A 284,537-nucleotide genomic window follows, 5' to 3' on the forward strand; every position below is an offset into this window, starting at 1 on the left:
TTCAAGAGCCCAGCGTTAATCTCGTCCCTTCCCTTCGGAGCTTTGGGTTTTGCAATCCCTTGCCAGGCGTGACCCCTCTCCACCTACCATCCCCATTTACCCATGTCTTTAAAACTCGCATAAGCCTTAAAGGATTCTTCTGGAAGGTATCCCTACAACATCGTGTGTTTCTCTCTACCTCACAACCTCCAGGATTTCCCCTCTGCCTCTGACACACAGCAGGGCTACCAGGGCTGGAGCCAGCGTCCTTCTCTTGGTACCGATACACTGATCAGGAGCCCCTTCCACATACATGGTCACTACAGGATCCAATCCAGCCAGCAGTGACCTCCACCAGACACCAGTTGGACTGCACAAAAACCCAAACCGCTTACTGCCAAAACAGCTTCCCCTATTTGGTGAGCTGCCTCTTCAGAATACAGGAGTCCAGGTAGAGCCTCTGTCCTCCTGTCCGGCTCCACCAACCAACAGGTGATCTGCTTTCCAGGCCCTGGGGCCTCTAGGTACAGTCCCTTCTGAGAAAAGAAAAGCTATCCTGGGGGATGGGTTTGATTGGTGTGGTAGGTGCTAATTGTCAATTTGATGGGACGACCTGTGAAGGGTTTTTTCATCTCTGGGCATACCTGTACCAAGATTTGGTTGAGGTGGGAAGACTGACACTAAATGTGGGTAGCACCACTCACTGGGCTCGGGTCTTGGAGAGAACTGTCTGAGCTCAGGTATTCATTAGCCTCTGCTTCCTGATGGTGGGTATGATGTGACCAGATGCCTCAGGCTCCTGCCTCGGTGACTTCCCCACAGCGATGGGCTGAACCCTCCAGCTGTGCACCAAAACAAGCCTATCTTCCCCAGATTGCTTTTGTCTGGATATTTTGTCACAGCACCAGAAAAATAACTGTGACACTTGGGGACAGCCTCCTGCTATAAGGGCCTGGGCCGGGACAGAGCAGCCAAGTGCTGAATTGTTAGGCTCAAGAATGGGAGCAGCTATGTTTGGGAACAATGGGGTGGCGGGGTAGGGGATAAAGGGAGTTGAGGGAGGGGAAGAGAGGGCAGGGTGGCCGTGAGACAGGAAAGGTGGCTATTATGGCCTGGAACATTTTAAGAGCAGGAATGTCTACGGCCAGTCAGCCCAGTCTGTGTTAGCCTATCATCCTGTCATCAAGAGGTGTTCTGTCCTCCAGTGGCTTCAGGCCTGCTTTGTGTGAGCTGACAGGAGTCTAGGGAGGGTGGGGGTGGGGGGTGCTGGTTCAGGCTGGAGTCAAGAAAGGGTTGGCTGTGAAGGAATCCTCCAGAACATCACGCACTGCTTTGTCTGAAGTTCAAGCAAGTTCATGCATCCCAAGTTTTAGAATGGCTCTTCCTAAGAGGACAGATGGGGTTGACATCTGCACAGGTTTCTGGCCAGCTCACTCCACAGCAATACAATGTAGATGTGGACCGTGCCCCAGGCTCCAAACCTAAGTGCAGATATTTCCTTCTAGAGTGGGTCACAGTTCATGCAAAATGCCTTTACTTATTTCTGTCTGAGCCCCCTGCGCTGACTCTGGTCTGCGCTGTACTGAGGGTGGGGGGCATTAATCTCTGTCCTGGCTCTGGGAGCAGGTCCCCTCCTTCTCCTTCATGCTCAGGCTTCCTCCTTCACAACCCGAGCCAGGGACAAGAAGGCCTCTGAGGCCCCGCCCATGCATGTGCCTTGGCTTTCCTGAGGACCACGATGATCTCAGTTAAATTCTCCATCCTTCCTCTGGTAAGCTCTTCATCCTCCCAAACACACATTTGGCCAAAGTTGACCTGGCATTAGTGGTGAGCTGTGCTGCTTGACCGGCACACAAGCACTTGTGCTAACTAGTAGTTTACTTTTGGCTCCTCCCCACCACCCACCTCTAACGATGGCCACACCACATGCTGTGTTGCTGACTTTGACTTGGGGAAGGTAGAGGAGAGGAGAATGCCAAGAACTGAGAGCAGGGCTTAGAGCTCCCAAGTCCCAGCTTGAGTCCCAAGACTCCCCTAAGCTGCAACAGCTCACCAGCCTCCTGCCTCAGCCTCTTATATGCTGGCCAACACAACTTCTTTTTCTTTTTTGTTTTTTTGAAACAGGTTTCCCTGTGTACCTCAAACTAGCTTTGAACTCTGCATTTATCGGGGATAACCCTGAACTCCCAATCCTTCTGCCTTAGCCTCCCAAGAGCCAGGATTAGAGGTGACAGAGGTGTGAGCCACCATGCCCAGCTTAGTGTCTGGAAGATAGCATTGTCAGTTCAGATTCCAATGCCATGTGCATATTGCCTTTCTCTAATTACATTTCATATGACACAACCCCAACTCCAACAGGACTCCTGAGAACGCTAGCAAAACCATGACATCATGCTTCGCTGCTCCCAGGAACAATGCAGCAAATGAGTTTGTCTAATTCAAGCAATATGTGTGTGCTATGTTCCACTTCCATTTTTCAGAGTTTAATGATTCCCCCAGGGGCTAGAGAGATGGCTCAGTGGTTAAGAATGTTCTAACAGAAGATCAGAGTTCAGAGCTCAGTTGCAGTAACTTACAAATACCTGTAACTCCAGCTGTGTGGTTCCCAACCTTCCTAATGCTACAACCCTTTAATACAGTTTCTCTTGTTGTGGTGACTGACCCTCTACCTTAAAATTATTTTTGTTGTTACTTCATAACTGTAATTTTGCTACTGTTTTGGATCTTAACGTAAATATCTGATATGCAGGATTTCCAAAATGTGATCCCTGAAGGGGCCAAGACCCACAGGTTGAGAACCACTACTCCAGCTCCAAGAGCTTCAATGCCCTCTTCTGGTCTTCATGAGCACTTGCACAGAAGCACACGTAAAAGCTTTCCTCATGGTACCTAACTAATACAACAGTCTATAGAGATAGTTATGAGATATATCTTACTTGTAATCTCAACATTGAGGAAGCAGAAGCAGGAGGATTCCAAGTGCACACTGGTCAGCTGACCTAGCCTAATGAGTGAGCCTCAGGATAATGAGAGACCTTGTCTCAACAACAACAAAAACAAAGGCAAGGATGCAGAGAGGTGGTGGAGTGGTTAAGAACATTGGCTGCTCGCTCTTGCAGAGGACCCAGGTTAGGTTACCAGCACCCACATAGCAGCTCATAACCATCGGCAACTCCGGTGCCATGTGATCAATGCCTCTTCTGACCCACACAGGCACCAGGCACCAGGCATGCGGATGCTGCACAGACATACATGCAGGCAAAATACAGACACAAATAAAAGTAAGTAAATCTTAAAAAAAAAAATAATAATGACATCCAAAGTTGACCTCTGGCCTCCACACATGCACAGCCACACCCACACTCACACATGTGTGCATACCATACACATAATATAATCGTTTTGAGGGGCATTAGTAGGTCTTCAGCTCAGGAAAGAAAGCAGGTGGCCTCTGTCATTCCTGAAACCCGGTTCAGTCATGGGTGCCCAGGGACACACCAGCCTCCCCACTCTTTTGGTCAGAGGTGCCCTTGTGCTGGGAACAGGCTTCCCAGCTGGGACTGCACCAGGCAGCCCCCACTCAGCCCTTGAACAGAACAGGAGAGCAGATCTCCCCGCCCCAGAATTCTGTCTGCTTTGGGAGGAGAAGCCTAGCTTCTGGAAGGATCCACAACTGATGTAATTTGCCTGAACCTGAGTGAGTGTGATCTGTGGTCTTCCTCTCCTCTGAAGAGGCAGCCAGGGAGCCTGAAAGGTCAGTAGAGCTGGGAGCAGACCTGATCCAGAACAGCTCTCAGAAGCCAACACGGGGATGAGAGCACTGTCTGCAGGGCTTGGAGGGAAGGTAGGGTCAGCTGATTTGGATGGAGGCAGGGAACGATGAGGCTGGGGTCAAGACCAGGGGGCTATCCACCCAACAGAGGCATGGCTGTAAGAAGCCTCCGAGATGCTTGGTGTCCTTTGGGACTGGGGTCATCTCAGGTCTTAAAAATATCACATAACAAAGCAGGCTCAGGACCCCATGGCAGGGCTCCCTGGAAGGAATGTCATTCGACACCCAGAACATAGACACCACCCTTGTTAGGAATGTCCACATGTCCCTACAACTGCAGTCCAGAACCCAGCCTCACCCAAGTCACCTACTGGTAGGAAGTGAGGACACCTTCTCATGCATCTTGAAAGATGTGGCCTTGCAGGACACATCCAGCCCCTCCTACTACCTGCTACACAGGCAAATGAGGTTCTTCTCTAGCAGGTGATATAAAGATCCAGGAGTCATAGCCAGCCTAAGGGTGACCCACAGGACAGGCTCTGCTCAGGAGGGGACAGGCATATCTTCAACATACTCAGCTAGGTACCTCTAGGTGTGTGCATGGTGCCTCTCTCAGGTCCTATGAGGACCCCATTTCCCCTGAGAGGGAATGAGGAGGAAACAAGCCACATGGCATGACAGGCTAGGCCAGGTCACATCCTGGTCCTGGAGACACAACCTTAGGTGAACTAACAAGCAGGTTCACCGAGTTCTACCCAGATGGGACTTGGGTCCAGCTTTGAGGTGAGAATGGGTGGCCACATCCTCTAGCTCATTGGTTCCAGCTTGGCAGTGGACATGGAGATGTGTCTTAGTTTGATTTCTATTTTTATGATAAAATCCTATGGCCAAAAGCAGCTTGGAGAGGAAAAGACTTATTGGTTTATGTGTTCTGATCACAGTTCATCACTGAGGGAGTCAGAGCAGGAGCAAGCAGAAACTTGGAGGCAGGAACTGAAGCACAGACCATGGAGGAAGGTGCTTACTGGTTTGCTCCCCATGGCTTGTTCAGTTAAACTGTTTATGTACTCCGGGACCACCTATCCAGGGGTGGGCTGGGCCCACAGTGGGCTGGGCCCTCCTGTTTCAATCAGTCATCAAGAAAATGCCCCATAGGCTTGCCTACAAGTCAATTGTATGGAGGCATTTTCTCAGCTGAGGTTCCCTCTTCCCAGAATGACTCTACCTTGTGTCAAGTTGACAAAAAAAAAAACTAACCAGCACAGGTGGGTGCAGTGGGAACCGTGGCAGGCATTGTCCCTGGTTCATCCCCCACTGCAGTGTGTCCTTTCCCTGCTGGCTCCACAGCAGCAGACTCTGTGAGGAGCACAGGCACCAGACACTCGGGATTGCCCCAGCTTGTGCTCTGGCTCTCCTGGCTTCTCCAGTTCTGCATCCTCGCCTACTCCACCCCTGCTCTCATGACTCCCCTCTCTCCGCCATGGCCTCAGCGACTCATGGCTGCTGCCTAGACAGCCAATCTCTGTCCCTCAGAGGACCAGCTGTGCAAATACTTACAGCTAAACAGAAATGGCAGGAGCCCTGGCCCAAGTAATCCTCTGCCCACATGTGGCTACTCAGTTTCATGCTGATTGTCATTTAAAATTAAGCCATGATGGTCATATTTCATATTGATAAGTGGCAGGGCAGATAGCATGGCTCTAGAACACTCCCATCATCACACAGGAGAATGGGGACCATGCTGGTCTAGCAGCATCACTCCTGTGACAGTTTGGAGTGGGCACAGGATGTGGCTGGGTGCCAACCTGGTCATGAAACACCCTAGAACAGTCGTTCTGTGTGTCGGGCTAGTGATGTGCAAGTCTGCCCCTGAGGGCTTAGAGCTAGATGGAGGGATGCAGTCTGTGAACTGATGAAGTGCCTCCAGGGGACGTAGGAGCTCCCAAAGGTACTTGCTCTGCAAAAATGAGGCCCTATGAGGGCCTGTGTTTCATCCCAGCACCCACATTAAAAACAAACAAACAAAGGAATGGCAGTAAGCTGTAATCCTAGCACCGGGGAGGAAGAGACAGAAGGATTCCCTAGTGCTCACTAGCCAGCCACTGTAGCCTAAGCGGTGAGCCCCAGGTCCTGGTGAGAGAGCCTGTCTTAAAAAATAAGGTGGAGAACTCAGGCTTGGTACTGCAAACCCGGTCAGGAGCCCATGTCTGGGGCAGTCGTAGGCCCTGTGAGAACCAGCTGCTGTTGCTTTGTGAAATGTGTATGGTGTCAAGCTGCCTTCTAAATAGTTGTGTCTATACGTAGATCAGTGCTGATAGATCAGTGCTGCTCTCAGTCTGCGTCAGAGGAACTCCTCTTCGTAGTGGGCTACCATTAACGCAAACTCTACTGGGTGAGTACTAAGTGACTGCTGAGGGCTCAGCCATAAACGGGACGTCGATGTGACCTCCTCTAAGGCTCTGGGGACATTGGGGAGGAGAGAGCAGGAAGAAAGTTGGTGCCGCCGGATGGCAAGGAGCGCGACGAAATGCTGTGTTCAGGACATGTCACGGCTGCTGCACCCACAGGCTCATGGCAGCACTGGCTAGGTAAGGTTTCCAGAAGTCTGAGTCCATCAACATTCTAGCATGGATGGGGAGGTGTTCTTAATGCTCCACATGACCCCACCCCCCGAGTAGCTCAAGGCAGTTAATGGCTGCTGCAGGGTGTGTGTGTATGTGTGTGTGTGTGTGTGTGTGTGTGTGTGTGTGTGTGTGTGTGTGTGTGCAACTGAAGAATAACAAATACAATTTTTAAAGATAATAAGGTAGAGAGCAACCAAGGAAGACATCCAATGTCAGCCTCTGGTCTCCACAATCAAACGTGCCTGTACAGTCACACACACACACACACACACACACACACACACACACACACACACACACACACAAGACTGCGGGACACACAGCAGGGTATGAGGAAGATACTTGAGGATTCTGGAGCAGGCTGGAGACTTTGAGTCAGCAAAGAGCCATGTGGGAGCCATTTCTGAGAGGACCTGAGAAGGAAGAGCAGGCCTCTCCTGGGAGGGAAACCAGAGTGCAAGACAAGATCATGTTACCCAGAGAGTGCAGGATGAGCAGACTGTGTTGTGACATTCAACTGCCCAGCAGGGGCAGGAATGACCAGGGACACTGAGGCTGGAGCCATGGCTCAAGGCTGCTAGATGTTTGGCACTACTGGATTGCTGTTAAGGAGTTTTGCTCTTGGCTGTGGGGTGACAATAGAGAGTTCTTGGGAAGAGTAGTGAGTGGTGACCCCAATTTCTAAGACAGAAAGGCTTGTACCTGCACCCGGGGGTTCCTTATCACACTGCCACCATACTGTCCTTGGCTTGTCCAGCAACAGCAGTGCCGGGGTGTGTGTGTGGGGGGGGGGGGGGGACACAGGCAATACTTGGCAGGCGGAACTGCCAGGACTCACTATGGGAACAAACAGAATGGAGAGACTTCTTGCATTCTGAGAAGCGGCAGACAGCGATGCTCACCAGAATGGACAGTTATTGGTATAAGATTAGAGAGTGTGACACGTTTACCCCAGGATGCCATTGGTCTTCCCCTGAAGACCCCTCCTGGCCTTTTCTTTCCTTCCATCCCTTTCCCCAGCCCATTTCCAGACACCAAAACTCTCAGAATATATGAGGCCGTTCGCAGCCTCAGCATCCTGCGGCACTGTTCCATCTGCCTGGGGTGCCTTTCCCTGTTAGGCTGATGAGACTTTCCATCTTTCAAGGCTGAGCCTGGGTACCTTCTCTAGAAAGCATGCCCTGACATCAGGGGACACACTGGGGGCCCTTTCGGACCTTTACCCCAGCCGTCAGCCCCCTCATCCTGCCTAGGGTAGGCAGATACCAGCTGTTAGCTAACCAAGCCAGGGCTCCAGCCCTCATGGCCACCCCTGGATGGAGCGGGAGTCCCTCCCAGGTGGCCTGTCCTGCTCCATGAACACACCCCCTGCCCGCGCCTCTGAAACCAAGCATGCTTGAACACATTTTGTCCTTTTACAAGTTATAGTGTGTCACCATTTATTTCCCCAGGTGTCCCAGGAAGCAAATAGGACATGACACCTCGTGAGTGAGGAGGTGGGGGTTTCCAGTTGCGCAGGTCCAGACTGCTGAGGGGCAGGAAGTAGATTCAGTACCAAAAGTTCCCCTCCGTGGCCTAGCCAGGCTGGTGAGAACTCCAGCACAAAACAAGACTCAACATGTACTGGGATGTGAGGAAGTGAGAAGGACGGCCCAGAGGAGGGGACAGCTAGAGTCGCCCGGGGCTACAGTGCCCACACATCTTGTGGCAGGCATGCTCTTTTGTATCTGTCGCCAGGGCTCCAGTTAGCTCCCACTTCCAGACACCCAGGTTGGGAGAGGCGCCACCTCTACTCAGCTCCCCCTGCAGCACTCGGTGCCGGTGTCGGTGGGGGCTGCGTGTGGCAGCATGGACCCTGCGCATGCGTGTTTTATGTCGTTGGGGGGCTACAGTGAGTGTCTTTAGGAAGAAGACTGGCCAGGTTCCTTGAGACTGGGCCACAGTGGGGAAACCTTTATTCCAGGGCTTTGGCCATCAGGGGGCGCTCTTCTCTTTGAGACTTAGGAAAATGACCGTGAGGAAAAAGGAGACGATACACTTCACATGTATTTACAAACGGCACTACTGAGCGAGTCTGTCGTCGAGGCGGTCTGTGTGACACATACAAAGGGCAGGGACGAAGGGCAACAGATGGGCTCCTGTCTCTGAGGAGCGCTGAGGACTGGAAGCACAGAGGCCCGCACGGTGGGGGTGTAAGGCGGAGGCGCTCCCCTTCTGAGGGACCGGAAAACTAAACTCTGCATATATGTCTTCTTATGTGTAAGGAAGCGATACTTTTTAATAAAATAAAAACTTCTGTGTAACTTGAAAGATATCATTTAGGCAACTAAGGGTGGGGGGTGATTTGGAAGGGCACAGTACACAGAGCACTAGTGTGTGGTGGTGGGGGGCACCCTGTCAGGTCAACATCCATTCCCCAGAAAAGATCCTTCACAATAACTGCAAAAATCACAGTCCCGCTGCCTCTCAGCCATGGGTCTGGCTCCCCTGCCTCAGCCTGCCTGCCTGCTGCTCATGCTCTGAGGAGCCTCACGCACCACCCCTGCTGTGTCAGGGTCTGCCACTTGACAAACCTTTCACCTACCTCCCAGACGGTCTGTGCCCAACTGCCCAGCACAGGTGTGGGCACACCAGGTGCTCTGGGGGGAGGGGGGTGCTGGGCTGCCTCAATGCTCTGGCCCATCTCCTAGGATCGCTGGCCACAGCACGGCCCTGATGCCAAGTTGTGACGGGAAGGAGTGGGTCAAGCTGGCACCTGGCCCTAAACTACGGGGCGAGAGCATCCTTGCTACACAAGGGACCATGCCTGCTGGACGCTCCTCGGGGGGCCTGGCCGCGCCCCGCCTCCCACGGGCACCCCGCCTGCCCCGCTGACACAGAGAAGCAGGGCAAGGTGCAGAAGGAGATTTTCGGGGAGGCCAGTGGGGTCCCTCAGCTCTACCCCCCCCCCCCAACAGGCTCCTGGAAAGAGGCTGGCAGCTATCAGAACAGCAGGGCTTTCTTCTTGAGATCATTCCTCTTCCACAGGGCCAGGCGGTCAAACTCCTCGATGCTCATCCCAAACACTTCTTGGAACTCCTCAGGTGACAGGTGTCTCTTCAGACAAGGGAAAACAGGGACAGTCAGTGGCATTTGAAACAGGACCGGAGAAGCTGCTTATGCTCTGAGAAACACACCTGGAACCCCGTCGTAATTACAGCGCAGAGACCAGGCCCCTTTGCCTGCATTTTACGTCTGTCCCTTGGGTCTAATACCTACTTAATTCCGTACATAGACTGGGTATCCTTGCATGGTTAAGCCTATCTCTGTCCCTTGAGGATAACCAGTGCAAAGGTAAGAGCTGAGGCTTTTCAGTCAGTGTTTACCATGTCCCATTCCAGACGGAAAAGGAGCCTGAATGTCTCCGGTCCTCGTTCCCAACCTGCAGTTACCTTGGATTCCAAGAATAAGAGAGACTCACAGACACATCCCCCATGATGAAATCCCACTCTCCCCCCCAACCCCAACATTGCCTCATGGGAACCTTCTTGTCCCTCAAGCGATAAGGACTGCTGAGCACCTGGCAGAACCGGAAGTGACACAGTGACCAACCAGACCCTAGCTGGACCAGGACTGAGTAAGCCTCCACCCCTCTCATCCTGCCCCAGACCTATCTCTCTACAGCTAAAGAACATGTCAGTGCCTGGGATGGCTAGAATGCTTGCTTTCCATCTTCCCAAGACAGCTGCAACTTGACCTTTGTCCCACTCCACTGGACGTCCTGCTAGGGCCAGTGGCCAAGCCTGATCTACCATGACTTCAGGCTCTTGAGCTTCTGCCCTAGAAATCTGCTTTGCAGCAACATGTCTGCCAGGCCAGCTCTCTGTGTCTCTGCTGAAGCAGGGCCGCCACTGAGGATGAACAAATTTGTTGGCATGTCCAGGGCCGTTTGCAGTGAAAGAAACAAGCCTAGAGGACAGAGTTTTGGTAGGGACACACAGGGACTGGCATGGAGCTACACAGCACCCTTGACTCCTGCTGACAAAACTTCCCTGTGGCCAAGTTCAATGACCAGGCCCTAAGACAGGATCCTGGCTTGCTTGGAGCCTTCTGTAGAATCCTTTAGGCTGCCTCGTTTACCACCTTCTTTAACTGTGGCAGTGACTGCTCAGATGGTATAATGTGTTCTATTCCCATCTCCCTGCTGAGAAAGCCAAGGAGTAGTGTGCTGGGGCATGTCTTTCTGTAGGCTGTGAATATATGCTGTTCCCACTGGTTAATAAATACGCCTTCCCTGTGCTGGTGGTCCTGGGTTCTACAAGAAAGCAGACAAGCCACGTTGAGCAAGCCAGTAAGCAGCATCCCTCCATGGCCTCTGTAGCTCTTGCCTCCAGGTTCCTGCCCTGCTTGAATCCTTGTCCTGACTTCCTTTGATGATAAACAGCACAGGCAGGAGGATCAGGAGTTTAATGTCATCCTCTAGTTCAAGACCAGAATGGGTTGAGACCCTATTTCACAATCCACATACCCTTCTAAGAAAAAGAAAAGAAGCCACTTCTTGTTCCTTGAGGCACACTCAAATGACCTCGGGTCCTCTCCCAGGCCCCTCCCTCCCCTCACCAGGGAGACAAGAGGGAAGCTGGAGAGAGGATGAGGTAGCAGGAAGACAAGAGGGCGTAGGCTTGGCTAGGACAACCTCCTGCTAACCTCCTTCCCAAGCAGGGCCTCTTGATGGCTGTGTGGGAAAGAGGTGGGCAGGTCCTCGACAAGGTGATAGAGTGAGGGATAACAGCTCTCCTGCCCGAAGCAGACACCAGAACAGAAACAGGGACTCCCATAGGTCCCCAAGTGCCCGCCTTCACTGCATTCCTCCCAAGGACCAAATGCAGAAACAAGCCAACTTTTGGACAGTGGGAAAACAAGATGCATTGCAGGATCATCCAACCCAGAATGATATGAAACTCTAGGCCTCAAAAACATCAGGCCAAGTGCAAAGAGCCAATCGTACCACATGTTGGTGACTCCACTGAATGTAATGTCCAGAGCAGGCCTTAAAGGGACAGAAGTGGATTGCCGGGGTGGGGCGGAGGGGGTGGGTACTGTGATTGATGAAGGGGATGGGGTTTCCTTTCTGGGTGATGAAAATGTTCTGGACCCAGATGCTCATGATGGTTGTGAAACTGGGAAAGTGCAGAGGCATGAGTTGCACACTGCAAAATGGTAAAAAAAAAAAAAAAAAAAAAAAAAAAACAGTGAATTTTGCAACAATTAAAAAAAAAAGTATTGGCAAAAGAAGATTACAGTTTCCACAACTTTAAAGCAAAGATACTAAACTAAAGGTCATTGTAATAATCAAGATAGAAAAATGGATGAGAGTTAGGTGTGGGGGCACACACAGGCAATCTCAGCATTTGGTAAACTGAGGCAGAAGGATCAGGAGTCTGCGGTCAGCCTTGGCCACATAGCAAGTTCAAGGCCAGCCTGGGCTATAGGAGATCTTGTCTGAGAACAGACTAGAAAATGTGGTAATCTCCAAAAAACATAAATACAAATCTTGTCATTGAATCTGTGTTGAGTGCTCTGAGTCTTAGAGCCCCAGCAGTAGATGATCTGGGAGAGGGACCTAGAGTCACGCATGTATGCACACAGCCATGCTCGCAGAATCCAGCAAGCCTCCCCTAGATGGAGGCCTCAGCCTGTGGACTGTCTTATGCTTGTGAACAGGAAAAGTATCTTGGGCTAGAAAGGAACTATCTGAACGGTGAGATCAGGGTGACTCCTATTGCTGAGAAGTCCACTCTTAGATCACCAAGGTTTAGTTGTCTCACCATAGCCCTTTGAGGCCTGCTCCCACTCTTCCAACTTACTGTAGGGTGCTCTCAGAGAGGCCAAGGGCACCATAGAGGAAAGGGTGCCTGGTAGGGTGGAATGAGACCAGTTTAGCAGGACCACCAGAGATGGAAGTGTTGGGAAGGTGACTTGAGGTATGGTCCCCGGTTTTGTTGGTTGTTGTTTGAGACAAGGCCCCGCTATACAATCCGGGCAGGCCTTGAGCTCACTATGTAGGCTGACTTCAGACTCCCATCATATCCTCTGTGATGCTCCCTGCACAGCCCAGGAGAGCTGGTTGCAAGTGGGACCATGGAAGGGGCACACACGGGGTGGCTGGTATCGTGAAGGTGCATTTCTTGGAGTGGTAGGGGTGTCAGGACAGCTGGCAGGGAAAGACCCGAGGCCAGCGGCCCTCGCCCTACCACATCCCCACTCCTGATGGACTGGCTCGTCATGGAGGGGGATGAGGCAGGCTTACTCCCTCTCCTTTGGTTCTTACAACCTTCAACCCCTTGGCTGAGGCCCGCCCACATTTCCTAGGGTAATCATTTTCTCATAGACAGTAATTGATAACCATGCCTACAAAACACCTTTGCAGTAGCCTATAACCAGTATTTGATCAGACCCCCAGCCCTGGGGCTTGCAAGAATTGGTATATCCAATGCAGATATCAAGAAAGGCCGGTGAGGTGCTGGGGTGGGGGGGCTATTATCTGCAGCTGACGCTATGTGGCCATGTTAATGTGTCACCCGATGATTGATGGCTCCTGGGTGGGGCCTCTGAGCTGCTCCTGGGGCCACCAGGGCCTGCTGACTGGGAAGAGGCTGCTGCAGAGGGGCCTAGGGTTTCCCTGCTGGTCCTGTCCTCACACTCGCTGAGGCTGGGCGTGTGTCTGCTGGTGCAGTAAGCCCAGGGTGACTGCACCTGGGGAGTGAGGACCCCGAGGTTCAAGTGTCCTTTCCCTGATCAAACTTGTCCATCCAGTATGATGAGGACAGAGCACCCTGGACCCTGCTGACCAAGGGTGACCATGAGGGGTTCAGGGCCCCTCCCCCCCCCAGGCCCTTCATGATTAGGGTGGAGAAGAAGTACTTGAGTGCTGTGTGGCAGGACAGATAGACCTGGGGAGGGGTCTGGTGAATGCCAGCTACCAGGAAGCTCACTGTGGAGCCACAGTGGGCAGAGGCAGGGGGCAGCAGGGGTGCCAGGGGACAACAGTCACATGTGTGTTCCCTGAGGAAGGAAGGGAGAAAACCATGAACAGAGACCTGCTGCCCTTCTGGAGCTGAGGGTCAACCAGGTTAGCTGGACTTTGGTGCATGGGACTTGGTGTGACCTTGGGGCCCTCTTGGGTACTACACCCAGGCAGCCTCACCTCTGGAAGAGGTGACATTTGATTTAGGGCCTATAGAATTTGGAGATGTGCCTGGTGAACCAGAGAGAACAGTGATGAAGGTCCTAGGACTTCCCACCATGCAATGGTGTCCCCCAGGAGTGAGACTGGCCCGCTCCCTGGAAAGGCACCATGCCAGTCTCTCTTCCTGTAGCTATGGAAGAAGCCTGGAGCCCTTGGCATTGGCAAGAAGTGCCTAAGAAGCCAGGGGCCAGGAAATAGCCCCTTCCTACCAGGAGACACTAACAGATCCTCTGCCAGGCACTGGAACTCAACAGAACTTGGACAGCCAAGTCCTGAGCTCAGCCTCTTGAATCACCACATTTCAGAACTACCAGCCCCAAGATTTGTGAAGCTCTCTCTGAGCATGTGCCTTGGCATGTGTTACATGCCTGCATATGCGTGTTTGTATATGTCTGTGTATTTGTGTGCATGTGTATGAATGCAAAGGTCTGTGCATCAGTCTTCACAGGTGTGAGGAAATATAATGAGAAAAGCAATTTAAAGATAGGTTCATTTGGCAATTCATTTACATAATATAATTGATCCAGAAGTCGGCTAGCAGAGTGGCTGTGAGTGCCGAATCCCATTTCTGCCTCTTGGGAACCATGGCTCTGGAAGCTATCTGGATGCCTTGTGGTGTTGTGAAAGAAGTGTTAAAATACGCCATGTGCTTGGAATGGAGCCAACCACACAGAAGGGACAGCAGCACTATCTGCCGTGCTTAGCCGTGTTCATGTTGTCTATGTCTGCCACACAGGGCACTACGAAAGCATTTTGTTCCCATAGCTGAATGCACTGCCCTGCATCTGTGCACATGGTAACACTACTTCTTCCTGTTTTCAGCAATCATCATTTTGGACCACATCCATGGCCCTTCTCCAGGGCAAGCTTGGCATCCGCAGGGCTATCACTCAGTTTGGAGGATAGTGTGCACACAGGTGCCCACCTGCTGCTTAACACTGTAGATGCTCAATTAAGTGTTTCTGAACCTCCATTTAAACACTTGCAGTTGTCCAAAGTACAGGTGCGACCCTTGTCACCTGACAGGTAAGAGATCAGGCCCAGAATGGCTAAGTTACTTGTCCACAGCCACACAGGTAGACATTACAGAGACTAGATTCACTAGCTCACACTGACTCCAAGTGCTCAGCCCCTCCCATGACACCACTGGGGTTGGCGGAAGACTATCTTGGAAGCAAAACAATGCCACCTTTGATGAGCAGGGCAGGGCATGCAGGGAATGGCTCAGATTAGGACATGTTATTCCATCTGGGGCCAACAGAGATCCTGTCCCTTGGACTGGGAATTCTGGGCCCAGAAGGTCTTCAGAATTCAAGCATTCAGAACACACTGGTGGTTGGTTCTCTCTGGGAAGGAGGTCCTTGGTGTACTATGGCCAAGGACTGAGATATAGATCTTCCAGGACAAAGAGCTCCACATCTAGGGATGGAGACCTGGCTTTTGCTCCATGTATGGATGTTGTGTGATGCATCTGACTCCCTGCACAGTCAAAGAGGACCTTCACAACTGGAACACAAGTCACTGACCTTCATCACACACAGTCCAGAACTGGGCACCTGTGTGGCACCTTTAACTGCTGCAAGGCTGTGCCCAAATGCCATCACCATTGACCCCAGTGCACCTTGCTCTTCTGGAAGACCACCACATGCCATCCCTCCTAGGCTGGCCACAGTTACGTCAGGAATGCCCTGTCCATAGCCCATTCTTCATGTTTAAGGTCTGCGACCTTGACTTTCCAAACACTGCCCGAATTCATCTACATCTCACCTGCAGTCATGCTACCCCTATCCAAGTTACCATCGTGCCTTCTAGATGACTCACATTGCCCCTCATCTCTCCCTCTGTATTCACTGCCAGTCTAAACTCCACAATACAGCCTCAGGACATGTTGTAAACTGCACGCCAAACCTTGTTACTATCACTAGGCTAACGGCCAAGCCGCTTAGCACAGCGCAGAGTCCCGTGAGGCCTGACCTAGCCTTCCCTCTACCTGCTCAGGTATAGTCTTGTAGGTCCACTTCCTCAAACAGCCCAGCTTCCCTTCTGCTCCCTGGTCTTTGCCCATGTAGTTTTCTAGCAAAACCCTCACACACTCAGGCACACACATACAAGTATGCTCACTGCACCATTATCATCTACTCATTCAAAACAGAGAAGCCCAGGTTCCTGACCTTCAGAGCACTAATGCTGGCATGTGGTTCTGCATACTCATTTGGATAATCAGCTGATGGACACCTCTCTATCAGGCTCATGTCTATTTTTGCTCAAAGACTTCCCTAGGGTCCCAGTCAGTACCCATGTCTATGAATGACTGGGACACTTGGCCGACAACTATGACACTGAGTTTTAATGATAATGATCAGCAGTCAGGGAAAAAATCCTGCAGAGCTACAGAGGACACCATCTGCTGCCCACCACATCCACAGCCTCTTCCTGCACATGGCTAACTTCACTTCCCAGCCTGCCTTGCAGCAAGTGATGCCATATGACAAGCTCAGCCAATGAGCTTGTAAGTGGCAATGCTGTCCTTAGGACCCTTCAGGAAGCTGGCCTTTCCTGTGGCTGCTTGGCCAGGTGGGGGCAGAGTGACATGGACTGGCATAGAAAAGGTCTGTATCCAACCTCGGGGGGGGGGGGGGAGGGGGGAAGCAGGCAATGAGTTGAGTACACAGTGAGCCTTCCTTACCCAAAACTCCGCTACTGCCAAAGTCATACAAGAGAGATTTGTGGAAGCTGGTCCACCCTGAAGAGATGGCACTGGGAATTCCCAGAAGGCTTTTCCACTTCCCATTCCTCTTTGTGGCTTTCTGGATCTTTACAAGTTATAACTTGGTTTCACTATAAAACTAAAGCTCTCTCCCATGACACAAACATGGGGTGGGAGTGTGTGTGTGTGTGGTGGGGGGGTGTCTGCTCCTGTAAGAAAGCCCCACCACACTCTTTCCAGGGTCACATCACTGTCCCCAAGCTGATAAGGAAGAAAGGACAGATGTGTCCCACTGTGGCAACTGTTCTAATTCCTGGGGCTGGCTGAGCTTGACGGGGAAGAGGAGCGGAGAGTCACACTCTTGGGTGTGTTCACCTGAATATGAAAAGTTTAATCCCCTCCCGAGGCTACAGCTGCCTTCAGCAGGCATACTCACAAGCAAAGCAGAAGTCACTTGAGACACACCCTAGCCCTAAAGGGAAGCAGGGAGCCCCAGCAGGCTCTCAGGGGGCTGCAGGAGCTGCTACTGATGTCATCTGAGCTCTGAGCATCATCTAAGGGTGAAGCATTTAGTCCACACACCCTCAGTAACCCACAAGGACACACCTTTTAAAGAGCCAAGACACACAGCAAACAGGGACCTCTCTAGGCCTAACCTGACCCATGAGCTGCCAATGGCCAGCAGCACCCTCTTTATACAGTAGCAGTGCTCTTGGCCATGACCCCACCATCAACAAGCCCAGCTACAGCCAGAGGCCAAGACGCCCCACTGTGAGCCACTGATACCAATGCCACAGTTGATACTCAGACAAGGACTCCTGGGCCCCAGTCTCCAAGACCACAGGCAGAGCCCTGTCCCTTAGTGGGCTCCAGCCTCGCCCTACCCCGACAATCTCATACACCCCCCTAGCCAGCCCAGCTGCTGGCCCTTCCCGTGAATGATACATACATCAAAATACACAAAAATGCTCCCGTGGCCTTCCTTTCCTCGTTTGCAATGAGCTTCAAGTATCCTGCAAACCAGGACTTTGGCTCCGTGGATCCTTGGCTAGTATGATGGGTATCCACCATGTGGACTGCTCCGAGGGGCTACTTATTGGAGATCTCAACTCACTGTGTTCTGCTATGCTGTCCCCTCCCCGACCGTCCTCGCAGTGGACACTTGCCACCTGCCTGTTGCCCAGCAGCCTCTTTCCATCTCAGATGGCAGCTCTCAGTTTCTTCCAGGAACGACCTGGGTCTCTCCAGCTCAGGTGACATCAGCAGCCCCCTTAACTCCAGACAAACTGGTTGCTTCGGTCATTCTATGCCCTGGGGAGAACTGGCTGGTTTAGGGGTAGAATGGGGTAATGACCACCCAGAGGCTCAGTGTGGGTTGTATGAAGACAGATAATAGAGAGGGTTCCCTCCCCATCCCCCAAGACCTTGAGCTGGGGGGGGGGAGGTGAAAGAGTCTCACTGGAACCAATGTAGAGGAAGAACAGTCACTGGGAATGGGAATACTGCTTAGTCCTTGATGCAGCCATATCTGAAGGGGCCCTTCAGTCATGTGACTCCATTGGTTTCTAGTGTAAGTCACTATGGGGCTAAGGGCGTCCCCCTCCCTGTGCAGCAGCCCCAGTCACCTCGTCTCTTTCCTGCTGCCACTAATGTGCAGAGGGGCTACTATTTACCAGGCCCCAGGGAAAGGGCTTCAACCTCGGACTGCACAATGGCTCTCTGAAGCAGCTCTGGGTTTTCATCCTAAGTAGAGACGAAGGCTCCAGGGCACATGACTGGCCGGCTGAGGAAAGCCAGTACTCTGCTACGATACCATCCCCGCCAGGGTCACATCCCACAAGCTCTGAACAGATGCCTTACTCACACCACCCTGTTCTGTTGCCCGTGAAAGTCCTGATTGGCTCTGGACAAGCCTGAGCATGTTCTCTGTAACACAGAGAGGACCTTGGCACCCTGTGCCCCAGCACAGTCCCAGGCTCATCTGTGCCACCTTAGAGGCCACCTCTTTGTCAATCTATCTACTGGGTTTCTGCTCTGCCCACCCCCCAAAGCCCCTTGGATATATCTGTTTTTCCCGTTCCTGGCCACACACAAAGTCATTGCCCCATGAGAAGTTTGGGTGGGGTCTAGAACTTGCCCGAGGCATAGGAGGGAGGTAGCCTCTGCCCTCAAGAGCCTGGAGATGCCCTCGCCCCAGCAAGGGGCATGAAAGGACAGTGCCTATGTGTGAAGCTCAAGAGGGGGATCCCTACTACCGCCCTACGGCTGTTGATGACTGTGGGGTGGTTTTGATGAACAGAGAAGCATGAATAGGGCATTTTAGCCTTGCCATAGAGTGCTTAGCAGAGTCTGTCCTCCTGGGCACAGTGCACCACCATCTCACACTACTCTGCTGCAGCTGCATGGACCTTTCAGACACACACTCATCTTCCGCGGATGAACTGCCTGTTCTAGATCAGCAGAGCAGTCCAGAAGTTTCTCCTTCAAGCTGGCCCATCTTTTCATAGCAGCACGTTGGATGGGACCACTGTGGGCCCCTTGGTGCACCGTGCTACCCGGCCTTCCCTACCCCAGCCAGAAGCCTGGGCCCCTCTGCAAAGCCAGCAGAGTTGGGTCTGTGACCCTGTTTCTTTGCCTTTGGAGATCCCTGTGTCCTTGGTTCTGAGCCCTGTTCTGTCACCACAGGGGCACCACCTCCTGGTGTGTATGTGTGTGGGAACCTGGTCTTGTGGCTGAGGCCTGTAGAGCCTCAATGCATACCTCCCTACCTTGCCTTACCTCTAGCCGCGTCCGGTCCACATCTTTGGGCAGTTTCACACGGATTCGGTTTGTTACGATAAGGGAGTCATATGGGTATATCTGCAGGGAAGACATCACAGAGTTATCTCAGAGGCAAGGCCCCCTGGGCTGACCAAAAGGCAAACCAGGATACATACTTGCGTGGACTGTGGACATGCACATTTCATAGAGAAAATGCAACAGAAAGGAACTTTGAACCTGGGCAGGCGCCGCACGGTGGGAGAGGTCGGTTAGTGCAGGAGACCCCTTACCTTGTACTCTGTAAGAGAAGAGCAGAGACCACGGGGCTGGTTTAGGAACGGAAGAATCCATGCCCAGGATGGGTTCAATCCTCTTCCTGGGCAACCCCACCCCCGAATCAGCAGGTCCATGCTTGGTCTCTGAGCAACCTTCATGGGCCTCTGGTCTTGGATTTCAAGGGAGGGACCAAGGGTCTCCCACAGAATATTGAGAGCAGGAGGCATGGCCAGGAGGCTGGAGGCCACCCTGGAAGCTGGGTAGTGGCACTGTGCTCCTAGGCTAGGAAATGTCTTTCCTGGTGTTCTGGGCTGTTCTGAGAAAGACACCCATCTCAGTTTACCCAGATGTGCAGTGGGTTCTCCAGGGAAAACTTTCTGAAGGGTGTTGTGGAGTCTGACACCTTTACCAGTACGTATCCTGTCACCCCAGTCTCCTACTGTCCCCCTCCCTTTTTAAAAACAAGGTCTCACTGAGCCTAGGCTAGCTTTGAACTTACTATGTAGCTGAGGGTGACCTTGAACTCCCAATTCCCCCGCCTTCCCATCCCAAGTGCTGGGATTACAGTATGCACCATCATACATGTGCTGCTGGGGATAAACCCAGAGTTGTACGTGTGTGAGGCAAGCACACTACCACCCAAGCCACACCCCAGCCCCTCTTCACCATGCTTTGCTTCCTACTGTAAAGTGCCAAGCACTGTACACCCCTTTCGACAAGGTTTTCCTTTAGACTTCAGGCGTCATTGCAGCGAAGCTAAAGGGGTGCAGATGGCAGGCGCTCCACACATACAGGAAGGGCCGCCAGAATCCTGGCCTCCGATCACTCTGGAAGAAAGATGCCTGCATGAGGCAGGCCCTTGATCTTCCCACTCGGGACTCTGAAGTGCCAGCTCTGAGGCTGGAGACTGGGACAGCCACTTTAAGAGCAAGCTGTGATGCTCTGGCATCTATATGTGAACTGGTACACAAGAGCAGGGTTCCCCCAGCATTCCAGAGGGTAACAAGGAGGTGTGCATGGCCAGGTGCACGGCCCTGCTCAGAGTTGGAAGAGGAGCCATTAGTGGGGTACCTGCCACATGACCAGGTGGCCACTCACATGTATGCCAGCAGATAGTGAGTGAGAGCCGGAGACGGGGTTTGATACACTGTTCAGCTCGGCCCCTAGAAGCTGTTTGCTTGTGACTCTGTGCCCTATTCCAAGAGATTCACAGCACCTAAAAAGCCATGACAGGCCCCTGCAGCACAGGATGGAAGAGCTGAGGGGTCAACAGGTATCCCCAGGAGACCCTTCATCCATGGCGCAGAACCTTCTGCCAGCAGTTCCCAGAGGGATGTCTCAGAATGAGACTGGTAGACATGTGCTAGTGATTCTGGCCTAGCCAGAGACCCACAGGGGTCCCCATTGTGTGTACCTCGAGTGCCCCAACTGGCATCCGGGTCTGCTCCACAAGGGGCCACGTTGGCGTTCTGGAAGAGAGAAAGAGAGAGAGGCCGGCAAGAGGCAGGTTGCAGGGGGCAGGCAGTAGGGGGGGCTGGGAGACAGCCCCCCCAATGCTTGCTGGGTCCTCATACAGCTGGAGGAGGAGGAGGAGGGTGATTGACAGGTTTAGGTGACAGCCAGATGGCAAAGCTGGACTTTGGAAGGTGAGTCCCCAGGACACCTGCCCTGCGGGTATGCCTTTCATACCTGCCTCAGAAGTCTTTGAACCTTGCCTGTCTGATCAACCCTGCCCTAGCTTTAAGAACGAGCTCTGATGCCTGGGTCCTGCTCTCTAGCTGGCATGCCCTATAGGGCAGTTTAGCGTCTCTTCCTGTATTCACACTGTGATGGGTCTAGCCTGTGGTATTTCTGCTCCTCCTTGGGGAAAGTGACTACAGTCTGCTGTCCCCATGCTCTAGGTAGACCCGAGAGTCTTCCCCAGCCGCACTGTGCCTACAAGATGGCAGAGGCACTCACTGGCCACTGCCGCCTGGGGGCTCTGCATCACCCCACTCTACATCACCCCACTCTACTGCCAGAGTCCCCAGTGCCTAACCTAGCTACACAGTCCAGAGTACCAATGTCCATGCACCCCAAAGCCCCAAGACACAAGGGGCTTCTGCCTCCATAGGCACCCCCACAACTCCAGGGTCACCCGGATTCTGGTTTCCAGAAACCCCTGGTACCTTGGACAGAGTGGCCCTGCTCTGACATGAATACTCAAGAAGTGACATTCTTGGGGGAGGGGGGGGGGCTGCCACCTGCCTAGGTCACTGCCCTCAACTCCCATGGCTGTCATTAACAAACTGTCATGTCTGCACCATCGTGGTCATAGAAGTTCTTTCTCTCTCTTCTGTCCACTTGGGAAAACCCGGATGACCAAGTTCCCTCTGTCTACAGGGCCCCACCACTGCAAAGTGCTCTAAGCCTCCACAGGGCTGCACCGTCCCTGTCCTGACTCCTGCCCGGTCACACCTGCTGTCCACGCCAGAACTGTGGGGTGAGCTGAGGTCCCTGAAGAATTGTCTGACAGCACCCCAGTCCCCAGCACAGTCCAGGGGTTGAAACAGGGTCAGGGCTGTGGGGCAGAGTTTCTGGAACTGGGCCCAGGGATCGTATTTCAGAGAGCACCGCAGGTAGAGGAGCCATGTGCTCCACCTACAGATACAGTTACAAGGAGAGCTGCGGCCGATGGACCTTACAGCAGACGACAAGCCAGGGGGCGAGCTGGGAATGGGCTACGTACCCCAGAGACTGTGGAAGCAGAGAGACCCTGCCCACCAAAATCCCTCGTCTGAAACAGAGAAACGGAGGCCCAGGGATATGCCACTACCTCCTTCCTGCCTCAGAGCTGGATCCAGCAGGCTGTGACCAGCTGCTGAGAGGGTGAGTGTGGGAAGCAGAGGGTTGGAGCAGGCCTTTATTTAAAATCTCTGATATTTGGCTTATCATGGACTTTTGAATGTGGATTTGAAAATCTCTCTCTCTCTCTCTCTCTCTCTCTCTCTCTCTCTCTCTCTCTCTCTCTCTCTCTCTCTCTCGTTTTGTTTGTTTGTTGAGATGCCTTGGCTGGTCTAGAACTAACTATGTAGACCAGGCTGGCCTCAAACTCATAGAGCCCTGCCTGTCTCTTCCTCTCAGTGTGGGGATTAAAGGTGTGCACCACCAAGTCCAGTAGATTTGGATCTAACACCACTGTAGTAACATGCGATATACGTCAATGACTCCATCCTTGAGTTCAACCTTTGTTTACCTCTCTGGGTCCTAAGCCCTGCATGCACCCTTAGCCAGGGGTCTGCATCAGCCAATAACTTTCCATGACCTTTCACCATTTCCCCTTAGAAGTTTTCGAAAACAACTCTTAGGAACAATTGTCTCAGCTCCAGACCAGCACCTCAGGCAGACCTGTCCATCAGAGAGCCTCTGGGCAAAATGAAGCCAGTGGTGGGCCTTGGCCCCACCTTTGCCTCCCAGATTGACTGATGCTAAGGAGGAATGCTGCCACATAGTGTTTGGAATCTTGTATCACAAGCAGTCGATCACCCAGGCCGACACCTCCAAGCAGAACCAGCTTCCTCCAGCCTTCTAGGCCCGAGGAAAGAGAGGGAAGATGGGAAGTGGGCCATCCTCCAAATGGAGGAACAGGGGCCTTGGTCTAAGCAGGACGAGTGGATCTATGCCCCATGTAGCTCTACAGACCACTCTGTGCAAGCAAATCTTGGGTTAACATGTACGTGTGGACCAGCAGCAGAGAGCCAGCTCAAGGCTGCACTGCCTGGCCCTACTCTGGCTAACTCCTCTGCAGTTCTCAATGAGGTGCCAGGATTTTTAAAGCTGACATGTTACTCATCTTCCTCATCTGGGCATTTACCAGCTCTACTGACACATTCTCCAGTCTTGTTGCACCCCACAAAGTGGGAAGCACCCTCAGGCTTTACAGACCAGGCTCAGAGAGGTCAAGCAACCTTACTGAATTCACACGGGAAGTGCACAGGACTGTAGGAGTGAGATCATGGCCGCCCACACCGGCAGCTGTGATTGTCCTGCTAAAGCCATGTAGGAATAAGCTGCCTGACTCAGCAGAAGCTGGTGCAGAAGAGCGGATGGGGGCTTGCTTTTGAAGTCCTGACTTATGTGGAAATCATGCTGCAGAGCTCAGGAAAAGATCTCATAGCCATACTTGCTCTCATACTCACTCAGATGTAAGAATCACACCCCCACCCTGGTTAGTTCTAGGAAAAGACTGCAAGTTACATAACTTGCCTCAAGATGGCTGGGAGTTCAGGGCTGTCTAGTTCATGTTCTTTTCAGGATCACAGCTGAAGATCTACAGTCACGGACATGAGAACCCCCCACCCCCACCCCACACCATGCCTCTCTCAGAGACAGGTCTTATCGAGCCCAGGTTAGTTTTGAACTCACTATGTAGCTGAGGGTGGCCTTAAATTCGTGGTCCTCTTGTCTCTACCTCCAGACATAAACACTTTAAAAATATAAATTTACATATTTTGACACAAGGTCTCACTCACTATGTAGCCTAGGATATCCTGGAATTTTCTATACAGACCAAGCTGGCCTTGAACCCACTGAGATTTGCCTACCTCTGCCTCCCAAGTGCTGGGATTAAAGGTGTGCACCACCATGCTTGAGGGACATAAGCAGTTTTAGAGATTTATGAACACAGGAAAACTGGATTCAAAGGGTATAAATTTTGCATTTGTCTACAGGGTTAAGCTTGACAGTGAGTTACTGGGTAGTTTCAGGTGACTCTTGTTTACTAGATCTATGTTTTGTTTTAAGACCATGCAAAGCACCGATAGAAGCTGTGTTGTTTGGTGCATTTAAGTTTCTGGGTTCTGTCACTGCTTCATAAAGCCTGGGACACTGGTACTCTGTGCATTACTGTTCCCTCTTCATATATTATTTATTTGAAACTTAATTTCACTTTGCCATAGCATCACTATTCCCACCTCCCATTTGTGATTTTAGCATCTCTTGTCATTTCTAATAAGAATATGTTTTCAGTGTATAACTTGTAATGACACACTATGATAATGCCATTTTTTTAACCCAACCTGACAAACTGCTTTTTTTTTTTTTTTAATGTTGGAATTTAGTCTCTTCACAGGTAACATCAAGCATTTCTCCAAGTGGGATTTCTTCCAGGGAGCAACCACAAGGACCTTCAGGTGGCCAGTGACCATTATCTAACTGATGGGCCAGGTGGCACATGTAAAGCATTACTGCCTCATTCACAGGGGGACCTGCGGCAGGCGACTGCTAGTCTGCTGGACTATGAGCATCTTCCTCCTGGGGCAGGTTTGGGCATCAGGACAGTCTCATGATTTTCGGCACACACAATGCTAGGGGTCACTAGGTCTTTGTGACAAACTCCTCTTAGATGGAGACTCAGGAGGACTTCTGCCCCTTCAGATGAGGGAAACTATAAAAGTCGTGATCATGGCTGCCTAGCCTTCACTATCAGGACACATGAGTGGGGCTTTGGCATCTTTTCTCACACACTGTCATTTGTTTGTTTGTGAGAGAACATTCTCCGGAGGTCTCTCTCTCTCTTTTGGATTTTGATCTCACTGAATCTGTGCCCTGACTTAGAAAACTCTGCCCCCATCCAATCCTTTCTGGTAGCAAAGCGCCCCGTGAATGATTCTGGGGCACTGCAGGTCACCACCAGCAGATGTTTGTGGGCAAGCACTACGGGAACTCCAGAGAGAAGGGCCAGATTTGAACTGCTGAGAATGGCTGCTCAGGTGACTGAATAGCCAGCCTTCTGCTGAGGAGGCAGGGGAGTACATACTGGTATTAAATAGAGTAAGAATGAGCAGGAGTGCCGGGCGGTGGTGGCACACGCCTTTAATCCCAGCACTCAGGAGGCAGAGCCAGGCGGATCTCTGTGAGTTCAAGGCCAGCCTGGGCTACTAAGTGAGTCCCAGGAAAGGCACAAAGCTACACAGAGAAACCCTGTCTAGAAAAACCAAAAAAAAAAAAAAAAAAAAAAAAAAGAATGAGCAGGAGCATGGGTAGGAGACAAAGGATCTCAGGGCCAAGTGCAAAGTCAGAACTCTTGTGAGGATGGACTCCACCTTTGGGAGCACTCAGAGTTCAAGCCTAGAGCACTCAGGTCTGCCCACTCTCTCCACCCACATTCACACAAGATCTGCCCCTCAGTCCTGAAGAGAGTTAAGATAATGTTCACAACAGTTCTAGGACCAAGATGGACCCACCAGAGTCCAGATGACCTATTCACAACTGGACTAGGAGGAGCCGGTAGAGACCATGACCTCTGCAGACATGGAAGTTCACCAATGCCACAGGCAAGCCAAGACTCTCCCAGGAGATCAACTTCTCTGTGTTCTCATAGATGACTGACTGGACACGTGTTCACACAGATGGCTGCTAATCATACAGACAGTCCAGTGCCCCTACTTTCCTCTCATCCACCAAGGAAACCCCCAAGTTCTTACTTGAGTAGAAGGACAAATTAGCTAGGTCAAGCTGGGTCACTGGCACCTGTAGGCCCCTTGCTTAGAGAGCAACTGTTCCAGGTAAAAAGAAAACCTTCTGGAAAGACAGACAGGGCTCCCACAGCCCCTAAGGCCCTGGCTCTGAGTGGAGGGTTTTACATTTCATGTCAGGGGAGTCCTGTGTGGTTTCTAGACCCATGCTTTCCCTGTGGAAGACAAATTCCATTGGAAAAAGATCAAGAAAGCAGGCAACATGCAAGGTCTGTTCCAGAGCAGGAAGAGAGGTTAATGGGAGGGGAAGCCATGGTACTCTAGATTCCATCCATGCAGAGGCATCTGTGTGTGTGGCACCCTGAAGCTGAGTCTTGGACAGAAACATAGTAAACTGGAGCCTGAGAAGATGGATGACTAGTCCCAAAGGGTGCCTGCAGCCTCTGAAGATGCCTCCCTGGTCTTGAGAGTGTTCCATAGCCTTAGAGAGGATATTTCAGATGGCTGGCCCTGAGTTCACATTTTGATAAGACCACTCCAACACCACACACACACACACACACTCTTGATTCTCTTGAGATATGAATTGTCTTGTTTTATACACAAACTTCCTGACACTAGGAAATGCTACCTGGGTGATGAAAGTTTCCTGGAGCTGTGTGCTTATATGAGACCTGGGGGTCCTGAATCATGAGGACATCCTAGACTATAGATCTCCATTGAGAGCCAACATGGCTACAAGCTCCTCATGAAGGGCACTGGACCAGGGCACATGGCAGGCTCTCTTTGGGTTGGCAGGCTAAAGGCCTCCTGTATTTGCATTCATGTGCCTTGAGATTGGGAAGGGGATAAGGACATATTCCTCATGACCACATGGCAGTGACATGGGATGGGTATGGCTCCATGGGCACAGGAACATTCCAGACTTGGCTGACTCTATCCACCAGGAAAGAAGGTGGGGCTGAAGAGCATCTCAAAGCAGCCCTAGTTACTCTAGGTGACCTACATCTCCCTTGCCTTACACACTGGGGACTCTTGGTTTCTGGAGCACAGCAGAGAGAAGCCAGAGTGTGGCCAGCTGTGGTCTGGTCACTCTTGACATGGAAAAAGCTACAGTGGCAGCATCTGGGGCAGAGCATCAGGCAGAGGCAGGTGGGCAAGCAGGATCCCTGCCTTTTCTGTCACAAAGCTATGGGAGCCAATGCAGGTAAGCAGCAAGTGGTGGTTAGTGTCCCACAGGTAGGGAGGGTCCAAGTACCTACCCGGAGGTCCAGGCCATCCTTCCTGGGTCCTGGGAGAGAGTCAGGTTTGGAATAAGGGAAGCCTGTAACAGACACAGCACAGCCTCGTCACGCACTCAGCCAGGCCAGGGGAGGGCAGGGCCCGTGATGTCTCCAACAGAGACAGGACCAGGCAGCTGACAACAACAGAGGCCCATAAAGACGATCCTCCTGCCTTGCTTTTGACCTTCTATCCCCAGGACCCAGAGGATGATATCTAAGCCAGGTATTCACACCAGGGACATCATAGGAATGGGGCCCAGCCGAGCTGGTACCCATGTTCAGGATAAGCCTTGGTACCACATCACCCAGGCTAGCTCCTTTCCCAGACTCAGGACATCCTAGGCTAGGTCGTGTCATCCTGTGCTATGACAGCCACCACAGGCCACCACCAGCCAAGTGGGGTTGGGGATCTTTGAGGTTGGGGAATCTCAAATTCAAATAGGGATTACTAGCTTCTCTTGAAATGGAATGGGCCAGGCAGAGACACAGGGGTCCTTGATGCTCGCCAGCATGAGGCCAAACACCATGGGAGCTGCTGGGCACCCAGGAGAAGGTTCAGAGGGGCCATGGGCCACATCCCCCCACCATTCACTCCAAGGTGTACACTGAGGACTGACATGAGTACCAGGTACAGAGCTGCCCACCCATCCTGTCTGCTCCTGCTGCTGAGTGTGCCGGGCTAGGTGTTACATTGAGATTCCTTGTGGGCTCAGGGACCCTCCTCCCAAGGGACCCAGTGAGGAAACCTAGGAGCCCATGCCAACTGAAGGTGCTAGATGCAGTTCTTCTCAGAGAGGAGGCTCGCAGCAATAAAGAACAACTCTGTTAGGTGGATTCTCAGCTCCATTAAGACCCTACTACATCAGAAGCCCATGATTCTGCAAACCTCCCAGGCCTTTTGGATAAACAGCAAAAGTCTCGACTGTGTTTCTGGCCCTCTAGTCAGGGGCTGCACATGGCCTCCCCAGGCTCAATATTCAACCTCTCATACATGGGTGGCGACCACGTGTGCCTCCCACTTTCCTAACAGCTGTCCCAGACAAGCCTGGTCAAAAAATGATTCATTTTATTTTTTTTAATTATGTGGATGTATGTGGAAGAGGGGAAAGGGTATGAGCATGTCCAGTGCTGGTGCCCATAGGCCAGAAGAGGAGGTCAGAGACCCTGGAGCTGGAGTTATAGGCAGTTGTGGGCTGCCCAGTGTGGGTGCTGGTACCTGAGCTCTGGCCCACTGCCATCTCTCCAGCCCTGGTCATACTTTTTCCTTTAAGTGTGGAAATATGGGGATGAAGAGACAGTTCAGTAGTTAAGAGCACTCAGGGTTTGATTGCCAGTACGCCATGGTGGCTCACAACCATATGTAACCCCTTTCTGGCTTCTACGGGCACTCTGTGCACATGGCGCACAGACATACATGCAGGCAAAACACCTATCCACATGAAACAATTTTTTAAAAAAGAAACTTGAGAAGAGGACTGGTGGCCATGCCACCCCACCCTCTATGCCTAGACTTTTCCCTTTCTAAGGATGGAGCCCATGCAGTTAGCATTCTCTTTCTGGAGAAGGTCCCTTAACCACTCTTTAAGGTGACAACTTCTCTCAGTCTTCCCTCATCTGAGGTCTCTGTCCAGAAGCATATTCCCACTGAAGGTAGAACTCACAGACAGGCCTTCCCTTTAGCACACTTCCGGTCACTCACTTCCGGTCCCTGTGGCTTCCATGTGGAGGGAGCTGCCACCAAGTAGTGCTTCCTGTAGATGACATGGCTCTCCTCACTGTGTACTTTCAAGAAGCTCTTTTAAACCTGGGTGTTCAGAGGTTTAGTCCCACATCTTGGTGTGGGCTTTTTAGGTTGATCTTCTTTGGGGTCCACTTAGTTTCTTGACCTTGCAGGCTTACATCTTCTGCTGAGTCTGCGAGGCTTTCAGCCATTGTCGCTTTGGATGTGTCTAACCCATTCTTCCCCCCTTCAGGGAATTCAAAGACACAAGCACCATTTCCCAGGTGCCTGGTTGTTTTTCTTCTCTCTGCTGCCCACACTGGGACGAAGATCCCGGTGTCCTCTGTTGGAGTCAGTCAGTCTGTCCCTGAACCCACACAACAGGTATTGACATTATTTTACTTCTCAGTTCAGTGTCCGTTCCCAACTGACTCCTTCCCAAAGTCACTTGTGTTTCTTTGGTGAGACTTTTTCTCTATTCCAGTTTTGACACAACTGCTCCCTGGAGCATCTTTATGACGGATGTCTTAGAATCCTTGTCAGATGACGTCAATGTCAATTCTTTCCAGTGTTCGAGTCTGGTGACTTTCTCATTCTAATACTAATGTCACAGTTCTGGGCGTTGCAAATGATTCTTTTGATTGAATCCTGAATATCTAATTGTTGTGATAAGAGATGGGATTTTAGGTAGTCTTCCATTTTAGCAGGCCAGAGTTCTGTTGGGCCCCGTGTGCAGGGCCGGACATACAGACTGACTCCCATGGTCATTGTTTTTCAGAGTGCTGATTAGTAAGCTACTCCATCCTTCTCGATTTGCCTGGAGTTACTGGTGCCCCCAATCCCTGACAGAGCTGCGTGTGCATTTGTCTTACCAGCTGGGAGGCAGAAGATGCTAGCGACAAACAGAGACCATCTCCCGGGTCTCCTCTCTGCGGGCCTCCTGCTCCATACCCATCCCCTACCCCTGTAGAGGTGGCCAGCCTCCTTCTGCTTCCCACCCTGTGGCCGCTGGCTCCCTGTAGCCCCCTTCTTTCAGGTGTACTTAGCAGGGAGAGCTAGGCAGGTGAGTCTACTACGGTGGGTGTTCTTGTCCTCTAAGTTGCTCTCTAGGTCTTGTTACAATCAATCTTTCTCAGGGAGGGATCGGCCATTGTGCGATTTCAAACATCCTGTATGTAACAGAACAGATAATTCTTGTATTTCAAATCCCTTCACACATTCAGAGTGCTAACTCCATGCTCAAGGGTCTCTGTGCTTTGAACACAAGGTGGGGCGGCTGGGGAGATCAAGTAACCTGTATAAAATCAAATGGCCCTAGCAGGTCTTCTAGGGACCTGCATATCTGATATGGTCAGATGGCCTTCAAGAGTGTGTGGCCAAATGTAGATATGACAGAAAAGTGGGCGTGCACAGAAGAGGCAGGTACAGAGGACGGAGGATCCCGAGGAAGTTATCAGCTGTGTGCTCATGACCTTAGGTTATATCAGGCCCTTTAGGCACTGAACACTACCAACCCCCACAACTCCTGGGCTAGGCCTAGGCTTAGTCTAACGACACACCCCTGTGCCAGCTCTCAGGTCACCCACAGCCACTATGAAGCATGCTGCCCACTGCTCTTGGAGTCGGCTCCGTTCTCCTCTAGGATGGCTCATAAGAGGTCGGAGCAGCCACTGAAGACTCAAGATGTATGACTGAGAGAGATAGTGTGTGTTCCTGATGCAGTGGGAGGTACAGGCTTCTCTCAACATTCGAGGACATTTTTCTGACACCTGTCTGGCAAGCCACAGCAGGTCCCCAACAAAGATGTGACCACCACTGCCTGCTCTGTGCGAGGTAGTTCCTCTCAGCTCTGAACATCAGAACTCAATGTCCCTGAGCACATGTGTGCTTTGGGCTGTGGAAGCCAGTGGGACAAGCTTGAGCTGCAGTCTGGCATGTGAGTCTGAGTATCCCACCTGGACGTCTTCACAGGACTGTATGCCCCGGTGTCAGCCCCTCAACCTACAGGTTCCTGGGTCATTCTCATTGTTGTCCGTAAGGAAATTTCATACCATAGGGGCTTGTTAGGGGGCCCAAGATCACACAGCAGTGACAAGCTGGGGTTCTACCAGCTGGACCTGGGTATGAGTACAATGCTCTGTGTCAATTCCTTTTGAGATTTTCTGGACACATTTGTAGCCTTCAGAGTTTTCCTGAAAGTCATGCCTGTTCCCATCTGAAGTCTGGCTGGTCCCTCTCCCATCATACCATTGTGTCTGTCTCCCTGGGGCTCTGCAGAAGCCAATCCACAAACCTTCATATATGCTGTGCTTTGCCCAGAATACCTCCCTAACACAGATGCTGGCAGCCATCTCCTGTCACCTTCTGGCCAACTTGGTCCCAGCTCGGGGGAGAAAGCTAAAGTCCTCTGGGGCTATCATTGCACAGGGTGGAGTGGGGACTGGGAACAATGACCTATCAACACAGTTTGCTAGCCCTGCCTCTACCCTCGGCTAGCTCATCCCTTCCCAAGCATCCACTGCTTCCAGGACCACCACTGAGGCCTGCTGGACACTGGCCTCCTCCCCCAAGACTTCTTCTATTCCCATGGCTCTTTTCCCAGCATGCCTTAGCTGCCAGCTTGCACGTGCCACCTGACTTGCCCCATCTCACTGCAGTGCCACAGGACAGGAGGCCTTTTCTGTTTCAGGCCCAGCTCTGGTTCCACACCTAGAACAAGGCTGGGACACAGAAGGTGATCGAGGACTGTGCGCTGGGTGACTGGACTACTCCAGCCTTTCTGGCCCCTGATTCAGCGCTGGAAATGCCAAAGATCTTCCAGCTCGGCTATCTGTGGACTCTGTCACCTAGGGGTCTCAATCACAGCTCTACCACCAGGCATTTGGCTGTCCCCCTCAGTGCTCCCAGGAGACTTGACGGGTCGGGAGGACCGGCTCTTCATAAACACAGGCAAGGGAATGTGGGGCAGCTCTTTCTCACCATGAACTCTGAGGGGGGCAAAGGGTAGGGGGAAAGTCTGACCCACCCCTCCCTCCCTCCCTCCCTCTCTCCCTCCCTCCCTCCCCTCCCCTCCCTTCCCCTCCCCTCCCCTCCCTTCCTCCCTTCCTTCCCAGAAGAATAGAGCCACAGAGGCCTGTGCTGTGACTGGCTGCTTGCTGATTGGCTCAAGGGAAGGCAAAGCTCTAAGGAGCAGAGACAAGCACATCCCACCATTCCATACTCCACAGGGGCCCCCTGCTGGAGGACACAGAGGTGACATCAATGGTAAAGGCACAGGTCAATCTGGGGTGAAGTGGCCCCCGCTGAGGTCCCCGCCCCCCCTCCTCGCATTTCCTGAATTGCTAAGTCAGAGAGACTCATTTGTCTCCAAGCCCCGAGCCACCCTGAACCCATTTTTCCCACCTTCCTCTCAACCTGGTGATGTAAAGCAGGGGCCTTGCTAGGGACCACGGAAACCCCTGGGCAGCGGCTTCTACAGCCCAGGTGCTTGAATTATACCACCAGATCTCTGCCATGCCTGTGTCTGTGCACATCTGTAATCACATCTGTGAGGGAGAGACCTCAAAAGAGAGGATAGGACTGGAAAGGTCAGGAGTGTGGGACCCAGAGGACATGTGCCCCCAGGGGGGCAAGCTAGGGAGGAGACTGGGGCATCAAGCCTCACTCTGTAAGGCCTTCAAGGCCCTCTTCTTACGACAAAAGCCAACCTTGTCCCCTTTTGTGCCGACTCAGGCCGTCATTAATGACCACTCACAGAGTGAGAAAGCACCCGCATGGGATACGGCTGGGAGGTGAACACGGCTACAATAAAACGCGTGCCCCGCTGACAGGCTAGCAGAGCCTGGCAGAGAACCGCGGCCCCGTGGGACTGTGCAGCACCGCCAGGATGGAGATAAAGGCACAGGCACAATGCTAGACCCCGTGGGCTTCCTGCTCGGGAGATCTGAAGCCAGGACACCAGGAGAACGCAGAGGCAGGAGGATGTAATCATGACTGTTGGCACGTAATAGGTGGCATGGGTCCAAGCACAGGTAGCTGGGTTCCCCACAGGCCAGGTGTACCTATATAACAGCTACTTCCTGTCCACACCACTCATGTTGGCTTGCTGCAGGGATGCAGTAGAGGAATGGGATGACAGGAAAGCCCTTGTCACTGTGGGAGTGACCAGTGAAGACGCCTGGAACAGCCTACCTCACAGGGTCCACCACACTCAAAAGTGCTTGTGATGAACACCCTTGTTCCAGCATCTGCGGATGAGAAAGTGCTACAGGGAGGTATAGGGGACATGCACAGGCCACACAGCATAGTGACAGCAGAAGCAGGACCCTGAGAGGGAGCATCTCCAGCTGGGTTTCTTCCCACACTGCGCCCCTGCCCCCCTCAGTCCTGAGCCACAGGAAGTCCATACATTCCAGTGGGGATGGGTGAGGGCACAGGCTGACCGCCATGGGGAGAATCTGGGTGAGGTCATGGGAATGGAACCAGGCACTCCCCTAACCCAGCAAAGACCAGAAACTGGAAAACACCATCCTGAAATACGGACATAAATGTTTGACCCCCAGCTAATGCCTGGATGCCAGGACACCACATAAGGCAGTGAGAGCTATGGGCAACTCCTAAGGTCTGCTCTGTGGACTCCATGACTCAAGTACCACAAATGTGCACAGCCAGCAAGAGGGCACCACCTGGGGCAGGGATCCTTGGGACGGAGGGCTGAGGGATGGTATGCAGTCACCCCAGTAGGCACAGGCAGCAGAGAGAGGAACACAGGAGCTCCACCTCCTCTCACCATGCCTTCAGCTAGCTCTTCCTCCAAAAGAACCTACAGGAGACCCTACGGGGCCATTTGATGTGCCCTCCCATGTTGACATCAGTCTGTGTGCAAGCTCTGAGATCCCAAGGAACCTCGTCTGCTTACAAAGACCCCACACAGAAGAACGTTTCCATTTCCAGTTGGTCACAATGTCCGGCTGTCTGCATCCCCGTTCCTACCTCTGCTGCAGGATACTTCTAGTGTGCCGTGTCAAATAGTGCCATCCACGGTCAGGAGGAGAGGTGGGTGTGAACAGTCATGGCGATTTACTGCGGGCCAGCCAAAGCACTCTTGCACACCCAGGGCCCAATGACCCGAGAGTCAGCATTGCTGCTCTGTTCTCTATCATCAGCCAGTCATCAGAGAGTCCAGATTTCACTCAGAGTCGGTGCCACCATGATGCCGGGTACTTTCTCTGCTCTTCTACACCACATAGATTCTCATGACCTCCACTTCCAGCCACAGCCACAGCCACAGCCACAGCCACAGCCATAGCAAACAACCCCCTGTTTAGCTTAGAGCAGAGGCTGCTTCTGGGAGAACCTGAGTCTACCTGCAGCCTGTGCTGTTGACTCTGCCTGTGACCTACAGCACCTCCAGTGGACAATGCAATGGGAATTTACTCTATACTTGAGGATCACCCCTAAGCCAGGCTTCACAACACCCCCAAGGCTAGGCAGACGTCAGCTTTGTTGCCTGTGACGTCAGGCCATACCTCCTAGCAATTTCCAAGTGCCTTCCTTGCTCAGGATGCCACAGGGACCAGGACAGTGCCTTGTACCAGTTCCAGGGCTGGACCCGCCCCCGACCATGACCACATCTGCCCTCAGGGAGAGAGGCCCTGAGAGCTGCTCTCTTTGCTTTCTTGCCAGCTCTGAGAGAGCCACGAGGGGGCGCTGTGCGCACACCAGCTAGCTGCGTCACCATCACCGCAGAGAGGTGGTGGGTGAGGCCAGGGCCCAGACCTTTAGTGGGCTTGATTCACATCTGAATGCTCTTTTGGGTGTTCTTTGGTTTTGTTTTAATTTTTATTTTTGAGACAGAGTCTCCCTGTGCAGCTCAAGCTGGCCTCAAACTCACAGCAATCCTTCTGCCTCCGTCTTCCAAATGCTGGGGTTACATGCTGACTCCTGCTTTTAGCTTTTTTTTTAAGGGAGGAAAGCTGAGATTTGGGGGTCCACTGAGGAGGGGCCCTTCGTTGGCAGTCTCCAGTGCACATCAGAAGAGCCACTCACGTGAGTAGAGGCTGTCCCCGGGCATCCTTTGCAAAGGCTCTCGCTCAGCCCCGCTGCTGAGGGACAGAGATTGGCTGTCCAGGTCTGGAGAGTTCGTTCTGGTGTCTGCATCCCCCTTGAGGAGCAGCCAGGTGGTCTTCTGCAGAGGAACGGGAGGTTATGGGAACACTGAGGTCATCTACCATGGTGGAAGCACCTCACCAGAACCTTCTAGTAGCTTCTGTACTTCTACCTCAGAAGCCGACCCCACTCAGGTGCCGGTCTCACCATTAAAGGTGTCTTGTTCATACACCCTGCAAGTTCATGAAGCAGCTGGAGAAATGGCCAAATACGGCCTGCAGCTTGCTGTTGTGACGCACCACACACACACACACACACACACACACATACACACACATCCTCTCTGGCTGCTGTCACAGTGTGGCCACATCAAAAAAATTATAGCAGTAAGGTCTACTACATTCTACTCTCTGGCCATTTATTAAAAACAAAACAAAACATCTGCCAAGCTGTACTAGAACCTTCATGTCAAATACCCCAGAATGCACTGGGTTTGTTTGCTTGTCAGTGTCCACATCTCCTTAGTCCCAGAGGCATGACCTGGAAACCTGGTAGAGCAAGTGCTCATATTGAGTGCAGAAGGAGGCAGGTGGGTGTGGCTCCCACCTTGGGCCTCCCAGGACCCCAGGAGCGGAGTAAGAGAAGGACTGGAGGTCCAGCTGGGGGAACCATCCCACCCTGCAGGACCATAGCCCCCCTTATTACCTTCCTGCTATCCTGGTCAAAACTGCTGTCTTCCACGTCCAATCGCCTGGCGGCTGGAAGGGAAAGATCCATTTGTAAAGGCAGCTCACCACGTTTGTCTTGGGGGCCCTGCTTTACCTAATGCTCAAAAGTAAAAGAAAATCAAAGAAAAGGACAGCAGAATGAATGCCTTTCACAGGCCAGAAGCGTGACACACTAGAGCGGCCTCCTCAGAGACAGGGCCCAGAAGGTGAGCATGCCCTGAGCAAAGTGACGCCTCACTGCAGTTCCAACCACACCTCCAACCTGGAGAAATGGAGTCACATTTTCAGACAAAGTGACGTTTTTCACTTGGCAGTTGATAGGCACACTTTTGACCTTTTGAGGGGGACCCTGAAGGGACAGAAGGACTCAGAGTCCTTGGTGTCAGCCACAGCCACATGCTTCTTGGCCATCACTGCTTCTTTCCCAACATGAACTCTTCCAAACTGGAGTTTGGCTCATTTCACAGGTCAAGAGACTGAGGTCCAGGGAGGGGCCTTTCTTTGAGGTCCTGGACCAGCATGAAGTGGGATGAGGGGCCTGAGAGTGACATGAACTCAGGCAGTCAAAGTCCAAAGTCTCCCCTACCTGTCTCCACCGAGCTACCGACTGCCTGCCCAGCCCTGAGCTCTGCCACTGGGAAGAGTCCACCAGAAACAGCAAAGAACAACAGTACACATGAAGACGAGCCCACTTGGAGCAAGAGTTCACACCACCACAGCAGCTTGTTTACCAAGAAGAGTCTTGGAGGCATGGCATCCTCCCACTGGGCTGACACTTCCCCAGGAGCAAACAAAGAAACCATGCAAGGCATGCTGGGATGTCTCAGGACCCACTCAGTGCAGGGAGGAGACCTACCAAGCCCTACCCCAACCCTGTGCACACAGCAATGGCTGCAAGTCCTGAGGTCCTCACCAGCTAGGGCTCAGCTCAAGGAGGAGAGCGGGCAGGCGGGCGGGCTTCTTACCTGCAGCCTGCGGTGGGCTCAGCCCTGCCCGTCTCTTGGAGCGCCCTGCCTCCTGCACCACCAAGGACAAAACTGACACCAAGTCAGAGAGCTTGGACAGTGGGGACTGGGCTACAGGACCTTGACAAGACAGGGCCAAAATTGAAAACTGAGTACTTCCATTCTAGACACAAGGACTCTGCGTCTCCCCCCGGTGGCTGCCTGTCTCTTCCAGTGAGAAACTGATATTTTAGGTGAAAATAAACCCTCTACCTTCTCCACATACAGAGGCGAATGAACCACAGACCTGCTATGGAGGCTCAACGGAGGGACACAGAGGGGGTGGACAATGTGACTCCTGTTGCTCAGACAATGACTGTCACTGGGCAGCAGCACCAGATGTGGCTAATACGCCAGCACTGACTCTCAGCAGCTGACGAGGGTGCAGGGACAAGCAGGCTGTGGCCACTCCAGCTCTGATTTTTCTGCCCCCAAGAGACTCCAGCCCAGGACCTCTTCAGGTTGTGGAATCCCACCCCAGGAGCCCAGGCCATGGATTTTCAAGATTCCGTATAGCCACAGATGACACACTAGCCAACGAGCTTTAGCGTAGTGCTACCCAGGGCTCCAGAATACTCCTCCACTGACTGAGAGGAATGTTCTGTGGAGACTTAACAAGGGACCTCTGTAAACACCACAAGCTCTGACAGGTGTGTAGCTTGCCGGGCCAGAGCCAAATTCACCAGGCATTTTGCATTGCTGGTAAGTTGCTTCCATAACAACTCAGAGCCTCAGTTTCCTGATCTGTAAAATGGGAAAATGCCACCCTACCCCTTCTAATTCATGAGGACCAGGTGAGAGAGTGTCTGAGAACACAAAGGCCAGCTTGCAGGTCTGCCATGCTAGGAACAGGCAAGAGGTCAACCCTAAGGTAATGTGTAGGTAGCTCTTCCCTCTTAGAATTCTCTTAAATCTGAGCATACTCATGTGCTACACACGTGTCCCTCTGACTGCTCATCTCCTCACTTCTACCTACTCTCGTACCATTCCACCCACCTGCTCATCTATCTACCTACCCAGACACTAGCCCATGCTTCTGCTCATGGACATACACCTATCCACTAACCCGCCCATCATTTTATCCAATTCCTCCATCCATTCACCCATGCACTAACCACCCACCTGTTTATCCGTCCACCTACCACTCACCCATCCACTAAGCCATATATTTATTCCATCTATCCATGCATCCACTAACCAACTCACCCACCCCTGTATCCACAGCTCTCCAGTTATTCACCCACCTACCCACCCATGCATATCTCTCTGTCCTCTTCAATCCATTTCTTCGTTCACTGATGCATCCATTCATCCACGCAGCCCTGTCCCCCATCATACTGGGCCTCTGCCACTTAACCCTTCAGCCTCACCCCTGCACCTGCCATATCCTGAGCACAGGAACCCAAGAACAGTCAGCCTCAGCTGACTGACTTTGTTCTCCCCACAAGGTGTAGAAATGACAAGGCCTCGCCTTTGCTCACAGGGACCCAGGTACAAATCTCTCTCCCCACTGAGCAACCGGTAGGAGATGTTCAAGGTCACAGCAGCATCTGATGTGCCTGGTTCCTCCTCCATACATACTGACCTCCAACACATCAGTGCACACAAAGTAGATGGATGGACACAGTCCAGAGCCGCCATGAGAGCCGAGCAGCTTGCCTTTGCCGGCACCTACACCCTACACTTCTACATCTCTGGCTTGCAGGGGGCCATCGACTACTCCAGGGTGCTCAGGGGTAGTCTGTGGTCATCAGGTAGTCTCAGCCCTGGTCTCTACTGGAGCTCTGTCTGCATTAGTGCAGAGCCAAGCTCCGTGAGTGTCCAAGGACAGGCTTTGACGGCTGGGCCCTAGACACACCCGGTTGGTACTATCTCTAGTAGATGGAGTTTCTGAACACATGGGGAGAGGGGCTCAGGGCCTTGGTGTCTCTCCTCAGACCTCAGGGTTCCAGAAGGGTGAGGATAGGAGTCTCTCTTCTCTACTCAGGTCCAGACCCATGGGCAAGACTTCTCTTATTTTGCCCAGCACGTATCAACCATCAACCTGTACAGTTTAGATTGCTTTGGAATTACATTGAGAGAGAATGAATGAATGAATGAATGAATGAATGAATGAATGTGTGTGTGTGTGTGTGTGTGTGTGTGTGTGTGTACATGCATGCACACACACACACTGAGAGCAAACCTACAGGCTCTCAGCTTCACAGGGCAGGGATGTACTTGGTCGTATGTTCTAGGGCAACCCTATGTGCTCTGCTTCACAGGACAGGCTATGTTTGGCCATCCCCATGTCTCCAGCTCTGAGGTAGAGCCAAACACATAGTGGATGACAAAAAAACCACCCCTTGGATAAATTAGTGAAAGCCGCTGGCATCTCTTGGCACTTGGCTTCCTTCTATGAGGTTGAAGGAGTGGCATCTGTTTGCTGACGGCTACCAGAACTGACAGTGGCGTCAGGGGAAGGGCCATAGAGCCAGCACCTCTGCTGACTCCCACCTACTGTCCGTCTTCCAGAGAAAGGGACTCATCCGTGTCCTTCAGAGCACAGAGAAGCTCCTCTGAGTCCCACAAGTCCTCTCTGGAAAGACTGACTCCCTAACACTCATGTCCCATGTCCCTCAAGAACTTCCGCTAGACATGCCCCATGGGGGTACCCGATTTCCGATGCTCTTTGTGGACACAGAGCCTACCTGACCTCTGGCCTCTCATCCTATCCCAGAAGTGGACCCCAAACCAATGTGAGACTCCATCTTCCAAGAAAGAAACCCCAGAGAGGCACAGCAAACCCTTATTCCCACCTTCAAGAGGGGACCAAAGGACTGGCAATGGATGTGTCCTACTCGGATGGTGGCCCTGAGAATGTGTGTGGCCAGATGAGCATCTTCTGCAGCTGTGGTATGGGGAAAGCTGTAGGAGGGGCCTCTGCCTGCGAGCCCCCCCCCCCCACTCACTCATGTCTGTCTCAGGCTCATGCTTGCTTAGAAGTCGCATGCAAAGCTGTTGAAATGGCTGCTCCGTTCTGGACCTGGACAGTCAAACTGTCTAGGAAGTCTCTGAGGAAGCACTATTGGCCTCAGACAGTCACGATGGCCCCTTCAAAGTGTCAACCTCTCAGGACTTACAACCACCTTGGAAATGAACCTCCAGCCACATCTATGAGGAATCGTTAGTTTCTGGGCATGTCCGTGGGGGAAGGGTGGTGTTGATTATGTTAACTGAAGTGGGAACACCCACACAAAAAGTGGGTGACCATTCCCTGAGCTGTATAAAAAGGAGAACTCAAGCTGAGTACTGTCCTTCAACAGTCTCTGCTTCCTGGTTGTGCACGTGATGTGACTAGGTGCTTCCCGCCACCTTGACCTCTCTGCTAAGACGGATGGTGTTCCTGAAGTGTGAGCTGGAGTAAGCCCTTCCCCACATCAGTCGCTTTTGTCAGGGTGGGGGTGGGGTTTGATCACAGCAGCAGGAAAACAAACTAAACAACAGTCTAAAAATGGGTGCCTGCCTGCCTGCCTTTGAGAGGCCGCCACCGGAGAGTCCCTTCTGCTCAAGCTGCTCTGCCGTTTTCAGAAACTGCCCGAGAGGTCTGTGAGGCACAAGGAAGGCCTCATCCCAATGTTCTACAGGGAATGAACCCCGAGGAAGGAAGCATTCCCCTCTGCTAAGTAGCTGGATGTGGATGGCTGTGTTTTTACCCATAACTGCCTCCCCGAGGTGACAAGGTTGGATGCTGTATGTGTATACAGGCATGTGTGTGTATGTGTGTGTATGCAGGTGAGTGTGAATGAAGGTGTATGTATACACATAGGTGTGTATGTGTGAGCAGGTGAGTTTGCATGCAAGTATGTGTGTATGTGTGTGTGTGTGTGTGTGTGTGTGTGTGTGTGTGTGTGCGCGCGCGCGCACGCGCGCGCAGGCATGTGTGCATGCAGGTGTATGTGTGCGCACAGGTGTATATGTGTGTGCAGGTGAGTGTGCATGCAAGTGTGTGTGTGTGTGTGTGTGTGTGTGTATTTTCAGGCATGAGATTCCACTCTCACATGGAAACACAAACAGCCCACAGCTTCTCTTGAGCTGCAGACCATCCTGAAGCTTCTGTCTCAAGCAGCTGCCAGGCCCCTGTGCCTCCCCCTGCCTGATGGGCACTACAGGCAGTCTTGCTGTGTACAGAAGGTTCCTTATCTTTTGCCCCTGCTTACTCCCTTTTTCATCACTTCCTGCTTTTCTTCATCTCTTTTTTTCCTCTTTAAAACAAGCAGTAAACAATAAGAAAGTAGAACTTAACGGTTAGAGAAATACAGTCAGGTTCCCAAAATGAAAAAAAAAAAAAAATGACAGCTGCAGGTCATGAGGTCAGAGGCCAGCTGCACATTAATGATTGCTCCATAGACTCAAAAGCATTTGCTCTCCACCCCGAGCATCACCTCCACCCAGTGGGCACAGAGGCCCAGCCATCCTCATGGCTCTCAGCTGAACACCGTGGGTCTCAGAAGCAGGAACAAGACTCTGGCATCAGAGAAGAGTAACACTGTAGCCAGCAGCAACCGTGTCCAGTGATGTCACAGCTAAATGCCGTGAGCAAATGTATCCGGGGAAAGGCTTGGCTGCTTTCAGCATGTTAAATATAGGATCTTAAGCTAAAGGAACAGTCTTGTGATTCACTGTCAACCCCCAGGGGCTGTTTCAAGCTGGGGTGAGGATTAAAATAATGCTGCTCATGCCTAGACCAGGCTCCAGAGCTCCTCAGGGAAGGCCTGTGGTCAGGTTGTCTTGATGGAGCAAGAGCTTGGTGGGGGTGGGAGGTGGGGAGGCTGGAGGTTCAAGCACACACAAACACACACATGCACACACACACGTACACAGGCATGCATACACACACTCTCATCTGTAATCGGGGTGTGAATACCAAAGGTTTCATGAATGCATGAACTGGAAATCAAGGCACCCCTGCACATCTGTATTTCCCAGGGTTTTTTTAAGGAGCTTCTGTGCTGCTAAAGCTTCCTCGTCACTTGCAGTTTGCATGGCTCACTGCATCCTGTTATGGCTTTGCATGGTTGAATGCCTGGCTGAGGTGGTGGGCTCTCAGATTGGCTTCTTTGCAGAATCAACATACAGAATCCCGGGCTTAGGTAACTAACTTCTCAGGTCCCCTCAAGCTGGAGTTGCCTGCAGACAGGCGAGTGTCTCATGTCTAGACTACAAGGCTGGTGGCTGGGAACTGGGAACCTAATCTCCCCTAGGGGCTCAGGTAAAAGATTTGAACTCCAACCCCCTGTCTCGGTCTGGTCCTATCAGACTCTGCTGGTCAATTACATAAAGAGATTTTCTAATGCTGCCCCCTGTCAAAGCCACCTCTGCCCGGACCAAAGGGATTAACCACAAGCTAAGGTGCCAAGTGGAGATGCAGAGGCAGAAGTGGCTAATTAAGGCCTCATAAGCCAATCTTTGTCCAGAGCTCTGGGAGGTACAGTACCCACGGCCTTCCTCAAAGGCTCTCCAGCATGGTGCTGCAGGGGTCACCTAATGGGGTGCTCTTTCCTTTGGCTGGGCCTCAGTTTCTCCACTTTTAAGACTAGGGTTCTGTTCTTGGTAACAGGTGTCATGTTAACTAACTGGCCCCACCCACCCCTTGGGGGAGACATGTGATCTCTGCTTGGATGCTGAAAACCAGAACTTCAACTCCCTTCTTTCCTTCTGAGGGGAGGAGGAGAGACCCAAGGGTCTCTCGTCCACACTGACACAGCAGGCCTCCGACAAGCTGGCCACAGCCTGTCAGTGTGGGAAGGGGCTGCTTTCCTTGGACACGTCTGAGAAAGAGCTGTCCATATGGGAATGTCTCTACCCTCCCATCTCTAGTGGTGACATAACAGTCTCCACATTGTGCTGTACAGCCCTTTACAGTTTAGAACGGTCTCCGCGTTCATTGTTCTGGGAGCATCTCATGCCCGACCCCGGAGGGATGAGGAGGCGAAGGGGGAGGGAATGGAGGGAAGGAGGTAGAAGACACAGTGGGAAAGAAGTCTGGCTCACAGACGAGGAAACCAAGGCTCATGGTGCTGAGCTGACCTGCCCCAGTTACCCAGGAATCCCAAGTCTGACCCTTTAGAGTCCGGCTCCACAGCCTAAGCAATCTTCTCTGCACATCTGTCCCAGGTAGGTTCATGTGGAGAAGATGTGGGGGTCAGAGGGACAGAGACACCCTTGCTGCCAACCATCTCTAGCTCCTACACAGTGCAAGGAACCCCATTAGCTGAGGTCAAGGCATCCCATTCCATCATAGATACTCTCAAGAGATGGATCCTAAAGTCTCCCTAAATTGTGGCTGCTTCCAAGTCACTATTTTCCAAAGACCAAGCCTGTGTCAGGCATGGGTGAGAAGCCCCCAGTCCCACACCATCTCGGCTGGGGCCCTCACAGTAGCATCAAAAACACAAAATAAAGGTTCTTCATTCTAGCAGATGCACCCCCAGCCCCAGGTGCCATGTGTTAGCCTCTCCGTATGTCTCCTCTCTTGTGAAGAGAGACCTCCTCCCTGGAGCCTACTAGTGAGTGTGCATTTAACATTCAGCCAGCAAGGCCTCCCGGAGCCTGGGATCAGGACAGCAAGGGGAGCATTCCGAAGTGGGACGGGGGCAACAGGCATGCAGACCAAGCACAGCAGCCAGCAGAGTCCCTCAGACCAACCATACCGTGCTGTTTGTAGATAGGGGGTTTCCTATAGATGTTATCTTTTACGCCAGTGTCTGGGAAGAAGAAGGAAAGAGAAGGAGAGAACGTGAGGGGAAGCGGGGAAGCGGCCGCAATGCTCTCCACCCAATGCCTTCTGTCAGCTCCTGGCTCACCCAGCCTGGAATCACCAGAAAGGTTCAAACACAGCAAGTAGGCTGAAACCCCATACCTCCGTCAGTCATCTCCTAGTCCAGACACCACCTCGGATGGGAAGGGGACAGGGAGAGAGGTGGACAGGGAAGGTGGCAAGCAAGGACCTTGGGTCACAGGGGGTACAGCTAACCGGGCCCCTTTTCTCTACCTTGACCCAGAACAAAAAAACATTGCTCAGTATTTGTGAAACATGGGGAAAAAAATCCAAAAATATGTCAGTTGTGGGGGACATGCAAACCCATTGCATTAGGGTTTTGTGTTGTTTCTTTAGGATAGGATCTTTTTGTTTTCTTTTGTTTTAATTTGGTTATTATTTTTCGAGACAGGGTTTCTCTGTGTAACAGCCCTGGCTGTCCTGGAACTCACTCTGTAGCCCAGGCTGGCCTCGAACTCAGAGAGATCCACCTACCTCTGCCTCCCACGTGCTGGGATTAAAGGTGTGCGCCACCACCTAGCAGAACCTTGTTTTCTAGTCCAGGTTGGCCTTGAACTTGTGATCCTCCTGCCTCTACCTTCTCAGTGCTGAAATAACTGGTACACACCACTACACTTTTAACTCTTAAGGAAACTCGGTGTTTGGGGATGCTCTAACTCGGGTGTGGCCGCAAGGGTGCATGAGGTGTTGACAAGCCCACAGGGACCTACCTGGGACGTGGAAGTGGCGCGGTGCCTGCTGATAGGTGGAGGAAGGAGGCCTGCTGTCGGAGAGCACCGAGAGACTTGGGGTGCTACGGCCACTTTCGCTGCCTCCAGACGGAAGAGCACAGGCAGCAGATGAGGGGTGAGAAAGCAAAGCATAGGGTTTCAGGCAAGAAGATCCGGTCTGCAGTCAACCCCCTCTGTCCTGCCTGAAGGAAGCCCGCACCTGAGTCTTCCAGCCCGGGCTCTATGCCTTCTGTCCCAACCTGCAGTGTCCCTGGCTCAAGGGGGTGGAAGGGACGAAGGGGGCAATGATCGGAGGGCCAAAGGCGTTTTAGTGCATGGGCAGTGGGCAGAGCTCAGGATCCTGGGATGTGTCCAGGTCCTGCCTCCCTGATGGAGCTTGTGCAGGAAGGTCCTGCCTGCTTAGGGATCCCACCAATTAACTGTGGGAACAGGACTGAGTCAGAAAGCATCCCTCACAAACACTCTGCCCATGTAGGAGACTAGGGGTCACCATCCATCCACTTGCACAGTCCTAGATACAAGCTGTTTCTGGCAAGCAAGGTGAGAAGGGTACTCTGCTGCTTCCAACTTCTGCCTTAGCTGGAGCTATGTCTTGTGTTCTGTGAGGGAGGCTGGATGGTCAAACCACCCTTCAGACACCTGGAGACCTGGGTAGATGCCCCGCCTCCCACCCACGCAGGATGTGATGGATAGAACACAGTGGTACTGGACATGTGATGAGGAGCACGGCTCACAGCAGGACACCCCAAGGTACAACTGTTCCCTTCCATTAGACGTGGGGAACTCTGAAGGGCAGTAGCCGGTCACCTGGCAGGGAAAGGGCTCTCTAGGTTGGAGAACTATGCCTTTGAACGGCAAGATCAAGCAGCAGGACCCTAAAGCCAGGCCTGGATGGATTGGAGACAACAGGAGTATCACAGACAGGCAGGGAGGGCCTGGCTGGAGGAGGGCCCAGTGAGTGGCCACCAAAGGAGACTGAGGACTCCTACTTGGGGTGTCTTCTCCTGCCTGAGCATGGTCACTGATTTCACCTGCAAACACTGACGGAGCTTTGGAGAACTAAAAGGCTTTGTTCTAGAACTGTATAGAGCCTGCTGACTGGCTGCATCCACCGAGCTTCTGTTCCTCCTAGCGGTAGCAGGGGTCTCACCCCAGGAAGATGGGAACCACGGGCTCCTTCTATACACGATGCCATGACTCCACGCGTCACTTAAGTCATGACAGACAGAGCGGATTTGAGAACGTAACTACGCAATCCACCCTGGCTGAAGACTGTCCCTACTGACTGCCATCCCTGCGCCGAGCCTCTGTGGCTTGGTCTTCTTGAGCCTAGAGCCTCACATGACCAGGCCTTTCTTTCTTCTGTCTAGACTCGACGGTCATTTCTGTTACCCTCACCCAGCTGACTGAGGATTCTAAAATGGTCCAACATTCCTGTCCTCTCCAGAGCTTGGCCTACAGTGTGATGGTCCCTGAAATGATAAATGAGATTCCTACACATGTGTGCACTCACTGAAGGAGGGGGCTACAGTTTCTCAGTTGTTCAGAGGGGCCAAGACTAAGGGAGCTGAGGCACAGTGTGGCAGCCTTGATAATCCACAAGGACCTGTCACATTTACTAAAGGAGTCTTTGACACCAGCCACCTTGGTCCCTGCCTGGGACACTACCACCAGGTCCTCTCTGCTCTTCCCAGGCTCCATACTGTCTAGAACTTCCTGGGTTCAGACTCAGGAATCTGCCTGGCTGACAAAACCCTCAGGAGGCCAGGGCCACCGTGGGCCATTTCCTTTTCTGCAAGCATGCCTTCCTGTCTCATGTGGCTGAGAAAGCATCCTGCTGACCTCAACCCCACAGACCTGCCTGGAGCTTTGCCGTGTGCTTTTTATGGTATGCCCATGTCAGTGCCGCACAGTGGGCACCATCTCTGTCACCTCCTGAGGAGGGCAAGGGACTATGCTATGTGAGCTGGGCACACTGACTACTTGGAAGCCAACTTTTCCACTGGGCCTCTGTGATAAAGTCCTCAGGCCCCTGATGTCACCCAAGGACAGGCATGGAGGTTCCTTTGTCCAGTCTTGTGGCTCTTTTTGAAGGCTTCATATCCAGGGTGTTTCTGACACCTTCCAGGGAAGGGCCCTGTACAGGATTGGGCAGCCCAGGCTCTGGTGTGGCCCATGACTTCCTTCAGTTTAAGTCAATGTGTTTGCTTTGGAGTGGTTTTAGATGGTTCCAGAAGGCACCACCCTCCTCACCTAGGGCCCACTTCTGACTCCTGACATCCCTCTGGACCTGGAGCCATTGTGTCATGCTAACTAGCTAACTAGACTTGGAATTTCACCCACTTTTACTTGAGATCTTTTCTGTCTCAGGACCCACCCATGACATCACACTAGGCCCACGGTCACATCTTGACTTCTCCCAGCTGTGACCAGCATCCCTCGTCACAGATCCTGACAGTTTCTAGAACACTGGAGCGGGGAGGGGTGCTATAGAACGTCCCTCACCTGGGACTGTGAGAAACAGGTTATGGATTGAGGAGGAAAACACAGAGGTGGCATGTCATCCCTGTCACATCTCTCCCAGGGTACTTGCTGTCTGCAGAACCTGGAGTTGGTGCTACGGCCTTGCCTGGGGGTGGTGCAGCTCAAGATCTTAGTCTGCACTTGGCTATGCAGTGGAGAGAGTCCTGCCTACCTCTGTGACCCACTACCTCCACAAATTCTGTGCAGACATTGTTCCCCCATGTTCTTATTCAGCTGGTCTTTTCAGTATAGAATTGTGGACATTGTGTCATCCATGAGTCCAATGACTCATCATTCATTTTCTTGCTCCAACTATGGTTGCTCTGGCGACAGCTGACTCTGACCTTGAAGATGCTGCAGCTGGCTCTGGCCTTGAAGATGTTATAGTTAGCAATGGCCAAGATGCTGCCATTGCCTCTGGCTGAACTTCCCCAAAGTCACATCAGAGCAAGTCTGGTTCACAACCATGTGTCAGGACCCTTTGAGGACCTTAGCCAAGGTATGTGTAGTTTTTACCTGGAGCCTCCTCTGAGGTATGGACCACAGATCCTGAGGTTGAGGGACCATGGCTTAGGGACCTGTTTTAGAGCTGAGGGAGGGGACCTTTGGCAAAATGAAAACCACCTACTGGGCACAGTGCATGCTTGGATTTTGACCTGAGGTTCTGCCCCAAGGATCTTCTGCCTCCCTTTCTTCTCATGCCATTAATGCTGTGGAAGTCCCCCAGTTCCCAGAAAAGTGGCTTCCCCAGCATAGCGTCCCCTTGTCAATCTCTATCTCCTGTCCTTACAGCCTGTCCCTATCAAGAAAGAGTTGGATGTCAACCTTACACCACCCCAACTGAGGTCTGGAGTTCACACTAATGTGCCAATAACTTTCACTAGCCCTTTATCTGACTGTAGGTCTTGGGGCAGTGAGGCCCTAGGCACTGAGACACAGTAGAGGGGTGTGATGTCTGCCCTAGGTGGCAGGTGGAAAGAGGGAAGGAGTGAGGGGCCCCTCCACGACATAGCTAGGTCAGGAGAGTGCTAGCATGTCTATCTTGGGGGCCCTCACCCAGCATCACTCTACTGTGTCCCAAATACTGCAAAGCACCCATGGGGGAAAGAAAGAATTTTCCAGAGACTGGGGTGATGCCATGGCTGTGGCTGTGTCCTGTGGACAGGGATAAGCTGGGTGCCCAGAGGCTAGGAACAGGATGATCTTCATGAGGATCTCAGGGTCTGTACTTCCTCATCTACCTCCTCAAGGAATGTGCTGGAAAGATACTGAAGAGCCCAAGGTCACAGCCTCCCATGGAAGTCAAGCGGAGGGCAAAGTTGTGGGTTCCTGCTCCACCCCATTAAGAAGAGGAGCAGCAACAGCCAATGTCTAGAATGTGCCCTTGTCTTTGGATCTGGCTGACCAGGGACCCAGAGGTATAACAGACCCCCCCCTCAAAGGCAGGGCCCCACAAATGGGAGGAAAACTGTGCCCAGGGCCATTGAGCAAAGGGTAGAAAGACATCAGACTATACAGCCTGTCTGACTCCCCAGAGTAGTCAGGCTCCCTCCAGGTTCCCGGAGCACCCCTCCCTCTGAACCTCCCATGGACATATAATACACATGTATCAAGGCCGCAGAAGCCACTGTGCTGCTCTGGGGGGGTGCCATTTGGGGCTGTACATCTTCCCTGGAAACGCCATCCCTGCTAGAGACAGGGATGTGTGGAGAGCCCATGAAGGGTCAAGGAAGACAGGATAGCACCCGGGGCTCTTCTCAGTGGACCAAGAGCGAGCCAGGGGTGAGAAGATGAAGGAGAGTGGGCCATTTACTGACTGCTAGTGATGGGAGCTGTGAGCTGTGGCTGCACCCCGTGGGAAGGAGCTTTCCATGGGTACCCACTGTATGGCTGTAAGAGACAGGGAACTTACTATATCACCCAGGGACTCTGGAGGAAATCTTTGCTATGTTTTCTAATTCCCTCGATGTCATTTGTTGGTGTCTTTATCAGCTGGGCTGTGTAACAAAACTCACAGCTCAGGGCCTACGTCCATTTTAGCCTCTCATTTGATCACACTTCTGGAGTCATGAGCAAAGCCCAGGAGTGAGTTTTTGGTGCTGTTGTTGCTGTTGTTTTGTTTTATTTTGGTGGTATTTCCTCCGGGCTTGTTGATGGTCTCTCCACTGATCTTAAATGTGTGGGCATTGCCCAGGGCCTCCTTTTCACCTTGCAAGACCCCAGTCCCAGCGGATGAAGAGTCCCACCCTATGACCTCACTCAGCCTCCAGCACTGCCTTTACTTTGTTTCCTTGAACACTGCAATGCAGAGGTTTGCCCATCAATATGTGAACTTGGGTTATACACAACTCAGTTCTTAGCATGGAGGAACTCACAAGGGTGTCCACCCCCCCACCCCCCATGGAATTCATGTGTATAGGTCTACAGGACATGGATCATGACTGATTCTGCATCCTGGAAAGAGCCAGTGGTTGGAGCCACATGGGTTGAGTCCTGGCCCAGCCACCAGGGGTCTGAGGCTGTGGATATCACCACCTCTCCACACTTCAGCTCCTGTTCCCAAAGGCTGACACTCACAGCACCCCACCCCACAGGGTTGATGGGGAAATGTGCATGACCACTCCCCTGAAGTCCTAAGCATGGAGCAAGGTGTTCACTGACATGCTCCCTCCAGCTGCACTTTTAATGACAAAGCACCCTGCTCTCCTTCCAGGAACATGGACACACCGACGAAGTACAGCCAGACACACACAACACAGGAAGAACACAGGCATGAGACACAGGGCTCTGGAAGCCATGCTGAGACATGGGACGAGCGACCCCGCTGTGCACCGCACGCCTTACCTCGGAAGTAGGGGATGTAATGATGTCTGAACACGGATGTAGGGCTTGGGTGTTGGGACAGGGACAGACAGCTACTGGTACCAACACTCACAGTACCAGCTGCGGGCAACAGAGAGCAGTCAGTAACCCTGGGCTCCTCCACCCCAGAGCCACCAACTTGTCCTAGTCCCCACTTGGCCAAGGACATTGTCCCTCTGCTCTCCTGGGGCACCTGAAGAGGGTCACCCAGCAGGCTGTGGGCCATTCTCCTCCCGGTGGGGTCAGGAGATGCTGCTGCTGGGACACAGGGTGGCAGCCAGGGCTTGGGACACAGCCTCTGGTCCTGCCTGTGGCTCACTTTGGGGTGTCCTTGAGATCAAGGACGGTGGGAGGGCAGCTTCCAGAGGTCAGGGAGTGGTCTGTCACCAGCATCCTCATGGCACTTGACAGTCCAGATAGAAAGCTTGCCCCTGTAGGCTTTACCCCTGACCAAGCAGTCAGGCCCTCTTGGTGATGCGAAGTCAGAGGTCAAGTCACAAGGGGCCTTGGGGGAAGGGCTCAAGAAAGTCACTTCTATCCATACACCTACTCATCTGTTCATTTTCTCACTCACTCACTCACTCACTCACTCACTCACTCACTCACTCACTCACATATCTCCATTCATTTACTCAATCATTCACTCACTCATTCATTCACTCACTAATTTGCTCACTCATTCACTCAATTCACTCACTTATGCATGCACTAACCATTCATTTACTTACTCATTCACTCAATCATTCTCTCATTTACTCACTGACTCACTCATTAGCTCATTCATTAACTCACTCATTCCCTCACTCATTCACTGGTTCACCCACTCCTTCCCTCACTCAGTTGCACATCCACTAGCCCACTCATTCAGGTACTCACTCACTCATTCATTCACTCACTCGCTCACTTACTCATTCATTGGCTCATTCTCATTCCCTCACTCATTCACTTACTCCTCCACTAGCCCACTCACTCACTTACTCTCTCCTGTACACACTCACTCACCCTCTTTCTTCACACTTGCTGAGCAGGATGGGCCAGGCGTATTGCAAGGAATCAATGAAAATGATTACAAACAATTGAGAAGTTGATTTTTCCATAAAGTTTTCAAAAATAGGAGCTATGGTCCACAGATGTGGAAATGGGTCATGCACAGCTGGAAGGGAAGAAGCAGCTGGAAAAATCCCTCCAAAAGGCACCGCTTTTGTGCATGGTCCCTGTGGCTGTCACATGCCAGCTCAAAGCTGAGGAAGACAATGCAAACTGGGGTGGGGTGGGGTGGGGGGGAGAATGAGGCAACAAGATCGGAGGCCCTGCACAGGGTCCTCTCCCAGCTTGGAAGGACATAGGGGCCTTTTGCCAGCGTCTTTATTAGGATGGCTGTCTCTAGGGTTACCGAGTGATAGGTACAGCGTTAGACATTCTGACTGGGTGGTGTTGTAGCCACTGACTTTGACTCCTCAGCTCAAGTCCTCCAACTCCTGTGGGCTCACAGCAGGCTGTGGCTTGGTGTCCTGCCTCATGTGCTATTCCATATCCTGACAGCTCTATGACTACCCCCCAGAAGCCCACTCCGGTTGTTCTGTGTGGACCTCGGGGCTGTATGCTTCTCAGGATGTGCGTTGTGGATGCAGACAGCTCCTCCAGCCCCAGGGTGACCAGCTGCCTCACAGCTACCTGCCCCTAAGCATGAGGCCGTCCTATTCATTATACTAAGTGACTGTCCGTTGACCACCCACTGGCATTCCCCCACCCCCAACTTCGCCACTTTCCTCAATGAGCAAAGAAGCTACTTTATATCACCAAACTCATTGAGAAGCACAGCCTCATCGGAGTCACGGGGAGCAGGGTGGGGGATGAATACCTGGACGACTGTAGTGCTGGGGTGACCGTGATGTTGGGGTGTAGTGGCCGAGGCTGACGGAGCCAGCAGAGCTGGGGCTGGAGGTCCGGCACTGCTTGTAGGACCGATCATCCTGATCCCCCTGGGTGGGAAGACAGTGTGAGAGCACCCGGGTCAGGAGAGCACTTGCTCACCCTTCACCTACCCCACTGTATTTGCCCTCTAGATCACAGGCGCAGAAACAACAGTCTTAAAATAGGGTCTCAGCGCACAAACAGAGCACATCTGGACAGCAAGGTAGGTCTCAGCCATAACAAGCCCCTTGGCCTGACCATGGGCCCATTGAATATCCACCCTTCCTATCCATCTGACCCTCTGGGATGGGTAAAAGGACCCTACCTGCATTCTCCCTCTTAACCCTCCCCTCCCTCTTAACCCTTCCCAGCACTCTAGACTCCTGTATCAGTTTTGAAAACACTGAATGCTCCTCACACGTGAGAGGCGCGAGATGCTCTGGGACCCCTTCCGAGGTGCGGAGGTGCCCTCTGGGGCTCAGAAGCCAGCCAATGAGACCCACAAGCGCTGATGACACAGCCCCTATCTTAGCAGGAAGAGGACCTTCTGAGAGCAGCCAGAGCAGGCGACAGCAGCATGAGATGGTATGGCACCGTGGTTTCAGAATCAGACTGCCCATCCCTCGGCAATGAAGCCTGGTGGCCTGGGTCATGCCAGCCCTCCTTGCCTCATCTCAACTCCAAGGTCTCCACGGTGCCCAAGGCATGGTTTCTAAGAAGACAGGCTAAGGAGGTAGTGGAGGGACAGGCAGGGGCACTTGTCATAGATCCTGCTTCTAAAGCTACAGGAAGTGAAAAGCATTCCTCCATCTGAGATGACTAGGAGATCCTCACTCTTGGGACCAGCTCTGTGGGCTGGAATGGGACACTCCCCAAGGATGGGGAGGGCAGGAAGCAAATGGCCCCAGTTACATCTGGGTCCTAGTTTCTCCATTGGTAAAATGGGGAACCCCTGGAAGCTACCTCTGGGTGATGCTCTCGGGGAAAGGAATTGGGTATAAGAAGAATGCAGCAGTGCCCAGCACAGAGAGAGAGAGAACTCAAAATTGTGTTGTACCTCTATGCTCTCCCCAGCCCTGGGCTGGGCCACACAGACTAGTGTCTGAGGGGCTACAGTCTGCACTGCTTCTGAAGAAAGAAGAAGCCGTGGGGTGCTATGGAGCTTATTTGACAGCTCACCCCTCAGAGAGTGCTCCACCTCAAGGTCCCAGAACTTCCTGTATATCTAATAGGGGACAAGAAGTGGACCTCCAGCTCACCCAAGGAAGTCATGACCCAGGCCAGGAGCTGCTGGGCAACACCACATCCCCAGTGTCGGTGAAGACCTGTCTGCACACACATGAGGGCAACATGCAGATGAGATGCGATTATAAAAACAACCAGCAGGAGGGGGGCGCCCCAGTGATGTGGCCAGGGCCCTGTGGCCCTCAGGGGTGCCATGCTGGTCATCTCTATAACCCTGCAGGTGGTAGCACCATGAGCACACAGGGCGCAGGCATAGGAGGTGGTTACCTCAGTCGGCGTTGGTGAGAGCAACTGAGGTGACTGTGGACACAACAGAGCCGTCTGTTAGTGCGCTGTGCCAGGGGTTGCTTTGGGGTAAGAGGGCTGTTTGGTAGCCACAGGACCCACAGGACCCACATTCCGTGACTTGAGACTCTAGCTGAGAAAGAGCCCCACCACAAGAGACGGCTTGGTGCTGCTTGGCCCAGCGCCTTCCTCCACTCAGCGCCCGTGATCCCATCCTTACTCTCCACAGAGACCACGAGGTCACAAACAAGTTGTTGGTGGTTCAGGGACCAATGTGGCAACACCCACTGGACTCATCCCTTTCGTTTTCTCTGGAGAGGACAGATGGGGTGGGAGACAGCAGAAGAGGGGTGGTCGTGGTGATAGTTTATCTGTGTCTCCCAATAAAGTGTATCTGAGGATCAGAGGGAAAAGCCAGCCACTAGAGTAAACATAGAAGTCAGGCAATGGTAGCACATGCCTTCAATCCTATCACACGGGAGGCAGGGATCTGTCTGGATCTCTGTGAGTTCAAGGCCACACTGGAAACAGAGCCAGGTGTGGTGGCACATGCCTTAAATTTCAACACTAGTTAACCATAAAGGTCTAGTGGTCTGTAGAGACAGACAGAAGTGACAGAGCTGGGCAGGAAGAGGAAGTGATGTAGCTGAGCGGAAAGGAAATGAAATGAGTTAGCAGAATAGAAAGGAATATAGGCGTGGGTATACAGGAAGTAGGTCTCTTTGGAAGCAGAGGGTCAGTGAGGTGAGGCTGGCTTGTGGCTTATCCTGTTCCTCTGATTTCTCAGCTTTAAACCCAATTTCTGGCTCCATTTTTTTGTTGTTGTTTTGTTTGTTTGTTTTTTTTTAAATAAGACTGTTTAGAAATTCGTCTACATGTGGCTAGGGCCATGGGCTGGGAGAGAGTAGGGAGACAGAGGTTCAGAGAGGCAGCTCCAGTCCTTATGTTTCTAGCCAATGGCTCCTCTCCAGAAGAATCCCTCCTTCGGGGCATCCAGAGAACAGGATCCCAAGCGGGTTTACCTGGGCCCAGGTGAATCCTAGCTGAGTCTCACTTGGCTTTTTTAGGTGCAACTGGGAGAAATCATTCCCAGGGGCTGGGGCTGGTGCAAAGACAGAAATGAGAATTCTGCTTATGAGAATGGTCTAGAAGGAGGAGGCAGTGAGGCCGTAATGAAGCCATTGGATAGTCTGTGTGTAATGTACCCAATGAGAGCCCTGACTGGGGTTTTCTATGTTATGTTGCCTCACAACGCACCATCCTGGGCCTCAGGAGGAAGTGGCATTTTAGTGGGAACACCCCTTCCTTCTCCAGGACAGCCTGGTACTGGCCTCTGCCGGGGCAGGTCTCACGGTTAGTATAATCAGAGGGTACAAACTTGTGGCTGAGCAGATACTGGAGAAGGTGACTCTTGAGTCACATACATACTCTCCCATGCTGTCCCACTGCCCTCTGAGGGATAGACCCTTAAGTCAGGACTATCTGTGGGTCACAATGATCCTGATATATAGTCTCAGATGCTGAAAGAAACTCCAGAGATTTCCAGACGGTGTCCACAACTCTATATGTGTCCACACACATGAGCAGCAACATTGTGTGACCCATTGGTGTAGGACAAGGTTGTCAACAGTCTGTGGTCCTTTATATCACCGCTGCCCACTGCAGCTCTTCCCACCACGGCTTCCTGAATTCAGTGCCGGAATGCCAATGCTCCATTCAGGAAGATCCCCGTTGGCATCCTGAGACTGAGTACAGTGGGACTTGAACCCAGCTCTGAGGCCTGAGTTCCATGTCCCTGAGGATTAGCCAATGAAACAGTCAGTGAATGGTCTGTAGGGGAGAAAAGATTTGGATCTCAAGGTTTACAGTCAAGTTGCTTGGTCTCTGACCCTCTTCAGTTGTCTGCTGCCCAAAGGTTAGATGTGGGATGGTGAAGCCCTCACCAGCTCAGGCACATGGTGGGCAGTGCAGTAACCACAAGGCTGATGACCCCCCGCCTCAGGCATGCACACCAGGAGGGTCACCTGCTGGTCCTTTTGCCCTTTGCTCTTCTTGGTCCATGAGTGGCCCTCAGAGCCTGCAGGCTTGTCTGGCCCCTATGATATATGCAGGGCCAAGCTGGGCAACTCAACACTACTATGTATGTACAATACCCCAGGTCTTGGCCCTCACTCCCCACGAGGTCTTACTGAAGCCACAGAAAGGAGTCAAAGGGTCACATGTTAGGAATAATCATTTTTCTGCCCCAGGTGAGCATCTGTTCTGAGTTCCACACACAGACAAAGCCACTAAAACCTCCTGACAGAAGGAAAATGAGATTCAATAGGAATGCTGCAGCATTCAATGAAAACAGGCAGTCTGAATAAGAAATCACCGCTGGATGCTGCCTACTTTCAGACATCACCAATAGATGCTGTCTACTTTCAGACATCACCAATAGATGCTGCCTACTTTCAGACATCACCACTGGATGCTGCCTACTTTCAGACATCACCAATAGATGCTGCCTGCTTTCAGACATCACCACTGGATGCTGCCTACTTTCAGACATCACCACTGGATGCTGCCTACTTTCAGACATCACCAATAAATGCTGTCTACTTTCAGACATCACCAATAGATGCTGCCTACTTTCAGACATCACCAATAGATGCTGCCTGCTTTCAGACATCACCACTAGGTGCTGCCTACTTTCAGACATCACCAATAGATGCTGTCTACTTTCAGACATCACCAATAGATGCTGTCTACTTTCAGGAACATTGAGAATCATGACCTGCGCTGTTCAAACAGCCTAGGAATAGGCTCGAGGAACCCATAGAAGAGGAGCTGGCCTAGGAATATGGGCTCAAGGGAAGACGACACACTTCATGTGTCATGAAAATACTCAGTAGCCAGGAAAATGCAGACAGCTTTAGCGTGTGTTTCCCTTTCCCCAACTCTGCTCTCCTCCAACCCACTCTTGGACTCACTTCCCTGAGGGGGCATGGTTGAGTGGGAATAAGATGGACAGGTTATCTGGGGGTGAAGAAGCTGAGGGTGGTGGCAATGACTAACTGTGTCCACAAGAGCCAGCAGTTGGGGAAGCATGCAGCACACAGTGAAGATCCATACCTCGCCATAGCTCTGTCGGTCCCCCATGGCCGAGTGGCTGATGTAGGGTGAGTAGGAGATCATGTCGGGGCGGTCAATGTTATAGATCGCTTTGCTTTTGGGAAGAGCAGCCAAGTCCCTGTAGTCCAGGATCTCATCGCCAAGCTTTGCCTGATGGAGGAGAGAGCAGAGGAGGAGACACTGATGCCACATACCAGGCCAGACCACTCCACAGACAGCCGTGACAACAGCCTGGGCTTACAGGGATCCAGCAGGGTCTGAGCACACCCAGCTTCTAGCAAAGGCGGGACAAGGATGCAAGGCCAAAGACCTGGTCACAGGCATAGCCTGAGGTCAGACACCGAGGTAGTTGGGCTGTGCCCATGATGTATTGATGCATGGCCCGACAATGAGACTCAGGCTATGACCAAAAATCACGCATGGTTACAGGTATGAACACACAACACAGATACACATGCACACAATCTACTGCTCACATCAATACACACACAGGTATGCCTGCACACATCAGGACACACAGAGAGTGTGCCTTTCTGAGGTGATGAGGGGATGTACCAACAACTACACCCTCTCCCACATGATAACACATACACACACACCTGCTGATTCACAACACATCCCCATATATTGGCATACCTACTTGCACACCAAGACCAGCTCCTACAGACTTGCACACACACACACACACACACACACACACACACACACACACACACACACACACACTAGCATAACTCCACCCTCACCAAATGAGCACACATAGCCACATCTGCATCCATTCTCATTCTCCCCCCTCTTCTTGGCAGTTTTGAGCAAGTACAGAACAGCAGCAAGATGTCTGCTCAGCATTTGATGGGATGCTGGGACACAGCCTACATGTACTCACTGACTGTGAGATGCTGTGACGCACCATGCTGGCTCAGGTGAGGTCCACCTGGCTGCTGTTGCTCCTGCTCACTCTGCCCAGCCTTCTCAGGCAGTGTCCCGCTCTGCCCATGCTCACTCTGTAGTCCCATGCATCTGCTCTGGCTCTAGAAGCACCTCGGTTCTTTCCAGCCCCCAGCCCAGCTCTGGGATGGTCCCTCACTCCTCAGGTCTAATTTCTGCATCAGCCTTTGCCAGGACTCCTCGGCTGGAATTCTGAGATAAAGCCTCGACAGCCACAGCAGATCCCGAGCTGCCTCAGTCACAGAAAGTCACAGTTCCCTGTGATGGGGACACTCACAGTGCTCCCATTTACGGAGAGTCTAAAGCTCAGAGAGGCTGGGCAATTTGCCCAGAGTCACTCACCAAGGAAGGCACGGCAGCTGTATGACTCTAGAACCCTCCCCCCTTGGTACTCCCTTTGTAGCCCCCCCCCCAGCAAATCTCTCAAGCTGCAGCTACAACAAGTGAGTCTCTGGATGACACCTCTAGGCATCTCCCACCTCAGGCCACCCACAACTTTGCTTATTGTCTTTCTAGAACCTATCAGGCCCTCCAGAGTCCAGCAGCCCTCTAGACAGGCTTCCTGACCACTAGACTCACTCCAGGCCTCCCTGGGGACATTTGGCAGAGAGACGTGCACTAAGACTTAAGGTCTAGTGCTTCACATCTCTGGCTATTCCTTCTGAAACCCAGGGAAGGCCTCAGAATATCTGAGGTCAAATCTTAAGCCAGGATTTATGGTCACCGTGGTCTGGATGAATGGAGCTCAGGGGATCTCTCCCTGAGCATCAGTTGATCTTGGTCTCCTCTGCCCCCATCCCACACCTCCTGCCGCTCAGCCCCTGTAGTTCCTTCATCTGAGGGCTTTGCACACGTTATTCCCACTCATGGAGGTCTCTCTTCCATCTGGGTCAGATTCTCTCTTGGTCAGAGGGCTGACTTTTGGTGGACTGTATGTCCTCTCCCACATCCCTGGGCCAGGACTAGAGTTGTCCAGGACCCACTGGCTTTGCCACCCTCTGTCTAATGCCGAGCAACCAGGCATCTGCACAGACTGGGTGGGCACCCTGGCCTCTGTCTCCTACTGCAGCCCTGGGCCATCAACGGTGCTTCATGCACTGCTGGACTGTCAGGAGCCTCTCACGAAATGCTCTGCAGGGGGTCCTGCAGGCCGCAGTGGGGCATCCAGAGACTTGCATCTCCAGGTCACCGGGAACGATGTGTCCTTCCCAACCCCACTGTGCTCCCAGCTATCTCCACCCAGCCCACAGTGCTGGAGTAGTGCCTGGCCCTGGGTGGTTCACTCTTTCCTCAGCCTCCTGCACAACCTGGGCGCCAAGAGAGCCTAGCAGCTGCCTGCTGCAAACAGTGGTTGCCAAATACCTTGTGGAGTTACTTTCTCTGTGCAAAGGCCTTGGATGGCTGCCCTGACAATGGGTTAAGCTTTCTAATCGGTGAAGGTTATTGGTGTGTGTGTGTGTGTGTGTGTGTGTGTGTGTGTGTGTGTGTGTGTGTAAGTAAGTGGTTTTCCTTTTTGCTTTCTTCTTCACACTCCATGAAGCAAATTAAAGATGATGATGTAGGACCCTGCAAATGTACATGCTCCAGCCCAGGGTAATACACAGTGACTGTTCTTTCACCTCATGCCCATGGATGCCACCAGAAGGGGGCGCCAAAATACTGTTCACTGTAGTTTGCCATTGCTGAACAATAAATAAGCGGCACTTATGGTGAGAAAAGTAACCACAGGTCTGGGTCCCCAGAGCCCCAGCTGCAGAGCTCCGCTGGAGAGAAAACGAGGGGAATGTTGTCCCCTTTCTGCTGGCCACTGTTATTTTGTGTAAACAGCAGGCGGGGGCTGGCGTGTGGCTCAGTCAGTAGGGGGCTTGCCTGGCATATACAAAGCCCTGGATTCTATCCCTGGCAACGGCCTATGCCAGCCATAGTGACACCTGAATTCCCAGTGCTCAAGACACGTAGGCAGGAAGAGCACAAGGTCAAGATTATGCTTGGCTAAACAAGGAGTTGGAGGTGACCGTGAGCTAAATGGAGCCTGTCTCAAAGAAGGAAAGGAAGAAGTGGAGAAGAGAAAGGAAGAAAAAGGCAGATAAATGGATGATTCTAAGGCGGTTAAATGGATCATTCAAAACTGCTGCTGCTTGCTACTTGCCTCTGATACTGGACAAATGAGCAGGACACAGACATACTCTGTGAGGACAGAGAGAAGATGCCATACAAACCAAGGAAAGGGGCCTCAGGAGGAACAAGCCCTGCCCTGATTGGGCTTTGGCTTCTAGGCTCCAGAGCTGGGAGACCAGAAGTCTCTCTATCCGGGCCCCAGTCCCTGATCTTGCATGCAAGCCCATGACATTGAGAGCTGGCATGCTCTTGGTCCTTTCTCTGGGCCCAGAGCTGTACTGGGAGCCTCACATGCCAAGCCTCAGGGAGCCCTAGACAGTGGGTTTGGATTCAGCCAGCTTATGGATGAGCTTCCAGAGGCCGACAAGGGGAAGCGTCTTGCCTAGGGTACACAGCCAGACTCCAGACCTCACAGGCACAGGCTGAGACTCAGCACAAGTGTCCTCCAGGGGCTCTAGCACCCTCTCCCTCCACACTGTGGTCATAGTGACCCCAGGAAAGACGCTTGTTATTACTGCCCATCAGAGTGACCCCCTGACAACCATTATGGGAGAGTGTAGGCTGAAAAGACAGGTGGGGGAGGGAGAACCTCATCTCCCTACCATGCTGCCAAAGATCCAAGGCCTGGCCAGTGTAGGGGAGGATAGCAGAAGTTACCTGCCCCTGTCACCTGCTTCCCCACCAACCCCAGTCCTGGGGCTTCTCTCACCACTAGGCTTCCCTTCACCCTGTGCCTCAGGACTCTTAATGACAAGCCTCGTCACTCACACAAAGCACTGTGACACCAATACCCTCCTGTCTGTAGCCTACCCTCAGAGGCAACTGTTATGCATGGGTGCTCTTGTGTATGTACACACATACACACACACACACACACACACACACACACACACACACACACTCACTCACGTATGAACACACACACACACAAACACACACACATACACACATACTTGTGCATCCCCAGAGCCCTTCTCTTGGGGAGTTGGGCAGGAGTCTTCTGTGCACACGCATAGGCCTGCACAGTGGCTTACAGGCCCACAACATTCTTCCTTCAGGTGGCCTTGGCTCACCCTAACTACAAACCAGCCATTCCCCTTCGGTAACATTATAACCACAGATATGCACTATAGTCTCTCTCTCTTATCGACAACCAGTTGGGGACAAATTCTTATGGGCTTTGCCCGGCCACACAGATGTGTCCGGGCCTCAGGTTTTGAGTCACTCTCCAACTCTGTACCCATTTCTTCCTAGAGGCAGTGCTGAGGGCCCAGCCTCACCCTTGGAGCACCCAGTGACCATCCTTAACAGACTGCAGTCCCCACAGCCCTGGCCCAGTGATGACCCCACCACCACCACCCCACGGCACTCTCCACGGCCCCCACTTACATAGATCACACGGCTTGGGGACCCCGAGGTGCTGGATGCGGGCACAGAGACAATGCTCTCCGAGGAAGTCCTGGTTTCCTAGAACAGAGTGGCACAGGTTGACCTGGAGTGGCGCTGTTGGGAACCTTCTGGAGGCATCTCCAGGATGTGGGCAGGAAGGCCAGTGAGCTCAGCAGGTAGAATTTTAACCCTTTTGTGGGCTGAGAGGAGTCTCAGAACGAACACACAGGCATGGGTAAACGACCACCGAAGGCCACAATAAACACAGCAGGTCACAAGTAAAGGGAGGTAAGGTGTCCACGACCTGACGCTCACTGAAAGCTCAGAATGCCCCAGGGGGTGCTGGGATGAGGTGATGTGTCTCTGAGGATGAAGACAGCTGGGCATGTCTAGCAACCCCTTGATCTCCATGGCTCACGGGACCCCTGCTACTCATCGATACTTAGGCCCTCTCCTCGGATGAGCCTTGGTCCTCCAGCCTCACCCTCCCCTCTGCTGGCCTGGCCCTCAGGCCCTTCTCAGCTACTCCTTCCTCTCTGGCCTCGGCTCAGCTCCGTCAGGACCAGGCGATGTGTGATGTCACTGTACATCCAGCCTCTTCCCAGTCTCTGCTGTTGACGGTGCCCAGCCCCCCTCACACAGCCCTCCTCCTGTGTGTCTCTGCATGGCTAGCTCTCCTTCCCCTCCCTCATACAGACCTCTTGCACCCCTGACCCCTGGCTTTCATCCTCCCAGGCAAGGCCCATGCACCTGACCCCTCTACACCCCTTCTCCTGGCCCAGGGCCCCCCCATGTTCATTCTCTCGGGCCCTCTACTCACCTCATCTAAGAGGAGCATATTTCCACCAGCTGCCACTGCCTCTCAGGAGAAAAGAGCTCTGCCTCCCCTGCCTCATGTCTTCCGCTGAACATCTTCAGTAACCCACACTACCACACCCCTGCCTCACTTTTCCTCGGGAGGCTCTTCCTTGCCTCTGGAATCTGCCATGTTCCTCCCCGGAGGCAGCTGACATCTGCTAAGGTCCAAGTTGGTTTCCCTAAACTCCTACATTGAGTCCCTATCCCAAGACCTCAGAGTGTGACCCTGTGGAGATGGGGTCCTCACAGAGGTCACAAAGGTAAAATGGGTCACTGGGTGGGTCTAAACCACTCTGCTTGGAGCCATCCTAAAAGGAGTTCAGAACATGAACACACACACACACACACACACACACACACACACACACACACACACACGGATAAGCATATAAGAAAACAAGATGCTGCCACCAAGTTCAAGCAGAGAGGCCTCAGGAGGAGCCAGCCTGCCATCACCTCCGGCTTTGACCCTGGCCACAAGGAGGCAGGAGAGTGTTGAAACCTCCAGGCCAGATGAACCAAGCCTGACCTGGAGGAGGCCTCCCCTCCTGAGCTCCTCCTACAGTCAGGACAGGCAGACACCAGGACCAGACGTGCCACACAGGGCAGCAGGAGGCACAAACCTGTAAGGCACAGGGCAGGGTGCCTGGGTAGGGCTGGCTGCAAACAGAGCTGTGCATCTAGAAGGGAGAGAAGGGGATGGCGTGAAGCTTGCTCTCCAGATCACTGCCATCCCCTCTGCAGGTAGGTCCTGGGCTCTGGACCCCTCAGCACCGAGCCCTGCCTCCCCTGGAACCCTCACTTCCTCAGCCCCTCAACTGGGGACTACACGGACAGGTGCCAACTCGAGGGGTCTGCCTGACCCCTGGGACCACGGCTTTCTGAGGCTGACAGGAATGGGATCACCTCACAGCACTGGCTGTCCAGACCTTAGCCACACACCTCAGAACTGCTACATGCAGAGAAGGTGCTCCCCTCATGCCTGTAACTGAGGGCCTGCTCGAGGGCAGACGGTTACTGTGCTCCACCCACCCTGGATGATGTCTGCCTGGCCCCCTTCTCCACAAAGTGCCCAGATAGGGCCCTGTTGTTCCTGGCATGCCCTGTGTGGCATTCAGAGCAAAATCCCTTACTGGTCATGCCAGGGGAATATCTGGGCCAGCCCCGCCAGAGCAGGCAGAGATGGCCATTCCCGGCTCTCTTGGTGCCCTGGGCTCCAGCCACTCCGAGCAGAGAGGATGTGAGCCCTCCTTGTACTCGGTGCCCAGCTATGCGGGGAGGGCAGAGGACAGAACCTGACTCACTGTCAGCAGAGGAGACAGGGAGAAGAGCTGAGGTGACTGTCACCGGGGTAAGGAGATGGGCACTATCCTGTCCCCTCTGCCATCCCTGACCTGAAGTCTGCCCCACAAAGACCCACAGTGAACTTCAGTGCCACGCTCCCCAGGGCCTGGTGGCCCTCACTGTTCTCCAGGGCCATGTGGCACAGCCTGGTTCCCATCCACTGAGAGAAGAATGAGACCTGGCACTTGTAAGGAGTCCACAAGCTTCATTCACTGTCCCCTCCCCAGTTCCAGATGCAGAATTTCTAAAACACACGGTGGGTGCCGGGTGCTGTACAGGTTGCTATGATGCCGGTGGGCATGGGGTGCTATGTTAAGGAAGCCACGGTGCCGGTGGGTCTGGGCAGTCATGGCTGCATCTCCTGATGTCCACTGCACCTATTCCAGATGCTGAGGACCATGTACCCTGTGGTCCCTGTCCACACCATACTCCCTGCCTGGGTGGAGGAAGGACAGCTGCAGGACTGGGGGGGCTTTCCAGACAGCAAGGAAGGCCCGTGTTTCTTCCTGCTGGCCTGGCCTTGCATGGACAGACCAATCAGGAGCCAGGGTCTTAATGGAGAATGAGTCCCTGAGTGTCCTGGAGCTGTCCAAAGACCCGCGCCAAGGGGCACTTGTTATGCTGACTATTAAGCCCCCGACAGGGAAGTCATTTCTTGTTACTGTGTAGAAAGGAGGTGCTGCCGCCACTCAGTGGCAGGTTTCAAGGGTCAATAATGCAGGTGCCACCTCCATGCTGTGTTCCTCAGGGACAGGAGTCCTCTTAAGCCAACCAGGCCTGCCTAGCTTCACTTACTCAAGGGCTGCTCACATGGGGAGTAACAGAGTGCAGGAGTCTGTCTGTCCCCTCTAACCCCAGGCCAGACCAGACAGCAGCCAGTCCTGGGGAGCCCGGGCTCAACACCAAGGAGGCAGCTGGTCTCAGGCTGCCCAGGCTCTGCTCCAAATGCTGGCTGAGGGAGAAGACAACCTTCATGCTAAACTACTTGCTTCAATAGATATATAGACCAGAGAGCCCTGGACGTTGAGCCCTCCTGCACAGGCCCAGGAAAACAAGGCTGCCTTCTTCCCTGGTCTGGCAGCACCCATGCCTCGGGGCCTTCCATCTGGCCAGGAACCAGAGAAAATGAGGAAGGCTCTTGTCCCCTGCAGCTGGTGCGGGGCCTGGACCACCCTACCCGGTCCTTGAGCCTTCCTGGGAGAAGCGGGGAGAGCGGGGAACCAGATCCCTTTCCTGGCTCTTTCTCAGGTCAGGGCGCTTCCCTGAGCACGTGCACATGTGAGAGTGTAGTTGGGGCCTCTGGGCACGCCAGGCTCCCTCCTTCTGCTGAGCGGTTGGGGAGCACAGGGGACCCTGCAGATGAGGTGGTGTCAGGCTCTATGGTCCATCTCCACAGACCATGACCGAGGGCGGGGATGCCCTGAGCGGCAGATACACACAGTTTGCAGAGAACCAGCCGTTGGTGAAAACAGAGCATACAATGGGCTGTTGCTCACTGGCCTCCTACCTGGAAAGCCACAGCAAAGACTTAACAGGATGCCAGCGCAATGAGGCAGAGTGATGCTGAGTCATGGGGGGTGGGGGGGGTGGGAGAGATGCGGGGGCGGGGTGCATAAGCTCCTTACAGCCAAAGGCGGGGCTGCTGAGAGGATCCTGCTAGCCACCGCCTCCCTGGTCTCTGTGTTCCTCCCTGCTGCCCATCATCCCCCTGCTTCTGTTACAGCCTCACTTCCTCCTCCTTCTTCTTGGGCTCCTCCTCTTCCTCCTCCTCCTTCTCCTCCATCACTTCCTCCTCCTGTTTTTCTCCCTCCTCCTCCCACTCCTCTTCATTCTTCCCCTCCTCCTTCTGCTCTGTACCTTAACTACCCAAGAAAGAAGGTACCACCCTGGAAATCACTCCTGCTCGGCTCCCAGGGCCTGGGTTCGAGCTCTGCACAGGCTCTTCTGTGTTCTGTGCACCTTCTGAATTCTGTGCTTCCTTCCCACCCAGGGCGGCTATTGTCTCCCCATCTCTAAAACATAATCCTGGTGCCTGGCACACAGCAGGGCATCTGTGGGGTTCAGAACCCATCCCTTCCTAGAGGCTGGCCTTTGCTCTCAGCTCCTGGGAGGGCATCCATAGTTATCTCATCTCAGCAGCAGCTGTGTTCAGGGAGGGCTGGCCACACCTGATCATCTCAGGACATGGGTGGCCAGGTTAGGAAGACCAACCTGTGCCCCAGGGCAAGAGCCTCGGGTTGCAGGGGAATCAGTTGACCTGGCATGTGGGCTCAGTGGGTATCACTCCTCCCGTGCCAGAGCCCCAGTGAAGTCTCAAGGGCAGAGTTTGCCTGGTTGGCAGTGCTCCACACGCCCTGTCCAGCATCTGGGCAGGAGGGTGACATGCCCATCCCCACAGGGAAAAGACAGTGGCAGTTCTGCATTGGGACTTTCTGTGTGTTCTGACCACTCTGCCCTCAAGAACTTGCCCTATGGCAGGAAGACCAAGACCAGTGAAGGTGTGGGAACTGTCAAGACCAGACACAGTTTGGAACCACACATATTCTGATGGCCATAGGGACTATTTGGGTTCCCCAAATTGTCACGGCCATCTGCGTTCACTGACTGGACAAGGAAGTTGGCAAGGCTGGGCCATCTGGTGTCCTTGGGACCCCATTAGACCTGCATGATGGCTCATTGACCTGTCTGCTCCCCCACCTTGTGGCCCTCTGTCCCCTGAGCCTCTGAGGCCTGGCTGAGAAGCATGAAATAGGCTGGCCTGCATCTCCCCCTCTACCCTGCCTGCGGGGAACACACCAGGAAGCCACAAATCTCACCAACCTTGCTCTTATCTTCAGTCCTGGCTGCTTGTCGACATGCCGGGTGCCAGATGGAGGAGCCTGTGGACAGAGTCCCAAGAGGAAGAAGTCAGAGAGTAGTTTTGGCTGTGGCGTCCGTGCATGGATACCTGCCCCATACCCTCCAAACACACCTCCTCTCTGTGACATTGAGACCCCAGCACCTAAGCTTCGAGCAGCTTGGCTCATGGGAGGCAATGACATGAGGAAAGGGGAGAACGTCCCAGTGTGGGCCAGTTACTTCTATGGACAGCAGCATGAGTGCCAGGGAGCCTGGGCACACTGCCCAGCCTAGGGTGGCCAGAGGGACGCTCTCAGAGTCCAGAGGCAGGAGGAGGAAAGAAGTTCTCATGGCCAGGACACCATGAAAGTCACAGCACCCACACTTGCCAGAGCTCTGGTCACAGCATCAGCAACCAACCAAACACCACCTTCATGGAGAGTTGGTGTGAAGAGCCAAACAGAAGGCCTCGGGGTGGCCGGAAATGGCAGTGTCCCACACAAGGCCCTGGCCATAGGCTTCATCTCCCCAGAGAGCATCAATAAGTGCCACTAGCCTGGTCAGACCCTCATTGCAGGGTGCAAAACCCATGCCTGAGAGGGCAGCCTGGACCCCATGCCCACAGAAAGCCCTGGAAGGTCCCACAGCAATGGTTGGACTGGCCCAGACTCATGAAGGGGATCTTTGTTTTCAGAGATGAGGACACCTTCATGTGAGCACGTGTCCCCAAGCCACTGTCCCAGCAAGCCGTGCTTGGCATTGGCCGGCCCTCTGTCTAAGGGCCCCATTGACATTGACAGCGGAGCCTCTGCAGAGGGCCTCCCATGAGGCAGCCACAGCGGCTGGCCTGACTCTCAGGATCCGGCCTTGGGAACCACAGGCGACAGCGGGGACCAGTCTGACACATCTGACATCATCCCCAGCCAGGGCTTGCCTCAGAAAAGGGAGGCCTGTCTGACACACAGATTGGAATGCCTCTCTGTGGTTACTCAGCACTGGTCTGTAGACAGAACACAACAGATCCAGCTGCCACCAGCTCTGCCCCCTGCCTAGTCCTGCTCCGCTGCCCCCGGGACCCCAGGAGAAAGAGTAAGTTGCCAAGGAGATGAACTATCAACACAAGGCCATCCTCACTTGGCCCACTGATCATGCCCACCCTATTGCTGGTCCTCGGCCCCCACCCCCAACTCATCCCAGGGTCCCCTGGTCATGTGCTCTGGGATGAAGCCACACCTCTCAAGCAGCCTGTTTCTGTCTCTCTTGCTAGCCCTAGGCAGGGGTTGGGGAGTGAGCTCTCTCCTCTTGCTGCATCCAGTCAGGTAAGGACCAGCTCGCCAGGCCGAGGCAATCCTCTGTCACTTTCAGCTTGAATGTAGGCTCCTGACAGGGGCTCTGCCTTCCTATTCACCTATTCATCCTTCAGCCTCCAGCCTCTCACCATGGCCAAGGCAAGCCCTGCCCACACCTCCTCCAAGCAGTACTCCCAGCCTTCTGCTGCTGTGTCTGGGATATCTTGGCCTCACAGTGGCTCCCTCTGGCTAACTGCTCTGGAGGGTGGACTGGCCTGCCTCACCTGTCTGTCCCCGGCACTTGGTGGGAAGTGGGAGACACAGGTCCTTGTTCCTTAATTAAATTCCAGTCTAGACTAGGCTGTGACCTCTGCTCCAGTCCTTGACCTCTGCTCCCCCTGTTTTTGGAACCCCCTAGCCCAGTTTTAGCCAGAATAATGCAAGTCAAGTCACTGAGAATCCTTCCCTCCAGGTGCCTGGCCACCCTTCCTGCCTGGTGGCATTCCTCACTCACCTCTGGTGTCTGAGCCTTGCCCGACTTTAAGTAAGGGACCCCACCCTAGACACATGTGCTGGTTAGTTTTCACTGTCAGCTTGACACAGCCTAGAATCATCTGAGAAGAGTTTCACTTGAGGAGTTGGCTAGATCAGGTTGGTCTTAAATTTTAATTGATGTAAGATGACTCAGCCCATCATGGGCGACACCATTCCCTGGCTTTGTGCCCTGGACTGCATAGGAGCAGAAATGGCTAGCTGAGTACTGAGCAAGCAGCATGGTTTCTCTCTGATCTTGACTGTGGATGTGACTGGCTGCTGAAAGTCCCTGCCTTGACTTCCCTGCAATAACGGCCCAAGCTGGAATCATGAGCCATTAACCATTTCCTCCTCGATGCTGCTTTTGATTGGGATATTTTATCACAATATCAGAGCTGAAACTAGGATTACATAGCTTCTCCCTTGAGATCAAAGGGTCAGAACAAGCTACCCCAACATACGACCAGGCAGCAGCATGTGACACCTGTGTCTTCTGTGGCAGAAGGATCACTTTGAGCTGGTTACCTGGGGACCCAGAAAACTCAGAAATGATACAACAGAAAGGAGGCCACTCACTACAAGGGGAAATTCAGATCTGTATAGAGGTCTCTACATATAAGGGCACACCTTCACCTGGCAGATGGGGAGACTGAGTCACCGGGATCCCATCACTGGGGGGGGTGCGATTAGCACCTGCAACAGAAAGACCCCCCCCACACACACACACACATCTTTTCTCATGGCTAAGAAAGTGGTATGTCAGCCAGAAGTCAAAGCTGCCCTCTGAGATCCACCCTGGCTCTCTTGTGTGTGCAAGAGGGCCACTCATTCATACACTTCTCAATGCCCTTTTATCCTTCACCTACCGTCCATCACAGGGGGGCCCACTAAGCTAGGAAAGATGAAGAGAAAACTGTTTCCTCTCCTACCAGGAACATTGCCTCCCTGCTCTGCTTTCAACCAATAGGAAAGAAATGAGGGAACACTAAATGCTACCATCGGAATTTAATAGCAGCCACGAACCCTGTCTGAAAGACTCATCTAGGAAGAGAGGCTGTGAAACCTGGCTTGGTCTCCAGCCCCAGGAGTCCCAAGGAGCCCTCTGTCCAATGACAGTTGCCGAGGCTATGACTTCTGACCAAGCTCTTGCACCAGGCCCAGACTGAACATCTTAACCCAATGATGTCATTCCCAGTAGAGTTTTGAGATGAAACCATGCTGCCTCTCCGACTTTCCGAGAGACAGGACTGAAAGGGACTAGGCATGACATCCCCTTCAGGCCTGATAGGCTGGCAAGCTCCTAAGCACCTGTGGGACCTGGAGCTACCTTCAGTTGGTTGCTCTGTCTCCCACACTGCCTCAGGGGGAATGTGACCTGGCAATACCATCACCTCTCTGCCCCTCCTGCCATCTGTGGCTCCCTTAGGTCTCCACCACCAAGTCCTCTGCTGCGCTATGGGCCACTCATCCTATTTTAGGGAATGAAACATTGCATGATTCTAAAGTGAGACACGTAGCCACGAAGGTGGCTAAGCTCCGTCACTGTCATTTTCCATTTTGACATGATTATTGTGGTTTTATTTTACGGGTGTTGGGTGGGGGCACGTGCACCGCGGCACATGTGTGAAGGTCAGAGGGCAACTTTGTAGAGTCAGTTTCCACCTTTACTTGGGTTCCAGGAGTGGAACTCAGGTCGTCAATTGTGCAGGAAGGGTCTATAAGCATTGAGCCACCTCGCTGGCCCTGTTAATATGATTTTTAATGGAGAGTGGGTGGGGTTCCAGTGAACACATCTGAAGGCTCTCTTCTCTCAGTTTTCCTTTGCCAATGTTATGAAGGATGCTCCTCTCCACACGTCAGGAAGGAAACCTGGTCTTGCTGCAATGTGACAAGGGGTACCACAGGCCAAGACTCGGGTGGGGCACAACTGAAAGTCTCTGAGTTCTCGAGTGGGAACAAGGCCTGAAGGGCAGCGGTGGGACCTCACAACCTGCTCTTTGGCAGCCTGATCTCGCTCACTCAGGTTCACTGACACCCTCAGTGGTGATGCTGCTGAGTAGAGGTGTGTGTGTGTGTGTGTGTGTGTGTGTGTGTGTGTGTGTGTGTGTGACAATGTCAGCTCCCAGCCGCACTATGACCAATTTCACCCCCAGCACAGTGAACAATAGGCACATCCAAAAGCTTACCTTGCAGGTACATCTCCTCTCCCTCTGAGAACATCTGGCCGCACCTGACGCATAGCGCGCATGAAGGGTGGTAGTGCTTCTCCCCGGCCTGGGGAAAACACAAAGCAGGTAAGTGTTACCACTGCAGTGGGTACCCACTAGGCCATAGCACTTGGGGTGGGGTGGGGTGGGGCAACTTCCCTGTGCACACATCTGGAAAAGCTGGACTGTGAGCACATCAAAGGCCCAGCAGCCACCGGGACCAAAAATCTGCATAAGTTAGACAGGGGACACCCAGGGCATCCAGGGCCGGTTCAAAGGCTGGGAGATCTAGCTCTGCCTGCCTTATCCTTGATCTCTGGAGACCAGATGTGCAGAGAACCACTCCCGAGTATGGCTATGGACAGATCAGTATCAAAAGAGGGTCTGGTCCCTTCACTTCCACATGTCCTGGGGGACAATAGGTGAAAGCCAGGATCGGAGGGTAGGAGGAGGCAACTTCATTTCTCTGGTGCTGGGAACAGGGAGGATAGCTTGGAGCTGTTTTGTTTTGTTTTTGTGTTTGTATCTCTGTCCTCCTCCATTCCCTCAATTGGCACTTTCTAGTTTAGTCATTCTTTATAACTGTTAAATTAGATTACAAATTTTAATCCTAAAACAATAACTAGATTACACTAATTGTAATTTCTGGCCTCTGGCTTACTTCTGCATGGTGCCAAGAAAAAAAAAATCCTAAAGTGCTGTTTCCACCACCCCCAGCCGAGAATGCTGCTCCCAGGGTGCGGCAGGTGGGCCTGCAGCTGAACGTGAAAGATGAAGCCCGTGTCTCACAGCATCCTAAAACGGGAAGAGGCTCCACGCCCGCTTCTGAACTTGAATCTTAATTGGCACCTTCCTGAATAAGAAGGGGGGTGCTAAGAGCACCTTACCTCACTCCCTACCTCTGCCTCTTCTTCCTTGAAAAAACTAGGCCAAGGCCCCTGCACACGGGAAGGGAGAATCTAGAATCTTCCCTGTGGGGGCCTTGCCGGCTGCTCTATCACTTGCCTCCTGGCTATCAACTCAGCCCCACCCATGCTCATGTCTTGGGCCAAGGGATCCTCAAGGCAGAGAGGAGAGACCCCATCTATGGTGGCTGACCCTGGCCCTGGCCCCTGCGCATGTTAGCTCTGCCCAGTGGGTTCCTCTGGACCTCCCCGCCTCACCAAATGGTCTTGTTTCCTCCCAAAGCCACCTCCTTCATAGGAGTCTCCCCGATGCCCCCTAATCTCATCCCTTCCGATCCATTCCTCAATGCTTGGTGAGTGTCCGGGCTTCTTCCCCCCAGAACACACCAAGGTTTGCTGGCAGGGCTGGTGCCTGGGCCCTTCCAGGACGGAACTGCTTCATGGACAGTAGTCGCACCCAGTGCCAGCCTGAATGACCGGGTAAGGGTCCCGGTCATTTTGGTGATTACAATAGACAGCATAGAGAGTAGGCAGGGGAGTGCTGTGTTCTGAGTGCTGAGCAAAGGTTGAAAACCACTCTGTATTTTTAGAAAAGTCGGCTGATTTCCAGAATTAATGTTCCCAGTTCATGACCTTCCTACCTTCCCCCTGCTCCCCACAAGTCCTCCCAGCAGCTCTGTGACAGCCCCAGGGTCAACAAGCCCTGTGTCCATTTGTGAACTTAAAGGGACATAGAACGCTGGTGGAAACAGTTTCTGAGACACTAGGTTCAGGGCTGGAGAGATTGCTCAGCAGTTAAGAGAGCTTGCCGATCATCCAGGTGACCTGAGTTCGGTTCCCAGAACCTAAGTCGGACAGCTCACAATTACCTATAACTCCAGCTCCAGGTTATCCTATGTCCTCTTCAGGTATGCCGCACATGTGGCATACACAGAGATAGAAACACATTGGAGAGAGACAGATAGACAGAGAGACAAGAGACTGGGTTTCCCCCCGTAACAGTTGCTGCCATCCCTATGACTTGCCACACTGTGCACACACGGGCACACTACTCAGTTCCACACATCCCAGGGGGTCAGTTCTGTGGCAGTCCTTTACATAATACACTGTGGGTGCAGTATAGCCTTCACTGTCGTAAGAGGCGTGGCGGTGGAGGGGGGACTTGAGCAAGGTCATTCGGTGGGCAGATGACAGAGGATGCATAGAGATGCACAGAACATAGAGGATGCAGACGGTCCGAACAGTAAGGAAGAGAAGCCAGCACAGGGGAGCCGGGCCCAGGTTTATCGGGGCCCAAATGAGAGGGACTCCAGACGGTGGTGACTGTCCTGTGCTGACCAGAAAAAGTCCACAGAGGCTGGGGGTGTTGTGGTCCTGGCTTGGGTGGTGGCTACCTGAGTGCGTCTGATTTGTGGAAGTGTGTCCAGGTGTACATGGCCACTCTTCTCTGCATGTCAGTACATGTCATGGATACCCAAGTCCAAGAGTTCCATAAACAGACAGAAGACCTAACTACAAGATCCAAAACAGCACAACCATCAAGAGAAAAGCTCGCACAAAGCCCATGTTAGCCCGGATGGAGACTTAGATTGGACAGCCAAACCATAAACAAACAGAAGAACAATTAGAAACCAGGCTTCGGCAAGACCCACCAAAAGCTCATGTTGATCAAAGGGCACTGGCAGAAAGCTAAGAAGACAAGCTGAAGAAGGGGAGAACAGCTTTGCAAGTCATAGACCCAGTAAGAACACAGGATCCAGAATATGTAAAGAACTGTTGCCATTCAATAAGACACAGCCCAGACAAGAAAGAAACAGCATTTTTCCCTGTGGATGAGGCTGAGGAAGTGTTATTGAAAGCTCTCATCTGCTTTCAGGTTTAAGTCAGGCTCCTAAAGAGCATGAACAGGTGGAAGCAAGCTCTCCTTGGAGAGTGGGACTTTCAAACCATCTCTGGATGTCTGAGGAACCACAGAGAACATTCGCTGCCACAGGGCAGGAGGTGGATGAAGCCATGAATGCAGGGCCACGCAATGTGTACAAAAGAACAGTGAACTCAAAGACAGCTGAGAGAAGACTCTCAAAGACTAGGTGCCCGCTTACCTGTGAAAGATCTTTCCTTCTATGACCACAGCCAAAGACACCTCTGCTACCTCTGTCATTACAGCTGTCTGTCCCGCCACAGCCACTGACCTGTCTGCCATCTCCCTGCCCACCACCGAGGACAGCCACCTGGAGGTTACTTTGCCCGGCTAGGGAAAGCAAAGTGGCTGGAATGGTGATGGACAGCAGGGGAAAGAACAGCATTGCTCATCACCTGTGAGGACCACGACTCTGTGAATAAGGCTGCCGTTCAGAAATGCCACGCGGTGAGTGGCCACCATGAGAGTGGCAGCCACACTGAGAAGTTGACAAAGTTAAGAAGTAAACCCTGAGATGGCCAGCACTTCCTGCAGGCCCATATGGTTCTGGAAACTCTGGCAGTGGTGGTGGAGGCAGCCTGGGTGACAATGACAGTCTTGGTCATGGAGGAAACATCAGTGACCATAGCGTTGGTGGATACGGTGGCAGTGTTGATGGCTCTAGTGAGTTTGGCAATGGTGATGGTTATAGGGGAGGCAGTCCTGGTTACTCTGGAGAAGACAGAAGCTATGGGAGTGGTGGGTGGGGCTATGGTGGAAGTGGCTATGACAGCTTTAACAATGGGGGACAGAGAGGAAGCTCTGTGAAGGAGGCAGAGCGACACATCCATCCATAGGCTGCTGTGTGGCTGTAGAAAGAAGGAGGTACCCACAGGTGCCACAGCGTGGACAGCCTGTGAACACTGAAGGAGAGGAAGCCAGCCATGTCAGGTCAGCAGTGTGACTCAGAAACATCGAGAACAGGCAAATCCACAGAGGCAGCCAGGGGCCAGAGGTGACCCTCCCTGTATGGAGGGTTCCTTTTGGAGGATGGGGAAGCTGTGGAACCAGTGAGCAGAGGTTTGGACAATGACTGCAGATGCCTGAGATGCCTTGGAGTGTGTGTGTTTTAGCAAATTCTCGGTGGTTAACTGTACCACTTGGGCTCCCTCTGCGTCTGGAAGAGGTCGGTCCCTAATGGTATTCTTGTCCATGTGTCAAGCATGTGACATGTGTCAATGCATGTGTCAAGCATGTGTCAAGCAATGCATTCAGGGCCTTCTATGTATCCATGTCCATTGTCTGTGCAGGCATTGTCATCCACACCCACTGCTCAGATGAGGAACCTGAGGCCCAGGGAAGCCAGAAGACCTACCCAAGGCCTGAGGACTCGTAGGGCAGAGCTGCGGCTTTAGCCGGCTTGGCAGGCTTCCAGCCTGGAGCAGATACCACTCCCCAGAATGTGCCATAGCCTTGGGGCAGGCAGACTGGCTGTGGCTGAGCCCCTGCTGGTTCTGGGACTCCCAATTCCCTGTACCCCCGAACTGTGTGGTCAGTTCCTATACCTGGTGGTGCCACAGGGTAATGGTGAAGGGGAGGTGGTCACAGAGTACCTACTCTGTGGGTGCCTTCTCGTATTGTCATGGCATATGCCTGACTCACTGCAGAGCCCCACACCTAAGTCTGAGCCACCGGTGAGCCAGTGCCCCCTAGCACCACCCTTCCCCCAGTGACCACACATCTTGACTGCGTGGGGACAAGCATCCTCAGCCTCACAGCTAGGAGAGACCACTGTTCTCATTCTTGCTGGGGACCACTCATCTACAAAGCATGGCAGACAACAGCTGAGCCACATTTCAAGGATTCTTACATTCTAGAACAATTCATCTGTGAGGGAGACATAAAGTGGGAGGCCTGAGTCCCAGGTATCTTAGAAGACACCATTTGGCTGTGGAGCCCACTGAGGGTAGTCTCCTGCCGCCACCTCTGAATACTGGAATTCCAGGTGGGTGCCACCATGCCTGGTTTGCAAATTCCCTGTGAATGTCCAAGACTGATGCTTAAAGTCCTGGTTGCCACGGTGCAATGAGGAAATGAAATTTACAAGACAGAGCCAGGACCCAGAGTAGTCCCCAGGCAATGAGTGCCAGGAGTGCCTGATGGCTGCAGCTGCATGGAGTCCCCAGGGCTCTTCCACCTGAGACCCTGGGGGAACCACTTGTTCCCAAAAGAAGAGCCAAGTTAGTGCATGCCCAGAAAAGCTCCAGAGCTCTGAAGTCCCTGCCCAGACTCTGTCTCTGTCTCTGTGCTCATCCCCCTTACCAACCCCAGCTCCTCACTTCTCAGGATCTGCCACTGACATACCAGGCCCCCTGGGTGCCCCTGTCCCCACCTCCCCTCTTGATCCTCACCGTCAGCTCCACTTAGAAACTCATCTTGGGAAACTGTGCCATCTACCCACCCATACAACCACCCTTAAGGCCCACCCAGGGATGCATCCATGAAAGGTACTCTGAGGGGGAACACAGGCCCACAGTCAAGCACAAGTACTCCCTGGGGACAGAGAGTTGGAGCCAAACACTTGTGGGAACAGCTGAGGCCCCCAGCCTACAGTGGTATACACACTCATGCCTGTATCCGTATGTGTGTTTGTGTGCCTATTCGTGTTGTCCATTTGTACATATATGCCTCTGTGTCTGTGCACTTGCATGTGACATGCTGTGTGTCTGTGTGTCTCTGGGTATTGTATCCATGTGTAAGTCTGTGGGTTGCCTCTATGTGTACATGTGAATGGGAGTGTGTGTGTGTGTGTGTGTGTGTGTGTGTGTGTGTGTATGGATGTGTGTGTGTGTGTAGGTGAAATGCAAAAATATCATTTCTAAATATTGAATAGTTTATGTGTCAGCATTCGCTAGGAGCAATTTTATTGTTTATTTTACATAAGCCTCTTGAATACACTTTTGAAATAAGCACACTGGTTTTAGAGGCTTAAGATGCGGTCTTCGTTGCTATCTTCAGCTTTCAAAAGCTCCCAACTCTTTGAAAACACAGTTTTTCCTCTGCCAGTAGTAAAGAGCAGAGCGCGTGCATGCAAAGTGGCAAGCAAAGTGCCCGTGGGAATACAGAAGCGGGCAGCTGAAAGGAACATCCCATCATGTCAGGAGATGTGTATAGAAGCAGAAGTGTTTGTGTGGGCCCCCGACCCAGGGCAAAGCAGCCCGGGCAGCCTCCTTTCCTGCACAAGCTCCTCTCATCCTCCATGGCAGGGACCCGGTTACCTCCTTTGTGTGGAGCCAGCCCCCAGCTCACAGTGGGACACAGAAAGTCCCATGGGAACTAATACCAGGAATGGAGAAGGAAAGGAAAGATGGATGGAAGGAGGGAAGAAAGAGGGAAGGAATTAATTAGTGGTCCCAGAGGGACCTGGGCTTCATGTTACCATGGAAATAGCCATGGGTTTAAAACCACACTGAAAGTGGGGTCCAAACCATGATGCCATCAGGGTTAATAGAGTGGGCCAAGTTACACCCCCATACCGTGCTCACCCCCACCTTTGCAGAGAGAAGGAATGGGGGTTATAAAATGGCTAGCTAAGGACTCGGCTCTGGACTGCCAGGGAGACACGCTCCTTCTGCATCTCTCTCCTACACTGAGCTCCAAAGGACTCCCTGAGGACGTGCCTCCGGAATCCTCCGGCACACTGCAGCCCTCTGCGTGTTGACTCCAGCCACTTCAGGTGTGAGCTCTGCCTGGTCGCCCACAGGCCGCCTCTGCTCTCATCCATCCATCTCTGCTAACACCCCTCCTGGACCCTACAGGTCCCCAGGGAGCAGGCTCCTCAGGACTGCTGTCCACGAGTGACAGAGGACAAGCAGAGGGGAGGAGAACCCTCCATCGCCAGGAACGCACATTCCCCAGGCAGTACTGTTGGCTCCAAGAGCTTAAGATGGCACCGTGCCTACCTCACACAGTCACAGCCCAAATGAGGCCGCTGTGGGGGAGCAAAGGAGGCTCCCACTTGGGCCTCACAGAGAGGACAGCTGGGGGGCTGAAAATGGTCTCGGGGGCCAGAGGGACTGCCGGGACCTCCAGCAGCCCGCCCACCTGGCTCAGCACAGCTCCTGCCAGCTCTGCCAGGCTTCCTACCTGCACAGGGTCTGTCCCCAGCCCTTCTCAGTGCACGAGCCTGGACCGCCTACCCTGAGGTGTCACCCTCGCTCTCAGCCAGCCTCCGCAGCAATCTTGTCCTCTTTCTCTTTCTTCCAATAAGTCACTCGTTCCTGCAGCTCCCCGAGAGCCCAGTGTCACCAGCCGGGCGCCAGGCTGCCTGGCCCAGCGTCAGGCAAGTGCCACTGCAGCATCGCTGCTGCTCCCTTCTGCAGAGCTGGCTGTCTCCACCCGCAGCAGCTCCCACCTCACGCCCGCCAGGAGGATGCTCAGAGCTGTGCAGAGCCCGCAGCATAATCACTCAGCCATGCCACCTCCAGTCACCGCCGCCGCCGCCACCGCCGCCGCCGCCGCCACCACCACCGCAGCACACTCGCCCCCAGAAAAAGCAAAACCAAAAGTGTGCAACTCCCTGGGAAGCCCTTCCTCCTCCACTGTAGGCTGTAGAGGAAAACCAGGACTGTCCAGATGCTGTCAGCTAGGACAGCCCCTTTCCCCAGTCCAGAGTATACCAACAGTGTTTCATAGCACCTAGTCTCGACTTCTGCACTTGGCTCAGAGATACAACAGGGATGCTCACTCTACAGATGTGGGTCATGTGCTTGCCTTGCTCTCACCATGCACGTGGGACACCAATGGCCTCATAAGGATGTCCCTCCCGTGCGTTGTCCTGGGGCAACTCAGAGCTGAGATATGGGACATGGGACGTGTCCTAGCGCAAAGCAAACCTCACCAACTCTCTCCAAGGCCAGCTCTCAGCACTGGGCCGTGTCTGCCCACCTAGGCCAGCTTTTCTAGAGGAGGGTCTGCTGGGCTCTGCTCTGAAGTGGACCAGGTTCCCAAACTGTGCTTTTAGTAGCCACAGCAATGGCAGAGGCTGGATCCCAGATCAGCCCACAAGGTCACAACTTGGTGAGACAAGATTAGGTTACCATGCCACCCAAGGTCTGCTCTCTGGCAGAGGCCAGGAGATTTAGGGCAGCCTTTGTTCACATGAGGCTCTGCTGGGGGATTCCCCACACCTGGCTGAGCCCTAGAGGCATCTTCAAAGACAGAGGGACAGCTGTGTGGTCAGCCAGGTGCACAGGTACCAGGAGATAAGGGAGAGGCAGGAGCCCCAGGCCCATAAGGGAAGACAGGGATGGTTTCCTGAGCTCGAGGTCTTCGGTGGGAGGGCAGAGTGCAGGCTTCAGTGTGCTGTGGGGAGGGACACTCAGAGTCAGGGAGGCCAGGTGAGCTGTCTAGGGAAGCAAAACCACACAGCGGTCACAGTTGCCGTCATCCCAGGGGCTGATGCTGGCAGATGCTCTTTTTAATAAGAGCCACTTAAGTTGCTTTAAAAGCTCCCGGGGCACATAGCACTCTGGAGCAGGAGGAAGGAGGATCGGGAGTTCAAGGTCAGCCTCAACCACGCAAGAAATCCAAGGCCAGCCTTGGGCTACAAGAGACCCTGATGCAAAAAAATAAAATAAAATAAAATAAAATAATAATGATAACAAAAGCCATCGAGGGTGAACTCTTGTTCAGGAAGAGAAACAGGGGAGGATCCTGGGCAGAGTGAAACTCCAGCGACAGTGTGTGTGTGGGGGGGAAGAAGAGCAGGGTGAGGGTGGGGGGGGGGGGCTTCCGTGGGATGGGCCAGGCTGGCCTTTTGTCCTAATCCAGGATTGGCCTGTATGAATACCAGCAATGCTCCCCACACAGGACAAGACTCACAGGACATAAAGGAAACAAAAGTCACAATATTCCTGCACCACCCACTCAAACAACGTGAAGACCCCAGTGCATAAGCAATACTTATGAAAAAGAGGCGGAGCAGCCGGCCTGCCTCAGGTCTGGGGAAAGGCTGAGCCTTCCCAGAGCCAGGTCGGCAGAGGCTGAGGTGGGAGAGGACTCTACTGAAGAGCAGGCCATTTACAGTGACTGCCACAAACTGTGCGAGCATTTGCAGTTTCGACCCGGCATCCATGTGTCTGTGGACTTTATCTGAAGGGAGAGTATGGAGATTACTCGTATGAACGGAGCCTTGGGAAAAGATGTTCACTGTAATCTTATTTACCACAGTAAATCAGAGTATGCCATGCCTAACAAGAGGACCAGTCTAGCCCATCCCAGGTCCCACGTGAGGAGACGTGTGACACATGTTGACACATGCTTACACCCGAGTGAGCTCTGAGTGTCAGGCTATGGAAAAGAAGTGGGTCACAAGAGATCACACACGGCACGGCGCCATCAACATGAACTCTGTGTGGAAAGGGAAAGGCTTGCAGTGTGCTAAGCGTTCTGGGCACAGGAAGGGACGGCTAGAGGATCCGGGGCTCTTTCTGAGATGACTCAGCTCTCAGAAAGTGCAAGCCCTGGCCACAGGCCTCTTACCTCCAGCACGCGGCCCGTGATGTACTTCTCACAGCCATCGCAGCGGATGCCGAACTTGGTGTGGTAATCAGCCTCACAGTAGGGCAGCCCATCCCTGCAATGAGACAGGCAGTCAGGAGGGCATGGGGCCACCCACTTGGCCCCCACCATGAAACAAAACTCAGAAGAGGACTCTCTCTCAACATGGAGACAGGGCAGCTCCCTCCTACTCCGAGGGACAATTCCTGGACAGGCAGCATTCATGGACCACCCACTTCGCCACGGCGTGAGAACTGTGAAGGGGTGAGTCCTGCCTTCTGCCTGTGTTTTCAAGTGTGGCTGTGCACCCAGTGCTGCAGGTGGCATCAGGAGTCAGTGTAGAGGCAGACTGTTCCGGAAGCTGTGCTCAGGAGAGTGCCCAGCTCGGTTCCGTGTTAAACGGGCTAGCCCTCGGCCCAGCGTCATGGAAAGACAGTGTAGACAGGATATTCTCCCAGCTTACCTATCCCTTTTCCTGGACCCTGTGAGCCGAGCAATAAATGAAGGGCCACAGAGGCCGGGAGAGAGGACTGAGGGAAGGGAAGGCTCCGGGAGGCACGGAGGTTGCAGGCGGAACCTCTATCACCCCACTCTAGATGGGAAAGGGTTGCTGGGGGGAGACATGCCAACAGCCTTGGACTCAAATGCCATCAAGTACGTTGCTTACCGTCACTGAACCTCAGGCCCTCCCACAGTAAGACAGGAGAGATGAGAGGGAGGTCTTCATAGGGGGTGTGGGGGACTGCCTTACGAAAGCACTCAGTGCCCAAGGCCATTGGTGTTGCTAGCTGTGGTGTCGCTAGCCACCGGCCACAGCTCGACAGGAGTTAGTGTGGAGGGGACAGGAGGGTGGACACCTGCCACTCTAAAGCATTCCCACTGGAGCTGCAGCTATTGTGAACCCTACCGAGATTTCCACAGCCATGACAGGAAGGCATACTCGGGCTGTTGGGGTTTAGACTGAGTGCCACGCTCCTTCCCTTAATTCCTCTCAAGGCCTCAGGACAAGTGCCCCAGGGCTGGGTGCCCCTCTGTGACTGTCCCCCACTGACCTCAGCTCCCAGAGGTGCCTCCCAGAAGGAGGGAGGATGCAGGCCTGGAGACCCCCCCCCCAAGCCCATCTATCGACAGCAAACCCAGGAAGTTCTTAGGTTCCATCTCCATGGCAACACCAATGTGATCTCCCCCTCAGTTCTGGGATGGCTCTGGAGGCTGCTAAGTAACATGCTGGTGTGGGTGAGCCACCAACGCCCTGTGTGGGGTGGCACCTGATGGGGGGGCGACACTGCCATTTTCTTCAGGGTCCTGCACACGAACGAGGCTCTGTCCACCTGAGTCACTCCCCACAGTATGACTGTGATGGAGGGTGGGGGACTCAGGCCTCACAGACTCATCCATCTGAGTGGAAGCCCACTTTGGCTTGGGGACATCGTTTTAGACAATGTTTCATTTTGTGATCAGTGGGTCACATGGTATTCTATTCAGGAACACAGAGAGAGCCCTGGTACTCTCTATTCAGTCCCCTGGGTGACAGGGTGTACTGTCAACTTGGGTGCCAGCATGAGTATATTGGCCTCTAGGACCCTGTACATGCCCTCCTGGACATTTGTGTGTATGTATATGTGTATGCATGTATGGGTGTGCACGGATATGCATGCATGTGTGCATTGTGTGCACATGTGTATATGTATTGCATACATGTGTGTGTACATGCATTGTGCATGCATATGTGTACACACACTCCACTCTATGCAATCTTACCAGGGGTCCTTTTTCGCCTGATCAATCCCTACTTGGATTCTATTTTTGGAACGTGGAGGAGGACATTCCTGTGCTAGGGGGCACTCTTTCAATCACCACCCACCTCACTTCACCTGCACTTCCTGCCTCACCTCCCTGATCCCTGGGTTAATATATACCCCAGTTCAAGACATGATCCCACAGTCTCTGGCAAATGCTGTCTCCTCCCCAGGCAGGCTCAACCCCTTAACTACATGCTGGGGGGACACTGAGCCGATGGGTAGGGGATATCCCAAAGTCCATCTCTGCAGATCAGAGCAGGTGCCTGTAGGCTCCCATGCTCCCATGGGACAGCCAGCCTCATGAGTCCTTGCAGCTAGCATCTATCTAGCTGGTATGTGCTCCACGGGGCATCCAGTGCCAGGAATGTGCAGGCACCAAGCAGGTGGCAACATCCTGGAACAGAGAGGCAGGTGTTCTATGAAGTCACAGCTGGCAGCCCCCATTCCCCTGCTTCTAGCCACAAGCCAGAGCTGGACACTGCAACGCACTGCATCAGGGCGGCTAGGAAGGGAGAGGAAGGCTGTGGGGACCAGAGCAATTCCTGGCCCTTGTTCTTTACCCAGCAGCAGGACTAGTCGGCCCACCAGGACCGGACCCCCTGCCCCACCTGCAGCGGTGGGCAAGGCCTTCCTGGGTTGGCTCTGTCTGCCACACTCACTTGCTGATGTATTCCGCATTGAGGAGTTTCCCACAAGTCTTGCACTTGAAGCAGCCCAGGTGCCAGTGCTTGTCCAAAGCCACCAGGGCCTGGCCGTTCTTGATTTCTAAGCCACAGCCCCCACAACCTAGAACAGAGAACAAACAGAAGACACCTTCACTGTGGGCCTAGGGGCCTCCTGCTGCAGGGCCCAGCAACCCCACCAGGGGCACTCAATCCCTCAGACTCTCAGGCCCCACAGAATCACCTGTCCTAGAGGAGAAGGACAGGCACCGTGGTGTGCTAAAAGGACACTGTCTCACAGTTAAAGGGAGCCCTTGCACAGCCCGTCGTGAGGCTTGATCCTGTGTGTGAGGAGCATTAACATTATGCAGCCTGGGCTGGAGACTGGGAAAACCAAGTTGGAGATGAAGCCAGCCTTCTAAAAGATTGGATCCATCATGGTGCAGAACCACACACTCACACCAGGGTGTGCTGGGTCGAAGCTGGCCTGGGGTTGGGGGCGGCCTGCTTGATCAGGTGCATTGGCAGTTCTTGGTACAGGAACTTCCCACTCTGCTGGTGGCAGAATGTTCAACTTACCCATAATATGGCATCTCACCAGAGGGACATGACCTCCCCGGAGAGGTCTGAGCCCAGCTCTTCTTGCCATCCTACTCCTGGGCCGTACAGTCCCACCAGCCTGGGTTCCCCTCCTGGAGAGGTGAGTCCCAGCATCCGCCTCCACTCCCTGCTCCACATCTCACCTGCTCGGAGCCCCCTCCTGGGGATTCTCTTCGATCCACATGTCCCCAGCTCCTCCTCTGCTTGTGAGGCCCCTGCATTTGGGATTCCATTCCCCCTCTGCTCTCTGTTCTGAGCCCTAGTCAGCTGGGGCCTACCCCAGGCCCAGACATCTTCTTCTGCATCTACCCTGCCCATCTGTGCTTTCTCTCTCTGAACCCCGCCTCCACCCCTGCCGTGAGGACCAGCATTCTTCATTGCAGGGCAGTATCCTGGTCTGAGGCCCTGATCAGGCTGCCAGATGCCTCTTCCCTCCCCCCTGTGCCCACCCTGCCCCATGCTGCTGAGGGTCCTGGCCCTACTTTGCTGAGCCAGCTGGTCCCTCCACACAGGGAACTGCTACATCAGGGTCCTTGTCACTCACTGTAGGGACATGTGGGCTCTAAGCAAAGTGCAACAGGCAGGGGGTGTCGGGTGAGCATACAGGGATAACTGTGGGGACGTGTGCATCACACTTGCATGTATCTGTGCAAGGATGTGTAGGTATTTTTTTTATTTATTATTATTTTTGGGTTTTTGAGACAGGCTTTCTCTGTATAGCCCTGGCTGTCCTGGAACTCACTCTGTAGACCAGCCTGACCTTGAACTCGGAGATCCACTTGCCTCTGCCCTCTGGGTGCTGGGATTAAAGATGTGTGCCACCACCACCCGGCTTATGTATGGTATGTTGTGTGCTGTGTTGCGGGCTGTGTGGGCACAGCTGCCTCTTAGTTTCTAAGGCTGGGAACCAGGACGCCTGGGACACTGAAGTCTTGTCCCAGAAGAGGACAGCCTTTGCACTTCTGCGCACACCTCCCACGGGCTTAATGCTCCTTGACCAGTGGTCTTTGGAGCACACAAGCACCGAGTGAACAGTCATCACATTGTACTCACTGGGAATAACGACAAGGAAGATGTCTGCATGTGCTCAGTGCAGACACAGTTTGGGGCTTTGCTTGTTGACACAGGGTAGCCCACGGACTCAAACTCACTATGTAGTTGAAGATAACTTTGAACTCTTGATCTTCCTACCTCCGACTGCAAGTGCTGGGATTATAGAGACACTCAACTGTGCAGCATTTTATATGGTGCTGGGCCACATTTGGTGAGCACCATGCCCGTGGCTCCCAGGCAGGGGTGATTTGTTCCCAGAGGACTTTTAACAAGATCTGGAGACCCTTTTGATGGGTCCAATGGGGGCAGGCCTCTGTGAATGCAATGTGGGACTGGGGGAGATGCTAAGCCTCCTGCCTAGCTCTGTATAGATGCCACCCCAGAGAAAAGTGGTCCCAAACACCCATAGTGCTGGCATTGAGCAGCTTCTCTGAGTAATGGCTGGCCTGTGAGTGACACCAGACCAAACTGCTAGGAAGGCCAGAAGTCTGCCTCCTGCAGAGGTCAAAGAGGCAGCCTCCAGGTGAGGCTCGTGAGGCTTCTGAGGCCCCGGCAATAACTGCCTCCCACCTGCTACATGACCACTGGCAAGTCACTTGTGACTACCAAGGAAAGGGTGATGTTCTTGTGGACTAATAATAGTTCTGACCCCATAGAGAGCAAATCCAAGCACAGGTCCCGGGCATGAAGGCTGTACCTCACGAGTGAGTAAAGGCAGGTACAGATGACATCCACCAGAGAGCCTGGCTCTATCTAACAACTACTCCCGTGGCTGGAGCTGGGGCTGCTGCAGAGGTCCGAGGCATGTCTGCCACTCTGTTACCACCAGCCCGCCTGGAACTCCAGAGTAGAGAGTGGAGGACTGTCTGGGTTCCTCTGCCTGGGCTCAGCAGGGGGATTCTGTGGCTCTGGGCCACCATGAAGTCGCTCTCAACAACCTCCCCCATCCCTGTCCCGGCAAGGGGCATAAGGAGTGCTGTCATGGGAACGCAGGGCTCACTGTCAATGCCTCCGGCGCCCTGGCAGCGCTGCATGGCTCTGCCAGTGGCAGCGCAGTACTGTGGCAGCTACGGCCTATCTGCCAGTTACAGGACATCCTTAGTGGTCCATGAGAGACCCACAGGGGTTCCCGGAGATGTCTGTCTCCTGCCCTGCACACTGCATATGGCTCTGCCATCAAGGTGGACCTGGTCTTATGCCAGCACCAAAAGGGAAGGACAGAGAGGATACCGGGAAGGCTTCCTGGAGGAGGAGGCCTAGAGCTGGGTGGCAGCAGAAGACATGTGGAATGGAAAAGCCCAGGTGGCTGTGATGGGCATAGCCTGTGCAAAAGACTTAGTAGCGGGAACAGGGAGATTCCTCACTGGGTCCCCAGTGTTCAGTGCTCTGTCACTGTGCTGGTCCCACAATGCGAGGCTCGGTCACCCCAGCTTGCAGCTCAGCACCCACCCTTAGAGAGAGGCACAGCCTCACTTACTCCGGAGGCCCTGGGCCAGGTGAGCACTGCTGCCCAGTGTCGTGGGCGGGGAACACTTCTGGCACATACACTCCTTCCCGTTGAAGGTCACGCGGTCCCCAGGAGGAAAGGGCAGCCTGAAATGAGAGGGGACATCCTGTCAGCCACCTCTGGCCCTTCTCTCCTGCTGTCACTCCAGGGCATGGCTCCCGACTCAGCAGACGGTCCTCCTTCTAGGGCACCAGGAACCTACACAGACTAGACTGGTCCCTAGCCCCAGGCTTGCTGGCTGGTCCTGCAACCTTTCTTGGCCCTTGGCTGACCCGCGTCCCCTGCAGCTCATGGACGCCTGCACTTGCTGCCTGCCAGTGCTGTGGTCTGAAAGCTACCATGTCTTAATATGGTGCATCTCCCCAGGCAAGGGGGACTTTAGGATGGAGTGGGAGTCCCTGACAGTTTCTAATATGCTGAGTCATACTCCAGCTGCGCAACTTGGAATACATTTCTCAGCCCCTCTGTGTTCCCGTTTCTCACCTGCCAGAGAAGATTAGCGACATGCATCGCTGGCTTGCCATCCGTTCAGACATCCCTTGTGGAACATGCTAGCCTAGACTCCAGGGTTATGAATGCCCAGTGGCCATTCCCCTACAAGCTCATATGACCTAATGGAGACACAGTCTAGAAAATGCACTCAGTATAATCAGTTCCATCACACCATGGAACACCCGGCCAGTGCAAAACATCCCTGTGTCTCTCTCCACTACCCCACTTCCCATACCCCATACAACAGAGCCCTGTGAGTGAGTATTTTGTTCAGTACCACACTGCCATGGCCTGCCCACATTGCTGCTCCTCATGTCACCAGCTTGTTCTTTTTCAGGGCTGAGTATTACTCCATTGCATCTGTTAAAAGGCATTCATCTGGGTCGTTCCCACTTGGAATTAATGACACCTGCATCATGGGACTTCCTTTCCCAAAGTTGAATTCCTGGTCACCTACTGTGTGATTCTGTCTCCAAGGAGACTGTACCACTTCATGTCTCCTTGCTTTGTGGCCTTGCTAGAATAGCCCTTGCTATTATCCACTGTAGGTTGTATCTGTGCCAGAAGGTACAGCTGGCATTTCACAATTGTTTTGGTCCATGTCCCCAGTAGCCGACGGTGCAAATGTAAGTGTGTTTTTTGTGTCTTTTGATCATTTTGTACATTTTGTGGTGAAGCATCTCTTTAACCCTTTTGTTCGTGTTGGGTGTTTCCTTTGGATCGTAGTTCTCTACATATCTGGTCAGTATCGGTTACTTCCTTGTTGCTATGACAAAATGGCCGAGGAGAAACATCTTAAGAGGAAAGGTTTTATCTCCTTCTGCTTTAGATTTTATGTTTTTGTCTGTTCTGACACAGAACTCCAGTCTATAGCCAAGGCTAGCCTCCTGTCTCAAGCTCCTCAGAGCTGGGATCGCATGCCCAGCTGCTTTGAGATTCTGTTGCTATCTTTCAACGTTATTTCTCTCCAGCCTGCGAAACCATCACTCTGCCGCAGCGCAGGCCTGCTGGGGCCAAAGTCACTCAGCTCTTGGGTGTCCAATGAAGATTTTGTCTTCGTCTCTTTTTATGGTGCCTGTTTACTGATGCTCACAATTCTCATGCCTCGATGTATAACCCAGTGAAGGTAGCATACCCAGAGTTGTGAAAACATCACCATAATCGATTTCAGAACATTTCAATCACCATTTTAATGCCATTTTCATGAACGAGGTCAACTCTGGGTCAGGTTAATCATCCTGCAGTGTGGCCTTGGACTGAGCCTTGGGCCTTTTTCAGAAGAAATTTTACTAAGCACAGCACTGTTTGGTGGATTTTATTTTCCTTTTGGTGCTTACAGATATCTTCTTACTGTTTCCCAGCATGCATAGCTCCTGGTGGAGGTCTGAGCTCATCCATGCTCCTCCACAGACATGGTATTTTTTCCGGGGGGCGGGGGGGGGGGCGACGGGTTCTGTTGTGATAACTGTATTTTTCCTGATGTGTGTGTGTGTTGCAAATCTTTAGCAGTGTGGCTGGGAACGTGTCAGTGAGTTGGTGGGGCAGGGCTCGTCCTTTTAAAGCATTTCACTTGGGCATTTGCTGCCATGGAGTGAAGGCCTCTTGAGGGTGACATGGCTAGGTGTTTGGCCCGAGACTCACAGCGCCCATCCTCTCCCCTTGTCTCACACATCCTGCCAGTACTACCTTTCCATTCATCATTTCACCCTGGCCAGGAAATACCTCACGTTCTTCTCCACGGCCCCCCAGAGTCAGCCTCCAGCAGGAAGCAGGAGCATGGCCTGTGCTTTGCTGCACCTGAACCTGGGTCCCAGTTCCAGCGCATGCTTGCCGGAGGCCAACTGTGTGCGGTGTCTAGTCTGGCTGTGTGCAGTGGCAGAGCCCCACCCCATCCTACAACCTGGACAATGCTGTCTGTTGTCACTTGTACTTTGGTAGGCTGCCCAAGGTGGGCCCTCAGACCAGCTGCTGGCTGGACCCACCTCTTAAGGATGCCACATGGAAATCATGAAGGTATTTCTGGAGACCTCTCACCCAGCCACACTAGAGAGCACATAGCAACTCTTCCACGGGAAATGTCCCCCACCAAGCTTCCTCGCCTTGATGTCTCCTGGTCAAAGGCTCCATTCTGGCCTTGGGTACATGCTGTGACCATAGACAGCTGCTTGGAAAGGATGTAGGAAATACCACACAAGCTGGACACCATGACACTGGGAACTAACTAAGCACACTCTGCTCTTCACTCTGGCCTGTGTTTGCTGGCCAAGGGCCTTTCCTGAAAACAGGGGAGGGATGCACAGGGACCCCAGGAAGGCTGCCATTGGTCAGAAGGCATATGCGACCATAAGGCCTTGCTGCCAGGGTGGCATCCAGACTTTTCATTGGGAGCTCACTTGCTCTATGCCAGGCACCAGGGACCAGAACCAGACCTCCCAGTCCCCACCCTCTCCCTGCCACCTATGACAAGATTGTACCATGGTGCTGGGCAGGCACATCTGTGAACCAGGATGGGTCAGGATGCAAAGAGGCAGGACAGAGGGAGAGAGGGAAGGAGGGAGGGAGAAGAGACCTATTGGTTGGGAGTGGAACCAGGGCTGAGGGTAGATGGGCAAGGAGGAGGGGGCAGAGGCCAGCAGGGCAGAGGCTGGGCCACCCACCTGCAGACAGCACACACGAAGCAGTCAGGGTGGTAGGTCTTGCCAAGCGCTGACACCACTTCCCCCTCAATGAAGCGGTCACAGCTGAAGCAGCGTGTGCCATAGAGCCTCTGGTAGTCACGTGTGCAGATGTGTTCACCCTGTCGGACGAAGAAGCCGCCCTCGGCCAGGTCACAGCCACACGCTGGGGGGTGGGGGAGAGCAAATGCCGGGTTAGGGGACTGACCAACTTACGCCTCAGGGCCAGCAGATCGGACCCCAGCCTGCCTGATACAAGTCCCTATAAATTCAAGGGCCTAGGGGTACCCAGGATGGGGCTCCAGGGACAGACACGAGCTTCTCAGCTAGCCTAGAGTCATGTATTCTTCTTGTGGAAGCTTCCAGAAAAGGGCATTGAGGCTCTTGGACTTCTGAGAACCTGTGAGGCCCTTCGAGCCATTCCAGTGCTGGATGAACAGGTAAGCAGGTGTGTGTGTGTGTGTGTGTGTGTGTGTGTGTGTGTGTGTGTGTGAGAGAGAGAGAGAGAGAGAGAGAGAGAGAGAGAGAGAGAGAGAGAGAGAGAGAGAGAGAGAGAGAGAGAGAGACTACAGGACTGCACAGCTTTACACTCTCAGCTCTGCTCTGGGCTGAAGGTACAATAGAGAACAAGTGAACCATACGTGGTCCCCTAGTCCATAAAGAAACTTTCCAGGGCCTCCCTCTTTCATCTGGTTCCCACAGTTCTCAACCCCCGACCCCTGTAGCACAACAAGGCCAGACCCAGAGCTGAAGGAGAACCCACAGGCTCACTGTGACCCTTCTCCTAACACACAGCTCCAGGGAGCGGAGACTGCTGAGCGCAGTGGAGGAGCAGAGGACTTTCAGGCCGTGGCCTGAAATATCCACTCTGGGTCTGCTGGTCACCAGCAGCTGGCAGGCCCCAAGTCAACTTCTGGGGACATAGTGTGCTCCTCCCTCATACTCTCCAGCCCCAGAAGCACGGGCGAGTGAGCCATTCAGTGCCTCAGATGGAACAGTCTAGAAGTTTCCATAACAATGCTGTTTGCAGAGATATGGCTGCTGGTTCCAAAACGAGAGGGGCCTTTTTGTATGTGTCATGTGCATGCACAGAGGAATGTCAAGGTCAAAGCTAGACCGTGACATTCCTCAGCCTGTGGCTGCTGCTGCCATCCCTTCCACCAAAGGTTAGACGCCAGCCTGGAGCCATGCTGGATTCCTTCTCCACACCCAGTCTGGGAATGAAACCCAAGGTTTAATCTTGTCCCACTATAGATCAAACAAATGTTCTTCTGCAAGAACAGGCCACGGGCTGACAGATAGGCACAGGATTACACTACAGTGCCTTGGAGACAAGACAGTCACAAGTACTCAGGATACTGACTCTGGGTTGTGTCTGCTTGTCACAGCTGTGACAACAGTGGTCAGTCCTTAAAGGACGAATGTGTGTGTGGGGGGGGGCAGAGACATAGAATTGAGTGAGCCACACTGTAACATAGGGAGAGGGACCCAGCAGCCATGCCTCACACCCTGAGAGACTCCCCCAGCTCCTGGCCCCATTGCCTCAGCTGCCTGCTGGTTTCTGGCTGCTTTGAGGATTCCAAGGTCACCCCAAGGCAGTGATATCCCAGACCTCTGCTCCTAAAAATAAAAAGTCCAAGTTCACCAGTAACTCAAGTCCCTCATCGAGACAATGTGCCTCTATCACATTACAGTTTGAAAAGGATCAAGTTAGCAGAGGCCTGGAGGGTGTGGGGAGGCGCTCATCTTTGGGGGAGACAAGGGTTGGCAGCAGCTGATGAGAAGGCAGGGTCAGGGTCACTTCTTGGAATTCTTTCGTGTGTGTGTGTGTGTGTGTGTGTGTGTGTGATTTGTATGTGTTCTTGTGTGTATATGGAGGCCGGAGGACAACACCAGATATCTTCCTCAGTCATTCTCCACATTGGTTTTTGAGACAGGGTCTCTTGGATTCCTCTGTGCTGGCTACCTAGTGAACTCCAGAGATCCTCCTATCTCTGCCTACCCACCAGCACCTGGTTAAGCAGATGCGCACCCACACCTAGCTTTTTCTGTAGGTTCTAGGGTTCTGCGTCCAGGCTGCAGAGAGCGGCTGCTGTTCTCTGTAGGAAAGTCCCCCAGAGCTGAAGTGTCCTTTCCTCTGGGGATGGGTGGTTTGGGGTTGTGTGAGATGATGGAATAGGCTGGCCCTCCAACTCCCAACTCATGCCCACTCTATGGAGCCCAAGGCACAGGTTTTCCTGGCTATGCTGGGAATGAGGTGCCCAGCACATCTTTTTTTTTTTTCTCAAGCAGCCTCGTCACTACCCTGGGATGACTATCACAGAGGATTCTGGCTCTTTTCTCATGTGTGGCAGAGGGAGGGGCTGGAAAGATGGGGTGTCCTTGTGAGAATGCATCAGGGCCAAGGTGACTGGGATGCCTAGAGCCCCCCTCAATCCTGGTGGCTCTGGGGACATCACTGAGAGCCAGCTGCTCGTGCCCTAGGATAAGGCCTCTAAAGGCTGGTGTCTGTTTCAGCTGAAGGCAGATCCCTCAGGATGAGACCCAGTAAGAGCTAGCTCAGGGGCTGGAGAGATAACTCGAAGGTTAAAAGCACTGACTGCTCTTCCAGAGGTCCTGAGTTCAATTCCCAGCACCCACACGGTGGCTCACAACCATCTGTAATGAGATCTGGTGCCCTCTTCTGTGTACATAATAAATAAATAAATCTTAAAAAAAAAAAAAAAAAAAGAGCTAGCTCGGGCTGTCCCTGTCACTACCCCACAGCCCCACAGGCCGTGTTTCTCCGGTGGAGGCTGACCATCCAGAGCTGACAGCACCAGGGGTGTTTTGGGGTAGCCCCTTCTGCAGAAAAGTCTCTTTCCAAACACCAAGACTTTCCACACTGTAGCTGAGCCCGAGGACCAGAGTGGAGGGGACAGAGTTCCACAAACAGAAGCCAGGAGCCTCTAGAGGTTCTGGGGCCACAGAAGAACCTGGAATCAACCCCCCTAGATGCTCCTAGTTCCACCTCCCCTCTCTGAAGCCAGTCACCAGCCCCCCACCACACACACACACACACACACACACACACACACACACACACACACACACACACAGAGCTGACTTGGTAGGGTCATCTCCCATCTAAGGCAGCCTTGTCCTTGCCTGGCGAATTTCTATCTTCAAATTACAGCCAGATGCACCTCCTCTGTGGATTTCTTTCTAGAAGCCTTGGACCCTCCCTACGGACCTCCATGTGCCAAGGATTTGGCTCCTACTCTTTTTACCCAAACAATAAACTTAACATTCCCTCCCCTCACTGAGGGTCACCGTGGTGAAGGCAGGGCCAATCTCCAGACAGCCCGGGAGAATACCACTGTCAAGCCAGGGGGCATGTGCAGAGGGCTTGCCCACACTGCAGAGAAGCATCTGTGGACTCCAAAACATTATCCCTTTAACACTGATGGCTCTGTGAGTCTACACACCATGTCCAGTGGGTGGGTCCTACCTATGAGTACTTTTTCTCACATTTCTGGGCTGTTGGATGGAGGTGTGCTTTGTCCCTGGCATGCACATGGGATTCAGGGCAGAGGAGGAGAAGGCTCCAAACCCAGCCATGTTCACTGGGGAGGCTGCACACACAGCTTCAGGCCCTCTTCTCATCTTCTTGGTATTATTTAAGATTCCCATGTTTTTTTAAGCTACTTTTTATAAGCAAAGGAAAATGAATGACTTTCATTTAGAATGTTTTCAGGGCCACTGCAGGAGGGATGCAGCATCTGGTGCACCAAGCCCCCAGAACACCTCTGGCTACTGATTTGCACAGCCAGCAAAGGCCACTGACACTCTGTGCTGTGGCGCTGTGGCTCCAGGATTGGTATCTCTGATTCCGGGCTAGACGCATGCATCCGCCGCTGCGGACCCAGAGTCTCCCTGTCTCCCTGAGAGGATTCCTTTGTCACACGGGATGGTATTCTGGAAAGACAGAGACTCAGAACTCTATGGACACTCAGGTGTGACCAGAGAGCCTTCTAGACCCACAAAGAGTGAGAAGGGTGGCTAGGAAGCCCAGTCCGGGACACTCCGTAGTCAAGCACGAGGCCAAGCACACGCTTACCTTTGCACACGAAGCACCTGATGTGGAAGTACTTGTTCTGCACACGCAGCACCTCACCCTTGCACACATTCCCACAGGTACTGCACAGGATCGCAGTGCTAGCTGGCTTCTCCAGGGGAGCGTGAGCAGCCTGGGGCTCCGACACTGGGGAGAAAGGAGCCAGGTTAAAGTGAGGGACACTCGGCACAGGGAGAGCAAGCAGGAGGCCTCCCAGCATGCCCCCACCCACAGCACTGGTCCCACGCAGCATGAGGTGATGGGCCATCCCCTCCTTCCATCTGGGTTAAGTAGCACTCAGGTGGTATGACCAGTGACAGTTCTGAGGGCCAAGACCGTTTGGTAAAGCCATTGCGGTCTCTGTTTGTGGCTGCTCTACTCAGCTGTCTTATCCGTATCCTCTGCACACTTATCTATGATGTCCCAACATATCTCTGTGCACTGCTGGGGTAGCAGGGCCACCACTGTCCCTCTTGAAGAACAACTAACCCTTGTTGCATCCATCCAATGCAACGTTGCCACCCAGAGCCTCATAGGGACATTGCTTCCAGAAAGCTCAGTGGTCCTGCAGCCCTGGGACCCTCAGACTCTTCTTCAGCTACAGCCCTCTGATAGCTGGTTCCATATTTCTTTTGGGTCCCAAAACACCAGACTAAACACAGTGAGTGACCCCCAAGAATCACCCACAGCCAAGCAGGCAATTCAAAGAGGCATTGGAGACCACAAGTTCAAAGGTCAGGGTTGTTTGTGGTCTCATGACCAGGCATGACCATGTACCAGGCATGACCCCGTGGTCTACTAAAGCACCTGCAGATGCCAGCACATGGCATGCTGGGCCATGGTATGGAAGCCTGGGGTCTGCCCAACAGCCCTGTAGCAGGGAAGCATCCAGGAGAATCTGAAGTTTTTAGGCTGAAGTAAAAATGGGTTTACTGGAGGAACTAAAGAGTCCCAGGTCCCAGGTCGCCCTACAGGAATCATGTGGGTCTGTGGCCAGAGGGAAGGGACTACCAGGCCCTTGTCTACAGAGGCCACACACCCAGCTGATGCACAGACTCTGCCACTCCAGCATTGTACCCAGATGTATATTGGGACATTATGGCCCTGTGTGGGACATGGACTTTCCTAAGTGCAGACAAGGGTTGTGGAGGCAAAGGAGAGGGCATTGGCTGTCCAGCATGGCCCATGTCATCCAAGGACATTTCCTGGGTAGTCAGTGGAGACATGATTAAGAGAGAGGTCAGAGAGGCACAGTATAGCTAGTCTCAACAAGGAAGGACCATGAGCCATGAGAGCTGGCATCTCCAGAAGCCAGCAAAGGGGAGTGGAGGGTCCCATCCGCAGCTACAGAAGGAACAGCCATAGTTTTAACTTCAGCCCAGCACAACCTGCTCAGCCTCGGCTGTCCAGTGCTGCTCCCCTTCATCACTGCAGCCACAGGACACACACACACACACACACACACACACACACACACACACACACACACACACAGTGGTAGTGATGGAGGGGCAGCGTGGAACACACTGGCCCTCGTAGTGGGCAGGACCTACCACTAGCAGCTGCAGCCCACGAGATAATCTCAGCCAACCACTGTCTGAACCATCATGCTGAGAATGAATACACAGCCATGCCCAGGGACTGGAGATGCAGGGTGGGGGACCCACGGCCTACAGCCACAGGCCAGAGAACCCCAGCTCCATCCATCCTCCACACAACCCTGTGCCCCAGCCAGCTGTGCAGAAGGCAGGTGTTATCTCCAGGAACAGCCTGGGAGCTAAACCACACCTTTGCAGGGATCCAACGAGGCCAAAACGTGATTGCTCACCCACAGCTGCTGCCTGACCTTTGCCTCTGCCTCCCACCTAGGACCAGCCAGAGAGAAAAAAAACGGCCTCTAACCTGTCACTCAAACATCTGCCTCCAGTTGGCGCTTCGGCTTACCCAGGCTGGTAGCCTCCATGGGATTCTCTCCCTCTTTCCTTTTCCTCGGGGCTCTTCCCCGCTCTGTGACCCATGCCACTCTGATGTCACCCCAGTGACAGTGGCGGCCCCTCAGCAGCAGCGTGGTGCAGTCCACAGCTCTTGCTGTCACCATGCAGCCAGTCTCTCTTCATCCCCACAACCTCCCAGCACCTTGACCTATCACACTTGCTCCCTAGGGTCCCTTCACTACTGAACTGGACCAGAAATGCCCATCCATACTGTAGAATGCTGGCGGAGGGGGGGGGGGGCAGAGAGCCAGGGCCTCTGGCTCAGCTGGACCTTGGGAGCCTCAGTGTGGCCAGGCCTTTCAGCTAGGGATAAGAAGCTGAACTGGAGTCTGTCAGTGCTCACAGCTGTGCATGGCCGGGCTACAGGGAGTCTTTGTAGGTGACGTCCTTGTGAGTCACCCTGGTCCTGTGTGGCTCAGAGATACAGGGTGGGGTGGCTCTCCAGAACTTTTATGTCCACTCAGTTTGGGATACAAAGGACAATGGACAGCATCTTTGCCTGGCCAGACAAGGCAGAGATTATATGGCCTGAATCTGGCTCAAGGCCAGAGTGAGCAAGAAGTCATTTTCAGATTTGGGGGCCCTGTGGGCTGTGGGGTGAGCTGGCTTGGGATACAGTCTCAGCGCTGCCTCTTGTGGGGTTGTGACTTTGAAAGAGTTCCTGTCCACCCCACTCCACCCCCCACCCCCACCCCGCCTTCTATCTGCCTTTCCATCTGTCCTGCATAATCCACCCACCCTCTGACTTCGATCTGTCCTTCCATCTGTCCTTTCCATCCACCCACCCTCTGCTCACATCCCCTGGTCCTGGGGGAAACCAGGATCAAGGGCAAAAGGATTTGCTTAGCAACCAGCCCAGCAAACACTGAAGAGTTCCACAACAATGACCACCTCGGTTTCAGGAATATGGGGGGGGCTGGGTGTAGCCGGGTAGCACAGCACTTGCCTAGCATGCAAAGGCCCTGAGTTTCATCCCCAGCACCAGTTCCCAAGTTACTGGAAACGCATCTGGTTTGAGGGAAGAGCTATATTAAGAGTGTGGATTTGCTGGCCAGATCCCACTCTGCCCACTAAAGCTGCCTGGAGCTGTGGGTCTGGTAGTGGTGCTGCCCTCTGGTGGTCAGAGGAAGAGCTGAGCCATAAATGGGCCTCCCAAGAGAGGGATGCCAGGAAAACCCTGCTAGCTTCCCTCTGGGCTGGTCAAGTGGTTGCAGATTTCACATGTGCACCTTTTGCCCCTAGTGGGATTCAGTCCTAGAGTCTGAGGCGTTTGTGGGATAGCAAGGGCCAAGTGTACCCATGGAGAGGTAATAGCAAGCCTGCCCAGCCTGCTTGCTTCTTTTTCCCCGTTCCTGTCAGTGCTTCCCAGGGGGGACTGCGCTTCTCACAGCAGCAGGTGGAATCATGCCATCTCCAGCTACTTGAGATTCTGAGACAAGACAGAGTCAGGCAGGCAGGAGAGTGTTGGCTAAGCAGAGTCCCCAACTGTCCTACACTGCATTGGGCATCTATGGGTGGGGGGGACAGGGAGCTGAATGCTGGCAGAGGAGGAGTACTCCGTATTCAGGGGTTTGGTGTGGTTCATCCAGTGACCCCGCTTCCCTAAAACCACTCCAAATATAGAAATGCCCAAAGCAAGGCTGAACAAGCTGTCCTTGAAGGTCAAAGACAGTCTGGCAGCCAGGGGCACACAACTGCTAAGAAAAAGCAATCTTTCCAACTAATAAATTACCCAAACAAAGCCAACAGAGACCCAGGCGCCTCTGAGGCAGACATCTCCTGTTCTCCTTGCTTGGCTTGGGCTGGGCGGGGCACAGACTCCCCCTTCCCTGGCTCCAGACACTGTGAAGTAAGTCACCAGGGAACACAACAGTGTAGCTTGCTGCCTTCTTTTCAACATCCTGCTTAGCTTCAGACCTACTGGGTGCAAAGGCATCTGTTCAGCCCTCCTGACACCCCTGTGAAGCCAGCATGGTGCTTACCTCACAGGGGGGAACTTGAAGCCAAAAGTGGCTAAATGAGCCAAGGTCAGTCATGCCAAGGCTTGGAAACACCAATCAGGAGCGGGGCAGGGGAGCCTGTCTGCACAGTGCCATCCTGAGGCTCATACGAGGGCCCATGATCCAGGGGACCCAGGATTTTTTTTTATTTTTTTTAATGTTTTTGTTGAGTCCAAATCATGCCATAGTTGCTTATCCCGGTGACTTTAGCTGGGGACGTGCCTGGGATCTGACTATGTCTGTCCCGTCAGAGGGCCCCTCTCTGGGCTGCATTTGGGAGAGAAGACATCACATAAGACCTGGAAACCCGCATCCTGTTCCACCAGGGCCTGATTTGGGAGGAAGGGGCTTCACAGGACTGAAGGCGGCTCCCAGGAGGCTGTTCTAGGGCCTGGGGTTGGCAGGGTCCAGGAGTGGGACCCACAGGCTACTTGGTCCGAGGTGAAGCACCCACTGCATCTTCCAGAAGGGCAGCTGACTAGGCATCCGCACTCATGGCTTCATCAGATGCCAGATTCATTTCTAGGCATCTATGCTCACTTTTCAGTGCCTGCCAATCTCCGGTGTCCCCTGCCACCCACAGCTCTACTTTACAGGGTCACAGCTGGTGGCTTCTTCTGAGCCTTCTTGTCATTCCTGAACACAGGCTCCTTGGAGCCTGGGCTGAAGGCCTTTCAGTCTCCACCACCTCCTTAAGAGCAAACTCCTGTGCCCCTGCCTCCAGAAAGTCCTCCAGGATTTCCTCCAGGCCTTCACATCTGACTGCATGTGGCAGGCACCCGGGCATGGCACCTGCGCCTGCGTACTAGAGAGTCACTGCCATCTGTCTGTCAACTGCCCCAGGCAGGGAAGGCCGACAGGTGACCATGCCTCTTAACACTCGTTGGTGGCAAGCCGAGTGAGAGTCATCACAGCCTCTGAGGCCCTGACTCAAAGCCTGTCATGATGGACTTGAGGGATTGAGAGGAGGCAGAAGTCTTTTGTATGCCTCCAGGAGGGGCTTGGAGAAACTCTTGGGCATAGTAGGTGACTTCGCATTAAGCAGAACTGGATGCTGATCCCTGAAGAGCTATGGAGGGACATTAAACACATGTCACCAAGGGAAAGCAGCCAATCTGGAAATGCTGCAGCCCATGATCTCCACTATGGCTTTCTGGAAAAGGCAAACCTGGTGACAGCTGGTGAGTGGCTGCTGGGTGAGATGGTGCACGACGCCTCTAATGCAAGCACTTGAGGCACACGCAAGGCGATCTCCGTGAGTTCAAGATCAACCTGGTCTGTATATAGCCAGTTTAGGGTTGAGAGAGAGGAATGAACTGGGGAACTCTGAGAGTCCTCTGATGACACTGGAATGGTGGAGGCTGTCTTTGCATCTGTCCAAACCCACAGAGCCCACAAAACTAGCGTGGACCCTGATGCAGCCATGGACTTGTTAATGGTGCCCGTCAACGCTGTCCCAGCAAACCTAATGTTCACATTACAGCATTGCAAGATGTGACAATGGGAAACAGCCATGCTGGGAACCCTGCCCTTTCTGTCAGTCAAAAGAAACTGCTACACCCAATACCTAAACACAAATGTGCAGGATAATTTCTAAATCGGCTCTAATAGGTGGTTAACAATCTCTTACTGTGATAATAACAGAAAGCGTCAACTCAAGTGGTAGGGATCAGTCACACCAGGCTGTGACTACTTATACTTAAGCCCTGTGACAATGAGCCCTCAGCACCAGGGAGCCTTGGTGGGGTAAAGAAAACAGGTCTCAGGGACCATCGACTCTGACGCCATCTGTGGGGACAGCAACCATAGGAATTCACTGCAATCCACACCTCTTGTCCCCGCAGCTGGGCTCAGGCTGGGCACCTGCCTCAGAGCCTGGAGGACCCCAGACGGAACCACTGCAGGGATGGCTGCATGGTATTGGAGAAACCGCCAGGCTCTCAAAGCTTGTCTTTACACCTTCAAATTGGAGCTAGTCTAAGGAGGAGTTCTGAAGGTCCCACTGAGGAAGGACCCTGTGTTGTCTGACAGGGGTGGCAGCTGGGAACAGAGCTCCCTCCTGGGCTCAGAGGCCAGAGTTGCCATAGGCTGGGTCTGGGAGGGGCTATAGAAAGGGGAAAACCATCTCCCAAGGCACTGCAACGTCTGCAGCAGGGCCCACACACATTCCTTGAAAGGCTAGAGTGAACATTCTAGGTTCTGAACGCCCTGAAGTCCCTTATCGTCAAACCTGGAGGTGGCACCATGGGTCACATGTGTGTATGTTTACTCCAGCCCCTCCAACATGATCCCAGCCAAGCAGGGCTGGTGTCTAAAAGCTCCGCCTCGCCATCCCCGTCCCAGAGTCCTCGGCCCATCCTTCCATGATCTAAGTCATTGGGAACTCAACAAAGAACTGTCGACTTCCCTGAGTAAGTCAGGACCGCAGGGCCAATGCTGTGACCCTGGGGACATCAGCAGCACCTCCCTCTTCCTCCCTTCAGTCCCCTGACCAACACTTCAGACCCTATCCTGTGCAATGAACTACACTGGGCCTTGGAAGACCACAGTGAGAAAGACCAAAGGTCCTGGCCCTGGACATGCTCCAGTGTGGACCCCACCTCACCAGAAATGGCCAAACACCTCATACAGAAAAGGAGGTTGCTGGTCGGTGGTGGCGCATGCCTTTAATCCCAGCACTCGGGAGGCAGAGCCAGGCGGATCTCTGCGAGTTCGAGGCCAGCCTAGGCTACCAAGTGAGTTCCAGGAAAGGCGCAAAGCTACACAGAGAAACCCTGTCTCGAAAAACCAAAAAAAAAAAAAAAAAGAAAAGGAGGTGGAGGCTGGGGGTGGTCCCAGCTAGGAGAAGGACTCAGTGTGGGTCCGATGCTGGTCTGGAAATTACTAGCAGAGACAGATATTCCAGCCTAACACCACATGCGCACGTGGCGGGAGGGGACCACCACATCAGGCGCATGAGCTGTGGAGCAATCAACCTGCTGTCTCACCACCTGGATGGCCATGCTGAAATCCCTGAGCCTTTTAAATGATCTATTCCCCCTCGTGGCCTGACCCCCATACTTTGTTCCATCCTCGTCTCAGCACCAGTGGTCCCTGAACCCCTGAACAGGGGCTGTGACCTGGCCGGAGGCCAGAAGCCTGTGTTGATTATATTTTCTATTTCCCAGGGTAGGAAGAGGGGTAGATGAGGTGGGTGAGCCCAGGCGAGGGTTCTTAATGGCTGTCACACTCTAGCAGCCAAGGTAGCTTTGGAGAGCCTTCCAGCTGCTGTGTGTATTACACCAACAGCTGGTGCAGGGTTTCTGAATTTTCTGTGTTCTAAAGATGTGAAGCAAGTTTTTGGTGACCAGGCATTTGCTTGGTCCCATGGCTCTGGTTCATCCACTGAGAGTGATGGGATGTCCATCTTCCCCTTTCGGATAGATGGTTCTGTGACAATGACCAGGGAGGACACTCTAGGTGGATGGTAAACACAGCAGCATGGTGAACCTGCAGTGGGTGGAAAGGCCTCTGAAAGTGACATGGGCCGGAGGCTCCGGAGCTGGGCAGTACCTCCTGGAACAGAAGCAAGTACACTTTCCATGCTGGTCTGGACCACTGCATGGCCCTGTGGGTGGCTGTCCTCAACTGTCCTATCTGTGCCCACCCCATTTCTGCCACCATACCCATGTCCTTCCAGGGGCATGTGATGCCAACCAGTGTCCCAGGGCCTTGGGGACTCTGAAGGAGGCTTGAACACACCCAAATCCATGACAACCTGCAGAAGGCAGCTTAATCTGTGTTGCAGGACATGAACAGCACGCCACCATTGTGTGTGGATGCTCAAGGATGGGGTAAGGAGTGTGCAAGGTCTCTGGCAATTGTAACAAATCTCCCAGGTTGTAGGGGGAGAGGGAAGCCCTGAGCATGAGAAGTCCTGAGTGAATCTGTATTGTTAACATAGGCACAGCCATGCCAGGGACCAATGCCTCAGCCCCAGGGAAAACGGCAGAACCTTCCCCTCCTGGTCCAAGTGAAAATGTCGATAGTGTGTGCAGAAAATGTCCACCATAGCTTTCTATCCCCCAGATACTTACAGCCTGGAAACTGCTCCCTACAGAGACTCCTCCTTTGAGATTAGCTGAAGTCTGCCTCCTGGTTCATCCATGCATAATAACCCTGCCTCTCCAACTCTACGTAATAAACATGCTGAGCTTCTGGGGAGCTGAGATTTCTCCATGAGAAAGTTCAGCCCACTTGAACCCAGCATTTCTGTCTGTCCATGTGTCTGTCTTTTCTTCAAGTCAAGTCACTGGGAACTGTGCCAGGATTCTGTACCAGGGCCATCTGTGGCTGGATGTGTCCCTAAGACACATGATGAGCAAACACAAGACCTAGGTGCTGCTTCACTGAAAAGGGTTTGGGCTCCCCAGAAGATTTAGGGTACTGGATTCATACCCTACGCTTCCCTGCCCTAATGAAATAATTCCTAGAAGTCAGTAGAGCTCCAATAGCTGTCTGCCAGCCACGCACAGCTGGGTTCCATAACGACAATGCCCAGGGTCCACACAGCATCGTTACAGTCCTCCAACCATGGTATCCCCATCCCTTGTCCACAGCAGCCGCACTCAGGCCAGCCCCCTGCAGCAGATCCTCCCACCTTCACACACCATGGAGCTACACACAAACGACCCCATGCACCCACTGTCTCCACCCACTCAGTCTCCCCCAACAGCCCTATTGCAGATGCCCTTCCCAGCCGCCCACACCCGGATCTCAGCCTCCAGCCTCCAGGACTACGGGGCCGCACACCAGTGTTTCCTGAGTCACCCTGTCTGTAGCACCTTGTGGCAGAGCCACAGGAATCATACACACCACCTGTGGGATGGGCAACATTGGAAGTAGCAGAGCCAAAGGCACCCTTGTGACCCACCCACTGTCACTCATGGGAATGTCCACATGATGTTGGCTACACAGCGCTGGCCCATGATAGGGGTTGATGGGGAGGGAGGGAGGAGATAATGGAGACTGTCTTTTCCAGAGGCAAGATCTGGGAAGAACACAGCTGAGACGCAGCCTCAGATGCTCCAGCTGACCGTGGCTTCCAGTGAACACTGACTTCAGTAAGGCCTGACTCTTGCAGCCTCAAGCATTTTGATCAACATTGCCAGCCACCCTTATCCCTGCAGGATGGCATTTCATCGCCAGACGAATCAGCCTTTCAGGACCAAGGGCACCTGCTCTTACGGTAGCATGCAGACTGTCAGGGACATATGGGCATCTGCCCCCACCCAGCTCATCAGTGTCCAAGCCATGCAGAAAGTCTGTGGTGGCTTCTGCCCAGTGTGTCCCATTGTCACACCACCTTGTGCTTCAGCAGCAGCAGCAGCAGCAGATGCCCACAGATGCTCCTCAAATCTAATAGGAAACAGGAAGTGCCTCTGGGGCAATCAATCATCTCCTAACAGCCAGGCCCAGTCCTGGGTCATTCTACCACAACCTAGCCCAGGGCTGCCGACATCTGATTAAACCAGCTCTGTTTCCCCAGATGGGTTTATTCTAGAGTGGGACCTGCCAACAGGTATATCCTGGCTATAATTCAGTTGCCCCCAACTCCCCACTAGGCCTCTGTAGATGGGTGACTAGTGGACACCACCCAGCCTGGTGGGTATAGTAGAGCAACTGTAAGCCTTCATGCAGTCCAAAGGGTCCTGGAAGCCTTGACTTTGAGTCCAACACAAAGTGATGAGGGCATAAGGGGCCCCAACCCAGGGTGTACCTGAATCCATAGCACTAAAATCATCAGCTCAGGGTTAGAGAGGTAACTCAGTTGATTGAGCGCTCCGCTAATATGCATGAATCCCTGGGTACGACCCCCAGCACTGCATAAATCGGGTGTGGTGCATGCACCTGTAAATCCTCGCATTCAGGAGGATCAGGAGTTCTAGGTCACCTTCTGATACATGGCAAGTTTGAGGCCAGCCTGGTCTACATGAGAACTGGTGTATAAACAAATAAATGCACTGGATTGGAGCAAAGTGGTGCAGGCTCGTTCAGGTCATGTGATGACACCCCAGTTTCCAAATGTGCCTGCTAGGTGTGAGCACTCAGTTGGCATTCAACTTGGCTTGCCACCAACTAGTAGTGTTAAGAGGCATTGTCACCTATAGGCCATCTAAGGGATATAACGCTCAGAGGGGTTCTGCGACCCAGCAAGGCCATACAGCATAAGACAAGCCGGCAGGGGTGGGCCTTGGTGCCTCCCTGAGGAAGGAGCTGATGCCCTGTTCCTCTGGCTCCTTCCCCTTGACCCCTTGGCTCTTCTCATGTCCTCCTCAGTGGGTCCAAGGAAGGCCGGTGTTGGGAAGGCATTTCCTGAACAACTAATTAAAGCTGAGATCGGAACTGCTGGCTGGGAACCTGGAAAGCTGACCCATCACCGGGCTGAGGTTGTGACAGGCCATGCCTAAGAAGCAGGCTTCCGGGCAACTTGCTCATGCCAGCAGGGTCCAGTCACAGCACACGGGGCTGATAAAGGGTGGACAGGCTGCGCCAACACTCCATCAGAGTCTGCCAGCCTGACCAGTCCTGGCCAGGCCAGTTTCCGGAGACACAGAGACAAAAATACCTTGTAATTACATGAGTTCACTATTGTTAGATACCCAAAGAGCAGCAAGAGTCGAGGGGCATGACTTCCTGTTAATGGCCATTCTGATTCTAGCTGCCATAGTACGGTGAGAATACACAGTAATGTCCTCTCCTGATGTAGAAGCCATACCCGTCCTGGCCTTCACAGTCAATGTTCAGAGTGCCCGCAGAGCTCTGAGGAAGGGATTTATGCAGCCCAAATTGCTTCAGGACATGGTCTCTTCTCAGCTGGCTCCTAAGTTCCACTTTCACCTCCAAACCTGGGGGTCCCCAACCTCTTATTTTTGACATCCTGGTGGAGGTGAGGCGCTACCTCCTTTTGATTGGCCTGTCCCTGTTTGGCAATGTTAAATATGTTCAGATGTCTTCCTTGGAGACACAGGCTTCTCCGCCCAGCTTTGAGCTGCCTGTCAAGCTGTGACTGTTTTGAGAGCCGTGTATCTACTCCGGCCACAAGTTTCCCACCATACCTGTGACCGGAGGGTCCCCTGTCATCCTCCAAACCGCACCTCACTTCTTCATAACGCTCTTTGCAGCACAAAGGGTTTCAGCTCTGATGAAACCTGATTTCTCTGGTTTTGTCTTCCGTAGTTCATGTTCTTGGAGTCATTTCTAAGAAACTTGTCCAATCCAAGATAATGAATATTTATCCTGGTTTTTTATCTTAGCCTTTACATTTCAGCTCTTTCTATAATTTTCCATAAATAGAACAGCATCTACCCTGCCACCGAGTGCCTCGGCAGATGCCAGCTCTCCGCAGTCTTCTCCCGGATGCTTCCTCTGAGGAGCAGCGGTGTGGTTTGCAGTTGTCCTGGAGTGGGATGTGGTGCTGTGTTCTTGCTATTACTGTCTGCTCTTTGCCATGGGTGAGCCAAAGGCATCGGCTCCCCACTGAGGAGACAGCCATTTAGGAAATAAATGGACATGTGCATATGTCCCCAGCTCCAGCATCCACAGTATCTCCAGAATATCAGGGAAATAAGGGGCTAAGGACCCAGCCACCAGCCCTAATCCAGCCAGACTGAGGCCAGCAGTGAGCACTCCTTCCTCAGGCATCTAGTGAGTAGCCACTGCTCTTCCTTTTGGGGGTACAATATTGTGCAAAAATGACTTTATGTCATCTTGGCATAAGCTAGAGTTATCTGAAAGGAAGGAACCTCAATTGAGAAAATGCGTCCATAGATCAGACTGTAGGGCATTTTCTTAATTGGCAATTGATAGAGGAGGGCCCAGCCCATTGTGGGTAGTGTCATCCCTGGGCTGGTGGTTCTGGGTTCTATAAGAAAACAGGCTGATAGCCGGGTGGTGGTGGTGCACACCTTTAATCCCAGTACTCAGGAGGCAGAGGCAGGCAGATCTCTGTGAGTTCAAGGACAGCCTGGGCTACAGAGTGGGCTGGAGGAAAGGTGCAAAAGCTACACAGAGAAACCCTGTCTCAAACCCCCCCCCCCAAAAAAAAAGAAAAGAAAGGAAGGAAAGAAAGAAGGAATGAAGGAAGAAAGGAACGAAGGAAGGAAGAAGGAAGGAAAGAAGGAAGGAAAGAAAAAAGAAAGAAAGCAGGCTGAGCAAGCCATGGGGAACAAGCCAGTAAGCAGCACCCATCCATGGCCTCTGCATCAGCTCCTGCCTCCAGGTTCTGACTTCCTGATGATAAACAGTGCTGTGGAAGTGAAAACTAAATAAGCTCTTTCTTTTCCAACTTGCTTTGTGGTCATGGTGTTCCGTTGAAGCAATAGAAACCCTAAGATGAATGTCAAGTGTGTGTTGTTTGTACCGATATTCAGGGAACAAGGATGTGGGCTATGGTCCTTGCTGCTGGAAAGACCCTGCTGGTCAGGCAGAGATGCCAGAGAGGGATACCTGGATCCTACTCCCTAGAGACCTGCTAGGCATGATGCCTCGTTCTGATGGCAGCATTGTGAGTAGAGGCAGAAGCCTGGCCAGAGCTGGCTACCCTGAAAGCCTGTACAACCCTGGGCCATCTCAGTCCTCTGCTCTGGGTCCAGCTCCTTAGCCATCACCCCTCTCTCTGGGCCCCCAGACCTGTCCCATGCTCACCCTGCAGGCCATCCTACCAACACACAGCCTCCTAGACTTTATGCTCTTATCTCAGGGGCATAGCATGCCACATTCTCCATGCCCATACCAGAAGAAGGGACATTCGTATTATATTCCTTATTGACTGGCTCCCTTGGTGTAATTGTCAATACAGTGGGGCCTGTATACTATAGGACAGTCACAGTGGCCCTTGACCCCTCCTCCCACATACTAGCTATCCCTTCACCAGCTGTGACCATCACAATTGCTTCCAGACATTGCTAAATGTCCCCTGGGGAACGGCAAGACCCCTTTCAAAGCCTGTTTTAAAGAAAAAAATGAATGAGAGGAGACCAAAGTGGAAGAAGGAGGGAGCAGGCACAGAGAGCCCACTGCCCAGCAATTCCACCCCAAACATAGGCCAGAGGCGCTGGAGTCCAGTCCCTGCTGGCCTTCCTTCCTGTGAGCCTCAGTTTCTTCATCTATAATATAGGGTCACGCCCCTAACCCCACACACTGTTTGTGAAAGTCCCCGAAGTCTATATATGATTGACACCTCTAGGTGGTGGTTTTCACCATAATGACATGACACCAAGCTGGATAGCACCACCTTCTCTTGGGCTCCACCCTCCAAGCTCAACCATGGGCCTCAAGATTTTTCCTTCTAGCTAGAAGCTGAGTCCTCCTCCCTGGCTGGCTGGTGTGAACACAAAGCTATTCTAAGCTTTACCTGACCCTCCTCCAGGCATCCCCATGGAGAGGCCTCCTCCCGAAGTACCAGTAGCTCTTCTTCCAAGGCTGGGCTCGGCAGTGTGGAGGCTTCAGGTGGCAGCTGGGAGAGTGGAGAGCCTCTCTGGCCTTTGTGGCTGACACATCTCCCAATGACATGCCAGAGAGTCACGTGGCAACAACCACCCCCAAGGCCAAGGCAGGGCAGGGCCAAGCCCTTCCTGGAACACTGAAATAGCATCCTGCCACACTGCTGCTCCAGAGATGCACCTGTTTCCCAGCATCCGGAAAGGGAGCTCTGACAAGGCACTGGCAGGGTGGTACCACTGCTAGCCTCCAGGTTTGTGCCAGGGGCAGTGAGCTTACAACCCTCCTTGGGGATCCATGTAGTAGGGGGTCACAGCCTGAACCAGTGTTCCCAGATGCCCTAACAGCACCACCAAGGGGCATACATGAATGTTTACAGCCCTGCCTTCCAGAGCTATTGGACTGTTGAGAGATAGGGAATGCCAAGTGGAAAAAGAAATACCTTAGGCATAGTGAGGCTGGCCTCTGGTGCCCTGCATACAAGGAATGCCAAGTGGAAAGAGTGATACCCTGGGCATGGTGAGGCCAGTGCCCTGTGGACAGGCTATCCCAGGGATGCTACAGGATAAGCTGGGCCTGCCCATCATCCCCACATGCCTGGTGCTCACTGATCTAAATGATGTAAAGGTCCCACGATCTGATATTCACTTTCTATCCTCTGTCTGCATCTCCTCCAATCATAGGAATAACTGCCAGTGGCTGATGGCCTTGGAACAGGAACAGCAGCACAGGGAGGGGAAGGAGGCAAAGGTTACCACGGGTCACCTTCCTGTGGAGTCTGGGCCCTGGGGAATCGGTGCTGCCCACCCCTGGGGGTAGCGATGAGACCCTGAAGGAGAGGCTTCGAGGAAAGAGAAGGAAGAGAGGAGAGAAAGAAATCCCCCAGCCTTAGAGCTGAGTTTTGGCTGTGGGTGGAGTTATGTCTCCGCATCCTGCCCCGTGTACCTTGGTGTTGGAGGGAACAGGGGGCGGTGGGCTAGCATCCCTCTGGAAGATGGACCACAGCTCTAGCTTCCTGGAAGATTCCCCAGCCCCAGCTTTCTGAGCCGGACAACAGAAGGTATGGCATGGACCACAGAGCATCTTTTTAAGCCTCCCGTGTGCTGAAGCCCCATGTCTCAGTCAGGTACTCTGCTCACCAGTGGAGTGATGGGGCCCCTGGAGTGGACAGCGACCGCATCATCAGCCTTCCCTACCAGCTGCAGCACCATCTCCCTGCTGATCCATTCTCAGTGGTAAGACTGGGCAAGAGAAGCCCCACCTCCAACCAATTGGCTTATGCTAATGTGCAATCTGCAGACACCATCCTGAGGGACATGTTTGCTTGAGGGATGAGGGACCTTGGCCTGGGCTTTGGGGAAGAATACTCCCCTATCCCAGATCCTCTAGGATGTGCTCCATTTTCTTCCCGAGGATTTGGGATGGGGATGTGAGGGAGAGGTGCTGAGATACCACTCCTGCCCTCCATGGAACCTTCTGTGCTAATGCAGAAGGTCTCAGAGAGACAGAGCTGTAGTCCCAAAACCTCTAAGCCCTGAGGGTGAGGAGAGGGGCCAGAACCTCTTGCACTGTGTCCTCTGTCATTGGCTAGTGGCTTCCAAACTGCTCATATAAATGGCCCTGTACACTGCAAACAGCACACACACACACACACACACACACACACACACACACACACACACACACATTTACCTGCAGTGCATGGAGTTCACCCCTCTAGAATCCACAGCCTCTCACCATTAGAAGTATTTTCCTGTCCCATGACTCTGTACGAGCAAGTTCATGTGGTTGGTCTGGACTGTGGCTCATGGACAGAAGTGACCACGTGACCCATTCCCCTTCCAAACCTGAGCAAGCAAGCCTGGTGCAAGCCTGGTTCCCCCTGCTGTGCCTCTGCTACTGTGGCAAGACATGAGAGGCGGCCTGTGGGCCCAGGAGGAAGGTGAGTAAAAAAACAGGTCCCACCACACCCAGCGAGGACGGCTCATCTACAACCCACCGCAGACCCTCACCAAGTGATAAGAACTCACTGTTGGGGCTGGAGAAGTGTCTCATCAGTTTAGAGCACTGGCTGTTCTTATAGATTGCCTGGATTGGGTTCCCAGCACCCACATGGTAGCTCAAAGCCATCTGTAACTCTAGTTTCAGGGTATCCAACACCCTCTTCTGACTTTGTGGTCACCAGGCGTATACATGGTACACATACATGCAAGCAAAACACTCATACACATAAAGTAAATATCTTGTTTGTTTGTTTGTTTTTTGTTTTTGTTTTTCGAGACAAGGTTTCTCTGTGTAGCTTTGGAGCCGGTCCTAGATCTCGCTCTGTAGACCAGGCTGACTTTGAACTCACAGAGATCCGCCTGGCTCTGTCTCCCGAGTGCAGGAATTAAAGGCATGTGCCATCACTGCCCAGCTATCTTTTTCTTTTTAAAAAATGTGTTGTCAGTGAATGCCTGTGACCTTGGGCTGTTCTGCTGTGAGTATATTACATATATGTTTGTCCTGGGTCATCCAGGACAAACCACTGCAGACTAGGTACTTACTATAACAGTTCTAGGGACCAGAGGCCAAGTGAGGGGTCATGGGGAAGCTCAGGTGTGGCCAGGGCCAAGCTTCTCTGGACACTCAAGGAGAGATTCCATCCTCGCCTCCCAGCTGCTGGGCCTGCCTGACTCTCGTCTCTGCCTTTGGGGTGATTTTCCTTCCTTGCCGGGGGGGGGGGTGGGGGGGTGGGGGTGGGGGGGGGTGGGGGGGGTGGGGGGGGTGGGGGGGGGGTGGGGGGGTGGGGGGGGGTGGGGGGGGGTGTAAATCTACGCTCTTCTTTCTTGTAAAACTGTCTGTGACAGCACTGGGGGAGCTCTGTCTCATGATCCTGGGCAGTCTCCTGTCTTAGCATTCTTAACATAATCCCACCTGTAATACTCCTGTTTTCCAACTAAGGTGACAATTGCAGGTGGCCCGGCTTGTTGTTTCTTTGTTGTTTTAGGGTTTTTTGTTTTGTTTTTTTTTTCCCCTCAGTCTCCCATACTTAGTAATGAATTGGCTCACACTTGTCCTGATTGTGAGAGATGCGCTCTGCCATTTCCTATTCAGTCCAACTTCTTATGTAAAGCGTGCTGCTGCGACCCACTAAACTGATTTCATGCGGGAGAACGGGTCGCCACCTGCGGTGCAGAACATTCTATCCCAACCCCCACAGCTGTCCTGGAAGGAGGTGGGGACACAGCCCGAAAAGCAAGATTTCAAGGGAAGAAGTGAGCTGTTTACATAAACCCACGGTAGAACCCCCACCCCAACCCACCCGACACGGGCTCATGCCAGATCCCAAGGCTGTGCAGCCTGTGCCCCAACAACACATAGGTGCCATCTCAGACCCACGGGAGCCTGGAGGTTTCTGGGACAGAGGCATTTGCTGGAGGAAACAAAGGTTTGGGTATCATGGTGCAGCTCATCCAGCTCACCTCTCTCTGGAGCTCTACTGATGGTTTGGGAAGTGCCCCACCCTCGGGAGCCCTTATTCTCTTTTCCAGGCACCCACCACAACTTGACACTCCAGCGTCATGATTTCCACTGATCAAGGCAGTATCTGTGGTTGAGATTACAGCTGAGAATCCATGATCCAAAATGCCTGGGACCACCAGTGTCTCTGATTTCTAACTTCTGAAAGCTCTCAGACTTCCGGAAGTGCTCCTGACCTCAGGAGATTTGCACATGCATAATGGAATTGAAGGGACCCTGGCCCGAACCTCAGATTCATTTACCTCATGTTGATCTTCTGCAGTCTGAAGGTGACTTGACATCATATTTTAAATAATTCTGTGCACAAAAATGAAGATTTTTGCAGTTGGAATTTTCCATTTGTGGCATTGTGCTGGAGCACTCAAAGTTCAGAGTTTGGAGCATTTGTATTTTCAGCTGAGCGATTCTCCAACTGGACCAACATCTTCACTTTTGAATGTGGCTTAAAACAAGTAAACTCGGGAACCAGAAACACTTACGACATGGCAGAGATTTTTCAATGTGACTTTCAAGTAAATAGGACATCAGTGGCTCCTCATGGACATACACACTCAGAATCAGAGGGGCCTGAGGCCTTGCCTAGGTGCTGGTAAGGAATGTCAGCCCCGCTCTCTCAAGTACAGGCGCCCCCCCCGCCCCCCCGCCCCCCCCCCCGCCCCCCCCCCGTCAGCTGGATGCTGGATGCCTCCCTGGGAGACCCACATACGGTCACACCAGGAAATGGCTCACTGCTGTCTGCTCAGTCAATGCAGCAAACCTCATCCTCACCCGGACGCCTCAGTTCTGCCACTTCGTTCTCCTACCCAGCAAGCTGTGACCTTTCCTTGGACCTTTCTGTGCACCTGTAAATGAGGGCTGCGTCCCACTTGGGGTACAGGAGGTTGAGGAAAAGATATGCTGGGACATGACTGGCCCTCAGGGCAGGCCTTTTCTGTCTGTTCCTGTCAATATTCAGGCCAACTGGCACAAAACCCCATGAATAACAGGCATTGATTCCCCCACAGATCCAGAAGGCAGAGGCCCCAAGTTGATGGATGCCAGGACCACATGTCCTCTGGGATCCAGGGAGGGCCTTTCCCCCATCTCCTTCCTGCCTTGTTGGTCACAGGCCATCGAGCTGTCATTGGCCTGTGGCCCTACCACTCCCATGGCTGTACCATGGCCTCCTGGCTCTGTCTACCATCTGCCTTTCCTCTCCTAAGGACAGCAGTCAGACTAGATGGGGCCACCCTACTTCATGAACTCACATTGACTAGATGTCTCCAGCGGGGCAGAAGCTGGAAACTGGGCATGTCTCTGGAGCCTGTCCCTCCCTCCTGGCATCCTTCTTCCTGTTTTCATCAAGGTGACCTTCAGGCTTGGATGCACCAGAGCCAGATATCAGTACCCACACCACTCTCTCCTCACACCGTACGGGGCATCCCATTCTCTCTGCCACCACTGACTTCAATCTCTGCCCTCCTGGCCCGGGGTTCCCTGCATAAAGAGCCATCTTTGGGTGTTCACGAGCCCTCCCAGATCAAGAGGAAACCCCTCAGCTCTGCATTTTGAGAGCTCAGCATGGCCACAGCTTTCCCTCAGACCCACCCCCTTGCCTGTCCTCATGTCCCTTTGCTGTGCACACCCTGGAGGCCAGCTCCCCTGTGCTTCCCCACACCTCAAGCCATGCCACCGTGGGACAGTGCACCACACAACTCCCCTGAAGAGTAGTGCCCAGGGCACTGAAGGAATGCAGAGGTCTTGGCCACGGTGGAATACAGCCCTGAAGCCAGACAGTGGAGCTCCTGAGACAAATGTTCTCCTCTATGCAGAACACACACCTGCTCTCGGCACCCCAGGGAGGGCCTGTGGAGCTAGGCATGGTGCCACGAGCAAGGTATGCATGCTCTCATCCTACATGTCACTCACAGGCTAGGGGCGTGGCAGGTGATAGACAGGTAAGTAACCCGCCAGGCTGCTATGGTCAGTACAGTATGGAGAGGGTAGGAAGTGAGCTCCCAGCTGTTTGAAGGCACAGGGCACAGAGGCAGAGGACCTCTCCCGGGGATGACAATCACACCAACCTTCAAATGATAACAAGAAGCTAAAGAAGGCAGGGGCAGATGGTAGGGCCCCATGGCCAGGAGTCAGCAGAGGGAGGCGGAGCTGGGGCCAGCCTTGAATACAGGATAGAGGAGACTCTCATCTTGTCAATAGGTGGTCAAGGTAATGAAATGAATAACAGATCTGGAGGGCTAAGTCTACACTCCTTCTTCAGAGGCCCTCTCTCTACCACACCCTGCCTCTGAGTCCAGCAACAGCCTGCCCCAGGCAGGAAGCCATTACCCTGCTGACCCCCAGCACACACCCTTCCCAGCCCATCAGCCAGGCTAAAACCAGAAGTGACTCCTCTCTGTGTTTGACACGATGCAGTTCGCTCAGCAGCTACCATGACAACGCAGTCCACACTCCAGCTCCCTCCTGAATCAACAAGGGCAGGACAAGCAACTGGACAAAAGATAAACAAGGAATGGATGGGAAATCCACAGACACATGTAATAGGCACTCAGGACCCCAGTGCCAGGACATTGACATGCCCTCCCCCCAGACTAGGAACAGGCACTCAGGACCCTAGTACCAGGACATCGACTTGCCCCCCAGACTAGTAACAGGCACTCAGGACCCCAGTGCCAGGACATCGACATGCCCCCCCCCCAGACAGGTAACAGGCACTCAGGACCCCAGTGCCAGGACATCGACATGCTCCCCTCCCCCAGACTGGTGTCCTGCCTGGTCAGAGCACGGATGAAGCCCACAGGCCACTGGCTGCTGCACACACAGTATAATTATGCAAACTCCAAATGGGATCAGGCATCACCAGAGCCCTGGCATAAGCTCAGAGGCCAGTGCCCAGCAGGCCACTCCACATCCTGGCCCCTGGGTATGGAAAAGGGACCCTTATGCCCCTTTCTGTGTGGGTGTACACTGAGCTACTCTTGGGAAGGGTGGATTCTTGTGTGGCCATCCCACCTACAGGAATGTCCTTCCCCTTCTATCTCCAGGTGCATGCTGAGCCACGCGAGGGGATTTTCAAGGTTGCAAGGTGCACACAGGTGTGTATTGGAAGCCTGTGGGGCTCAGCTAATGCAAGCCTACAGACTCAGACCAACCTGTTGCAGGACATGCCTCAAGCAAACATCTTGACTCTTCAAGCACATCAGTAACATTAAACAAAAGAAAAACAAAACAGAAGGTAGAGAATGTTCTAGAATAAAAGACAGAGGAAGCAGAAACACAGTGGCCAGACATATGTGTGAGCCTAACTGGGACCTCCAAGGAAAAGAGGAAAACGGGTCCAAGGACACCCACGAATGACCTGTCCTGTGATGGAGGCTCGCTCCCCAGTTAATAGTTCATAATACCAAGGTGGTGGAAGCTTCTTGAGGTGAGGCCCATGGGAAATGAGTGGATCATGGGGACTCTGCCCTGGAAAGAATTGACGTACTTCTCCTGGGACTGACTAGGCCCCGTGAGATGGATGAGTTATCAGTAGACCAGGCTACTGTGACACCAGGCCATCCATTTGACCAGATGTTAATGCAGTTGACCAGCTCCTAGCTTCCTTTCTGCTTCACCACCACGCAGTGACACAGCTGGGACCCTCACCAGGTACCAGCATGATGCCTACCGCTTGACTCTCCTACCACCGGAACCATGAGCCAAAGAAGCTGCCTCTCTGTCCTGAGCAGGGAAAATCAAATGTAACAAGACATCAGCAGCTAGTGTGCCCAATGAGATGGGCTACAGAGTGTTTGCCATAATTTATTTTTACAGTTTCTCTGCATGCTTAAATTCTTTTTGCAAAAACACGTATTTTGTTCAAGCTGATGGCAAGTTGCTGGAGCAGAAGCTAATTGCACCAGAGATAAGATGGAAAGAATAGAGAGGGCCAGGCTAAGGCGGGAAAGAGGGGGACTAGTCTCCGGAAGGTCTCACTATGCATGTCTGGAGCTAACTATGTAGACCAGACTAGCCTGTAACTCACAGATACCCACCCGAGTGCTGGGACTAAAGGCATGTACCACCCAGCAGTAAAAACACAAGGACATCATGAAATTTGCAGGCAAATGGATGGAACTAGAAACTGTCATCCTGAGTGAGGTAACCCAGACTCAGAAGGACAAATACGATATATACTCACTCATCAGTGGATACTATATGTAAAGCAAAGGATAACCAGACTACAACCCACAGCTCCAGAGAAGCTAGCTGACAAGGAGGACCCTAAGAGGGACGCATGGATAGCCCTGGGAAGGGGAAATAAATGAGATCTCCTGAGTAAACTGGGGGTGAGGGGAGGCAATAGAGGGTAGGGAATTGGGGATGAGAACATAAGGAAACAGGATAGTCAAGCTGGAACAGGGATGGAGTGGGAAAGCAATGAAAGAGATACCATGATAGAGAGAGACATCATGGGATAGAGAGAAACCGTGTGCTAGGGAAGTTCCCAGGAATCCACAAGGATGACCCCAGCTAAGACTCCTAGCAATAGTGGAGAGGGTGTCTGAACTGGCTTACCCCAGTAATCAGATCAGTGAATACCCCAACTGTCACCATAGAGCCTTTCTCCAGTAACTGATGGAAGCAGATATAGAGATCCAAGCACCAGGCTGAGCTCCAGGAGTCCAATCGAAGAAAGGGAAGAGGGATTCTACGAGCGAGGGGCATCAAGATCATGATGGGAAAATCTACAACAGAGACAACTGAACCAAGCTAGTGGGAACTCATGAACTGTAGACCAACAGCTGTGGAGCCTGCCTGGGACTGGACTAGACCCTCTGCATAAGTGAAACAGTTGTGTGGCTTGGTCTGTTTAAGGGGCCCCTGGCAGTGGGATCAGGATCTGTCTCTGGTCCATGAGCTGACTTTCTAGAGCCCATTACCTATGGTGGGACACTTGCACAGCCTTGATGCAGGGGGAGGGGCTTGGACCTGCCTCAACTGAACGTACCAGGCTTTGCTGACTCCCCATAGAAGGCCTTACCTTTTCGGAGAAGGGGATGGGGAGTGGGTTGGAGGGAGGGGGAGTTTGCAGGGAGCAGGAGGAGGAATGAGAGGGGACTCTGTGGTCCATATGTAAAAGGAACAAAAATTTTCTTAATAAAGAAAAAAAAAGGCATGTACCATCATGCCCAATGGGTTCCCATTGTATAAGATGGAAAATTCTGGAGGTGGGAGGTAATGCTGATTATATTGACAGTGCACTCTGTACCCCTGAGTACTCCTAAAATGGTTCAGTGGGCGATGCTGTGCTGTATCTATAATTCCATGATTAAAACACAAACCAACATAAAACTGCCTGCAGCCACCCCTGTATCTGGTGTAGTAAAGTTCACATGAGGTGGATGGGGCTCTGGCAGGGCTAACTAGAGGGACGTACCATGCCACCCCGAGGCAGGGCTGTGGGTCAGCAATCCAACATCCCCCAGAGTCCCTAGGCTGCCAGATAATATGGTGGCTGTGGACCATGAAGGTGTCAGGGCAGGACATGCAGGGAGATGGCGCAAAGCGCTTGCTCCCAACCCGATTAGCCACACCACATGGCACAAAGCAGCATGGCCATGGGTCCAACTTGACTCTCAAGAGTCAGCATCTGGTTTCCCAGCTCAGGCCCTGGCCACCCCCAGCTGCAGAGTGCTCAGATGTCTCCCAGAGTCCAGCACAGAGGCTGGCCATTGCAGGCTATAGTGAATATCCTTCCAACCATATGTTGGGAACCTGTCCCCAAGATGACTGTTAGGTGGAAGCTTTGAGTGGTGATGAAGTCAGAGCAGAGTCTTCATAATGAGATCAATGTCTTCATGAAAGATGCCTAGAGAGCTTGGTAAGAGGGCACCAGCCACAAATGCAGCATGGCCCAGCACCAGACCAGTCTGCCTGGGCCTTGGAGCTCTGGCCTCTGGGTGGGGAGAATCCATATTAGGTCTCCCCTCCTGCAGCCTGGCACTGCCATCCCCAGATGTGTGCACACCTGGCCACGGAAGGTTCTGGGGCCCCACCATGACTCAGAGGCTGAAGAATCCAGAGCTGGTGGAGCATCCCCATTCCAGGAGTGCCTGGTTAAAGTGAGTAGACAGGCTATGAGACAGAGCCTGGACAGACAGACAGACAGACGTGTGTCAGCCGAGACAGAACCGCAAGGGGCAGCCAACAGCTGAGTCCTCCCTACCCCACTTCCAGCACCCTCCCAGAAGAGCACAGCGGGGAGCTACCAGATGGGGAATCATGAGGGGGTGGGTAACAGGGACAGGGAGGTAAGGCCACCCAAGATAGGGAACAGCCTGTGCAAAGGCGTGGCTGTGAGAGGCAAGGGAGGCCTGGGCGGAAATCTCCACAACTCAGCAGAGTGGGGCCAGGGAATGTGAGGTGACGGGAGGTCAGGGAGGGGCAGCCGGAGGGCAACCCTCAGCCAAGCTACGGTGAGGCTGCCGTCCCCAGAGACAATCCCACCACGTACCCAACAGTACAGGCACTACAGGAAACAACAGGGCAGTCCCCCAAACACCTGAGCACCACGTGATACAACAAGTCTATTTCTGAATTCTACACAATTCTACACAAAGTCAGGGACATCAAGGTCCCCCACTGTAACTCGATGACCACTCCAGCTGTAGCTACCCACTGTCCGTCATCATGAACAAACAATGTTTTCCATCCAAACCGTGAACTCGCCTTCAAAGGGAGGGGCAGCCAGATGTGATAGCACAGGCTGTCATCTCAGCACTCAGGTGACCGAGGCAGGAGGATTGCATCTTTCAGACTCTGTCGCAGAAAGAAAAAAAAAAAAAGGAAGGAAGGAAGGAAGGACAATTTTCCCTTCTACAACATGGATGATGCTTGAAGACGTTGCCCTGGTTAGATACGTTAGTGCTGAGAGACAAACACAGGAGGAATCCATTCATGTGAGGTCAAAGGTCCACACCAAGTACAGAGGCAGAGCAGAGAATGCTGGGAGAGGCAGGGAGGGCGGCCACAGTCAGTGAGGCCAAAGTTTTGGATAAAAGAGCTCTGGAAATGGACAAATTACTAATGCCGCTCGACTGGGCACTTAAACATGGTTTAAATAGTAAGTCTTATGGTATAAATAAATGTTTTACAATAAAAAAATAAATAAAATCAAACAACATACCAAAACAAAAGCCGCTCGCCACCTGGAGGCCGGGAGAGTATGGCTGAGCCACAGCAGGGCACAGGAAGTGGCGCCACACTGTCGTGGAAGGAGGGGACAGACCTATGGTGGAAGGAGGTTCGACGCTGGTGGAGATTCAGGAAATGGGACTCAGAGGAAAGCAGGCACCGTACCCAAGCCAGGGGAGGTCCAGAGACCCCAGAGAAAAGCTGGGGGAAGCAGACTGTGGCGATGGTCCTTCCCCGGTGTCTAAGCCCACCTGTTCTTTCCAGAACAAACCTTCCTCGTGTGCTCCTTGTCCCTCTCCCTGGCCCTGTGTGCTGATACCAAAGATGAAAAGGAAACCTTGAGAACACACAGGCAAGGGCACAGCCCCAGCATAGGTCAGCCTCCTCAGTGACGTCCCTCGGGCCAGCAGAGGGGACACCCAGATTTACCACCTTCCGGGGTCAAGGGCAGGGGAATGGCAGCCAAGAGTTGCTTCAGAAGCTGGAAAAAAAAGACAGAGGAGGCCTGGGCAAGCGGACAGTGCCTTTAGAAACTCCACAATAGACAGCAGAGCCAGCGGCCCTGAGGGCTCCTCTCTGAGTTCACTCAGCATGACCCCAAGCTCAGACAATATCACCTCCTCTGGACCTCCCCCTGCCTGGCCTGGCCCTGTCCACACAAGCCACTCCAGTCCTGACAGACCAGATGTCACAGAACATCGGAAGGTGGCAGGAAGGACCCAGGACTTGGGCCTCAGTCACAGCTTTACCTTTCTAGCCATGTGGCCCTGGCTTCCTCTTCCCTGCCTGTTTCTGAGGACGTTCAGCCAAGTCGAATGGACCTGCAGTCCCTGACCGTTCGGAGATGTGCGTGGCCCTGCGCAAACGGAAGCTGTAATCATGGAGCATAAAAAGCCCACAGGCCCAGGCCCCTGGCTCGACCTGCTTTAATTGCCGGGTTCCTCCTGCTCTGCAAACCGCAGCCTCCCTGCAGAGTTCGGAGCGCTCCCTGCAATTCATTTCTGCCCACCAGAGTTCATGGGCACCTGGGGAAATGGCTCTTGCCAGACAAAAACACACAAGTGCGTTGATGTGGGTCAGGTGGCCGATATCTGAACGATCCAGTCTCTCTAAGTGGGAGAAGAAGGCCTGGCCTGCTCAGCGCCGCCAGGCTCTGGCTCTTGGCCCGCAAAGCAGGGAGGCAGAGGTAACCGGCCCCTCCCCTCAGCTTTGAGCTGCTATAGCCCCCAGGACAAGGTGGTCCTTTGGGAAGCAGGCTCTGTCCTGACTAACCTCCCCAACTCCCACCTTTTACAGAATTGAAAGCAAAGACTGGTGGCATCAGGGTCTCCATGCAGTTCAAGGCCCTCCCTACATCTCTAGCTCTCATGGTCTGTGTAGCCCTGGACCCCGTGGTCACCTGTCCTTAGCCAGGAACTCCCCCAGAGCAGGGACCCTGTGTCGTCACCACTGCCATATGCCCTAGCTGGGGACAACACAGAGGGCCCCCTCAGTGCCCAGGGAGAGCGCTGGCGGTGTGTTCACAATGGCCTTCCACCTCCAGGTGTGGGGGGCGTGTGTCCCAGTCCCCAGACCTCACAATTGCCCTCAAGGGTTCTGAGCCTGAAGAACCGAGCCTTGAGGCCCTGGCTTCTGCTTAAGCCATGGCAGCTTGGCTCAGTTTCCAGAAAGCTTGCAGAGGCTGCAGTGCCTGTGGCTGGCTGTTGGCTCCTGGCAACCCTGGGGCATGGCTGTGGTCACGTCGTGGGCAGGGAAGGGACCCAGGGTTTCCCAACCAGAAGCCTTGCCCATGATAAGTCACATAGCCCCGGGCTTGTGGTCCCTTGCCCCAGCATGGCCCTCGATTGGAGCCGTGTGGAGCCCCTGGGCCACAGCAGAGTCAGCCTGAGTGGCCCTCAACAACACTCAGGGCTGGGAGGAGACATAGCATTGATACCTGGGACCTGTTCCCCTCCCATCTGAAATGACAAATGCCCGGGTCCTCCCTCAGTCACTCCAGCTCCTGGTACCGTCCTCCCCTCCCTCTGTGGCAGAAGACCTTAAACACGCTGTCACCACAGTAGTCCTTGTGGCCAGATCAGCAGAACCCTGTGCAGAGGAGAGGTGGGGCTTGTGGGAAATGCAGGGCCTGGACAGGCCAGCTGTGTCCAGGGGGCCGGGAATCTGCATCACTGGTGCTCAGGTCACCTGGCTTCTCCTTGTCTTCCTCACCTCTACCCCTGCTCCAGGGTTGGGGACCTCCCTGGACACAGCCTCCCAGGATCCCCAGGGCTGGGAGGTCTCAGTGTCACGTACAAGTACAGCGCCCAGGAATGCAAAGACAGGGAGCTCAAGAGGCAGATGGCACAATGGAGCTACTCCAGGACACCCTCCTGCAAGGGTGCCCTTCTCCCACTCCTTTGTCTCTCAAGCTCCTATTTGATTGCATACCACCTCCTCCAAGCAGCATGCCAGGATTTCACTGAGGTCAGCTTCTACCCACAGCCTCCTTGAGACGTTCTTTCTCACCATGTATAGTCAACATCTTGTTTGTCTTTCTCAGTGGCTGAGGGCTTCTGGGAGAGGAATGGCATCAGGGACAACTCTGGCCAGGGGTTGACGCAGAAGTGATTCTACCAGCATATCTCAAGTCACTGTACTATACTGGCTGTCTCAGGGACCAGTTGCCTACAGGACACTGTGCGGGGAGGGGGCTACCTCTGCAGAAGGCTGAGATCTGGAAGACACGCCTCCTGGTATCTGTCACATCAGCAAGTGCCATGTCCTCCTTCGGCACATGGATGGAAGACTCAGCTCAAGGGGAGCTGCTGTGCCCAGCTGACTGCCCACATCAGATAAGTGCCCTGCTAGCTTGAGCTGCCTCTGGTCCCAGATCCTAGCAGAGCCCTATTGAGACCCACCGAGCCTCAGGGTGTGTAGGGGGACTTGGAGACAGAAAGAGGAGGTGTCCCAGCTTAGAGCAGACCACCAACGGGAAGGAAGCCTCAGAGCCCCTGACGTGGAACAAAAATCACCCCCAAACTCCAACTATGGTCAGAGGCACTATCCAAGGTGCCAGCCATGGGGCCGCAGGTCCCATTTCAAGTAAAAGGGAGGATTCACCTTTCCATAGTGTGTGAAGCACCACCACACACCAGTACCACAATGACTGAAGAACAGGTGCCCCTGGCCCTGAGCACTGACTCTATCTGTGGGAAGGGGTGGCTGGAGAGAGGAAGGGATCTGTGCAGAAGGATAGCCCAATGCTGAGCGTCACTGGGAAGGCTCCTCTCTGACTCAGTGTGCCCACCTATAAAATGGGTGAAGCCTCAGGGAGGAGAGGTTAACGCTCTGCTACTGATGGCCCGTATGCCACCAGCTCACCGGCAGTCTGCTTCATCCATGAGAGGGACACTCTGTAATTAACCATTACAGCCAGCTTCTTTCAGACATGGGGCTGCGGCCTCCCCTGGCATTAGAGCTGGCAAAGCATTGTGGGAGACACACGTTCCTGGCCTGCAGGTCTGAACCCCACTGCCCAGCCCCACCTGCCACATGACCTTAGGCAGGCCACACTTCCTGTCCGATTGGAGCACGATGCTAGCAAATGGGAGCAATGCCATCACACCACTGGGATTTGTAAAGGTTGGAGGTCATGCCTGCACGTGTCCCCAGAGTACCCAGGGCTCTCAGGTGCCATAAAACACAGGCATCGATTGCTATGAGATAAAACAATGGCTCCCTGAGGATCCGGCCGGTCAACAGCCAGGGTTTCTGAGGTTGCCACACCCAGGGTATATTTAGCTCTCTGCTGAGGCCCTGCCAGGTGTGAGCATTCCATCTTGGCCAAAGACGCAGAATTTCAGAACAGCAACTAATTTCTCATCAACAGCGTGGAGTTCACCCCTGCACAGAAACCCCTCCTTCATTCATGACTGTGGATAAAATCGTCACCCGAGGTCACATCACACATGCAGTTGCATTCCTGGGCTGGCAGCAGGCCAGGTGTCACTCGGCCCTAGCTCTGCAGTGAGTGGAGAATGCCAGCTGGGGAGGGGAAGGCTCTCTAGGGGAGCATCCTTGAGACAGATCTGGGCAAAGTCATCACGCACACAGGGCTAGGAGTAAAGGAAGGGTTGCTATAATGCCGTTATCTCTTCATGGATTTTCCTCTAACATGCTTGTCTTAAATATCTAAGACACCACTGTGTACAACAAATGTATATCCTAAATTTTGACTCTATACCAGCACTGACATGCATTCTACTAACCCCTCATTATCATTTCAGTGAGTGCACAATATTCCAGCCTTGATCAGAAGTTCTCAGAGCTGTCCAGAGATTCCTGGTAGTCCTCAAGAACCTCTTAGGGTTTAGTAATGTCAAGAGCATTTTGCTACTAAGACTAGGATGTTATGGCCATTTGTTGATTTTGATACTATAGTAGTTTGAATGAAAATGGCCCCCGTAAGGTCATAGGGACTGGGACTATTGGGAGGTGTGGCCTTGCTGGAGGAGGTGTGTCACTAGGGAACAGCTTTGAGGTCTCAGTAGCTCAAGCCAGGATTAGTGGCTCACTGTCTCTTCCTGCTGCTTGTGGATCGAGATTGTAGAGCTCTCGGCTACCTCTCTAGCACCATATCTGCCTGCATACCATCGTGCTTCCTACTGGTGATGATAATGGACTAAACCTCTGAACCTGAAAGCCAGCCCCAGTTAAATGCTTTCCTTTATAAGAGTTGCCATGGTCATGGTGTCTCTTCACAGCAATAAACTAAGACATATACTGAGTGTTCTCAAAAGGTGCATGTGTTGAAGGCTTGATCCACAGGGTGGTCCTGTGGGGAGGAAGAACCCTTACGAGGAAAGGCCTAGAAGGAGGTCCTTGGGTCACTACGGTTAAGCTCCTGTCTTGATCTTTTGTCCTGTTGATGTGATGTGATACTCTGAAAAAAGCAACTGAAGTGTTTGTTTTTGTTCACAGCTTAAGGTACAGTCCACCACAGTGGGAGGGAATGGTGGCAGGAGCTTGAGGCCACTGGTCACATCGCATCCACAATTATCAAACAGAGAGATGAGTGACCATCAGTGATTAGTCACTTTCTCCATTTATACAGTCCAGGACCTCTCTGTCGAAGGTGAGTCTTCCCAGATCTACCAGCATAGATTATCCCCCACAGCCCCATCTCCCTGGTGATTTTAGATGACTAAAAGAAACTGTCACAGCCTCAGAAGCAGTACGGTCCCCACCTCTCCACTTCCTCTTGCTTCGCCGCTATGAGATGAACTGTTTTACTCTTCTACAAAATGTCCCACTGCCACCGTCGACAACCTATCAGAGGCCTGAAAGCAATGGACCTGCCCCTTGAGGGACTGGTATCTCTAGAACTCCAGATCCAAATGGGCACTTTCTCTTCATATGTTAAACATCTCCAGGTATTTTGTGATAGCAACATTAAACTAACGGAAGTTTATACTAAGAGGTCAAGTCGTTGCCTGCAACTGTGCCTGAGGAGGAAGAAGAGCCTAGGGGCTGAGGAAGGAGTTTGGAAGCATCTGGAGGAACAGGATAGAGGAGACCTGGGAAGCTGTTGGAAGAGCTCAGGGGGACCATCCTGGAGAGCTCAGAAGATGAGATGCTACAGGAAATGTACACAGTGGAATCTTCGCTGAGGAGGAAAGGGGATTCTACCTGGAAGTGGGTCAGAGGTCTCCTTTCTAGACCTCAGTAAAGAATATGGCTGTATTTTCCAGCACCCTGACAGAATGTGGGAGGAAGGGCAGAAGGACAGGCTAGTTTATCAGACAGAAACCATGTCATGGCAACACAACATTCAGGCTTTGGCATGGGCACCACTGTAGTGTGGTAACTGCCAGCTACCTTTAGCCAGATTAACAAGAATGAGGAGCAGAGAGGAGCAAAGCAGAAAGATTTAGAAACTTCCGCTTGACTATAAAGAGCCCATGTGAAGCTTTAGCTGGTGGGTGTGGCTGCTAGCTGCAAGGCACATGATACTCAGGGCTCTTGAGGGACAGGCGAGTGACCACAGAGGCACCACGGGCACAGAAACTAGAGGTGTACAAGATCTGCCTCAGAGAACTTCCAGGACAGAACACTTTCTTGAATGAGCACTTGGGTGCCCTGTGTGCCCCAGCCCTAAATTCGGCCAACAAGGCATCCAGAAGCCACCTCAGCAGTCGTGGTCCAAGCCAGCTTTGACACAATCCCTGGCTCATAGATCTTGAGCTGTCTACAGGGTGCTGGCTCCACAGGGGTACAGAATGTGGGGTCATGGGTCATGATGGCTTTCACTGGCATGACAAAAGAAGGCCCCCAAAGGCCAGGCCAAGTGCTACAGGACTGGAATTCCTACAAACAGCCTCGAAAAGAGTGCTGCATAAAACCACAAACTGAAGCTGTAGCCTGTGATGTCCCCACCTCAGGCCCATACAGATGAAGAGATGCTGAGGGAAGTTGCAGGTGGAATAGAAACCCATCAGAGAGGGGCCAGGGTGCTACAGCCAGCAAGCCGAGGTGGCAGGAATGCCTAACCCGTCAGGGGCCTGCATTCTTCTGCAGTGCACCTCAGATGGTAACCATGCAGATTCAGGGTTTCATGTCTGCTCTGCTGTGTTCTGGTCTTGCTGTGAGCCAACATCTCCTATTTTCCTATTCCTCAATTTTAAATTAGAATGTTTACCTCAGAAAGTATAATTTTCTTTTTAAAAAAAATTTATGGGGGCTCACAGCTTAGTATTTTTGAGTCTCAGAAGCTTTGAACTTGGACTTTTTGTTTTTTGGTTTCTTCTTTTTTGTTTTTTGTTTTGTTTTGTTTTTCAAGACAAGGTTTCTCTGTGTGGAGCTTTGGTTGTCCTGGAACTCGATCTGTAGACCAGGCTGGCCTCAAACTCAGAGATCTGTCTGTCTCTGCCTCTGAGTGCTGGGACAAAGGTGTCTGCCACCACTGCCCAGTTGAACTTGGGCTTTTTGTTTGGTAGATCTTGTTTTTATTTTGAATTTGGACTTCTAAGAAGCACTAGGACAGGAGAGACATGTTGGGTCTTGGGAATGGAGGGATGTCATCCGCACCTTGAGAGGAACATGAGGCTTTGCATCATGCAGGGATATTGTGACAGTTTGCTTTGTTTTTGTTCATTGGTTGGTTTGGTTTGGGTTTTGTTTTTTGTTTGTTTGTTTGTTTGTTTGTTTTATTTTTTTTTCTAAGGCCCCAGTGAGGAAGGCTAGGTCCTCAGGTGGTACTATTGGGAGGTGGTGGCATAATCTTTAGGGGGTGTGGCCAACGGAAGTTCCGGCCACAGGGAGTGTGTCCTCAAAGCACACAGTGGAGCCCTAGCCTCCTCCTTATCCTCTTCTGCTTTCCTGCTACAAACTGAGAAGAATTACTCTGCCATGTGCCCCCACCATTGGACCCACACCCCACCAGGGGCCTGAAAGCCCTGGAACCCCCATGGAGGGGCACTCACGTAAGCATTTTCTGCTTATACATGATTGCCATGGGTCCTTTCTGGTGGTGACAGAAGCTGACGGTCACCCTCACTGTCTCACATGTGATATCACAGAACCAGACTTCAAAGTCTGGTCACACTGTCTGGGAAGCCGGGTGCTAAGGAGAGTCACAAATGTGCAGAGTGAATTCCACACTCACTAACTATGTTCATGGGTTCACGTGAGAGCGTTTATTACACTTTTAATTTAACAGCTTTTTAAAAAAAATCTGTATTTTAATTTCTAGCTCAGCAAATAACCTTAAGTGCAACCCACAGAAAAGCACTTCAGGGTCCTCGGCAGTGCTGGGTCCTGGGGCCCTGGGAGCTTGAGAGATGCTGCTGGAATGGACGGTGGCTTTCTTGGCCTATGGTCTCTGCTTGGATGGACAGCAGATGACATCACCCTCCCTCTGTTGTGGCTTCTGATGCCCCGCCCCCAGCCATACTCAGAGCCACTCCTCAGCAGCACCTCCCGAGGGAGCACCCCGATCTCAGAAGTCCTAGGTACTTCAGGCTCAGTATGTTTCCCTGCTTCTGAAGAGACAACCCTGTCCACTGACTTTGGAAGTGGCAAGCCCAAGGCACACGGGATGTTTAAATTTGGTGAATTAAGAGAAACGTCCTTCACTCTGTGAGAAGTCATTCTCACAATCTCAGACTTTATGTGTACCACAAGAGGAGATGTATCCACCCCAACCACAGACTGTTCCAAAAGATGTCAGTTTCCTCCTCAAAATGTGGAAATATGGTACTCGTGGGGGTAATGGGGGTTTTGTGTTTTGATTAAGATGCCATGAAGTTAAAATCCATGTCACTCAGGACTGTCCGGGTGACATAACAGCTGTCCTTATGAGAAGGAAGCCGAGGAAATTTACATACTCAGGTCACCATGGGAGGATGGAAGAGAGGGTGGCAGGCCCTGGCCTTAGAGATTGCAGTGATGTGGCTACAAGCCATGGAATGCAGACAGCCACCAGATCAGAAAGGCATGCACTGACTATCCTAGAGACCGTGGGAGGCACAGCTGTACACTGATGCCAGCCAGGCTTGGCCACTGGCATCCCAGGCCACTAGTGGACACCTCTGTGCTATTCTGCTTGTTCCACATGGCTACCAGGGACAACAGCCAGAGCACCTCCCTGGACCTTGGCTCTGCGTTACAGTTTCCAGGTGACCAGGACCAGCAGGGATCATCTCCCTTCACCATGAGCACTGAGAGCCAGCCAGGTCCCATATGAGGAGGGGGGTGGTATGAGAGCCCAGCAGGACACAGCCAGGCCCAAAGTCAGGGTTGTCTAGTGGTGAGAGACAAGAGTCTCTCCCCGTCCAGCTACGCTGCACCCTACCCTGGGACACACAGAACCACAGTGAAGAATCTCATCTGGCTTCCATCCTCAGAAGTGCCAGGGACACATCAGCCCCACGGGGGGGGGGGGGGGGTTGGGAGGGCTTCCTGGTAGAGTGATGTTCAAGTGGGCACTTATGAATGTGCAGGAGTTGAACCCCATCAAAGCAAGATCCTCCATAGGGTAAATGGTTTGGGGTGGCTGCAAAGGAGGACTTGAGCTGCAGCAAGGCAGGTTCTTCTGAGACATCTGCCCTGTTGGCCTCCCGTATCCTGTGGCTCATGACCCTTCCTCCATATTTGCAGCCAGCAGCCCGGAAGCTCCCCTCCTGGCTCTGTTTTGGTTGTTAGTTTTCAATCTCTTCTGACCTGCCTCTCACCAATGCAGACCCACCTGGGTAACCCAGAATCACGTCCCCACGGCGAGGTCCTCATTTAGTCACATCTGAACACTCCCTCTGCCCATGTAAAGCTGACACAGTGACAACTTCCAAGAATTAGGACAGGAGGCCCCCGGGAACCAGTATCCAGCCCTCACATTATCTAAGAAGGAGTGCATCAGAGAGGGTCAGTAGCAACCCTGGGTTGCACAGCAGCCAGGACCTGACCTGAGTCTTCAGCAGGGAACTCCATGGGTTCAGGAGCAAGGAGGGAGGTGACACTGTCTGTGATAGAGCTGGAAGGCTCTGTGAGCGTGTGGAGCTGGGGCAGGCCAGAGCTTGAGTGGAAAGTCGGCAGAGTCCAGATCAATGGTTGGAGGGGCAGGGAGAAGGTAAGCAGGGTTAGCAGTGAAGACAGAAGAGCTAGCGAATGAAGACTTCCAGAACATTTGGAACAGCTCTGAGCTTGAGTGGGACAGACCTTGATTCCTGGAACAGAGGAAGCCTCACCCCGGCTGAGGCTAGACCCAGAAACACGAGGTGGCAGCAGGCCTCAAGGTGACCCCTCCCCACCTCTTCCCCTCATTTTCCTCTTCCTTCTCTACCTCTTCTCCCACCTCCTCCATTTCTGTCCCCCTTCTGTCTCCCTTCTCTTCTTCCCTCTCCCCCTTCCTTCCTTCTTCCTCTTCCCTTTCCTCTCCTCCCCCTCCTCCCATATCCTCCCCCCACCTCCTGTAACTCTTTCACCTGTCCCCTCCCCCTCCTCCCTTCTCCCAGCACAATGCCCTGCATCCCTGGGGCACCTTCCTTCACCTCAGGGAGTTTTGCTCACCTCACCCAGGACATGTGGGATTTAAGCTCTCCCAACCAGCCCTGTTCCTAGGGGAGTCACTGTCTAGGAGAAAGACCCCAGCTTCTTTGTGGGACTGTGAGGATATTTATATGTTCCCAGCAGGCTGCAGAAGAATCAAGCCCATCACCCATCACCCCTGGTGATGCCCACCGATCCTGAGGTTCCCTCCTGCCTCTCCCCCAACATTCTCTCCCTCCAGCTTCCCAGGGTCCCCTCCTAGTTCACCAACAGCACCACCTCCCTTCTGTTGCCCACTCAGAACTGAAGCCAAGACCATTAAGGACAAAAAACTGGAAAGTCACAAGTAATCTTGGTGACAGTGAAGTCCTCAGGGCTCTGCTTTTGTGCCTACTAAAGCACCAGTGGGGGAGTGGGGACACAGGCTTGAAGGTGTCATTTGCCATGTCAGATCCTGGGGACACTGAAGTCCCAGAGAATCGTGTTTTCTGCGTGGCAGAGGAGCCAAGTATGAAGCAGGGCCAGCTGCCCCCCTTCACTCTCCCAGGGCAGGTGTCAGGGAACCAGCTCCCTATCAGGAACACTCTAAGAGGTTCCAAGGCTCTGGGAAGGAGTCTGAGGCTTGCCCAGCCCTGAGGATGGAATCCTGCAGGGACAGTGGCTTCTATTCCAGCATGCTGGCTGGAATCACACTGCCACCTCACTGTCCCTCCCTGCTCCTGTGTCTGAAGATCCCAAGGCCCAGAAAGCTCAACTCAGGAGACATGACTCAACACACCACATGGGCCTCGGCCTCTGAGGATGCTCCACCTGGGCACTCACTCCCCAGAGATCAGCAATGTAAACAGATCTGCGGGGGTGCTGGGCTGAGAAGTGGCAAAGAGAAAGGCACATGTTAAGTGGCGTAAGAGGTAAGCTGACTTCAAGAAGAGGGTGACTTTGGGTGTCCCCAAGTGGTGCGGGGTGTTTCAGATGTCCCTACACTCCTACTTCCAAGTACCTACCAGGTCTTGACGAATCCCCAAAAGCTGGTGTTATGCCAGGCGGCAGTGGCACATGCCTTTAATCTAGCACTCCGGAGGCAGAGCCAGGTGGATCTCTGTGAGTTCAAGGCCAGCCTGGTCTACAGAGCAGGATTCAGCACAGGCACCAAAACTAAACAGAGAAAACTTGTCACAAACAAACAAACAAACAAACCAAAAGCTGATGCTAGCTCTGCTCACAGGTGGGTAAACTGAGGCAAAGGGTAGTTGGCAGAACATACCTAACAAGGGGTCCTGGAACCCCACTGTACCAAAGGGGCCCCTACTGACTACACTCTCCACTGACTACAGACTACCCTCAGATGGGGAACTCTTCAGCCATGGAGCAGGTGGCATGAGACCCCCAATAGCATCCATAGAGTACCTGCTTGAGACACACATGTTCACCACCAGCCAAAAGCCCCCAGGCAGAGAGCATCCGGGACCAGCCCCTTTATTGAGCCAAACAGCAAAAATAAGGGTCTTAGAATGAAAGCCTCCCCCTCCCACCTGCCCTAATCCTACCCGCGGAGCCAAAAGGCTGTCACTGTGCATGCAACTCAGGTGCCTCAACCCTGTCAGACTGTCAGTACTTCCGCATCAGAACCCTAACCCTAACCAAAGCTGAAGGCCAAAATACTTCCCCAAAAAGGGAACATGGTGAAAACACCAGATGAGGAAGACCAGCTGGCACATTTACCTGAAACGATGTCAGCCTCAGAAGCCAACTTCCTGGCCAGGCAGGACCACATACTCCATGGTGCCCCTGTTCTTACCTACAGGTACGCTAAGGTACAAGGTGGGGCAAGAGCTACCCCAAAGTTGCACCAAGGGAGACCCTGGCAGGGCAGGGCTGTGGGAACCAGAGGAGAAGTAGGCATTGTGACTGGCCCCTTCAAGTGGATAGTGGACTCCGGAGGGCCAAGGCCCTGCATGCATGCTGGGGTATCTGAGGCAGGAGTCAGAGCTGTGTATTGAAGGGACCAGGAGTCCAGATGACCTATAGGGAGGCATGTGAGCTACACGTGGTAAGAATCTCTCTCTTGGGATCAGAGCTGTCCAAGTGTGGATCAATGACCTCAGGGGGAGACTTCATGGAAGGCAGAGGAGGCTGCTGGAGATGTATGCCAGCAAACCCTGTACCTGGGAAGTTGGAGCAAGGCTCCCTGGCTCAGGTGAGGAGACAGGCATGCAAATCCCTCTAAGAAGCTCTGAGGTAATGCCCCTGTGCACACAAAGCACTCATTCATATCACCAAGCAACAGAAACTGCCCCAGCTGATGGCCAGGGCACACAGGTGGAGAAGGACCAGACACAACCCACTCCATTAGGGCGACACAGGGCAGCTGGGCCCCTTGGGGTTCAAATTCCAGCCCCTCCACTAACCAATCTTGTGGCACCAGGTAACTGCTGGGACATGCAAGGCCTCAGTTTCCCTCTGTGTGAGGGAACCCCAGCACTAGGCCTGTGAGGTATGAGGAGGATACAGGAGAAAGCAGATCCCCAGTCTGGCCCAGGGCCCCAAGGAAGTGCCCCCATGAGCATGGCTGCTGAGGTGACATACAAGCCTGTCTGTCCTGCCTGGGTGCTGCGGATACCCTAGAAGCCCTGAGCTGTGTGGTGGTGGAAACATCCCAGAGTAAACAGAGATGAGACACTCGAGTTACTCTGCAGGGACCAGCAGCCTTGGGGTTCTCCGCAGCAATTTAGTTGAAGCCCAACATGCTCAAAGCAGCCTAGAAGCCCCCATCACGGCACATAATAGTGACTAAATCCAAGAGCTGCCACTGCCTGTCACAGTGTCTTCCTGCAGTGGCCGTTTTACCTGCTCTTTGAGGCTCTGCCAGGAAGCTGGCAATGGTACCAAGTGCCCAGCACCCTCAGTCTCCCAAGACCCTGATACACGATCGGGGAAATACTGAGGACGGCAAGAAGCCAGCCCAGGAGGCCCAGCTCCAGGGCAGGTCCCACCACACCTCCGATGAGGCTGGTACAGCCCCAGGAAAGCACGAGGAAGGCTACAAGGAGCCCGTGCAGAGGACAGCCGCAGACTCTAAAGCAGGTGGGCACGAGGCCAGCATCCCTGAGTCCCAACAGCTGCCAGTGTCAGCAACTGTGGCCTGGCCTGGCCCTGAGAATAGGCCATGGCCCCTTTTAAAGGGCCAGTGACAGGACAGGGCCTTCCTCGGGGCTAACACTCTTCCCTCTCACCAGGTGTGGGGCAGGGTAATTTAGGAACACTCAAAGGGTCACAGGACACTCCCCTTCCTGGGATACCAGAATGGACTTCCCAAGCATTCATCAGCTTCAAATCTAATTCTAGAAAAAACCACCTCATTATCAGAAACTTAATTTGGGGTAGCTAGCTGAGGAATTAACCTTGACCATCATAGGAAATAAAGTCAGAGTTTGGGGATACAGAGCATAAGGAATCAGAGAACGTCAGTCCAGTTCATGGTCCTCAGAGTCCTGACCAAATGTGACTCCTGACACATTTCAGGGTTAGGGGGATTCATCTCTGTTGTACCTCACCCAACAGTGGAGTTGTTAGGAGAGATGGGACCCAGTGTCTGCCTGTACTCGGCTCCACCCAGCCATGGACAATGAGGTGCCCATCTGTGCTCTGTGCAAAGGGCAGTGACTCCTACAGAATGGAACATCCCATTTCTCTGCAATCATGGGTTTCCAAAGCCATGTACACCGCCCCCAGAATGAAAACAACACTGTTTCCTGCTTTGGACTCTATATCCCGTTACAAAGAAGATCGGCAGCAAGGCCACCTCAGACATGCTGGCCTTTCTTCCTTGTGTGGGAGTGCTGAGTTCACATGCGAGATGCACTGTGTATTGATTTTACTTTATGTGTACAAGTGCTTTGTCTGCATGTATTCGTGTGCACCACCTCTGCCCCTGGTGTCTGAGGAGGCCAGAAGGGCCATCAGATTCCCCTGGAGATGGAGTTACAGAAGCCTGTGAGCCACCATGTAGGTGCTGGGAACCAAACCCTTGTCTTCTGGAAGAGCAACCAGTGCTCTTAACCATTCAGCCATCTCTCCAGCTCCCCTCTGCTGCCTTTGTTTGTTTGGTTGGTTAGTTGGTTGGTTGGTTTTTTGAGATAGGGTTTCTCAGTGTAGGTTTGGGGCCTGCCCTGGATCTCGCTCTGTACCTTTTTAATGATATTGGTTTTCTTAAACATTTTCCGCTAACACTGAGAGGTCATCATATCCTCTGTCAATGCTTCCCACACCCACCTAGAATGCAAGTTTCAAGAAACTGATAGTTTCCTCACGTTTTTGTTTGCTGCAAAGTCTCAGAGCCTGGAGCAGCACAAGCATACGGTAGGTACCTAGTAAATATTTCCAGGATGAAGGCATGATATCTGGTATTCTTTGTTCCCCACCGCGGCTGGTGACCTGCTCTGGTATGTTAGTGGTACCCAGGCAGACAGCTTGTGGTCATACACTCCCCACTCCTGGGATAGGAGGAGCAAGTGCCACATTCCAAGTGTGTTAGATAGATGTACCAAATACTCTCTTTGACCCTGGATGGGTGCTGGTCCTTCTCCAGGCCTCATTGTCTTGTGTGGGGGTGGGCACATCCGGAGCATCCTTGGGTCCCTTCCAGCTGCTTACATAGAAGCCATGGAGTAAACGGTGGCTAAGCCAGGCTCCCATGCCTCCACCTGTTATGAGCTGAATCCACACAGTATAGTCCTGACCCCCACACCTTACACTGTGGCTGTATGTGGAGAAGAGGCTTTGACAGAGGTCATGAAGATGGAATGAGGTCACTCTCATGCCCTCATCCAATCAGCACAGTGTTCTTAGAAGAAGAGGACATCAGGACACAGACACACAGAGGGACAAATCTGTGGGGACATAGGGAGGGGATGCTGTCTACAAGCCAAGGAAAGAAAATCAGTCTGCTGATGCCTTGATCTTGACTGTTTGGGCTCCAGAATTGTCCAAAAATAAATTTCCCCATAAAGCCCCTGGTCTGTGGCACCTAGTTATAATATCAAACACTCACAGACACAGACATGCGCACACGCACATGCCTGCCCGTCTTTACCTCAGCTCAGCCAGGTCTATAGCTACCTCCAGGGACATCTAGGCTTAGCAAGTACACAGGCCTTACTCAAGACCCAGTGCCTGTTGGCGGCGCCAGCACAGGATCCATCCCGTCCACTCCTGGTTCAGATGTCTTCCTAGCCCTCTTATCCCACTGTGGTCACATGGGCTGCAATGCAAAGAAGCGACCTCTGCTCCCAAGACCACCTTACAGCCTTGCTGTGTCAAGACTGGCACTGCACGCATGGCTATAGAGATCCCTCCAACAGCTGGGGAAACTGAGACACGGAGAACTACACAGCTAGTATGTTGGGTTCAGATCAAGTCCTGTCTGCCATGGAGCATCATCTCCTTCCTCTACCTTGTTGCAGTGTTCGGTACGGTTTTCCTGGCCGCTTGAGATCAACAGGCAGCCACAGCCAGGGTGGCATCCACAGGCCTTAGTGTCACACCAGAACCAGCATGGAGAAGCACTGTGCTGTCAGACCCCAGCAGCACCCTCTCTATCCTCACCACAACTGGGAAGGAACTTCTAGCCTAGGAGGTTGTACAGGTTGCCAGGCACTCCCATCACCTGCCCATCTGGGCATGGTCAGGACCAGTATTACTCCATGAAACCTGTCGCTCCAGGTTCCAGGTTCCCGGGGAGGCACAGGGGAGTCTTTCCCTGTAGTCAATGAAAGCTCCTGAGCTGCCAGTCATACACAGCAGTCACACACTAGAACCCATGTGCCTCTGTCCACTCTCCTCCACTGTAAGTGAGGGTGACTCACCACTGTGCATACAATAGGCTACTCAGAGCCAAGACATAAGAGACAGGTGGGCCAGACAACACTTGAGCTCCATTTCCAAAAGGAACCCAGGGGACCCAGCCACGACAATGGTCATCCACACTCCTGAGGGGCTGCTGTGCACAGGGTTGTCCTGCTTAGAGGGGAACTAAAATTCCAGACGAGTAGGCCAAGACTGGGAAGATGTCCCAGGGCCAAGACTACCAGGCACACACCATAGCTCAGAACCTAGTCTCCTTGCCATGACAACCCCAGCCCTCCTTCCCCCGGGACAAAAAGTACAAATGTCGGGAGTGGGCACCTGTGCTCCCTCTGAGGGCTCCTGTTTACGGGAGGACCAGAAGTATCAATTATAGTCTGAAAGCATGAAATTACCCTACATGCACCCAGCCATTACCTCCACCACCATTAGATAAATGTCTGGAGGGCCTGCCAAGTCTGAGGATGCCCTCCCCATCCACCCCCAGGTCACAGGTTGGCCATCTCAGGAGGGATCCCGCTTCCCGTGCTACTTGCTTAGTTACTCTCAACAGCCACTGCGGAAGTTCCTCCTCCCTTGGCTAGGAGGGAGAAGGGACAGTCTCCTGGGAGGAGGTACTCCAGGCTAGGAGCCCACAGTGAGCTGTCCCCAAGCTCATTCCCTCCCTGTCCACTTTCTCCCAGAGGAAGCAGCTGTACCTATTGGTTTATGCAACATGGCCAAGGGCCACACTGCTGTCAGTAGCAACTTGGGCTTGGAAGGAAGCATGCTGGAATCAAGGAGCCCTGGGTTCGAATCTCTATCACTTGCCAGAGCTCAAGTCATTGAAGTCTGGCCATAGCTCCTGAAAATGGAGGCCTGCCCCTCTCTGTTGGGGAATGCAAGGATCAGCCCTCCCCACAGGCTACATTCATGAGGATGTCAGATGGGTGCATCCTGGGGTGATGTGCAGACGCTACCGCGTCTGAGCCAAAGCCTTCCAGCTCTAGATCTCAGTTTCTCTCTGAGCACAGGCGCTGCTGGGTTGCAGGGACCTGGGATTTTCCAGCATCGCACAGAGGCTGTCAGATCCCTGTGGGTGGGTGCGGCGGGAGAGGCAGGGCTGAGACGCTCAGGACTGAGGAGCTGGAAGGACAACGCGCACAGACAGCGCCGGGACTGACACACATAGAGGCTCTGGCACTCAGATCTGCAGCGGCGAAGCCAGGGCGCTCAGGGTCTGCCAGACGCCACCACCCAGGCGCTGCGGGAACCGCGCAAGGGCGGAGTCCCCTGCTGCAAAGCTCCGCCTGTCATCACACCTCTCTCCACGGTTAGGACTGCGGTGACCCAGGGCCCCTTAACAGGATCCAGGTCCCTTTACTGAAGCAACCTGGGACCCCCACGAGAAGCAAGGAGTGGCGCCTGCCAGACATCCCTGCGCAGCTACCCTAGCTGGCACTGTGGGTAGGAATCCTGGCGCACGCCACGGAGCTCCGCGACCCGGGTTCAGGGGCAGGGGCTGAGGGCCGGCCTTTCTGGGCTGCAAACCCTGGAGCAAAAGTTGGGTGGAGCCGCTGTGCTCAGGGCTCTGCACTGCAGGTGCAGCCTGATTGCCACCCAGTCCTCAAGACTCTGCCAGGGCTGCAGCTCTGTGCCGGCGGATCCCCAGTCGTAGCACTCACCTGCACTCATGTCAGCGACAGCTCCTAGTAGGGCGGTCCCCGCGCTGCGACAGCCCGACAACCGGGCCCGCAGGTGCGGCGCTCGCACGATCCTCCGCGCGCCCGCGGCCAGAGGCTCGAAGCACAGTACCCTCTGCCCGCAGCGCCACCGCAGCTCGGGGCTCCCGCCCCGCCCCCTCGCCCCGCCCCGCCCCTCAGCTAGGCCCCGCCCCTTGTCGAGCCCCGGGAGGGTCGCACCCTGGGAAGTGTAGGCGCCGCGCCCCCTCAGCCCGCCTGCGTGCCACCGCAGTTGGACGTGAGGACTACAAATCCCAGCAGGCTGTGCGGTGCGCGCAGGCGCAGGCTGGAGGCAGCTCAGGTGCCCTCCCGCACCTGCTTCTGGAGCTCGGCAGAGCTGTCAACACAATCTAAGCGAGACCAGGGGACTGTGGCTCGTCTCAGTATCGGGATCGTCTCAGTATCGGGATCGCGGAGAGGAGGAGCAGGGAAAAGCGATCTTGGAGTAACTCTCCTGGAGTGATGGGAGGCCTCGGAACCAGATCTTCCCTTCCAAGTGCACAGAAAGGGGGAAACTGAGGCGGGGCGGGGAGGGAGTGGATAGAGGAGGGGAAGCAGACCAGGAGCAGTCTTTAATGGCACACACACCCAGGGCGAGGTCCTAACGGGTTGGGATCCCGGCGCAGGTGTCCGGACTTCAGAGCTAAGCTGTTGGCCACCTCGCCTTACGCGCCAGGCGTCGGTCTTACGGCTCGGCTGACGCTGGGCGGTGCACACTGAGGAGACGCTGGCACGTCCTGCCCTCTCGCCATCCTGCCCACACGGTGACCGATCCCCTTGTGACGTCAGGCGTCCAGTGCAGGGCGTGGAAACACAGACTGAAAGGAGAGTCTGCATAGGGAGGCGCAGGTGGATTCTGCCGTGCGCCGGTGGTGACAACAGGTGGGCACAAGAGGCTGAGAGGAGACAGGCTAGAGAGAGGAGAGAGCACGGATGCGCAGGGCCCAGAGTGGGATCTTGTAGGACCAGGCAAGCATGGAGAGGCACAGGCCAGGGGCGTTTAGCCCGGGTCAGGGCTGTTCGAAGTAGTACTGAGGCAAGAGCAGAAATTCCTCCCCACAAAGAGCAGGACTAACTCTGGGATCTCATGCCCAGAAAACCAAATCACCCATGAAGTTGATAACCAAGGTAGGGCTGAACCAGCTGAAACTTATCCTTGCACAGAACCCTGCCGGGCTGGATTTGACTTGTATCAAATCAGTCTATTTGAATAGATTACATCTAGACTTCTGAGTCTGCAGGGCTGTAACCCATGGGTGACCTCAGCCACTTGCTTTCTCTCGGTGCCTCAGTTTCCTCACCTTTCCAGTCACAATGACTGACTGCCCTTGGGTTAAATTGGTAATACAAGGAAAACTGCTCAAAGCTGCTAGCCTAGAGCCAATGCTAAATAAACAATAGTCAAGATGACAGTGGTTTTGACCAAGGGGTAGATGTGGGCCATCACCCCCTCAAAGGATGGCCCAGTCTCACAGGGATCCATTCATGATTTCGGTCAACAATGACTAGGGAAAATCAAGTCCCATGATTCACTGTTGACAACCCCCACTGCTGCTGTTTGAGCCACCTGCCTGGAGAGGGCGCCAGAGGCTTCAAAGAGGCCACAGAAAGGGCTCAGCATCCTTAACAGGCAGAGCCTGGCCCTCTCACTGACCACTGAGACTGGGGGCAGATGCACATCAGATGTAGGAGACACATTCTTGAATATCCAGCCTCCAGACCCATGAGCCAAACAGACCTCTGTTTTTAATAACCTACCTGGCTCAGGTGTGTTGTCACAGCAACAGAATATGACCTAAAAGAGGACATTCAACTTGGCTAGGCTCTTTCTGGAAAACCCTTAAGGGAGGAGAGCTTTTCTAGGCACCAGGGCACCAGGGGAAGGATGGGTGTGGCCCAACTCCTGGGTCTGCTGGCAACTTCAGGATGCATCATGGTCTGTGCCCTTTCAGCGAGGATCTGTCTGGACACTGCTGCCTCTTACAAGATCTGCCTTCTTTGGGATTAGAAAACATTTACAGACAAGAGCATCCACATTCCCCCTGTGTTCTGACCCAGTGTTCTCCTAACTTGGAGCCTGAGCTCTGGGGAGATCTCTTGTGTTATCAGGCCTAGATGTTGGAGCTGCTAGACCACTCAAAGTCATGCCCGGAGCCAGTAAAGAAGGCAGCAGGGTGCACAGGAGACAGGAGGACAGGATTGTCACAGCCCTCAGTGGGCCATAGGGACATCCAAGGGTGCTATGTCACTTCTACCCTTAGGAGAGTAACCTAACCATTGGCTATGGGTGTAGGTTACTGTGGGACGAGGCACAGAAGAAATAGACAGCTCCTGACCTGTGGCCTAGTTGGTTCTGAGTGTCAGGACCAGTCACTGCTTTCTCTTGAGCAACAGGTTATAAACTTGAGTGTGTTCCTGGAAGTATGAAGATAAAAGATGAGGGAAACAAGTGAAGTTGATGCTTACATCTGAATCCAGCAGTGCACCCGACGAGCTCAGCCTGTCCTGCCATGTCTTGAAGGAAGCTTCTTCATAGTTGGGGCTTATGAGGCTTCCAGAGACACATGAGCTGTGGCTATGATGAGGGCTTTTTCTTTTTCCATCAGTGCCCAGAGGACAAGCCCAAGGCCCTGCCATGCTGCATGGCCTTTGCATTGCTTCAAAATGAAGAGCATTTGTTTTGAAAGTATCCACCTCCTTTTTCGGACACGAGGTCCCCAGAAATATAAAAGGATAGCAGGTGGAGCCCCAAGTGTCAGCCTCATGGAGACAGCAGGTAGGGTGATGTCAGATGTGTGGAGAGTGAGACAGGAGACCAGAGGGGCCCCAGTGGCAGCCAGAGTTGGACAGACCTCACACGGGGCTTGACTGAGGGTGTAGAATGGAGAGGATGGGTGTGAAACTGTACCCGAGGGTCAAGCCAGGCAAGGAAGTCACAGCCAGGGCTGCTGTGCCTCCGTGTCAAACCCTATGGTTTAGAAGAATTGACTCAAGGGTCCTATCATAACCATTGTCACCACTACCATTTTACAGATGGAGAAACTGAGGCATTTGCTATTACTAAGTGTACTGTTAGAATGTACCTAGACCTTTTTGGGAAGAGGGAACCATGGGTCATTGGTGCTGTGCCCTCCTGAATCTGTCATTGCCTACAAAGGACATAAGAATCTAAGAGCCATACATGAAGTAAATGGTCAAAACAGGAGTCCTGTCCCACTGGACCACACCTTATGCTCCCCTCTGGCTCACAGGAATACCCACTCTTCTGGAAAGCACAGGCTAACCCTATGGGCTCTAGTTAAGCTTCCTCCTTGTAGCAGCCTCTCTTGAGCCCTGCTAAGTCAGTGCCCTCCATGCCCAGGACTTTGCTGATCACTGCCAGGTCACTCCAGAGCCTCAACTTCCATCTCCTGCCTGATTCCATTACCAGCATCAGAACTGCCAGGTGACGTTAAGCCTTCCTCATCTTAGTGTCCATGGTGCACCTCCTGGTCTCTAGAGACCCCTGGGGTCTCTAGCCCAGAGGAAAAGGGGCCACTGAACTGTGGGGTCAATGTGTTCCCCACATTGACACCGCACTACATAAAAGAAAAGGGCCAGACCTGCCCAGCCCCTTCTAGCCTCCTGCCCCTCTCCCTGGGTCTGAGGATTAATGTGATTCTGGGGAGGGTACCCACAAGGCAGCCAGGCTCACCTGGGACCTGGTCTAGAAAAGTGGGGTCAGGAAATGCAGCAGTGCTGAGTTCCCGCCTGTGGGAGAGCCATGGCAGAGAGAGACTTGCTCTCCAGCAGGAGGACCAGCCTGAGCTGTGGCCCCCACACAGAGCTGAAGCATTGATCTGCTTCACAGCCCAGGAGACAAACAAATGAAATAGGATGTCATTGTGGGCCTTTCCAACCACTCAATAATTTAAAGCCTTGCCATGGGAAACCAGGCAAGAGGCCAGCAGCCAACTCACTGCTCTCTCAAAGGCATCCTCCACAGCCGGGAGGTGGTGATGCACACTTTTAATCCCAGCACTCGGGAAGCAGAGGCAGGTGGATTTCTGTGAGTCTGGGGCTGTCCTGGTCTACACAGCAAGTTCCAGGACAGCCAAGGCTACACAGTGAAACCCTGTCTTGAAAAACAAAACAAACAAAAAAGCAGTCACCATACCAGACAGCTGCCCAGTCACCTGAGTTCTTCCTGCAGAATGGAACAAGGGAAGGATGCAGAAGGGATGGCCATCGGCCCAGACTGTTCCTATTTCCCATTGCTGCTGATGTGAAGGGATGTGTCGATGCAACAATGTGTCTTCCATCACTGAGTATTCATGGCACATGGTTGATCAGAGAGTGGGAAAGACACAGAGCATAAGGTTACTTTTGAGAAATAACACACACGAGGCCCCCAGCTGCTAGCCACTGGATGAACTGGACTCATGTGGCAGAAGCAGAGGAAGAGTTAGAAGCACGTGGGAGGGGGCACTGGATGAACTAGCCAGTGAGGGCTGCGTAACAGATCCCACGAGCAGTGTGGAAGGTGGCTTGAGCCCCTCAGAAATGTGTCTTCTCCCAAACCTAGAAGATGGAAGCTCAAAGCCAGGGTGGCCAGAGGGTTGCCATTTCTGAGGCTACTTTGTTCTGGGCCCCTTCCTTTGGCATATCAGGAGCACCCCTTCTTCTTCTTCTTCTTCTTCTTCTTCTTCTTCTTCTTCTTCTTCTTCTTCTTCTTCTTCTTCTTCTTCTTCTTCTTCTTCTCCTCCTCCTCCTCCTCCTCCTCCTCCTCCTCCTCCTCCTCCTCCTCCTCCTCCTCTTCCTCCTTCTTCTTCTTCTTGCTTTGCTCTTCCTCGGTGCATCTCCACCCACATATCCCCTTCTCGTAAGGCTCCCGATGTGCTGGGTGCTGGCCCATTCTAGTTACCTTAACTCTGACATCCTCAACAACTTTGTCACGTGTGGTGATGGCTGATATGTATTGTCAACTTGAGAGAGTCTAAAGCCACCTCAGCCCCTGTGCATGAGAGGGAGTTTATAGTAGTATGACTGAGGTGGCAAGCACCACCCTGGATGTGGGCAGTGCCATGAGAAGTGCTGGACTGAATAGACAAAAAGCGAGGGAGCTGAGGACCGTCAGCCATTTCTCTCTGCCTCCTGGTGGTGGACACAGTGTGGCCAGTTGCCTTGAGCTCTTACTCCATGCCTTTCTACCATGATGGATTGCATCCCTTGAACGGGGAACCACAATAAACCTGCCAAATTGCTGTTTGGGGGTAGATACAGGTGGATGAACAACATGTGCATCTGGAGGTCAGAGGACAACCTCAGGTGTCAGTCTTAGGGTGTCTTCCTTCTCTTCAGACAATATCTCATCATCCTAGAGCAGTGATTCTCAGCCTTCCAGATGCTGTGACCTTTTAATACAGTTCCTCATGTTGTGGTGACTCCATAAAATCGCTCTTGCTGCTACTTCATAACTGTAATGTTGCTGTTACAAACCTTAATGTAGATATCTGTTTTCTAATGATCTTAGGTGACTCCTGTGAAAGGGTCAGCTGACCCCCAAAGGGGTCACAACCCACAGGTTAAAAACCATTGCGCTCGAACCTTGCTACATCGTCCTGGTCCATGAGCTTCCAGGGATCCACCTGTCTCCATCTCTCATCACACCATCCCTGGCATTCTCAGCATGCACCACCATAACCAGCTTTTCCCATGGATTCTGGAGGTCTGAACTCAGCTCCTCATCTTGTGAGGAGAACCCTTTGCCGACAGAATCATCTCCCTGGCCTGTAGGTGGCTTTGGTCAGCTAGTCTTGTCACAGCAACGAGAGAAATAACTAATGACATGTTGAGGGTCTGATAGCTAGACTCTCAGTGTGTGAGCTTTGGGGAGGCACGAGTCAGACACAGTTTGGTGCACAGTCGTGCCAGCATGAGACAGCTCACTTCCTGTTGAGAGGCGATCATGGAATGGGACACACACACACAGGCCATGCTCTGTGAGGAGCTAACTGTGGTCCTGGCCTGAATCATCATGGAGGCAGAGAAGAGATACTAGGCTATGAAAGAGGAGACTACAGGTATCCCAGAAAGTGGGTCTACATTGAACCCTGGTACAACCTGCAGGCGGAGGGCTCACCTCAAGGCCAACACTTGCCCTGAAGCACTGCAGAGCCTCTAAGGCAGTGTTTCTCAACCTGTGAGTCATGACTCATCGGGTGTCCAACGACTGTCTCACAGGGAAGAGTCCATTGGAAAACACAGATATTTACATTGCGATTCATAACAATAGCAAAATTACAGTCATGGAATAACATTGATAATAATTTTATGGTTGGAGGTCACCACAACATGAGGAACTGTATAAAGGGTTGCAGCGTTAGGAAGGTTGAGAACCACTGCTCTAAGGCTTTGAGCAGGTAGAACGAGGCCAACTCGGACTAAGAAATGTTGCCCCTCTACAAAGCAGAAGGAGCAGAGGCCAGTGTGGGAGGGAGGAGCTAGGACTCATCTTTGTGGGACACATAACTCAACCCAACATATGAGGTGTCCAGTCTCAGACTCCACAAGGAACTCTGTGGTCCCTCCAGAACTGTGGCTGTTGCCCTGGGAAGGGATAGTCAGGTGCACAGGCTTCTGGGGCAGGAGGAACAAAGAGAGAACTAAACGAGGTCACCAAAACCAGGTCCCCAAGCTCAGAATCCCCTGGACTCTGCCAGACACATGTCGCACTTACCGTTGGTATACCTGTTCAATGACGACGACGAGGACACACAGCTCGGGGGCATCTTAGAAGATGGCTGCCACTGGTAGAGAGATCAGCTCTTGCCCTGGGATCTCAGAAAGACCTGCCTGAATTGAGCCTGGACTTGGTGTCACTGAGCAATGTAAGCCTATGGTCACTTACCACCCATCACAGGCTGACACCAATGACTTCCTTGGGTGAACCAAGAGTTCTCCCTCTTTCATATAGAGAATGGGTCTCAGAGGATGTGTGTTGTGGAACACAGGGAAGCTGGCCCTAAGCCTTTTCTTGCAGACCTCACTCCAGGCTTCAGAGGCCCAGCTCCTTCTCCTGTCATACTATGATGTCCTGGTGAGGAATCCACCTGCCCCATAGTTTCCCCAAGGCTATAAACAAGGTCAGTCTCCCTTAGTGACACCACTGGATCATCTCCAACAGGATTTCTTTCACAGATTCTAGCCAAGCCACATGTGGCTCTATGATAATGCCAAATGTCTTGCCAGGGAAAAAATCAAGTGTTCTGATTTCTGCATATGAAAACAAAGCCTGAAACAACCTGAAACCACAGCCTGTCCAGCTAGGATGTCTGTCTGCCAGGGACTCCATGCTCCAACCCCACATCTGACAGAGGACTGATCTCCAAAGTATATAAAGAACTCAAGAAACTAGACATCAAAATACTGAACAATCCAAATGAAAAAAAAAATGGGCTAAAGAGCTAAACATGGAGTTCTCAACGGAAGAATCTCAAAGGGATGAAAGACATTTAAAGAAATGCTCAACATCCTTAATCATCAGAGAAATGCAAATCAAAACGACTCTGAGATACCACTTTACACCTGTCAGAATGGCTATGATTAAAAACACCAATGACAGTCAATGTTGGAGAGGATGCGGAGCAAAGGGAACACTCCTCCACTGTTGGTGGGAGTGCAAACTTGTACAACCACTGTGGAATCAGTATGGTGGTTTCTCAGAAAATTAGGAATCAATCTACCTCAAGACCCAGCCATACCACTTTTGGGCATATACCTAAGGAATGCTCAATCATACCACAAAGATACATGCTCAACTGTTCATAGCAGCACTATTTGTAATAGCCAGAACCTGGAAACAACCTAGATGCCCGACAACTGAAGAATGGATTAAGAAAATGTGGTACATATACACAATGGAGTACTTACTACTCAGCGGAGAAAAACAATGACAGCATGAAATTTGCAGGCAAATGGATGGAACTAGAAAATATCATCCTGAGTGAGGTAACCCAAACCCAGTGATATATACTCACTCATAAGTGGACACTAGATATAAAGCAAACAACAATCAGAGTGCAACCCACCGAACCAGGGAGGCTACATAACTGGAGGGACCCTAGGATGACTGTGGCTTATAATAAGTTTTGGTTTTACTCAATCACTGGGCAAGGCTCAGTGAAACATTTCACTATTAGGATAATAATTTGTACTGTATCAAGCTGATAATAGGAAAAAAAAAGAGCCATCCACACACACTGTGGTACCTGCACATCTCCCATTCACCTGAGGGCCACTCATCTGCTGTCTGCTCTACCCAGCTCAATTGCTTTATCATACCCTGGGAACCCTGTGTGGCTCTGCAGAGTGGACACATTTCCACGTTTATCTGACTTGCTGTCTCAGCAGTTCCCAGTAGGCTCCCATTTCCCCTTCTGTTCTAACCCTCTCTCATCCTTGTCATTGGGTTCTCCAGCCCTGATCCCTCTCTTTACTCAGAACCCTTACTTGGGCAAACACACTGAACCCATCCATCCATCCATCCTTCCACTATCCACCCATCCATCCATTATCCATCCACCCAGCTATCTAATCTGCTGTGGATTATGCTCATTGTTAATAAAAAAAAAAAACTGATTGGCTGGCTGATAGCAGGGCAAGAAGAGATTGCGTGAGACAGCCTGATGCAGAGAGAATGATGGGAGGAAGAAGGGAGGATTCCGGAGAGTCGAGGGAGACGCAAGTCAGCCACTGGGCAAGCAGAATGTGTAGAAAATGAAGTAACAAGTCATGAGCCATGTGGCAAAGCATAAATAGAAACATGGGTTAATTTAAGTGTAAGAGTTAGCTAGTAACAAGCCTGAACTATCAGCAGAGCATTTATAAGTAATATTAAGCCTCTGAGTCAATTATTTGGGAAGCAGCTGCCAGGTATCTGGAAACAGGCAGGCAGGAGAGAAATGGCTGATTACACTAACCATTCACCCATCCATCCATCCATCCTACTACCACCCATCCATCCAGCTATCCATCCACTCAGCTATCTAACCATTCACCCTTCTATCCATCTGTTCTTTCACCTATCATCCATTCGTCCAGATATTCATCCACCATTCCACCACCCATTCATTTATCTATCCATCTACTCACCATCTACCCTTCCTTCTACCACCCACCCATCATCCACCCTCTCATCCACCCCCCTATCTACGCACCCATCTGCCATCTGCCCACCCTCCCACACACCCTTCTATTCATTCACTCACCCACCAAGCCACCTTTTCCACCATCCACCCACTCACCCATCTGTATCTATCAGTTGATTTCTCTGGAGAGCCCAGATTACCACCTCTTTGGCTTCTGTGTGCCACAGCTTAGGCCTGGGCCTAGTGAGGCCTGTTCTTGGCTTCTCACACCTCATCCTAGCACTTGCTGCCACTTTCGTCCCCCTGACATCTGAGAATTCATTTTGGCACAGTTCCGGGTTCTACCTTCAGGTCCCTGGGTCTGCTCCTGCTTAGGCCTGGCCCAAGTCCTATCTCTTTTGGGTGGCCACAGCTACCTGGTCTTGGTCTCTTTGTCCCCATGCTGCTCTCTTCACCCCTCCTCCAGCAAGGCAGAGGCCTGGAGGCCACCCTCCTGAAGACCCCACCTGCCTCTTCCTTGCCCTGCAGGTGGCTCCCACTTGGTGCTCAGGAGTCAGCCCAGCTGTCGCCTCCTCCCCGGAGCTCCAACCTGGGTAGCGGAGTTGGGTGTTTTCCTGGGTTCCCACATACATACCCTGGGTTCCTCCTTTCACAGGTGGTAAGCTTTTTCATGCTGGCAGCCTCTGGCAAAGCTGAAGCTGAGTTAGGGAAGGAGCCAGGTGAAGGATGGAGGCAGAGAACCAAGGCAGGGGAATGCCTTATTTGGCTTTTCAACTCCAGGAACAGAATGCTAACACCCCAACTTGTTCTAAAGAGTACTTGGGGTGTCCTCGCAGGAAAAGCTGTCTGTAGAAAGACCTTAAGAGCAGCGGTAAGAACATCAAGGTTGAGGGGTAGTGTGAACAAAGAGTTCGATGCTGCAGGGCTGCACTCAAGCTCCCAGCCTCGCTCGGGACTGGAGTCAATCTCCAAGCCCATGAAGTGCAATGGATGGAGGCACAGCCGAGCACAGCCCCGTCTCTATCTCTGTGTGCCCAGGCAGAGAGGTGCAGTCTCAGTCACATCCATCTTGGTGTCCATGAGATCAATACCATTGCTGTGGGGCTCACACTTGGTACCCCAGACTTGTGAAAACTGCTTCTTCACATCCAGAGGGAAAGCCAGTGGGGGCCTCACCCGCAGCCATAATCAATGATCAATAAGGTATATTTCTCACGAGGCTGCTTCTCCTAGCCGTTCTTTCCTTCCTGTTCCTTTATGCTGCTGGATACACACGTTTGGAGTTTACTATGGGCCCCCAAACTGTTAGAGTTTTACTATTATTTTTTAAAAGTGTGTGTGTGTGTGTGTGTGTGTGTGTGTGTGTGTGTGTGTGTTGGTATGGTGTATGTGAGTGCAGGTGCTCAAGGAGGCAAGAGGCATTGGACCCCCTCTGGAGCTGGAGTTACTTGTGGTTATGAGCTGCCCAGCGTGGGAACTGGGAACCAAACTCAGATCCTCTTCTAGATCAGTTTGTGCTCCTATCTGCAGAAGCGTCTCTCCAGCCCCGCTTTGCGCAGTTTTAACAGTATGCATACAGTACAGAAAAAGTGTTTTAATATCTATAAATAAAAAACATACTTTAAAACTGAAGTTACACACAATTTTATAGGAAAAATATGTAATGTCTTTCATTTCCGGGGAGACTTGCTGACGCTTCTCTGTTCAGCAAGGCCAGCACGTTTAATTACTGTACTGCCCCCTGGTGGGAGAGTGCTCCACTGCAGCCTGCTGTCACGGAGCACCTTAGCATCTTCAACCCAAGTCGCTGCCTGTCACCTACAGAGGAACAGCATGGAAGGGACCGTTTCCTGCTGGGTTACTTCCCGATTCTGAGGTCTTGGTGCCCTAGCCTGTGACCATTGTGTGATTAGGCGCAAAATCAGGAGGAACTGCCTTAGTCTTTTCTAGTCTCCTGGCTGGTTACCTAGTTACCTGACTCCCAGTTCCCCATTTCTAGTGGTACCCCACCCAACACACAGCTGACTCAACAGTGAGCCAACTCCATGTCTAGCTCAAATGGTTCTGGATGGTTACAGGATGAGCCCAGGCCGGGAAGACAGCACGAGACACATCAGCCATCACCCAGAGTCTCCTAGATAAAAGGATTCTATTCAGGAGGGCGGAGGACCCAAGCCTGGCAACTAGGAGGCCAGCTAGTTGAGGAAAAGTGTCTCTTATCCTCAAGATGATTTCAATGATGCCCTTCCTGGTCAGGATATTTTAGAAGTAGGTGCATACTTCTAAATGGACAGTCATGGCCATGGTTATCCCCTCATGGGAAGTCAACCTGTGAAGGAAGTCACATGCAGGGCAGCTTGGAAGAGTGAGCCCAGAGCCCCTGGATCAAGCAGGTCCTGAGATCTACTTCTGAACTTCTAGGGCCAGAGCCAATGGAAATCTTTCTGTTTGAGCCATGTAGACTTGAGCTTTACTGGTTGTGAAGTCCCTCCCTGAGCTCCCAGATGACCAGGTTTGTATTCCACTGGAATGAATAAATTCCAGAAAGCTTAAGCATCCTTGGTGTGGCCTCCCTCAATTGGCCTGAGGTGGTTTTTTTTTTTTTTGTTGTTGTTGTTGTTGTTTTTTTGGTTTTCCGAGACAGGGTTTCTCTTGTGTAGCTTTGCACCTTTCCTGGGACTCACTTGGTAGCCCAGGCTGGCCTCGAACTCACAGAGATCTGCCTGCCTCTGCCTCCCGAGTGCTGGGATTAAAGGCGCGCACCACCACCACCTGGCCTGGCCTGAGGTTTCGATTGCTTCTGCCTAAGTGTGGAACATCCCAGGGTCCCCACCTCTTGCTTGTTCCCTCTTCTGACAGACATACTCAGGGAAGTCCTGGGCCTCTCGATGGCCTGACCCCTCTCTAGAGCTAGAAGGAAAGATGAAAGAAAAGCCCTGCTCCAGGAGGGATTCAGAGGGAGCAAAAGGCAGCAAGTGCCAGACAGCATTCCCAGCACCCCACTACCAAGAGAGAGAAGGAGGACACCCACAGGAGGATAGTCCCCAGACTCCAGTTTCTCACCCCACGGGGTTTTTAAAAACCCCACTGAGCCCCGACAGTCTTCTCTTAGTTGCAGGGACGGGAGGAAGGGGCCTCAGAGCAGACTCCTGGTTTGCAGCAAAGAAGGTATGGTGTGACTTTTTGTCCCAGACCAGGGCATCCATTGATCCTTCCATCTACCCCATCTCTGGGACGTGGCGACTATTAGAAGGGCACATCAGCCAGGCAGTGCTGGAGCATCTCTTTAAACCCAGCTCTGTGAAAGGGTATGAGCCCTGGTGGCTAGCGCTGGATATCAAGGCAGCCGCAGTTTGGCTGGTGACAGAAGAGTCACGTGTCATGGTACCTTTTAGAGCTTTATTGGGAGAAGTAGAGAGAGGGGAGAGAGAGAGCAAGCGCCAGAGAGACGCAGAGACCGAGAGTGCACTCAGAGAGAGAGAGTGTGTGTGCAGAGAGGGGGCGTGGGGGTACACAGTCGCCCGCTGATGACGTATGACGAGACCCCTTACACTCTGCCTCCAGGAAGAGGCAAGAGGATCTCTGAGTTCAAGGCCAGCTTGTTCTACAGAGTAAGTTCAAGGACAGCCAGAGAAATCCTATCTTGAAAAACAAAACAAAAAGAATCCTGCTGCTAGATTTTTTGCTTTCCATTTATTTATTTATTTATTTATTTATTTATTTATTTATTTATTTATTTATTTATTTAATATACATATGTGAGTGTGCACATGGGCGAAGAGGTCAGAGGACAACTTGAAGGAATCACTTCTCTCCTTCCACCATGTGGGTCCCAGGGCCTGAACTCGGGTCACCAGGCTCGGCAGCACCTGCCTTTACTCACTGAGCCATCTCACTGGCCCCTTCTGCTGCTACATTCTTGCTCTCTCCTTCTAAGGCCAACCCTGGCTGATAAAGAGTGGTCTCACCTCTCAGAGAGCAAGCTAGGGGCTTCCTTGCAAGAAGAGATAGGCAGACACTAGAGGGCGCTGCAATTCGAGTCTTAATCAAGGTCAATGGCCCACCAATCGTCTGTGCACCTGTCATTTGTGTGGGACTCCCAAGGTCCTGATATCCCATCTGAGCCTCACTCTGTACATCATTAAAATGGGGGCATGTTCCTGCACCTGGCAGGCCAGCTATGAGATATGCACGAGCAGGTGCTGAGGAAGCAGCTTCCAGCACCCGTGAATGGCAGACTACAGCCTCCAGTCCCGTGCCAGGATGAAGGGGAAGTAACTGGAATCCTTGCATACTCCCCACTGCTCCTATGCTGAACATGGCACAGGGGGCTGCACAGGGCAGGTCCCAGCAACATCACAAATGGCCCAGTCCCTTGGCCAACAGCTGTTATCTAAACCTAACCAGCTTGACCACAGTCCATTGAGCCCTAGGATTCATGAAGGTCTGTTGGAGAGGGTGGTGGGTGGATTTTATTGTTGCAGGGATAGCTGAATGACTGTGCAGTTTAAAACAGAGAACTGAAACGGTGGGTGCTGTGCCACACACCTGCAGTCAATGTGAAAGTTTAGGAGGCAGGGACAGGAGGCTTCCTTGAGACTAGGAGTTCAAAGCTAGTCTGGGCCACAGACTGATACTCTGCCTTTAAAAGGGAGAAAGTAAAAGCTCTTTCAAGAAAACAGAACAGGGAGCTCAGAGGTTAAGAGCACTGACTGTTCTTCCAGAGGTCTTGAGTTCAATTCCCAGCAACCACATGATGGCTCACAACCATCTATAGTGAGATCTGATGCCCTCTTCTGCCATGCAGTCAAACATGCAGACAGAACACTGTATACATAATAAATAAATAAATCTTTAAAAAGAAAAGAAAGAAAGGGGCTGGAGAGATGGCTCAGGGGTTAGGAGCACTGGCTGCTCTTCCAGAGGACCCGGGTTCAATTTCCAGCAACCACATGGCAGCTCACAACTGTCTGTAACTCCCGTTACAGGAGATCTGACACCTTTACACCAATGCACATAAAATAAAATCAAGTATTACTTTAAGAAAGACAGAAAGAAAGAAAGAAAGAAAGGAAGGAAGGAAGGAAGGAAGGAAGGAAGGAAGGAAGAAAGAAAGAAAGAAAGAAAGAAAGAAAGAAAGAAAGAAAGAAAGAAAGAAAGAAAGAAAGAAAGAAAGAAAAAGAGAGAAAGAAAAAGAGAGAAAGAAAGAAAAGGAAACAGAACCTGGCATGCACATTCTTACTCTTAGAACTTGGGAGGCTGAGGCCAGGTCTACTGGTTTATGCAGTGAGTTCGAGACTAGCCGGAGCTACACAGCCTGTCTCAACAAAGCAGAAGAGAGAGGGTTCTCTGTATGCTGGATTCTGGAGTACCATGTGCTGCTTATAACCCACCACTGACCCTGCATCTTATGCCCTTTGCACAGAAGAACAAATTGCAGGCTTAAGGGAGGGAACTTCCATGGTCACGTGACTGTGAGAGACAGCACAGGGATCCGACAGCCAGGTCTACCATGCTCTTCAGGTACACAGTAAAAAAAAAAGTTTCTCTGCCAGACCATTCTAGATTCTGGAATGTTCTAAACAGTGATGCCTTTTGCCAAAGCTATGGCCTGCCCAACCACTTTGCAGGGTCTCTGCTTGCCCGGTCCTGCTTCCTTCCAAGAAACTTCCCTTACAGCTTCTTAAACGGGACACTCAGCTTCAGATCCAGTAGTGACCCTGACCACTGCTGTCCAGGACAGAGATGCCCACACAGCCCCTCAGAGCCCAAGGCCAGGAGCAGAGGCCTAGCCAGCTGACACAGGGTCTTTGAAGGGCCAGGCCTAAGGGAAGGGAGTCACCTCTCACTGCAAATTGCAATGAGCCCTGCCTCCTCTCCGGTTTCTTGCCCCACCTAGCCTGTGGCCTGGCTTCCTGGGTCACACAAGTGGTTTTATGACCTGAGAAAATCGTTGATCCCTCACAACCTATCTCTCACCCCTCCATGGAAGGAAGGGCTGTTGTGGGTGAGGAAGGTAACCAGAGAGAGTTGGGGTACTGCAGGGTCTTGAGAGAAAGCTCCTTAGAGTCAGGGCTGTGGCCTTCACAAGGAAGGCTGGATTGACTGATGGGTGGCAACCTAGGACTCCTTGAGAAGCTCGACTGGAAAAAGCAGGCCACTCAGGCTCAGAGAAGGTGAAGGCCCTGCCTGAGGTCACACAGTCCAAACGCAGTGCTGGGGACACAGGAGATGAGAGCTGGTGTTAGAAGAGGTGGCCTGAAGCTAGCCTCCGGCTGAGATCTCTGTTCTTGCTTCATCAAACAGCCTGTCTCCATCCTTAGACCTCTATCAAGACCACCGTGTGTGTGTGTGTGTGTGTGTGTGTGTGTGTGTGTGTGTGTGTGTGTGTGTGTGTGTGTGTGTGTGAAGAGGTCAAAGGACAACTTGAAGGAGTCAGTTCTCAGCAGAAAGGATCTGGACCTTGTCCCCGGTCCCTTTTCGCCTACCACCTGTTTGTCTTCCAGGTTTCCGCTGGAAAGAAGTGACAAACCAGGAGAGGCCCATCCTCTCCAGACTGGGACACTGAGTCTGTGTAGCGAGTCCCCCAGAGACAGCTGTTGCTCTGGCTGGAGATGAGGAAGCAGAGGTGATTGTGGGAGGAGCTTGTGTACAGCCATAAAGGACATAAGCTCTGGAGATCGGTAAGGCAGGTGTTTACAATACAGGCCAGGGAGGGAAGTCCACCTCAGCTGGGGGACGTCTGAAAGTCTGTCCTCAGGAGCAGCGGGGAACAACAGGGGTGTCCTAACCAGGGCACTTTGGGGCCAAAGACTGGACAGAGGAAAATATGAGCTTCGCTTTACTTTCTTTGTTTTTTTGTTTGTTTGTTTGTTTGTTTGTTTGTTTGTTTGAGACAGGGTCTCTCTACACAGCCCTGGCAGTCCTGAAACTTACTATGTAGACCAGGCTGGCCTCAAACTCACAGAAATCCACCTGCCCCTGCCTCGGCCATGCAAGGGTGTGTGCCATCACGCCCAGCTCTTGGCTTTATTTTAACTTCCAGGCATCCAATATGTTCTTTAAAGGGTAAGACATCAGCTTTGGGACATGTGCGATGGATCCAGGTTTTAAACAAAGTCAGGCTTCACAGGGCCGGTCCTCATCGGCAGGTTATGTTTGAGTTTCATGCCCTGGTTCTTCCTATGGGTTCTGAGCTCAGACAAGTTAGCCTAAAGCAGGCAAGTATGGTGTGAGGGCGCTGTCTGAAGCTCATGGCCAGAACCCTGGAGTAGGAGAGGGGGTGGCTCCTGGTGTGCCCCCTGTGCGGCGCCCCTCAGCGCACAGTGGCCTGGGGACAAGGTAGGGAGCACTACAGGATGCTGCCGCCATCTGGAAGGCAAAGAGGGCACGTGCTCCTGTGCCAGGAGTTCCAGAGGGTTCTGGCAGAAGGGTACTTAGAGAGCTTTGGGCCCAGCCTCTCCCACTGTACAGAGTGAAACCTAACCTCAGAGAGGGACCTGTCACCTGCCGTGGAGCTGGGAGGGAAGGTGTGGGTCTTATAAGGGGACCAGTCAGGTCAGGGAGGCAGAACATGGAGCCTCTAAGCATAAATGAGCCTCTTGGTCCTGCCCTTCGGGGTCGGGGGAGCCATGGGAGCTGATCTGCTGCAGGCGCCCCAGCCCCATTTGGGACCTTCCAGGATGGCATTCCCTCAAAGCGACTCCACTGCTCGAGCCAATCTGGGAGCCTGGAAAAGGGACGGCTTTGCAGACCTTGTCGGTCAGGGGACACTCAAACTGAAGGCACAAAGGAGGCACCCAGCAGGTGTCTGGTGATGTGAGGCCTTGGAGAGGTGGGGGAGCAGGTTGGACTGAGCTTTTCTAAGGGCCCAGGCCTGGCCGCTCTGCTAATGATAGTGCACTCCAGGGCCACCAGTTCCTACCAGACAGCTTCACTGGGGGCGCGTGCAGGTGGGGGGGCGGGGAATCTCCCGTCACACAGGTTCTGCCATACCTGTCTGTGCCGGGAGTCAGCCAGCAGTACCCCTGCCTAGGTGATGATGGATAGGTGTGAGAGAGGTCTCTTAACTGCACTAAAGGGCTGGAGTTGGCTAGGGATGGCAGAATCCTAGGGCTGGAAGCAGCATCGGAACCACAGGCATGCATACAAAGAGTATAGCATTGAGGAAGGCAAGGCCTGGACAGAGGGACAGTGTCGGGGGCTTCTGAGAACATGATATCATCATGGAACAGAGATCTGAGGGCAAATCTCATGTAAAAGCAAAGAGAATTGCCACACAGCTGGAATCCCATCCATTTGCACAGGTAAGAAGACTTGAGGGGTCAGCTCCTAACTGACAAGCCCTGAGCCTAGCTGGCGTCTGGTGTTTCCTGCCTCCCTGCTGAGCTGGCTCTGTCCTCCACCCCCTACACCCGCCTCTGGTCAGTACAAACAACAGTAAATAGAGAGTCAGAATCCGCAGGATGACTGATAAAAAAAAAAAACCCAGGGTGGGGGCTGTGTGCAAGCTTGTGCGCGCCCACACGTGCACGGCATGGGGCCAAATCCTCTGCGTTTACTAATTCATCCATTCGCCCCATGCTGGAGTTCCTTGGGTTCTTCCCTTCCAAACCGGAAGAAAGGGAAGCACAGAATGGTTGAGAAACATTCTTGGCGTCACCCAGCCAGCCAGGAGGAGGCAGCAGCCCCACCCTGGTGACTAGGGGGCCCTAAGGGGCAGGGTTACGGTGGTAGGAATGCTATTTAGAGCAAGGATTCACACTCCTCTGATGACAAGGATCTTTTTAGCAAGCCTTAAAAAGAACCCAAATTCGTTACCCTCACGAGGCAAGGGTAGGGGCCAGGATCTAACTTTAGGGACATCCACATTTGGGAACAGTTTCTCTGAACACCACCTGGGAGATGTGCCCATCTTTGTTGCTTTGTTGGCTCGACATGGGGCCTGGAGGCATACAGTAAGTGCTCAATCAGTGCTGGCTAAACTCCCTAGTCAGCTGTCTCGGCCCCAGCTTTAAACCCCGGGCATGAGAGTGACCTGAGCAGTCTGCATCCTAGCGAAGTCATTCACCTGGTAGCTGTCCCAGTGCCCTGCCTCTACTCTCTGATGTGTGCCCCTCCACCCCCCACCCCCCACCCCCCCACTCAGACCCCCCAAAGCCTGGGCAGAGCTCCTAAACTGCTCCTCCGCGCCCTGCTGGGGAATGCTGACCAGGAGCTGATATTCTGATGGCTGATAAGGAGGAGGAAGGTCAAAAGGAGGCTGGCCCCTTCCCAGCAGGGCGGGCCCAGCCAGCTGATGACTCAGGTTGTCTGATTGGAGCCCAGTGGCCTGGGCAGGGCCTGCTCTGCTGCCTCCTGAGGACTAAGACGGTGATCCAGTGCAGGTGAGGGACCTGGAGGCCCCCTAGCCACCCACCCTGTCCTTGGCAGCGTCTCCTCTCCTGGCAGGGTAAGTTCTAGACATTTCTGCTGGGTCTGCCCCAGGAGGGGCCTACAATCTGCTCACCTGTGAGGACAGGTGAGGGCTAGAGTGGGCGTGCTTGGGGGTGGTGAGCACTTGAACAGGTCTAGTCTGGAGCAGCGCGGAGGACAGGTTTCAGGTGGTTGTGGTCAAGGAGAGGGACCCTGGTTTCCTCCAGTCTGAAAAGTGTATGGAACTGGGCCCTGTCAGGGCTGACAGACAGTCTGAGGTAGAGGGTGTGGTCTCCCCGTGATCCTCAGACCCGGGCTGGGCCCTGGGCCTGGGCCTTGTGGAGTAGTGAAGTAGCAGAGGCAGCAGGTGCTGGCTTCTGGCCTCAGGACCACACTTGCTGGAGGAGAGTCTCTGGCAACTCTACTCCTCTGAACTTCAGTCTTCCCATCTGTCCTCTGGGGATGTACTGTTGGGTACCCAGAGCAGTGTGTGCACGTGGTCAGTGCCCACAGTTGCTACAGTGCCGTACTATGCACCCTGCAGACAAGCAGGAGTCCTGGGCTGGGGGCTGGGGCCAGGCTGCTTTCCAATTTTTCCCACCTGCTGGACACCAGCACCAAAGGTCGGGGATCTTGTGCTTTGTTCCCAAACTCCCTGTTCTCAATCCAGCACAGCCCTCCCCTCCCCAGGGGCTAAGGTTCCTGCCAGTTATCAGCCGCTGAGAACAGCAGTGCTGTGATCCGGACATCCCCCACCATCCCCCTCCCCTCCCAGGCCAGGACTGAAGGGTAGTCCTGCTGAGTAAGTCTGTTGGCTTGTGTTTTAAGGCTGCCCCAGGCTGTGAGTGTATGGACTTTGTACAGAAGCTGAGGAGGCCAGCTCAGGCCCTAGAGAAAGAGGTAGGTCTCCTGAGAATCTGTCCATGGATGCCATAAGCCCAGGAATGACACCCCCCCACCCCCCCACCCCCCATCCCCGTCCCCGGGCTGAGAAGAGAAGAGCATGTGTAGCCTGTGTGCAGTTGGTAGTAGGAGCCTGGCCCCAGCAGAACTTTGTTCACGGTGAAGGGTGTGTCTCCGCCCTCCAGGAACCCAGCAGGGCTGAGACTCATAATTCCACACATTTGGAACAAGATGCTGTTTCAAAAGCCTGCCTCAGTTTCCCTGGTGCAGGTCATGCTGTCGGAGGGCTGGGGTGTGACTCTGAGCAGGTCCTTCAGCGGGATCCCATCTGCTGTGCCCATCTCTGAGCCTCAGCCATTTGCCGTCCAAATATGTCTAGCCTTGTCCTCTGGCCGGGACTTATATAGACTACAGTATTTGGAACGACAGATGAAGGCAGGACAGCGTCCTGAGCAGTCCTCTGTCCCCTGCTGTTGGTGTCTTTCGTGTCAGGGTGGTGCAGGGATGTTAGCGTTTCTACTGCCGTGATAAACACCAGGACCCAAAAGCAACTTGTGGAGAGAAGGCTTCACTTCATCTTATAGCTTGTACTCCATCATGCAGGGAAGTCAAGGCAGGAGCCTGGGAGCAGAAACTTGAAGCAGAGGCCATAGAGGAATGCCGCTTTATCTTTTTGTTTGTTTGTTTTTGTTTGTTTGTTTGCTTTCGAGACAGGGAGGGACTCACTGTGTATCTCTGGTTGTCTTGAGACTCACTTTGTAGACCAGTCTGGCCTTGAACTCACAGAGATCCACCTGCCTCTGCCTCCCAAGTGCTGGGATTAAAGGCATGCACCACGATGCCTAGCCAGTTTGCTTTCTTATATATCCCAGGACCACCTGCCAGGACCATCCATATCAATCATGTATCAAGAAAGTGTCCCACAGAAGTATCCTACTGGCCAATCTTATGGAGGTGGAGGCATTTTCCCAATTGAGATTCCTTCTTCCCAGATGACCCTAACTTATGTTAGGCAAAAAAAAAAAAAAAAAAACAACCAATACAAGGGGTTATCCACTCAGGATCTAGTGCAGGTGTTAATACAACTGGAGGCCACTCCACATTCAAATTCTGAATGTCCTATTCTGTCCTGGGATCCTCCTTTCAGTCTCGCGCCCCTCCCCCCCCCCCCCCACAGGGTTTCTCTGTGTTACATCCCTAGCTGTCCTGGAACTCTCTCTTTAGACCAGGCTGGCTTTGAATTCACAGGGATCCGCCTGCCTCTGCCTCCCAAACTGTGGGATTAAAGACATGCACTGCCACACCCAGTTCCCCCTTTCAGTTTTAACAAGACCCACCATGCATTTGTAACCCATTGGATTGTTTGTTTTTTCTACATGTCCTGTGGTAGCCGCCGTCCTTTTGATCTGTGTCCACCGAGGTCCACTCTTTGTGCTATGATGGTCAGTGTCTTCTGAGAACACCAGGGTGCCACACCCATCTCCACAATGTCATCAGATGGTTTCACTCCAAAGTCCCCTGAGCTCCCCTGTGACACCCGCTCTGCTGGCCCCAGGCTCTGCATCCTAGGTTCCTGGTCTCTTTTCACCCGCAGAGGAGAGGAGTGTGCTCCAGTGCCCAGGTGGCATGTGGCTGCTCCTGCCTCACTTCCTGCCTGATGTGTCTCCAGAGCATACCTCGAAGGCATGCCAGAGAGCCCTGGTTCTTTATCATTGCACTTGCTATGCAGTGCGGGAGGGGGTGTGACTTATCTGACACCAGGCTATTTCCAAGGTGCTGGTGTTGTAAACAGCTGGGTTGGCACCTGTCCCCACACCAGAGGCAGCAATCTGAAAATGAGTGCCCAGGGAATAAGACTGCTGGCCAAAGGTGAATGCAGTTGTGATTGCAAGTGTTGGTGACCTAGTGGCACAAGGATCTTGGCTGCCTGCCAAGGATGTGGTGACAGATGTCAGTGCTGCTGATCTAACCTTGGCAGTAACAAAGAGGGTCTTAGGGTCAGACAACATCATGTCAAGTTTTAAGATCGTAGACAGGGATGGGACTACAGTTGCTCAAATGTAGGTGTCTGGTGAGGTCTGTTAGTTTTTTGTCCCCACTGTGACCCACAGGACCACAGTCCTTCCCTCAGGGGGACAAAGAGGACTGGGCAGCCATTGCAGATGTTTCTCATCATGGCATGGGCTTACCTCAGCCTCTCTCCTCTGTCAGGTCCGCTCAGAACTTGTCCACCTTGAGTCTCACATCGCCCAGCACTCTTGACACCCACGCAGCCTCCAGGACCCTGTTCAAGAGTCACCGAATTGAGTCCTAAAAGCCTTCCCTAACTGCAGAGCAGAGAGAACTTGTCCCCACTTGTCCCCCTGCCCTGTTTCACATACACAGTGGGTTTGTAAGATTGGGTGACGAGTTCCCAAGATCCTGCTTTGGTACTGACCTTGGCCCCTTGCTTTGTTGGCCATGAGTCTGTGTGGTAAGGCTGCTCTGATCGCTACACTGTCCTGGGGAGGCCACCATGAGTGGTGCACTTAGGGAATAACTGTCGGGTCTCTTGCAGTCGGGGAAGGAGGGTAACATACCTTTGTGGAGTGCACTGGGTGGCAGGTGCCTGTTCTCCCCCATTTACTTACTGTCTCTGGTAGTTTGGATGTATTTGACCCCCATAAGCTCTTAGGGAATGGCACTATTAGGAGGTGTGACCTTGTTGGAGGAAGTGTAGTCTTGTTGGAGGAGGCTGGATAGATGACACATGCCTTTAATCCAGACCTTGATGCTGGAGGGCACACCTTTAATCTTGGCCACACCTTCTGTTGGAAGTGTGTCACTGTGGGGCTGGGCTTTGAGGTCTTTTTCTCAAGCTTCCGTCAGTGTGAAAGTCGTTGACTTCCTGATGCCTGCAGGATGTAGCTCTCTCAGCTCCAGCACCAGGTCTTCTTGCATGCTGCCATGCTCCCCTTCATGATCATAATGGACTGAACCTCTGAAACTGTAAGCCAGCTACCCTCAATTAAATATTTTCTTTATTAGAGTTGCCGTGGTCATGGTGTCTTTTCACAGCAATAGAAACCCTGAGACACTGTCTTAGTAACTTTTCTATTGCTGTTAAGAAACATGACCAAGGCAAATTCCAAATGAAAGCATTTAATGAGGGGCTTGCTTACAGAATCAGAGAGTAAGTCAATGACAATCATGGCAGGGAACATGGGGGCAAACAGGCAGGTGTGGCACTGGAGCAGTAGCTGAGAGCCTACATCCTGATCCACGGCAGGGACAGCTTGACACCGGGCTTGGTGTGGGCTTTTGAAACCTCCTCCCCTGTGACACACCAAGGCCATACCTCCTGAGCCTTCCTAAACAGTCCACCATATAAGCCTATGGCCAGGAGGCGGTCATGCACACCTTTAGTCCCAGCACTTGGTAGGCAGAAGCTGGCAGATCTCCGAGTTGGAGACCAGCCTCGACTAAAGTATTCCAGGACAGCCAGGGCTACAAAGAAAAACCCTGTCTCAAACAACAACAACAAATCAAATATTTAAGCCTATAGAGGCCATTCTCATTCAAAGCACCACACTTAGCTAGCTAGCCTTGTTCATACCAGGTTGGATTTAGGGATATTATCTCACACCTTGTATATTAGTCAGGGTTCTATAAAGAACCGATAGAATGAATATAATTTTTCAATATATATATATGATTTATTAGAATGGTTTACCATCTGTGGTTCAGCTAGTCCAACAACGTCTGGAGGCAGTTTTCCAGTCCACGAGGTTGGATGTCTCAACTGGTCTTTAGTATATGCTGGAATCCCAAAGAGGTAGGCTCCAGTTCCAGTGATGGAATGGGCTTGCCAGAGTGAGCAAGAGCAGACAAAGAAAGCTTCCTTCTTCCATGTCCTTTTCAGAGGCTTCCAGCAGAAGGTGTGGCCCAGATTAAAAGTGGGTCTTCCCAGATTAAAAATAGATATTCCCACTTCAAATGTTTTAATTAAGAAAAAAAATCCCTCACAGGTGTGCTTAGCCACTTGGGTTTTAGTTAATTACAGATGTAGTGAGCTGACAATCAAGAACAGATATCACACATTGAGTTACCATCCACTGATGCTTCATTTTCTTCCTCAAATTGTTCTAGCTGTGTCCATTGGGACCTCTTTTAGTTAGTGCCTGTGTCCTCTTGGCATAGTCATATCACGGTGGGGACCTGTTGAGCCACCATGCATTCATTCATTCATTCCTTCATTCATTCATCTGTCCATCCGTCTATCTACCTATCTGCTTATCTACCCATCCATGGTTGATTGATTAGTCCATCAGTTGTACTCTCTGATCTCTTGGCACTACCAGCCACTCCGTGACCATCTGTATATTTCCCACCCTTCCAGGAAATGTATGCAGTCACATTTCATGAGCCACAGCTGTCTGGGCACCCCATCCAGGCCACTTTCCACCCATCTACTGCCTGCCCTGTCCCAGCCCTGGGGGTGGAGCTGTTTTGTTTGCCTGGGCCCCTGTGGCTATCATTGCCACGTGACTGTGAGCTCCGGTGGGTGGTCCAGGCTATGTGGCCCAGCCACATCTCTGATGCTCAGCACTGGTCCATCTCCTCCACTCTCACCCCTGCTGAAATATCATGACAGTGGTGATAATGGCTTTCTTTGTGCCCCCCTCCTTCATGCCTAACAGATACTGAGCCGGGCAGATGTGGAGGCTAAATTTGAAATAGCTACCCAGAGGACTCACCTGAGCTATTGACTCCAGAACCTGTCCTTCCTCAGTCACCTCTGAAGAGAACTGTGTGTGGGGGTGAATAGCGGGAGATAGGTGTCTGTCTTCAGGTTGTCTTTTGTGTATGAACAGTGCTCTACAGAGCTGAAGGGCATGTCCCTTCCTGTGGCAGATGAGAGGCGACTCCACAGTACACACCTGGCTTGGCATCAAAGCCGTGGTCCCTCTGGCCACGCCTCCATTACATCACTCGGGAAACACCACAGCTGGGCTCCCGGGTTGTGAAGGGTGCAGGTGTGGCTGTCACCTTGGGGCTTGCTGTTCAGAGCATGCAGGGAGGGCCTGCCGGCAGATGCCACTCTGGTCTCTGTCTCTGCAGCGCCACACCCCATCGTGATGCCCCCCAGGAGGCAGGAGAGAACATGGGAGCCGAGCCTGGCTCCGGGCTCCAGATAAGTAATCCCCTCCCATCTAGCTGTCACCAGAGCAGGACCAAAGGAGGACTGGGTACATGCGGTGTGCTTGGCTGGAGAGACCAGGAAGCGGACCTTTGGCACCCACAGCTGGCACTGGGCTCCTGACTGAAGCGAAGGTGCTTGGGGTGTGTGGCGAGGCTGGTGCATTGACAGGACCTGAGGTCTGGCTAGGAGTGGAGACACGGAAAGTGGCTGAGAGAGTATGTGGGGCTGTGCCTCCGGAACAGCCAGCGTGGCCTCAGGCCCTTGCCCTCACACCCCCATTAAGCCTGAGGCTGACACTGAGGGGCGGGGCTGCAGAAATCCCCACCTCAAGTCGTCCTGCCCACCTTAGAGGGCAGTGATGTGGCCTCAGTTTCCAGAAGGAGGTCTCAGCTGATACAACTTTGTTCCTCTCAAAGGTCCGCCGGGAAGTGTGTGCCTTGACTGGTTAATGTTTGCATAGGCCATGGCCAGGATCATCCCGGGGGTGACTGGGCTCTAGGAAATGCCAGGAATTCCAGGCAAGGCCTGCATGCACCCCGAGTCAGGTGCACAGGGACTCTAGGAAGTGAGAGCCTATGGGGCTTGGGGCCTAGTATCCTGGCATCATATACAAACTGGGACAAGACTTTCCTAAACTCTCTGGGAAAGTGGCAGCTATGAAGTACCTACACGGTCCCAGTCTAGAACTTTCTACTCAGTCCTCTGTGCACTCAGGATCCATAGGCCAGACTGTCCAAAGACCTGGCCCTTCCCAGCACTGGGACCTTATTCTGTGAGATCTCCACTCTTCACTGTTGAAGGATGAGCTGCTGGAGTTTTTCTTGCTGCCAGGCTGGATGGGGGCATGGCCCTGGCATGGCAGCCTGGGCACCCAGGGAGAAGAAGGGCTCTGAAGCCAGTTTTTTTTTTCCTGTGTACTTGTCTCCTTATGGGGTGTGGGGCCCCACACCCTTCTTCTGACTCCCTTGCCCAAGACGGAGAGCACCGTTCAGGGGAGTCACCGTGACACATCCGGCCTACTGAGGCTCACCCAAGGGAGAGAAGTGATTGTGGACTTGGTAAGCTGCAGTGTCAGAGACTTCCCAGGCTGGAGGGTGATGCTGGACACCACTGGACATCACCGGCCAGTATCACTACCCTAAGTCTGGGGCATCCCAGAGGCAGCCCTTTCCCGGGAGCAGGTAGGTGTCTTTGGACTCTCAGAGGCAAGGGAACTGCTTTCTGCTTCCTGGGAGCCTCCGCCTGGGTGGCCTGTCTGTCTGTCCATCTGGTCTGAGTGGCCCTCAGTTACCTGAGAGTGGCCCATTCCCCCTTCCTCTGTTTTGCAGAGAGCAGCTCCTGCAGTCCAGGGCTGGAGTGCATTTTTACTCAGGACTGGCTCCAGTGGCCAGAGCCAACAATAACAGACAGACCAGCACCTATTGGGCGCATGGGGTTCTAGACCTACCCATGTGTGCACACAGCAGCTGCTCTCCAGCACCAGACAAATGCTGCCCTACCTAGTTATCGTACAAGCAGACATGGAGGGACGGGTTGGGTTCTTAGCTGTGCAGAGGATGCCACCCAGCAAGGGCACTCAAGACCCACCAGCCTGCCCTTCAAGGGTAGATGGGAGTCAGGGATGAGCTTGCCTGAGAGGTGTGGTTGGAGTCTGCCTTTCCGTTGAGATATAGGACATTCTGCTGAGTTACAAGCTGGTTTCGGGGTTAGGCAGCTTTGACATGGGGAGGATCGGAGACTAGGGTGCATCCCCAAGGCTGTACCTGTCTATGGACAGGGCTGAGCTCTAAGAATTACTCTTGAAATGAAAACACATTGTAAGTTCTCTTTCCTGTGCAAGGGGCTGAGGGTGGCTCTCTCTACAAGCCTCAGTTTCCCCATGTGCAATCCTGAAGGATGTCAGCTGCTGCCTTGTCCTTCGGAGCCCATTGCCCATGAGAGAACCAATGCTTTACTGTTTTTTTTTTCCTCGGTGTGACTGCTTCCACCCCATGTGGAGCAGATGAAGTTCTGGATTCCTGGATTCCAAGTCAGCCGCTCCCACCATCTCTTAGCACGCATTCTATACCCTAGCAGGTATTTTCCCCATGTTGAGCCTTTGCATGTACAGTCTGTCACAGGGGTGAGCCACTGGTATTCAGGCCAGCATGACCCAAGCTACCTCCAGGCCTCGACAGAGTAGTCCTCAGACCATACTCCTAGGCCAGACCTGGTCCCCTGCTGTGTGAAGTGGTGGCGGAGGGTAGCCATGCCTACCAAGCTTCTTCCCTGATGAACCCATTAGGATGGCAGAGTCACATCAGGCCTGATGGTCAACAAAGCTAAACACATTTCTTCTCTGGGCCTTAAAGTATGCTTGTCTTCATATTCTAGAATGATCTTAAGGCTCTGCTGGAGGCTTCTGCTCTCCTGAGCTCAATATTTATACAGTCTGATGCAGATTACCCGCAGGGCAGGATGCCTGGCCTCTCCTAGCTGTCTGTGTTAGGGAGTGAGTGGCTTCCAGAGGCGCAGCCCTCTGGGACACACCTGGGCTTAAGTGCTTTTCCGAGCTCTCCTGTCTCCTTGGAGATCCTTCACGATCCATCTTTGCTTAGTTTCCAAAGAGAATTTGTCTCAGTAAGTCCTCCTTGCCCGCCCTCTGAGGCCTTCTCATCATTGTCCAAGTCAGTCATGGTATCCTGGTGTCAGAGTTGGTACAGTGGGCCACCATGGCTATGGGGCTTCAAGCCACAGCTGGATCCTGGTGGGCAGGATGTGGACTCTCCCATAGGTAGGGCCTGGAGTAGAGGGTCCCCACAATGGCACACTTGTCTCCTCAGAAGACGTTGAGTGTGCCACACAAGGGGACACTATGCAGAGGGGTTGAATCAGAGCCTCAGGGTATATTTGGGGAGAACAAGGGTGCTGGCTACCAGCTCAAAGCCTACAGTCTCTTGAGAGGGCCAGGCCAGGAACATTCCTTTGTTCCTGTTGTGGTATAATAGCACCATGGTCTCCCAGGGGTGGCTCTACCCCTTGTCTTAGATGCATCCTGTTCTCGCATTTCATAATCACAGGGCAATCCAGACTAGTAGTTGTGCCCATGATTTCATTAAATGTGTGCCTCTGGCCTCGATGGCCTGGATCCTGAGCAGCCTGAATGGCGGGCAGGGAGCACCTGCCTCAGAAGGCTAGCTTCTGTCAGTGAGTCCTCCCTGAGGAGGATAACATATCTTCTATGTAGCTCCAACCATGGCTTCCCCTCCCAGAGCAGGCGGGGAAATGTGAAGAGCAGGGACGAGAGGTGGGGTGGGGTGAAGAGCAACTGGCCACTGGTCACTCACACCCCCAATGCATCTCAGCAGCACCTGTGGAGTTATGTGCTGAAGCGGGGAAGTGGGGCCACTGCTTTTTGACTTGGTGTTTAAAGCATGAGGCTGTGATGGTCTGGAGACCTCATCTCTCAAGGTAGGATCTGATTCTTGGGATCCCTAGGAATAGGGCCTGCTGCCTCTGTCTAGACCCAGCTACCAAAGAGTGAGGGGATAAGGGAGCGAGGACCCTGGTTCCGGTACTTGCCTGAGTTGAGAGACCCTGGGAAAATACCTCTCTAAGTCTATTTGATATCAAGCCTGTTGGGATCACAGGGATGACAGTTTCATTGGGCTGTCAAGAAGTCCCATGGCATGATGTACCCAAGGGATCAGCATCATAGCAATGACAGCTTGAACATACTCCAGCCCAGCTGTGTCGTCGATCAGAACTGTGGGAGCTGGATGCCTCCCAACTCTACCTTTTGTAAAGGGGAAACTGAGGCCCAGGAAGGTGACAGGCCCTTCTAGAGGGACCCAAGTGAGGCAGGCTGGGGTTTGAGTGGCCCTCTGGAAGTCAGAGCTGTGTGTGTCTGCTTTGTACCCCCACAACTTCAGGAGGATCCTGCTGTTGAGCCCCGGATCAGAGAGGTCTCGCCCTGCTGGATGGCCCCGGAGCGCCCTACACACACTGGGGGAAACTCGCAGAAAATCCCCCTGGCCTTGGGCCAAGAGAGCGGCTTCTGAGACAAACAGGATACTGGTTTGGGCTCAGCGGAGACAATAGCCGGGAAAGGAAATGCCTCCAGACCCATGTATGGGTGTGGGCTTGCAAGGGCCTCAGTTGACACAGCTCTCAGAAAAACAGGCCTGCTGGACGCTTAGCCTCCCGGGGGTCTGCGTTCTCTGGAGAGAGAGGGGAAGCGCAACGCACCTACACCCTCAGAACGCCTCACAAATGGAGACAGGCGGGGAGGAGAGATAGCTACAGCACCTAGTGAGTGGGGGGGAGCAGCCCAGCCCCATCTTTCAGGGTGGGCACTGCGAGGGAGAACAAGAGGCAGGCCTCAGTCTGGGCCATGGGGAAGTTTTCAGTCAGGCTACAGCCTGTGGGAAAGTAAAGTGTCCCCCCCCCCACACACACACACACAGGCTGACTCCAAGGATGTGTGGTACTTGCAAGCTGAGAAGGAGACTGGCCCCTTCCAGAAGGCTCCTGTTTGGAATCAATGGGCTGAGATGATGCCAGGGACAGAGAGAGAAGCAGCACCTGCGTATTTTGTGTGTATGCATGCAGAAATGTGTGAGAGGGCTGTGTACCCATACATGTCTCTAAGGCCACCCATATGTCGGCATACATGTGTATGCACGTGTGTATATGGGAAAAGGGAACAGAGAACAGGGCTGGGGTTAGCGGGGCCAGAGGGCCCGCCTCCCGTGGACTTCCCCAATCTCAGCACTGAGGGTGTCCGCAGCCTTCACCACAGAGCACAGGGCTCACAGTGGGCAGGCAGGGCCAGGGCCTGGCTCTGGTCCACAAGGAGCTAATGATCAACTGACCAGTGGAGTCCTTGCAGCGCGCGGCCCGCCTTGGGTCTCCAGGCCCCTAGGCTCAGGGAGGAAGTGGGGCAGGAAACAGGGGGTGGTGGCAGTACTGAACAGCCAGCCAGCCAGCTGTGGGCGGCCCCTGCCTGTCCAGGCCAGCTGGAGACAGACGGCCTGTGTAGGCCAGTCAGCAAGGAGCTGAGCCAGAAGTGGCCACCTGACACCTGCGTCCCTGGGCCTGGGAGGAGGTTCTCCGGAGAGCAGAGCGCAGGTAAGGGTGCTCTGGACAGAGTGGGGTATGGACTTTGGGAGTCGGCTGTGGTGGGTAGAGCCAGGCTTTGCCACAATTGTATCTAAGAATAGTATTCCACCTTCCTCTTTCTTCTGGCTTGTTTGGGGTTGGGCTGTGGCAGGACCCTGCCAGGGAGCTGTTGGAGACTGGCACTCAGCACCCCGCGGCTCAGCCAAACTGTCAAGATTGCCCAGATGAGACCAACTGCTGACTGTGACCTGGCCTCCGCACTGACCCTTTGTGAATGTGTCCCTGAGGTCTGAGCAAGACATGGGAGTTGAGCGACAACATGGGATTCGAAAGCCAGTGGGCCCCAAGTGTTGAACTCTAGCCTTGGTTCATTGCAGGCCATGACAAGCACGCCCGTGCTAGCATGGAGCTTCGTGGCGCCCCTGTGGCTATGGCCCTGGCCACTCTGAGGTCACCCTGGGTCTCTTTATGTTAACCAATGAAATACGTCAGCAGGAGCAGCTTGTTTTAGGGCTCCGGGGCTTTCTGACCCTCTTTGCCCTACTGTGGAAGAACAGCTACTTACAGGAAGGAACAGGTACTTCCAGGCAGCACAAAGATAGAAGGAAAATGTGCTCAGGGTGAGCAACCAGACTCCTGCCACCTGACTTAGAGTCCTCTGCTGCTGGTTCCCTGGCTGGGCCAAACCTTGGGCTGCATATCTGCGACATGGACAGTGTGAGGGTCATCCTCTAAGCTGAGGTTAAAGGTGAAGACTGGAAGGATGCTGAAAAGTGTGACTGTCAACATGTTGCTGGTTTCACGGGGCTTCTTGCTTCTTAAGTGTGTGAAATCACAAATGCCACAATGTGGGTGTGTGAAGGCACTTTCCCAGAAGAGAAACCTTCAGGGTGTCACCATGTTCATGGCTGCCATAACGAACTAGGACAGAAATTGTTCTCCTAGGGTTTGAAGGCCAGGAGTCAGGGCTCCCAAGGCAGAGTCCCTCCAGCTTCTTCCAGCCTCTGCTGTGGCTAAATGGCTCCCGCCTCTGTCCTATGCCTTCCCTTTTCTGTGCGTCTTGTTCTCGGTCGACCCCAGGTACCAGGTAGAGGACTCACTTTAATCTGGCATGACCACTTACTCCATTGGGCCCATTCTAATGCAACATCCAAAAAGACAGAGGGCAACTTCATCTGAAACCACCTGTTTCCAACCAAGTCCCCGCCCTGAAGTTCCTGGTAGTATGATCGTGGAGAATGCTGCCACCTCCAGGCAGTTTCAACAGTCCTGCAAAGCATAGGCTCAGGGTGTCCCTTGGTGGATGATCTCTGGCCAGATCTTTTGGAACATGGGCAGGGCCAAGCATAAAGGCTCCTCCTCCCTGCAGCCTAGGGTATTGATGCCAGCTGTAAGCCAGCATGCTGTCTGTCTGCTTGATCCTAACATCCTGAGTGGGTGTTTTTGTTCTCATTTTATGGATGGGTAAACTGAGGTGTAGAGCACCCCGACACACACCGAGGATGGCCCCAGGTCTCTGTGTTCCAGCAGTAAACTAGGTGGGTGTTGGCGGCCAGAGCCTGTGGTGGCTGACTTGGTGTCACCTGATGCTTCTGCCATCTAGGCAGAAGACAAAGGCTGAGAGGAGATTCTGCAGGCCACTCTTGGCTGCTTGGACTCAGCAAATGTACATTTGAGGCTTCTGGACACCATCTGGGGCTGGGCTGGCTGGGCTCTGGGCTGCTTCTGTTGCTGGAGCAGGCCAAGCAGGCCTGTGGAGGTCTGTGCAGGGAGGAGATGGCTCCACATGAGCAGACAGGGCCCTACTTCCTCCCTGGAGCTCTTAAGTCCCACTGTGATTACAGTTTTTGGGGCCTTCGATGAGGAGGTGGGAAGTTCCCTCAGCTGGGAGCCCCATTTCTCCAGAGATAATTTTTAAGTCCAATGCCAGGTCTGTGTGAGACCCCTGAGTGCCCCCCTGACCCAGGGATGGTAAAGTTTCATGGGCTCTGGTCAGCTTTATAGAGACACTGGCCAGCCTGGGGTAGGGACACCTCAAGTGGCCGAGAGAATAGTAAGAACACTGGGGTGGGACATGGTGGGTTGGGGGGCAGTGATTGGGAGCCACAGACCCTACAAACCAGGACCTCACTCATCAAGAGACTGGATCAAGTGCTTGGTTGAGGGCCCTCATGTGTCACACCAGAGGGGATCAGATGTCACCTACCCCTTGGGCATGTACCTTCTCGTCCTCACAGACCTGGGCAAGAAAGACAGTGGGCCTCTGCAGTGGTAGGAACCAGGGCAACAGTTTGGTAAACCAAGGCAGGGAAGGCTCAGGCTAGACTTAGGCCAGGGGGAGGGGGGGACAGGGCCAATGCCTGAAGGATGCCTTGGAGGATCTCAGGCATGACCAGCTGGGACAATGCCCTAAGGGACAGGGGACAGGAGGGCAGACTTGGTTCTTGTGTTGTTGAGAACTGGGCCATGCCAGGCTCATGGTGCCTGTGGTTTTGTTTATTTGGGGAGTTTTGTTTTGTTTTCCTTTGGGATTGAGTGTTGAGGTGAACAGGTGTCTGTAGAGATCCAGGGTCCCCTTGGTCCCTTTGATATGAGATATATCTCTTTCCTATCTGCCTATCTCAGATCTTAGCCTTCAGGCAGTGTTGGAGAATGAGAAGGATTTGTCCACAAACCAACCTATTAGATTCCATGAAAGGCAGGGGCCTAGATGGGTAGGTAGGTCAGGGGTTCACTGAGGCCACTTCTCAGAGGTGGGGCTGTGGCTTCCACAAATCCTTGTCTCCCAGGGACCCAGGTCTCCTCCCTGTGAGTCTCCCTCCCTTTCCAGCTGCCCAGGTACCATTCTGCCACCCCCAAGGCTAGGTGAACTACATTCAGTCAACCTCTGCATAGGGCCCTTGGTCCTCTCTGGGGGAATGTTGTGGCTAGCCCTGTCACAGTTACCAAAGCTGAGAGTCTAGCCTGTGCTCCATAGCCCCGCCTGTGGCCCCTCCCATCTACTTACCTGCATTTGGTGCTCCGTGCCCTCTGATAGATGATAGAACCATTCAGGAGCATGGCCGTCAGGTTACATTGTCCTTCTATCACAATGATACCAGGGGAGAGTGAGGCACAATGACAGGCCCTACAGTCACCAGCTGAAGTCACGGGGTCTGGAACCACACAGCCCACAAAACCGAGATCCCCTCCCCGGTCACAGTGAGATGCATCCTCTCCTCTTCCCTTCTTCCTCTCTCTTTCCACATCCTCTTGTCCCTTTTTCCTCTTTTTCTCTTCACCCCGCTCTGAGCTGATTCCCTCAGCCCTAGCTAGATGGGGTGTGTGGTCATGCAACTGAAAACCAGGACCCACAGGTGTCTGATGGAGACTTGGGCTCATTTCTGTCCCCACAGCATCCTGTACATGTGTTGAGTCATCTACAAGGATGTTTGAGCAGGTGTCTAGGTCGGACACTGAGCCATTTCTCAGGGACCTCCTGGAGAGCAAGAAGGGAGGCACCCCCATCTCTACCCAGCCTGTCTTGTCAGATGAGGTGACTTGGATGTCCATGTTGGTGCTGGGCTCTGATGAAGCCGGATTCAACTGTTTGACTGAGCAGGGGAGGAAGTTGCCAAGTGGAGCTCTGAAAAGTTTCGTGGGGATTCACTTGGTGAAGGGTTTGGGTTCTCTGGGCGGAAATATCAGCCTCTGCACAAAGGCCCTGACATAGTAAATATGTGGTGGACGTGAGGGACTGAAGAGGTGGGTGAGGTGGCCTGAGGTGTGGAAAAACATGCAGAAACCTGTGGGTCTGGTGGCCAGAGCAGCCTGTGGGAATCCCCTACGGCAAACAAAGCTCACCGCTGGTTCTTGGAGGTGCTGGGCACCCTGTATTTCCGGTCTTCTCTTGACTTGGCTCTGACAGCTACATCCTGTCACTAACAGGCCTCTTGGCTGACCACTGTCCTCTCTCCACAGAAGGCCAGCAACATGCCCAGCTCTTGGCCTTGAGGCCACCGTGTGTCATGAGGAGCTCCAGGGAGGAGGAGGTGACTTCTGAGGAGCTAGCCACCATGGGGCGGGGCTCTGACGAACCTCCAGGAGGCTGTAGCCATGGGGACCAGATCCACAGTGTATCTGTGAGCTTGCCCACTGGTCAAGAGAGAGCAGGGCCTGAGGAGGCTGAGGCAGCAGTCAGAGGTGGTGAGTATGGCCGCTGAAGCCCATCTTATTCTCCTGTCCACCTGTCTATCCACTACACATTCTTCTAACGCCTCCATGCTGACAGAGCTGGGAGTCTTTTACTGAGGCCTGGGTGGTGACTCCTGCTGTGTAGCTACCCAGGCAAGCAGCTGAATGCCACGATGAGGAAGCCAGATGAGCTGCGCCCCAGGAGGACAATATCATGGTTGTCCACAGGGCACTGCTAGGCTTGGGCCTCAGTTTCCCTCCATTTGAAAAACCTGAGAGGCAACCTTAGCAACCCCAAGGACCCCATCACTGCCATCCTTAGGCCCTGAGAGAATAGAACAGAGGAGGACAGGCCCTCTCCCTTCTCAAGCTTCCTCAAGTTGAATGACTATTATTGCTTGCTCAGCTGTCCTGTCTCTGGCCTCTAGAGATAGCCGAAAGCTAGCGCTCAGTCACTCCTGATTGACCCAGAGTGAATGACTTACTAAAAGGGAGCCCTGACCTTCCAGGCAGGCCTGACTCCGACCCTGATGTGTGGAGGCTGGACACCTGCAGATTTTAGATCTGTCATTTGGTCCTTCTGCCCCTGGGTGAGAAGAAGGAGGAGTCTGGTGGTCTAGTACTGACTCAAAAACAGGAAATGGTCCTCCCTTGAAGGGAGGGTTGGGTGGGGCCGGGGCCTGGGCCTGGGGAGCCCACAGCTTGTCATGGCTCTCCTTCCAGAGAGGCCTGGGCAGGAAAACTAAAGGGAACATGCAGATAAGCAGGGAAGTCGTGACAGTCACCCCCAGGCCACCAGGGAGAGACTGCCAGTGTCAGAGCTGAGAGAGCTTGGGAAGCATTTGGGGACCATGTGGCCAGATACTTCCCCTCTGGAGGTTGGGCTGTGGATCCCAGAGATTGAACCAAGTTGCCAGGCTCAGCGGCAAGTGCCTTTACCAGCAGAGACATCTCCCCTGGCCCTTTCCATGTAGACTCGGGTATGAGTCTTTGTGCAGACCCGTTCTTCATTGCTTTTGAGTAGATATTTAGAAATTGGAATTATTGGGTTGTAAAGTAACCCCTAACATAGCCGCCACCACCATGACCGCCACCGCCATCACCACCGCCACCACCAGCACTACACACACACACACACACACACACACACACACACACACACACACACACACACACACATCGTGGCATCAGAACGACTGCAGCCAGGCCCATCCAGCCTGTGGACATCTGTCCTAGGGACCACTGGCAGCAAGGCTGCTCAGTGGTTAGGACATCCTCAGCTCTGAGTCTTGGAAGGGCAGGGGTGGCACAGCAGAAGTCACAAGAAACAGAGTAAACGGCTCTCACCTCCTCCAATGCAGCATTTCTCCATGTCCACTGCCTCTCACTGAGGGTATATATAGACACGATCATTTTTTCTGAATTGTTTGAGAGCAAATTTTAAACATGCTGCCCTTGCATCTGGAAAGACATCTGGTAAGGGGGACAGAGTCAGAGATCTGAACTTGGAGAGTGGGCAGAGCCATGGCACATGGGCGGTGTCCTGAAGCTGAAAGGAAGTTCGTCTGGAGCTGCATACGCCAACCCACTGAACCTTGTTTCAGTCCGATGCCCATGTCGGCTTCTAGAACCGGGCTGTTGGGTTAGGACCGCTTCCTTGCAGTATGCTGCCAGGCTAACAGCCTACCCTCTTGGGGGTTTTTTCGTGAGGCATCTCAGGTGGCAGATGAGAAAGGAGTCCAATGGGTGCCAACCCTTCTTCCTGAGGGACCAGGTGGTTTGGAGAATCACTTGCCCCTCTAATCGCAATCATCTGGTATGTTACAGATGTGGCTCCTCCCCCCAGTATAGCTGAGCTGGCTGCCGAAACTACTTCCAGCCAAGTGGCAGTGTATCCCACAGGTAAGTATCAGGGCCTGAGTTTCACAACAGGCTAGATGTGCTGTCTGTGTCACTGGCTGTTACTGTAACAGCACAGAGCAGGCTTGTAGAGTGGACCTCCTGCTCACCTGATTGGCTGGCTCCTTGCTTTGGATCTGGGGCAGCAAGTCCCAGTGGGAGCACATGTCAGGAAACAGCATTTGCCCCATGGCTGGGAATGGAGAGAGAGAGAGAGAGAGAGAGAGAGAGAGAGAGAGAGAGAGAGAGAGAGAGAGAGAGAGAGAGAGAGAGAGGAGACAGGTCCTGCAATCTCCCTCCGCTCTCCAGGGGCTCCCACTCAGCCCTAATTGCTTTGTTTCATTTTTTTTTTTTTTTTTTGTTTTTGTTTTTGAGACAGGGTCTCATTCTGTTAAGCAGGATGGCCTCAAACTTGAGGCAATCCTCCTGCCTTAGCCTCCTGTGCCCTGGGATTATAGGCTTGAGCCCCCACACCCAGCTTAGGCCCTGCATCTTAAAGGCCTCACCACCTCCTAACACCACAAACAAAGGACCAAGACTTCAACACGTGGACCTTGGAGAGGGGTCATTCCAAGTCACACGATAAGCAAGTGTAGAGCGTCTTGGGAACCCGAGTACCCACCCAGGCCTTTGCCTTGGGGCTTGAGGCCTCCCACATTAACATTATCTGGAACAAGTCAAATGTAGGCTCCTGCTTCAGGTGCTGAGGAAAGGCCTCGGGTTCTAAGTGTCCCCACACACAGAAGGCTGAAGGCCAGGGTCAGTCTGTGCTTGCATCCTGACCCTAGCATCGACTGAGGACAGAGCTGGGAGCACTGCATATGGACTTGGACTAAGGAAGCTCCCCTTGGAGCCTCACTCTTGTGTACCCAGCTCTGAAATTGAACTTTCACTTCCGCTGTTCTACCCATCATCCCTGGACTCTTCTTTGGGGTGGTCAGTGCGGCCCGTGGTCGCTTGGGGTGCGTGAACCATTGTGTGATTGATTGCAAATGCAGAGCCTGCCCTTGTAGGGAAGAAGGGCTTCAAAAGCGATCACAGCTCAGGATTCTAGAGCAGTGGTTCTCAACCTTTCTGATGCTGCGACCCTTTAATACAGTTCCTCATATATGGTGGTGACCCCAACCATAAAATTATGTTGTTGCTACTTCATAACTGTAATTTTGTTACTGTGAGAATCATAATGTAGATATCTGATATGGAGGGAATCTGATATGCAAACCCAAGGGGGTTGCGACCCACAGATTGAGAACCTCTGTTTTAGAGGTTTCTACACTAACCTTCCCCGATTGGGGTGAGAGTATTGACATCAGAATCCCCAGGCCAGAAGATACAGGCAGGTGCTCTGGGGCTGTCCCAAGGATGTGGGAAGCTGCATCTCTCTCTCTCCTTCCTTCTCTTTCATCCTTCCCTCCCCTTAGTATCCTCCATGGAGAGAACAGCCTCTGAGAAGGCCGCTGCCAGTGACTGAGGGACAGTCAGGGGGCCAGATTGATCAGCATTTCCAAACACTGGGACAAACAAATTGGCTGCTCAGGAGCCTGGATTCTGAAGCAAGAGGCATTAGAGACGGCAGCTAGAGGAGGGAGGTCTGTCCCAGGTTAGGAGCTGGGCAAGGCAGGAAGAAGACCTGAGACGGGGCTGAGGATGCCTTGATGTCTTGAAGCAGTAGAGAGGATCACCCAGGGCCAACAGATTTTATTTCTCTGAGGGGTGGAGACACTATTTACGAGGACAACTTGTATTCAGATTTACTGGACTATATGAACCTCAGCCACACTGGGCAGCTCTCAGCCCTGTGGACCCAGATGGTTGCATGTAACGTGTAGACAAATCCAGTACCTACCATGAAGAAAGACCCACTGGATCATGCTACCCTGCAGGGTGAGAGCCAGGCCAGGTCATAGTGCACAGGGTTCTGGCTATGTGGGGATCAGAACACTGTCTGAGGGAGGCCCAGGAAAAACTAGCTGCAGCTCAGCTGTCCCTCCCCATGCATCTTAAGAGGGTGGGCAAGGGTGAGGACTTGTGGTGGATTGATAAGGTGTGTGGGGCCCTTCTGAAGGTGGGAAAGAGCCAGTATGGAGACTTCAGAGTGCCTGGCATGCCCATGGTGGTTTGAGTTGGACCCACGCCTGAAGCTGTGTCGAGGGAGCGGGAGGGTGAAGGTCACGGTTACTAAGGGACCCTTGCTGAGTGGATACTCTCTGCTGGCCCTTGGGAAGGACGGAACATGAATCTCCTTCTGTGCAGGGCAGGCACAGCTAGGGAAACCAAGACTGGAGAGGTAAACAATGGCCCAGGGTCCCATCCCCTGCTGGATGACACAGATAAATAATTGAGAACAAGGTTGGGGAGGGAACAGCCACTCAGCCCTTTACAGGCGTTGTGGAGTTTGTCGGATTATAGACTTCTGTGGAGGGGGGAAAGCTGGTGGGAAGCATTGCCCCCATCGGGCCAGACAAGCTGCCTGACCCACCTCCTGCTCCTCCAGACCTGACCCTGCAGCTGTTGGCCGTGAGGCGGAAGAGTGGGCTGCGGAGTCCCAGCCTGCAGCAGGCCCTGAGGAGCCGCCTGCGCCTGCTGGAGAATGACAGCCGGGAAGTGGCCCGTGTGCTCGGAGTGAGTCGACCCTCAGGGGCCCAGGCAGCAAGTCGGACACCTCCCTTCTAAGCAAGGACAGATGAGGAAGGTGGCGGAGCTTGGAGAGTCACTCAGGACAGTGAGGGACAGGGCTGGGCTGTGTGTCACCATCACAGACTTGGGATAGAATGTCCTGACCTTGGTGTTTGCCTGGCCTGTGTGAAACCAGCTCCTTTAGCTACTCACTGGAAATGCTTATAATTTTGTCTTCAGTGAGCTGCTGTATCAGATAATGGACACCAGGCCCTAGTACAGCCCTGGCCCTCAAGCTGCTCAACAAACCACGCCTCTGGGCTGCCGGCTCCAGTGTTTGGATCCCAGTTGACCACTTACAATAAGAAGTAGCCTTGGTGTCCTCCCCCCCCCCCCCCCCCCCCGTCAGGTGGATAATGATAATGAGTTTTTGAAATGTAAGGGATGAACCTTGCACTTGTCATCCCAACCAGGACCGTTTTTTCAAGTTCTCTCCAGAGCCACGTACCTGTTCTCTAGTAATTAGATGCACTGAGACCACGGGATATTGTCACTCACTGTCTCTTCCTCTTAAGGAACTGTCAGCCAGGCTGCTGTCCATCCACAGTGACCAGGACCGGATCGTGGTGACGTTTAAGACTTTTGAAGAAATCTGGAAGTTTTCTACCTACCATGCTCTTGGTAAGGCAGCTGCCTTCCCACAGTGGGTAGTGGTATCCCCTTTGGAGAAACCTAGCATTACATCACCCTAGACTCCAGAAAAACCAGAAACAAAAGCATATGGGCCAGGATGAGGGAGGCCAGGGCTTTGCGACAGGATATGGGACTGAGCCCTGCGGCCCCTCCCTGCATTTCTCAGAAGGAGGCTGGATTCTTGCACCCAAGCACACCCCGGCACGCCCAGGCCTGCCTACCCTGTAGCCTGTGGGCCACATACTGTCCATAAACGTGGGCCAAGACAGACTCGTAAATTTATTTAAAACAGCCGGGCGGTGGCGGTGCACGCCTTTAATCCCAGCACTCGGGAGGCAGAGGCAGGCGGATCTCTGTGAGTTCGAGGCCAACCTGGTCTACAAAGTAAGTTCCAGGAAAGGCGCAAAGCTACACAAAGAAACCCTGTCTCAAAAAACAAAAACAAAAACAACAACAAAAAATTTCCTTAAAACATGAGTTTTTGGCTGGGCGGTGGTGGCACATCCTTTAATCCCAGCACTTGGGAAGTAGAGGCAGGCAGATCTCTGAGTTCAAGGTCAGCCTGGTCTACAGAGCCAGTTCCAGGACAGCCAGAGCTACACAGAGAAACCCTGACTTGAAAAAAACAAAAACAAACGAACAAAAAAGATGAGATTTTAAAAAAAAGAAATCAGTTGTACAGTTGTTTCCCAGTGTGCTTTGTAGGACTTTGTAGAGGACAACGATGTGTCCACATCTGCAATCATGCCGTCTCCGTGGACTTCACCAAGTCACCATGTCTTAGCCCTCTAGGCAGGCCGGGGAGGAGCCACCAGAAGCCGGGACATTGCTCAGTCTCTATGAGTCAGCTCGTCCTTTGTCTGCCCTCTGGGAACCAATAGAGGACTTTGCCATCCAGAAGACAGTGGCCTGTTTAGTTCTGTCCTGAATGTCCACCCCCATTTGTTGTAAATGAAGGGTTCTCTCAGCATTTGACCTGACTTTATAAAGGCAAGGAGGCTATGCTTCCCAGCTAAGTAGTACTTGATAAAGGGATGGTCCCTATGCAGGCAGTGACAGCCAGCACCCCACAGGCCTGCACAGGATTGACGGAAATGGGCATGGAGGACACTGGCTATGACACTGGGGCATAGGCATCCCAGTGTGCAGAGCACTCTACCCTTGACATCTCTGAACCCTAAGGGACAACAAGGCCGGATGATATAGTGGGTGGGCAGGTGTAACCCTGACAGCCAGGACAGTGAGAGGGGCATCCACAGGGTATGGAGGTTCTGGGATATTCCCAGGGAAGAACAGTATATCAGGGTCCTCCTCAGGTCTGGTATTTGAGGTCTTGGGATCCCCTACCCCTCCTAGAGCCTGTTGGTAATAAGCTTGGCCTTGCAGGCTTCACGCACCACTGCCTGGAGAACCTGCTGGTGGACCAGACATTCTGGTTGCTCTCACCCAGTGAGGAGGAAGAGACGGCCATTCTCATGTATGTAAACAAGGATGCCTTGAAGCAGACGCACAAGAGCCTCCTCGCCCAGGAAGGTGGGCAGCAACGGTGACCCTGGTTAGATCACACAGGGCTGGGCACACTGTAGGGGACAGCTCTGGACACAGGAGTGTCTCAGGTGGGAGGCATGATGTCCTAGACACTGTCACTGCTTACAAAAATGTGTGTGGCTCCCAAAGAGGAAAGGGCTGAGGAGAATGGCAAGAAAGGGTTTTTGTCTAGAACCCCTTGGCCCTGATTTGAGATTATTGGCCTCATCTCAAGGCTGCTTTTCCTCCCTGGCCATGGGTGGACACTCAGGTGAGGCCAGGCATCCAAACACAAAGGGACATGGGAATCCCATGTCTGTCCCTGAATAGCACAAGTAGGAAACTGAGGCCCAGAGTGAGACTGAGTCTGCCTGTCTCCCATTGTCAGTGGAGATGAGGCTGGGACCTCCTTTGGGCCTCCACAGATGGGTATCCCAGGAAGAAGAGGGTAGTGTGGGCTCCTGCAGGGTCCCTGCCCTCACTGTGGGTCTCCTTGGGGTTGGGGCGGGCAGCTTTCCTGTTTGACAGTGCATGACTGCCCTGCTGGTAACACTGTTGACCACCTCTGTCCTTTCAAAGGGCCCTTCTTTGTTCTGTGTCCCGACCAACGTGTGAGAATGATGATGGGACCCCAGGGTGCAGGGAAGGGCCCCCAGGCTCTCAGGCGAGCTTCGGGGGTTCCTCTGGGAATGGCAGTCCTGGGAACAGACTCCTCGTCCTCCACGCCCAGCACATCCTCCAAGGTGGAAGCAGCAGAGGCCGAGCCAGAGCCCTTGACTCCATTTCACCAGTAGGTACCAAGTTCGAATCTCCATCCTGAGGCCTTGGGTGATGTGGGGCCTCATAGACTCTATTCCAGCACAGAGAGACATGTGAGACAGACAGGTGACAGGCCACTCCAGGCTCCCGATGCTTGCTCCCTGTAGTGGCTGGAAGTGTAGTCAAGTGGCCCCCTGCTTGAAGGAGCAATGGCATCTTCTAGCCAACACTGCCCAGGAGGAAAGAGTAGTCTGTGGCACATGCTACTCACCATGCTCGCTCTGGAGAGCATCTGAGGGTCACATTGAGGCACAGACACAGTCAAGACTAAAGGAAGGGAAAGCCAGAGATCTAAAGAGAGGGAACATGGCAGCTCCTGGTGACTGCAATGCATGGAGTGTAAGATTGCTAGGAGCTTCCTGGCCACCAAAGGAAAAGGAGAAACTCCACCTCCTGAGTGACCATGCCCTTGAAGCAACAGCTGTGGCTGGAGGCCACTCCTTGCAGAGTGGGAGGAGCTTCTCCCTGGAGCACTCCCTACACACTGGGGCCAATGATGGTCCCATGGGGACAGAGTATGCCCTTCAGTGTCAGGTTCTCGACAGAGGAGAGGCTGTGGTAATCAGCTAAGATTTTTGGAGAAGCTGAGGCCCAAGGCGGGGGTAGTTTGACCAGGCCACCCAGCTGATGAGAATCCAGGAGACCCAGAGTTGAAATTCAGGCCCTTGACACTGCTGGCCCTGGCCGCTCCAGGAGAGTGGCAGGGCGGGTGGTTTGCCGGGAGTGGGAGGGACTGGGGGGATTGGTGGGGTGTAGGGCGTAGGGGGGTGGTAGGGAGGTCTGCAGGGCTCATGGTAACAGGGCTGGCCGTCTCCCCTAGGGTGAGGCACCCAGCCTGGGCAGCACCACACACACCAGCCTCAGGGCCCCACACCTGGGCAGTTACGTTGAAGGAGGGGTGGGATTCATGTGACTCCCCAAGGGCTGCCGCTCCTGAGCATTCTATAGGACACACCTGTCCCCAGTCTGAGACTAGAGCACAGGCCTCTTCTCCCCCGCTCCAGGTGGACTCTCAGGGTGCCATGGGATCCCATCGATGAATCCATGGATGGACCTGGGACGCCTGGTGCTCAGCTGATGGGTGCGTATCAGACTTCCCTCCCTGGGGAGAGGCAGCAGAGGAAAGTGGCAGGGACTAGTATTCTGGAAGTTTCTTCGTTGGTCCTGAATGTCCCCTGAGTCAGAAGAGGAGGCCAGAATCTCTACTACAATACTCAGAATTATCTAAAGCTCAGAGAGATTTAGGTCCTGCCCAGCATCTGGGGAAATGGCTGGAACTCTCTTTACACCCTACAGAGCCAGGAATGTGACATCCCAGGATGCCTCATTGAGACTGGCCCTTTGGAAGACCCTAGGCTTGTCTGGCTGACCTGCCTCAAATCTGTGGGGGAGGATGGAGGATGGACATGCTCTCTGGCCCTGTCTTAGGCCTTCCTCATAAGGAGCTGGTCCTGCAGGCTGCCCTTCAGCTCAGGTTGGGGTGGGGGTGGGGGCATACTTCTCTGCCCCTTGGGGAGCCAGCCGGTGTTTGGATGGTCCCTGTGCCTACTAAGTGACCCCAGAACCCTGTGAGTGATGAGAGAGCCTAAGGTCCAAGTTGCACGAGGCAGAGTCCTGTGCCTGGAGGTTGGTGGCCTAGGGCTGAGTTCACCAGGGTCAGCCTCAGTATCAAACGGCCCCTCTGGGGACCACAAAGAGGCCCCAGCTCCTCAGACCTCAGGAGCCAGGGTTTCATTTCACACGCCTCTGGCCATGTTAGGGACACCAGCAGGTGCCTGAGGGCTGGCTACCCTGTCTGTCCACAGGGCCTCAGATCTGACCAGATGGCCTTCTCCCTTCAGGGTTTGGCCTGGCCTCTGCAGTAGCTGACTTCCAGGGCTCAGGGCCCGAAGAGATATCCTTCTGTGTCGGTGATGTCATCGAGGTCATCGGCGCCCAGGTGCCTGGCCTGCCCTGGTGTGTGGGCCGGCACGTGGCCTCTGGCCAGGTGGGCTTTGTGAGGACTGGCCTCGTCAGCATGCAGGGCTCGGCATCTGAGTGAGTGGCAGAGGCCCCTTTCCTGAACCCCAACACTGCTCCTGCGGGGATCCTGCCACCCTCCAATTAGCCTCTCAGGAGCCACCTGGGCACCGTCCTGGGCAAATCCTCCCTTCCCTCCTCCACTGAACCTGACTCAGTCCTACATGCTCTGGTGAAAAGTGCCACGTGCTAGATGTAACCTCCATTGTGGGAGTCTGAAGCCAAGGTAGAGCCACTGAGAGGCTGTGCTCTGGGGAGTGCACCTTCCTGTTGAGCCCAGAGCCCACTGGCCTGGGCCTCCCTGGCTTCTGGCTGAATCCTTCAAGTTCCTGGTGTCTCCTCAGCCATGTCTGTTTGTGAGACACTTGCTGTCATACTGTGCATCCAGCCAGCTCCTATCTGCCTCAGCTTAGCCAGTAACCATCACGAAGACTCAATGTCTCAAACTGGTTGCCTTCTTCCCAGGTGCCAGGGGCACAGACATTTTGAGGGTTCCTTGTGTCCCCCCTTCAACATAAAGCCCTGTGAAGCTTTCTGGACCTGGTCTTCATGGCCTCAGATCCCATTTGCCGTCACTCCCCACCCCCACCCCCAACCCCAGGCCAGCTGCACAAGGCAGCTCAGCCTTTCTTAGCTCTGAACAGATGTGGGTGTCGCTTCCCTGTCACCTGGTTCTCTGGAACCCTGCCAGGCTGTAATCCCATCCCTAATCACTAACCCCTGGCCCTGTTCTGTCCCTGAGAGAGCTCTGTTTGCACCTGCTCCAGATGAGAGACCCTTCAGGGGAGTGCGCTGGTCATTTCTGGACTAACTCTGTCTAGCCTTGGACAGTGGTGGGTGGGGAGTGATTGGGGAGTGCCCAGTGAGTCTAGCTGAGCCTACCATTGGTCAATTCCTGGTTTCCCTGGACTTGGCCTAGTTAAGACGTCAGCCGAAGAGCCTGGAGATACAGGGGTGTGCAGAGAAGAACCCTGTCCTCTGCGCCTGTCCCCTCTGTAGCCAGGCCTCCCTCAAACTGGACGTGTTTCAGTGGCCTTGCTGGAGACTGGATACCATGGCCAACTCTCAGATGCAGTTTCGAAGGGAGCTTCTATCCCCTGATTTAAGGCGCCCCACCACAAACCTGTCAGTCAGCAGGCAGACACTGGCTGGACCTTGTGTTCTGATCATACTTAAAGCAGCATTTTTCTTGTACCCCATCAGAATATCGGCATGCATGAGGAAAGGGGGACACAGTCTATCTACACCTCCACAGACTCTCCACCCAGCTCCAGGACAGAGAATTTGGGACTCTCCCTTTCTGCACTGGGCAAAGTCACTTCACACGATAACATCTCATTAGCTCAGCTGGGTTTTTGAAACAGCGGTGTGGCTCCTGGCTTGTGTCCTGAGGTCTCTCATTACAGAGATGGCACAGCTCTCCAGGAAATGCTTCCTCTGCCCCTGACCTCTTGGCAGGTGTGGGATCCTGGTAGCTTCAGTGGTTCTGAACTTAGCAAAAGTCAGGGCTAGAAGGGATGGGGTCTGGTCCGTTCTCCCCTGTCTCCCCAGAGTCTTGGGGGAGGGGGTGGCATCATCTTTCACAGCCTGTGAAAGCGTAAGCACTTCTCTGTCTCTGTCACTCAGATATTTTCTGACACTTCTGCCCTGAACCTGAGGTCTCCCATCTTGGTTCTTCTTTTCTTCTCTCTTGATGTAATCTCAGACTTATGGAGAAGGTAGGAGCAGACAGCAACATCCCATCCCTTACCTTCTGACGCCTAAGGCCAGCGTCTCCTCTTGGTTGCTTCCTCTTTTCTCTCTCCTCTTCCATTTGTTTCTAGAGCCTCTGAGAATGAGTTATGCAACTCCTGGTCCTTTACCACATTGTAGTACGTGGCTCTTAAAGCCAGGATCTCAAGTATAACCCCAGGGCCAGTGTCAAAAATCAAGAAATTCACATCACCACCATGCTGTTCCCAGCCAAAGATGATTCCAGAATGCGTTTCACACTCTCGGCGGTGGCGGCGGCACCTGCTTCGCTCCACCCCAGCTGTCTTTGGCCGCCTTTTCCTCTGATGCTTCCGAAGCTGCGGCTCATTGTGAGGAGGCCCAAGGGCTGGGTGTGGTTTCCATGATTCACAGAAGGTGCATTTTAAAGTTTCACATCGCCCTGCTAACTTACTCCTATAAGCAAAATCACCTCCTCCGTCTCTCTTCTTCTCTTGTCCCTCTGTCCCTTTCTGTGTCCTCTGCTGACTTCATGGCCACATGAGCCCGGTCCTGTGTTCAATACTGGGGGAGAATGGTGGTTTCACAGAGGGCCGTTCAAGTGGGGCTCAGGAATCAGCTTAGGCATTCACCTTCTCGGGATCTTTATAATCTAAATCTCTTTTAAAAAAATTAGATATTATTTTATTTTATGTGTATGAGTGTTTTGCCTGCATATATGTCAGTCTGTGTACCAAATGGATGCTTGGACAGAAGAGGGCAATGGATTCCCTGGAACTGGTGTTATAGATGGTTGTGTCTAGGAACCAAACTCAGAGACCCTCTACAAGAGTAATAATTACTCTTAATTTCTGAGCTGTTTCTCCAATCCACTTCAAGTCTTTCTTAATCCTGGGCCCAACAAGGGTCCTCTCAAGGGCAGGCTTTGGGTTTTGTTGTTGTTTGTTTTCTGAAGTGGGGTTTCTCCGTGCAGCCCTGGCTGTCCTGGAACTCATGCTGTAGAGTAGGCTGGTCTCGAACTCAGAGATCCTCATGCCTCTGCCTCCTGAGTGCTGGGTGGGATTAAAAGCCACCACGCCAGGTAGGCAGGCTTTGTTTATATTTAGGGTCTCCACAGTGGTTGAGCATGGCCAGCAGATGAATAAAGGAGAAGAAATGGATCTTACTGTAAAATTTGGACTTACGTTAAAAAAAAAAAAGAACCCCAAGTTCAGCTGTAGAGATAAATGGCTGCTGATCATGATTCTGAATCTGGAGGTCTCCATCCTACAATAGAGAACACAACTCCCAGGGGGCAGTGTCCTCTAAGATGGGAGAAGAAAATGCAATGAAGTGAGCCACCTGGCTCTTACAAGAGGGAGCTCAGCTGACCCGTGGCTCTGCTCCAGCGTTCAGTTAACCTGCAGTCAAGCGACTCCATTGGCCGGATTCCATTCTGCCCACTCACCCCGGGGCCTCCTGGGCTTTGAGAGAATTAGTTCTTCGAAATATGACTTTTTCTTTTCCTTTTTTTTTTTTTTTGTCTTCCCAGCCTGGAAAGTGCAGTTTTCCTCAGTGAGGAAGAAAGATCATTCTTCAGCAGTGAGGGCCACTTCTCAGATGAGGATGCTCGGCGGCTCCTGAGCAGGACATCTGGCACAGATGTGTGCACCACATGCAGCCTGGGTGGGTGTGGGGAGCGTGTGGCACCTCTCTTCTCTCTGTGAGCTGTTGGAGACATCAAGATTGTGCTGACTGAGTCATATTAACCTAGAGTCTTCTCAGGGCAGATTCCTGGAAGAGCAGGAACTTCGAGGAAGGGTGTGGTCCACATGTTTTGCAACTGCGTAGAGCCCAGTGGTCTGCTTTAGGCCACACGTGACGCTTGCACTCTGCCCTACCAGCATTAAGTCACTATACTATTACCTTAGTCTCCAGAGAATTGGGTGCTAGTTGGATGCTTCTGGCTCTTTCCAAGCTCCTCAGAGACCCTTTCCTCCCCTCCCTTTGCAACTACACCCCATCTCTCAGGGCATCCCCAAAGAAACAGTGAAAGCCCCACCAGGGAGCAGGGAAAGACAAGCCAAGACTGTGCCCTCAGGTCTGGGTGCAGACAACCAGGATCAGCATCCAAAGACAACAGGAGCTGGTAACCAAAGAAGGAAGTCCTGAGGCCCTTGCTGCTGAGAGAACCTATCTCCACTGTCCCAGGCACCAGATGACACAATGAGCCCTTAGCTTCTTTCTGAGTGCGGGGAAGCCTGGGGCACTCACTGGATATGACCAGCATCCTTACCAGTACAAGGCTGGCCCCTCTGCCAGTGCCGGTCAGAGTCACTTCTCCCAGCTCCAGACAGAACTGGCTCCATGGTTGTTGGTTGGCCTGGGGCATTTGGTCCCTAGAATCCCAGAACCGGAACTACCAAAATGCAATTCTTCTCCCCTAGATAAGCCTCAAAGTTTTGCCTGATGTCATAACTTCCTAGGTTTTATGTCTTCTTCTGTTCTTTTCCTCATTTGGTTGCTATGGCAATCCAGCTGGCAGTTAGTGCCAACCCAAGGAGGTGGGAAGGAGGCTTGAGTGCCACCCTGGGTGAAGAGCAATCAGCCCGGTTCGTTCTGCAGCTGTGCCCTGCTTGCCCAGGAGCTGACAAGGATCACAGGCACCCTCAGAAGGAGTGTGGGGATGGGGCACCAGGGCTAGACATGTGCTCCATCGTTGCCTGGAGACATCCGAGAACATGGATTCTCTGGCCCTGATCATCGTAGGTGCTGGTGACCGGAGAGCTTGCATTCACCTGGCCCCATGAGGCAGAACACAGGGCGCACGCAGGTAGAAGAGTGACTGCTTCTCTTTTCTCTTTCCTAGACTGGTTAGAAGAAGCTGAGGCGGAGCAGCTGGAGCAACGAGGTAGGTAGCACCCTGTGGTTCAGGTCCTCTACCCATGGCTCAGTCTCAGGTACCAGGTGTGAACACAGGGCGGAGGCAGCAGCAGATAGTGGTCTCAGGCTGGCCTCAAACACACTGTGTAGCAAAAGAGAACCTTGACCACTTGATCTTCCAAGTGCTGGAACCGTAAGTGTGTACTACCACACCTGGCTCCAGATTGTGTGAGCATATTTTTTTAAAGATTTATTTTTTTATTTTATGTGTATAAGTGTTTGTCTGCATGTATGTGTGTGCATGACATGTGTGCCTGGTGCCTATGGAGGCCAGAAAAGGGCACTGGATCCCCACTGGAACTAGAATTAAAAATGGTTATGAGCTGCCGTGTGTGCAGGGAACCAAACCTGTGTCCTCTGGATGAACAGCAGGTGCTCTTAACTACAGAGCCATCTCTCCAGCCCATGTTTTGAGCATATTTGAACTATCAAACGTGAGAGCAAAGAGGCTGTTTCATCCCAGTGGAGGAGCCCCAGAGCCTCTGTTCACTCGTTGCCCTTCAAATAACTCCATGTATAGCCTGTGTTTTCCCAGTAGGAAATAGGTGTCTGCTCTGCCCCATGGAGGGGTGTGGCTTTGGATCCAAGCCCATCCGAGGCCAAGGTCCTGCTAGCAGGTGGCGGTAGATTGTGCTCAATGGCCAATCTGTAAACCTTCCCTGGGTTCATCTCCCAAGGAGACTCTGTCCCTTTCACATGGTATAGCTAAGGCCAATGACCTCAGCCTCACTGTCCTTATTGTCATTAGTTTTGTCTGCCTTCTCCTGTGTGTGTGTGTGTGTGTGTGTGTGTGTGTGTGTGTGTGTGTGTGTGTGTTGCTGGGTATTGAACGCAGGCCATATGCATTTTAGGTACACTGTTTGTCACTGAGCTGTGATCCATACAGCCCGGTTAACTTTGTCCATTTTATGTGGCAGCCTTTGAGCCTATGCTTATTAGTTGTGCCAATGGTTGTCAGAGATTCATGGCTTCTAGAGTCTGAGGGGCCTGCAGAAGCATACTCCTGAGGCCAGACTCTGACTGTGGGTCAGCTGGTTAGGTGGCTTTCAGTTCTTTCCTTTTTTTTTTTTTTTTTTTTTTTTTTTTTTTTTTTTTCTCTCGAGACAGGGTTTCTCTGTTGCTTTGTGCCTTTCCTGGAACTCACTCTGTAGACCAGGCTGGCCTCGAACTCACAGAGATCCACCTGCCTCTGCCTTTTTTTTTTTTTAAAGTTTTATTATTTATTAGGTATACAGTGTTCTGTCTTCATGTATGCTTGTAGGCCAGAAGAGGGCACCAGATCTCATTATAGATGGCTGTGAGCCACCATGTGGTTGCTGGGAATTGAACTCAGGAACCTCTGGAAGAACAGACAGTGCTCTTAACCTCTGAGCCATCTCTCCAGCCCCAAAGGTTTATTTACTTATTATGTATACAGTAATCTGCCTGCATGTTTTGCCTGCATGCTAGAAGAGGGCATCAGATCTCATTATAGATGGTTGTGAGCCACCATGTGGTTGCTGGGAATTGAACTCAGGACCTTTGGGAGAACAGCCAGTGCTCTTAACCGCTGAGCCATCTCTCTAGCCCCTTCAGTTCTTTCCAAAGCCATCTGCAAATGACCCCTATACTCTGACATGTAGGGTCTCTGAGCTCTGCTGTCCAAGGGCTGGTCAAAGAGAGGGGGCCGCTGGGCAGGAAAGTTGACAAGAAGAATCAGGACTGATCCTGATTCAGCCTCCAGTGCTCTGGAATCAGGGTGGAAAAGTGTCATCCAGAACATGAGGCTAGGGGAATAGTAGGTGGGGGCAGAGACGAGGATAGTTGGGACTCTGGTCCAAAGCTAATCCAACTGGGCCTCCTGTGACTTCTAGAAATGTCTCTACATCATCCGAACCCAGAGCCACATGAGACTCTGCACATGGTAAAAGATGTTCTAGAACGGTGCAAGGCCTGCCCTGACTACCCTGAAGACCCAGTATCCTGGAGTCTTGGAGCAGTCTCCAGCAGAGTGAGTACACCAGACACTGAGGATCCCCCCTTCTGCCTGGATCCTGAGGATGACTGGACAGACCCTGAGCCTCCAGACTCACTGCTGCAGGTCCTGAACGCCCCTGGTTATGAGGCCCACTTCCGGGGCCTGTATGACATCTCGCTTCCCTGGCTGGGCACTGCCCTCTGTGGCTTTGATGATGAAGAGGAGTTGGCTGGATGCTTGGCACAGGCCCGAGGAGTTGCCAAGAAAGTCAATTTGGGCATGGCCCTGGCCAGGCTCTGCCTTCTGCTGGGGCGGCTGTGTGCTCGAAAACTCAAGCTATCCCAGGCCCGGGTGTACTTTGAGGAAGCACTGGGGGCTCTGGAGGGCACTTTTGGGGACCTCTCCCTGGTGGCGGCAGTCTATACCAGCCTGGCTACCGTGTACCTGAAGCAGAAGAACGGGGAGAAGTGTGTGCAGGTGGCACCCAAAGCTGCAGCCCTTCTCCTGGGGACGCCCGGCCATGCATACAGCACAGATGCTGAGCTCCTGAAGTACGCACTGCGCAGGGCCATCTGTGGCCTCAGCCCACAGGCTGAGGCCCGGGCCTGCTTCCTGCTGGCCAGGCACTACACCCACCTCAAGCAGCCTGAGGAGGCACTGCCCTACCTGGAGAGACTGCTTCGCCTCAACAGGGATGTGGGGACCCCGCAGGCCTCATGGCCCGAGGACTGTTACCTGCTCCTGGCGGACATCTATGGCCGGAAGTGCCTGCCCCACTTGGCACTGAGTTGCCTCAGGGTGTCCTCACTGTGGACTCGGTGCTCATTGGCCGGCTCCTTGAGGAGTGTGGACCTGGTACTCCAGAATGCTCCTGGGCCAAACAGCCAAAGGAGGGCCAGCCATCACCTCCCCTCCCAGACTGCTTACTACCTCAGGCAGGCATTGGCCTCTCTCACTCCAGGCATGGGACAGGCACTGTGTGGGCCTCTCTATGCCAGTCTAGCTCAGCTGTACAGCCACCATCAGCAGCACAGTCAGGCCATTGCCTTCATGTCTCAGGCTGCAGAAGCAGACACTGAGGCTGGGGTCCACGCTGTCGTGGACCGCTTGGTGGCGCTTGCCTGGCTGCACATGCTCTGTGGAAAGACCTTAGTAGCTACAGACATCCTGAAGTCCATCTCAGATGCAGCTGTGGCCAACAAGGACCAGGAGTGTGTGATGACCAACATGGCAGCCATGGCCCTGAAAAGGATGGGCAGGACCCGGCAGGCTGCCGAAGGCTACTTCCGAGCCCTGCACATGGCCTACAGCCAGGGTCACCTGCGGAGCCAGGCAGTAGTCCTGGCTAACTTTGGGGCCCTGTGCCTGCAAGCAGGTGCACGTAGCTTGGCCCAACACTACCTGCGGGAGGCGGTGGGGCGCTTCTCCCAGCTGCCCAGTGGTGTGTGTGGCCGGGACTTCACTCAGGTTCTCCTGTGGCTGGGCCAGCTCTGCACCCGCCGAGCCCTCCCCCAGCAGGCCAAGTGCTACTATGAGTGGGCCTTCCTGGTGGCTGTGGAGATGGACCATCTGGAGAGTAAGTACCACCCTTCTCCCCCGGCTCCACACCTCCTGGGGTCTGCATGGGTCATGCTGGCTTCGGAGAAAGTGTGTCTGCCATTCCTAACTCAGAGCACCCTGGGGTGGGAGGCAGAGGGCAGAGGCTGTTGGGCCACTGAATAGTAGAAACCTGGAAGTGTCTGCTACCACCTTTGATGCAGTCTCTTCCCATGCTGGGCGGTATTTAATGACATATGGGGAGCGTGGTGAAAGTATCTTACTCTAAGAACTCCACATGCCTGCCCCAGCACTAAAATGAAGCTTACCTTAGATAGAACACTGTACTAACTCAAGCCTGGGGCTCTGTGAGCTAGACCTCCAGTTCTGTCTTCTCCAGCCCTAAACACCTCACATGGCCTCTTCATAGAAGTAACCAGAGCTTTAGAACAGATCCAATTCACCCACAGGGGCCTTATCCAGGTGAGATCCAGGCCCCATCCACAAGTGGGACCATGTTGGTTCTTGCTGGGGTCTGGAGCTGAACAGAAAACTGACGGCTGGGTCAGAACAGCCATAGAGAGGGTCATGGGTGTGGTCACAGGCATCTCTATTCCAGCCCGTGGCTTGGGGATGCTTCTTTGGTCTGAGACTAAAGGATTGAGGGAAGGTTAGCCGAGCAGGGAGTGCTGGGTAAGGAGCTGAGGGCAGGGTGACTGAACCCATGCACTTTGCAGTATTGGATGGTAAGCCTGGACTGGGGTGCTAAGCATGGACCAGGAACCCCAGCCTATGCTTTGCCCCTTTTCCAAGAGGTCTGGAGCACCATCAAGTGCTGAAGAACACTCACTATGGCTGTGGGGAAGATGGGTAGGAGGTGGGTGTGACTGGAGTCTGCTCTCCAGCAGGGGCCTAACCCACCCTTGAGGTCTCATGGACATGATTGTGTAGAAGGAGGGAGGAAGGGAGCAGGGTCCAGCAGAGCAGGTCAGGCCTTGGCAGGACAGACTCTGGCATGGAAGGACCCCAGGAAGCCTCAGGTTACAGCCTCTGTCTGTGGGCCAGACTTCCACAACCTCAGTAACCTGGCCGCATAGCCACCAACCCATCCTTGCCAGGCCTCCCCAGATGCCCCCTCAAACTCAGACAGCAGCAGCAGCAGAGGACCTAGCTCTATGTGTCCCTTCTCCCCTGGGAGGCTGAGGGATGACTAGGGTTACAGGCCAGGTCACCATTGAGCCGGCGTTGGGGCGCTGTGTCTTCCTGGGAAGCATTCTGATGTGTTGATGGGCAGTGGTTCACAGTGGCCCGTCCTGTCCATGAGACCATCAGCAGCGTGCCCCCTCATTTCTGGTTTTAGAAGTTTGCAGCCTCTTTTTCTTGGTCAGGCTGGTGAAAGGTTTATAATTCTGTCGAAGCACCGGACTTTGGGTTTGTGAGTTTCCTCTACCATCCGCCTGCTCTCACCAGCAGCCTGGTTGTTCCTTATTAGTTCTAAGATGGGAGTTGAGGGTTGAGGTTTCTCCTCCTCCCTCCCCCTCCTTCCCTTTCCCTTCCTCCCTCCTCATCTTCCCTTCCTCCCCACCTCTCCCCTCCCTTCTATCTCCATCAAAAGCATTCACCACCATCCGTTTTCCCCTCAGCTGCTCTGCTTTTCAACATCCCTTAAGTTTTATTATTATTATTATTATTATTATTATTATTATTGTTATTGTTATTGTTATTATTATTATTTGTTGCTGGAGAGCTTCTCTCTGGGTCCTGCCAAGCCCCCGCAGTCCGACAGCCCACTTGCCACGTGGTTCATGGCTTACCGGCATCTTCACCTGCTGCTTATCATGGCGGTGGCTGGCAGTGACTTCTCTCAGCCTTCCACCCAGAATTCTCCTCTCTTCTTGTCCCGTCTATACTTCCTGCCTGGCTACTGGCCAATCAGTGTTTTATTTATACAGAACGATATCCACAGCACTCCCCCCCCCCTTTTTTTTTTCAAAAAGGAAGGTTTTAACTTTTCCATAGTAAAATTACAGATAACAAAACAATTACCAAGCAAGAATTACAATTATAGTATCTAGTCTATTTATAATAACTAGTTTATTTGGCAAAATTAAAGAAGAAATTCTATCTATCTTATATTTGTGAGTCTAAGGTTTTATATCTAACTTATCTTTTATCATAACTAAGGAAAATTGTAACTAGTCTTCAACTACATCAAAGACCTCAGAAGGATATAATATTACCTGAGAAATGGGAGAAGGATGCAAGCAACTTTCGGGAGTCTTGCAGGGTAGACAGAGACAGCTAGCAGCCTGGACAGTCATCCAAAATTCTCTTGTAAAGTTGGGGCATTTGTCTTTAGCCCACAGGCCTAGAGTCTCTCAGTCACTTCTCTCTGTGTCCTGTAGAATGTCTGACAGTTTCTTCTGCGAAGCAGGAACCCAAAGGACCATTTTGCCAAGTAAAGTTCAGTGGTCACCTTTTTATGGGTCTTATATGTCCAGTTGATCAAGCAGTCCAGGGAAGAACAGTTTCTTGCCCAAATGGCTATTTTTGCCAAGGTGAAGATAAACTCCATACGAGTGTCTTCGTTGGGTGCCAAATGTAGAAGTAACCAACCGTCTTATTAAATAATAAACACAGAGCCAATACAGGGATGAAAGCCAAGAGGTCAGAGCAATAGCTAAGAGCTAAAAACCTTACCCTTCACTGTCGCTGTTATCCTACCTCTCCGAAAGAGACCTACATCCTGTGTGTCTGTCTTTTTTATAGTGTTTCTGTTCTGCCTTCTCATTCGTTGTAAACCCAACCACATGGTCTCCTAGTCACTGCTTGTCTATACAGACCTCCAGGTCTTCTATGGTTGGTATTGAGATTAAAGGTGTGTGTCTCCAATGTTGGCTGTATCCTTGAACACACAGAGATCCGCCTAGCTCTGCCTCCCAAGAGCTGGGATTAAAGACATGCACCACCACCGCCCAGCTTCTGCGATGGCTTGCTATTAGCTCTGACCCCCAGGCAACTTTATTTATTAACATACAAATAAAATCACATTTCATTACAAATAAAATATCACCATAATTATTATTATTTTACATGTATAGGTGTTTTGCTTTCATATATATCTGTGTACCACATGTGTACCTGGTACCCAAAGAGGTGTCAGATCCCCGCTTTAGATGACCTGGGACAAGAGTTACAGATGGTTGTGAAGCACTATGTGGGTGCTAGGAATCAAACACAGGTCTTCTGTAAGAGAAGCCAGTACTCTGGGCCACTGAGCTGTGTCTCCAACTCAGTCATCCCTTAAACTTCTATGCTTCTGTTTCCTGTGTCTCTTCCTTTAACCTCTGACTATTCAGGAAAGGGCAGCTTAACTTCCATATATCAGTGAACTTACCAAATGCTCTACTGTTACTGATTTCTGTTTGTCTGTCTTAGCAGAACTGAGAACTGTCCTATGGCCTCATGCATGCTAGACAAATGCTCTGTAACCATTCTGTATTCCCAGTCTTCTTTTTGCTTTTTACAAACGATAAGGTCTCATTAAGTTGCCCAACATGGCCCTGAACTCATTCTGTAGTTCAGTTTTGCCGCTGCGTAGCAAAAGAACACATTCCCCATGACTGCCATACTTTGGCATTTACTGAGGCTTGGCCAGTGTGTGTCTTTAGAGACTGCCTCATGAGCCCTTGTGAAGTAGCCCTTAAGGTCTGGCTGACTTATGGCACAGCTAAGCCTTCTGCCTCAGTGTGATTTCCGGGTTGTCTTGACAGTTGGGGATACCTCATGGCTCCCAGCCCCTTCCTGGTCTTGGGATAGCCCAATGAGCCATGGCGTGGAGCTTGGCCTCCTGAAGAAGCACAGGCTTGTGGTTGCCTGAGCTGGGCTGAATCCATTATTCTATGTGGCAGGCTCCAGACAGGGTGCTGGCTTTGGACTGTCTGTGTGTCCAACTATATTGAGCTGCCATTTCCCTGGCCATGAGGGTGGAGGTGGGGAGAGTGTGGGAAGACAGAAACAGAAGGTGTGGAGCAGGGCAAGAGCCTGCACAGGACCCTACCCTGGATTGGTTGAGATGGTCAGCACTGTCGATGGGCTTCCCTGGTATGTCAATTAATGAGAAGCTCATGGAGTACCATTCTGCAGACTACATAGCCTGGCTCTGGGGTCAGTATCCCCATTCTTGAGGACCTGACTTATGGAAGTAAAGAAGAGGCAGTCATACACCGGAACCTTTAATCCCTACCTACACAGGCACTGGGGCGCCCCAAAGGGGATGGAGCCAGGAGGGTAACACCTTCTCTCTGTCCCCACCCAGGCCAGTTACAGGCTGTGCAAAAGCTCTGCCACTTCTACAGCAAGGTCATGCCCAACGAGGTGCGATGCGTCATCTACCATGAGTTCCAACTGGCCCTGGCACGCAGGACAGCTGACAAGGTCCTGGAGGGTCAGCTCCTGGAGGCCATCAGCCAGCTCTACCTGTCACTGGGCACCGAGCGGTAAGAGCAGCAGGGCACACAGAAGGCCTGGGGAGCCCCTCCCCCAGGAACCAGCCAAGCCCCACCCCTCAGGGCCGGTATCATTCCATTCATTGTTCATGACATAGGAGTCCCAGCATAGGCCTCTCTGATAAGGGACTATCCCTCCCGTCCTCACTTTCTTGATTACACAAGGGTCACCTCTACAAAGGCATTTCGAAGCCATCCATGCGTGGTTGCTGCTGTGTGCTGACCTCTACTGGCCCCTGATCTTTAGTTGTCAGGCTGGGGTCCGGGCAAGTGGGATGTCGTTCATCCACTGGACCCGCTGTGGTGGCCACATGCTCTCCAGGCTCCTAACCACAGAGGGCAGAGCCAACTTCTCTGGAGCCAGGTCTCAGGGTCATGTTTCAGGTGTGACCGACACTGGAGTTCTGGCTAGCCTGCAAGCTGGTAAAATCCTCAACGTGACACCTCCCCTAAGGCAGGGACACTGGAGCAGGGGAGAGCCTGTGAGGAAACAAGGGAGGCTCCTGTCCCAACACAAAACTCACCACAGGAGCAGTGAGCCAGCAACCCAGAGCAAAGCTCCTTGGGTATGTCCCTGGACTGCCGTCCATCTCCCTGCAAGTTTGTTGGAGGTGCTCAGCCGCAGCCAGGCCTCAGGTCAGAAACTTAGAGCAGTCCTCTGTGCTGCTGAGAGTGTATTCAATTTGGAGAAGCCCTGGCCTATGATCTGAATCTGCCCTATGCCAATGTCTCCCTGGTATCCAGAAAAGACAGAGACTGTGTCTTACTTGGCGGTTCTTTTTTTTTTTTTAATTATTTTTATTTTATGTGCATTGGTGTTTTGCCATGGGTATCAGGTTCTCCTGGAACTGGAGTTATAGACAGTCGTGAGCTGCCCTGGGGGAGCTGGGAATTAAGCCCTGGTCCTCTGGAAGAGCAGTTAGTGCTCTTAACCGCTGAGTCATCTCACCAGCCCCTAGTTAGGGTTTCTATTGCTTTGATAAAACACCATGACTACAAGCAGCTTGAGGGGAAAGGTTTTATTTCCATTTATACTTCCATATCTTAGCTCCATCACTGAGAAAAGTCAGGGCAGGAAATCAAAACAGGGCAGGAAGCTGGAGGCAAGCGCTGATGCAGAGGCCATGGAGGGTGATGCTTACTGGCTTGCTCAGTCTGCCTTCTTATAGAGCCCAGGACCACCGGCCCAGGGATGGCACCACCACCATGGGCTGGGCCCTCCCCCATCAATCATCAATCAAGAAATCACACTGTGGGCTTGCTCACAGGCCAGGCTGGTGGGGACATATTATCAAATGAGATGTCCTATTCCCAAATGACTCTAGCTTGTGTTAGTTGATTTAAAAAAAAAAAATAATTAGCTGGATTCAGCATGTGGGGGTTGACAGAACGAATAGGGTTACTTACACTTAGCTGCCGTCTTCCCTCCAAAGAATTCCATGTCTTTCCATGTCAGGGTGCCTGGGGCAGGACAGGAGGCTGCCCACAGAGGATTCCCTCAGGTCCTGACCATTCTGTAGGCAGATCCTGTTCTGATGCCTGTGTCTGACCCCAGGGCCTACAAGTCTGCTCTGGATTACACCAAACGAAGCCTGGGGATCTTCATCGACCTGCAGCAGAAGGAGAAGGAGGCACGTGCCTGGCTGCAAGCTGGGAAGATCTACTATATCCTGCGCCAGAATGAGCTGGTGGACTTGTACATCCAGGTGCGCTCAGTGCCGTCCGGGTGCACCAGCTCACTCACTCACCACCCTAACAACCCACCTAACTACCCGTTTACCTGCCCTGCCCCAACTTGTCCATCTACCTAACTACCCACTCACCCCCACCCACACCCATCTACCTACCCTCCTAACTACTCACTCACCTACCCTACCCACCTAACTACCCACTCACCTACCCATTTACCTGTCTACTAACCTATCCACCAATCCACCCATCCACCTGTCTACCCACTCACCCAGCCATCTACCCGTATATCCACCCCTCTATCCTTCCAACCTACCCATTTATTCACTCATCCATTCATCCATCTCCCTGTTGACCACACATTCATTTGCCCACCCATCCACCTGTCCATCCATTTATCCACTCATCTATCCACCTACTTGTCCATCTGCTCACCCATCCATCACTGGTGAGTGTACTTACTGTGTCCCAGGGGCCTGCCTCTTTCCCACTCTGGCTCCCTCAAGCTCCCTCAATGCCCAGACTATCTAACAGCCATCTGAGCTCCCTGGGCAGGGGGCAGGCTCCTCATAGCACCCATCTCTTGTCAGTACACTGTGAGTGCTTGGCGTATGTGGGGATGCTGTGTCCACTTTGTTTGTACACAGAAGAACTTGTTTCAGTGTCTCATGGTACATTTACTCTAAAACATGTTTATTAAAAAAGCTGTGATGCTTCCCGAACACAGTGTGATCTGGACAGATAAGGAGAACAGGAGCAGCACTGTGAACTGAATGTCTAGGATCCAGGAGCCCACAGCTCAGAGGGTCCTTGGGCCGAGGCAGGCAGCGTTAGCTGAGCCTGAGGGCAAACAGCTATGAATCAGGGTGGGGAGCTAGCACCACTTGCTAGAAGAGAATATTAGGGTGCTGGAGACATGGCTCAGAGGTTAAGAGCACTGGCTGCTCTTCCAGAGATCCTGAGTTCAATTCCCAGCAACCACAAGGTGGCTCACAACCACCTGTAATGAGATCTGGTGCCCTCTTCTGGCCTGCAGTCATACATGCTGTATACATAATAGATAAATCTTAGAGAGAGAGAGAGAGAGAGAGAGAGAGAGAGAGAGAGAGAGAGAGAGAGAGAGAGAGAGAGAGAGAGAATATTAAGGTCCAACCTAGAAGCTGGAGAGTGAGCAGATTTATTCTCTCAGCACTGAGGAGGTGTTTGTTGGGCATCTACTATGCATCAGGCATTGCAGACATCCCTGACTGAACACAGCAGAGAAGCCGCAGCATCAGGCCCTGTCTGTGGCACTGAAGGGGGAGAAAGTGAGCATGGATGGGTCAGGAAGGAATAGGATGCAGTGGGAGCCACAGGCAATGTAGGGGCAGGAAGCTGTATTCTAACATAAGGGGCAGGCCAGACACCTAGGCAGCCCACACCTGCTGGACTCTTGGGCTGCAGCTAGACCTATATTTCCTAGCTCTCAGGTCCTGAAAGCTGCTCTCCTCAGAGCCACAAAGACACAGAAACTGAAATGTTGGTGCCACCAAGTGTGAGGCTGCCCATCTTAGAGGCACGACCTCCCTAGGGGGTCCTATCTTCAGAGAACTTCTGGTCCTTACAGGTGGCACAGAACGCAGCCCTGTATACTGGGGACCCCAAGCTGGGGCTGGAGCTGTTTGAGGCAGCTGGTGACATCTTCTTCAATGGGACCTGGGAGCGGGAGAAAGCTGTGTCTTTCTACCGGGTGAGTGGCCACCGTAGGCAGGTAATGTGTGCTTCACATGGGTGTCCCTCGGTGGGCACAGGTGTGGCAAGCAGAGGCTTCCCACCTGGAGGTAGAGAGCATCAGTGTGGTGATCTTTGAGCCCTCTGTAAAGCACAGCATATACCTCATACTTGAATGCTAATATCTAAAGCAGTCCTGGGTGGGAAATTCTGTTACAGATGAGGAAGCTCAGCTTAGAGAGTCATAGGCATGTATAAAAGGACACACGGTGTGCCAGGGAAGACATGAGCTCCTCCTCGGTCCTCTTGGTTCACCGTGTACAGTTGGCTCTGGGCTCATACACTATGCATTCTAGTAGAGCACTCAGTTGTCCCACTCCTGGGCAGAGAGGCACAAGCTGGTCTGAGGCTGAAGGTCTAGATGACTTGGTGGGGGTCACCCCAGCTCCCAGCCTGGGGTGTCAGAACAGAGCCATCCTCTGTCCCGTGACAAGACCAGACAGTGGGGGGTGGCATTCTTTGCACACATGTGGGCCCAGGAGGTATTGCATGGTGCACACTGCAGAAGCCTAATCTCAATATGTGGCCAGGACCAGGCGCTGCCCCTGGCTGTGACCGTAGGGGACCAAGAGGCAGAGCTGCGCCTATGCAACAAGCTGGTGGCCCTTCTGTCGGCACTGGAGGCACCCCAGGAGGGCCTAGAGTTCGCCCATGAAGCCCTAGCACTCAGCATCACCCTAGGTGAGTCCCCAGCCCCGGGCCCTGCTCTGCACTCCATCCGACTGGGTCTTCAGCCCCAGGTCTGCAGAGCAAAACAGGCATTGCTCGGCTTCTCCCATCCCCTGTGAAGGCTGGCTGAGGCCCGCGGCAGCTCTGCTGAATGCAGTGTCCAGCCCTAGCCGAGCACTGAGCAGGCAGGAACTGCAAGAGAGCAAAGCTCTGAGGATTTCTCTCTCTTGCTGCAGCGCATGCTGCCCAGCTGCTTTCCACACAGGTGGACTTGTGTATGCTGTCCTTTCCAGTGTCCTCACTGTCTGCCGCCTGTTTCCACTGACTGGGAGTGTCTGTGTTGCTCCTGGGAGGGAACCCTAAGTGGGACCTCAGGCCTGCAGGGGGAATGCAGCTAAACTCAAAGCTCTGAGTACAGGCTCCGTGAACTGGCACTCAAGTCCACCCACGTACATTACCTGTTTGCAGGGGGAGGCCCAGGACTCTGAGCATGGCTCCCTAAGGTGATAGACCGTGCTGGAACATATAAGGCAGCAGCCACAGCCAGTCCTTGAGTTCTGTGCCTGAGAATGCATAGATAGATCATGGGCCTAGCCAAAGGCACCCCCAGGCAGCTCCATGCAGACACAAAGTGGGGCACGTGAGCCTGCAGCTTTGCCAGATCTGGAAATGGAAAGGGAACAGCTGTCATTAGCTCACTTTACAGATGAGAAAATGAGTCCAGGGAAAGGACAGGCTAGAGCGGCCTGGTTTAAGTCTGTGAGTGTACGCAGCTACCTGGCCTGCTGCTGCATTTGCATGCATGCTCCTTCCTGATTGGCTCATGCCTGGCTTGCCCCACTGGGCAGTGTCCCCACACCTGCCCCTCTCCCTGCACCCCCAGGTGACCGCCTGAATGAGCGAGTGGCCTACCACCGCCTAGCCACCCTCCACCACCGGCTGGGCCACGGAGAACTGGCTGAGCACTTCTTCCTCAAGGCTCTGTCACTCTGCAACTCACCCCTGGAATTCGATGAGGAGACCCTGTACTATGTGAAGGTGTACCTGGTGCTGGGTGACATCATCTTCTATGACCTGAAGGTGGGCAAGAAGGGGCTCAGCCTGGGGTAGAGTCATTGCTCTGCCTGGGTGTGCGGTCTGCTCGCACAGTAATTGCCTCCCAGCCATGGCCTCACCACGTTCTCATGGAGCAAGGCCTGGCTGTGAGAAGCCAGCAAGGTTAGCAGACAGGGCTAGTTATTTTTGTGCTGGTCAGCCTTGGACCTCTCATGTGATAAGGAGAGGGCACAGGGTCACCATATACCAGCAGTGGGAAAGGAGTTAGGGAGCTTCCTGGATGTGGTGACCCCCCAAAAGGACATAAAGGGACAAGGACATTTATGTCAATGGCCCCTGAGACTCACATTGCAGAATCCAGCCCCCCATCTGGGTGCCTCTCCCAGGAAGCCCAGCTGGAGTGCCAGCCTTTTCCCACAATTCCTTGTTGGAATTCTGTGGCTTCTGTCCCTCATCATCTGGGAGGGGTAGGTGGAGATATGACCATCCTGCCTCAAGTGAAAGAAACTGAGGTTCAGGAAGGGGTACACTGATTGCAGGCTCCCTTTCTGGGTCTTTGCTGGTCACAGCTCCAAGTACATGTATGAATTTGAGCTGCCATACACATGCAGACACATGTACTTCAGCTGTCTTTCCCCCTTAGCTGGGTGCCCTCTCCTCCACAGCTTTTATCCCCCGAGGTGCGGTATCTCCCATGCTCCCCCATGTCACAGAGTTAGCTCGGGAGAGGTGGCCTTGAGACCAGGGTAGGAGTGTCCACCATCTGTACATGGCCCACTCTGCTCTGTTCTTGGGTCCTGGCTCTGTGGGGCTGGTACAAGATGAGACATTAGTAGGAGACATAGTACATCTTGGGCTTTGTTGCTAGCTAAGGGAGATGTCGCAGATGCTGAACAAGGGGAGGCAGGCTGGGTGGGGTCTCAGGAAGCCCCTCAGGTCACTCTTCTGGGGAGAGACCTCTAAAAGAAGCTAGGATGGGAGACTCCTGTGGGGTGGGTCCAAAGTCCAGAGGGAGTTTGCATCCTACTGGGATGCTGAGTTTGAGGCAAAGATGCACTTGACCTGGGAGTGAGCTGTGTCACACCTCATCTTAGTTCCCAGGGACATGGGCCACTTGCACAATCACCCAACATGGGGCCAGGAAGCCCCCAGAGCCAGCGAGGCCCTGCAGTCTCAGGGCACCTACCTCCCCCAAGGAAGGCAAGTACTAGGGCTGAGGCAAGGTAAGATCCAGACATCGGGGAGGCTCACGGGAGAAGAAGCAGAGGCCATGACAGGTCAAGGCCTTAGGCTCTGGAATCCGGGACGAAGAAGGAGACTTCAGAAAAGGGACACAGCTGTGTGCACAGGAAGGCCCTGAGGGGCAGCCATAATGCTGTTCCAGGCCACCTGGATCTCTGAGTCATATTTGGGGTAGGGTAGACCTGCTGCTGCTCTGAGCCAGCACCCAAGCTGCTGTGCTCTTAGCTGGGACAGTTTCAAAAAATGGCACCCAAACACAAGGACCAGGAAGTGCTGTGGGCCACAGGAATATCATAAGAACTCAGCTGGTTATGGCAAAGTCACTACCTGGAGGAATCAGGGAATTCCTCCAGAGGAAGCCAAATCCCAAGGAGTTTTTGGTGTTATTTGGCTTTTTCTATATCAGCTTTATTCTGTTATGAAAATCATGTGTGCCTTCATAGCTTTCCCAATTGACTTTTCCCTAAGAAGGGCTAGCAGTGTGGACTGATCACTCTCTGGACATACACATTCCAGGTATTTGGAGAACAGCCTCAGGAAAGGCTTTCTCTGGAATCAGATATCTCCCTTGGCTACTTTCAAGAACTAGCAGTAATAACAGTCCACATTCAAGTCTCTTGATTTAAGATGAATTCCACAAGGAGACACCGCCTAGGTCAGGTGGACGTTAAGTAATAGCTTTACACAATTCAGCTCGGACCCACCTTTCTTACAGCCTTACTAACTTTATAGACCGCTAATTCCTTACCTAACCACTTCTAGGAATATTTAGATAACCTTCTGGGCTGACAGCTATGCACAGCCAGAACCCCAGTTCAAGCCTCCCTGTAATTATCATCATTGGCAGCATCCGGCAAGGTCCATCCCCAGACTGAGGAAAGTACCTTATCAGAGATACCTCTGTACTCTCTAAGAACAGACTTAACCATCCAGGCTACCTGTTTGAGAAGGCCTGGCGGATGTGCCAATTAAGCTTTACTTCCTCCTTTCCCAAACTTTACCTCTAGTTCCAGATCTCCCTTTAACTATCACCAGAGGCATCTAGCTGTACACAGGTTGCCTAGCGACCAAGCACACTTTCCCCCACCCTGCAGAAAAGTGGCAGATAGCTTGGACAGATAGGAGCCACAGGAAAAAAGAAGACAGTTTTATTTCTCCCATTGACCTAACAACTTATAGATTCTTAACACTTTCTACCAATCACGTTTAAGATTATAGTTGAGCACATAAGAGCCCTCTTCTTAGATATTACCTGAATTTAGCCTTTAGTTAATTCATTTCCCCATTAGTCACTTCCCTTTGGGGTTGCAAATGATAATTAACGGTTATTGCCTCCCTATGTGATTCTTATCACCCCTCCATTTGACCCTGGAACCTTGCTTTGCACTGCCAAGGGATTACTACTTGTAAGTGTATATATACCAGGACTCCCAGGGCACGAGAGGACAGAAAAGAGAAAAGAGAATGGAAGAACTAGATGGGTAAAAACTTGAGAGGAACAAACTGAGATGGGGAAGAACTAGATTGAAGGGCTAAAAGAGGACTAGAGGAACGAGATGGAAGATGAGGAAAAACCAGATGGGGAAGAACAAGATGAGGAAGAGCCAGATGAGAGAGAAGGAGACGGGAGAGGAGCTGATAGAGGAAAGAACTAGATAGATGAGAACCTAGAAGGGACAGAACTAGATGAAAGAATTAAGATAGAACCTAGAGGGGACAGTAGATAAATACAGAGAAATCAGGCAAGAAAGGAGCTAAACATGAGAACAGAATAGAAGCTGTGTAGAGAGAGAACTATCACAGAATAATAAAGTGTATGAACTAAGGAGTTTCGTGTACATAGATTCATTTCTTTTCATCAAAGATTAATTGTCAGCTGGTTGTAGATTCTTCCCAGACCCTGGGAGGGGACTGTCGAGGGGCTGGACCCCCATAGTCCCCGATAAGTAAGCTCTAACCTTGTTGGGGAAAGAGGCTAAACTGTGATTGTGATGGAGCAAGACGGGATGTCCTCCTCCTAGCCTGATGTGGCCTGTGGGTGAAGCACTATGGGTGGGTGTGTCCGAGTGACCCTGGGATAGTGTAGTCCTTGGGGATTGCTCCTGGTATCCTCCCCACCCACCCCACTGCAGTGAGTCAGCTAAATCCCAGTCAAACACATCTACCCACAGGACCCATTTGATGCTGCTGGGTATTACCAGCTGGCGCTGGCAGCGGCCGTGGACCTGGGCCACAAGAAAGCTCAGCTGAAGATCTACACACGCTTGGCCACCATCTACCACCACTTCCTCATGGACCGTGAGATGTCCCTCTTCTTCTACCAAAAAGCAAGGACCTTTGCCTCAGAACTGAACCTCCGTAGGACCAACCTGGTGCCCCAGCGCTTCTGTGGCCGGGCACTCTGGCTGACCCCTGGCCACCCATCCTGACAACCTGAGAAGGACCTGTGCAAGAGGACTCTTCTTCCGGTGTGGATGACTTGTTTCAGGGAGAGGGGTGTGTTGAAGGAAGGACCAAACAGTAGTAAATATTTGTCAGCAACGGTGATATCGTCAAGTATATGGGATGTGTCCCACTGGGCACAGGCTCTGCCCCTCCCAGTTCCCTGACCCACACTGCAGCCTGGCCTCGCCTTGTCTCCATGAAGACTGAACCCAGCAGGTGTTTGCAAGGCCTCCTGCTGGCTCTCTCATGGTGTGGCCTGGGCAAGTCACTTACCTCGATCCTCTGTCCCTTTGTCTATAAAAAGGTAAGGTGGTGACAGGAGTCCCTTGGCAGGGCCAGCAGTGGCCTTGTCTCTCTCTCTCTCTGCTCTCACGTGTATCTGACGCAAGCCTGAATCTTTCATCCTCACAGTACTGAAATGTCCTGAGAGTTGTTCAGGACATGATGGCCCGCCCCTGTTGGCAGTGGGAGATGTGGGGACCCAGATTATCCATTGTCGCAGAGGGTGGGAATGAGTCACAGAGCCAAATACAGTGACCTCCCTGCCTGCCTACGGGGATATGGTCCCCCAGGCCTGGAGAGCAGCTTGTGGACCTCTCCATCCCTGATGGTATCAGGAGAGCCACAGGCCAAAGGACGAAGATTCTCCCTGCTCCGTGTCCCTTGATCCAAGACTTGTCTGGCCTGCAGAGTGCTGCAGTCTGCTGCCTGGTAAATGTGACGGCCTCATGGCCACCCTTCCTGCTCTTGCCTGCTCCCCCCCTGGCCTCTGCTGTCTCCTGGTCCCCAAGACCTCTGGTGTCTCTCGAGTCTCCAGCCCAGGCAAGGTGATTCTGACAGTTTCTTTACTAACCATGGCACAGGAAAGCTGAAAATGATCTACAGTTGCTCCAAGCCCTTCCTTCAGTCATGTTTAAATACGGGAAATTTCTCACTTTAATGGCTTCTGGTGGTGTTGACAGTGTCACAGTGTCCCGCAGCCCCCTATACCCCAGAACATTGTACTCTCCCCAAGTCCCCCTTTAAAATGGACACCGCAGGCAGGAACTGGGGTGTCCACTCCTCACAACCTTGCTGAAAAGCAAGGAGACTTGTCCACCTTCTAGAGTCCTGCAGAAACAGATGGTCCTCCCTGTCTCCCCACCAGGGAGCAGCAGAGAACTTCCAGAACCAGTTGCTCCCCGACCCAAACTCTTTGCCAGTTGCTGACAATCCCATTCTCGGGTGGGTTATGAAAGATAATGGTGATCCACTCTGGGCTCAGCCAGAGTCACCATGGTAACTAAGGACACTTGGCTGAGGTCATCACCTGCCTGCTGTTCAGCGAGGAGTCATCCAGAGCCTGAGTGACCTCAGCTGCCAGCTGTCTTGGAGGTGCAGGGCCTTTGAGAGAAGATCTTTCTGGGCCCAGGTTGGTCAGCCCTGAAACAAAGTGGCTGCCTTGGGGCTGAGGTGAGGCTTGGGTAGCAGGGTGCTCATGAGGTTTAGGGTGCTCCCTGAGCGGGCCCTGCCACAGGGCTGTTTCCTCATGATCCCAGGATGCCCCAACAGCCATACCATGCTGCACCAAGGTTGAGTAGCAATGGCCACTGTCTTAACCTCTCAGACACTTTCATCATCTGTAACCAAAGAAGCCCAAGAGGGGAAGACAACATGAGCCCAGAGCAGCCTGCAGAATCTCAGCTGGGGCGGGAGTGCATGGTGGAAGCCAGGACTCCCAGGTTCCACCTAGGCCTGGTGCACCCCTTAGGGCTCTTCCATCAGCATGGGACTAGAATCCCGTGACCTGAGGAGGGATGCGTCCGCCAGCAGACCCACTGCCCACTGCTCAGACTGTAGAAGGAAGCCCAGTGTCTGCCAAGTCTACCCAGCTGCCTTCCTTCAAGTATGGCCTGAGTTTGAGGCTGTGGGGCCTCACCCCAGCAGGGCTGTGTCCACTCTCTTGGGAGCACAGTCACTTTCTGTACCAGCTCTGTCCAACAAGGGCAGAGAGATGCAGGTGTTGAGGGATCTGAGCAGGCATGACGGTAGGATCACCGGGACGCTCTGTGTGACCTGGGCCAGAGCTTTGAGTTGCTTTAGTGCGCAAACGGCATCCACTCGGCCTTCCCTGCCCACTGTGGCATCTCTGCAAAGCCAGTCCTCTTGACCAGACTCGGGTTGACAGCCTCTGTGTCCTAGGGAAGCGGGGATTCTAGACTTATATCTGTAGAGAGCAGGGGCATCGGCTCCTGGGGGTCAAGGATGCCTCTATGACCCTGTCAGCAGGGTGAGAACACCTCTGTGGGGACCCATCAGCCTGGGAGGGGGGACTTCCAGATACGTCTGAGAACAGAGACTGGCTCATCCTAGGAGGAGGGCAGTGGGTGTTGACTCCTCGCCCATATTTCCCTGTTCCCAGAACCTCCACAGATCCCCTCACCTTCCCATCATGCCTGCCTCAGGGGCCTAGGAAAAGGACCGTTGAGCAATGAACTCACTCTAGATGGCCATTTCTAGACCAGAGGCCAACATAAAGGCTCCACCAAGCGGTCATCATTCAGTGATGACTGCAGGCACACCCATTCCCAGCATGGCCTGTACTGGGCCCAAGTGAGGCTAGACTAGCCCTGATCTCAACAGTTCACACTGGAGGTGGGGATTCCCTTCCCCCATGGGGGATGGGGATCAGGAGCTCTGTGGGGACAGATTGAGCGAGCACCACAGAGGACTCAGTTCCATGTTGGCTCTCAACCATTAACAGCAATGTTAACCTGAGCTGAAAGTCCTACCACTGCCAGCCGGGGAATTTAAAAAATCCACTTAAGCCAAAGAGTGCGCCATGTCCCTGGTGCAGTCATCCCCACCTCCCAGCAATGCCACCTTGAGGATCATGGCATCAGTACACAGACCTTTGCGGTACAGCAACATCCAATCCACATAGTTCTGAGCAAGTCAGCCTCCCCTGGGTCCTGGTCCATCTCAGGAACACTGAGGCCCATCTCAGACGTGATCATGGGAACCCTGGGAGGGTGTGAACCCTCGATGATTGTGCTCCTGTCACTTGTATGTTACTACAAAAAGCCTCAGCAGAGGCCACCACACATGGCCAACATTCTACCCATCATTCATGCTCCCCAACAAGCACCTCATGCTCCCGGACTTATGGGCTCCAACTTACCCCACGTGACCCCATGTCAATAGCTCCTTCACAAGCTTGCCCTGCCCCACACCCCCACTGTTGTTTAGTCTCTTCTCCCTGAACACCCCATGAGCCGCAACCATAGGAAGTCGTTGGCACCCCAGACCCCTGGCACTTTCCTCTCACTGTGGTGTGTCAGTTGGGTCTCAAGTACCCCCTGTGATGGCCAGCACAGCTGGCTGGCTCAGAAGAGCTCAATCCTTGAAGAAGTGATCTGTGAGGAGGTCAGGAGGCTTCCAGAGGCAGGAGGAGGCAGCTTGGAGGATTCTCTGTGCGACCTGTCTTCTTCCCAGAAGTCTGGAGGCTGCCCTCCAGGTCATAGGTCTGGGGTACATCAATGTGATCCATATTTCCTGAGAGGCTTAGAAGAGCCACCTTGGTTGAATTTCTGCCAGGGCAGAACCCACAGGCTGCTTGTATCAACTATGTTGGACAATTGAACATTTCCAAATTCCAGCTCCAAGCTTCCGAGGTGGGCAGCTGGAGGGCATGAGGGGTGTTCCAGAGATGGTGGTGAACAGGCCCTGGGAGCTGAGGCTAGGAGGGAGGTGGCTGGTGAAAGGGCAGAGCATCCCAGTCCAGCTCCTGTGCCACATTCTGTCCTGGGCAGACCTGAGCAGCAGCTCCTGGGTGTGCAGAGGCCAGAGCTGTGCGGAGCACACCCAGCTCTGGGAGGCTCTAGCCACCTCTGCTGGCAGTATCATTCCAGTCTCCAGGTCCCTCCACTCCCAAAAATGTTCACTGTCCGGGGAGTGGGAGTGTCTCCCTGTTCCTCACTCCAACAAGGACACAGGAAGACAGCCAAGGCTGCTTGGATGACCCAGGCCATCACCCACCTAGGAGTCTGCCTTGCTCCAGAAAGGGAGGTTTGGTAAGGATCATGTTTGCAAGGTAGTCTTGGTACCTTGGCATCTCCAGGGCCACTCTGGCTCTTTGGCAGGGTGACTCCAAGTAGAGTGGTAGTATGTTAAGTCAGGAATCTGGAAGGGGGCGGGGTAGAGGCCGCAGAGCTAGGGTAGGGGAAGCTTGTCTGCAAGGTGAGGGTGACTCTGATAGAAGGTGGGAAGGGGTGGGCTCCATATCACAGTGGGGGACGGGACATGGCTTGGAGGGGGGTCATTCCCCTTGCAGAGGTCATAGGGTCCTATAGGTCCCAGACACAGACAGTATCTAGAAACAGATTTCCCTTTGGTAGATGCTCCGAAGCATCCATCCCCCCTTCTCTTCACCCCTGCACCTTGAGCTGCTGTGTGTCCACCATCCCACATAGCCAGGGTCCACAGAGTCATGGGGGTGCCACTATGTCCTCTGTGTGCCCCCAGGGTCTTCTTCCATCATCTGACGTTTCCCTGGAGGGGCTCCTCTGGCCCTGAGTACTGCTGTACTCTTGTGAGGACCTGCATGGTACTGAATTCCTCAGCTCCCTCCTCCGTGACTTCAGAAAGACCTGGGGAGCTAGGCTTCACTGGGCGGTTCTGAGGACCCAGCCAAGCAGGGTCCCTTGTAACCAGCAGCTCCCAGCTCACCCACTAAGGCACCAGCCCCCTGCCCGATGGAATGAGGCCAACGTGGATGGGTGTATGATCAGAGTACACATTGAGACCCAAAAAGATCAGACAAGGGAACCATGTCCTTTCCCTGTGTGTCACCTGCTCAGATGATGGGTCCAGAAGGGAGGGATGGACTAAACGCTAAATGCTGTCCAACAAGCTGTGTGGCAAACTTCTATGCCCCTTCCTATACCCAGCTCTAATGTCCCATCTTCTGCAAAACCTACTCTGACTGGCTCCAGCAGTCAGGGACTCACACATACCGTCAAAGTGCTCCCTACTTCTCAGGCAATGTAACACGTATCTTTTTAGTGCTATGCGGTCAGCCTCATCAGCCCCTTCTATGGTGGACACTGAAGTTGCATAAGAGTGGGAATCTCCAATCACACAGCCGCAGCTGCCCAGCCTCTGACTATAGAGTTCCCACACCAGTGGGGACCAGCCCACCTCTTCTCACCAGCAGCTAGCCAAGGCTGGAGCCCTGGGGCGTCACCAGCTGCCCCTTACAGACTCCCAAGTTCTAATTCCTAGGTTCCATGAAGCCTCCCTTGCCCCTGAATGTCTTCCTATAAGCTGGATCACCTCAATGGTTGACCTGAGCTGCTCAGGCCTATCTGTCTAAGGTTGCCAGTGGGAACAGTGTGTGTATTGGGGTGGGTGGGTGAGCAGTTCTCTTCCTCACCAATACTCCCCTCATCATCCAGGACCTCTGTTGACCCTACCCACCTAGGCCTGCTTCTTTTCTCTGTTTAAATACTCACAATGTTCTACTATGTGAGAAACCCATCTTGCCTATTGTGGCTATCGTGACCTGGTTCCGTGGTCAGCATGCCTGACCAACAACAGGCCCTGGCTTCTGTCTGTGGGGCAATGGCAAGGTGCAGTGGGCAAGGCTTTCTGTGCCCCACACCCTTCACCTGCTAGGCCTGCTCCAGCCCTAAGTACCCCTCCTGGTTGGTACCTTTGCCTTAGAGATCAGGATTTCAACAGATGATTTGGAGCTCTGCCCTTCAGCCCCATAACCAGGGTCTTCCATATTGAGCATTGATGCCAGGATCAGTTCCCTCTGACCAGTCATGGAATCCACATGAACACCTGCCATTCTCTCTCTGGCATAGACAGGAGGAGATCCATAAGGCTCCCACACAACCACAAGCTCTGCAGGCTGACAGGCCAGCACACCCTTGTCTATCTCTGGAATGACCAGACACTCTGCCTGTGGCCAGGCAGGTTGCCTTCCTTTCTGACCCCTTGGTTACTGGGCTGTAAGATCCCAGTCTGGGGACAGAAGTGTGTTCCAAAAGTATACGGCACTCTCGGGGGGCTCCAGACCGGCCAGGCCTAAGATCACCGCGTGTCATTCTGTAGCAGTTCAGGGAACAGTTCCCAGGCTGGTCACACAGCCCAGTTTAGACCTGAGTTCCTGGTCTAGAGTAATGCAGTTGGACTGAAATGTGAGTGCCGTGTAGAAGACATGCCCCCTTCCATGCAGACAGACAGCAGGACACGGGGCACAGAGAACAAAGTGGCCATCCTGCCTGGACCCCTGAGTCACAGAAGAAATTGAGGTTCAATGAGGACTTAGAATGCATTAGACATTTAGATGTTTGCCACCTCCTGGGCCACCCCAGTTCCTTGGTCCTGTTCACATAGCCCCGGGACTCAGGATGTGATTGGGAGAGCCAGGGGTGAATGGATAGAGACAGAAGCAGGCAGGAGATTCCAGACTGTGCCGGTAACTCCTGGCTGACAGTGAGTTTCAGGGTGTGCCTGCGGAGTGGGCTGCAAGGAGAGATTGATCAAGCTGGCTGCCAGATGGGAGGGTTTGGAGAGTGAGCTGATGCTGACCAGGGGTCACTGAGGGAGGATGAGAGTCACGCTGACGGAGTAGCAGGAGTTCCCCTGGCTTTCTTCTGTCCTCTATCCCTGCCCATGGCCTGAGTGTGTGTCTGTCCAGCACCATGAATAGGGGTAGAGGGATGAAATGACAAATGTCCTTTCAAGATCACGTTCAGCATGGCGACGATGCATCAAGACGGCCCCTGCAGGAAGCAAATAGACTGTGAGAAATGAAGGGACACAAAGACTCTGTGTTGGCTGACTGGTGACACCTCCTCCTCATTTGCTCTAGTCAGGGGGCTTCCTCCCTCTTGTTCTCTTGCAGGCTCAGCCTGGGAGAACCCTGGGCCGGGCTGGACCAACACCAGGCAAGCTTCCCCTGTCCCTCCCCCAGGGTTCTAGCTCCAGCCATGAACCTCTGCCTCAGGCTTAGCCCTGGGGCGCACAGCTCCCTGCCCAGGTGTTCATGTCCACCAGGTGGCAGCTACCCAGACTCCTTTGCCTGCCTATCTTTGTTATCCCTGGGGTGGCTCCCGTCTTCAAATCAGGACCACTCTGACTTTTTAATCTTGAAATAGGTATAGATTTGCAAAACAGTTTAGAGAGGTCCTGCAAGCCTTTTTCCCAGTGTCCCCCAAGACCACATGCTATGTAACCTGGTACAGCAGGGACATCAGGGGGCTGGCTTTGTACTAGTATCTATGACTCCATGGACCACATTTCAGTAGATCCCTGTGGCGGCCGCAGATGAGAGACATGTCTGGCAGCCACGTGCCTCCAGCCATCCCTGGCAGCCTTGTCGCCACCATTTCAAGCTATGCAGTGGGATGGCACCCGGGCTTCTCTCACTGAATCCTTGCATCCATGCCAGGCTTGTGGGGGCCAGCGACACTCTTCTTCCTGTTGATGGCAGCCGTGGTTCTGTCGCATGCTGGGGACAGACTACTTCAGCATTAGTTTGACACAATCGGCAAGTCTTCAGTAGTTACAAATGAAATGTGCGGCGAGTCATCCTGTCCCAGCTGTCATGTGGACAAGTCTCTGGAGTGAGTGGCTGGGATTCAGCAAATAGGCAGCTTTTGAGCAGCCTGTGAAGCATTCTCCTCCATGGTTGCACCATTTTTATATAACCTGAAAGGATTTTGTTTGTGATTGCGATTGTGCGTGCATGTTTGCATGTGTGTAGGTATGTATGTAAATGTATGTGTGTACATGTGTGTATGTGTGTATGTGTGTGTATGTGTGTGTGTGTGTGGAGGCCAGGTTGCTGTCAAATATCTTCTTTGATCACTCACTTTATTTACTGGGCCAGAACCTTTACTTGGACCCAGAGCTCACTGACTGGGTTAGTCTCCCCAGCCAGCAGCTTGCTCCAGGCACGCCCTGTCTCCACATCAGGAGCGCTGGGATTGCAGGTAGCCACAGGCCTTCCTGACTTTTATGTGGGTGCCAGGGCTCCACACTACAGCCCTCACACTTCCACGACAAGCGCTTTACCCACCATTCCATCTCCCAGATGCCCCTGTGAGGGGTTTGAAAAAGCCAAAAGGAGAAGAAAAACAAAGTTGATTCTTACTTCCGGGTGACGTCAGATGTTTTTGTTTGTTCCTTGTGCCTACAGCTCTGAATCATCCAACTTCTGTGAAATAAATATGCATTTTGCACTATATACTTGTCAATCAGAAAGAAGCAATTTCTCTACAAAGCATGTGACACGATGGGAGGATTCTCAGGGAATCAAGCTTTTGAAAAGGCTAAAACATTGTTGATCTGCCAGTCAATCCACAAACACTCACACACACCATCCTGAAGGACCCCTTCCTTGACCTCTCCTATTGGACTCTCTCCCGAGACCCTTCCAGGATAAATGGTCCTCTTCCCTAGGCCCCCACTGGGTGCAAAACCTCCTTCCCCCTTCTGTAAGGGGCTAACACTGCCCAAGGGAGCAGGTCTGTTCCTGAGGAATGATGACGTGATCGCAAAGTTATTTCTCTAGCACACGGGGACAGCTGGGGGAGCCAGTGCCCCCGAGTTGACAGGGACAGAGATGGGAAGCCCTATCCTGTCCTCAGTTCTTGGGAGGCTGGCTTCATCTCCCACCGCACAGCTGGAGTGACAGCAGCTTGGATGGTGGCAATGTTTGTTTTGATGCTCACAGCTTGGTGGGACATGGCTGTGACTTGGAGGGGATGTGCAGGCTCAGATGTAGGGCACTTTACGAAGTTGACATTCTGAATGTAGACCAGAAAACACACGTCTCTATTTATCCTGGGTGTATACAATGGTGCTCAATAAATGTTCTCCAGGGAGACCATGCTGTCTGACTGTGTTATCAGTGTCCTGATGCAAGACAGGGAGATTCTGGGGGTCACGGCAGAAGGGGCCAGGGCCAGGTGTGTGACACCCATGAAGCCAGAGCGGGCAGTAGTTAATGCTCTGAGTCCTGAGACAGACCTCAGAGCTGCTCTCTGGTCCTGTGGTTTGGGTCATGTCAGGTCATCTCGGCGTCTTGGATTCCCAACCTGCACCGTGGTGGGGTTGGCGTCAAGGTAGAACACAGGCTGCTCAGAGCTGTGTGAGCAACAAGAAAACAGGTTTCCTCCTACACTCTCAATGGACTGAGACCCTCCCTGCCACTGTCTCTCTGAACAGGTGCCCTGGAGTATGTGTGTATGGAGGGACGGGGGATGAATTTGCTCTCTGGACCACTCAGGCATCTATGTGACCTCTCCTACAGTGCCCATGGCTGACCATTCTGCATCTTCATGAAGACAGCCCGTGTGTATTGTGATTCCCTCCGTGACCATGAGGAAAAGGGCCTACTGTAGGAAGAGCTCAAGAACCACAACAGAGCTGTAGACCAAGCTATCCCTGACCTGGTTCTGATCTCCCAGGGTCACCAGTGGGTGGCTGAAGGTCTACCCTGGACCACAGTCCAGTGCTCTGCCCACCACAGTCAACTTCGGTTCAGCTTTTGTGCAAGCAAGTCCGAAGGGACACACTGATGCTTAGGGTCCCTGCTACCCTTCCTTCCCACCGTGTCCCAGCTAGAAGAGTCCCTGCCTGCCCACCGTCCTGAAGGCCAAGAGCCCTGGTGGCCAGTGTCGGGTCCTCCCCATTTGATGAGGATCACGTTGGTGTCACATTAAAAAACCCTCCTGTTTAGCCCTCTGTCCCCCCCCCCCAACACTCAGAGCAGTAGGGAGTGAGGCCAGTCCATGTTCTCCACTACAGCTCCCAGATGCCACAGTGAGAGGAGCCAGTGCATTCTGCGCTCACACCCCAGCTCTCCTGCCTTCACGCCTCTGAGGAGCAGCCACCCTGCCTGCCACACAGGGGGCTCAGCCTCGACTATTCTGTGTGGCCCAGACAAGCCACAGGGCAGTGTGTCCTGAGTTGTGAGACTCACCAGGGGTGGGGACGTGCCCTGGGAGGGAGGGAGGGTTGCAGACGACGAACAACTATGACAAAGGTTCCTGGACAGCGGGGCTGTGGTGGCTAGAACAGTGCTGGTCACACTTGGCCTGACTTCTTCAGGGGAGCCCCGGGCCATGTGAGTCCAGAGGTAACGCCTATCCCAAGTTAGAGAGTCACTGCCAAGTCCAAACACATGGATATGGAGAAGAGTCCCGAGTAACGGCAGCGAAGAAGATGTCATGTAAGAGCAAAGGCCCTGGAGCTGGGGACAACAGAGATCACGGGAGGACCCTTGTGGAGACGGGAAGTAGAGAACTAGGTCCTGGGGAGCCATAGCAGACACAGAGAAGAATGGACCTGAGCTAAGGTTCCAGGAAGGCTTCAGAGCTCGTCCACAGCATGAGCCAGCCGTGGGGACCTCGGTCTCGGCTTGTGGGAAGGAGATGCCTCAGAGATGAAGTCACTCTCTGCCAGTGCTGCGTTGGCACATAGCTACCATGGGGGCCCTGCGGTGACCCCAGCCAGAGCCCCCGCAGGCAAGGGGCCCTCTCTGACAGGGCAGCCACAGCAGATGTGCGGCTGGAGCTTCCTGCCCACTGAACAGGAAAATTACAGGCCAAGGCTGACGGGGGCCTCACCCCCTGCCGCCGCCAGTGCAGTCTGCCGGCGGCGGGAGCAGTCCCCCCCCCTTGTACCACAGCCTGTGGAGTCTGTCACTGACCACATCATGCTGGGGCACATCAGGTCAATGGGGCACTGGGTCTGAAACTCCAAGTGCCAAGATGTCCCTGGAGATGACCGTGGTAAAGGAACTTGTGTGACTACCCTGAGTGCCCATTCCTGCTCTCCCTCAGAGCATGGTGAACTTGGTTGGCTGAGCACACAGAGGCTCACTCCCCAGCCCCAGCCACCATACAAATTAGACAGCAAGCTGGAGTCAGTCCCTTGCCAAGCTCTGCCTCTCCCCACCTGGTCTAGCCTCACATTCAGCCTCAGAGCTATTGCCAGGTGGCATGCCCTATCAGCATGCTCCTGTCACCCTCCATCAGGGGTAGGCATTCAGCCATGCTCCATGCTTAGCATGGGGATGTCCACCTTACCCCCCCCCCTGCCTCCCCCCCCACAAACCCCTGGCTGGGCCTGGAAAGAGAATCTTGCAGCCACTTGGGACAGCCCTACCCAACCCTTGGCTCTTGGGCGGGAGTGTGAGTCCTGGGAGCCAGCTTGACCCTCCACTGACCCTCAGTGAAACCGAGGGCTCCACCTCTTCCATCCTCAGTTCCCTATGTTCAGGCTCCGTGTGTCTGGCCGGCAGGATGAAGCAGGCAGGCCAGGGAAGAGGGAGGTCGAGCCCGTCCCCCCTCCCCCAGAGAGGAGCCCCTGCTGACACCATCAGTGCACACACAGCTCAGTCCTCTGGGTGACTGTGGGTGGAGGCCTCGGTTACAGCAAGCTGTGCCCAGTCTGGACTCTCACTTCAGCTCCTGGCTCCGCAGAAGCAGGCCTGAGCTGGACTCTGACCCTTGTCACTGGGAATGTGAGAGGCCACCCGGCTCTGAGGACGCATGCTGGAAGACAGCAGGGGGGTGAAGAAGGAAGAATCTGCAATTCACTTGAGACACGCTGAAAATAGCATCTGGGATGGAGGGGAAGGGTGAGGGAGGGTAGGAGGGAGATGACTCAGTCCACATTCTGACACTATAACCCAACATCCCAGAGCGGCTACATTGTAGTGCAGAGAGGCGCGTTTGGTTCACAGTTCTGGAGGCTAGACCTTCCAGAGTGTGGTAGTGATGTTCGATGGTGTCTGCCCAGGCCTTGTGCTATGCTGTGATGTCACACCGGGCCTGACACGGTGAGACAGGGCAAACTGCTGGCTCAGGACTCTCCTCCACTCGGAAGGCCACCAATGCTGTCCAAGGGTCCCATCCCCATGACAGCATCTCTTCCCAATCACCTTTCAAAGGCCCAGCCTCCTCATCCAACCTGACTTTAGGGGTGAAGTTTCCAGCTTGTGAAGTTTAGAAGGGCTGTCAGAACAATGCAAAAAAGGACCAAGCAAATGTAGTACTGTGCGGACCATGGGATACTCAGCACAGGGACATCTTTCTTTGGGTTGTTGATTCAACTTTTGTGAAACTGTACAATTATCCCAGAACACAGTGCCATCACTGGGGAAGGTCAGGAGGGGGTTGGGAGGTTGCATGAAGCCTTTGGATGTGGCAGAGAAGGTGAGGTGGGTTGGGGAGGGGACAGTCATGTAGCATGGCCAGCAGCAGCTCTCCCATCCCAGGAAAGGCAGCGGTGTGAAGGCTGGAGCTTCTGCGGCCACAGAGAGCAGGTGTGGGAAGGGTCAGGGCAAAGAATCAGAGGACAGAGGTGGGCGTGTATTCAGACTAGGGAGAGGAGGGGGTCCACAGGGCTGGCCAAGCAGCTCTCTGGGCTTCTGTTTCCTCTCCGAGGGCATCTGCAGCCCTGTATTCTTGAAGTACCGTCCACCTTTGGCAGGTATGGGGGCAACTGCAGTGTCCATCAACAGGCAGGTAAAGTGAATGTGGGGTGTGCACACAGTGGAATACTACTCGGCCCCAGAGGGGGAAATCCTATCATAGGTAGCAACACGCAGGAACCTGACAACTGAGCACGGAAGAGTAAGCTGGGCACAGGAGGGCAAGGATGGTGTGACGTCCGTCACTCATAGGGGATCTAAGAAAGCTGATGTCACTGCAGCAGAGAACAGAAGGCGGTCACAGGGCCTGGGGATGGGGAGGCAGAGGACAAGACACTGCTGGTCTAAGGACCCGATGTTCAGACCGACAGGAGGTACGGGTCCTGAGACGGTCCACCAGCAGGAAACTGGAGCCAACAGGACTGTAGATTTCAAGCGACCAGCTGGGGTTTCAATGTCTTATCAGAAAACAACGGGGAATGAGGCAATGGCCACGTTAACACACTGTTCACACGGAGGGAAGCGTTGCCCGTATGCTACATTGGACAGTGGTGATTTGTCAATCAAAGCCAGCATTTAGCCGGGCATGGTGGCTCACACCTATGACCTCAACACCGGAGAGGCTGAGGCACAAGGACTGCTGAGTTGGAGGCCAGCCTGTGACTCAGAACATAGTATCTTTGTTAACTAACATCTTCCCTGCCCAGTTGTTGGCTGCTGACAGGTCTGGGAACGGGGAGTAGTGTTCAGATGGGCACCTGCTGGTAAGAGCACCAACAGACAGTTCTCCACGGTCACACAGACAGCCTTTGTCACACTCAGTGGGTGATGAAACAAAAAGACGCGAGTGTGGAAAAGGGAGCTGGAGGAGAAGGGAGCTTGATGGGGTGGGAGAAGGATGAGAGGAGATGGGCATGAAAACCATCAGAATGTATTATTTAAATGTGTGAAATTGTCAGGACAGACTTAACTAATAGAAGATTAACAAGATCAACACTGAAAATGTGTTTTTTAAATAAAGGACATATAGGCCAGGAAGAAAGTAATGTACCGGGCCCTGGCTGAACAGTCCCAAAAAGTGGGCATTTAAAGGGATAAAGGAGAAGAAACGTTGCCGCTGAGTGACTGAGAGGAAGGACAGCAGACAGTCGGTCAGGCTGGTGGCCACTGGCAGTTGGTGGCTCCTCCTTGACTTTCCTGTGGCAGTGATTTGGGAAGACAGGGAGAGAGCAGCTGCTCAGAGTTCCCCAAGGGGAATGGAGAGGAGGAGGGAGAAGAGAACTTGCTGGAAGCCTACACACTGAAGTCTGAACCACCCAAGGAAGGATGAACATAGGCTGTCTGGGAACCTGGGGCCCACGTGGTGGAGGGCCAGGCCAGGCCTAGAGCATCCCAGAAGTGAACCTATCAGAACAGCAGATGGCAGGGAGCAGAGAAGGGGCCAAGACCACCCTGTGGGAAGAGACTAGTGTCGGCCCAAAGGTGCTGGGAAAACCAGACATCTACACACTGACCAATGAGGCCAGACCCCTTACCTCACACCACACACCCTGGTTCATAACCAACGAGAACCTAAGAACACGAGCTAAAGCCAGGAAGCCTCTAAAGAAACCAGAGAAAGAAGCTGTGATCAAGGCAGATAGAATGACAAGACTCGGCCCCCAAGAACCAACAGAGAGCTCAAAGGCCTCGAAGTGCGGGATTAAATGCCTGTGAAGAGACATCTCTCCCAGACAGAGACACAAGTGGCCAAAGGCTTACAGAAGATATGTGGTATTGTCTACTCCCTGGAAAACAGAAATCAAACCACGAGGAGACCCTATGTCATAGCTACTAGAATGGCAACAAAAGTTTTTTGTTTTGTTGTCTTTTCTTTTTTTTTTTAAATGGAAAATACCAAGAGTGGTTGAGGGTTTGGGGTGGAAAGTGTACAGATTCGGAAAAGCCTGGTGTCCTTAAATGGACAAGCACGGCATGACTACATGGCTTAGTCATTCTCCTCCTAGGTATACTCTCAAGAGAACCGAGACCATATGCCCACGTAAGACTTCACAGGAATGTCCATGGCAGCTTTTTTCCATGATAACTGAAAAGCGAGGGGGAAAATATCCATCTGTTGGCAGAGGAACGTACAAACATATTGTGGTCTAGCCATGAAATGGAATATTATTGAACCATGTAAAAGAACAGAGAAGGACTGATTCATGCTGCCATGCTGATGAACCTGGACTCACGATGCTCAGGAAGGGGAGGCAGACAGAAGACCACGGATCATATGATCCTATTCATGGGGGAAATGCAGAGGAGCAGCTAATTCACAGAGATGAAAATATCCTAAAACTAATTGTAATGGTAGTTGTGTGTCTCTAGAAGATGCCAAAAAATGACCAGTTACAAACTTTAAAAGGGGGAGTTGTATATGTAAGTAGGTAGATGTGTACTAAGGGTTAAATGCTTAACCAGGAATAGAATGAGAGGAATGGGGCAGAGGATGGATGGGGTGGGATGGGGTGAGAAGAATAAGAGAGAGGATGGATGGGGAGGGTTAACCAAAACTAAGGTGATATGAGAAATCCACATGGAAACCCACTACTTTGAAGGCTCATCTTAAGAAATGTTTTTAAATAAATTTGAATGGAGGTACCCTGCATAGGTGGACAATGGTGCTGCTAAAAGACATGGGTTATTAAACGAAAACCTCTGTGCCAGATGTGGGATACTTCCCTAGGAGTTGTTAGTCAGGGAGGCCCCAGAGGCTCCCAAAGTAGCATAGGCTGTTGTCATTGTTCTTGGCTTCCCACCATACCTGAATGGTAAGACCCCATTGCTGGAGACACCACACACTTTGCGGGCAGGATACAGAAACATCAACCTGGAACTCACAAAAAGAAAACTTCCTCCCTGCTGGCTAGCTTTCAGAATGCTACAGGGTACTGCGCAGGCTGCTGGGGGAGAAGAGACACTGATGGTCTTACGCTGCAACCAACCCTGCATGCTGCAATACCGACCTGCCAGACAAGGTATGTCCACAAGCGCAATAGTGGCATGACCCTTATGGGAATTACCAGCTGTTTCCGACTGAATCTGAAGCCTGTCCCATAAGAGGAAATTTATGCCGGATGCTGTTAACTTGATCAAAAGTCCATGGCTGAGGCATTCATAGACCCTAGGTTGTTTCATTGAATGGACATATTGTAAAACTGCCTTCTAAACATTTATGTTTATAACCATAGCTTATTGCAGCCCTCAGCCTTAATCACAGAAGCTTCTTTCTAGTGGGCAGCCGTTCATAGAGAGACTCACAATAATGAACCAGCCTGCCTCCATCTGAGGCTTTAAAGCCGCCTTATAGTAAAGGCAAGCTAGGCTCATTCCTATTTATGATTAAACCTCTGTTTCTCAAGGATTGGGCTCTGTCCCACATGTAACCTTGACTACAAATGGCTCTGTACTCCTGCTCCAGGAAACAGCAACTACATCTTTGTTTTAAAAAGTTGTAATGACTATCTTACCATCCTACCTTTGTTTCAAAAGGTTGTTATGACTACCTTGTTATGACCACCTTGTCGTGTTCTGCTTCTGTAACCCTGCCTATTTTGCCTGCCAAATCCACCATTTAGAAACTCCCAGTCCCTGAGTTATAAAAACCTTGTCTTCTTCATGTCCAGTGCTGTGTTGACTTCTTGAACCCCACCTTGGGGGGGGGGGCAGCCCATGCACATAAATAAAATAGTTTGCCTCAATTAATTGCTTGCTTTAATTAATTTGGTCATGATGGTTTGCGTCAATGATCTTTCTCCTCACATCTTTGGGATTAACAATAACTGGTCAAAGATCATCACATCCATCCTTCAAAGGGCTCCCAGGAACAGCTAGCTGCTGCTGCTGCCCTTCTCATCACCCCCATGAGGGAGTTCCCAAAGGAGGGGCTGGAGACAGTGCCTTATATCATCACTCAAGCAAGGGCCCACCCTGTGAGTCACCCACTAACATGGGCCGAGGAACCTTATCACATGCCAGGTGTGGCCAGGGATGATCTTTGAGGCCCCCCAAGCCATGTAAGCTTTGACCTCATCTGATGACGTCTGGGCTACAGCAAGGGTCAGGCAGAGGGTCTGGAAGGCCCAGTTTGCCTCTCTTGTTTTGCTATGGCCTAGCAGGAGGGACAGTCTGGGGTGCCCGCAAGGGAGGCAGACCCTGGTTCAGCCTGGCTGCAACCAGCTCCATGCTGTTTCATGGTGAAGAATGACGGCATATCGAAGAGGGGAAAACAAAGGGGGCCAAAGGATCAAGCCAGCCACCTACGGTGACTCAAGAGAAGGCAGCAGGGGAGAGCCGGTCCAGAGCCCACTCACACCGGTGGATGGCAAAGGCTGTCAGGTTCTGAGGGCAGGGAGGGCAGCCCCTTCCCTGCTGGGCCATGCAGGAGATGCTGTGCCCTAGAGGTCGGAGACCTGGGGGTCACTCAGACTCCAGAGAGACCCAAGGTGTCCCTGTGGCTGAATGAGGGAGGAGCTGTAAAGGGCTAAGGCAGCAGGGGGAGCCACTGCCCTGCCTTTGCCGAAGACTCCCTGGAAACTTCCAGAAGAACAAAGACAGGGCCTGGAACTATCTCCCTCCTAGAAGAGAAGCTACAGCTGTGTTTATCCTTTAACTCCAAGCCTCAGTTTCTCTTCCGCACAGGGGACTAAAGTGCTGTACACAGCCATGGAAAGGTCAGGTCAGGTCAGGTGACCATTGAGGATAATGGGATCTAGAGCGGGAAAGTTGAACTTGAGACTTCAGACAAAATGAATGGGAGGGAAGCCCACCATCTTTTCCCAGCCTCACTCTGAGGCCCCTGATACCCACATCTCAGGCAGGAGGACACAGAGAGCCAAATAATACACGTGGATCAGCCTGCCAAGTAGCAGCCAGGACTAATACACTGTATGTAGCCTGAGGCTCCAATCCGGGAGCCTGAGACTCGTTTCCCCATCTGCACACAAAAAGCCTGGAGCAAAGCCTGGTCTACCTCTTGTGAAAAAACAACACCCCCGCCCTCCAGCAAAGCGCTCACACCTGGAACCTCACTTCCTCTCCCCAAACAATTCTGTCTGATGAGACCACTCTGCTTCCTGGTCATTGGGCATTGCACAGGCCTCAACACGTGAGAGTTCCCAGGAACCAGATTCCTCCTCAACCCCATCTCCCCAGCCCTCCACCAACAGCCATCCATGGGACCCATGGCTTTATCACCCATGGAGGCAGAGGTGCCACCACACCACACCACACCACACCACACCACGCCACGCCACGCCACGCCACGCCACGCCATGCCACGCCACGCCACGCCCTCCAGTGCGGCTGGGAAACTCCAAGCAGGTAACAGCTTCCTGCCAGGACCCTCTTTGCTTTCTGCCTCTCCTGTGTGGCAGACCAGGTTCTCTCACCCCTGGAGCTGTGTATTCAATCCAGCATCACCTACTGGAGAGGCTCTGCTGGATCCCCGACTGCTAGCAACTTGACATCCCGGTCACCAGGTGTACACCCTGCTGCCTGGCCTGGGTCTGAAGGAGCTTTTGGTGAATGCACAAGGAGGCACCTTCAGATGTGAGCTGAGGCGGGGTGAGCTGAGGCAGCGAGCTTCCTGCTCCTGCCCTGCCTGGTATTTTGGCACTTCCAACAGCCCTGAGTTGGGAGGTGCTCAGTCCTCCTTGTCTGAGAAGAAACTGAGGCGCACCAGGCAGCAACCAGAGTTCTAGATCAGGGAGAGCACAGAACAGACCCCTAATGGAAGGCAGATGGGCCCCCTCCCTAGCTGGGGGACACACCCTCCAGCTGAAGATGGGAGGAGGGGGGCACCCAGCTGCTTCCTAAGCATCTACCTCCAATGTCCCCAGAGAGAGTCATGAGGAGCAGGAGGGTCTGGGTTTGGGGCCTTCCTCTATGGAGGAAAGCTAGGGACAGATTTTGGTTTTGTTATGTCTCTGGGGTTGTGGTCAGGTCCTTGGCTAGAACTGGGATACTCCGTGGCAGCTCCTCCTCCCCAGGCCTTCACCATGGGCTCGCAGACCTGTCACCCAAAGTGCACCCCCTACCAGGCCGGCTGGGGGAGCAGGAGGCGCCGGGTGGGTCCCCACTAGCCGGGGCGGGGTCCCGTGGGGCTGGGGCGGGGCTGACGGCGAGCAGGGCCGCCCCTTCCAGCGAGGGCGGGCGGCCTTGGCCATTAAAAGCCTGCGGACGGTCAGCAAAGGAGAGGCCCGGGTCAGTCCCCACACCATGTCTTTGCGCTCCCAGCCAGAGTGCGCCTGAGCCGCCCGGGCCTCGGTGTTCCCGCGGGTCTCGCGCCGCCGCCTCTTGACGATGCAGGCGCGCGCGCTGCTTCCCGCCGCGCTGGCCGCGCTGGCCACGCTGGCTGTGTTGGCGCTGGCCCGGGAACCCCCGACGGCGCCTTGCCCTGCGCGCTGCGACGTGTCGCGCTGCCCGAGCCCGCGCTGCCCCGGGGGCTATGTGCCCGACCTCTGCAACTGTTGCCTGGTGTGCGCTGCCAGCGAGGGCGAGCCCTGCGGTAGCCCCCTGGACTCGCCGTGCGGCGACAGCCTGGAGTGCGTGCGCGGTGTGTGCCGCTGCCGTTGGACCCACGCAGTGTGTGGCACGGACGGGCACACCTATGCCGACGTGTGCGCGCTGCAGGCCGCCAGCCGCCGTGCCCTGCAGATCTCCGGGACGCCGGTGCGCCAGCTGCAGAAGGGCGCCTGCCCCTCGGGTAAGCTCCGCCAGGAATTCAAAGACTTATTCTGAGGAAACTGAGGCCCAAGGGGATGCCGCCCGCTCACGGAGTGCCACTAGGCAGCCTTTTAGGAAAAGTTCAGACAGTCCTCTAGCCTTCTAGATGGAGAAACTGAGTCCCAAGAGTTCATCGCTGTCCCCAAAGCCACAGAACAAGTTAGAATTGAGACCTAGTGTGGCAGCTTTGTAGTGTCTGTAGTGTGGGGCTCTGACCCAGGCACTCCTCTGTTTCTTATAGTCCTCTAGTGGTTTAGAAGGGAATGATTGGCGAGTGGCATGCAGTCTTTTCTGGTCTCTGTCTTCAGTTTCTCTTTGGGTTTTCTTTTCTTCTGTCTGTAGCTTTCTTTCTTTTCTTTTCTTCTGTCTGTAGCTAGGTGGTCTTTGGGAGGCAAAATGGGGCTACAGCCAGTGTGTAAGCCACAGCTCAAAGGCTCAGGGGGAGACTCCTAAGACGGCCTCTCCTGGTTGGCAGGTGGCGCTTGGTCACTTCTGACCTTGCAATGGAACCCTGTACATCCAAGAAAAAAAAAACTTTGTCAATCTGCTTCTTGTCTGGGGCATTGTTTAGGATACCAAGCTTTGCCCTTGGCGTGATGGGGACTCAGTGGTTGATCCTCAATGCAGCTCAGCACAGCCCCTGTGCGTCCTTAGCCTGAGGTCAGACGGGCTCTGCTGGGCACTCAGAGGATACCTGGGAACCAGGCAGAAGGTCATCTAGGCCATCTTTTGGAGAATAAGGCTGAGTTTTCTCTGTGCTGTGTGGAAGGCATCCTGGAAAGACGCACTGGCCTGAATAGACTCTTGTGGGCTTGACTGCATGTACTGGACACATTGGGAAGTGCAGGTAGCTCAGCGCTGGGTGGGGATGGGACTTGGTGGCTGTAAGCATAGTGCCAGAGGCTGGCTTTGCCCTGTCAGACAGAACTGTTGCCTTCTGGACACTCAAGTCCTGTGTCCCCAAAAGGCTGGGGAGCTGAACATTCTCCTGGAGAGAAGGCTGAAGGAGCTCTAGACAGCCAGAGGCCAGAGAAAGAGCGGCAGGCACGGCTCTTTCCCGGTGAACACCTGCCTTCCTCTCAGGCTGGGTGGCCACAGGTGCCCAGACTGGAAAGTGCCATCCATGTAGGATTCTGTGGACCACATGAGTAAGCCATTTCAGGAGAGTTGGGAGGAGGACATCCTTATCTGTGTTATGGGAGACTAAGCAGGTTATAACAAACAAACATTCATGTCTCATAGTCTGGAACCTGGAAGCCCGTGGTTGAGACCCAGCCCTGATCCCCCAAGGGGAGGCTACTATGTGCTCACATGCCATGGTGGGGCAGAAGGCAAGCACGTGACATGGGTGAGAGACCCAAGGGGGTGTGGTACCGCTTACAAAGGCCTTAGTCTCCACTCATAAGTGGAAGGGTCTTATAGGGTCTACACCTACATTTTGGAGGGGCTGTATGTTGGTATGGGTAGGGTCATAGGTCACATGAGGGACAGCAGCCCAGTGCTTGCTCTCTTTGGGCAGTGTAATACATTACAAGGACACCCAGGGTGTGCTGGGTGCTGGTTCTGTGTGCCCATCTTGGGCCTTGCTGTCTGAGGTGCAGAGGGTTCGGGGTGGCCAGGCACGGGCTCTCCTCTGCTCTTCTGCTTGCTACCATCTTGGTTGTATTTGGTGTACCCTTCCCCTGGTCTCCCATGTGGCTGATACTGTTAGCATCAGGCTCTGGGCAGAGATGGGCAGGGATGGAGGTGGCCTTTCTTCTTCGCAGGCTGAGCCATTTGTGAAAAATCTTTTCTGTGCCTGGCTGTCCCTTGATTGGTAACAGTGTGTGGCATGAAGCAGACCCTGTTAGTGCCCTTGAGACTTCTAGACCCTGGAGGGCACAGACCAAGGAGAGAGGAGGAAGTCAGCCTGAGGATTAGGCAGGGTATCCATCACTAAGTGCGGCAGAGGTGGCTGAGAGTCTGTGGGTGTTGGCGGGATGGCGGGCTTCCTAGACCCACTGTCCTTAGTTACATCGCTCCATTGTCTTCTGGGTACTCAATCATAAACGGTCTGATGGCAGGCCTGGGAGAGACCCGTGCAGGGAAGATTTAGTCCCAGCGCAGTGCACACTGGGGCCCAGGGTTACTTCTTGTGCTGGGCACACTGTTGCTGCTGAGCAGTGAGGCCCCTAGGAGAGGTGCTGAGTTGGGACAGGGAACGGGGCTCCCTAGCAAAGATGGGGAGGGTGGAGAGGCCTGGGCAGAGCAGAGACCAAGATCTGGTCTAACGCACTGGCCACCGTCAAAGCTCAAGGTGCCCATGAGCTGGCAGGAATTGAAGCCAGGGAAGGAGGGCACATTACCGGGGATGTTAACAAGCCAGGCTCTACCACCCATCCTCAAAGGGCCAACTAAAGCAACGTGGCCACATTGGGAAGAGGAGCAAAGAGGTCCAGTGACAGCTCCCCAAGTCCATCTAGGGGTCCTGACACGAGATTTAGGTTTAAATAGAGGAACAGAAGTATATACAAACCAAGCATCTCCCACCCATCCTTGACCCCTCAGTCTCCACTCCGGTCTCTCCTGCAAGGTGGCCTGATGCATCCCTCTCACTGGCTGCAGTCTTCTCTTCCCAGAGTGAGATTCCTGGGGGAATTTCAGTTTCTCAGGGCCCATTGTCTCAGTAGTCTGGTAGTCAGAGGGGATGGTTACAGCTAGACAGGGCCAGTGACCTTGAGCCTGACACTTGTCCGTTGCGCACTCTGACCTGGGTGGTCCAGGTTGCTGCTTACTCCACGGACATGATTCACAGAAGCACCCTGTGCTTGTCTGCTGCTGCTTCTCTGCGGCTGTCTCCGGCTGCTCAGAAGTTTCACACACTAGTGCGAGTGCCAGGCTCACTCCATGCAGATGGAGACTGGCCGAGGCAGCCTGGCTGTCTCTAACTGGTCCTCCCAGCTCAGCTGACAGCACCGCCCCAGGACATTGATGTCTCAGCCTCTGTCCGCCACTGCACCTGTCATCGCCTCCTGTTTGCTGTGAATATGGTCACTAACCAGCCTGACCACAAACCACAATGCCCAGATGCTCTGGGCTCATGAATGTCTTGGGGGCGGGGAGAGCTGGTGAGCCCCACTTGAGGGTGATGTCTGAGAGGGGGGCTCCTGTGGCATGGGGGTCTCAGAACAGATTGGGTAGCAGAGGGAGACCAAGTCACCATTGGCTTCTGCTGGCTTCTACCTTCCTTATCATCCTGTATCATTTTACCTGGCAGCCAGGTGTCCCTGGTCAGTCTGTCCTGCATGTTACTAACAAGACCCCCTCCAAGTCACCCTCCACACTTACCTGGACTCTCAGGCCCTGTGTCTGCCAATACACACACACACACACACACACACACACACACACACACACACACACACACCTCCATTGCCGTCATCTGCGACCTTCTCACCCTCTGGCCACCTTACACCCCCCCCCCCCCCGCTACCTCAGGGCCTTTGCACATGTTCTGCCCACCACCCACAGTTCCCTCTCTCATTCTCACCTAGCAGGGTTCCTCTTCTGGGCTTAGATGTCCATTGACCTGTCTTCTCTCTCCTGCTTGCTCACTCTGGGCCTCATGGCAGCGGTGGGTCCAGCACCTGGTTGCACACAGTAGCTGTTGTTATTATATGAATATCTGGGCCCACGGGTCTCTGTAGCTCTCTTGGTCCCTATTAGATGGTTCCAGTGGGAATGACAGAAAATGTTGGGTCCCACCTGCATGTTAGAAAAGCATTCTCAAGGGAAGGGTCCCTTTGCTAGGATGACCTGCACTCGGGGGTCTGCTTGCAGGTTTCCCAGAGTCCCTGTCCCACAGCCCCTCTGTGACAGTAGACATCTACTTATTTCTAGAACTCGCAACTGGGGGGGCTTTGGGGCAGTTCCCACACAGATTTAACAGGCAGCTTTTAATGTGCAAGGAGGCTCTGCTGGCCTCTCCCAGCCTGTTATTTAAGAGCTTTGGGTGGCTTTTGTGTTCACTCTTCTTAGAAGCTTCTAGGGGCTCAGAGTTCAGCATCTGAGACTAACCAGGAAGAAGATGCATGCTCTATCTGCCCCATTGCCTGCTGGGACAGCAGAACTGGACAGTGGTCTGGCTGTGGGTGAGGACTGGCAGGGTTCCAGGGGCTTCATACATGTATTTCATAGTGGGTAAGATTGTGTGTCATGGCTGGGGACTAGGAGGAGCTCCATGACCTGTGAGTCCAGAAGCACTGTCAAACCCAGGTCCCTTTCTTCATTTACCTCCAGGGCATGCAGAGGTGGCCATGCAGAGGAGCTGTGTGGGGACCATGCTGCCTCGACAGAGTGGCACTCACCATGCTGGTCTGCCTGCTGACCCTTGTGCCCTACACCACCAAAAGTCTGGGTGTGCTCACTGGCCTATAGGATCTCTGGACACAGTGAGGCAGGTGGCCTCCCTGGCCTATGCTGTAGGCCTCAGACCTGTGCAGATGGCACAGCAGGCTGGGTAGATGGCACATCTACAACCTGCTGCCTTGCAGGAGGTGGCTACCAGAACTCCTAGGGTCAGCTGTCCGGATTCCTGCCATAACCTCTGAAGCCTTGAGCTCATCGTGGGGGATAATGTTGGGGTACAAGGACAGGTTCTCAGAGTAAGGGAGAGCTTGCCCCAAGCCATGGTCCTCCTGACTCCCTATTGTTGATCTGATATACCGTGGTCCTTGAGCCCCATGAGGAGGTGGCCACCCTGGAGGACACTGTGAGGAGGTAACTAAGTTATGAGAAACCGAATGCAGTCATAAGCCCCTCTTCTTGGGGCTGTGGAAGCCTGGCCGGGCACATGTGCCTCAACTACACGACAGGCCTGGGGCACCACACGCTGTGCCTGTATATCTGTGGTACCAGCACAACCCTCCAGTAGAGACCCCAGGAACTAACTCTCCAGGCCCTGTCTACTCCGTTGCCTCAGCTCCTGTCCCAGCTCCTGTCCCAGGCTCCTGCTCACAGTGTCACGCAGCCCCTTCGCCAAGTGTGCTGATCCCCCATTCCTCAAGGCCCAGGCCAACAGGGCACCAACCCTAAGGTCCCCCTTGCACCCTCACAGAGAGTCTCTCTAGAGCACTGTTTCTCAACCTTCCTCATGCTTTAGTACAGTTGCTCACATTGTGGTGACCCCCATCCGTATTATTTCATTGCTACTCCAGAACTGTAATTTTGCTACTGTGATGCATCGTAATGCAAATGTCCGATATGCGATCCAAGGGGGGTCACGACCTACAGTGTCCTCAGTGCGTGGGTACCCGGGCTGTGCTGGCCCTGGAAGTAAGCAGCGAGAGTGGAACACACAGCCCCTACAGCTTCAGCCCTGCTGCCGCAGCTTTCCTGTGTGTCCTCCTCCTAAATGCTTGCCTGTCCCTAAGTGACCCATGTCCCCCTGGCCACAAACATCAAGATCCCTCTGTGGTTCCCAGGGAGTCCTGCTGCTGTCTGCGGCCCTCAGACCCAGGTCCTGCCTAGGGAACGGAGGATGGGGAGAGCCACTGTCCAGCTTGGGGCACACAGACCACACACCACCTCTCCCTCGCAGCCACAGCCCAGGGTACCAGCCCAGGTGCAAGGTATCAAGCACAGCACACCGGGCACAGGGCACCAGGCCCAGAGTCGGCCTCCCTGAGCTCTCCAAGGCTGATACAGTGGCTGGTTTATAGGTTGGGAAACAAGGCTTAGAGAGATCAGGTGGCCTGCCCGAGGCACACAGCCAGATCCCTAAACCTAGGTACATCCCAGCTCTGTGCTGCGCCTTGGGAGGGTGTAACAGCTGGTTAGCTTCCAGGAGAGCCCAGCCTTGACCTGTCTCTGGCTTGGGGCCAGCCCGGCGGCGGCAGCGGCGCCTCTGGCTGTGAAATTCCAGGCTCTGCTGGCTGAGCCAACCTCTGGAGGTTGGCTGTGAGGCTAGGCTCCGGGCACAGAGATCCCCAGCTCCCCTTATGGAATGCCCTTCCACCTGTGACTGGGTGGGGAGGGGCAGTAAAACCGGTGAGTGTGGGGTGCTCAATGCTGCATTCGGTCGTCCGGCACCAACTGCACACAAACATGTGCTATGCCTGGATTTATTTGCCATCCCCCCGTTAGGCCTCACACCACACCAAGCCTGAATATTCATAACCTCAACTGTCTGGTGACCCAGGGAGGGATGTCACTGCTGTCCCCCGTAAGAGAACTGAGGCACAGTGGACTCGGGAGACCTGTGGGGCCTTTCTGTTAAGAAGTGGCAGAGTTGGGGGACACCGTTGAAGAGCCAGATATGGGGATCAGAACCAGGCTCCTTTACCTGCCGGACTGTGTGCTGGTTTCGGGCTAATGTACACAGTCGTGCGTGTTGCACACTGTCCAACTCCGGGGAATGTGGGTATGGATACGGACCCCTGTTAATAATGCCGATGGAACCGTGTAGTGTACAGCCTCTGTGACGGTGTAGGGTGTCCCCGTGGTGTGTCGTGGTCATTCTCATTCCCATTCTGTGCTTTCAGGTCTTCGTCTCTCCCATGGCGTTATGACTGTGCACAGTTCACACGCCATCCTGCTTGAGGGTCACCCACTGTCACTTAGGCAGGCATGTTGGAGATGGAGCCCCGAGGCCAGCTTCCCTCCGAGGGTTACTTCTTACAGCCCTTCCTCTCCTAGGAGCCCCCAGACACCTGGCCCTGAGGGCTGTGTTCTGTGTCCTGCTTGGGAACAAAACTTCCGGGCCTTCAGATTCTGTTTATTTTTGAAAAACAACAAAAAGTCAAATAAAAAAATAAAAAAGAGCCAGCAGCTGAGTGTGCTGAGACTACGGCCTTCAGAACTTGGCTCGGCCTGGCATGGGGGTGGGGCTGTTAAGAAACCCCAAATAAACAGAGCTGTTTCCTGGCCCAGCCAAGCCAGTTCATGTGGGAAGGCTGTGGTGGGGGCTTGCGGCCTTCTGTGTGACTCATGGTGACTCATCTGAGAGTGGGGCCCGATTAAAGGGCCATGCCTGGCGGGCTGCAGGGTTCCCCGACCTGGCGCAGGGCTAGGCCTTCCATTCGAAGATGGCATTCATACTCAACCTCAGTTTTCTGGGCTGTAAAATGGGCCATGGGGTGGGGTGGGGGGTCTAAGCTGGGGTCTGGGCTGAGCAAGTTCTGGCTTTGCCTCCTCCTCCCTCCTTCCAGGAGGGCTATCACCTCTGGGCTGTGGGGTGAGCCACAGCACAGGTCTCTGTGCTGGAGCGCTAGTGCTGGGGAATGGGGACCCTGTATAGTAGTATCTCTTTGGTTGCTCTGAGGTCCTGAGCATGAAAAGCCAGCTGAAAGCAGATCGGGCTGTCCTGGGCCCTTGCTCCAGGCCTTGCCATCTCTCCAGTTACCTACCATGCAGAATCCTAGCTGACAAGGTCCTTCTGAAGGTCAGGTCCTCACTCTGGAATAACAAGTGGCCTAGGAGCTTGGAGCAGCGCGGTGGTGGGTCTGCTCACTGACTTGAACCTCCGGGTCAGCTCCCAACAGCCTGGGGACACAGGGACTGGGAGGCCTTGGCTCCTGCCTCAGTTCTACCACTACCCATACTGGGCCTGGCAGGCCAGGTGGGCAGAGCCAGGGGAGGGGTCTGTCGGTCCTGGAAGTGCCGAGCCCCAGGATGAACTGGGCAGTGAGGCAGACAGGGTGATTTGTTCTCCATGCTGTCTGTGAGAAGGGCGGTATTCCTTCCTCCTCAGTCAAAGGCGCACTGGGCCCAGGTCTCAGCCCACTTAGACAACTTCTCTGATCACTTCCTGCCAGTCGGGGGCAGCAGGTGGCTTTGCCCATACAGGAGTCCAGGAGCCGTCTGCATGTCCCATCTCACCCCAGGTTCCATCTGTCCCACCCCTGCTCACACGTCTCCATCCTTGCTGTCCCTCATTGCCGATGGATGCCAGGGCTGGGTTCACGAAGGCTGTGGGCGGGTGTGACCGGGTAAACTGCACAGGAGGCCTGGCTAGGAATTGTTTTGTAAGCCTCCATTCGCCATCTTTACATTTGAGGCTCCATTCCCCCCACCACCACCACACACACACCCCACACCCCGCCAGCTGCCACTCTGGGAGTCAGGGACATTGACGGCTGTATGTGGGGACAGTGTTGGCCCACAATTTTTTCAGAGCACAGGCTGTGGTCTGTACCCCTCTCATGGCTGCTGCTGTGGACATGTTATTTTCCATCCTGTTGGATGGTGTGGAAAACCAGGTTTATGAGGTGGAAGCTCAGCCCCACAGAGCCATACAGGGCCCTTTCACATCACCAGGTACCAGGGTGAGTGGTGGCTTCCTGGGAAAGGGAATGTCACCATTTACATTCTCATCAGTTTACCCAGGCCCCATGAGAGGTCACCTTCGGTCCCACTTGTCAGATGGGAAAGTCAAGGCCCAGAGAGGGTAAGTGACTTGCCGCAGGTCCACAGCTGGAAGACAGCGGGTCCAGCTGAGCCCAGCTGTGTGCAGCTCCCAGGCCTGTGCTCATTTCGGAGCCCACGGACCCCTCAGAAGCAGTTCCAAGGAGCATGGTGTCTGGAGGTCTTGGTACGGTCTTGTGCCACCCGCACGCCTCAGGCCTGTGGTCCTGGCAGGCCACAACCCCGTTGCTGATGGCGGCAGGAATCTGAGCCAGTGATTAAGGTTTTGGGGAGGTTTGTGAGCTGCCTGGCAAGTAGGCCTGGGCTATGGCCAAGTCAGTCAAAGGCGGGGTGCTCTGTCCACCCAGGAATCTACAGCCTGGCCAATGAGGAAGGGCCTCACAGAGGCCAGATGAGGGTGGCTCAGGGACTTCCACTGTGCCCTTAACTATCAGTACGCTGGTCCTCAGGCAGAGACAGGCAAATGGTTCGCTCTCCAACACACTTTTTTACATGGGAGCAGGCAGGAACCCAGGGGTGCTGGTCCTCGGCATTAGTCCTGTGCTTCCTGGAGCTAAGATCCAAACCTCTCTATGACTCCTGCTCAGCCCCCAAGAGTCCAGTGGGGAAAATGTGCAGAAGTTCAACTCCCAAAAGTCCTAGTTAACCATTCTCCAGGGCAGGGACCACTACCTCAGATGTCTGGGCATCCCTGCACTTCTGGGGGATGGGGTTCAGAGCATGTTGACACGGGCTTTGAGTCCAGGGAGGGGTCTGCAGCAGGACCTCTACCACCCTGGGCCTAGGGGCTGCTGGGAGCCAGCAGGTCTCACTGACACCCTTGGTCCTTGCCGCCAGCGCAGGTCTCCACCAGCTGACCAGCCCACGGTACAAGTTCAACTTCATCGCTGATGTGGTGGAGAAGATCGCGCCAGCCGTGGTCCACATAGAGCTCTTCCTGAGGTGCGTGGGGGCCCCCCCGAGTTGCTCCTCAGCTTTCCCGTTCCCAGCTTCCCTCCTGCCTGCTGCCACTAAAACGAGACCTGATTCCAGCAGCTGGAGCCATAGCAACAGGTGGGGTGGGATGAGTAGCAGCTACTGAAACTTGATGTGCCTGGGGGACGAAGGTCAGCCTAAAGTGAGTACCTAGGAGTCTAGGAGATACAGAGAAACAGGGGACAGTCCCACTGAGGTGCCAGCTCAACAGGACAAGTGTTCTGAATCAGGCGCGAGGGAGGGTGTGCGAACTCGTAGCTAGACGGGGAGGGGAGGGAGGACTGAGTGGAGGTGGGTGGACAGGGAAGCAGGTTTGTCTATGGGAGAGGAAGCCCACTGTGCGATGTGTGGTCTAGCTTCCTGGCAGGATCCCTCTTTACAGACAGGGGAGGGGCCTCCTCCCTTCCTCCCACACCCAGTATTCTCTCCCAGAGATGTCTGTGCTGAATGAGGAGGCCCTGCCTTCCAGACACAGCCGCCAAGGTCCCATCACTCACATCCGGTCCTGAGGTCTCAATTTAGACCCCCTAGAGAGAAGCCAGTTGTGGCAGGAACCTCAGGACTCTAGACACAACAATCTCCACCCTTCTCGCGCTGGAGCTGAGTGGAGGGAGCCGGCTGGAATGGTGGAGCCAGACAGGAGCCCACCTGATAGGGATCAGGGAAGCTGGTGACCAGCTTATTAGTCTGACTCTGGTGTGGAGCTGCCTGGTTACTGATGTCAATCACCATGCCCTCCCTCTGCGCTCCATGGCCAGGGAAGTGTCAGGCTACTCAACCTCCTGCCCACTAACAGTGGCAAGAGCCTCACAGGCAAGGTGTGTGTGTGTGTGTGGGGGGGGGGGGTATATGGCCGGGGAGGGGGATGAACAGTACTCATCCAGGGTCTAGCCTGAGCTCTGGACCATGTTGGCTCTGAGACTGTTTTCTTAAGCCACCCTGGGGCTTTTGGAAAAGAGAGCCAGATGGGGACTCAGGCCCCGTGGGACTGTGGGACCCTTCTGCCTGCCAGGTCCCTGCTATAATTGACAACTTATAGACCTATGCCTCCCAAGGCCTTTACACACACACACACACACACACACACACACACACACACACACACACACATACACCCCACATCACATCCCACCTGGAGATCCCCCTGCCATATCCGATTTTCCCCTGGGGTAAAATCTGAGACACATCATTGAGGAAATTACAAATGGGTGCACTAAGAGGCTGTCTCAACTGAAGGGGGCTGAGGAGGGACTGTGTATGTTGAGAGGGCCTGGGGCACTAACTCTGAGCTGGTTAATCACAGGCTAAGGCAGTAGTGATGTCTGGCTCGTGGAGCCAAAGCCTCATGAGTAGGTAAGGCCCTGGTAGGGCAGACATCACAGAGCCTTTCAGCCATAACCCTTGACCTGTGGGATGTAGGTGCAGGGCTCTCTCGGACCCCGTCTGCAGTCTTGAGAAGAGCTAGGTTTAGCCACCCTGTGGTGCTTCTCAGAGAGCTATGGATGGTAGATGGAGACAGACTCTGCCCTAAGCAGCTTGGCATGGTGGGAACCCTGCTCTGCTCTGCCCCCTGCCTGACCCTAGCAAGTAGTACCACATCTCTGGGCCTCAGTCTCCCAGAGAGCTTTGCACAGCAGGTTACCCAGGACTAAGTCACAGAGCCCCGCAGACTGGAGGATTAAACAATGGGACGCGTTGCCTCCCCGCTCTGGAGGTTGAGGTCCAAGATCAGATGTCTACAGGGCATCCCACTCGGATCCTGGGCCAGCTTACAACTTCCAGTGGTTCTGGATGTCCTCGGGTTGGGGTACCTCCTCCCCACCCGTCTCCCATGTCCCCCTTGAGCCTCTTCCAGCTTCCTGTCTTCTCAAGGTACTGATGCTTGAACATAGGGCCCCTACTCCATCGAAACGTCACAGCCCTGTCACATCTGCAGAGACCCACATCTGCAGAGACCCACTTCCAGATGAGGTCACACCCATGGAGGTGTGGTCAGGACTTGATCACATCTGTTTGGGGAACACTGACCCACAAGTCTCCCATGAACTTTGAATGAACTTGTCCCTGGCTTCAGGAAGCACTTAGGATGTTTGTTGTTTCCCCTGCTCTGGCCAGGCTGAGATGACTTTTTTTTTTTTTTTTTTTTTTTTTTTTTTTTTTTTTTTGGTTTTTCAAGACAGGGTTTCTCTGTGCACTTTTGGTGCCTGTCCTAGATCTTGCTCTATAGACCAGGCTGTCCTCGAACTCACAGAGATCTGCCTGGCTCTGCCTCCCTAGTGCTGGGATTAAAAACATGCGCCACTGCTGCCCGGCTGAGGTGACATTTTGAAAAGACTGTCACGCGCTCCAGAGTGCTAGACACTTGGGCTCCTTCATCCACTTAGGGTCCTCAGGGCCTGTGTACTTTTGTGTGTCACCCTGAGGAAGGTCCCAAGCTGCACCAACCTTCTGCCCCCTCCCATCCTGAAAGTAAGGTCAAGACTCCTTAAGCAGACAGCCCATTTCCCAAATGGGAAGACAGAGGCTCAGAGGGTTTACAGAGCCTGCCTGAGGGCAGCTAGGTCACAGGTGATGTTGGACTGGCCATTGGAGTCTCGGCTGGTTGTCTCTAGGGCCCTGCTGGCGGGCATTGGTGCCCCTGCCGGCTGGTGCACGCTAACATGTCAACAGGTACTGTGAACATATCAGTACAGCAAACTGCAGATCAGAGATGACGGTCACATCTTCACAGCCATGAACTTCATCCAGCCTCGGTGTTGCCAAGGCCCCGCCCACAGTGACAGCCTCAGTTCAAAGCCAGGATGTGGAGGGAGTGGTTCCCCCAAGCCTGTTCTTTCACCTCGCGTGATTCTGCATCCACCACCATGCTGACTCCCCCAGGCCAAGGCCTTACTCTGAACGTTCCCCTGCTTCCCTGTGCAGACACCCTCTGTTTGGCCGGAATGTGCCGCTATCCAGTGGTTCAGGCTTCATCATGTCAGAGGCTGGTTTGATTGTCACCAATGCCCACGTGGTCTCCAGCTCCAGCACCGCCTCAGGCCGGCAGCAGCTGAAGGTGCAGCTGCAGAATGGGGATGCCTATGAGGCCACCATCCAGGACATTGACAAGAAGTCCGATATCGCCACTATCGTAATCCACCCCAAGGTGAGCAGATGGGGTGCCTCTGCCTGCACAGCAGTGCCCTCCCCAGCCTGTCCCAGCAATGCCCTCCCCAGCCTGTCCCAGCAGTGCCCTCCCCAGCCTGTCCCAGCAGTGCCCTCCCCAGCCTGTTCCAGCAGTGCCCTCCCCAGCCCGCACATCTGCACTAGCTCAGCCTTCCCAGCGCTCTGAGTCCCAGGGCCACTGGCAACATCAGACCTGGAGCCTCTGAATTGCCCTTGCCCAAGGTGCCAACACCAGAAACAAGCAGGACACAGGAGGGAGGAGGACAGCATCTCACACCTCCCCACCTCTTTATTGTCCTAGCCGGGCCCACATCTGGGGTTCCCTGTCCTTGGCGGCTGACAGACCAGGGAAGTCAGGCTCCACTTTCTACCTCTGTGCCCACACCTACTCTGGCTACCACATGACCCTTTATGGTCCCCAGGAGCTTCTAGAAGCCCAGGTGGTGTTCTTCCTGTTTGTGGCACAGGCCAGGGCGGGAGAACCCTCATCACCTAGACTCTTACAGGGTGAAACGGAGCCTTGGGAAGATTAGAATTCTCATCACTTGGAATCTGAGAGGAAATCGAAGCTCAGAAAGGTTAGATCACACACCTAAGATCACAGCTAACAGTGGCAGGGCTAATCTAGATGCAAACCATCCTCAAACTGGTTTGTATTGTACCCAGCGGTACCATTGCATGGCTCTGGGATGGCCGTGGGGGTTTTCTGCATCCCCTGCACCCACCATCAAACGTGTCACTGTGTCTTCAGTCAGGCTCAGGCACACAGTTCCCTCTAGATGTCTGTGAGCCAGCTGGTGTGGATATGTGGAGCCTAGCTTCCTCCTGGATGCAGGTTCTTGGTGTCCGTGGTGACCAGTGTTTGCAGAGTTCATTGTCAAGGTGGAGGATCCATAATGGTCAACCCTGATACAGACCCTCTGTAGTCCTGAGTCCTGTCACGGGCCGAGTCTGGGTGCATTGCTTCTTCATGGTAGCACAGAAACTGAGGGTGGGAGGGGACAGACTGAAGGGCTGAAACGACAAGAACTCTTCACACTGTGGAGGCCCAGCTTCTCTATGGCCAGCATGCAGCTCTGCTGTGCTCAGAGTCTCCAGGCTAGGCGAGGCTGTATGCTCAACCATGGGCAGCTGCAGGAAGCTGTAAGGCAGCACAGCCCTTCCACAGCTTCCCTGGTGTTAAGAGCACAAATGATTGCTGTAGAGATAGACCAAGAACATTGCCCTGGGGTGACAGACAGAGCATGTCTGGCTTTCACTGGTAGCAGAAGTATGGTGCGTGTGCCTCAACACCACACACACACACACACACACACACACACACACACACACACACCCCGGAGCCTCTGAAGCTCAGAAGCTCTGTGCCCTGCGGCTCCCCAAACCAGATATTCATATACACCTGCTCTCTCAGACCACAGCATCCACAGGGACGGATAACTGAGTTCACAGACAGATGGGCTCCGCTAGCCCTGTGCTAACGAGTGTTTAGGTACTTAGTGTGCTGAGATGGCAGGGCGGAGTGTTCCTTTCCCTGGCCTCAGTTCCCTTGTGTGTCTATATTGAGATATCAAAGATTCCAAACTAGGTTTCCCAGGCCCTTGTTAGGGCTCCAGGGAGCTACATATCCCACCATGGGGTGCCTCTGTGGGGTGCAGCACACCAAGCCTGGGGGCACTGGGTAGCTTTCAGCTGACCTGCAGAGCAAACTGTCGCCACTAAATCACAGGCTTAGCTGGGCAGTAGCGCACGCCTTTAATCTTAACACTTGGGAGACAGAGGCAGCTGGATCTCTGTGAGTTTGAGGCCAGTCTGGTCTACATAGTGAGTACTAGGTCAGTCAGATGCATAGGAAGATCTTGTCTCAAAACAAACAAAATCCAAACAAACCCCTGGGCTCAAGGATGTCAGAGGCCTGGCCCCAGCCTGGATGCTCTGTGTACCTCCCTGTGACAGACATTTATGGCCTTGGTTCTGTAGGCTCCAGCCCCAGTCTCGGCCAGCTGCTGGTCTGCCTTCAGGTCACATTGGCCACTTGCCCCAGCCTGGTCTCTGGGCTGTGAATAGCCTCCTTCCTCTCCAGAGACCAGCCTGTCAGGGTCCCTCTCTGTGGTCTGAGCCGCTGTCCCCTCGTCTCCTTCCAGAAAAAGCTTCCTGTGTTGCTTCTGGGTCACTCAGCGGACCTGCGGCCCGGCGAGTTTGTGGTGGCCATTGGCAGCCCCTTTGCCCTGCAGAACACTGTGACGACGGGCATTGTCAGCACTGCCCAGCGGGATGGCAAGGAGCTGGGCCTCCGGGACTCAGACATGGACTATATCCAGACAGATGCCATCATCAATGTGAGTCCTGTGGGCAAGGCTGACCTCAGTGACCTCCGACCAGCTTGTTCCCTATCCCATCAAACAGCACACCATTATCTAGGAATGCTTTTCGTTATCTCATGTAGAGCATTCCCTCAGGGACTGCCTCCAAGAGACGGGCCACCTTGGACAGCTGCAGAGATGGGGTGGCCCAGTCATACCCCTGGAAGGTCTTAGTCTGCCCCACACAGGTTGACTTTACTAGGATTAAGGTGATGTTGGATGGCACCACTACATCCACACAGCCCCAAGCCTGGGCGCCTTGGTGTGTACTCCTGTGCATGCCATGACTGGTTGCTGGAGCCATTCATGTCTGTAGAGACTACCAAACCTCAGACACTGCCTGTTCTGCAGGGACCTAGCAGCTGGTGAGTTGTGGAGGCACGCAAGTGCGTGGTTTGTGCAGAGACCAGAGGGTCAGTGAGAGCCTCTGCTGGTAGTGTGGGTTGAACACCAAGGCAGTGGAAGTCAATTCCAGTGGCCCGTCTTGTCACTGGCTGGGGAAAGAGCCCGGGGGACCATCAGGGGGCTCATGGCACAGCTAATACAGTGTTTCCCCCTTTGCAGTATGGGAACTCCGGAGGACCCCTGGTGAACCTGGTAAGTGTCCGCTAAAGTGGAGTGTCTGGTTTTCTGAGGCACAGGCTAGAGGTAGGGACAAGGCCCTTGGTCCTTGGTCCAGAGGTCAGCAGTGTCGCTGGGTTGGAGGCCCAGGAAGACCTGAGCACCAGGCCTGTGCTACCTAGAACCCTCGGGGACAACTGAAAACAGCTGCCAGGCTGGGGCCATGTGCCCCAGAGAGGCACTGGGCAATGGGGGCATAGATCAGGGTCCTACTGCTCTGGGCTTAGCTGTCCTCAGTTATAATTTAGGGTGAGAGGAGAGGCCACCCCATGAGCGATGTTATCCTTCCCTTCTAGAGTCGGGCTCAGCTTCATCCTGGCTGAGATTTTTCCAGAATAGGGCAGGAGGTTCAGCTTGGACCCCAGACTCTGAAGACTTAGTGCAGCCCGCCCCAAGGAAACTTACCCATAGAGTGGATAGTGTCCAGACTTGATGGGCCCACGTGCTCCAGGTGTACCTGAGGAGGCTCTGAAGGGATACAGGCCCCACCCCTGAGACAGACCAGGGAGCGTTTCCTGGAGATGGGCGCGCTTAGTGAGGGTGTGGAGGTGAAGGGATGGGTGGGCGAGGGGATGCCAAGGATAAGACACAGCACATGGGGCACTTCCGGGGTGGGGGAAGACAGTGTGGGGCACTTCATGGGCAGGGGCTGTGTCTAGCCGGCACTAAGGCCACTTGGGTAGGTGGCCGTCTCTTCCCCATTCAGTATTTTCCAGGCAAAGATGTTGAGGGAGAGAGGCTCACGTGGTAAGGCCTGGAAACTTCTTAAAGTTTCTGCCCTAGGCCACAGAGCGCTTCCCTGACACGCTGGTGGTGCCCTGCCTGGGTTGTCTAGGGAAAACGTCCAGCAGGCCTCCCATGGCCAGACAGCTTTTGGGAGGGGTCCTGCCCAGGAGTGGGGCCCGTTGACTGGGCCAGCTCCTTCTGTTGGCGCTGGCCCCCATGAAGCTGGGCAGGGTGGGAACCCAGCTCAAAACAGATTACACAGGTTGCTGCCCTGGCCCCATTCACTGGTCTCTGCTTTTTATAAGGAAGGGATAGAAGGGGTCCAGGACTCTGATGGGAGTAGATGGTGTTCTAGGTGCTGTGGGCACTGCCTCCCTCCTAGGGCAGAGGGGCTGGGGCTAGCAGAGCAGGCTCAACCCAATAACTACCCCAAAAGCCTTCTCAGGGGTAGAACAGAAGTTCCCAGGACTTGGAAGTTACACAGGGTGGGGGGAGTGTCACTGACCCCAATGTGACCTAGAGAGCCATCTTTCCAGGGTAGCTCGGGGCTGCTTGGGGCATCTCAATGGGGCACTGATGGCTGTCTCTGCTTCTGGAAAGAGTGCTCTCACACCCAGCTCAGCAGCAGTTGGTGGTTTTGCCTGCATGCCCCCGAGTAACCCCCACACTCTGCTCACCCTGCTCAGGACGGTGAGGTCATCGGCATCAACACACTCAAGGTTGCAGCTGGCATCTCCTTTGCCATCCCCTCGGACCGCATCACCCGCTTCCTCTCCGAGTTCCAAAACAAGCACGTGAAAGGTAAAGAACTCATTAGGGGGCAGGTAAGGCAGGGCCCCCCAGAACTAGGTCCAGCCCCACTTAGGTTAGCCAGGGCCCATCTGCAGGGGCTACCTAAGCCACATTTACCCCTAGACTAGGTCCTTCCCCATCCCCAAACCAGGAGACCCCAGGGTATCTCACCCCCAGCCTCTCTTAGGGCCTTCCTCTATGCCTCTCACTCAGCTCATGGCCACATCCCCTGCTCCTCCAGACAGTTTCTTCCCAGGTCCCACCATCCAAACTTGGACTCCTGGGACTCTTCTTAGTTGGCAGAAAATAGTGTTTTCTTTCTGCTGTCCTCCTGTCTACCCACCCATCCATCCACCATTCGTCTACCCACACATCCAACCCTCCATCTATGAATTCATCTATTTACCCATTCCCCAATCTACCCATTCATCTGTGTGCCAGTCCACCCATATTTTCTATTTACTGTTTCTTCCATTCATCCATTTACCTATTTATTCACTTGCCTACCCACTCAGCTATTTACCACCAATTCATCCACCCATCCATCAACCTATCACCACTCTACCCACTAATCTATACATTCATTTGCCTGCCCATTCATCTTCCCATCTATCCATCCATCAATTTGTACATTCACCCACTCATTCATTTATTCATCCATTCATTCAGCCAGCGAGCCATTTACTATCTACTCACTTGTTCATTTATTTATCCATACATCCATTCATCTCTGTCCACCTACCTTCCCATTCACTCATTCACCCATCCACCAGTCTACCCATTCATCTGTCCATCATTATATTCATTTATCCATCTATCCACATGTCCACTCACTCTTCTGTTCCCCCAATCTGCTCACACATCTACCCATTCATTAATTTAACCATTCATCCTCTTACCCTTCCTTCTATCTACTCATCTACTCGTACACACACCCAGTCATTCATCCATTCTCTCACACATCCACCCATCCATTCATGCATCCATCAATTACCCATCTATGGATTCATCCATCCATTCATCCACCTATCCTTCTTCCTCCTATCCATTTATGCTTCCACCCATTCATCTATGTTTCCACCCATTCGTCTACGCATCCCTAAGTACTCTTTTCAGCCTGTACAGTCAGCCTCGTAGGGTATCTTCTGTTCCAAGGGAGCAAAGGCCAAGAACCCAATCCTTGGGAGTCACCTCCTGTCAGCCCCTATCCCCTCACTCCAGTCGAAACAGGCATTTCTGGTCCCTCTTGCCCTTCTGGGTGGCCATCTGCATCCCTCTAGGAAGAGGACTTGCCAAAGACAAAGCAGCTTTCCAAGTGAGAGCATGCTAATCTTTTTAGTTAGTGATCATGGCCACTGTCCAGAAAAGGGCCCCACTCCTGATGTCAGGCTCCTGGTGGCCCTTACCTTCCCATTTTCAGCCCAGTGGGCTGCCAATTGCTGTATCTTCCACCCCAGCTCCTGCTGCCCATACCCTCTCACACTGCCTCCCTATCTCCCCCTCGGCCTCTCACCAGCACTGCACTGAGAGCAGGGGCCTTCCTCCTGCCTGCCCCTCCCTTTGCGGCCCTGCGAGCCACACACACACGGACCCCAGTACAGCAGAGACTGCTCCCATGGAGAACTGCAATTGAGGAGCCTCGTTCTGTTCCGAGTGGCCCCGTGTGAAGATGACAGGAACAGACAGAGCACCTCTGGTGAACAGTGGGAACTAGCCACCTCTTCCCTCTGCTGCTAGGAAGCTCAGAACTAGCCCAGGGTCCCACCTTTGCTCCGTTGGTAGCCTTGGCCCTTCCTCTAGTGACCAGGACTTTCCAGTTTATCCTATTTATGGGATCAGAGCTCCATCCACACAGACTGGCCTGTGGGTGAATGTGGTGCTGGACATGGCCCAGTGGCCTCCTGTCCCCTTGTTCCCACTCCCACTCTCAGATAAGAACTCACTGGGGCCAGATCTGCTCCTCTGTTGGAGAGCGATTGTCCTAGTCACAAGTGTCCCAGTCACTTATTCTGGGGAAATGCTCACCCCATCCCTACCTAAGGACAGTGCCTACCACCTGAGGGTCTGACAAGGCTTAGCTAAGTGGAGTCTGTTGATTTAAAGTCCTTCTGAAATTTGTGCTTATTTATGCTTTTCCTTTTTGAAATAAAAACATTGGATGACCTGAACCCAGTTAATCTAAGTTCTTTAACACATTACTTTTACTAAATCAGGGAAGCATCAAGTACATCTCTTTTCTCATCCAGGGTTTAGTGCAGGGGCCTCTGGGGGTTTTCAGACTCCTGAGTGACCAGAGCAGTACTGTTCAGGGGAGCTGTCCCCTTGGCTGTGAGCCAGGAGCTTTAGGGTGACAGGAGAGGCAGGCAGTGGGCAAAGCACACCATTACCTCCTCAGGTCACAGATTCCCTTTGGGGAGCTCCCATGTTTGGAGTCCAGATGGGGAGGTGGGTGGGCCTAGGAAGTACATGGGATCTGCCACAGAAGCAGGGCCTGGAGAGGAGCTTGGGCTGGGCCCTGAGCCACTGGCAGCATAGCAATCTTGCTGTGCTTCTCTGCATCCTTCCGGGGACAGCTCTGGGAACCTTGACAACTGTGGATGGGCTAGCCTTGGACCCAGAGGTCTGTCCTAACCTCAGCTCCTTCCCAAGGCTGGGCAGTCACAGCAAGTGTATGACTGGCTGAGCTGCCCTGCCTGCTCATAAGTGTGCACACTGCCCTCTGAGCCTTCCCTCTAGTGGGGAGGGAAACCTAGCGGACCTTGGAATGATATGACTTCTGAATGATGGGCCTGGGTAGGAAAAATGGGGAGCAGAGGAGCTCAGGAGATGGATAGTCCCACATTCCTGGAAGCCAGTCTGTGGGGTGGTACTGAGGAGACTTTCAGAGCAGGGGACCGACATGGGCTAGGTATTGTGGGGCCTTGGGGAAGGAGTAATGGTAAGTAGGGCACATTGGCTGTTGGGCGGGGGTCAGTGACTGAGAGGAAGCAAAGAGACGTCAGGGCATAGCCACCTTCTCACGGTTGAGTCAGGCTTCGTTTGAAGGTTTACCAAACAAGACACCAGTTTACCAAAAGTCAAGAGGCGGTATAGGAGCCAGGGAGAGGCTTATGTGCTGAAGGGGAGGGGACCAAATGCTGAGGAGCTGTCATTGACAGCTGGCTGGGTTTCTGTCCCCGACCTGGGAGAAATCACAGACCAGCCAAGGGCAGCTCCCGTATCGATATTCCTGAGACACGGGGGCTCACACTGGACCTCTAACGTTCCAAGAATTACATCTCTGCAGAGCACGGGGTGTGGAGACCCTCCGCTCCTCAACTCTCCTCGCCGCCGCTCTCCCTGTCTAGAGACTGAATCTCTGCACCCTCATTGAGCTCTTCATGGTCTTTCAGTCTATAGCATTGTTTCTTGGCCATTTTCTTTCAGAGTCTTCCTCTGTTGATCTCTGGAACTCTCCAGAGCTTCAGGTGTCAGGGTCTGTACCTCTTTGGTGGCTCTCTGGAACTCTCAGCTCCCTTTGGGGCCACAGCTCTGAGCTTCGGGTGTCAGGGTCTATAGCTCTCGGTGGCTCTCTGGAACTCTCCTTGCTGCTGCCAACCGGGCTGGGAGCTTGGGTTTTTTTTTTTTTTTTTTTCTGCTTTTTGTGCAACCAGTTCACAAAAGATCAGAAGCAGGCAAAAGACCAGTCAGTAAGAAGCCTTTATAGGGGCTGAGGGATGTGTCCTTATATAGCTAGAAAGAGCATGGTAGGATTCTACCAATCACAGTACGGCTTCCTGTCCACCAATCACAAGTCTCTCATGAGCGCAGCCGCTTTTCTGCTCATCACAAGCGGCTTGTGATGGACAGCTCCCGCCATCGCCACCAGGGAGGTGCCACCCCACCCCACCCCTGAACTTGTTGAAGGCTGCTGCTGCCAGGGTTGTGTGGAGGTCACCAAGGTTTCTCCAGGCTGGAGTGAGGCATCCCAGAACTGTCTGGAGCTGGACTGGCGGGAGTGAGACTTCCTCCTGGCTCCAGAGGCAGCTGTGGTGGCCGAGGTTCTTGCAGCTGGAGTGGAGGCCCCCTGCCCCCACCCCCAAGGACTCTGGGGTGTGCACAACCATCATACGGGCTGCCAAAGAAGGCTTTGCTTGGCTTATAGCCCCTGTTCAAGGCTGTGGAGCGTAAGGGCCTGTCCGCGGTCATTCCAGCGACCGAATGACCTTCTCCTAAATGCTTACCCTATTTAAAGAAGGAAGAATCATTAAGATCTGCTTACACTAAGGAACCCCTATGGGAATAATGTCATCTGTGACTCCTGCCTACCCTTAGGGGTGGGCACCCTCCACCCTGTCTCAGAATGTGTGAAGCCCCTGGCTTGACCTTTGCCCTTGACACTGTTTGGAGGGTGTGTGTGCGCGACGATGACCAGAATGGCTTAGTGGTTCATACCATAGCCACTGCTCTCTAGGTCCAGGACATTCTCGGGTACCCAGCTGTCTCAGCCCTTTAAGGTAACCCCCCCCCCTTTCTCTATCTTAGGATTCTGTTGGTGATGCTCACTAAAGTGGGGGATACTTGGGGGGGGGGCAAAGTGAAGATTCCCACCAGTGCTCCCCTCTTTCCAGTTGGGCTGCACGTGACTTACGGAAGTGATTTTTCCCACAGAGACTGGGCAGGATGGAAGGCTGACAGATACAATTGCCCCAGCCTTAGAGTCAACAGAGCCCCGCCCCTGCTCCACACCCCCGGAAAGCTGAAGCTTTGTGCTTTTTAAACGTGGCCTTAGGCTCCAGGCTGAGTGGAGGTGTCAAAGGAGGAGCATCTTGGATACCCAAGCTTGGGCTTCATCCTGTCCTGATGCAGGTTCCTGGGTTTAGGTGGCATCCACAGTGAAGCCCTGTACTCCCCACCTCACCTCCCGGCCTCTTCTTGCGTGAGCTGAATGTACATGTGTTTATGGGACATCACGTGAGTTATCAGAGGCACTGTACTGAAACCCCACCTGCTGATCCCTCAGTTAAGGGCACCCCCTCATCCTCCCTGAGTCCTATGCCCTTCTGCCACCCATCTTCCAGTCCCTAGGCCCTCCCTCCTGGGTAGATCTGCATTGGCCCCACAAATACTCCATCACCCAGCATCACCAGCCACCAGAGCCCAGCTCACTGTGGTGCTACTCCAGCCACACCACAGACGTCAGGCCTCAGAACTCCAGCCGCATGCGCATGCGTCTGTGATTCAGGTGGGATCCAGAGCCTTCCAGCCCTACGCCCCAGGGCATTGTCGCTACTCATTCATCATTTGCTCTGGATAATGGATTATTCCGGCACCATCTTCTCAAAGGACTTTCCTTTTTTCCACCCAAGTGGTTTCCCAACTTTACCACAAACGAAGCTGCTCGCTCTTGTCCCAGTGCCGGGTGGCCTCGTGCCACGTGGCTCTCCCAGGAAGTCCTGAGGTCAGGTGCTCTGAGTCCTCCCACTCGCTGCTCCTCCTCATCTCTGCTCTCTGAGCTCCTTTGTTCCAGAAACAGGTGAGAATCAGCTTTCCGATTGCTATGGAGGAAAATCAAAAGCCTGATGGTATTTCGATTGGAGCCACAATGTGTCTGTCAAAGACTTTGTGGGGGGATTGGCATTTTAACAGTGTTGCACCCTCAGATCCGGGACCACAGCATCTGGCTCTTCTCAGCGTATGTTATACTGAGTATACAGTTTGCTGGCCAATTTCTGATGGCCTGCTACCAGAATCTACAAGCAAATTTGACTTTGGTATGTTGAATGCTTGATAACTCAGGGGTTCTAGTAGTTTCTTAGTAGATTTCACTGGGTTTTCTATTGTAGATGATTGTGTGGTCTATGAATAAAGACAGTCCTTTCATTTTCTATCTGAATGGCCCAACCTCATTCCCCAAGTTGACTAAAATGTTGAATAAAGTTTTTGGGAATGGCCTTCCTTGTCCAGTTCCCACAGAAAAAAAGCATTCAGTCTCATGCCAGTAGGCATACTGCTGGCTAAAGTTTTTATTTTTACTTTTTATCAAGTTGAAAAGCTTCCCTTCTGTTTCTGGATTCTCATAGGCACACAAAGTGAAATTTTGCCCAGTGCTTTCTGTGTGTCTGCTTAGGTCATAGTATGTTCCCCCCTCCCTTTTTAGTGTATAATATAACTCACATTTGCTGATTCATAATTTTTAAGTATTGGGGACTGAATCCAGGTCAAATCCAAGGTAGACAAGTATTCTACCATTGAGTCATATTCCCAGTCCTCTTCTAACTTTATTTTGAGTCAGGGTTCCAGTACATCACCCAGGTTGGCCTTGAACTCGCTTTGTACCTCAAGCAGGTCTTGAACTTGCCACTGTCCTGGCTCAGCCTCTGGAGTAGCTGGGGTGACAGACCTGTACCACTAGGTCAGGCTGATCTTTGAATGTTAAACCATCCTGTGAATTCCTGGACTAAATCTCGAAGCTGTGATGGATTATATATTTGGTGTGTTGGATCTGATTTGCTGTAATCCTTTGGAGCAGTTTTGTCCCTATCAAGATGAGAGGTTGTTGATATAGTTCTGGGTTTGGTCAGGAGACACCAGGGTCACTTTGAGTCCCCTGGAGGCATCTGCAGAACCTGGGCTGTTTCTTCCTTAAACTACTGGTTTCAGCAGCGACATCATCTGGATCTGAACTCTTTGTGGGAAGATTTTTTAACCACTCATCAACTTTTTTGCTAGATGGAGGGCTTCCGGCCATTCATTTCTTCTTGAATGGACATAAGTGTTTGGGGCTTTTCAGACCCTCAGTGGTGGAATGCATGGCCACAAAGCACTGGATAGCTCCTCTAGCAGCCTTGTGAGGTCTGAGGGTCTACAGCGACACCTTGTCTCTCATTCTTGACATCGGTAATGATCTGTCTTTTCCTCATGATCACACTGGGTAAGGATTTATCCATTTTATTGATTTCAGAGGATTGGCTTTGGGTTCATTTCTATCTCTGCTGGGCTGTTTTGTGGCTCTTTGGTTCTTAGTCCTGTCTTCTGCTTCCTTTGAGTTTCATCTGCTACCTTTTTCTTGTTTTTTAAAAGGAACCAGAAGCCACTAGTTTGAGACTTTCCATTTTAAATTTAAAAAAAAATATTATTGGGCTAGAAAGATGGCACAGCAGTTAAAAATAATCACTGATCTTGCAGAGGACCTGGGTTCAGTTCCCAGCACCAACATGGCAGCTGTAACTCCATTTCCAGGGGATCTGATGCCCTCTTTTGGCCTCCATGGGCATTGCATACATGTGATGCACATAATACATACTAAGTACTCATGTATATAAAACAAAAATAAATAAATCTCTTTAAAATTTGTATTATTGCCTCAGAAGGTGGGTGCATGCCATGGCACATATGTAGAGGTTCAGAGGACAACTTTGTGGGGTCAGATCTCTCCTTCCTTCCTTATATGGGTTCTGGGGATCGAGATCAAGTCACCAGGCTTGTACCACAAGCACCTTTACCTGCTGAGCCATCCCGCCTGCCTGAGTCCTTTTCTCCTGACATGGGTGTTTAGCTGTGGTCTTTGCTTCTGAGAACAGCCTCTGTACCCTGGAAGTTTTAGTTAGGAATATTTTCATTGATGTAGTTGAAAATATTCTCTCATTTCTCCTTCTCCTCTCATCTCTGAAAACGGCTTCTTGTCACTTCCTATGCATTTGGGTTCCACAGACTCTTCCTACTGTTGATTTCTGGTTCAATTCCACCATGTCCAGGGAATTTTAGTGAAGTGAAAACTTGAAATGTGTCAAGCCTTGCCTTGGGTTCTGAACCTTTCCAGTGGTTCACTAGAACATCAGGGGGTGGGTGGGAGCAGGGAAGTGGGGGAGGAGAGGTTTGGGGAGGCCCTTGAGAACTGTACCTCACTGTGACCAGTGCTCTCCGGGCATCGTCACATGATGTTGCATGTACAGAGAGGGCAGAGGGAGATGAGTTCCTGCCCCAGTAAGGACACTGGGGCATCAGCGGTGGGGAAGCTGGAGGAGCTGGAGTGAGGAAGGAGCTCAGCTGGGGGCAAAGGTGAAGGGTCAGATGAAGGGTCAGGGGGGACTGAAGCCACCTGCCAGGAGCAGATTAGAGCCAGATATGTCTCAGCTCCAGAGGGCAATCAGAAGGACAGGGTAGGCCCAGGCCCCTGCCCATAAGCAAACTTGCTCCTGGTTTCCCATCCTACTGAGTCTCCTGTAGGTTCCCTTCTCAAGGGCAGTGACCTTGTAGCCTATGTAGCCTAACTGAACCCACTGTGTTCCATTCCCAGACTGGAAGAAGCGCTTCATTGGCATCCGGATGCGGACCATCACACCAAGGTGAATGCCACTGGTGACATCCCTCTGTCCCGTCCTCCCATGAACCCCTTCCATATACTGACCACTATGCCCCGCTGCTGGCAGGTGCTAGAGGGGTCAGACCCACTACCACTGCCTAATGGATTCCTTTTGCTCCTTTACAACTCCATTCAGATGCCCCTTTCCTCCAGGAAGCCTCCAGTAATTAATAAGTAATTAAAACTGGGTGGCTTAAAACAACCAAAATATATTACTTGAGAGTTCTGGAGGCCAGAGACTGAGGTCCCACGGGCCCCACACTCTGAGGTTCCAGGGTGCGCCCTTCCTGTGTCTCCTGACTCCTCCTGGCTGTTGGCACTCCTTCACCCTTGGTGAACCTCAGACTGCCAGTCACTGGATATAAGAGCTGCCCAGATCCATGACTTTATCTCAAGATCCCTGACCAACTAGAGTGGCAAAGACCTTCTTTCCAAACATGGTCATGTTCTGAGGTCCTAGCGGACATTTCTCCATCTCCACAGGCCACTCATGTAGAAGAGCCCCCCCTCTTTGTACACCCCACTCTCCTTTATCACTGTGGTGCCCCACAGTGTCGGAATGGCCTGTCAGGCCTCCCCCCCCCCCCCCGCCCCCCGCTGCCTGCCACTTTGACTGTGAGTTCTAAGGAGATGGCTGTGTTCCCACCCACCTCTTGGCTCTGTCTGGCCCTGGTAGAGGTTCAGAACAGGGCAGCTGCCTGGAAATACAGGATGAAAGTGATAAAGAAGGGAGTTGGGGAGGAGGGATGGGGGGAAGTCCAGCCCAGGGTATTGGAAGAAGCCGCACTACATTGTGAAGTGCTGGGGCTAACTCGGGGATATCCACCAACCACCCCAACTCACGCTTCCTGCTTCAGTAGCTGTCAGTCTAGGGAGCAAACTGTAAACGATCTACACCTACGACCAGTATACCAACTCATCTTTTAATTGTCTGCTTCCCCAACCACCCGTCCACTTATCATCTGTCCAGCCTTCGCCGTCCACTCCATGAATGAATCATTCCCCACCTTTCCACCCAGAGCCTTCTGTCCATCCACCCACCCATCTGCACTTCCTCTGCCACCCTTTAGATCCTGTCCTCCCATCTAGCTGTCCCCTTTCCACACTCGAAGCCAGTTGTGGCCACTAAACAGCCCCAGCTCATGGGGCTCAGGGTGCTCCGAGAGCCCACAGGAGACTGTCTGGCTTGGGTAGTGGCAGAAAGGGGGCAGCCACATGCCAGGGAGCTGGGCTGGGGACAGAGGCTGACACAAAACTGCCTTTCCAGTTTGGTGGAGGAACTGAAGGCCGCCAACCCAGACTTTCCAGCGGTCAGCAGCGGGATATATGTGCAAGAGGTCGTTCCCAACTCACCTTCTCAGAGGTATGCTCGGCCAGCAGAGGCAACGCTCAGACATGGGGGAGGTGTGTGCTGGGGCCTGGGCTGGGCCTCCTCACCGACCTTAGGTGACCTGCAAGTTCCTGGCAAGGAGCTGTGGAGTTTGGCCTCTCTGCTGAGCCATGGGAGGGATGAACTGTCCCTGAGAGCATTGGCCACGCCTGTCCTTGGAGCAGAGGGATCTTTCCTTTGCGAAGCAGAGGCTGAAGAGTCTCTGCTTGGGCCAAAAGCTGTCTCCAAGCCTCCCTCTCTCCAGAAGGAGCTGGGGCCTCAGTTTTCATATCTGTAGAAAGGACATGGTTCTACAGAGTCCCTATCCCAGAGTCTGTCCTGGCAAAATGAGATAAAGTCTTTGTTTTTTAAGAACTACAGAAATGTTAGGTACAGACCTGTTATGGTGGCACAAGCCTGTATGTACCCTCAGTATTTTGGAGAGAGACTCAGAAGGATTGGGAATTCAAAGCCAGCCTCAGCTAGATAGAAAGCCAGCCTAAGCCACATGGGCCCCTGTCTCCAAAAAACCAAAATCCAAACAAACAAAGCAATGTTAAGTGTTGGGACACCATGAGTTGAGGCTGTGTGTCCCATATGATCATGTCCTGGCATCCTGGCTTCTACCTCATCCATGCCATGATGGGTAGGTCATATCAGTGGCTTTGAACTGTGGCTCTTGGATCTGGGGGGCCCCATTGGAAAGTAGCCTGCTGTGGGGAGGTGGGCCTACTCCTCCTTCTGGAGTTTGAACATCACTGGCCTGGTGATGCCACTAGCTTTCCATTGGTGTGTTATTTCTCAAAATTATTTTGTATGTGCATGCTGAGGGTCTTTCTCCTGGTTGGCAGAGGAGGCATCCAAGATGGCGACATCATCGTCAAAGTCAATGGACGCCCCTTGGTGGACTCCAGTGAGCTGCAGGAGGCAGTCCTGAATGAGTCTCCACTCCTGTTGGAGGTGCAGCGGGGGAACGATGACCTCCTCTTCAGCATCGCACCTGAGGTGGTGATGTGAGGCTACCTTCCTCCAGTGCCATGCCAAAGCCTACAGAAGGCGGAGTCCCAACCTTCATGAGATCAGGATGAAGCACTGCTCACCTCAGCACCTCAGCAGGGTCAGCAGGCTCCTCTGTGCATCCAGGGCTGAGTCCAAGACTGGGCCTAACCAGAAGTCTGTATCTCAGCCTCGACTCTGAATTCCAGTTCCAATGGAGGAAGCACAGTGTCCCCTGGACCAAATGCTCCTGGTGTCATCTTCTGAGTTCTCTGAATTTAGAAGCTCCTAGAAACTTCCCTGGAAGTCTGCCCTTCCCTCAGCTTCCAGCCTCTCCCCTCAGGAAGGCCCGCCTGCCTGCCTCCCATCCCACCTCCCTTACATCCCAGTGCCTAGACCTCTCCCCTCACAAGTGCTTTCCTGACCCCATCTGGTTTCCATCTGCCTCAGCACCCCCTCATGGTAAGACAGGGGCTGCTTGCCCTGCCACCCGGCATCCCTGGTGGGGGGGCAGGCCCTACAGCTGTCCCCTGGAGAATCCAGGGTTTTGACCCGGAGCAGGTAAATGCCCCTCACTGCTGAGCCGAGCCCTGTGCTGGCCCAGGCAGCCGGGAAGCAGAGTGTCATGATCACACAGTCTCCGATCCTGAGAGCTCACTCTCCCAAGGTGACCATGGGGTGGCCAAAGGGGGAGCTGGCACCTGCCTGAGGTGCAAGGACTGAGCCACTTCACCTCTGCACGCAGTTCTGGGTGCGCCAGCCATCTCTGAAGACTGCCGCCCAGCAGCCAGCAGGCTCCCAAGGGCAGGCATCTTGGTTCTCCCTAGTGTTTCAAGTGTATTTGTGAGCTTTGCTGTAAAATCGCCCCCACTCCCCGGGCTGCTTGTACTGTATGTTTCTCTACTGTACAAAATTAAAGTTTACAAGCACATGACTGTCAGCCAGAGAGGTGTTTGCACACACACACACACACACACACACACACACACACACACACACACACACACACACACCCCGGCCGGGGTCTTCCTGGGGCTCCACACCGATCTGAGACCTGTAAGCGGCCTTTCCAGGTTTATGCAGTGTCAACCAGAGTGGCATCAGGGCCGCCTGATGCTCTGGGCAGCCTTACATGGGGCCTCTGGGGACTGTGCCTTCGCATCCAGCTTTGGGGTTTTACCTTTCCCTCCTCACACTACCCAGCTGCTGGCCGCTGTGGCAAACAACAGCGGTTAGAAGGGCACGTGGCCCCCAGCGAGTACCCAAGCCCTTCCATGCATACTTGGCCATGTGGCTGAGCTCTGTCTCTGCTCTCCTCTCCTTTTTCTTTCTGTTCACAAATACTACCCATAGCCCACAGTGGCTGGGAGCAGACATTTTCCAAGAGGAGATTCTCAGAAGAGCTTGGTGTAGGGCTGTGGGGCAGGAGACCCACCACCATGCTGCTCTGTACCATAGAGTTCAGAAGGATCTGGAACCTTCTAGCTCAACCTGCACACAAGGGCAGGGTCTGCACAGCTGTATGACTCAGGCTGCTTCATTAGCACAAACTGCAGGCCTTTTGAGTCACCCACTCTAGGGCTCTTGTTCCCCAGACTCAGACATCCGGAGCAGCATCAGTGTCTTGTCCTGGGACCCCCTGGAGACAGATGTCCTCATTTTTGTCAGCTGTGGAGGCTGGCTGGCTATGTGCTGTGTGACTAACTAGAAGGGAAGGTGGGGGGGTCTACTTCTGTGCCCAGGCAGAAAGGACTAGAAAGGGGCAACAAGTAACATTGTAAGGAGAGCAGCTGCTGACCCACTTGCCACCCTCTCGGCTTTGAGACACAGGCACAGGTTACCACAGCATGGCTGTACCAACATTTTCCAACCCCTTGCTATATCCTGCCTTAGTCACCCATTGGCTACCCGCCTCTGTCCACCCCTTGTCCCAGTACATCCAGCACTAGCATCTTCTGAGAGACCAGACCTGGCTTCACAGCCGGGTACAGTCCACGCAGTGTCTGCTCCTCCCGGCATGCCTGTCTCTTGGCTCCCACGTTGCTGGACCAAACCCAGAAGGGCCTGCTTGCGTCTGTGGAGACCCTGACATGAAGACACCACAGGTCACCATAAACATCTCAGACCCTGTGTTCTGCTGTTCATACCATGTGTCCACCATGTGTTCACATGGTGGACAGAAGTGCGACTTCCCTCAATGTCCATTCCCACCCGCACTGGGGCAGGCTTTGGCACCCCAGATGAGTCCTCCTTCCTAGGCCCTGACCACCTTCTCTCAGACACCAATTCAGCCAAACTGTACTGTCCTGGGTCTGTCTGGAACCCTATTGGCTCTAGCAATGGGACCCCACAAGCCCCCTTGGGCCTCCCAAAAGCCTGACCCAGTACAAGGTGGTGTGGATACCTCAGTTTCCCCAGCTGTAAAATGAAATTAATACTATTGCCCTGAATGAAAAGGCACACAGGGGTGTCTGGGCTCCAAAGTGCCCCCCAACTGTCTCCTCTCTTCCTGTTCCTACCCGACTGCTCTCTTCTCTGGTCTCTGGTTGACTTTATATGAAATGGGAGGCTGAAGGTGGAGTTTCTGAGCTGACTATCTGGATTCTGACCCACTGGCCTTCAGCTCTGAGCTATGGTATTCAGTGAGGTCATGGTCACACAACTCACACCCTCAGAGATGGCCAGGAACTCTTAGAGAGGGCTCACCAAATGCCGGGGTCCAGTCCCCCACGCTCCAGGGCCTTGTGTGGGTGGCCATAGCAACCCCTTCCTCTCCCAGCCTTGGAGTGGTCCCTGACTCCTCCCAGCCAAATGGGCTGACCCTCAGCTGCTCAGCCAGCTGCAGTCTGTGAAAAACAACTTTTCCAGAGTCAGCCAGCTGCCGCCAGAGCATTGTGCAACTCTTTGGGTTCCCATGAAGCCCCAAGAGCTAAGTTCCTACCCACCCTCCGTCGTGTGTCCCATGAGACTATAAACAGGGGTGTTCACAAGGCTACCCCATTGCAACTCGGAACTCCATTCACAAACAGACTAATCAGCATGGGGCCCTGCCTTTCAATACCCTGATGGATATGGGGGAACTGAGGCCCTGAGAGGAAAAGGATTGTTCCAGGTCATACATGAACAGATGGCTGATGTCCGGGTGACCTGGCCAGGTTCTACTCATCCCCAGGTGGTTACCACTGAAGCAGCTGCCACAGGACAAACTACTCAGTAAGGAGCACAGGGTGACCTTGTACCAGACCCTCAGGACTCATCATGTCCTTCCTGCCACGGGTGACCAAGACCCAGCTGAGGGAAGTAGGGGCCTTGGGCTGTGCCCCCCACCCCGACCCCAACCTGAGCAGTGCACAGTTACCACCCAGTCACCGGCTCTCTGTCTTGCCTGCTGCCACCGCCCTTTCCCACACAGACCAGGGCTCTTGGTCTTCAGGCCAGCCTGGAGCCTTCAGTTGCTTTTTCCCAGTCCTGGCCTTTGTCCAGTGAGTCCCCTGACTAAAACCTCCCAGGCCCTGGGAGTGGGACAAAGACATTTAGTGACAATCCTCTCAAGTCCATCTTCCAATGTGGCCACACTGAAGAAATCCCCCTTTTCTGTTTACCATCATAACTTTGAATTGACTTATCGGTGATGGGTGGCTGAACCAAGCCTGGGGTACAAGCTGTGACCCACACATTCAATAACACCAGCGCTAACGCAGCTGTGAAGACAGCGCCCCGTGTGCTCCTCAGCAGTGCTGACCAGCAGCTTCGATCTCCGGAGGGGACCAGGATTTCTTGTCGGACTCTCGATGCCTGTGTCTGACATGCAAGGGATGCAGACTTTGCCCCCAAACCCAGTGTTCTTCTGGAACTCCATGAATCCATCTGCCTAGCATTCTGAGAATGCTCGGGCATTTCCCCTGTCAGATTGCCTGTCGCCAGAGTCTAACCCGCCTTAGATGGTCCCCAACCCCTTTTATTAGGATAGGTATGCAAGGAACCATCAGTGGCTTTCATATTTCTTTAGAGGTTATTTAAAAGGGGGAGAAAGAGCTGGGCAGTGGTGGTGCACACCTTTAATCCCAGCTCTCAGGAGGCAGAGCCAGGCAGATCTCTGTGAGTTCAAGGCTAAGCCTGGTGTACAGAGCAAGATCCAGGACAGGCACCAAAACTACACAGAGAAACCCTGTCTCGAAAAACCAAAAAAAAAAAAAAAAAAAAGAGGATGACTGGAGTTTAAACTCTGGGACCCATTCAGTGGAATGGGACAACTGACTCCTACAAGTTGTCTCTGACCGCCATATAACTGTCATGGCATGTGTGCTCAACATCACACACACACACACACACACACACACACACACACACACACACACACCATGTACAGACACACAGCTGTGCACACACACACATCTACTTATGCTATGTCCCTAATACATCCACGTATGCAGAGCCACACACCATGCAGAGCTGGGAGCACCAGAGACCCAGCCCACACAGGTGCGTAGAGACCTCTGTTGATTTCTGGACATCGACTAATGGGCTGTTCTTGAATTTTCTTTGTAGCAGCTGACAGATTCCCTGACGGAGTCACAAAAACCACTTCCTGGAAACAGCACAGGCATCCATGGCAGATGGCTGGAAAAACAAGTCCTGACCAGGCACCAGGCGCACGATGTGCTCACCCTGTCAGGGTTCGACTGTGAAATGTCCCCCACATGCTTGTGTTTGATGTTGAGTCCCCAGCTGGTGGTGCTACTTTGGAAGGTGGTGCCTTGCTGGAGAAAGTAGGTATCGGGGCCAGGTCCTTGGTACTCAGCTCTTGGCCTCTCCCTGTCTCTGTCTGTCTGTCTCTGCCTCTCTCTTTCTCTCTCTCTTTCATCCTCCTCTCCTTCTCCCCAGCCCTTCCTTCCCCCTGCCAAGAGGTGACCACATGCTCCTAGCAAGTACTTTGGAATGTCACTGAACATTGCTTTTAAAATGGTGAACATAAGACATTTTATGTTATGTGTGTGTGGTTGGGTTTTTTGTTTGTTTGGTGGGTTTTGGTTTTGGTTTTTCGAGACAGGGTTTTTCTTCATGTAGTCCTGGCTGTCCTGGAACTCATTCTGTAGACCAGGCTGGCATCGAACTCAGAGATCCGCTTGCCTCTACCTCCCGAGTGCTGGGATTAAAGGCGTATACCACCACCGTCCAGCTCATGTTACGTGTTTTTTACCACAATTTTAAGAAGGAAAAAGAAGCCACCCCTGGAACACTGGCTCAGCCATTATGCAGACAGCAAGAGTGAGGGGAACCAAGCTATGACATCAATATATGACATCAGTCACTAGGGCAGCCCTGCATGTGCTCAGGCCAGGAGAGGCCTGGTCTTCAGTCTGGAGCTCATGGTAGGGGGTGGGGCACAGCTCGCATCATGACCATGTGTGGAGACCAACCCTCCAGGCCCGACAGCCCCATGGCAGCGTGCCTGAGATCCAGCAGCATGAGGACTGCTGTTAGGTCACTTTGACCCTGAAACCCAAGACTGACTTCCATCTTGCATGGCCAATGCATCCCACCCTTGGGCCTTGGTGTCCTTCCTTGGAGAATGAAAGGCCACATTCACCCCCTGGTTCTTCCAGCTTGCATGCCATGTCTGTCCTGAGGAAGTTGTCAGGTCTGGACCCAAGGGACAATAGAGAGGACCACACACCATCTTTGCCTGAAAGGACTCTGTCTGGTGAGGGTGTTGTCTCAGTGTGACCTCTCTTCAAGGAAGCATCTAACCCAGCCAGGTAGATAGGATGCTCTCTGGAGTGATGTGTGAGCTCGTCCTTGGACAGACGGGAGGGGAGCTGTGGGCAGACCAAGCTGCTTTGGATTTTCCTTGCCGGGAAGTGTTGCAGTGGTGGGAAGGGAGGATTTGTTTGGGCTCATGGTTTTGGAAATTCCAGCCCATGTCAACAGGCCCTGCTGCATTGGGCCTGTGGTGGCACTAGTCAGCACCTCAGGAGTGCATGGAGGAAGAGGTTGTTTATACCCTCGTAGCCAGGAGTGGGGGCAGCTGGTGTCTCAGTTTTCTCTTAAAGGGCACATTTCCAATGACCCAATTTCCTCCCTCTAGGCTCCAATTCCTGAATGTTCTGCTATCTCCCAGAGCCTGGAAACCATGGGCCTTTGAGGAACATTGAAGATCCAAACCCTAACAGACTTGAATTCAAATCCTGGACAACCTGCCCTCTCTGATCTTTAACTTTCACAGCGATAGAATGGGCAGTGATACAGAGGGATGTACATACATCTCTCGCACAGGGGACAGGTGGTGAGTCATTGGAGGCTATTGGAACTGTAGTGCTAAAGTGGTCCACAGGTCCTGCAAGATCCCCAGCCAACAGCCGACGGCTGCTAACTAGTGATGAAGCAGCATGGAAGGGTCTGAAGCAAACGCATGTCAGCAAGCAGGCCCCACCCACCCCATCCCTGCCCCACCCCCACCCCACCCCACTCCCCTGTCACCATGGTCACACCGGGGGGAAGCGGCCATTTCATAAGATGAATGGCCACACTCTTTATGTGCATTTTCATACTGGATGTGGAGGAGGCCTTGATGCTTCCGGTTTACCCAAGGGCTGAGCTGGGATCTGGCCTCCCACCACTGGAAAGCCAAAGCTTTTGCCAGAAGTCCTTGTCACCCCAACACAGACCTACTTTGTCTTTTGGTGTCACGGAGAGGCTTGCTCGTGGGTGGGATCCAAGCTGGCCACGATCTTGACAATGTGTTTGCTTTCATTGCTGAACTTGACCTAAAAATAGGCCTGTGTGAGGCAGCTGCCAGGGCCACAGCCCTGCCTGGCCAGTGGTGGGTCTGGGAGCTTGGAGGACCTGGATGAGGGCTTGAGGGCCGCACATGTGTGCATGGCTCTGCCCACTGGCTTCCATATAACCATGCTTTGAATGTAGATCTCTTCTCCCCAGGACTAAATGTCACCTCCTCTAACAGACCTTCCTTTGCCCCTTGGTTGGAGGGCTTACCTGTCCTTTCCTGGTCATGTGGTGAATTTGTCTCCCCAGCAGATCAGACACCCGACTCAGCTTTGCATCCTCAACATTTGGTCTGTATGTTCTTGAATGCTCTGAGTTTGAACCTACCTCAGTCCTGCCTGGTCTCCGCTGATCTCAGGCAAGCTGTTCACTCTCTCTAGGTTCTGGGCTTAGGCCTGGGAAGCAGATAGCAACCCCACCTCATGGGAGTGAGGGTAAGATTATACAGGTACTCTCTCCTCTCTGCCCCTGAAACCCAACTCCCCACATGAGTTGCTCTTTATCTGGAACCACTTGGACATGACAGCTCATGTAGGGAGCCATAAAAGTGCACACCTTAGAGGTTTTTCTAATGATTAAATGGGCTAATTCAGGTGAAATTAAACTAAGCTGCCTCGTTCTTGGTGTTCCCAAATGTTAGCAATTACCATTACCACCCTAACTATTATCCTCACCATCATTGTTACCATCACATTATCACCATCACCACCAGCATCCCCACCATCACTATCATCAGTACCAGCAGCAGCAACACCATCATCATGACCACCAAGTGCCAGGAACAGACATGACCTTCAAAAGTCATGCTTCCATTGACCTGCTTCATCCAACCAGCCCCCATCTCCTCAGGGCCTAGTCCATTAGTGACTCCACTGCAGATCAGCTTCCTCATTATCCAACTGCCATTCAGTAGCACTCAGGTGGGGTTCAGGCCCTCAGCGCATGACCCTGGTGAGGATGTTCATAACTAAAGCACCACAGCAGCATTTCAGCAACTGGCCTAAAAGACCCCAGAGCTCCACAGCAGGGTACAATCCCCACAGGATCCTCGCTGGAGGACTATCTTACCCACCTATTCCTTCACCTTTTGCCCCCCAGAGCTTCAAGTCACAATGTGTCCTTAATCCTGTTTTGCAGCAAATTTCTCTCCTGAGTGGCGTAGGGTTCAGCTCAGTAGCCACAGACGCCTTTCCTGGCTCCACTGTGTCCAGGTGTCTCTAAGAAAACAGGACCACTCATGGCACCCTGTTTACTTACACCACGATGAACCCTGGGTGTGTAGCATCCTTCCCTATGTTTCTAGAAGGGGCTGAGGCTTGGAGATGTCACACTCACCCTGTGACTGGGTCTTAATAAGTGGCCGCCATGGGAAACAAGTCACCCCTAGTAAGTGGCCTGGAACTGGCTGTGGAGCCCTGGGTGGTCTCCCACTGAGCCTAGACGGTGGCAGTTGTGATAGCCGCCCTGAGACTTTGAAGGCTGTGCACCAGGCAGGTCCATAACACTCCTCTGAGGAAAACAGCCTGCAGGGGTTTCCATGAAGGTCCCATGTTTGCCAGAGAATAGTGAGGTAGGTGTAGACCCAGAGAGCTCAGTGGGCGCCACATGTGGAGAGGGGCTCCCACTCAACCTAAGCTCCCTTTTGTGGAAACACATGTGGGGTAAGGCACCCATAGTGTCCCAGTTGGCTGTCTTTTGTTGACAGTGTCTCACTGTGTAATCCTAGCTGGTCTGGACCTCACTCTGTAGCCCAGGCTGGCCTAGAACTCCCAGAGAGCCACCAGCCTCTGTCTCCCAAGTGCTGGGATTAAAGGTGTGCGCCACCACTCCTGGCCCCTCTTATTGTCTTTAAAAAAGCAACAGCTGAGTACAAGTGGGGCTGCTATCAGAGAGGACATTGGGGGCTGGGGAAATGGCTCAGTGGTTAAGAGCACTGACTGCTCTTCCAGAGGACCCAGGTTCAATTCCCAGCACCCACATGCAGCTCATAACTGTCTGTAACTCCAGTTCCAGGGGACTGGACATCCATGGCAAAACACCAATGCACATAAAATAAAAATTAAAAATTTAAAAACAACAAAAAAGGTTTGTTGAGAGAGAAGAGAGAGAGAGAGAGAGAGAGAGAGAGAGAGAGAGAGAGAGAGAGAGAGAGAGAGGATATTCAGAGTGGTGCCCACCAGACACAGGGTGTGTGTCTTTCCAATGCCATGCTCCTGGACATTCAATGGGCAGCTTGGAATTAGCAGTAGCAGGAACATTTACATCATGGAAATGGGCAGAGGTGGCTGTTAAATTGCACTCTGCCCATTTCCCTATTGTGTTGCCACTGGCCTCCATTGACCTAAGATGGGAACATCTTCCATCCACCAAGTGCAGATACCCAGAGTAGCCAGACAATCAGACTGGGCCAGCAGGGACTCTAAGGAAGGAGTTAGCTACCATGTTCCCATTCCTGAGCCCCAGTTTCCCCATCTGCAAAGGTGAAAGGCATGAGGATCTCACTTTCAGAGCTTGGAGACCAAAGTGTTCCAACACTGAGCCAATCAGTGTGCACTGGGAAGTCAGGGCCCTGAAGAGACATCTTGTCTGTCATGGTTGGCTGTGGGCACATGGGGCACCCTTCCTCCCTGCTTGGAGTACCCCATTTGCCTTGCAGGGGTTTTCTGCACCTGTTCCTTTGGGTTTAGCGACCCTGTTTCTTGAATCTGTCCTAGACGTGTTCACGGAGACATGAAGAGCCATGCCAGTGGGAGCCTCATGTCCCCAGCTGCTAACCAGGCCCCTGCCCAGCTGGACTCAGTTTCTGTGGAGGGGAGGGTGACTTTAGGTAAGCTGGTTGTCCCCTCTGGCTATGCTCGGGGAATCCCACCCTCCAGATGCTTCCTCTGCAGCCACCTTGCTGGAGCAGGCTGTGTCCACTGTGGAGTACTGGACAGGCACCTGACCCCACTGTGCTCTTCAAGATCTACCGTGACCCCCTCGTGACTGTAGCCTCAACTACGTGAAGGGTGGTTCTGGCTGAGACTGCACCTGGTGTGGCAGCTGCCTGCTCCTCTCCTCCAAGCTGGGAAGGAAACACTCAGCTGCCAGCCAGCTGTGGGTGAACGTCCCCACTCAAGCATAACGGCTGTGTTTACCTCGGCGGTGGAGGCCAAGTCTGACACATACAGAACACCCTCGCCACTCCTAATCCCACCCCCTGAGACCTTCTGGCTGCTTCCTTCAGCATGGTGATCTAGCACTCTTTGCTTTGGGACACCCATTCTGGGCACAAGGAGCCCATCTAACCACTGTTGCCATGGCAACGCTGTGTTGACCACTCACATGTGGAAGGCATTGTACTGAAAACATTGTTGTCCATGATATCATCAAATCCTCAAGTGACCCTGGAGCCATATTTGTCTTCTATTTTTTGCAAAGGAGGAGACACACTCGGGCAAAGGTACTTTCCTGAGTGTGTAACACAAAGATGGCAGAGCTGAAACGTGAGCCTCGGTTTACAGGATTCCAAAGCCCGAGTTGTACTGACCACACCTGTCCTCAGCCCTGGCCTCCCGTACCATGAGCGGAGGCCTCTCTCTAGAGCTGGGGCTCCCGTGCCTTTGCCAGCTTCGGGCTGGCTTTGCTTGGGGACGGCCAGATGCAGACGACAATAAATACGTGTTGAATAAATGAATGCATGCTTTAGCCACCTCCAGGGCTGGGAGGAGCTGACACAGATCTATCTCCCTGACTCTGCGCTCTTCTTTCAACTTCCCCAAGTGCCTGCTCTGGGCCCAAAGAGAAAAGTTGGGTGGCCTCACCTACCTAGTCATTCCTGGGCTCCTCGGTAGGCCATTCAACAAATGCTACTTTTCGACAGGATGTTGGGTACAGCTCAGTGTTCCTGAGGGGTCAGAGGACACAGGAGCAAGACTTAGCCTGGGGTATGTCCTGTGATAGGGAAGCAGTGCCCAAGGTGGCTTTTTGTCACGGGTAGACAATGCTGTATGGGTGACACCAGCTTCATTGTGTCTCCTGTGGTCACTAGAGGTGTGTCCCACACAATGTCAGAGAGACCCAGGTACATTGTGTGTGACTGGTCCTTTTCCACTCCCTGAGTCACTTCTCTGCCCAACTAGCGCTTCCTGGGATCATCTTGTCCCTGGTCAACTTTTGGGGAGTCTACTCATAGCCTATTCCAGAACCAGGAAGCAACAGAAAAGTCACTTGGCCTCATGTCCAGCCTGCTCCCCTTCCTTTACAGACCTCCCTGCCAGGGAAAAGGAGCCCAGGCACCCAAGTTGGGGTAGGTGGAAGATTGGTGAGGGAGCAAGCTTTGTGGGCTCAGTAAATCAGAGGCAGCTTCCTGGGAGATGTGGCCCTTAAAAGCCAGGTGTTGAGGGCTGAACAGAGTGTGAGAGGATCTCCTGCACATCCCGGGCCTCCTCGGGGCCTTCCCACTGCGGGCTCTGCAGACAGGAGGCCATGACTCTGAGACATTGCAGTTGAATTTCTTAATCTCTGTTCCATCGTTCATCTTATGAGCATTTTAAAATAAAGGACCCTAGCTGGAGAAATAATCCCCCCAACCCATCTAGGCCATGGAAAATGGGAAGCTGCCCAGGCCTTCCATCTCCACAGATGAGAATCACAGAGGGGCCCGGACCCCAGGATACCTCCCTGTCAGAACTCTGGACAGGAGGGGCTGCCAGACTCCAGGAAGGAGACGTGTGGCAGCCGCCTTAGTGACACTCCTGGGCCCCATCCAGGCCACTCTGAAAAGATTCGGCTGCTAAACTCATCTGCCCGGCCCCCTCTTGGGCCTGCTTTCTGCTCTTTCTGCATTTTTTTTCCTTAAAAAAATAACATTTGCTACTCTTCTCAAATGTTAAAAGTAACACATGTTCATGGCATAGAAGTCATATAAGCACAGAGAGAAAAATTAGGACCGCTCACAACGGCACAAGCAACAGCGTGTGCTGTCACACAATGCACAGGGCCTGAGTGCAGGCCTGCCTTGTCTGTTGCTTTGATATAGCCACGTAGTAACCTGCTGAGGGTTTGACTGGGTTGACCTCGAGTCTACAGGTAAAGGTGACCAAGCTGATGTTCTGAGGACACTAAGTCTTTCTGTCCATGAACATGGGATACCTCTTCCTTTACATAGCATCTTGATTTCTCAGTGTTTTGGCTACATAGGCATCTTGTTGCACTGAGAGCATTATCCAAGCAGGCTTCACTTGCTCTCTGTCATATACTATGTGACATTCGATCTCTCCCTAGACATTGTTAGCTATGCCCAGATTTCCATTGCATGCAGACATGATAACAACACAGATAACCGCTCCCCAGCCTTGTATCCCCCCCCCCGACTTGTCACGAATAATGGGAACAGTGAGAACATGCCTATCTCGTTCCCTGACACTTCAAAACCCGTGCAGTGAAAATGGGGCCAGTAAGAAGGCTCAGGGGGTAGAGGGGATTGCTGTCAAGCCTGGCCCCCTGAGTTTGATTCCCCAGGCCCACTGTGGAAGGAGAGAACTGACTCTTGCAAGTTGTCTATACGTGTGCTGTGAGCTACATGCACGTACATATGTGCACACACACACACACACACACACAGATAAAATATAGTTAAATGGCTGGTGGACACTCAGGCATCCGCCATCTCACATGTGCTTGACACTGCCTCAGTGTCGTGGCTCGGTCCTTATGGGTACCAGGCACTAAGGGACTTGAGTCTCAAGAGCCAGCTAAATGCATGAGCTCCTGTGAGAGAGAAAACCTCGTGACAAGACCTCTGAGGCCAGTGGAGTCCTGCCCCTTTGTAGCCAGGAGGTGGCAGATGGCCTAGCATTCCTGGGTGGGGGTAGAGCAGAGGGCAGGGATGGATTTCCTGGAATCCTTAGAATCTAGGGCCATGGGGTCTCAGAATTTAAAAAAGAATCTCCAACTGGGACACTCCTCCTGCAGCCTTGAAGTTGTCCTCGGGGGACACTTGAAAACCCAGACCACAGGTCACACGGCGCGTGCCTCTGTGGAACAGCTTTTCATTGTCTTCATTTTCTAAATTCTCTGTCGCAACATGGAGCAGTCTCTCAAATACACCTGTTCCATGCCATGGGCTTTACACGCATCAACGGCCATCTTGTTCAGCTATATAAGATGAAAACAGGTTACTTCTAACATAAAAAAAAAAAAGAATGAATTGTATTTAACTAAATATTGTCGCCCCCAACCCCCACTAAAAATCAGAAGAGCATGAGAATGCCAGCCTGCTGGTGAAACCCAAAAGCACAGGTCAGCAGGATGCGGAGGCTACAGGAATCCTGGGAGCGATGGCTCACCTCCTCCATCTTGAAAAGGGCGTTGGTCTTCCAGACCTCAGCCCTGTTCTCCGCTCCCCATCCAGCACTGTCTCATTAAGAACTCCAGGCAGCTAGGTCCCGGCAGTGACCTGGGGACAGCAGATACGTACCTTGAAGCAGGCTAAAAGTGCAATGTCACCCCAAGAGTGTGTGCCACCTTGGTGCTAGCTTCCTCAGCTCAGACCTCCACCTGGGGCTGCCAGGCCACCCAAGACAGGCAGTCTCGGAGCCCCACTTGGGTTTTTCGCCATGAGAAAGGCTCCTCTAGACTCAGTGGTCATTGACGGGATGTCAGGAGGTCATGGAGCCCTCGGCGTCACAAAATAGCGGGCATGACTGGAAACAGAAGGACATGGCCTGCCTCTCCCTGGAACATGGCCTGATCCCAAATCCATTCAGTAGCCTGAGGCTTTGAATGAATCTCTCAGGCCTCAGTTTCCACGCCCATTGGATCCAGGAATCCACAGCGCAGGGACCAGAGAGTCTGCCATAGCACACAGTTCCAGAAACATAAACATATTTATGTCTCCTCACAATGTCAGAATTGATTGAATAATAACAAAGTCCCAAGTTACAGCAGTTTGCAGATAATCCTGCCTCCTTGGGTAAGCTGACCAAGGAAATGCAGGTTCTTTCGTCTTTATCTTTTGTTGTTTGCTCACATTATGTTTTTATTGTTTGGAAATTTCATACATAAATGCCACCTTTATTTATTCTCATCTTAATTGCTAATATCACCTCTCATGTCACACACCACACAGTAAACAAATCTTTATCTGTATGTGTATCCGTGGGGTACAGGATGGATGTAAGTTAGGGAGGCTAGGGCAGTGCTCAAGAGGTTTCAGAAGTGGGCTGGCAGAAACACACATAGATTCTGTGTGGAAAGAGAACAAAGGAGTCGAAGCTAGAACCTGCTGCAGGGAAGCTGCTACTGTAGATGCCAGGCTGCAGAGCTGAGGTGGAGCATGTAAATGCAGGGCTGAGGTGGAGAGTGTAGATGCAGGGCTGAGGTGGAGAGTGTAGATGCAGGGCTGAGGTGGAGAGTGTAGATGTAGGGCTGAGGTGGAGAGTGTAGATGCAGGGCTGAGGTGGAGAGTGTAGATGCAGGGCTGAGGTGGAGAGTAGATGCAGGGCTGAGGTGGAGCATGTAGATGCAGGGCTGAGGTGGAGTGTGTAGATGCAGGGCTGAGGTGGAGAGTAGATGCAGGGCTGAGGTGGAGCATGTAGATGCAGGGCTGAGGTGGGGAGTGTAGATGCAGGGCTGAGGTGGAGAGTGTAGATGCAGGAGTGAGGTGGAGAGTGTAGATGCAGGGCTGAGGTGGGGAGTGTAGATGCAGGGCTGAGGTGGAGCATGTAGATGCAGGGCCGAGGTGGAGAGTGTAGATGCAGGGCCGAGGTGGAGCATGTAGATGCAGGGCTGAGGTGGAGAGTGTAGATGCAGGGCTGAGGTGGAGAGTGTAGATGCAGGGCTGAGGTGGAGAGTGTAGATTCAGGGCTGAGGTGGAGAGTGTAGATGCAGGGCTGAGGTGGAGAGTGTAGACTGCAGGGCTGAGATGGGGAGTGTACATGCAGGGCTGAGGTGGAGCATGTAGATGCAGGGCTGAGGTGGAGAGTGTAGATGCAGGGCTGAGGTGGAGAGTGTAGATGCAGGGCTGAGGTGGAGAGTGTAGATTGCAGGGCTGAGGTGGAGAGTGTAGATTGCAGGGCTGAGGTGGAGAGTGTAGACTGCAGGGCTGAGGTGGGGAGTGTAGATGCAGGAGTGAGGTGGAGAGTGTAGATGCAGAGCTGAGGTTGGGAGGAAGAAGCAGAGCTGAGTCTACCTAGGAAAGGGCCGACCTGGGTCTGGAGCAGGAATGGTAGGTTCAGGTCCAGACAGGTGAGTAGGCGGTTGGGTGAATGACGTTGAACAGGCTGCATGAACAGCAGGGGACATGCAGAGCTGAAGCCGCCCACCCGGGGCAGTCAGGGAGTTCTCTGCCTATGAGCCACACACCAGATGTCAGGTGAGGATGGTACAGAGCCATTGCCACCGCAGTGCTAGGTGCCCACTTCTTTACGGGACCCAGAAAAGGGAGTTACACCCTTTCTTTGGTCTTCTGTGTCTGATACTTTCTTGGGCCTGATTCCCCGCTGTGAGATTTTAACACATCCACGTGCTTGCATAGTCTCAATTCACCCTGATAACTTTTTGGTTTCTTCCTACTCTCAAGAATAAATCAGTTACCAGTCTGGGCTGCATAGGTGATGCCAGATAGAGATGTCGTTTGTGGGTCCATTCAGACGCACAGTCATCCTCCATCCTCAAAATGGAGTCACAAAAGCTGCTTGTAAAGTGGAGTCTGGGGGCAGGGCACAGTCTGAGAAACTGCTGTTTTACCCAATATGGGGTAACTCGGGGCACAGCCTGATCTCAGCAGTCTCTGAGGCCACCTGGGGCAGGTGCCACACGTCCGTCCGTCTGCACTCAGCAAGGCAGGGCTGCATACTCTACTTTCTCCTCGTCCCTGTCCACAGGGAACCCCACAGCTGAACCACACAGCTGGCTGCCTGCAGCTGCACACACTCTCCTAGTGTTCCAGAACATGGCCATCAGATGGGAACTCGGCCTGGACTGACCAGCTGGACATTGCTAAGGTCCCTAGAGTCAATGAGGCAGTGGCTGGTGCTCTGTGTCAAGGCACAGATGCAGAACCTGGCAGTGGAGAAAGCAGCCTTGGAGAGAAGCAGCTCCCTAGACAGGAGCATGGAGAGGGCCCTAGGAGACTCCATCCAGCTCCTTCCTCTTAGGACACAGCTTGGCCTGTGCTGTGAGACAGGATGTGGGTAGGAGAGCCCCAGACCCCATCAGGACCCCTGGTATCCTGCCAGCTAGACAGTCCAAGGAAGCTATGGGAAGTAAAAGTCATATTATGGGGACACTAAAAGTCACTTGGTTACAGCAAAATGCTCCTAGTCCGAGGTGTCATGGGCACTCAAACTCAACCTGAGACACCCAGGCCACAGGCAAGCAGACTTTAGAGCTGCAGCAGCAGAGCCAGAGACCATGGGCTTCCACCTCCCATGGATACCAGAAGACACAAAATCAAGAAGGCTGCAGAACCAAGATCCATAGAAAGAACCACCAACCCATGTGGGGAGAAAGGAAGGTGTCTGCAGGGGCATCCTATGACCTGGGTTCACCTTGCAGTCCTGGCAGAGACCATGAAAGAAGACTGTTCTGTGTTGTGACTTGCGTGCTCACACACACATGCTGGTCTCCCAGGCACATAACCACATTGCTCACCTCTCCAGTAGCTGCACAGGCCCTGTCCAGTTGCCAACTGGCAACATGTTTCCTCCTCCCTGTCTCTGAGCCTCTGATGTCCAGAACAAGGAATGAGAACTTCGTGTCCCTTTCAACAGAACACTGGGGCCCATGCTGGTGCTTCAGGACTTTTAAAGCCACCTCCCATCCAAAAACTACAGATGCTTTCTGCAGAGGTCTCCAAGACCTGCCCCGTGGCTGGGAGAATGCTGTCAGGACACAGTGGGCAGCTCACACATGGCAAGGTCAAGGTCATGCATTCCCCAGGGTGTTGTCCCAGTGATGGCCACTGGGAACCAAATGTCTTCCCTGCTGCCAACTAGGTGTGTCCAGAGACAGGGAGGGCTGGTGTTGGCCACTTTTGCCGCTGGGCTGGTGCTGAGGGCTGGATAACTGAATAGCTGGATCCAGCCATGCCTGAATCAGGATCAACACACACCCAGACACTAGCTTACAGAATCAATTCTTTCCCTTCTGACTTCAGCTCCTTTGAGTTTCTGCCCCATGTGATCAAGAGTCCAGATGAACCCAGTAGATGTCACAGTGTTCTTGTCTGAGAGCCACCACGGAAGGATCTGCATCAGAGGACCACAGGGTGGCGGAAGTTTCTGCATTGTGGGAATAGTGGCGTGTGAATGAGCCTTGTGGCCTGGAATCCCCTGGAGCTTACTCTCTTCCCTTTCCTGCTAGCCCAGGTTCCTTTGTTTCGGTAGGTCTCTTCCTGCCTGTGTTGAAACAAATTTAATTGTGGTTTTCAGATGTGTGGCACAAAGATGGGCATGGTTCTCTATTACATATACACTATTATTTTTTTAAATATAATTTCTTTATTGATTCTTTGGAAATTTCACATCATGCACCCCAATTCCACCCACCTCCTGGTCCCCCCATATCCTCCCCTCACCCCCACAGTGTCCTCCAAAAGAAAATCTTAAAAAATCAAATCAAGCCGGGCGGCAATGGCACACGTCTTTAATCCCAGCAATCAGGAGGCCGAGCCAGGTGGATCTCTGTGAGTTCAAGGCCAGCCTGGTCTACAGGTCGAGATCCAGGACAGACACCAAAACTACACAGAGAAACCCTGTCTCCATAAACAAACAAACAAACAAACAAAAAACAAATCAAAATAAAACAAAGCAAGAAAACAAAAACAAAATAAACAAAAAACCTCTTCACTTCTTCTTTCCTTCCCCTCTAACACTTCTTCACTCATCCCAGCAGCATTGAGAGCAGTGTACCACACAGCACACCCCACTGTCCTATCAGCTTTACTAGCAAATGTTCATTGCAACCAGTCACTGGTCTGCTCCAAGGCCTCTGGTTTCTGGTACATCATCATCACTGGATCCTCACCAGAACTTCTCTGGGATATCCTATGGCTGCCCCAAGTCATGAGGATCCTGTGGGTATTATTCCACAGGACCAGTCCCTCCATGAGCTCCAGCAGGTCCTCGATGGGGTCGATGTTAGGGTCGGCCAACCCAAGACTTGGTTGTGGGCCTGGGTGGTAGCTGAGCTCGTCAGTCTGGGCCACTGGGGCCACCTACCTCAGGCAAGGAGGCAGAGGCAGCTCCCCAATGCCCAAATATCAGGGTCGGTTCTGGTTCTCCCTCTCCTGTGGTGAGGGGTGGGGCCATTTCTCCCAAGAGCAGGGTCCAGCTCTCCTATGAGGGTTGGGGCCAGCTTTCTTGCTGTAGTGTCTACTGAGAGGCAGGGCCAGCTTTTCCTGACTCAGCATGGCCCTCTGACTTCATCACACATGGTTCCTAGGGCCCCCTCAGGTGACATGGGCCACAGACATCAACACAGACTGCAGTTGCAGCTGGACCACAGACCCAGACATGGCCTCAGCAGTAGCTTGGGCCCGAATGACATCCTGGCTCCAGGTGGAAGCACTGGTTACTCAGATCAGGATGGCTCTGGCAGCGGTTTTGCCCCTGGCCACCAACAATGCCACAGGTTGTGGTCCCAACCCATGGGCTTCTGTGAGACCTTTGGTGGCAATATAGGACTCAGACTTCAGCACAGACCCCAGTCACGGTAGGACCACAGACCCAGACATGGCCTTCAGTAGCAGCCGGGTCTGGATGTCACCATTGCCCCCGGTGGCAGTGCAGGCCACTCAAATGGGTATGGCCCCAGCTGCATCATGGGCCTCAGACACTAACATGGACTCAGATGGCTGATCTGACCCTGGGCATCCACATGGTCCTTGGTGGCAAGAGGAACCACATATGTCAACCCAGATCCTGGCTGCTATGGGGCCCAGACACAGCCCTCAGCAGCAGCCTGGGTCTGGATGACACCATGGCCTCGGGTGGCAGCACAGGCCACCCTGATCTGTATGGTCCTGGCTGCAGCATGGCCCCCAAACACCAAGACCACAAGTTGCATCCATCACTGGGGAAAGAGGAAAGGCAAGGCAAGAATTGAAGACAGGAGCCTGGAAGCGGGAACCATGGAGGAACGATGCTTACAGGACTGCTCACCAGCTCAGGCATAGCCAGCTTTTGTCTACAGCCCAAGCGCCACCAGCCTAGGGATGGTCCTGCCCACAGTGGGCTGGGCCCTCCTGTATTAATCATCACATCAGTCTCTCGAAAACATGGTCATAGGCCAATCTTCAATTGAGGCCCTCTCTTCCCACCTGACTCTAGAGTATGTCAAATTGACAATAAAAACAGGAGGTGATGAGGTCATGAGGGTGGATCCATATGATGGGGAAAACATCTGTATTAGCTTGTTTTCCCTCATTATAGTGAAATACCCAAGACTGAAGACTTACTTACAAAAGAGATTTATTTGTTTTTTTGGTTCTCAGTCCTGGCTCAAGGTCAAAGGCAACATCTGGTGATGGCCTTCTTGTTGGGAAAGTCTAGAAGTAGCTTAAGATATTATGGCAGTGTGTGTGTATGTGTGTCCTCTTCTTACAAAGCCACCAAGATGAAATCATGAGACTCCACCCTGGTGTCCTATCCAATCCCCATCACATTATTATTATTATTATTATTATTATTATTATTATTATTATTATTTTATTTACTTATTGGTTTGTGTGTGTGTAGGCACATACATGACACGCAACATGCACGGAGGCCAACTTCTGGGAGTCAGTTCTCTCCTACCTTGTAGAAGTAAGGTCTCACCTGTATTTGCTACACTGTGTTCTCCTGGCTGGCTTGAGAGTTTCCAGGTGATTCCAGGTGTCTCCATCTGCCATTTCCCAGTAGGAGTGCTGGGATTACAGATGCACACTACCACATCCAGCTTTTTGTGTGGGTTCAGGGGATTGAAATCAGGTCATCAGGCGTCTGGGACATACTTCTACCCACTGAGCCATCTTGTTAGCCCAGCTGTGCACTGTGGAAGAAGACTCCAGCACATTCTTGCCCTGGTTCCGCCCATGAGGACAAGACTAGGATGCAGCCAGTCAGTCACCTACCTGCAAGCCAGGAAGAAAGGCCCCTGCAGCTGCATGCTGCTGTCTCCTTTGTTCCCCAGACCTGTGAGTACAAACAGCTGTGGGGTCACCTGGTCTCTGGCTCTCATCACAGCTCATACAGACCCAGCATGCACCCAGAAGCACCCCGCAAAAAAATGCAGGACCAGGCTGCGCATTGGCTCATGGTGCAGGAGCCTTAGAAGTCGTGAAGCAAAGCCGGAGCATACTCAGGAAGGGAAAGTCAGGGCAAAGAGCCCAAGAGAAGAGGTCAATCTTGGTGTCCCAGGCAGCCTTTGGGAGCAAAAAGGGCCCTATCTAAGACCTCACTAGGTACCCAGTGACCTGACAGCGATCTCCATCCATTAATCCCATTCTAGACACCCAGAAACCATCAGGATTCCTTGGCTCCCCCAGCCACGCATCTAGTAAATCAATACCATCCAGCACTGGCTCTGGGAAAAGGGCTGTCTCCTTCCCCAGGGATCCTGACACATCAGCTGCCCCCCTCCAGCTATGTGTAGGGGTCCACAGGAGAGGGAATTTCCCCCCCACCACCACCGACTCCACCTGTGCATGTATGGTCCAGACTACCTAGCTCCATTGCCGAAATCCATGTTCATGCCTGTTCTGAGAGCCAGAACAGACAGGTTGGGCTTCTTGCCACCTCCTTTCTGGAAGCCATGGACTCCTTCGCTTGACTCTGGCAAGCACACTGGACTTGGCTGTGAGGTCCCCAGGGGACAGTGAGAAGTGAGACACTTCCCGACAGGGCCATGGCAGGGGAGACGATGCGTCCTAATGAGAACCAGAGGTGGCTGGCAGGCTCTCTCCGGCAGCCCAGAGTGTGATGGTGCCAGAGCCTGCAGAGGGCTCTGGCTTCTCAGAGGACAGTCTGGAGCCTGCCCCAAGCAGAGGCTCAAGGGATTTGTGTGTTGTGTCCAGGTCACCATGGGCCTCGGTTCTTTTGCAGACAACTTGACAACTAGTGATATGAGTGACAACAAATATGAAAACTTCCCAGAGCCACTGAGTGTTCATCAAGCCACATTTCATCTTAGTCCCCACAGTCTCTTTTTCCCCTACAGACAAGGTCACCAAGGCCCTAGGTGACAAAGCCCCCAAGGTAGTCTCCAGTGTGTTTATGATAACGTTATAAATAACCTGAGCCTTTGTACTGGACTGCTCCACTTCAAACCCAAAGGAGATGGGAGGAAGGAGTCTGTGTCCCCTTAGAGGGTGACCTGCAGCATTGAGGCCTCTGAGGCTCAAGGACCCCTGGCAGCTTCCTCCTGCACCCCTAGTTTCTTAGAGCAAAGCACAGGATCTGGGGTGAATTTAGCCTCAAGATTCAACTGGGCTGAGGCCATTCCTCTCTGTCACTTTGGACCTCCCCTGATCGACACCCCAAGACAAGATGGGGCTCTGCTGGGGACAGATCTCTCCAGTCACTAGAGATTGTAAAGAGGGAAGAGACGCAGCTCCTGCCCCAAAGGTACAAGGACCCAGCTTCTTCTTCACCACATTCACCACATGTTAATCCTGAGCTACAAGGCAGGTGGCCCCAGACCGCAGAAGAACCTGCCAATCAGCTGAGTACTCAAGTCGGAGCTCTTCAGTAAGAGGGTCTCCCCACCCCACAGTGAGGTGCTGCTCACACAGGAGCTCAATCTGCCAAGGAAGGGAAGTACTTTTCCCAGTTCCCAGCTCTCCGCTTACAGAAGCCCTTGGGTACTGCAGGGTGAGCTCTCCCGTCCCCCTCCCCCTCCCTCTCTCCCTCCCCCTCTCCCCTCTGATGCCTACACTGAAGACCAGGAATCCAGTCAGGGCTTCAGTGGTACCCACCGCCACCCGCAGCCTCCTTGGCACAGCCACCAGTGCCTGCTCAGTCCTCCTGCTTTCTGCTCACTGTTGCTTCAGAAGCACTGTGCTGTGCCTCTCTGTGCTGTGCAGGGAATGTTTCGTGAGCGGCTCTGGGTGGGGACAGCAAAGGCCTGGGAAGAGATGCTCCCAGCCCGCTCTTACTGTGTGGATCAGGAGCTGGTTCAGCACACAGCTAGCCAAAGGCTTGGGTACTGAGGGTGCCGCTGCAGGGAGGGCTAGGGGCAGGTGTCCTTAGAAGACCACCTGCTGCAGGCAGGTGGGGAGGCTAAGGGGCTGTGCTGCAGAAGGTAGCCCTGAAGCAGCGCCAGCCGGGCTCCCACTGTCTGCCAGGCATTTGGCTTAGCATCCACAGCTCATCCAAGTCTCACAGCAAACACAGAGGACACTGTGACAGTAAGAAACTGTGTATCTACCCCCTCCCCCTTCCACAGGGACACACCGCCAGCCCTTCACTGGATGATGTTTTAAGGTAAACAACGCCACTACTTAGTTCTGTTCGTGACCACGGGTAAAACCATGATTTCTCTCATTCAGAGAATGCAGACAACAAGCACTAAATAAGACCTTTCAAGACACTGTTTATTTTAATCCTTAAAAACATGTTATAGGGCTAGAGAGATGTCACAGTAGGTGAGAGCACATGGCTGTTGCAGAGGACCAGAATTCAGCTCCCAGCTCCCAAGCTGGGCAGCTCACATCCATCTATGTAACTTCAGCTCTAGGGGGCTCTAATGCCCCCTACAGGAACTTGTATGAATGTACACACACATGCACACATACGCACACACACACAATTTAGAAATAAAATATTAAATTTTTCTATTCATTACTAATTGTGTGTGTGTGTGTGTGTGTGTGTGTGTGTGTGTGTGTGTGTGCCACAGCACACATGTGGAAGTCAAAAGATAACTTTCAGGAGTCCATTGTGGGTTCTAGGGATTAAACTTGGTTGTCAGTCTTGCATGGCAAGCACTTTTACTACCTGAGCCAACTTGCTTGCCTAAGAATAGTAACAGGAGAAGGAGGGGTCATGTATGTATAAAGATTTGGGAATTAGAGTGGCTTTGAGTTGCTACTAGTTATGGTCAAGAGAAGGTGATGGATAAACCCCTGCACAGCGGGCCTCTCCTACCCTTTCCTGCACGTGATTTCTAAATGAGAGTTTTGTACCCAGCCCAACTGTTCATGGGGCCTGCGACTAGGACATGCACATTGTCAGGTTACAGCTATTGCACCACCCCTGACCTTTATTGGAGTCAGTGCTGAGCTCCATCAAAACAGGAGAGTCGCCAAAGCCAAGGAAGATGCAGAGCACACCCTGTGTCCACAGGAGGCAACAGACAGCGTTCCCAATGGAACTGGCATTAAACATACACATATAATAAAGTAATGAAGGTCATTGACATCTGTAGGGGTAGAACACTTGCCTAGCATGCACAAAGCCCTAGGCACCTTACCCAGTACCAGCACCATAAAATAACTATAAGCATTAAATTAATTAATAATTAATTAAGTAAAAGTAAAAATCTTCATGGAGTTAAAAAGTTAAGAAAGGAGAAGAAGCCACAGTGTATTGGGTCAGTCTGTTGCAGATGACAGGGTCAACTTGTCCTTGTGTTGTGGTGGTGGTGGTGGTGGTGGTGGTGGTGGTGGTGAAGTGGTAGGGAGCAGATATGGAAGGAGAGGGTGTCATGGTCACCACGTGGAAGTCATTGACATGCTAAGCTGCAAACTTGATTAACAGAAACGCAGGGATGTTATCAGGAACATGAAGGTAAATTCCCAAGTAATTCAATTTTAAAGGGGACGGTTGTCCCCAAGAAGGATAATTAGAGTAGGTGGGTGGGGGACAGTCTAACAGGGGATTGTATAACTCCCTGATTGAAGAGATCACACAGGGGCTAGAGAGATGGCTTCATGGTTTAGATCACCTGCTGCTCTTGCAGAGGACCCAGGTTTGATTGCTATCACCCATATGGTGGCTCACAGCCATCTATAACTCCAGTTGAAGGGGATCTGATGCCTTCTTCTGGCCCCCGTGGGCACCAAGCACTCAATTGGTACACATACACATTCAGTCAAAACACTCACACACATAAAATAAAATTAAAAATCTAAAAGACAAAAGAATTAGGACTCAGAATGGCTGCACAGCAAATAGGAGTTTAAAACAAGCTAAAAGGAAACATGTGTGTGTGTTGGGACGGGAGTAATGCCAGAGCCAAGGGTCAGGCCCGAGTGTGCAGGGATGGTAGTCCCGGGTAAGGGATGGGGACCTTTCTCTACACAGAGTGCATGACCTGGTTCCGGCCTCTTGGCCTGGCCTCTACCAATGGATCCTAAGGGAGCCCCCGGGATGCAACCATGTGTTTCTGGCTTTGCACACAGCCCTGCACAGCTGCACTGGCTGGATGTACTGGCCATCCTGCCTTCTGCTGGGGACTTGGTCCTGCTTTCAACCAGATGTGAAGCCAGCACTGATGTTTTTCTGCATGAAGCTTGCAAGGATGAGGGCCAAGACCCATCTGTACTCTGAGAACAAGATAACATTCTAGTCCCCCGTCCCCTGGTTGGAACAAACATCCCTGGGCGTGGGGGAGGGGCAGGGCGCTGTCCCAGCCCATCTTCCTTTGGCTTCATCATTCCCTCCATATTTCTGGCAGATTCTCCAGTTCTGACAACAGCTGACAGCTTTGCTTTCTCCTTGAGTCCCAGGCAGATCCAGTTTCTTTGCGAAGCTCCATATCTGCCCTGATCCTTTCCCAGGCAAGCACAAGCCCCTACTCCCTAACACCCTGGTGGAAGGCATAGATGACCCTTCAGAGCTTTCTGACAGGCAGCAGGCTCAAGCCCTGAATGATAACTGTTGCTGCTGCAGCTCAAAGACACAAAAATCCCAGGCTGAAGGAAGCAGGCAGTGAAGGAAGGAAGGAAGGGGGACATGGCAGGTTGTCTGCAGGGACTACCAACACTGATGTCAACACTTAACAAGTATCTGCAGAGACAGACCCCGCACCTGACTGTGAACTAACTTTTAGCAACTCTTGGTGATCTCGGGGGCTCTTCCCTGGTTGGTCCTATTCTTCACTCAGCCAGTCAGGGTCCAGCTAGCACAGGGCACATTTAGAATTCAATGGAGGAGGAAAGAAGAGATGAGAGTCTCGAGGGACAAACCCCAGCCCCTCTTCAGCACCTGAGGCTTCTGCTAGCCTCCAGGACTGGATGTGACTTCACGCTGAGGGGACTTGTGCCTGTCTCAGCCTCTGTGACTACACACGTGGGCTGTGGAGGGGAATTTGTTCCAGCCTCCAGACTGGAGATCGCCCACCGCTTCAGAGACCTGCTACTGTAAGGGCGGTGGCTCTTCCAATGCGGCTCTTCCAACGCGGCTCTGCACGGGTAGCTCTTGGTTGGCACTCAAGGCCCTCTGAGTTTTGAGCTGTAGAATTCCAGAGTTCAAACTTGCTTCACTTAATCCCGCATGGCAATTCTGTTTTAAGTTGGTTTATCCCCTTTAAGGCTCTTAATCCTGAATTGACAATGAAGCACCTACCGTCATCTGGACTCTTGGCTGTCTGCCCGATCCATTCTTGGAAGAAGGTGGGACAAAAACCCAGTTGGTGCAAAATTAGTCTCTATTGACTGCATCGGTGGCTCAAGGGTCAGGGATGTGGCTCATGAACCCTGAGGCCTGTGCTGGATGTTTCTTGGACCATCCTTGCTTCCCAGGGTGGAATCCAAGGTGCTGGATGTTTCTTGGACCATCCTTGCTTCCCAGGGTGGAATCCAAGGTGCTAGGAGTTTCTGGGACCATCCTTGCTTCCCAGGGTGGAATGCAAGGTTTGGCAGTACTCTGTCACCTCAGAGCTCGTTGGAAAGGAGACTCTCAGGCCACACCCTCAGATCTACCAAATTGGACCCTGCATTGAAACGGATGCCTGGGGATGTTACGGCCTGGACTCGCTGCCTTCAAGGGCTTAATTCTCACCTGAATCTTCATGCAAGGCTAAAAGCAGCAAGGCTTGGTGATGGCCTCACACCAGCCAGCAGCCAACTGACAGCTGCATCCAGGACTGGATTTGGTGTGTGCCAGCTGCAGGCTGGACTTGGCCTCCAGTGACAGGCAAGGACCATGTGCACTGCCTGTGCCTCAGTTTCCTCCCATGTAGCATACTTCAGGGAGAAATCCTGCATTCCATGCACCATTCTCCTTCGGGCCAGGCAGACGGAGCCCCACAGAAACAGGTATGGCTAGCAAGGGCTGCCATCTTGAGGCCATGGGATTCGGGAGCCAGGTTATCCATCTGAACTGACTCCAGACAGCTGGAGTGTGAGCCAGAGCAGGCTCTCTGTCCTCTCTGCACTTCTGGCGGCAGTGAGGAAGTCCCTGGGGAAGTAAGTAAGTCTTTCTTAGTGGCTCAGTGGACCCTGGCCAGCACTCTGTGCTTGAGACATTTGCTAAACTGAACATCACAGAAAGAGACATGCAGTCCAAGGTCAGCCTGAAGGAAAGATCAAGGCTCAGTGGGTGTGGAGGATGCTCAAGGAAGCCTCCCTAGAGGAGGAGGCCCCTAAGCTGGAATCACCAGGAGAAAGGGGAAGGAGATGGCAGCCTGGGCATGGAGAAAGGTGGCATAAAGCTCCCCGCCTTGGGTGGTGTGCGTTAGGTCAACTTGAAACAATGTAAATTCATCTGAGAGGAGGGAACCTTAAGAAAATACCTCCACAAGATCGCAAGCATCCTGCCCTGTTTGAGTTCCTGTCCTGACATCCTTCAATAATGAACAGTGATATGCCCTTCCCTCCCCAACTTACTTTGGTCCCAGTGTTTCATCAAAGCAATAGGAACCTTAACTAAGACAGGCAGCAACTGGATCCCTGTGAACAAGCTCTGTGGCAGGTGGAGCGATGGGGAGGGCAGGGCCTGCTGCCCAGTTCTGCATGGTGGACAAGGTCCGTACCAGGCCTTCCCAGTCTGACATGCTGGTGCCCTTTAGTGAGTCGCCCATGGAACACTATTACCCAGCACGAGGGGGGTTGTTGATAAAAGCAAAAATCAGACTTGGGCTTGGGCAGGGTGGGGTGGGAGGGTGCTGCCCTGAGGTCTGCAGGCAGATAAATAGAGGTGTTCCTGAAGCCACTGGGTAGGAAGGGTAGAGAGAATGGTTTCATCCCATCATCTGGGACCCTAGTATGGGAGGTCATCTATTCCCGAGGTGAAGGACCTGAAAGGTGCCCCCAGATGCCTTGTGGATCCATCCCCGAAGGGGCAGCAGTCTGGGAGTGGTCTCATCTAAGCACTGCCACTCTGTCCCTTCAATTGCTCCAGCTGAACATCTGGATGACTCTTTCCTTTTGCGGTCCCAAAGTCCTGAGGGCTGGACCTGCAGAAGATCTGGAACCTTGTCACCATGTCTGTGGCTCTGAGCCAACACGCAGGTCTGGTGGACTGCCTCACTGGCTGCTTCAGCTGCCTCCCTCCTCTGTCCGTCTATTTGCTCATTCCCTGTTGTTTTGTTTGGTTTTTAATCTTAAGTCTCACTGCTGCCCACTGGCCTGCAGCCTCCACGAGAGCAGGACTCTTCCTCAGTCTAGTTTGTGGCATTCACATCAGGCCAGATCAGGCAGGGGCCCACAGAGCACATGTGCCTTGGCCAGGATTCTCCAGGGGAATGGAACCCACAGAATAAATGCACCTCACGGGGGAATGCATTAGATTGGCATACACGATGTGGGCTGGGTAGCCCAACAAGGGCTGCACGGTGTGGAGGCTGAGAAGCCAGCATTTGCTTAGTCCTCCAGGCCGCGTTTCTCAGCTGTCCGAATCTGGTGCCGAAGGTGTAGACGATTCCTAGCGGAAAGTGAAACAGCTGAGGAAATCAGGGTTTGATGTCAGCAAAGGGTACAACGAGGCAGATGCACACTCCAGAGAAGCAGGAACATCAGCACCCAGTAGCTTTTCCCTCAGCTCTCCTTACATCTGGGCCACCGGCAGAAGGCACCACCCTGCCTGAGGGTGTGTCTTCCTCTTTCAAGTAACCTAGTCAAGAAAATCCCTCATAGGAATGCCCTGAGGCTTGTCTCCTGGATGATTCTAGATCTTGTCGGGTTGGCAGCCAATATTACCCGTCATGATGTGAGGATGGGGCTACTAGTGATGGAGATTCAAGCTGACTGAACTGGGAGGGTCTTGAGCTGGTGCCCACACAGGGAATGGCAGAGGAAGAGCAGATACTCCAGCCATGCTCTGACCAGGATGTAAAGAAAGCCCCCATTACTGAATGGCTCTGGAGGGCTTCCCGGAGGAAGAGGGCAGGGACTGCCAACTCATTACCAAGCCTCAAGAACTATTGCAGACTCTGGTTAAAGAGACATGGATATGCGGCCTAGGGGTAGGACAAGGAACAGTTTCGGATGGGAAGGGTGGGGGTGAGGGGTGAACAGAGGCAAGAGCCGTGATGGAAGTAAGCAACACTGTGCAAAGGTTCTGAACAGGCCCAGCTGCTGCTCTGTTTGGGAAAGACCTTATGGGATTCAGGGTAGAGACATGGCCTCACCCTTTGCACAGTGAAGTCAAGCCAAGGGGGAGGCAGGGCTCGCTGGCTGAGGTGTCTCAGAGCAGCTTTTGGCAAGTGTGTGCCGGGGTGGGGCAACTGGAGGCGTCTAAGTCCTGGCCTCTTGTTTTGGTTTGGGGCGTGTGTGTGTGTGTGTGTGTGTGTGTGTGTGTGTGTGTGTGTGTACACCCACATATGTGCATTAAAGAAAAACAGCTGTGAGGCTGAGAGAAGGGATGTTTTGAGAAACTTCCGCTATCACAGTCCAACTTGCAAACTTTGGATGAGGCCTCTCAGTACTCCCACAGGCAGAGCCAACCACTGTTGTGGGATATTTGTCCAGTGTGTGAAAATGTATTGCTGTGATTGTTTTTTTTTCCTCGTTTATTTATTTATTATTTATTTATTTATTTTCCCTTTTATTTTATTTTACAATACCATTCAGTTCTACATATCAGCCACGGGTTCCCCTGTTCTCCCCCCTCCCACGCCCTCCCCTTACCCCCAGCCTACCCCCCATTCCCACCTCCTCCAGGGCAAAGCCTCCCCCGAGGACTGCAATCAACCTGGTAGACTCAGTCCAGGCAGGTCCAGTCCCCTTCTCCCAGACTGAGCCAAGCATCCCTGCATAAGCTCCAGGTTTCAAACAGCCAACTGTGATTGGTTTAATAAAGAACTGAATGGCCAATAGCCAGGCAGGAGGTATAGGTGGGACTTCAGGGCAGAGAAAGAGGAAGTAGGGGATAAATCTGGTGTGCAAGGGATGCCAACAAGAAACAGAAAGAGTCAGGCATACAGAATGAACATAAAGTTTAAAAAAAACACAAGGCAAAATATAGATTAATATAAGTGGGTTAATTTAAGTTGTAAAAGCTAGTGAGGAACAAGCCTCTAGGCTGAGCTTTCATAATTAAGCCGTCTCCATGTCATTATTTGGAAGCTGGCTGGCTGGACAGAGAAAGACTCATTACAAACCCCTGGGTTCTACATAGGCTAGTCCAGGCTGCCTCACCTCTGGGCCAGATACAGAACCCCAACCTGCGTAATGCCAGTGGCCTCTGCAGGCTCTGGCAAGCCAGGAAGCTTGATCTCTGCGGGTACCAAGCCCACAAAGCTGACTCTGCAAAGCCTGTAGGCCTGGCTTTACTGTGCCCACAGACATGGCAATGGTTGGCAGGCAGGCTTGGCTGTAGTGGGAAGACAGACAGACACACATGGACAGAGTCTGTATACTAAGCCACACTCAATAAGAATGCATGGCTGTGCAGGGCCCCAGGTGTACCAGGTCCACAAATTCAGCTGCACTAGACAGGACGCTCTGTCTGGTCTGGATGCACACTAAGCCACACCAGGCCTGCTGACCCAGCTGTACTGGTCAATCTTACCAGGTCTGTAGGCCCAGCCTTACTAAGCAGACAGACTTGGCCACACTGGCCCAGCAGATCCAGCCATACTGGACCTGTAGAGCTGGCCCTGGCTGTGGTAGGCAGGAAGACCTGGTAGTGCTGGAGAGGCAGACCTGGCCGTATTTGGCAGGCAAAGTCAGCCTTACTGGACCAGCACACCTGGCCATATGAGACAGGCAAGCCTGGAGGTTCTGGGAAGTACAGGGCGCATAGACTCAGCTCTGTGAAGTCAAAAGACCTGTCCGTACTGGGAGGCACATCTAGCTCCTCTAGGCCCACAGAGCTGGTCATATCAGACAGACAGATGCGGCCACATTGGGGAGGAAGCCCAAGCAGTATCTGGCCTGAAGATCCAGCTGTACTTGGCCCACAGGCCTAGCCATACTAGGCAGGCAGATCAGACGTTAATGAATCCTCACCACCACCCCCCACCCAGCCAGGCAGGCAGGCAGACCTGGCTGTCCCCACTAGGAATTCTGCCACCCTGAGCTTATGCCAAGAGTGAGGTCTGCCTCACCAGCTCTTGGGTCCCCTCCCTGTACCCGTCTGTCTCCATATAGTCCCCACATGGCAATTGCAGCAGCTGCAGTTTACTGAGCATATAGTATGGACTTGACATCTTCTCATGGGTCCTATAACCAAGTCATATGGTCCTATGACTCTCAACCTCTAACTGGAGCAAACCCCGGGGCAGTGGTGGTGCAGGGGATGGTTTATTCGAACCTGGTCTCGGGAGACAAAGGTGGAGACAGTCTGCTCACATTTCCTGCCTTTAAAGGGGAGGTAACTGGACTTTATGTAGTAGTGGGTAGAAGACCCCTGTCCTTGGAGATGCTCTTGCGGTGGCGCAAGTCTATGCCCTATCAGGAGCTTCTGCAGGAGTAGAGAAAGTCACCTGGGAAAATCCCTGGAGTGAAACATCCACAAAGACAAGCTTTTCAGTCTGCAGTGAGCAGCTGGAGGGGACTGTTTGTCTCGACTTTGGCATTTTACATAAAGCACTTACTCTAAGATCTGAAAACGAAGCCGTGTTGAAATGGCTACAGCTAGATGCTGGTCCCAGAGCTGAGAGTGCAAATGCCTTATTTAGTACATGGGGAAACTGGGTTACATTGGGGGTAATGGAGAATGTTGCCCGAGGCTATGAAGAAAAAGCATTTGGGGTACAGAGGTGCTGGGAAGGGGCTGACTGGTGTGGAAGGCCACCAGGAGAGGTTTGCTTAATGTATGTATGGGACACCGAGGCCCAGCCAACATGTACAGGGAGGCCAAGTGCTGACTGACCTGATAGGCCCCACAGCACGGTATGGGAACCTGACACCCACCAGCAGAAGAAGGGCGGACCAACGGCTCTATGGGTACACCGTGAGATGGTAGAGCCAGAGAGCGAGAGTTCTGCCACCTGGTATGACATGACGACCAGGGGGGAAGGAGAAGACAAGACCCCACACCACACACTGCTGACAGCAATGTCGGCCTGCACAGACCAGTCCCCAGGGCCAAGTGCTGACTAGAGAGGCCCAGAGGACAGTCTTTCCCTATAGGGTATGCTCAGCTCTGGAGACTGTGAGCTGAGTGGCTCTGGGTACCCTTCTGTGTAAATGTCACATACTGAACAGAGTGAGAGAGAGGACTGGGGGTAGGGGTAGAATGAGGGGGTAGGAACTGGGTGGCAGGGACTGAGGGAGGGGAAACCAGGGTTTGAGCTCCCACTGCCTTCTCATGGGGTCACTCAGGGAGAGTGGTATGCAGGCCAGGGCCAGGTCTGTGGAAAACACCAGCATTTGGAGCAGGACAGGGAAGGAAACTCTCCCCACAGTAGGGGGTCTGCAGGCATCTCTGTCTGGGAGGTGCATAAATAGAGACCAGACACACCAGAAGCCAACAGCTGGCTGAAGGCTGCTGGGTTCCTGCTGCAGACAAAGGACCCTTGTCCCCAGGCCTGAGCTTGGTGTCACAGCTGTGTGAGCAGTGAGAGTCTTTGCTGTCCAGTTATGCCTGCTAGGCCGACCAGACAAGCTGGGAAGGCTGCCTGTGTGTGGTGTGCGGCCTCACCCACAAAAGTGTGACCATCATTGTCATCATTGTGACTGAAGAGAGAGGCTGAGGGCCAGCAAGATAGCCAGGGCTCCCGGGTGTCAGTCTGCCAGGGGGGTTGTGCTACCCATGGGCAGGGGGCTGGGTACTGGAAAGAAGAGCTCACAGGTTTGCAAGAGGAGCCAAGTGACTGTTCAGAAGCAGAAGCACAGATCCGAGAGGGCCACAGCAAAGCGACAAGCGGGTCACAAGTGAGGACACTCAAAGGTGTGTTATTCTTGGGGCTTCTGTTTTGACCTTCAAGAGGAGAATCTGGTTACCAAGGAGCATGGCTTGGGTGGTTCTCTACTTTGACTGATTGATTGGATCATATTTTTTCCCACTGCCCAATCCCCTCCCATAACATATCTGATTTTAATCATAGGTATGCCCAATTATGCATAGGCATACAACGGTAAATAGGGGACTCTCCCTAAAAGTTCACTTGAAGACAGTTTGCCTTATGCACATGTACCTCAAACCAGTTCAGACTGGATGGACCTTTTCTTTCTGTATCCAGATACATTGAGAATATAGGATAAAATCTTCCTACACTTGATTGTTGTAGGGGCAGAGACACTTACCTCACTTTCCAGAGAGGGGTGTACATGTAGCCTGATGCAGGTGGAGTCTGAGGTTGCTAGATGCATTGTATGGTGAAGGGTGTGTGCGCAGGATGTGCAGGCGATGGAGCTAAACTACGTTATTAGAAGAGGCTGGTGCATATCACAAACCAAAGTGGAGTTTCAGGCTGCTAAGGTATTCCTATGCCTGCCTGTCTCTGCTGTAGCAAAGAGCCTTGGGCTGGGAGCATAAACACCAAGAATTATCAGCTCACAGCCTGGAGACCAGAAGTTCAAGAGTCAGGGGTAGGCGGGCAGATTACCTACCTAATTGAAATGTATCTTTGTATACCTAAAAAACTTAACTAACATGACTGTAAGTTTGATTATCATAGATGACTAATTATTAATCTGTATTTATTAATTATACATTATAATTTTAAATGAGTGGCATAATTATAATGCATAAACATAATACCTTAAACTAGAGTAGAAATATATACACAGTATAACAAAATTAACTTTAAATTTGTATCAATAAACTAAAATCCATAGCAATGTAAAACATTTCAAACAAGTTGTTGCTCTTTAAAAGTAGATTCAATAATCTACCCCTTTATCCTATCTACATTACTGCTGAAGCCTCTCTCCTGTCTTGCAGAGAGCCATCTTCTCAGCATCCACAAGGCCTTCCCTCTATGTGTTTGTCCTGAATGTTCTCTTCTTATGAGGACTCCAGTGGGGTTAGAGCAGGGCCCTCATTCATAGTGACCTCATAACTTAGTGACCTCATTCAGACTCAGCAAACCCTGTGGCCACTCAGCTAGGGGGCCTAGGACTTTTGAGTGTGAATCTGAGACACAATTAGCTTCTGTAACAGTCTCCATGGTCTTTAATCTAGGGAAAGGACATGGGCTGGCCCCACAGTACTATGTACACAGAGGACCCAGGACCCTAGGAACCTTTGCTTCCCCATCTTCTTTCAGGACAGTCTATCCATGCTGACCCTGTAAACATTGCATTTTTGATGAAAAGGTATCATGGCAGTCGGGAGCCAAGGAATATCACAAAGTCACTATAAATATGCCAAACCACTTCAAGAAGAGCCCTATTCCATATCATCACAGGAATAATTAATTCCCTGAAGAAGTTCTCCCAGCACAAGTTGTGAAATGATCATTTACTTTCCCAGCCACCAGAGAATGGAGGTAAGCTTCCCTCAGGCCTCCCGTGATCAAGAGGCTATGCTTATTTCAGGGAGGAACTCAGTCATAAGTCTCCTAGTAAAATCCAGAAAGTTCCATAGGCTCACCACCTTGAAGCTGTATCACTGGGGCTGTAGCCCTGGGGTGAACTTGAACAAATTAGTTTCTTTGGGTCCTGCTTCCTTCCTACATAAACAAAGCCACAGGGTCCCCTTCAGACTGAGTGAGGTAACCCAGACCCAGAAAGACAAGCATGGTATGTATTCACTCATAAGTGGCTATTAGCTGTAGAAATCTTTTGTGTCTGTTGAAGAAATCTAGACAAGAAGTTAATAAGGCAGGGTGCAACTAGTAAGACTAAGAAAAGGAGAAGAAAGGTTAAGAAGGGTAGTATCCAGTTCCATATTGGACTCAGTGATGCACTGGCCAGAGGCATCAAGCTGTTTCTTACATTTTTGAAGATCCATCTGGAGTTGTTGGAACTTATCTTTTACTGTACGTGACTGGTTGACATAGAAGCAACATTCCTCCCTGAGGAAGAGACAAAGACCTCCTCTCTCTGCATAGGAGGTAAGCCCCAGTGAAGGAGAGATGGATAAGGGAGTTATAGGGAACTGAATCAGCCTCTGACAGCCTGATACAGAGTAATTTACTGACCCTATCAGGATGGGCCGTTGGTTGGAGGTGAGGGTCTCTTGGATGATAAACATCCATATGTAAGAAGTGCCCCAGATAGGTGTAGATAAGAAGAAATAGAGGAGAAAGCAAGTTTAGATATAAAAGATTTTTGGATCACTTGTTTGTGCAGTGGCAGAAGCCATCATCATTGAAAATCGAGCATGCCAGTTTTGCGTTTGAACTGCACTGAGGCCAGAGGGAGGAAGAGGTTAATAAAATCAGAGTCTGTGGAGGAAGAGGGGACGGGTTGAAAAATGAAGCCCACTGGAGGGGGTTTCTATAAGCTCCAAATGGGAGCCGAGAGACAGAAGAGACAAGGTCGCAGAGGCCCAGATGGGCTAAGCAGGAAGCTCCTAGGGGAAGGAGGCCAGAAAACAGAGGGCTGCAATAGAAGGAGAGGAGCAAGTATCTTAACAAATAGAGGGTTGCCCACATGGTGAGGCCGCGGAGGGTGCAGACGGCTCCAAGAGCCAGAGAGAGGACATTTATCAAGCAGGCGAGGAGAGATGGATGCTGAGAGCAGGTGGAGGGAAGAAGCAAGCTGAAGAATTTGGAACCAAACATGATCGGTGGTAGAAGCCAGCAGAACAAACGGGCTGCACACATCTTAAGAGTTAAATCAGCAACTTGAGTCTTTTTGAAGTGTTAAGACATGGGCACTACAGGGTGAAGGGGAATTACTGCTGAGTTGATAAGTCAGAGATCCTGAACCAAGCAGTAGGTTCCATTGATTTGTGTTATTTTTAACTGGGAGAATGGGGGTATTAAAGAGAAAAGTGGGGAGCAGAAGGTTCTTTAAGAGGTCAGAGATGAGAGGCTTTGGAGAGAAAGTGGGTATTGAGCCTGGGCTATATATTTGGTGGGTTTTGTTGTTGAATGATGAGAAAGAGGTGATGTTAGACTATAGAGGGGTTTTAGGTATCCCATACCCAGGGATCTCCCTGAGAGGCCGGTAAGGGAAAAAGTGTCAGATCGTGTGGTTTGGAGGAGAAGGAGGAAGGGATGGCTGTCAAGCCTGGTCAAGCCAATGGGGGAACAAAAGAAGTAAAGGCTCCCACTTTGGCCAGGAGGTCCTTTCCCAGCAAGAGGATGGGACAGGTTGGCACCATTAGGAAGGAATGGGTGAGGGTATACCCCTAAAGATACAGCTTAGTGCTGGGGTTTGGTGAACCTGGTGAGGCTGTCCTCCTACTCTGACAACAGAAGAAAGAGGAGAAGTGGGTCCCCAGAACTCCGTCAGGACCAAAGAAGTGGGCCCAGTGTCCAGAAGGAAGGAGATGAATCGCCCCGATACTGTGATAACTACCTGTCTGAGACGGTGGTGGCTGGGCCAAGGGAGCCCGGTCCCCTCAGTGATCCATGGCCAGACCAAGGAGGTCGGATGAAGGGCAGTCTGGGCTTCATGTCCTCATGCCGTGAGTAACATGGGGAATAATCAACACCCCGATGCCCTTCTTGATGGCACCATGGACATGGTCTGGGTGGTTTATGAGGATTCGGACAGGCCCGGGCCCAGTGACCCTCCTGACCACATTGAAAGGAGGACATAGAGGTTCTTGGGCTTTAGGAGACCAGGAAGCCTGGGCAGCCTTAGCCACCACCAGGCATTGTTGTTCTTGGGCTTTTTCATCTCTCCATGGTACACCTTGAAGGCCACAGTTAATACTTCTGCCTGTGTAATCAGGGGTTCTCTCTAGCTGTTTAAGTTTGGTCCTAATATCAGGAAACTCGGAGAAAGAAGGACTCATAAGGAGTTGCTTCCCATCTGGGGTCTCAGGACCCAGATTGGTATATTTTAAGAAGGCCTTTGGGAGGTGGTCTAGGAATTGAGATGGGTTTTCATGCCTTTCCTGGATGACCCCCTTGGATTTTTTTCATAATCTACCACCTTAAAGGTGGCCTTGCAGAGACTGGCCAGGAGGTAAGTTAAAAACTGATTCCTAGCTAGGATGTCTCCTAGGGTACTGTAATCCCATTCAGGGTCCTGGTCGGGGACTGCCCTAACCCTAACTGGGTGGGGGTCGTCAGTTTGGTGGATTTCATCGGCATGGGCCCTAGCTCAGTCCCAGACTCATCTGCGCTCCTCTGGGAGATTGTTGGCGAGAATTATATAAACATCATGCAAGGTGAGGTTGTAAGATCGGGTAATATATTGAATACCTGATTGGTTAACACAGAGCAGGGCCTTACACAGGATAGTCGAGTACTCTGCTTCAATGCTACATCCTCAGCCCTGACTGGGAGGGCAGCCTATCACTGAGGAGGGAGAAAGGGAAACCAGAGAGGTTGGAGAGGAAGAGAAGGACTGTGAGTTGAGGCTGATAAGGGGGAGGCTCGCTAGTGTGATCGAAAATAGTGGAGGAGTCATCTGGTTTGGGCTTCATAGCTAGGAAGAGTTGTTTCCTCCCTGGTTGGTTTATCCCCAAATGTCATCACACCACATGGATCCTTTAAAATCCCCTAAGAATAGATTTTTAAATATCAATCCCAGTCTTACAGATTTTTCAGATTTATAACCTTGCCCAATATGCTTACAGATCTTGAGGTAAGATTTATATCTTAACCAAAGTTTTAGAGTTAGAACAAAACCAAGCAGGGACAGGATCCATCCTTCAAAAGCATGCCTCAGTGACTTGTTTCTTTTAACTGGGCCCCACCTCCTAATGTTTCCCTTACCTCCCATAACGCTGTCAAATTATGATGTCATCAGTGGATCCTTCAGAAGGGAGAGCACTTGAGAGTCAGTTGCTTGGCCACACCCCTCTGAACTCTGCTGTATCAGGGACCTAGCCTTCAACATGGTAGCTTCCAGGATACAGCTCACATTCAAACAGTGATACCATGCCTCACATGTCCCCAAAGGCTAGCATTGCTGCCCTCAGCGACAAAGGTCAGGACATTGAGCAGAGCCTCCTGCAGCATTCCAGGGTCCACTCCAGTGCCGTCACACTACACAGATCCTATGGAACAGAGATGCCTTTAAAGGCCTCTGGAAATGACATTGTTCATTTAATAGGTCTAGAAAGGAGAGGCGGCTTTTGGCTTCTCGTTTCTTATGATGGTTTTTAAAGAATTTGAACTCCAACAATAACAGTATGAAAAACACATCTTCCCCTGGCTAAACACTCCATCGGGTCATATCCAGTTCCAGCATTATTCTGCAGCCGTCTACACCTCTTGCCCACTACCCTCTGCTCCCCACTAAACACCCCATCCATGGTTATAAAGGGCAGCAAGGGCGGCTCTATGCATGGGTAGAGACTACATACAACCCCTGCTACAAGGGTCAACCAGGAAGAGAAGAAGGTATGGTTAAAGCAGACACACACACACACACACACACACACACACACACACACACACACACACACACGGGAAATGATGACAGCTCAGGTCTCCCATGAGGGGGTAGTATGTATTCCCTGCACATTCCATGATGAGACCACAGTGCACCTAGGGCATAGTACCAAAGTGGTCCACCTTTCTCTCCAGCATCTGGACCCACTCATATCACTCTTCTACTAATTATTTGTTCATTCCTTTGTGCATTCATTCACTTAATCATTTATTTACTCACCCATTCACTCACTCATCACCTAGCTACCCACCCACAAATCTTTCATCAATCCATTCACCCATCAACCTATGTGTCTACTCATCTACCTATCCATTCACCCATCTACCCAGCCATGCACCATTGACTCATTTGCCTATCCCAACCACCCACACATCCACTCACCTACCTACTCTTCATCTGTCCATCCGTTCACCCACCCATCCAGCTTCTCCTTATTTACATGCACTGCCCATGTGTGCAGCCTTTTGCTGGAGACAGATGATTAACACCCTCACTTCAATGGACTTCTACCCAGTGAGATCAATCCCAAAGCAAGCAGAAGATGGGCTCCTGTGTTCCATGTTGTTGTATGTCAACAATTCCTTTTAACTAATGGGTCACAGGAAAGTGATGGGCTGCCATGGCTCTGATGCCAGGTGGATAGTCAGTCTTCCTTATAACCTTGCAACCATGTCCACCCAAGGCTGCTGAGTAGGACAGGTGGAGATATGTATGAAGATCAGGGTGGGGGTGTACCAGGCCTTAGGTGCTAGCTTAGGCTGGAAAGGCTGTTCCCCAAAGATCAGTGTAGAGATGACAGTCAGCCAGAGACAGAGCTGAGGACCAGGGCTACTGCTCAGGGCAGGCCTCAGGACACATGGCCTTCTTAGTAGGAACCACACAGAACACATCATATGGCAACTCTGGTTCTGGAAGAAGCTCAGCTCTGTGGTGGGCATGGGGGAAGCTGAGGGCAGAGCTATGTGTACTAGGCAAGAAGAAAAATAGCACAAGACAGGGCCACTCATCTCCCTCTACTTTGGGTCTCCATCAGATCCAAGGATAGGCCTCCCTGTCCTAGGACCATTGGCTGCTGACTTCTTCCCCAGATTCAGGCCCGGAAGCCAAACTGCCCAAGGATGTGGAAAGAATGGGCATTCCTCTGGCTCAAGTTCAGTTCAGTGGGCCATAGGTCTTCCCTGTGTCCCAGATTGTGTTTGGGATGTTGGTACACATTGTCTCAATCAGTCCTTGCTAGTCAGTGGGATGGCGCTTGACAGTTTTAATATAGAGGAAGTTAAGTGCAGAAAGGTCAATGTGCCT

The 284,537-nt window shown here is 52.9% G+C and overlaps 3 protein-coding genes across 39 annotated transcripts; 2 read left to right on the plus strand and 1 right to left on the minus strand.

The window, feature by feature from the left end:
* Positions 1-8,305: 8,305 nt before the first annotated feature.
* Positions 8,306-133,820, minus strand: Ablim2 (actin binding LIM protein family member 2). Of its 33 annotated transcripts, none has more exons than XR_013042719.1 (23): positions 133,638-133,813; positions 91,920-92,063; positions 87,803-87,986; positions 84,624-84,739; positions 81,491-81,617; positions 79,012-79,105; positions 69,643-69,730; positions 65,616-65,674; positions 62,075-62,131; positions 60,594-60,671; positions 56,139-56,288; positions 53,007-53,039; positions 51,442-51,562; positions 49,563-49,661; positions 44,175-44,276; positions 43,337-43,390; positions 36,606-36,725; positions 35,618-35,670; positions 34,853-34,991; positions 27,064-27,125; positions 20,761-20,815; positions 19,247-19,368; positions 19,089-19,169 (listed from the first exon to the last, which is right to left on the minus strand). XR_013042719.1 is itself a non-coding variant. In XM_042285868.2 (22 exons), exons 1-22 carry the CDS (start codon positions 105,327-105,329, stop codon positions 9,358-9,360), a joined length of 2,010 nt encoding a protein of 669 aa, XP_042141802.1. In that variant the 5' UTR covers positions 105,330-105,428; the 3' UTR covers positions 9,217-9,357. The 33 variants fall into 33 exon arrangements, 1 of the variants encoding a protein (XP_042141802.1); XR_006076425.2 differs by lacking the exon at positions 133,638-133,813 and adding an exon at positions 105,305-105,431; XM_042285868.2 differs by lacking the exons at positions 36,606-36,725; positions 53,007-53,039; positions 133,638-133,813 and adding exons at positions 9,217-9,471; positions 105,305-105,428 and having other exon boundaries at positions 19,361-19,368.
* An 18,317-nt stretch (positions 133,821-152,137) lies between these two features.
* On the plus strand, positions 152,138-198,771 carry Sh3tc1 (SH3 domain and tetratricopeptide repeats 1). Of its 4 annotated transcripts, XM_076545718.1 has the most exons (19): positions 152,155-152,273; positions 153,065-153,136; positions 167,382-167,606; positions 169,422-169,496; positions 171,988-172,115; positions 172,685-172,790; positions 174,189-174,335; positions 174,909-175,119; positions 176,153-176,229; positions 176,990-177,185; positions 180,409-180,542; positions 181,726-181,767; positions 183,653-185,332; positions 189,611-189,791; positions 191,356-191,506; positions 193,096-193,218; positions 193,790-193,940; positions 194,812-195,008; positions 198,398-198,771. In XM_076545718.1, the coding sequence occupies exons 3-19, from the start codon at positions 167,429-167,431 to the stop codon at positions 198,653-198,655; spliced, it is 4,035 nt and encodes a 1,344-aa protein (XP_076401833.1). In that variant the 5' UTR covers positions 152,155-152,273; positions 153,065-153,136; positions 167,382-167,428; the 3' UTR covers positions 198,656-198,771. The 4 variants fall into 4 exon arrangements, with proteins under 4 accessions (XP_015859513.1, XP_076401833.1, XP_006985647.1 ...); XM_016004027.3 differs by lacking the exon at positions 153,065-153,136 and having other exon boundaries at positions 152,138-152,273; XM_006985585.4 differs by lacking the exons at positions 152,155-152,273; positions 153,065-153,136 and adding an exon at positions 163,055-163,430.
* Positions 198,772-217,315: 18,544 nt separating this feature from the next.
* On the plus strand, positions 217,316-246,560 carry Htra3 (HtrA serine peptidase 3). Of its 2 annotated transcripts, XM_006985583.4 has the most exons (9): positions 217,316-217,855; positions 227,121-227,220; positions 230,176-230,398; positions 232,563-232,757; positions 233,346-233,378; positions 234,815-234,929; positions 243,199-243,247; positions 244,532-244,627; positions 245,485-246,560. In XM_006985583.4, the coding sequence occupies exons 1-9, from the start codon at positions 217,453-217,455 to the stop codon at positions 245,648-245,650; spliced, it is 1,380 nt and encodes a 459-aa protein (XP_006985645.1). In that variant the 5' UTR covers positions 217,316-217,452; the 3' UTR covers positions 245,651-246,560. The 2 variants fall into 2 exon arrangements, with proteins under 2 accessions (XP_006985645.1, XP_006985646.1); XM_006985584.4 differs by lacking the exons at positions 243,199-243,247; positions 244,532-244,627; positions 245,485-246,560 and adding an exon at positions 236,437-237,088 and having other exon boundaries at positions 217,333-217,855.
* The last annotated feature ends 37,977 nt before the right edge of the window (positions 246,561-284,537 follow it).

The sequence above is a fragment of the Peromyscus maniculatus genome, chromosome 10 (assembly GCF_049852395.1).
Source record: "Peromyscus maniculatus bairdii isolate BWxNUB_F1_BW_parent chromosome 10, HU_Pman_BW_mat_3.1, whole genome shotgun sequence".
NCBI classification, from domain to species: Eukaryota; Metazoa; Chordata; class Mammalia; order Rodentia; family Cricetidae; genus Peromyscus; species Peromyscus maniculatus.

What these genes read in the sequence shown, in the direction of transcription:
- Ablim2 (XM_042285868.2), bottom strand. Translation starts at nt 105,329, where the DNA reads ATGGGGATGCCTGGAGGAGGGTCAG. An exon ending in CCCTGCCCTGTGCCTTACAG is followed by an intron (nt 60,672 to 62,074) that starts GTTTGTGCCTCC and finishes ACTCTGTTCTAG; the next exon opens with GAAACCAGGACTTCCTCGGA. An exon ending in ACCGACAGAGCTATGGCGAG is followed by an intron (nt 51,563 to 56,138) that starts GTATGGATCTTC and finishes CTTCCCACCCAG; the next exon opens with GGGGATCAGGATGATCGGTC.
- Sh3tc1 (XM_016004027.3), top strand. Translation starts at nt 167,429, where the DNA reads ATGAGGAGCTCCAGGGAGGAGGAGGTGACTTCTGAGGAGCTAGCCACC. An exon ending in AGTGGCAGTGTATCCCACAG is followed by an intron (nt 169,497 to 171,987) that starts GTAAGTATCAGG and finishes CTGCTCCTCCAG; the next exon opens with ACCTGACCCTGCAGCTGTTG. An exon ending in AAGTGGCCCGTGTGCTCGGA is followed by an intron (nt 172,116 to 172,684) that starts GTGAGTCGACCC and finishes CTTCCTCTTAAG; the next exon opens with GAACTGTCAGCCAGGCTGCT.
- Htra3 (XM_006985583.4), top strand. Translation starts at nt 217,453, where the DNA reads ATGCAGGCGCGCGCGCTGCTTCCCGCCGCGCTGGCCGCGCTGGCCACG. An exon ending in CACATAGAGCTCTTCCTGAG is followed by an intron (nt 227,221 to 230,175) that starts GTGCGTGGGGGC and finishes TTCCCTGTGCAG; the next exon opens with ACACCCTCTGTTTGGCCGGA. An exon ending in CCCAACTCACCTTCTCAGAG is followed by an intron (nt 244,628 to 245,484) that starts GTATGCTCGGCC and finishes CCTGGTTGGCAG; the next exon opens with AGGAGGCATCCAAGATGGCG.